Consider the following 267,141-nt stretch of genomic DNA (forward strand, 5'->3'; position numbering starts at 1 on the left):
TGGTGTGACTCTTGGGGATGGTGCTGTGCAGGGCCGGGAGTTGGACTCGATGATCCTTGTGGGTCCCTTCCAGCTCAGCACACCCTGCGATTGTCTCTGCCAGGGCTCCTATAGAGATCTGTTGCCCTGAGAGCCCTCTTTGGCTGCTGCATCCTTGTGGTGAAAATGTTCCCTTAGGACTTTGTAGGGCTGGTGGATGGTGTGTCAGGAGGTTTTCTATGAGTCCTGCATGTCTCAAGCATTTTTGGTATCACACAGATTAGAGAATCATCCACTAGGACACTGCTGAACCATGTCAGCTTTCACTACTGAAACCCAAGTAATGTGAACCATTAAAATGCCAGATTTGTAGTAATTCAGGTGTTGCCCAATACATCTTGGAGTGGGTATGCCTGGGACAAGAAGAAGAATCACATGTGTTTGCTTTGATGGAGAAGGAAGACTTGTGTCAGGATTACAGTGTGGAGAAGGCCACAAAGGTGGCAGCTGGTCACAAGCAAACAGTCTCCATTTGAGGAAAATGGATCCATGTGCCCTCTCTTGAATTATTTGCAGTTGCTGCACTTTGATGTAAAACTGTTTGATTTCAGTGATTTCCTCCAGTTACTAGTTAGGTCAGCTTTTCACCTCACACTGTGTCACCTTTTGGGAGCAAATTCTTCTCTGAATTGGTCATTGAGTCTGTGTGCTGCAGATGGCAGATACTTGTTTTGTGCCTGCTGTAAAGCATAAATTTATTTGGTTTTTTTTACTCAACTGCATTTGAAGGTCTGCTACTTTTTCGTATTTTGGTAACTGACATCTTGGAAACAGCAAAATTCTCGTTCATCTTTTCATTAGATCACATAATGAAGAAACGAATCCATGTGATAGTGCTTTCCTTGGATCCAACAGTCCTATCTAGTGAGGGTTATTATCGTGTTCAACTTCCCTAAAGACACCTTCTGGGTGTACAAATACCTTCCATGGCAGGATGCAATCAAGCTTTTGTACCTTCAGTTCTCAGAAACCTGTGGCTTGTTGTGAGTACTACCACTCCACTCGTTGCATGTGTTGGTTTAAAATCCTCTTTGAAATCAGTATGGAAATAACAGCATATGTATTCATCAGCTTGTGGGTCTTCCTGTGTACAATAAAAGATGTTTGAGTGACATTTTGGTAACATTTAGAAAATGCTGAGTGACAGAGCCCATGATTTGTCTTATGTGGCACATTTCCCTCTTAGGCCAGGTGTAATAAGAACTCACCAGAGATCAGTGGCTTCTATTCAGTGTGAGACATCAGGGCAGCAAACTGCAGTAATTCAGAAAGAACAAGATGCATTTAAAAATCATGGAATCATAGAATGGTTTGGGTTGCAAAGGACCTCCAAAGACCATCTTGCTCTAACCCCCCTGCTGAGGGCAGGGATACTTTCCACTAGACCAGGTTGTTCAAAGCCCCATCCAACCTGAGCTCAAATGTCTCCAGGGATGAAGCATCCACAGCTTCTCTGGGCAACCTGTTCCTGTGCCTCACCACCCTCATCATAAAATGTATCTTCCTTATTTCTAGTCTGAATCTACCCTCTTTTAGTTTAAATATCTCAGTAGAGAAACTGAGTTTGAAACTTAATGAAATGCAGAACAAAAAAGTGAAATAAAATATGAAAATTAGGAGTTGATGCTAACCACTGAGATAGAAGTCTTGTCTGGGGAAAAAAAAAAGATGCACAGGAAGTGTGGGGGTTGGAAGAGAAGAAAACGCTCTTGTTGGGGATGGGTGACAGTTAAGAACAGCCACGGTCACTGGGAGCTGCTCTGAAGCACAGAGAGGACCTGTCATCTGTAGGATCTTGGAGTGGTCCAGGGAATGCTTTACAAACATGCGGAAGCAGGTACAGAAATGCACACAGAGAGTGTTATTTCTCCATTAGCATGTATCTAGTTCTTACATTGTCAAAGCAGAGTACATCATCTCACGTTGCTCTCTAGCATGTGTTATGTGCTGCTTTTTCACGTTTTCCTGAAAATTTAGCTCATCTGAGGGAGCTATTTCTGGGGCTGGAGCTCAGAGGAATGGTTGCTTAAGCTATGCTGTGGGGCTACAGCAGTGCAGGCCCAGTGGCTCTGCTCAGGTGGGCTCCAGTCCTGTTTCTTCAGCAGGAAGCTGGTCTGACATCAGCACTCATGAAGTAGCTGGTCATTCAAAGAAAGCACCCTTATGGACAGACTCCATAGTTTTGCTCCTTCACTGGGAGTTATGTAGGCATGTGGGCAAATAGATGGGGCTGACACATCATGTTGTGAACAGCAAGATCTTTGTGAACTGGTGATTGAGGCTTAAAAATTATTTTAGGTGTGAACAATTTTAGGGGAAATTTTGAATGTTATGTAGTTTCAAATAATACGTAAGTTTCAGATTCAAAACCAGTAGAGAGCAAAACTAATGGTTAAGTGGTGTTGATATACCTACTGCTTTGCTTAATAGTACTTTTAACAGTGGTGAGGGTACAGAGAGTCAGTTAAAATGAACTGATTTACAAATTTGCACTCAAGTATCTTAAATCTTGAGAGGAAGTGGAGAACTCCACAGTCATATTAAGACTTCCTCACTTTGTGGAAGTTCCTATGTTTTTATCTCCTTTTAGATATCTTCTTTCTTTTGTTCTAAAAATACCTGTAGACATGATATGTGCTGGTGCTACCACATAGCGTCTTCCTGCTGCTTTTAAATTACTGTTTCTGAGTCAGTTTGATGCTTTTGCATGTTTCATAAAATCACAGAACAGTTCAGGTTGGAGAGCACTTTTAAGACTGTCTAGTTCCAACCTCCCTGCCACAGGTAGGGTGACCTTCCACCAGACCAGATAAACCTGATCAAGTAAAAGTGAGTGTGTTTGCTTTCAGTTTGTACATGAAAAAAGTCTTCTTTGATATTGGAAAAGTGTCCTCGTTTCTGGCTTGAGTACTGTAACTGAAGTGAGGTTTCTGAAACCGAGATGTGTGTTGAAGTGGGAGAAGTTCCTTCTGAAATAGCCCAGGAGCAGGTGTCAGTCTTTCTGGGAAGGTTTCAGAGATGGCCCCTAACTCAGCTGTTTTGTTCAGGTAAGTGGAAAAAGTTAGTGACTTTCTACTGCCCTCATTCTGAAGTTTTTCTTCTTCATCCCTGCCACCCCAAACCCATGCGGGCTTCTGTTTCCAATGTTGTGTACAAGTACTGCAGACCTACCAAGGGGCAGCCCTTGGCAATCCCCACTTTACAGAGGCAGAATATCTGAATTGCTCCCATGGGGTGTGACTCTCCCTCAGCTGCCTGCAGCATGTCTGGACTTGGAAAAAGGTATTATTTTGATTTTCAGTGGGTCTATAAAAGATAAATGGGGAAATGGACTGAACTTGATCAACTGAGAATATCTGTGGCATGCGTGGAAGAGGAGAAGGATGAAAAGCAACGCAGTTGGTTTTATCTTGTGTCCTACCAGCATTCTTCAGTTCTGTTACAGAATTCTTGCCTTTTCATACAGAAGTTGTGTCATCTCTTCTAGGCTTATTAGCATGACATTTCTGTACCTGATCTATTACTTGATTGCTCACTATGAACTGCATGAGCTGTCAAAAACACAATCTGCAATTAAAGTGAGGTCTTTATTTAAATTTCCTCTTCTTATTTTAGCTTGGCTTACACAACTGCTGTAAATCAGGCCTGCCTCTTCCAAACATCTTTCATGCCATTAGTCACTGTCAAGAAAGTTTGACAGGTCTCCAACTGCAGAGTTAGTTTCTGCAAGCTTTGTGGAAGTCACTGTCAACATGAGAGAGACGTGGACAGACTAGCACCCCTTTTCCCTCAAGAAAGGCTACAGCTCCAACTAAGAAGTTACCTGCTCCATTTGGCCTGGCAACAGTCCAGTGAGGAGGTGTATGGCTCAGGATTGCCATTGGAGATTTTGTCAGAAGGCTTCAAGGACATGGGAGGACAGGGACTAGAGCTACTATGGAGGAAGAGAATCTGGGGCTTGGCAAATAATTTGAAGGCTACATGAGTCAGTCGATAAAAAACAGCCTTTGTGGGTTTGCTGCTCGTAGAACACTCTTTGTCCTGTGGTTATTTAGATGATGCAAACCTATTGCTGTAAAGCAAAGAATCTTGGTATTTGTTCTCTGCAGCAGGTTTTTACTCCTTGCTGTGGTGATGAGTGAATCCCATTGATTGTATCAAAACAACCATGATCACATTTGGCTTTGCTTTTTTCAAAAGATAAATTTTAGGGAAATGGCCTCTTCTATGCTGGTTTCTCTCCTTCATGCAGTACTACTCCATTGTGGCTAGCAGAGGTGCCTAGGGTGAACTTAAGGATGTTTCATCTTTCTTGCTCAGGAATCAAAAAAAGAGAAGTCTGTTTTAAGGAAATGAAGAAAGCACAATTTTCCTTTGCTTCTTCACGTTGATCACAATAAAATGTAACTCCTGCAGGATAAATTTTAACACTGAGAAATACATAAATATTTGCATAACAAAAGGTGACTTTTACAAAGCTATGTTAACTGACTACAGTTAGGCTCCTCTATGTATGTTTAAAGAAATTGTATGAGGATGTGCAGAAGTAAGACTTAGCTCTTAGAGTTATTTTCTGCTTCATTAAGATTTTCTTTAAAATAAGACATCTTTTAAGATGTCTTATTTTCCTTAGATTTCTGTTGGGAAGACTTGTGGTATCTATGTAGCCAGAGGTGGTGAGCTGAGCTAGATGTACTGGGAGGCAGGTGATGTGCTCAGGGCTTGCTTTGCCATTGCTCTAGATTTTGTCATTTTCCTGGAAGTTTCTGTTGTCAGTGGAGCAATATCAATAATATGGCTGACCAAGCATACCTGTCTGCATTAGGGGGAGTTGACTGGCTCTCTGGACTCCGTTGTTTGTGTTAATTAGATTTCTACTGACTAGAAGGAGACCTTAAGCACCTATCTCACAGTTATCTAAATGTATTGTTGTAATGGAGTCTACCCTAGGGCCTCAAGGAATTTTCTCCACATGTAGGAGTGTAGTTATATTTAAGTATGATCTCAGTTGCTGTAGAGTATTTGTGACATCTGTATGGGACTAGTCTGCTGATGTGCCTGCTTGGTTAAGAGTTTGCTCTCTAGACTTTGGGACAGTGAAGTAGTGAGTGCTGTGATCACTTTGTTGCCTATGAGACTCAGCACATCTTGCACGGACTGAAGCTTGAGCACCTCTACAGTTTCCTACTCATTTCCTTTAACTGTGAAGAGAACTGCTCACCACTGTAGTTCATCACCAGCATGGACAAGGAAATCCATGACATGTTTTCTGATTAGCTAACATGAAATCTACTTTGTTGGCAGTTCTTTTTAAAGAAATATGGGCTTGGATTATCCTGTTACTAAGCTATAATGTTTGAAACAATCATATCAGGAGAACAACTTTTACTTTTCTCAGGTCACTGTACCAGACAGATGCAGCTTTCTCATACTGAGATGTTATAGATTGGCACTTGTATCCTTCAATTCCATAAAGAAATTTAATCAATGGCTGCATAAGAAACAATCTATGTGAAACAGAAAGTAGCTAAAATATGTATACTTTTGATTTCCTTGAAAAGCAGTTTTGTAACATCTTTGGGATACGTTTTGCTTGCTTTTTTTCCCCATCCCCATGTTTATTGTTGTCTCTGACATTACCCTCTAAAGGTTGTCTTTTATCTCCTATCACTGCTGTTGCAGCTGCTTTTTAACTCCTGTCATTGCCGTTTCATCAGCATGCGTGTCAGAGAAGCACTTCACCATTTCATGGAAACTTTTTAGCAAAAAAAAAAAAAAAAGGAACATGTTCCCACGACAAGTAGACAAAATCTCTCATGCTATCTAGGTATTAGATAGATCACGATGACTGTTCTTGCAGGTGCTTTTGGTATTTTGCATAATCACATTTGCATTTTGACAGATATGTGCTCATGGTGTGAATCCCCTCTTTATTTTACATCCCTAGACACTTGTGTTGTTTAGGAGTGAGACTTGAGCATGCTTTTTCCCATGACTGATTATTGAGCTTGTGACTTGTTCAGGGGGTTCCTATGCACTCCCATTTTAAAACAGCATTGGCTACTGCAGAAGTTCCTAATCTGAGGTTCCAGACTGGTTTTGGTTCCTTTGTTTTAGTGCCAGATTGCACATTTTAAAATGCTCCGGTGTGACAAATAGTTATGCATGATTCTGCATCTTATAAATAAATACTGTGGTCACTGGTGCCCAGTGGGGCAATGCTAAGCAGAGGCAATGGGCACAGCCTAAACCTCCAAAGGGTCCATCTGATCATCAGAGAACACTTTTTCCCTGCGAGGGTAACCAAGCACTGGAACAGGCTGCCCAGGGTGTTGTGGAGTCCCTGTCCCTGGAGATATTCAAAAGTCATCTGGACATGGTCCTGGGCATACAGCTCCCAGTGGCCCTGTCTGATCTGGGGGTTGGACCCGATGGCCTACAGGGATGCCTGCAAGCCTCAGCCATGCTGAGATTCTGTGAAATACTATGTTCACAGACACTAATTCTCACATCTTCTTTGTACAGCAGTCAGAAACAGTTTTGACCCAGAAGAGGTTGTTCCCCTTGACTACCAAGGAAATTAGTTGTGAGAGCAGAACCTGATGGTCCTCAGCATATGGATGGGGAGGGTAGCTCAGTGAATCTGAAGAATTTTACAACTGACTGAGATATATAAAACAGTCTGTAAAAATTTTTTTCTGGAGGAGGAGAAGCCTAAAAAAACATTAACTAAATCTGCCAGTAAAGATTGCATAAGTGAAATGAATGGAGGGATGCTGGCTTATGTTTAAAGAATGTTCATGAAAGGATATTTCATTGCAAACTAATGTCTTTAGCTCAAATTGGCACTACCTTGCTTGTTCTACTACGTGGTAATAAAAATAATGATACTTTTAGCAGATTTAAGTAGTCTATAAGAAGAGAAATACCTCATTTCTATTTTGTTCCCTTACGAAAGGGGCGTTCCTCAGCACATCTTTAGCCAGATGAAGTTGAAATTGCAAGACTTGGGTTTAAAAGCTGCTCTCCTGCCCTCTAGTGTTACTGTAAAAGTTTCGAATCAGCTGAGGGTTTGTGTGTGGGCGAATTTCTGCTGTTTTTTAGAAAAGTGAAAAATTACAACTCGACTCTTATTCTAAGCAGAAAATGACACTGGGAGTTTAAGAGGTTTTTAAAGCTTTCAATAGTTACTGCAGGATTAAACACTTCTCTTTTCTCTTCTCCTCTTCTCTTCTCTTCTCTCCTCTTCTCTTCTCTTCTCTTCTCTTCTCTTCTCTTCTCTTCTCTTCTCTTCTCTTCTCTTCTCTTCTCTTCTCTTCTCTTCTCTTCTCTTCTCTTCTCTTCTCTTCTCTTCTCTTTTCTCTTCTCTTCTCTTCTCTTCTCCCCTCTCCCTCTCCCTCTCCCTCTTCCTCTTCGCCTTTTCCTTTTCCTTTTCCTTTTCTTTTCCCTTTCTTCTTTTTCGCTTTTTCTTTTTTCTTTTTTCCTTTTTTCTTTTTTCTTTTTCTTTTTTCTTTTTCCTTTTTTCTTTTATTCTCCACCTCCCTTTTCCCCTTCCCTCCCCTCCCTCTCTCCCCCTCCTCTTCTCCTCCTCCCGTCCCGTCCCCCTTTTCCCCTCCCCCCCTTTTTCTTCTATGCATGAACTAATAAGGTGAGCCTTGCCATCAAACTTACTGAACCTTGTTAAACAACTGTTAAATTCCATGGAATTTATTGAACTCTGTCAAATTATTACCTTACCTCAATAAAACATATTGCCGCCTCTCTGCTTTGACTGAGGTACACTCCACTCATCCACAACAGAGGCTGAGCACTGATACGGCCATGTAGTATAAAGGTAGGTTCGTTTTATCACGGTTTATTTGATCTTTTTTGCCCAACACCCAAGAAAAAGCAGAGATGCTGCCGAACAACAGTAGGGGTCACTGTTAAACTGGATTACAATGAGTCTTGGGGCAGTCAGTTTATTTGCAAACTGAGCCTGTATTCCTCAAGCCGGTATGTTGACCATTCCAGGACTTGGCCATGTTTAATTTGTCTGGCTATTTCATCTCATCCAGAAAGAAGATAAATATATGGATACCAAGATTCAGCTAGGGGGGAGAATATCTTCTGATTTGTCGTCAGCAATCTTTATAAAGGTGGAACTTGTGTTTTGCACTCTTCAGTGCTCATTTCTCACAGTGTGCAATGATCTTACAAGTAGTTTTAGGGCTTTTTTGTTATGAGAAAACTGAGATAAATGCCCTAGTCTTGATTCATGGAACCAAACACCAACCACTCCACAATATCTGAGGTGACACTGAGTCACATTAGTCACAGGGGTTGAGGATGCCTCTTGCAGAACCAGTGCCCTTAGCTTCTGTTCAGCATGGCTAAGCAGACAGAGGTCCATTCCTTGGATATTTTATTTTTTATCAGGAGTTAATGAATTCTTTACACATACTGTAAGTTTAAAAATTGTTTGAAAATAAGTTTGAAAATCCTCTTGGGTTTTGGCTTAATGAGAGACAAGGGATGTATCAGCCTCAAGTCTTTGTCCTGAGTTGTATGGGAAATTAGAAAACTGTCTATAGTCTTTATTATGTTCATCTTGTTCTGTGTGTGTGAAGCTGCAGGCACGAGCTTGTAATGTGAGGGCACGACTCTTGGGTTATACATCTTACCTGAGAAATATCATATTATGTGATCAAGGCTTACTGCAGGGGAAGCTGCAACCCTAGATAGAAAGCATCTCTTCCAGCATGGTTCCTTTTGGCTCATGTACTTGAGGAGTGTGGAGGAAGGAAGGAAGGACCTAGCAGGAGGCACAGCCTTTGCTTCTTTACAGTGCAGCCACTTCTCCTCTGCTCCAGGACCACTGGTGTGGAGTAGGTGGGTTGCTGGTGTCCCAGTGATAAATTCAGGCAAAGGTCAGCTGAGTGTATTTTACACACGAAATTCAATGGTCTGTTTATAAAATGAAGAGTCTGTGTTTGCTGCATGTGTCAGCCAAGTGGCTCTTAAACAGTGTTTCCCTCCTATCTGTTCTGTTCCTGTTCAGCACCGGAGAGGATGAAGGAATGGCACGTTGTGGAAATGCTGACATGGGAAACTTCAAGTGGTCCCAGCATTTTGCAACCTTGAGTGCTGAACTGCTGGGTTTTTTCTGATTTAGAGATCTTCAAACTGAAAATTAAATAAACAAGGGGGAAAAATGAGCCCTGCCCCAAAGTGTGTAATCTATCGTTGTTGCTAGGATGAAAGTTGAAACTGTGGCAAGCTAATTATAGCAAGGGTTTGCTATGATGTCTCTGGTTTTTTTGCTGGTCAAGGTTGTGAGGCCACACAGTTATTATCATCTGTCTGTCAGCTTGGATACATTACTTTTTAAAAGCTATGTCTAATCAATGCAAATATTTTAGGAAATGCTTTAGGCATCAGTGGGCAGAACAGTAATGGTTACTGTTGGAACAGTATGGAACAGTAATAAGCAACTGGAAACAAAAGGCAGTCACAGCTTCAACCACTTCCTCAAATGTCTGCAGAGAAAAACCTGGCTCTGCTGGATGACCCATAGGACCCTTAACTCACCTGTGTTCAGAATTTTATGTGTTAACACTGAATTACTTATCTGCAGAAAGGAAAGACTGTCACTGTTGGAAGAAATAAAAACAACAAGGAGGAGGGAGAATACACAGAGCTCTCACTATAGGTAGGAAGGAGATAGAAAAAGTGCCCAGGGACCTTCTAACTAGCAAGAGATAAGTGTGATGAGTTTGGTCTGGTCTGTAATGCCTTAGAAATTTAAATTACTGTGCTCACAGAAGCTGAGGATACTTTTTCATGGCTTTTAGCCAACAGAGAAGTAATACTGCTGTAGCTGTGGTGGCTGGCCTGTACCGTAGGAATGTTTTAGGTTGTTTTATTAGTCTGACAATGGGCTGGTGAAGAAAATGTCAGCATATTTCACTAGTGATATTGATAACAAAAGAGCTCGTGCCACAGGCAAAATTTTTCCTGGGCTGAAATAAGTACCATGCCCGTCTACAACATATTCTGTCTAAGCAGGTCTCATGATCATTGTGTTAACACCCTTTTAAAACTGCTTCATTTAATTTCTGCATAGGGTATTTCTTAATTTATCCTAGCTCCCAATACTTGCAAGGAAATATGCACGTGTACACATATGCGCTCATCCCTCTCTACTAAAAAACATAAATAAAATAAAATCAAGAGAGACCCTGAGCTGCATTCCTCAGTATATTAACCAAGAGCACCCCACCTGTCCTTCAAAGGCCAGAGAGATAAATCATGTCCTGATTTTCCAGGTTGCACTTTTCTACAGTTAGATGCAATTCACAGGAAAGTAATAAATTCCATAGAATAATCTGTCCTCCTAACATAACCCCCCCCCCCAAAAAAAAAAAAAAAGGTAGGAACTGGAATGTTGCTTGTCAAGTTCAGGCTTAATATCTCATTTGTTCCCATTTGGTTCCTTAGTAGATTCTGTGCTTGCCTCAGGCAATAGCAACATGTTTCTTCGTGATGAAATGTGATCAGTTATTTGGATGTTAACTGTTAAGAATGTAAGTGGCATTTCTGTTGGTTTGGCAAGAGTATTAAGAGGGTTTTTTTTTTCTCTAACTGCTGCATTGATTGTTCCAGTCTCTAGACCAATGCACTCTTTTGGAAGCACAGCAAACTAGCCTTGGTGTGTTTTTATGTTAAATGTTACAATTTTTGCTGACTGACTCACCTTTGGCATGTGTGATGCCTCCCTTTGGTTCTGGCAAAGCCAACACCTGTTGACTTCTTGGTTGGACAGCATTCAGCTGACCTCTTGGCATGTACATATCTACCTGGACCTTGATCAAAACCTGCTTGGAGATCTTATAGATCCCAAATGTTAAGGCTGGAAGGAGAACGGGTGCACCTGGGAAGTGACTTTCAGAGAGGTATTAGGCTCTGTCTCTCATCATCAACTTTCTCAAGTTTATCAGATTTCATTTTCCAGTTGATGTAGGAGATTGAATTTGGCTTGAAAATGACCAGTAAGTAATTCCCCTGGAGGAGGAAATCTCCCAGCTGCCACAGAGCCAGTTTCTGCATGCAGTTCTGTTTCCACTCCTCCTGTGGCAGCAGCTAGTAGGAAGGGACTGTGGCTTAGAAAAGAGGATCTCACTGATCTTTAGGTGACACTGGGGTTATCACAATCTGGCACAAAGGTCTGGAAGGCAAGACGTGTTCAGAGATGCTGTGTTTTCTTGTGTTCATTGTTAGAAGGGAGACCCTGACCCACAGCACTTCTGCAGCATTTTCTACAGGCAGCATAAATTGCTTAGATGCCCAGGATGCAGACACAGCTAACATGCTTGCTTATGTTACTGCTCAACAGTGCAGTAGAAACTTGTGATTACTGCACTTGGGATGTTGACTGTGGATGGGCATTAGGCCTTGTGCCTGTTCAGGGTAGTCCAGGCTTACTGCTCAAGGACATATATTTGTTCTAAGCATGGTAACTCCAACTGTCCAAAATCCATCAGTTTTCACATGTGAGTAGAACCTGATGTACCTGTGAGAATGGTTTCATTGTACGTACAGAGCAAGGCTGCTCTGCACAAGAATCACAGGTAATGGTCACTTCATGTGTGAAGTTGTTCTAGTTTAATGCCCAAAGCAGGAGGGTGAGAGGTGATGAAAAGAAGAAAGGAGTAGAGCTGTCCTGTCTAAACACAAAACCATATGCATGGGGCAGCTTTCTCTATCTTCCTGTCCAGTCTCTCAAATCTAAACAGCCTTTGCTCTCTTCTGAATGAACTCAGTCCAGTGTCTTGAGCTTTCAGTCCTACTGGACTCAAGTAAATTGAATTTTCTGGCCTTGCAGAAACTGAGGATTTGAAAACCACTTTCTAGAACTTCACACATTTGCCACAGTCAGATTAATACGCTCACTTTCTGCAAGCAAGTCACAAGTAGCTGGACTTTAAAGAAGCTATGCATTTCACTTCCATGGGATAAAAATTCCTTATCTGGAGCTTAGAAAGCACATACTTCTGTGATGTAAAGAGAAAACTGTCTTTTTTTTATGTTCATATAAAGATCTGTTCAATATTGTTATCAATGATCTGGATGAGGGGACAGAGTCCACCCTCAACAGGAGACACCAAGTTGGGTGGGAGTGTTGATCTGCTGGAGGATAGGAAGTGCCTGCAGAGGGATCTGAACAGGCTGGATGGGCCAAGGCCAATTATATGAGGCTCAACAAGCTGAGTCCTGCGCTTGGATCCCAGCAACCCCCTGCAGCACTATAGGCAAGGGGACAGAGTGGCTGGAAAACTGCCCAGTGGAAAAGGACCTGGGGGTGCTGGTGACAGCAGCTGAACATGAGCCAGCAGTGCCCAGGTGGCCAGGAAGGCCAGTGGCATCCTGGCCTGGATCAGCAACAGTGTGACCAGCAGGACCAGGGCAGTGATTGTCCCCCTGTATTCAGCACTGGTGAGTACACTTCAAATCCTGTGCTCAGTTCTGGGCCCCTCACTATGAGAAAGTTTCCACTGGTGCTGGAGAGTGTCCAGAGAAGGGCGAGGGAGCTGGTGAAGGGTCAGGAGCACAAATGTTATGAGCAGCAGCTGAGGGTTAGCCTGGAGACAAGGAGGCTGAGGGAGGACCTTACTCTCTTTACAACTACCTGAAAGGAGGTTGTAGCCAGGTGGGGGTTGATTTCTTCTTCTAATAACAAACAGTAGGACAAAACAAAACGGCCTCAAGTTGTGGGGAAGTTTAGACTGAATATTAGAAAACATTTCTTCATAGAAAACATTGACAAGCATTGGATCAGGCTGCCCAGGGAAGTGCTAGAGTCACCATCCCTGGAGGTATTCAAAAGACATGTAGATGTGGTACTTGGGGATATGGTTTAGTGGTGGAATTGGCAGTGTGGTTGTGACTTGTGATTGCACTTTATGATCTTTGAGATCCTTTCCACCCTAAATTATTCTGTGTGTCTAGATGAGAAATTTGCTCAGCACGTGTTCCAAGACACACGTGAAAAGATCTGCAAAGATCCCAGTTACTTTTGTGAACAATATGACAATACTAGTAATTTTCCAGTCTTTCTAAAGCCATTAAATACCTTTGCCAACTTGTGAACTGGTTATTGTTATCTTCTGTAAAAATAAGTTTATATCTTCAGTTGCATAGTTGGGTCAAATTGTATTTCAGGTTAATCAGAGTGCTTATTGGGGGGCAGCTTTGAAAGTACTAAGAAATTCAAGTAAATTAAAACAATCCAGGAATTCTACTGAACTTATCAAAAGAGCTTTTAATTTTATATGCATATGTATATATATATATATATATATACACACACACACACGCACATATATACACACACACACATATACGTATATATATTTATACTGGAGCATTCATGGTTTAAGAGGAAAACTTTAATCATAAAAGTTTAGCCCAAAATATACTTGGGAGCAGTGATTTGGATGAAGCATTCTCCACGCCACTAAGGTTGAAGAATAAAGTCTGCAGCTGAAAAGGTGGTGAATGATGTACTCAGAGGTGTGGGCTCCACACAAGCATTTGTTTAGACAAATTAGTGTGCAATACCTGCTTCCTCTAATTGTTAATCACTCCTGTGCCAATATGTTTTGCTCAAGTTTATCTTGTGCAGCTGCTGCAAGCCTATGCCAGATGGCAACCTAGCTGTTCAAGCATGAGAAATAGAACTGAAAGGACTAGGAAGGTCTCAGATCCCCGTGTAAGGCTCTGATCCTATAGACAGGCAGAGTTCTATATATGAAGGGCTTGTAAAGTCAAGCCCTTTGCATGTTTCAGCCTAATACAATTAGCCTGCCCTTTGATTTTAGTGGCTTGAGCTGTTTGCCATTACAAGTGTGGTCAGATGAACACCACTTTTAAATTGGAGGCAAATATCTTTATTCAAATTTGATTATCTAATTCAGATAGAGAACCATACTGAGACAACAAAAGAAGGCTCGGGTTTTTTATTTGCTTTCTGTCTGAAAATGCCAAGTGCCTTTGTAAACAGGATATTTTATTTTGGCACATAATTTAAACTCCCAAGTTGGTGACATTTTTTTCCCCCCACTTCCTGGTTGGTTTGGTATGTAAGCCATGTATTTTGTATTGAGAGTATTCATTGCACAGAACATGGAGACCAAGTATGTCGAACTCTAATGTCTATCTTTGGTATTGGAGGTAACATAGCATTCAAACTATTCTTCTTTTTATAAGAACTATGAATTAAAAATGAGATTTTAAAAAACTCTATATATTTATAAACTCAATAGCAGAAAGTATTTATCAGTCTGAGAAATCATAAAAATAAAATTGTGTTTACACTGTAGTGATTAGTTGCATCAGGATAATATATTATATGATGGAAAAAATGTGCCACTATATCTCTGCCAACCTTGGTCTTTTTCTCAGAAAGGTCAGAGGATGAAAGTATGCCCTGTCAGGCAGCCAGAACCATTTTACAACTGTTATTAGTTGCACTCAGCCTAGAGGAAATGGGCTCTTGCCTTCAGCTTACAAAATAAAAGCCTGAAACTCCTGCAAAACATTCAGATTGGATCTCTAACATACTTGAAATCAATCTTGATTCAAGTCCAGACTAGCTCTATGCACTTGCACCCATTGGCTGGAATTTTGTTTCTCTGATTTTTCCAGCAAAGGTGAATATTTTTTTCCCCCCATATCTGAGGATTTGCAAACTTTTGCGAGTTTTTGTGACTAGCATTATAATGTGATCTGTGTTTTATACCTTCTTTAGCTGATGTCATCAAAGTTTGCAAATTTCGCTTTGATTTTTCACAGTAAGACTCACTTCAGCTGATGTCCTAACACAATCCAGTGCTCAGAGAGCTGCCTCCACGTGTATCTTCATTGACAGTGAGTTTGAACCAGTCAGGTGGTCTGCATCCTCACTGTGTGTCTGCCAACTCATCTGTCTGCCAATCTGTGTGCCTTTTTGTGTTGTTTAATCTATCAGTCACATTGTGTCTAGCCTAGGATGTAGGTGTGATACTGAAATGCTGTAGCTGGTGACTGCTAGTATGTTCTAGAAGTGTGATACAGGATGTATCGGTACTGCAAAACACAGTTATTCATATTTGCAGCAGCAAAGATGAAGTAATTTGCACTTTAACTTCACACGCGAAGCTGGCTTTCAGGGCTGTGAGAACATATGTAGCAAAGGAGAGATTGAACTACTGCAAAAGACAGAAAATAGAAAAGCTGCAGGGACTGTGACTAGTGGGTAACCAGCATTTCCTGGGGGTTTATACCCTCTTTGGGTGTCTTTCCTTGTGTGTTTTCACACTTATTTATGTGAGTATGGCCAGGCTACAACTGCCCTCCATTTGCTATGTACCAGCTGGCCCAAAATCCAAGCTGTGTTGTCCTCTGGGAGATGCAAGCTATGCCTGGTTAAGGCTGTGCTTTCTTGCACATACATATAACTGTAACCTGTAAATATGTATTCTAATTTGTGCTGAGCTTCAAGCTAAGGAGCCTAGAAGTGAAATGAAACTTGTGCCATGTAGGCTGTTAAAAGAGCTTGGGCAGGTTTGCTTTGCATTCTTCTGTTGCATGGAAGCCTGGCAGAGATGGTGATACCAAATTAAACCAATTATCAATATTATGCTGTTCAGCAAATGCTTCTGTTTCTGATGGTGTTAATGAAGTGGCAGGAGCAATTTGAAGGCCGCAGTTCCCGCAATAAAGTGCTGGCAGTGCACAAATGAAGCAGCAAGCAGCCCCAGGAGGGACAGCTGGAGGACGGGGGCGGGAAGGCAGAGGCAAGAAGTGATTGTCTGTCTCCTGAGAATGGGACCAATTTTCAGTGCAGCTATGCCAGCTGAGCTCCAGGGAGGCACTGGGGAATCCAGCTCAATGGGATTTAATTTGTGTGTATGTGTATAGGTTATACATGACAGGCACGATTCCACATGCCTCCCAAATCATGGCACTGTACTTGAGCCCTTATACATAGATAATGCCAGCGTGGGATAATCAAAGCAACCTTTGTCATGCTGAAAGCTGAAACTCCTGAGGGCATAGTTTAATCAGTGTATTATTGGAACTAAAATTCCAGCCTTACTGTAGTGATTGTATTACTAGATGCCATATTTAATTCATGAAGAGAACTGTGAGTTTTAAAATTCAAATGAGACTCAAAATTTGCTGGTTGATGCAGAATGTAAAATTAATTTTCTGTTGGTCATGAGCAACAAAGAAATAGGTAAGAAAGAGCAAAAAAATCTTTCTCATTTGTGGCTGAATTCCTTTTGTCTGGTTATTAACCATCTCAAAAAATACTGAAAGAAAATACTGCAGAAAGGTAGCTGTGATTCACTTCACAAGTTGCACCTCTGTTCATACCAAAGAAGGATTTTCTTCTATTCCTTTAACAGTGCATGTAAATATCAAGCTTCTACAGGCTGAAGAAATATTTCAGCATTATTTAAATATATAAGAAAATTATTACTTCCCTATGGTTTTTGTAGTGTTAACTCCTTTTGCTCTTTTTTTCAGACAGGGGAATTGCTAGGAAGTGGTAGTGTATCACTTCTACGTACACATATAGATTGCAACCATTATGCTTGTGCTTGAGCTTGTGTGTTTTCCTACAGCTCTAAAAAGCTTTGCTTTAATTAAAAAAATAAAGAATCTGCTGATTTGAAAGAAAATATGGGAGTGAAACAAATCTCGGTTATATTTGGTTAACAAGGAAACAGAGGATGATGCCGGATGTGGAGGTGACCAGGATGTTCCATTTCAGCTTTCCTTCCTCATTTAACTTTTCTTTGGCTGCTCCAGCTAGGAACGATGTTTGAGGGCTGTAACAACAGCAGGCATGGGTGTTTTTCATTACCTGCCCCTCTGACACAGTAGCGCATCAACCATCACATCTCCACTTTCCTTCCTGTATGCTCTTTGTTTCCCACCATGGGAATATTCTTTCTCCTGATGTGCCATATCTTCCCCCAGGTATGGTTTAATAGTTACTGTTCCCAAAGTCCCAGTAGAAATGAACTTGTAAATTGGAGAGCAGTAACAGAACTTCGGGATGACGAATTACACAGTGTCTTCCTGTTGCCCAACAAACTCTAGTGCTTCCACACATTGTGGTTCGTATGTTTCTTCACTCTGGCTTTTCAGCTGTAGAAGAGCAAAAGAATATCTGCACCTCTTGTTGGCAAGGAAGTGACATCCCCACATGATATTTCGGGCATCAACCTCTCACTGACTTGTGAACCTGGACCTCTGACTCTGTGGTTACCTGTGTCCAGGCTTAAGTAAATGTGCTTGAATTTGTGGTAGTGGCTGAGGACTGCGGAATAACTGCTATACTTAAGAGAATAGTTTAAATTTTTCTTATACCTGAGCTCATTTGCTTGGTGACCTAGTTGGCTTGTCTTGAAATGCAAATAGTGAGAGTGGTGTCAGGTGCAAATATGACCCTCTGATTAATGTGACAGTAATCTTTATGCCAGAGTTCTTCAGCTCTGAGGTGAAGGTATTGTTTCCATCCTTCACAGCAGGCTGTATGGTGGGATGAAACTATTTCAATGCTGAAGGGGCAGATCTAACCACAGATTTAAATGAATTATCATGCTGTACTCTGTCCTGGTAACCTCTACTTGTTGCTGTGTGACACTGATGCTTTTTTTGCTCTTCTTTTGTGCTGATGTAATTTTTCAATACATGCAAGTTAAATCCTACATCCCTTCTTAAATAAACATTACCATTTATTTTTAGAAACACATTTAAAACATAGACCAGTTGAGGTGACTTCAGTGAAGTTAGAATGGAGTCAAACATGAGTGTTGGAAAGGAGCAAAGATCATAGAATTAGGAACAAAATCATAGAATCATAGAATCATAGAATGGTTTGAGTTGAGAGGGACCTTAAAGATTGTCTAGCTCTAACTCCCCTGCTGTGGACAGGGACACCGTTCACTCGACCAAGTTGCTCTGAGCTCCATCCAGCCTGGCTGTAAACACTTCCAGGGATGGGACATCCAGAATTTCTCTAGGCAAGCTGTTCCAGTGCCTCACCACCCTCACAGTAAAGAATTTTTTCCTGGTATCTAATCTAAAAGATCCTCACTGTTACAGTTTTATCACAACTTTAGTGGTATCTCTCTTTTTTTTTTCATGTTCCTGCTGCTGCATCAACTGAAAACTTCAAATGAAGGTTTCTCTGCAAGAAGAAAAGGAAAACTTGGAAACACAAACTCTGCATGTTCTGTAACTAGAAAGCAACTAAAAATAATCACAATTCATATTTAATTTTCACAACTTTTACTGCAATAATACAAGTGCAACATTTTTAGAAGGCCTGACTCAATTTTTTTAAACTGCAGGCAATATGGTTTCAACTCACTGTTCTTGCTTTAATTCAGGGCCTGGAAATCCAGGTGAATAGTTTTTATCCTGAAATCATAAAAATTCTGTTTAAAAAAATTGGGAATATTTAAGTAATATTCCTTTTATTGTGGTAAATATGAAGAAGTAATAAAATAAATACACTCTTACTTGGTGTTTGTCCAGTTTAAAGGGGTGTATGTGTGTGAACACCAGATTAGTCATTCTTAACTTGGACAAACCTTTATTGTGTCTATACTCATAACTTTTCCATGGTAACTAACATGGATTATTGAGTTGCAGCCATTTTAGTGGATTTCATGTGTTTCTATTGACCCTTAGGAGAGCTATTTTGGTGTTGAATACTGCCAGCCAGTGAGTAAATGTTTTTCTAATTTACCAAAGGAATATGTGTCTTTACTTCTTCCTTCCTTCCTTGCTTAGTCTTAAATTCATCTTCAATGAACTGATTCAACCAATTAACCCACTGGAAAACTATTCTCCTTTCAAAAAAAAAAAAAAAGGCACAAGGATTGGAGTTAAAGGGGAAGAGTGACCTTTTGTTTCCCATGGCAGGGAGCTGGTAGTTAATCTCAGTCCAGATGCGTTTAAAACTTCAAAATGAGTTAATGAGGGTTTTTTGGACATGGTTTCTTAATGTAAGGCTATAATATCCACAGCAATTGCAGTGAAGATAAGGCTGCTAGCTTGGATTTACAGTAGTGAAAATGAAAGCAGAACTTGACCCTGAGATTAATATTTCCTGTAACTCTTAACATTCTTTTTTATAAGTGATACTTTAGTTCTCTTTTGTTTCAAGCATTTAGTCTGTAATCATTCCAGTGCTTCAGTAGCAAAGTGTTTTAACTTTGGAGCCAGGGATTTGAAGAGAGTAAGATTTCTACTTAATTATAAGGGAAGCGGCATTTGGTCAAGTGTTTTAGGTTATTATTATCCCAAACTGAAGCTTTTAAAGAAGAAAAGGAAATAAGAAATTTTTGGGTTCAGTGATGTAACTTGTTAAAGATAGCTGTCCCCTTCCAGTGTGCCTTGATGATCCAAGCTAGAACCACGTGAAGCAGGGGACTTCCAGGGTCCATAAGGGCATAGGACATTTTCATTGAAAAATAGAATTGCTACTAAAGCCAAGTTGTCACCTTCCTTCTGATAGTGAAGGAAGTTTTGGTTCATTAAATTACTTTCTGGCTCTTGTTTAAAGGGTTCATAATCTTTCTTTTAGAAATGATCTGCTGTTGAAACAAACAGATGATATGTGCCTGCCCAATGTGATTGCTGTAACAGAGGTGCACAACAGAAGCTGAGTTTGTCTGTCTTGGCACTTTCCCATCGTGGCTGGTGGCTTGGGATAACCTCCATGCAGCCAAGGAGCTCTGTGGTTGACCACTGCATGGTGGTCACCCCCTCCACATGGGGTCTGGACATAGTCAGTGCACTCTAGGATGTGTGTTGCTGCAGCACATTGGACCAGTCCCACTATGGCTTTGGGCAAACAAGAATCCTTTTACCTTCTTGACCCAGGCACCTAGGCATGGTGAAGCTTTTCTCTCTGGTTTGGTGAGTTTGGGGATCCTGCCCTGGGAAACTTCTGGTTTTCTGAAGTCAGGAGTTGGCAGTTGTGTGGCAGTCACTGAAGTACTGTGAGGTGGTCGTTATGGGAGATGGTATTTCTACTCTTAGTTCAGTACTAAAAAGTCATGGTCTTGTGTGTTAGAATTTCTGTCTTTTAGAAAATAAGCTTTCATCGTTAGCATTTCAAACATTATCTATTGATCCATATTGCAAATGAGAAAGGAGAAAATACCCTAGAAAGCATATCCAAGTGCAGCCTCCAACATGACTGCAGCTGAAATTCTATGTTAAATAAAGGAAGAGCTGATACTGGTTTAAGTCTTGTTTTCAACTGATAACCCTTCTGAGAGAATTGCTGCTACCCTGCTTGATTATGCTAAGATAATTTGTGATTTTAATACACATTTTCTTTTGAAGAAGTGTAATTAAAAATAAGCAATACAGAATTTGTGCCTCAGAACAGAAATGTGTGCCCCCTGAACCATAGATCAATGGTGGTGTAACAGAGTGGTAGATTATAACATGCAAAGAGTTGATCAGTCATGTGGGGCTTTCTCCTTGTTTCAAGCTGCTAAATCCTATTAAAAGGGAAGCTAGAAACAAATTTTATGTATTTTCAGTATTTTCACTCTGTGTATGGAATTACTGTGACAGACCCAAAAATTGCATAAATCATGAGTAAAGAAGAAAGTGTTGCTGCAGTGGGAGGGCATTGGTCTACTAAGAATTCTCCCTCATTCATGGCAAGTGGCTCAGGGTCTTCAGAGCCTCTGAAGGTTTTCCAAAATCCTCACTCTGAAGTATTTGCTGTCAGCTAACTGGGTCCTTGCTGGAGAGACCTTGGATACTTAGATGAAAATTGTCATGGGGAAAAAAGTCCAAATTGTAATCAGATCAATTAGTTATGCTACCGTTGCTGGCTTACAGTAATTTTCCCAGTTAGGCTTCTTCTTTACTAGCTGTTATAATCTCAAAGGAATTTTGTTGGGAATTACAAGGGAATGGCTTTTATGTCATTTTGCTTCACAGTTTTTTTCACTACACTGAAGACATAGTGTCTTTGATATCGACACTCTTACAGAATACTTAACCCCCTAGTATTGTAAACTATATGAATCCTTCCACTTAATTGTCCAAGGCACTCCAGCTAATTCTAGAGCTCTGTTACAGGTTTTGCTAAGTTTAGCTGCATAGTTGAAAAGGTTAGTACCTTCACAACTCCATTATTTTGATGTGGGAGTTATCGTCTGCATAGGGACAGCAGTATTTTAACTTAAACTACAGAATTCAAAATATGCTGATGCATAGGGTTGCAATCACAAAATGGGCTTGTGACCCCTGTTCTGCTGGTTCACCATGCCAGGAAAGGACTGACTTTCAGAATGAGGGCAAAGCAAGAAGACTGAGGAAAGTAAAATTTCCAAATGCCATCATTATCCAAGAGGGAGTAAGAATTCTTTGCTACTTCCTAAATTGCTTTCACAGGAGACTACTGGAATAATGCTATTTCTGGAACTCTGTGTTGTTTTAGTTGTTCTTTTGCTTTCCATGATGAACATGATCTCTTTTTCCTTCATCTTACTTTTCACACATTCTTGTTTCATCTGTTTTTCTTTTTTTTTCCCCATCTCATTTAGAAGTCTGTTTTTTAAATTGTTCTTCCTGACAGAAAAGAGAAATCAATATAAATATATGTAAAATAAAGAACTTGTCACTGCCTTGATTTACTAACCTTATATGGCTTATTTTCAGGATTATTCTCTTGGTTAGCAAAGAAAGCTGACAAGTGCTTGCTGGTGATACAGCTGTTGTCTTCTTCCAGAGAAAAGAAAGGGAATTCTCCTTTTCTTTCATTCATGAGAACTGCCTGAGCCACCAGAGTCAGAGCAATTTCCATCAGTCAGGCCAGTGGAAAGACTGATTCAGATAAATTCTTTTTTCAGTTTGGATTGGTAAAGAATGTCCTTATGTAAAAAAGATTCTCACTTTTTCCTGCTGTTAGAGCATACATGTCACTAGTAAAAAGTTTTCAATTGCAAGAGACAGAGAGTAGAAAAATACTTGACAAGAAGTGGTATGACTTGTACTTTAATGAAGTTTGACTGTGGGTGTCAGGTGAACTATAAAAACATAGACAGATCATAGAGTAGCACAAGTTATGGCAGATCTTGCCAAATACTTCCACTGATCCTATTTTCATGTGTAACTTCACTGAATTTCTCCTGGTGATAAAGAAGTTTGCAGCAGGTATCTGCATCAAGTTTGCTTATTTGTCAAAAGACAAATGTCCTTCAAAATGGCTCAACCATTTCTGAAATGGTGAGTGGAAAATGGTGTTTTCTAATGAGTACTTCTTACAGATGTTCTAGTACCTGATAATTACAGAGCACAGACTTCACAGCTGATGTGGTGAAGGCTGCAGTATATATTTAGTTTTCCATATTTTGGTGCTTTCTGACTGTGAAGCACCTGGCTTTACAACCTTACTACTTTTCATATAATTATTTGGTTTGCAATATTGCCTCCACAGCAATTAAAGCTGCCTCATATTTTTCATTGTAGAAGCCTCTCTTTTAATTGCAAGTTTCTTGGTCAAGTCTTAACTGTTTGGGTTGAAGCTTTCCATTCTTGCATTCTGCCTCTGACTAAACAGTTTTGGGAAGCTTTAGGAAAACCAACCAATATAGCTGTATTCCAGAACGGTCTCCAGACAGAAGTTGGGGAGAGGTTGGGGTAGATTTTGGTTTTGGTGCCACAATTTTTATTTCTTTTTCTTTTGAGTGCTTTGCCTTTCCTTGAACAAGCCCTCCGGAATTAGAACTGGGACCAAAGATTTGACAAAAGGATAGTCATGGGGTAGAAGAAATACCATTTACTGTCCTCCAAAGACTCGGGCAAATTTTGATGAGCTACACCTTTGAAAATCCTTTTACATGTGTTCAGAAAGTACTGACTTCAAAAATATTTATTTCAGTGGCCTCAGGCTAGAGATGATGGGTAAGGAAGTGAATATAGTGAATATACAGATAGTATAAACCACATCCATATATATTGAATCAGATTCACATGACAGAGGACATACCTCAAAAATCAAGACACATGACCAAGGTAATAGGGAGGATGGGTAAAGGCAGTGAGATGGACATGGAAAAGCAAAAGACAATCAATTTTCTTTCTCTGGAAAAGCTTGCCAAAACCTCTTATAGCCATTTTGTTGCTAATTTTCTTTACCTCTGTTACTGATGAAAATAAGAACCTGGTTACTTTGCCAGTGTAGATTTTGGAGCCCTCAATGCATGTGCCCTTCTGGTCACCTTAAATGTTGTTGCAGTGTCTGGCTGTTTCTCTCAGGGAACTGGTAAGCAATTGCTTCTGGTTTTTTGAATTATTTTTAGATTATTTCTGAGAGCGCCATCTCTCCATGGTGCACAGCCTGATTGTAGAAACTACAGAAGTTACAAATCACCTAATAAAGTCTGAAGAGCACTTTGGGATTCATTTGATAAGAGTGGCTGCATTAAGTGAAAGGCTGTTAATTGTGTGGCTGGCTGCCACGTGCAGTTAATCCCCAACACAAAAGTGCGGCGAAATGTGCTCTATGAGCAGTTCCGATCCAGAAATAACTGTGAAGGGATGAACAGAAGCTCAGGGCTACCTTTCGAGTCTGTGATTTACACTGCCCACGAGGATAGCTCACAATGTTGGCCATGTATTTTTCAGCTTGTTGCCAATCCTCATGCCATCATTGAACCTGATACTGAGGCTGGGACTTTGTAATTCTATCCGGAATGGCACAGTTCTCCTGGTTCGCTTTCCACAGCTCCTGCTTTCGTTTTTCTTCAATTAAACTAGAGGGGAAAACCATATAAGTGGAATCAAACTTCTTCACACTTGTTTGTGTTCCCATGCCTGGGAACCCAGAACGTGAAATACTTGCCAATCTTCTGTTAGGGGGAATTTTGCCTGAAATTTTATACCTCCCCTACAGGGACTTGCTCCTTCTTGATCTGCATTAACTGGCCCTTGTAACCCAATCTTTTTGTCCTTCCTAAGAGGATAGACTTGGTTCAGTACTTTCCAAACACATCCCTGCCTATATGGAATTTTGGGACAATTTACAAGAAGACCAATTCTATAACTTTATCTAAGATTAATGCCAACCCTCCAGTCTTGGAATTGCAGTAGTGCAGTACTGTAGGTGAGGGCACAGCTGGTGTTTGAGATACTTAACCATCGATTTCAGTTGCTTTGGTTTATAAGTTTCTTTTGTATACAAATCTGATATACTGAGTTAAGAAGCATGAAGATAGTGGAGATAAGCCTACTGCCTCAAATGCCTTGGAAACTTTCTGTGATTTCTTAGACTGCAATTTTCCAGGCAGCTGAGTTGATCTCACAGCAGTCTCCTGCCACCAAAAAAAGCAAAGGAGTTGCACTTTTTCTTCCCCTTCTCATCTCCCCACTGCTCCTACTGTGTGGTCTTCTCCATCCCTTGCAACAGCCCTGGAATTCATGACTTTGCAGAAAGTGGCAGAAAAACCATCTAGGTTTGTCTGGTTTTGTTGGGTTAATTTTCTGCTGCTGTCACGAATTTAATTAGCTAATGGAGAGCTTTGGTGAAAATCAGAGTTAATCCAAAGAAAGAAACAGGAGTTTGCCACTTGAATCATGAACAGAGAGAAGGAATGGAAAGGAGCAGGATGCTCTGCTCCTTCCATATCTTGTGGAATCACAGCTTCAGCAGTGGAATTAACTGGTGCTTGTTGATGCCTGCACAGATCTGGATATTATTCACTAGTGACAAGCTGTAAGTGCTATAATGTAGATTTTCATGATGTGGCCATGACCAGCTCTGCTTCAGATATAGGAATTGTGCAAATGTCAGGATATTCGTGACAATGATGTGTAGTGAGTTCTACCTGGGTCATTTCACCTGAGCAGCATTTGCTGTCTGGAGACACTTTAGGGCCTGGTAAATAGCCAGTCTAGCATGAAGTAGACTGGCTGCAAATGAATCACAGGAGATAACAACCACCACCTGAGCTATACAAACCCTTCACTTCAAAAGCTTGTCCCTGTTGTTGACTGGTTTGCTGTGCCCTATTTGGGATGTGAATTTCCTCCTGAATCAAAAATATTTAAGATGGTTTTCTCTGGTGATAAATCTTCAAGGCACATTTTGCTTGGTCTCCTTTGAGCAGTAAATTAAATTTTCACTTTTGCCTGCTTCCTGCTCCACTTTAAAAAAAAAAAAATTCTATTTTTGCTCTGGCTTTATTTCATCTCTCAGCTTTGGGTCTCTCTTTTTCCGGTGGTGTCTGTAGGAAAAACTGGCAAAGTCAGCAACAATGACTCACTTAGCAGGATCAACAGCTTTGCTGAGACATAACAGGTTTGCTTCAATTATTTTCTTAAAGTAGGGCAATGTATCCCCCTCTCTATTTTTTTTTTCATTCTCTCAGTTATTAAACTGAAAAGCTAATTTAAATCCATCTTCTCTTCAACAGAGTGTAGGAGGGAAATGACCTGGCATTAGATTTCATGTGACAGAACAAGCAAATGGCTTTCTGAAGTGTTGATTATACCTTAGGCTGCCTTTTAAATGTGTCCTCACAGAGCAGTTTATCCTTAGCTATGTTTGTTACCGGGAAGGAAACTTGATAACTACATGGAAATAGTGCTGCTGATGTTACCTTTTGGCCTTATAGTCATTTTTGTTGTCAGTTTGTCCCTTTGTTCTCATGATGCAGGACATCTTCTCCAACAGCAAACAGTTGTCTCTTTCAGTGGCAGAAAGTTGGTCTTCCTCCAACTTTGTGTACAGAAGGGATGAAGAAATGATTCTGGTTTTACAAAGGCATAACAAGCAGCAGTGATGTATCATGGATACACAATGGGGTGTTCAAAATTGCTGTCCCCTTCTCTACACAGCGTGCAAAAGACACTGATAAGGTAAGCTCTGTGCTATTATTGAGAGAACCCTTTTTCCCACCATTTTCATGGTGACACAGGGAGAGAAAGCCCTTTGCAATGCTGTGAATTTGACCCTGAAACACTCTCCTGCAACCACAGCCACAGCCTGCATGATTAGTGAATGCATTTCATCAGTGCAAGCAAAATTTCTATGAATATTTGTCAGCTTATTTTCCAGAATCATCATCATAATTTTTGTCTCTAGCAGCCTTCATAGGCTCTTATCAAAAGCAAGGATTCTTATGGACAGTGTACAAGCACATGATGGGACTTGTCCAGACTTCCGTGAAGGCAATATGAAGTCAATCTGTTATCTTTGATGGGCTTTGGATCAAATGGAAACTTTTCCATTGACTTCAGTGAGATTTGGATTAAGTCCAGTTGCAGGCCATTTTTGTCCTGGAGGGATTGCAGTCTGGTATAGGTAGAGGAGCAACAACTGGGTGTAATGAACAAATGGAGACAGATGTATGAGGAAGTATAAGCTAGTTCTTTTCATTGTTATCATGATTTTAAACCTTTTAAAATTTGATTTTAAAAAGGAAGATATTAATAATATCAATCTCTAAAGTTAACTGTGTCAACAGTGGATGAAAATTGAAATAGTCCAGTGGAAGAGAGAGAATCTCTTTGGACATCCTGAGGCTTTGTCTAATTTGTGAAAAATGTTACCATATTGTTTTTCAAAGAGCACAGATCCATGCTAAAAGTGTGTTTGTGGGGTTTGGGAAGGAATGGGGTAGAGGTGAAGAGAAAAACTTATTTATAAGACTACCTGAGGCCCAACAATGCCATTTCTGAAGGAAGGGCTGAATTGAAGATGACCAGAGAGAGGCCGCATGGAGGAAAGCAGGGAAAGCACAGTTTTCATAGCTGGACTTCAACATCTCGTTCTCAAAAAGCTCTTGGAACAGAATTGCTGAAGGAAGAGTCTTGTTTTAAGCATACTAATTCAGTCTTTTCCTTTCTCATCCTTTCCTTCCCCATATTTGATCCTAGGCACTCCAAAGATATTTTAGGTCCTATACAAAACAAATAGTAAATCCTGCTCATCCAGATCTGACAATTTTGAGTGGCTAATGTTACAGTAGCAGGTTTCTGGAGGGAATCTAGTGCATCTGCCTTGTTTGCTGGGCTTTGTAACCAAAGCAAGCCAGATGCTGGTCTCACTGTAGTATAAAGGTACCTAAAACCAGTGCATTAAGTCATCCCATGACCTAATAACCCTCTGGAGAAAGATTGTAAAGAAGAACTGGATAACAGAATATTCAAAAAAATTTTTTTCTCCCCTCTTTCTATCTGTGTGTGGGGCGTTATGCAATGTTTCATTTTCAAATGAATTTAAGCAATTATTTTTACAGTAATGGGAAAAAAATTAACAGCAGCAGTTGAACCCACATCCTAATATAGCATGTGAATTTATGCGTGCAGAAGAAATGAATTGTTTTGCTAGTGAAATGATTTTAAGGTGCCTGGGGATTATTATGTCGCACAGTGAGATGATAAACAATTTTAAGGAAATTAATTCTGAAGTCCTTATATGGGTTACGCTCCCATTGCCTGAGGGGCTCTGTGTTGGAAATTAAGTCTTTGACGGGGTTTAGCTGCACGTATTTTCTACTTTGCTTACATTTGGTGGTGTGTTTTCTTCCTTTTTTTTTTTTTTTAATTGTTGTTTCCTTTTAGTGAGCAGAGATAATTAGCTAACAATTTTTTTTCCACTCTTATCCTTTAATAAAAATTAGTCTCTTGGGAACAGTAAAATTTTGAAGGATAACTGCCATTCAAGGCTACCCATTGTTATTTCTTATGCTTTGAATATGTTAACATCCTATTATTCAGTTCCTTGCTCTGCATCTTGGTGATTTTACTATTCTTGTTATTTGCAATGTTATTTTCATGGCTGTGCAGAAGTACATCTTAGGAGGCTATTTGAACACTTCAGCACTTGTTAATCTGAAACACTCTGATTTCATCAATAATCATAAAGATAAAATAAGTTATTTAACGTTGCCGGGAATGTGCTATTCATGGATCCTGATAGTCCTGTTGTAACAATCACTTCACTGAGGGGGAAAAAAAAGGCCCTGAAATTGTGACCATCTGGTAGGCTCTTTGTTTCCTTTGAGAGGAGATGTGAAGGCTCAGTGGAACAGCCAATACTATACCTTCAGCTTTCCTAGATTCTGATGGAGGTGGCCATATTTTCGTGGGGCACATGTGTCCACTAATGGTTTTGCTGTCTGAATCTGAAACAGAAATGAAATGTTTATCCTTTTTCGTTGGAAATACCCCTGCATATCATTGCAGAAGATCTTTTAATTCCCGTGTTCTGTTTTGTTAGCTGGCAGTAACACTATTAAACATATGATTCATTGTATCAGCAAAGCCAGACTTGCCCAGAAGAGTAGTGGAAAATGGAAACGTTAAAGAAAGTTGTTCTGAAGTCTGATAGAGATGCAAAGTCGTCTTTATGTTGGAAAAATGTAGAAAATGCATACAGTCTGGTTACAGTTGTGTTGATGTTATGCTACAGAAATGACTGTCTAAGAGAAGGCAGGCATTTTTTATTAGGCATCCAGAAATAAAAAGACTAGTGTAAGAAGGCCCTAGGTACTCCTAAGGTTAGTCAGGTCTTCCAAAAGGTTACATATTTAGGATGCTGCCGGAGAGGTAAGAATAGTGGAAAAGAACTTCTTGTGTTGAAAGTATTCCCAGGTCTCTTCTTATTAGCGTCTTAGAACAATCATTAAGAGCATGTTGTGGATCTAATAATTCTAATGGAGCTGGTAGTTCAGTGGCATAATAATATTTATCTCCATCTGACCTAAATAGCTGTGCAACATATGAGGGAGAAGAATAATCTGTGAGCTGTGTTGGACTAAGTAAACCCCATGGAAGAAAAGCTGGTAACGGAGTGAGACAGGATTAAGAGGGGAGACCACTTTGTCTCAGAGTGGGCTTCTGCAGGGAGTGACACTGCATCAGTCGAAGCAAAGATACCATGATTTTTATCATGAAATACGTTCTCCCTCTCTCATAACTTACACATGAACTTTTCCAACTCAGGCAGAGTCAGTGATACGGAAAGAAGAGAGAAATACTTGCTATTTAAAAAATAAGAGACTGACAAGTAAAAGCAGCAAGCACGTCACCAACACAAACCCCTCAGCGTAGGACATGACGAAAGCACTGCCTGAATGCAACAGAAATCTTCCATGTTTCTTTCTGAAGCACCTTTGTGAAAAGCCAAAGACCAGGCTTGAATCCCTGATAGCAGGCTTGTCATACATACTATCAGGACAGGCTCCTTGCTTTTAGAACAGAGTGAATAATTTACAGCATTGGCTGGGATAATGTTTAGCAGTTTCTAACTTTGAAACTTGCTTGAGCTGCTTGGCTTCTTGTGAAAACATTCAGCTGCTTTTTTTTGTGCAGCCATCTCAGAGGAGGTGGGATCCCAGAAGGAAACTGCTCTCAATTCCAACTGTTTTCAGGGGATGATGCATCCTTTCTAGATCTGCATCCTTTCTAGATCCCATCAGGGGATTTTTACTGGATAGCAAAACTAAACTTGGAAAATCTGTGGGAGTTTTGGCTTCTGCTATCTCCTCTGACTCTTCAGGTGCCTTTAATTAGCATACTATTAAGTTATTTAAAAAATAAGTTTAAGAAGACATGTAATTTGTAAAAGAGGGTTGTTACTGTACCTGTCAGTACAAATCACCAGTGTAAAGAACAAAATGTGATATTTATGTAAACTCTGATATTAATTTGTAGATGTGCAAAAACTTGAGTTTTTTGAAGTTTCAAACTTGAAACAACAAAAGGTGGTTTTAGAAACCAGATTTCTTCAGTAGAATTCATATCAATATAATTTCATTTTCTGCAAAACGTTGTGAAAAATTTCTGTCTCATTCTTATATGTACAACTGTAAAAGGTAAGCCTGGCATTTATAAGCCCACCGTTATCTCTGTTCAGGACTTTACAGATGGTTTTGGAACCATTTTATATGTAATCATATGCACAATGTTGCAGAGAGGAAATGTAACTTTTGGTATTTTTTTCCCTATTCCTTTCTTCTATTAAGAAAACAGCAAAATTATTCAGACTGGATGCATTTGCTCTTGTGTTCATCAAAACATGCTGACATTTTTTGTACCTTTGCAGCATGGAGAAAACGATAACTTATCCCTAAACATTGCCATCTTTTCTCCAAGAAGTGTACCTTGTTTTCTTCCTTGCTTCCTATTTTTCCCCTTTCTTTCTTGCTCTGGTTCATTTTGTTTGTGAGCTCCTTCAATACAAAGCTTTCACATCACCAAGCAGAGACCCTTATGTTTTCTCAGAGCGATTTCTCTCTCTCTTGGTAGATCAAAAGTCCGGGCCCCAGGGGGCTGTGTCATTCAGGACAACCTGCCAAATTGCCCTGCTGCCCCCAGATACCATAGCTGCAGATACCTCTGGTCTGGTAGCTGGTGTTCAGTGCATCAAGCCTGTGTTTGTGCCAGGAGAAGGCACAGTGAATTTTCTGGGAAACCAGCACATGAATTTAGAAGCACCAGCATGACAACACAGGGGCACTTGAACAGGCCACTCTTTGGTCACTGTTAATCTCTGCTTGGTGTGAACCCCATAATAAGAAACAAAATTCTGTACTTTCTAAGCCATCCTTTGCTCAAGATGATAGTTGTTCTTTCTCTTTGCTTGCACTCAGAAATTAATAGTTGTGTTTAATCCAAGAGCAATTGAGTCATGGGAAATATTTTGTTCTCTATAAATACTTTTCTTCACTATATATCATGGTGATCTCTAACCTCTATTTTTGGCCCTTCATGCATATATGAAGTACACTGCTCTGTACACTGAACAAAGAGGAGTTCTGTATGGACAGTGGATGCCGAGAGTATTCAGCTACACTAGTATCAGTTCCCTGCTTTAAAAGAGCCACTGCTTAAATAGTCATGCTTATAAACAGTAGTGAGCCTCTTGAGGTTAATTCATACAGAAATAAATTTATTTATTTCAATAGTGTGAATTTAGTTAGGAACATATGTCAAATTCAATTCTCTACCTCATCTTTAACTTTTTTCCACCTGCAAGTCAAATCAGGGGAACAATGGAAGGAAGTAAGGAAGGAAGGAAGGAAGATATTTTTACACAGCTAATGAAGCAGATTCAGTCTGGAAATAATGAAGAACTATTTCTTCGTATTAAAGCTAATTGTATTGTGATACAATCTTCCTAAGGTAGCAATACAGTTGAATCATCACTGATGGTATTCACTGCTTACAGATTTTGAAGAAGGCACAGTCCTGCATTATTACTGATTTGGAGCAAATGACTAACAAAATCTTTTTCACTTCTAAATTTGGTGAAAATCATTATGATGCTCTAAATGGACACAAAAGCTATACGTATATTTTCTGGATATTCTCAAAACATGTCTCTTGTACTTTATTGCTCAACAGTAGCTTTCACAATGCATTAAGAATGAATAGAGAGATGCTGTAGTCCTTTTGGGTAAGCATAATTTTTAATGAAGAATTAAAGAACATGCTCTTTATCAAACAGTTGTACCCATCCTTTCCTTGTGTTCTTCATACTTTGCTTTGTCCCATTTTAGCTGAAAGAGTTGTTGCCACATGGTAGAATTGACAGGTAGGCTTGATGCATCTTCCACAAAATAAAGCATCTCTGAAACTGGGCTCTTTTCTTTTATTAAAAAAAAAAAAAAAAAAAAGTGTGAGTAACACCAGTCTGAGTCTTTTCTAAAGCAAAGCCCTGGAGACTTGTGGTATGCTTGTAGCCAGTCACGTGGGGGTTGTCATGGCATCGTTGCACAGAAAAGGAATGAATAGCTGGTGGTAACATTTTAAACAATACTTTTAACAAATAGAAAACAAGAACTGAATGTTATACCAAAGAGTATTTTATTCATATATAAAATAGATTACCAGTTATACTTCAGCTCTCTTTCCTTCTACTGGTGAAGGAAAGACAGTGGTGTAAGCCATTAATAAGATGCATGGCAGGGGGGTTGGAACTAGGCAATCTTTAAGGTCCCTTCCAACCCAACCCAATCTATGATTCTACGAATAGTTCATACAAATATGTAAAGGACTGCATAATGGGCTATATTTACTGAGTCTTGAATTGAATGGCACACCTCAGTAATGCTCTGAACAAACCCATAGTGTCATCTTTTGCTCTGCAACAAATTTTTTCAAACATTTATTTAATTGATTAAAAATGCACTTTTCAAAAGCCAGGGCAAATGTGTTCATACTGAAATAGTTCTGGGGTTTAATAGCCTTTTCACCTTTCTTTATCTGCTTGACATCTGACAGCTGAGAAAAGTAGACAGGCTTCCAAAAGCCATTTTGCAAGCTGACTACTGGTTCTCATAAAGAACCACCTTGGATTTCATTTAGGCAATATTTGGCAGAAAACTGAATGGGCAAAGATGTTTCCTCAGGCCCTCTCAAAAATAGAAAAGGTTCTTCTAGCTTCAAGGTTCTTCTAGCTTCTTCAAGGTCAGCTTGGCCTCCTCCAAAGATGACTTTGAGCTGACACAGATCATTTGATGTATGTCCTCATGGTATGGAGCACCCTGAAGCTAGGTCTGGCAGATTGCTGAAGAAGTTTCCTTTTGGTTCATGTATTTTCTTTATAAGATCTTTAGTTCCTAAGGAGAAGATTTGAATTACAACTTGCAGCTGCCATGGGTCTTTTAAAATAGGTAGAATAATGCACATTATATAAGAGTACTGGGATGTAGGGAGGGAACCTGTGGCAGATAGTACCAAAATTCACTAACCAAAATTGGTCTGTTCAAGGATGAACCTGGGGATATTCCTTTTTACTTCAAAGCTGTTTGTGCAGGTTGATCTTACACAGTGTTTCATGTGGATGCAGCAACACATCTATCACACAACTACCCAACACAGAATGGGGGCCAGTGCTCTTTTTAATATGTATCTTGATTACCTTTTTCATTTCAGTGGTTGAAGTAAGGTTGATTATAGGCATTAGTGATTTTTATTACACTTGGTGTGAAATGGAGCTTACACAACAGAAGCAGACATATAATTAAAATCTTGATACCTACTAATTTTGAGCTGTAAGGCAAATACTCTTATTTTCAGACAAATGATGGAAGGAAATGAAGAGTGGTTTTTTTCAGCTGTTTGTGTTCTTAATTTCTTGTTAATATAAAAAGAAAGATGTGGAGAGTGTCAGTCAAAATAATAGAGAGTACAGAGTTGAAGTACATTTTTTCAAATACCTATATTAAACTGAACTGTACACATAACACAATTATATTTTGCTCTTGAACAAATAAAAGTTCTTGGCAGGGTCTTGGCCTTGGTCTTTTAAATGCTATGTGTTTAATGATCTGTTATGGACTGATCTGAAGGACATCATTATCTTTTTGCTGATTTTGATTAAACCCTTAAAATATAAGAAAAACATAGACTCTTACATTGATGGAAACACAGCCCAATAAGAAATTGAAATCACCTGGCACAGGTTCCCAGCTGTTTCTGAATTAAAGTCCATGAAGGGAAGTGGCTTTAAACTTCCTCCTTGGTTGCCTCTTTCTACCCTCAGAAACTGTGCATATATACATTCTAAACTGGGTTCTGGGGGGATTTTGTTATTGCTGGGTTTTGTTTTATTTTGACTTAAGGAAAGAAAAACTCATCAGTTTCAATGGTTGTCTTCATGCTGAGCTACCTAAGGTCCAGAAGATGGTGACAGAAGACAGGGACAATAGGTCCTACCTCTAGATCTTATTTCACTTCTAAACCTAGAAGTAGCTCTAGAGCTACAGTAGGGAATTCTTTAGACTGGTGCTTCACTGCTTAGTCAAAGCAGTCTTCTGAAGCATCCTTAAAAAGCTGCAGACTGGACTTGCATGTAATTTCTTAATAGCAAAAGGTACTTGCTAAAGAACAGATGAGAAATGAGTAGATTATGAACATAAGAATATTTTTTTTTTTTTGCAAAAAATGCATTTTCTACTATGTATTAAGACACAGATACATTTAGCTTTTACACACAGCAGAGAGAGTTGTGTTTTCTGCAGCATAAGAGCAAGGTAGTCAATACCAGAACCACTTAATCTTGGAGCGTGCCCAGCTTCTCATTGGAGATCTCAGCACTCTATGGCTCCCATAGGTTTCTGGGTTTGTTTTGGTCAGATTTTTAAGCAAACCTGTGCATACAATATATAGGGCTGTAAGCTCTGCAGGTGGTATTGCTGCTAGGAATTTGATTCTTGAATTACTTCCCACTATGTTGCAAATTAGTGAGTCACTGCCCTTTTCTCTCCCACCCCCTTCGCCAGCAGAAGAGCTTGGGCTGGCTCAGGAACTAGCTACACCAATAAGTTAGAGTTCCAGAATAAGTTAAAAACAATGCTTCTGCTGCCATTGCGCACCCCACAGAGATCATATGTTTGAAGGTGCTGTTGCTCACCATGACCAGAAATGCCTTTTCACTTTTTTCACTTGCCGTGAACTTCGTATATTTAGTAAGAAAATGCAATATGGTGAGTGCACATTTTCTAAGGCTTTAAAGCTTTTCTGTATGTATGAAGAGGAAAATACGTATTTATGTTTGTTTGTGTTTTTGTTGTTGTTGTTGTTGACAGCTTTCCTGGCTATTTTAAAGTTGTGGCAATTTCTTACTTTATTCTATGAAGTGCTTTACGCTGACTTTGAACATATGCACAGACTGATTCACAGGATGGCAGCCACTTGTGGGTGTGCTTGAGGATCAAGCCCAGTCTCCCTTATTCATTGCCTATCCCTGGATGGGCATTTCAAGATGCTGTGAGAAGCCAAATTATTGTTTGGTCTGTTCAGTGTGTTACGTGATAGGACCCCATGCTGTGACTTTGCCCCTGCAAGCACACCCCCTTATCAGACAATTCACAAACAAATGACCTGACTGAGTAGTTGCAGAGTTCATCTGTACTCGGGGGGATAAAAAAGGCAACTGGAAGCTGTGCTGGGATGAGTTGGATGTGCTCTGTCTGTGCATGCAGCACACCTAGGGGCTTCCATCTAAGGGCTGCCTACAGTCAGGCCAGGGATGTCCTCCTGCACGGGTGTGAGTAAAGCCTCCCTGGCGCGGCGCAAGTACTTGCAGTGCTGAGTGGTGCAGAGGGAGGGGACTTGAGGGCTCTGGCTCCCACTGCAGTACAAAAGCAGATTGACCAGATGCTTCCTTTAGACTTGACCCCTTCTGGAAGTTTTGAGCAAGAATTAATTTTTGGCTGGGTAAAAAAAAGAGGTTGTTTGCCACTTATTGTCTGAGAAATTGAGAGAAGGGAAAGGGGGTGGGAAGAGAGGAAGAGGAAGGGAAAGACATTGCTATAATCACACAGAGGTCTGTTTATATGTATTTATATCTATATATACAATTTTAAATCTTTTGGACAGTGTTTACTAAAATACACAATTTCCTTGATCTACAGAAAAATTGCCAAGAAGACTAGCACTGACAGGTAATGTTCCTCAGTGGTTTTAACGTGGGAGGAGGACACAGAGGGAGAGGACAGGGCAGGAGGACACAGAGGGAGAGGACAGGGCAGGACCCAACTCTTAAGCAATTGACTGAGCTCCTGCACTGAAGTCTGTATGCTTGTGCAGCAGTCCTTAGCTTTCTGGGGAAGGCTGGTCTCGCTGCATGAATGAATGACACACAGTACCTACACAGAGATAAGGCCAGGGCCCTGTCCCCCACCTTTTCCAGAGGAGGGGAGCACTTTCTGGGTAATAACCTCCCTGTCCTGGTGTTGGCCATGGAGAAGGCACCTGGGTGGGGCAGGCTCCTGCTGCTGAACAGCTGGTCTGTAGCCAGAGGCCAGCATGCCTGGGTATAGAGGGCTGGGTGAATGGTCCTGGCAGCCCCATGTGCTCCCTGGCAGCCATATGCCCCCCTGGGTACAAATGTCACTGTGGCAATGGCTGCAGAGAGGGTGTCAGGCTTCTGTGCGTGCAGGCTGGAGGGCGTTGCTGATTCTTTAGCTGGCAGGTTTTTTTACTTCTGGGTATTTTCTTTGTATCAGACCCTTGCCAAGTTTTACAGGAGTAAATCTCAGCCAACTTGTCTGCATGAGGCATAGCTAAATTTGTGGCTGGAATGAGGGCCACTTACCAGCGCAGGCAAGTACCATGTTGCTGTAAGAGAGGTGTCAGCCTCCTAAGAGCAGCACAGAGGAGGAAACTTGGGCCTGAAGCACAGAGACCTCCTAAGAACAGACAAAGCACGGTGAAGCAACAAAGGCTTTAGACTGAAAGCAAATGCCAACAGAAACATTGTTCTGGATGCATGGGCTGTGGCCAGTGTTCCTGGAGGGAATGCTTTACACTGCAGTGGGACATGGTGCTCCTGCAGGCCTGGCCCTTCCCCTCCATGGGAGTCATGTGGTAGTGCATGCTTGTGTTAATTCTTGCTAATGTGTGTGGCTCAATGTTTTAGATTTTTTATACTGCTTTCAGGTCTGATATAAATTCCTACTGCTACGAACAGCTGATTGCTTTATAATGGCTAAAACAAGTTAGCGGAGAAAATGAGGTATTAATTAGAATTTTATTAGGTCCTGGGATATGTATTCTTGTTTCTTTCTCCACTCCACCCCACAGACCTGGATAACCTTCAAAAATAATTTTAGTTTTTATTCTCCATCTTCATTTTTTATTCTCCCTTTTATTCTCTCTTTTTATTCATTTTATTTTTTGGTTTCAGAAATAATTGAAAGGTATGCAGAGAAAGGCACTGTTTCCCTGAATGCAAGCACCATCTAAACACCAACTTTGGGCTGCTATTCTAAACCTGTTGGGCATGCAAAAATTGGTTGCTTAAGGGCCTGGGTTTGATTTTGGTTAAAAGAAAAAAAGGTCTGAATCCCTAATATAGTGGCACCTGTCTCATTCTCCGTACTGGCTTGGGGAGACCTGCCAATTGAAAAATCACACAAATACAATTAGTCCTGTCATCAGCCAGTGGGACACAATAACCCAGCCCCCTGACAAGAACTGCTAGTCTTACCTGTGTGTCCTGCTACTGCTCAGCCTATTCCACACAAGGGAGAGGGGAAGCCCAGTCCTGCAGTGCTGCCTTTGGATTTACCCTCCGGCTTACTTGGATTACTCACTTTGGTTTGCTGGCACAGAGGAAGCAAGTTACAAGGTTCTGGCTCTCTGAAGAATACCATGTACAAACACTGTCCTTTTTTTTTTTTTTTTTTTTTGAGTGCGAGTAGGATGTCTTGAATGGGCAGGTTTTGTTGTCCTTGAGGGTTTTATGGGCCACCATAAAGCCAGAGTGGTCAATCTCTTTGAATGAGGCTTGAAGACAATACTAGACTGTAATGAATAGAGGAAGAAATTCTTTGTGGGGATGGTGCAGGGGGACCTGCAGTCATCCTATTTCCAGCAGTGGTAAGACAGCTATGACAGACTGGGATGGGATTATCTGGGTGCATTAGTTTCAGACTATATATCTTGCCTTCTGGTCAGACTCAGGCAGATAACTTTATTCTCAATAGCAAATTAAATTTCTGTTTGTTTAAACAAAGTCATGTTATGGCTTCTCTGTGGATGCTTGCAAATATCCCCCTTTGGCAAATCAATCTTTCCCAGTGGGTGCGAGAGGAAGAAGCTCCTGGGTACAAGGAGTATATTTTGCTCTTTGACATTTCCTCTTGCTCCGTGAGTGACCAGACCTTCCATCTGTGGAACTTAGTTGCGTTATCACATCTATTTCCAGCAGGTGGCAGATGATAATCATGCTAGTAACCCAATCTGGGTACAAATGATGTGTTTTCCAGGCTGTTTATTCGGACATTGACTTAAATCTTCACATTATCTAGTGGCTATAAATATGTTTCCAAAAGCAATAAAATAAGATTGTGTAATTGGAGCCCATTATTAGTTACCCATGAAAATATGTAATTAAGTACTTGGGTATCGAGTGTGGTATGATTTTTATTTTTAAATTCAGCCTTGATTTTTTTAATCTCCCAGATCAGAGAAATTGTTTCTATTCCAAAAACCTCCAAATAACCATCTGGCTAATTGTGTTTCATGGTATAAGATTATCTTTGCTCATCAACTGTGGTGGGATAGAGCTCCTCCATGTAGTCATGCCTGGATAATTAACTGATGCTTTACAGAATTATGTGTTAAAATATAGTGACAAATGGTGCTATATTGCCTTTCCTATGTAGCCTCTCACTGGCAGGATTGCTCTGCCTGAGTGGTACTACTGACTGAAGGAGTTTTTTTCAGATTAGCAGTCCTTAATGAAGACCAGATTTTGCTCCTTTCGCTCCTGTTAGTAGTCACTCACACACGAGTAATCCCAGTGTGTTCAATAGCAGCTATTCACCACACAGAGAGGCGGTGGCATTTGCAAGTTGACCTTCCAGCATTGGCTTCAATGGGGTGTTTGAGCAAATGGAAGACCACAGGACCTGACCCATACTAAACGCGTGACTACATGGAAAAGTCTGTTCAAGGTTTACAGCAGCATGTGGATTAGCTGTGTGCTGCTGCTTGTGGGTGAATTATGCAAAACTTTGCAAAGTCAATGTAAACTTCATAGCATCTGTCTTACAGGTCTTGCTTATAGCACAAAACTGGAACACATCTCGGAGGCAGAGAAGTGTTTGTTTTATGTGTGTTTTGGGGTGGATATTGGTACTATAATCCCAATGGCTTTCCTCTGGCTGGCTATGCAATCCCTGGGGTGGATAAGAGGGCGAAGATAGGGTAAAAGATCTCCTTGCAGTCCTACCAGCAGAGATACTACCAGTGCTGCCAAACAGAGGGGCGTTGAAACTTTGCCTTGGAGTTGGAGAGTAAGGGTGGAGTCCCATTTTGTCAAATTAATTCCCATAAAGAACAGAGAAGACTGCAGATGAGGTGATGACATAAAAGCAAAGAAGATATGAAAATTATGATTATGGCTGCCAATATGCAATGACTCGTGAAATATGGTTGTTTATATGCCTGTTTGTATAACCATATATTTATTGTGAGCAGAAGTACTCAGTATTCTTAAAACAGTAGAAAGTCCTATTGCTGTTCAGTTTTTCTTTCTCAATATTATTTGCTGTTTTCACCTAGCAGTTTCACAGAAGGTTAATGTGGAAGATATGAGAATAGATGCATACTTTTTAAACTGCAGAAAAGCTCACCATATTTCATTCCTGTACATAATCACTGGGGTTTTTAGTGTTTTGTTTTGGTTTTATTTTTTGTTTTTCTGTAAGATCTTAATGCAGTTTTATTGCATTATAATATCTTATGGAAGGATAAAGGGATTTGTTCCTTAATAGGAAAGCAAAGTTTATAGGCTCGAGTAAAGCAGATATGGCCCAGAGCACAATGCTTTTGCAAGTTTAACCAGAAAATATTTCTTGTTGGTAAACTTCACTGGAATCCTGAATGTTCTGTGCTTGCTGCTGTAATAACTTGGATTTTAACATAGATATATATTTTAGGAGAATGCTAGACTGACATATTTTTAGAAGTGATGAACAAGAATTAAAAGAGAAAAAAAAATTAAAACTTAAAAAAACATATACCATGAAAGTTAGTTGTATTTTCTTGGCTATTGTAACAACCAGTTCTTACTGGGCCCTTTTTCCTGTAATTAAAGCCATTTTTCTTTTCCCCCTTCTGGCCTCTTCCTGGCCCAGTGTTCCAGCAACAAGCAGCAAAAATGTGGGATTTTTTGAAAAGGCAACTAGTAAGAAAAACAGGTAGACATGCTTTACTTCCTGTACTCAGGGGTCACAGGGGAGATCTTTGCTTTCTTTAAGTGTAGTAACTGCAATACAATCCCTGGTTTTCCTGATTCTGATGCATAGATCTATTTTTATCCAGTGTGTGAGTGTGCCATACATGCATCAATACTGGTACATACACAGAGTTCAGTAACAGCCACCTCAGTAGTACCTGCTCTTTCCCATGTTTCTCCTTCAATTAAACTTTGTCATTTCTGTATTATTGTGAAATCTGTGCTTTCTTGTCACTGTTGCTGACATTTTGCTAATTAAAGGTTTCTTCTTGTCATCGTTCTCTTTCTTTTCTTCTTTTATTTCATGTAATGGCTGGAGTGTCTTTCTGCCAGACTAATCATACAAGTAATTTCACTACTGTTGCGTCATTCCTCTGTAGCTACCTCAGATGTGAACTCGTAGCCTTGGGAGACAGGTAATCACAGACTCAGTCTTAATTTCCTACTTGCATAGAATATTTCTGCCATATCTCACCATGCACGGAGACTGAAGGAAGGACTGCAGCCTTTTCCTGACCAGTTGGTTGGTTCTAGGACTTCAGGAGCAAAAATACCCAGCTACTTTTGTTATCTTACTGTGAGAGATATCAATGCAAAAATCTGAATTTACCTCTCAGACAGGGAATAGGAAGCTGAGGCTCTAACAAAGACATCTTTGCTTCTCCACTCACTTTATCAGGGATAAATGTTTATTGGGTCACCCTAGTCAGCGTAGTCGTCATATCATGCAGCATCTCTATACGGATAGTAGCTGCCTTTAGGCCTGGAACAGATATTATTTGTTAAAACTATCTATGTCTTCCTAGAATTCAATTACAGGACTTGCTCAGTCATCATATTTTTGCTTCATCATCTTGCTTTTTATAATAGTGATAGTGCCTCAGATTTGTCTTAAATGTGCTGTTCCTTCACATAAATATAGGTAGCAGCTTTGTGCTACCCTAGGGATAGAAGGTTCATATTTTGTTAGTTTCTTGCATAATGCAAAAGGAGATTAGAGAGCTTCTTATATTCTGTTTCCTCCCAAGAGAAAGCTATCATGTAGATCAAGAGAGGAAATGATTTCCTTGCTTGGCACAAATGAGTCACAGAAAATGACCTTCTTTGTAGTCTAATTTAGATTCAAGAATCCTCTGAAGAGCTGATAATATAAACCCATATGGCTTGGATGAAGAAAGTTGGGAAAGACATTGTCGCTAACAGACTCATCCACATCTTAGAAACCAGTATTTCGCTTTGCCTAGATTTTTTTGATCAGACTGCTGCAGCTGCGAACCTCATGTTGCCTGCACATGTTATGTGTAATATGCACATATGTATGTGATGCTGCTGCTGAGGTTTCATTTCAGCAATGGAGAAATTGAAAAAGCAGCACACATTCTTTGGCTGTTTTTTATACTGTGTTTAACATCTTTAAAAATACATATTTATGTGAATTTTGAAACAGTGCTTACATTTACATTGTTGGACTGTATAACGTTTGGAGACATGTTTATTACAGAGGAAGCAACAAGCTTTCAGCTGTATATCAAGAAAACAAGATCCGACAGAAAATAAACTAGCACACTGATACACAGAAGCACTGACAAAGAGTTTCAGCAGAAAAGATCTGGTGGGAAACCAGAAGCGTAGCTGGACAGCACAGAGAGCTGCAAGCAACCATCTGTAGATTTTCATGTGTGGAATCTTAATTTATTCCACGGTGAAAAGTCTAAGAAGGTACCAGCTTTTTTCCCTATTTTTTCTTGCTATATGTTGGTTTTTTGTTTACTAATTTTTTTTGGTGTTTTTGCTGTTTTTAAATGTTGGTCTGTTCCAACTGTTGCTAATTGATTCCGCGGGCATCTTGGTAGTTTCTGTTATGCTTAAGTGTGGAAGTTGGTCGTGCTTCACTACATTTTACAGGAAAGGCTGGGTTTATGGTTAAATTTTGCCACAGCTTTCCTGGACATATTTATGCTCTTGGCAAAGCTAGGCCATCCTGAAAAATAGCCTGGAAGTGTAGCCATGGGCAGGTATGAATTGCTAAAGCTGCCCAGCATGCCACTGTGCCCTAACCACACCTGTGGACTGGGATGCTTTCTGATCAGGTTGCTTATGATCATGGGTAAAGAATTTCCAAGTGACATGGCTTACAGGCCTCTTGTTTTTCATAATACACAAGTGGGAGTCATGACAGTGTATTTTTTTTTTTTTACCCAATAAATATGTTGTGAGCACCAGCGTTAGCACAGGGAGAGGTTGCAAGCAACACCTGAGGTTAGAGTGTGGGAGAAAACCAGCACCTCAGATTATAAGGTGAATTTATGCTGGGTCAAATGACATTAGATTTGAGGTAGTGGGCTTTGACTGCAAATTTGGGTGCACATAAAGGGGTGGGAAATTTATGTATAGCTTAATTTTTGTGAACATATAATGACTGTATTATAGCTAGAGATATTCTTTCATTTCCTGGACATAAAGGATATAGGTAGAAGAGCCATGGCTGACTGAAAAGAACACAATGGCAAATTGGGAAGGATAGTCTGTTCAGTATCTGCTGAGAACAACTCTTACAGCAGCAAATGCTGGGAAGAGAATTGAAAAATTGATTTTTTTAATGACAATTTTGGGCTCAACCTTCTGCAGATAAGAAAAGGTTCCAACAGGGAAATGAGGCCAGCTGAAGTCCTTTTGTAGCAAAGGCAAACATAGAAGTAAAATATTTTATCTGAGATGTCCCTAATATTTAGAGCATGGAAGCAGATTTCTCCCTGATATTGAGGAAGATTTATAAGGATCCTAAGCATAGGATACATTTACCTTTGCTTATAGCTAAGCATTATCCACTTGCTTATAGCTGTAATTCTTTGTGCCTGTGTACAGCATTGTGTGTGACAGTTGATTGCCATTTTTCTTCAGTGAGATGGCCCAGTGGGCTTGTACTTACTTTGTACCAGTATGTTCAAGGTGTGTGCATGTGTGGTGAAGGAGTAGAAGCAACAGACTTTGTATATTTCTTTTTATATCTGAGCATGTACAGAGTGTTAAAACAGATGTGTATACCCTAAAATTGTTTGTCACATTTAGCATCTGAGAAGCAACATCAAGTTAGCCAGTCTGAGACAATGTGCTTAAAATGTGAGCTCTCTGATCAGTATTCTTGTAGTTTCTGTTCAGACTGCTGCTTGTGTTGCCTCTTGTTCAGCTGGAAGGTGAGACAAAAACAGGGGAATCAGAGGTATTGAGACAGGTGAAATTTGGGTTATGGTGCAGCAAATGCTAAAGGTTATTAGGGCAGGGATCATTGAAGGTATCTTGGGGGATGCAAAGGACCAGCGGGCAGAGGAGCTGAAGTGTTTCAGTGAGCTCGGAGCATTATGGAAGAAAAGATGGCACATGGCGGAATGGGTGTAATGAGGTTACAGAGGACATTGGGCATATTACAGCGAGGAAGAAGGAATTACAGCATGGATGTTGGTAAATGGAAGCCTGTACTTTATAAAATCTCTTTAGAGTCCTGTGCTATAAAATTATTTTTATCCAATTACGTATGTCACTTGGCTATGCAGACAAGGAAGATACAGTAAGTCAGGCAGCTCCTTAAGATAACTCACTGCTTCCTTTTTTGGCTGTGAGCGTGCCAGTTTCCTTCAGTTAGGCCCATACCTGTGTGGGAAACTCGGATGCCTCAGGCTTTCCTACAAGCTGACTTCCTCTGCTATTGTAGCTCCCTCCCAACTTTTCATTTGCTCTTCCATATTTCAATATCTCATCTTTTACCTTTCTTTTTTTTTTGTAATAAATGGCATTTATTATGTGTTGTGTCTTCCATGATTCAAGCAATGATGGATTGCTCAACTGTATTCATCGAGCTTGCATGCGCAATTTCTTTGGTACAGACTTCATACTGTGTGGGACTGACTTGCCTTCTGATTTCTTGCTGTCCTTCATTACTAGCTTCCTTCTTAATGCATGTACAGATTGTCCTCAGTGTGTATGCCTTTCTCTCACTCTTGAAATTAGAGCTAGAATGGGAAAGTACTTAGTTTTATTATTTTTTTGTTTGCAGGCTTGAGAAAGAGCATTTTGTGGTACTTCTCAGACTTGCTGGAGTGTGACGTCACTGGGCTGCTCTGCATAGGGATGTTCCAAGCCCCTTTAGGGAGGATTGTGACTGCACCAAAGGTGATTTGATTTTTTAGTTTTTGAAATAATGTAATCTGTAGACCTCCACTGAACTTCATGCTCTGCTTTTGCCAGACCTTTAGGGAAGCTGTATTTCAATTACTGACTTTACAAGAACCAAAGTTTGGCACTGAACACTGACACAGGTATTATTTCTTGCTGTTTAATGTGTAATCATGCAAGTCTGAAATCTGAATTCCCTGCTCTCCCCGTGCAATCAGGTAGAGCCAGCTTTGCCGCTGATCAAATGGAACCAGGAGACAGACTGGCCTGCTCCCAGCGCCCAAACGGGTTTGTTTATTTAATACAGGACTTCTTTTTCTCACTAATGAATGGATTTCAACCTGGGGCATCGCTAGTGCCCTCTCTTTATGGCTGTGTGGGAAAAGAGGACTTGCACATCCCTCCCTCCCTCCCTCTCTCTCGCCATGACGCCAACGGCTGCTCCCGGCGGCCGGTCCGGGCCGGCACTGGAGAGCGGCCACAGAGTTAGTCAGCCCTCACCCTCCCCGCGCTGCCCGCTGGGGGTCCCGGCGGGGCGGGAGCGGCGGCGGGGCCGGGCCGCGGGGAGCGGCGCTCCAGCTGTTGCCGCGCTCCGCGCTCCCCCCGCGCGCTCCCCCGCCCCCGGCGGGCACCGGGCCAATGAGCGCCGCGGCCGCCGCCCCGCCGGCCAATGAGGGGGCGGCGGCGGGGCGGGCGCTGCCGGCCCGCGGGGGGAGACGCGGGTACTGCGCTCCGCTGGGCTGCGCGGCCGCTCCGTCCCTCGCTCGCTCCAGCCCGGTCGCGGCGCGTCCCGAGCCGTCCGGCCGCCCTCTACTCCTTCCCGTCTGGCGGAGCATCTCCCTTCCCTCCTCCTGCTCTGTCCCCGCGCTTCGGCGGCGGCGGGGCTCCAGCACTGCTGAGTGTCAGGCGCAGCGGCGGCGGCACCGCCACCATGGCGGTGGAGGAAGAGGGGCTGCGGGTCTTCCAGAGCGTCAGGATTAAAATCGGTGAGGGCGCGGGGCAGCGGGCAGGGAGCCCCCGCTGGAGCGGAGCGCGGCGAGGCGCCGAGCGCCCCTTCGTGCTGCCCTGCGCTCCGCATCCCGCCGGGGGAGCGCTGGGGGCGGCGGGGCGGGCGGTGCCCGCGGCCCGCGGGAGCTCCGCGGGGCCGTGCGGGGCGGGCGGTCGGTGCCTGGCAGGCGCCCGGTGCCGCGGGGACGGGCGGACAGCGCGGTGCGTCCGGCTGGCGAGCGGCGCCGGCTGGAGTCCGGGCAGCCCAGGATATTCGAGGATATTCGGCGGATTTCGCGGGTTTTGTTGTGTTTTTTGTTGGTGGTTTTTTTTTTTTTTTTTTTTTTTTTTTTTTTAGGGTGGGTTTTTTTTTTTTTTCTTTTTCATTTTTGTTGCTAAGCTACGCTCTAGAAGTTTGAAGGCGGTCACCGAGTCTCAGCACTATGTGTCACTGGCAAAGCTGGTGCGAAACTGGCCCAAAAGTGGCTGTGTGCAGGAGCCGCTGTCTCAGCCCCTTCCCTCGGCGAGGGGGACAGGCAGGGGCTGCTGCCGCTTCCTCATGGCTTCCTCCGACTCGCGCTTTTGGAGATTCGCTCTTCTTCTTGCTGTTGAGCGAGTCCCAAACCACATTATTAGAAAGTAAGCGACAGATGTCAGCGAGTGGATTAAACTCTCCCTGGTCGAGTTCTGAGTGTGCCGGCTGGGAGGGAAATCCCTCGTTTCCGTAAGACAATCAGTCCCACATGCCGAGGGAGCAGTTCTCCCCAGGATGGGGCGCGGAGGCTGCGAGTTGCAGGGGAAGTGGCGACGTTCAGTGCCAGGCTCACAGCGGTGGGTACCGAGGACGTGTGGCTTCCTAATAAAGCTCTTGTAAAATCTCCCTTTGCGTTTCCCTGCGTTCGGAACCAAATTTGCAGCCACCAATTGCCGTGTTAGGTAAAACTGAAACGTGACATTACATAAAAAATCTCATTATTGGATAGTGGCGTTAGCATTTCAAAGAGACCATTGCTAGGATGTTAGTTAATTGTCAGCAGATAGTTTAGTAATAGCAGTTTTTAAGAGTTAAAATTTTATCATACAGACCAAAAATTATGTGTTCATTTTATGTCCTTGTATACATACAGAAAATAGATTCAGTGAGACTACAGAATGTGGTCGGAGGCTTGTTCTCTGTCTCTTTTCAAAGAGGGGAGGGGAAAATAAAAAAAGGTCTTCACAAGGGAGAAATCCGGACACCATGTGAGTGATGCTATTGCAAGTTGTTCCTATCTGGTGATTTTTAGTAAAACGGGTAAGAACACATCTCACGTTTATGATGATGAGTCGTGGCTAAGGTGTTTGTGTTTGATTAGTTGGAGTTTTTTTGAGAAGAAAACAGTGATGTTGTTATACCTAAGTGATTAAAGTCACGAGGGTGTGGGATTTTTTTTTTTAATTGTAGAAGAGGTCGAAGATAATAACAGCAGCGAAAGTCTTGAGATTAATCTCATTATGTCGCGGACTAAAGTTAATCCTGCTGCTGACTTCAGTAATCGGAAGGGAGCCCCCATCAGAGCTAAGCACTTGATTACTGTAGAACTGCAGCAAGGATCCCCGCTGTTTTTTAGCCTGGATAGCGAGCAGGAAAAGCCGGGCGCATCCCGGGCGCAGCGGTGCTTCTGTGGTGCCCTGAGAGCGGAAGGTGTTTCCCGGAGGATGTGGAGGACAATGCCCGGCGCTGCGCCGCTGTTCCGCCGCTGCCCGGCAGGGGGCGGAGCCGAGCGCTTCCGTCTGCCCGCGGCCAAGGGACGCGCAGCGCGGCAGCAGCGCGGCTTTCTGCCGCTCGTGTTCAGAAGTCACACTCCTTTCTGTAGCTGACTGTCTCTTGGGAAATTTGGCAGAAAAATAGGAAGTGGCAGGATTGCTTTGATCGGTTGGGGGAGTTTTTCTAATCAGACCGGCCTCGTAAAGCAATCTGGATCTTCTAGAATTTGTATGTGGAAGCTTGTAGGCTCCCTGCAAAAAGTCCTGTGACTGGATCTGAAGGGAGGTCACAGACTCAGAGGTGTTAGGGTTGGAAGGGACCTCTGGACATCATCTACTGCAAACCCCCTGCCAAGGCAGGGTCTCCTAGCATGGGTTATACAGAAATGTTTCCAGAGAGGGAGACTCCATGACTTCTCTGGGCAGCCTGTTCCAGTGCTCTGTCACCCTCAGTGTAAAGAAGTTCTTCCTCATGTTGAGGTGGAACTTAGTGTGTTTCTATTTATGGCCATTGCTCCTCATCCTGTTGCTGGGCGCCACTGAAAAGATGGGGAACGTTGGAGGGACACTACTTTTTTCAGCTATTGCCAAGAGTACATTTGTCTTTTAGCAGTTCCCATTCATGGAATGAAGTTTCTCTTTTCTCTAGTGACAGGAGGCTTTGGATCTTTTAATGGATTAAGAGACAAGTTATTTGAGGGCAAAAAGATAAGTCATTTCCCATGTCAATTTGCTTTGATTTTATCATGCTGTAGAAATGATCAGTTCGGTTCTTTGGGAGCTTGTTTCATGGCCAAGCTTGACTGATCTCTGACTTTCAAATACTTTGTGCTTGATCTGGTAAGATGTTTCCTTCTCTGTAGCACCTCTGCTGGCAAATCATGAATAGGGACACTGATATACAGGTGTGCCTTAGTATAAATTGGATGAAATGTAGAACTGCTGCATTGAGGAGTCAGTGCAGAGTGGACACCCATGTTGGCATGCTTCTCTTAGTGGGGAGGCTGATGCAGTTGGGAGGCTTCTGGCTGTGCAAAACATCTGTAGCCTAGAGATGTTTGAATGCCCTAATGTAATGTACTGCTGTGGCTGGCTTGTCCTGTATTTCCAAGAAGCTGCAGGTAAATGAAGGCATTTTCTTCTGCTCATATAACTTGTTCTTTTGGGACTGATGGGCTTCATGGAATCAGCCGTATTTAGCTAAGTGGGTAATTACATCCTGGATCTCCTGAATGCTTCCATGTTCTGAGGAGTGTTGTTTCTAGTCATGCTTAGATTTAGCTTGAGCCATCTGTCTCCTTTTTTGAAAATATTGAAGTTCTGAAACAGTTGAGCTTTGTAGGAAGCTGCGTGTTTGCCTCACTCAGTTGAACTGACAATGGTGTGGCACCTCCTTAAGATGTCTTGTTGTGATGAAGTTGTGGAGCAGCAATGTGAACTCTGTCAATGTGGGTACCAGTGTTAAGAGGAGTTGTTACTGTGCTGCCTCTTGTCCAGTTTCTTTTGCGGTTAGTTGAATTGAAAGAATTTAATGCCTGGCAACTTCTGCTCATGTTGCAAAGAAGTAATGTACAGTAGAGGAAAAAAAAAAAGTAGTACTTGTGTTAATGAATGTGCTGTTCAGATGTCTAGTTGAAATTGATTTATTTTGGCTTTCCATAACTGAAACTGTTGTGCTTATGTCTTTTTTTTTTTTCTTAATTGAAAATTATTTTTACCGGAATCCCTCATACATAAACAAAACAATGTGTCGTGTAAGACTAAACAAACACTTCCTATAAGATTACCACTTTGAGGAAGTGTGCAGTGCTGATATTTCCATGAGTCAGTGTTTCAAAACCTGAAAGGAAACAACATAAGGCTCTATGGCTGATGATTGGCTGGAAAAACTACAAAGAGTGTCCTTCTGCTTGACAACATGACTTTTGTTGTACTGTTAATATTTAATAAATATGCTGTACTTAATTGCTACTTTTTTTCTCCTTAAATGGCATCAACTATTAAACTTCCAGTTGAAAAAATAAAAGCTCATGTTCAGGGTTTCTGCTGTTGAAAGCTGTATACTGACTCGCAGAGAACCTGCTGCCAGATTTTACTTTGTGAAATTGTTTATACTTGAAAAATCTAAAGCAACAGCTCATTTGTAAATTTTCACTTTAACAAGCTTTTCATGTCCCTGAAATCTAGTACTGTTATACTTGGAGGCATTAGGCTCTGCTCCAAAATAATATTTTTTCTAGCAGTAGTAGTCCTTGTTACAGCTCTGTCTGATAGTTTGAGAGTAATAATTGGGACAGGAGGATATTGCACACTGAGAGTTTACTGGGGCTGTAATATAATGAGGAGAACATTTTGCTCATCATTCTGTTGACCTGACAGGTAGTAACAATCCACTTGTGCACTGTGAGGGCTTGTTGCACTTTAAGGCATTCATGAATTTCTAAAACTTTCTTTTATCATCTTTGGAAAGGGTTATTTTGTGGTTACAAGGTGTTGAGGTCTTAGTCTAAAATGTGGGTATTCCAGCAGCATAAGCTATCCGTAGCATTAAGTGGGATCAGAATCATGAAGCAGTGAAATATTTGTGATGGAAGTTGCCTACTACCTGATGTAGGTTGGCGCTTTGCACACAGCTTACCCCGTTCTAAATTCACCCCATTTTCTAGGAGCTGTAAGACCTTGTTTATGTCCAGTTGACAAAATGAGGATGGTTGGTCTGTAGATGCGCCATCTCTTTGCCTCTAATTCTTGGTGTGCCTTCTTTACTATTCATGCAGAGCTATGTAGTTTAAGACACTGTGAAAGCAGTTAAACTTTTTGAAACTAAGAGTCTTGGGTGAAGTCAGGCAGAGTATTTAGTTAAGTGCTACTTTACTGGTGTTTAAGCAGCTCAGTTGCCAAGAGAAGGTTTACAGGCTTCCACCATTAAACTTGGTACAGAGTAAATTCTTGAGAGATGTCTCTGCATTTCCAAGGCTAAGAAGAAACTTATCTTGTCCCTGACAAATGTAAGGTCTACCTTAAGTCTAATAATACTAAGGTTGTTCAGGGAAATCCATTTTATCTTGAGAAGATGTCCCTTTTAATATTGTCTGCTGGGATTTAGTGCCTTAAGTGGTTACTTGTAGAAGTAATTACGACTAAATATGTTCATTGCATAATACTGTAAAAGGATTTATTCCCATTTAAATGGGGCAAAAGGTTGCTGAATAGATATTTTTAGAATGAGATAATTTTTCCCAGGTACCTTTCTCTCTCTTTCTCTCTCTATATATATGTATATTTGTAAAAAAAAGAAAAAATTATTATTTAGGAAGTGTAAAATGTTTCTTATAAAGATAACAATGTTTTTTTCCTGTGTTTCTAAGTTAGAGGACCAAGACGTAAAGAAAGGAAGAAAAGCTATTTGCATCTCACCCTGAATATATTAAAGACTTCTCAAGATCTTTTCTTCACATTAAAACATTAACAAGTACAGTTTAAACTGATGTTGCATAGGTAAAATAAAGTGGCAACTTAATGTTCTTATTGATTGACTGTAGCAATGCTAATTAAGGCTTGAGTCTCACAGGCTATGGAAGGTGCAGAATGGATCATGCAGATTTAGCTCTGCTGGTTCAGTATTTGAAATTGCTAAATTTGGGTTGTGTTCTGACCAGCTTGTGTTCAGTGTGCTGAATGGAAAAGGTCTGGGACCAGTGCTATTTCTAGAGGCAGGGTGCTGTTGCTGTTTGTGGACTGTCAGGAACAGCCGTGACTGGAGCAAAAATGGAGAGCATATTTTCTGCAAGTGAGAGAAGGAAACAGAGGTAGCAGTGGAAAATGCTTCAGTGAATGTAGTTTTGAATAAATAGAAGATGCTTGTGTTTGGGGCTGCCAGCCTGACGTCAAATTCCATAGCCTTCCATCCATATCCTTTTTTTTAAGTAGAGAAGGATTCATATATGAGGGGAAGCCAATGTGTTTTGGTTTTCAGAGTGTGTAGAGGTAAATTCACAGGAGTGAAACTGTTAAACAGATCTGCTCAGGGCCTCTGATGTCAGTAAGCAAACTCTTTAGTTTTTTTGGTCTTCTTCTGGAATTGGTACGTTTGAAAAAACTGTTATTTAATCTCTCTCATGAGAAGTAGGTATTTTCTTGTCTCTTCATGGAAGTGATTGTCTGGTGGTCGGAGTACCAAATGCTCTTACATAAGGACATATAAGTGCTGGATGTCTTAGCTTTGGAGTTTTCCAGAAAATGCTTTTGAAAACTTCATTGCCTTGAGTAACCCTTCAAACTGATTGATGTTTTTTGGTGGTTTTTTTTTTTTTTTTACTATTTAACTATCATTGGTTAAAACTAAATTTTTAGTTCTGAAATTGCTGGGTTAGTTAGATGCCAGCATTAGCTTCTCTTGCTCTGTTTTTTATATGTCTGTTCTGCCTGATCCTGTTCTTTGTGTTTTGCATATTGCTTCAATTCTGTTTGATAGCTGCAGTCCAAAGCATGAAATCATGATATGCTAACCCAAATTAGTAGCTTGATGCTGCTGAGAAGGCAGGTCTTGTCTTTCCCCTTCCCTACTCATCTTGCTTCCAGCCATGAAATGCTCTTGGCACACCTGCTGTTGACTGATGCTCCTCTGCTTGCAGAAAAGAAAATCCAGTTCAATTTGCAAAGCAGAACCAAAGAATGCAATCTAATTTTCTTTTCAGATTTAGTTTTCTTCCATTTTAGTGAGCTGAATCTGTGCACTCCAGTGGATGTCAGAGCTGTCTCTGGACAAGTATCCAAGAGTTTGACTGGGAGTGTGCATATGTGAGAAATGAAATTGGAGGGGGACAGCAGGTGCATCCCTGGCTTTTGTGTCTGTGTACTGGCAGCGTCATGACACTGCCTGACTCTTTCTATGCTCTTCAGTCCACTCCCTTTCCTTACTATAGGTTTTCTTGTTGGTGCTGTATTTGTTAGCTGCCAATACACACCAGCTTGGGCAGCTGCTCTGGAGAACAAATGTTAAAACTCCAGTGAGGACGGCAAGAGGATTATCTGACAAACTGATGTATCTATGTCTCTGACCTTCTGCTTGAGAACTACTTGAATCTCACACTCAGTTCAGGAGCCTTAGCTGTTTATAAAGGCTTAGGTGTTTTAGTTGGTATTAATTAATAGTCACACATGCTTCCCCATTTCTCCATCACACACTTGTCTTTTAAAGCTGAGGCACCTAATGTTGGTTATCATATTTATGCTTAAACAGAACTCCCCCTCCCCTTTCTTTGCATCAAAGCACGATTTCTACTTATGCAGTTATGTTGTCAAACACTGTTATCATATGAAGTCATTTGTTGCACTGATGCTCCCATTTAAGGAAGACCTTCTCATGTAAACACTGGAGAGTGTTGCCTACACCGAGATTAGAAAATAAATTTAAAAACCTCATCAAAAATACCTTTGATAGTATTCGTCAGGTTAAAATTCCCTCTATCCTTTCTCACTGACTCATCTCCATTACAGGAGTGTAAATTATGAATAATTCTGTTAAAGCCAGTAATTGCACTTCTGTGAGAGTCGAATTAAGTCTTTGAGTATGTCATGTAGCAATTTTTTTTCGTGGAGGAGAAAGGATGAGGCAAAATCCACTTTGGGTTGAGGAGTACTTAATACCTCTCATGTTGTTACAATTCACTTTGCAAAGGGATGTGTTTGGAGAATAAATCTTACAGCTAGCCCTTGTGAAAGCAAGAAGCCTAAAGTAAAATCAGAGGCTTGTAGACTTTGCTGCATACAGTAAAAGATGTAAATATCAGTTGCATATATTGATATTGCACATACTGATCAGACCAACAAATGTTCAGCCAAATATGTCAAAGAAAAATTAGTATGTGTGTACCAGTGGACTATTAATGCTTCTGGGGAGCAAGTCACCTAAGGCTTGTATTAGTAGTCAAAACATGCATTAGTAAGTCTTAATGCTGTGCTTTTAAACTTTCTAGTTCCGGAGGTTTATATATTTTGTGGTTACACCAAGGAAAAACTCAAGCTTGGAGTTGGTAACAGGTTGTGTTTTATTAAACTGAAAAGCTGATTGTGGTCTTGCCCATTCTAACCTTCTGATTTTACTGACATTTACTAAACCTTATGAAGTGTCTGTTCTTCAGCAGTGTCTGATTTCTTCAGCATCGTGGACTGGTGACTGATCCAAATAAAAGGATCCAAATAAAAGCTTTGTTTTGGAGTAAAAACAAAACAAATCTAACTTCCTTCCTCTCCCATCCTAACCTCTACCAAGGGAAAAGGAACTTCCCTGAAACTTTGCATGTTGTTTTCCTCCTGTAGAAGACTTTCTGGGTGAAAGTTTTGTGAAATGAGATGTGAAGCTTCAAAATTATGAAGAACTGGAATACTTTCCCCCTGTTTTCCTTTCACAGATTTTAGTGGATCATTGCCAACTGTAAAACACTTTAAATATTCAGTGGAAAGTTTGAGGTCTTTCAGGTTTGTTTTTTTTTTTCTTTCCCCCTTCTGCCTGAAAGGGAAAAAGTGTAGTGTATCTGTATTTTTGAAGTCTGTTGAGGAGAGAACACAAATGTTGAGGACTTACAGCCTGGTCTGACTTGCCTGACTTCTGAGGCTGATAAATGTTTCTGCTGTTCAGTTTTCATTCCAGGTGTCTGAAATATCATTTTTTTCTACTTGACTAGAGACTTGTGCATTTGCCTGTTATTACCTCTCAGGGAGCACTGGGGCAAAACGAAGGTCCCTTCATTAGCCCAACAATTGAATCTTGCTGTTCCCTGTCTGCTGGGGTGTGTAGCTGTGACTGCATCGCCATTGACTGAAATGGATTAGTGTGATCTGATGGTAAGAGGGTTTCACTTATTTGAGAATGACTGGTAGGTTTGAACAGGTGGCATTGGATGCAATGTTTAATTTGCATAAATATTAATGTACTTTTATAAGCTGCTAGTAGGTGGACGAACATGAGATGAAGTGTCTCAATTCTTCCATGTGCAACGAATGAAAAGTCTTGAAGCTGGGAAGAGCACCTATTTCTGTGATGAGGGGAGGAGGGGGACACACAGACCTGTGTACCATAAGATGCATGCTTAAGCTTTCTTTTCATATGTTACAGTGACTTTAGGAGGAAATATGCTTGTCTGTTTGTCTCTACACTTGCTACTAAGAGATTTGAAAATCCATTTAGAAGTAGTTTGCATTGGGAGGCCTGAGTTTTTGTTTCAAAAAAAGGAAGATGAAACATTGGAGATATGTTACACACGGAGAAGAAAGGTATTTGAACGTGTGAAGGGGTTTTATTTCCAGGATTTTTAACCTGGAATGTTTTTTGGAATTTTTTTTTTTTTTTAACTTATAGATGTAGGAATAAAGTTTCTACGTGACTGAGAACTTGTTTTATGTTATAATATTTATATTATTTGCAAATTTAAATTCTATTTAATTCCAGTTGCATGGAAGGCATGTATTATAAATCAACTTTACTGTTTTTTTAAATGTTATTTGCTTTTGAGTTTCATTCACCTTTAATGTTCCAAGTATTGGAAAATGGGCAACTTGAACAGTTGTGTTTCTGTTATTGCTCTTTATACAGATTTCTTATGTTCAAATAAAGCAATTCAAAAAACCACATGAACTGGTAGCTGAGTTTTAAACTCCTTAAAAATAGGAGGGAGGGGAAGAAGTTTATTTTTATTACTGTTTCTAATTTCTTCTAAAAATATTTCTATTTACAAATTGTTTACAGCTACTTACTTTTGTTCAAGAACTCTAGAAAACACCAGTTAGTGGTAGCTTTTTACAAGGCTGTAGTTGATTCTTGCTTGTATTTCCCAGCTGGTGTTAGAGTACATCTGGAATCTATGAAATGCCTTTCTTTGTTCCTCATTTCCTGTTTCATTGAGTACTACAGTGCAACATTCTGAAAGCTATTTCTCTTAGCATCTTCTAAGATGTGCATTTTAAAGCAGTTAGTGAGTTCTTAAAGGTAGTTATATGTGCTTGTGTTTAACAGTGTAATTGAACAGTGAAATTAAAGTGTATTATGAAACTTCTCAGATGCTTTGTTGTCGCATTTCAGTGAAAAATAGTTCTGTTGATTTATCTGGCTGTCGTTCAGCTTGTAGAATTGTAGGAAGAAGGATGGTAGAAATAGAAGAAAAATCTGGTAGGCAGTACAAAAGCTGCCTTTCTTAGTCTCTCTGTCCCTCCCTCCCTCTCCCTGCCCAGGAACAATCACCAGTTTGTAATGGAAAATTAGATCTATTTTGCAGGAGACACAGGGTGTGACATCCTACAGTTGCTTTTAGATTCTGGTGACTGCTGTAGAACACATGAACACAACCTTCGAAAATTGAGTTCTGACAGTGTGGCACAATTTGAGAGTTGCGTCTAAAACAAAATGAAAACCAGTCCATCCTCTCCAAAACAGCTGTGTTTAAGTTAGATTTACTAGTTGGAATTGCACTGTTGCAGATAATTCATAGTCAGTAAAAAAGAGAGGAGATGAAATTGTCTAACAGAATTGCTCTCATTTTTTGCAAGTAGTTGTTCTGTTCTTCCTGAAAAAGATTGTGCTTTTATGCATACTTTATGTATCTGAGTGGCTGCCCCAAGTTTTCCAGAACAAATGGAAGTTCTTCATAGTCCAGTGGTCGGCTCTTCTGTTGTTGCCACTTGCCAGCTGTCAGTGCTGTTTCTGAGATTGCAGCTTTTGTTCTTCATGCTGTCTGTAGCCATGAAAACTCTGTAGTGGTACAATATATGTTGAAAAACTTCTTCACAAAGCATCTGCTCTTAAAATGAGATTTGCATTGGAAGCATTTTTTTTTTTCTTTATAAATGCACTTGCTGTTTTCCCTTTCATTTTTGACTTGTGGAATATCTCTGAAATGGCAGAATTTGCTCTCATGGAGAACTTAATATTGGGGAAATATTTGTCTTATTTTTAGCTGCTTTTAATACATTTTAGCAGAGCTAAGCAAGGAGTGCTAGCACTGAGACCTGTCACTCCTCTACAAATCTGATCAGTACAGTTTCTTGTTTTCCTTTGATTTTTTTTTTCCAAATGTCCCTAACAGCAGATGTATAACTGATTACATGAAATAGGTTGTACATGGAGGTAGTTGTGCATTATGTTTATTCTACATATTATAAGGAGCTGAGGGAAGTGCTACTTGTTTCCCACAAGGTATGCAAAAACAGTGACAGAATTGTGAAACTCCAGCAGTTGTGTGTCTTTCAGCAGTTTATGTGGGTACAGAACGTTTTTTAAAGTTCTCATGTCTTCTGTACTTATATAAAAGTAACTGTACTGCTCAGTGTGGCTGAGAATTTGGTAAACCCAAAAGCCATTTTGGTCTGTAGGTGATTATTGTTGCTATTAGACTGTATTTTGCCCTGTTTCAGGGATGCAGTAGAGGTCCTATAGAAAACTTGCACCTGCTCTGCTCAAGTCAGAGGAGCTGTGCTCCTGTAAATTTTGTGCCCTGCTGAAATTGTCAGTAAGGTCCTCGTCTTGATCTATGCAAATTTTCAGCAGCCTAGACCAAGCCTGGTCCTAAGAGAGTTCCTTCAGACCACGTATCCCTGCAGCACTGGTTCATTAACCTATTAGTTCAGTTCCTGAAATGATAAGTTGCATTTTCTCTCCAAGAACATAATGTTCAAGTTCTGAGTTTTGTGTAAAGTGTTCCCTGGTAGATAAGCAGAAAGGACCCATCAGCTATTTCTGCAAATGTTCTGAGGCCTGTTCCTCTTTATAAACTTGTAGTGACATTTATAGTGTAGATATTTGATGTTAAAGACTTTGGCTGATGTTGCATAATATTCAAATTTCAAATTGCTAAGATACTGGAAGAACCACATTTGTGCACTATTAGCATTTCTTGCCCTAAGTGTAAGGTAGGAGTTGACCAGCACTACTCTTACTCCTGTAAATATTTGTCTGTAAATATTTGTAGGTTGTTCCACATAATAAATTTTGCTACATGCTGAGGGCCAGCAGCTCTTGGATGACTCTGCTTGACCGCTGTGAACACCAGAGTACCCACTAAGAGTGTACAATACTTGGAGGCAGGAGCTCCAGGTAGTTGCTGCAGAATAAGCTTAGGTGAGTAGTGCTTCAGAGATGATGATGGCTTAGAAAGGAGGTCGTGGTCAATGGCCATAAATTCAGCTCTGTCTAAAGCCGGGAGAACTGTTACTGCCCCTTCCCTCTCCTACTCTGTGCGGTGGTGCCTGCAATGGACTTCAGGAAATTGGTGTTGCATGTTAGAGTTGGGAGGAACTAGATTTCAAGATAGTGTGCCTCTCCCTACTCCCCCATGGCTTCTTATTTTTTGGGCCTACTAAGCAAAATTGCCTGAGAGGGAGGAAAAAAGCTGATTTTTATTCAGACCAATACTCCTGCCTGTCTGTTTTTGAATGGTGATTCTGTGATTTTTGACAGGAATAAAAAGTGCCTCGGGGAATGTAGAATGTTGCAATAGAGCAAAATAATTTCGGTAAAAGTGAAACTCTAACAGGCTGATAATTAGTGTGTTTTGACACCCGATTCTGTGACAGTATTCCAGAAAGTTGTGAGTTTGAAAATGGAAAAAAAAAAAAAGAGGTGAATTACTTTTAAAGCCAGCTTCAGTATTAAATGTAACCAGTCTCTGTAACAGTCTGGTGGAAAATGTTGTCTTTATTAAAAGTTTCCTGATAACACCTACAAATTTTTGGTATGCTGGTGCCTTGCTTCTGGTAATGGGAGCTGGTAATCTAGTCCTGGAGGTAATTTGTACTGCATGCTCTTGAACATGGGCTTCACTTTCTTGTGCAGAGTGAACCTCTGGAATTTAGGGTGTATTTTTCTCCTAGTCCAGTGGAATCTTTTTTCAGGTTTAGTTGTGCTGTGTGAAACTCTTTTAAATGTTTGGCGACTGAGCTATAGACAGAAGTACCAGATGCTTGTAAGGTGGGTCTGTACTTCAGCACGACCATGCACGCTGCATTGGGAAACACATAGGAGCGAGTTCTCTGCTTAACAGACCATGCACAGGGGCAGAATGAAATGGGGTCAGGCATGAATATCTTATCCAGGAAGGGCTTAGAACCAAGTAAGAGCTTACATGTCTGTGAATTAGTGCCAGGCGGCAGATATGCCAAAACTCCTCTGGCCTTGCGTGGGGTTAACTCAGTACTACAGAATGTGATCTGAGAAACCCACTACTTGTTTGGTGAGAACACTGGGTATGGGGCTAGGTCTGATTCCCTGTTGCTCTCCAGAACTGCACAATACGAGATGTGGACAGGATCTTCCACCTACTTCCTTCAGAGTATGGAGTCAGCTGTGCCTTAAAGACAGGAATTTGGTTCCCTTTGTACTTCTGGAGGAGGCGGTGATGGCGATTTATCAGTGCTTTTGTTGTATTGTAGGTATAACATTTGGTGTCTTCAGTGTCATGGTGAAATGCTAGCATATTTTGCAGTGTATATATCTTCTGGAGTATCAGCCTGCAGGAGATAGAGTTGGGATATTTCTCTTGGGGTAGGTTGGGTTTTGACAGAGGCAAAGCAGTACACTTTGGTCTAGTGCAGGTGTCATGTGCATTTATGTGATATTTTTGCCATTGTTTTGGACATGGAAGCATGCCTTCCCCCGCCCCCCCCCCCCCCCCGACAAAGTGTTTGAGTGTTTGTTGCTTCTCTGTCCTCTGTGGTACACCTGAAACCAACTGTGCTGGTGTACTGAGCCTTCACAGCTGCGGGGAGAACAGGGTGTGGGAAGGATGAGCCATAGCCCAGCCAGTGTGTGCTACTATTTTTTGGGTGGTTTTTTTTTTGTTTTTGTTTTTGTTTTCTTTTTTTTTGCTTTGCATTGCATTGCTTTCTGTTTGTTGAATGATAGTTTTCTTTTGGGAACATGAGATTAGCACTAAAATAGGCCATCATAGGATGAAGATGACGACAATATAAAGCTTCTAAACATGATTTTGAGCCAGTGGGTTAGCTTTACTTTAATCAGGATTTTAATTTTTTTTTTTCAACGATCATTCAAGTAAAATCTTTGGAACAAAATAGCTTAATATCAAGAGTATGTTTAAAGTATTTCTTTTGAGGAATGGAGCACTTGGATGTTGATGGGGACTAATGTGAATTCTGTTGTAGGGCTGTGATTGAGAGCTTTCGGGGGGGAAAAGGGATGGAGGTTGAGACTTTTATAAGTTAAAACTAACTCAAAAGGATGCTGCTTACATCATCTATGGTATTAGTGATGGCTCTGAAAGGTCTTTAGTTATACCCAGGCTTCAGAATCATATCAGGAGTTATGGCTTAGCTGTAGACAGTGTAATCACTGTGATACAAAATTGGTTTGTACTCTTGTAATAATCCAGATTGGGTGGTTCAGCCCCAAACCTTCAGGATACAAGACAGTAAGTTTGACCTAGCCCACTTAATTCATTTTACAGTCTCCTCAGGTGTATTTTTTTAAGTTCATTAATTGCCTAATTAGCCTTAATGATAAATGAGTTTTTTTGCTAATTATTTGAAAGACAGCCTGATTTAGGAAAGTCACTGAAACACATAGCTGCTGTTCTGCCTGTAAAACAGCCTGGATATTTGTCTCACCCTGACATTATGATATCAGACATATGTCTTCCTTTTTGCTCCTGGCAGCTGGAAGCAGTGTCTAAAAGGCTTGTATTGTTTACCCGTGTCTGCTAAGCACCGGTGAGCTTCCAGAGTCAAACACTTGAAATTGAGGGTTACCATCATGAGGGTTGTTTATTGTAATCTTGAGTCTCTTTGTGTGTACATAACATTCGTACCTTTACAGGATTACATCTTTACTTTTAGAAGAAAAAAGCTATGCTGCTTTCAGCCCATGGGATGGGTGATACTTGTGTAATGAGTAATTATTCTATTATTATTAATAATTTATCATAATTATCATTGCCATCATCTGTATTCTGTTCTTGTAGTGGAATACATGGTTTCCTGCCCATATGTTTAGTTCAAAACCTGCTCTGGCATTGTTGTTGAGCTCTTTTGCTGCATTCCGTACCATACAGTGGAATTTTTAATCATCCAGCCTTTTTCCAGGCAGAGTTGACTCTCTTAAGTGGGGGACAGGATAGAAAAATGGTATTTATCAATCATGGTGCCAATTCCCGTCTAATTCTACGTTTTTCTGGAAGGCAATTTTGTTGAAATGGCAAGGATCTTGGACCTGAATATGTATCCAGCCATTGTTACTCCATTGTGGTAATCTTCTTTCTTCCTGCTTACTTCATTCGTGATGTGCCTTCCCCCTGCTGAGGTGTCGAGTGCAGGTGCCCCACAAGCACCTCTCCCAGCTATATGCAGAGATGGAATCGACTGGCTTTGGTGAAGCACTGCCCAGAGCGATGAGAGAGCCCTGCCAGGGGAAGGGACAGGGGAGGACAAGCAGGATTCTGTTTCTCTGCCTAGCCAAGTCTTGCTTCCTTCCTTTCAAGATCCTGTTCTTGTCAATCTGCACTTGGAGTCAAATGCCTTCTGTGCCTTCCTGACATGATAGGGCTTTTGCAGTGAAAGTCCTGCCTGGCATAACCGGTATTGGAGAAATGAAATGCAGTACTAGAGCAAGTATCTCTCACAAGGATCAGAGAAGACACTGATTTCTATTCTCTGGGATTTTGGGGGATTTTGATTGAGTTATTTAAGGTCAAAAGCCAAGGGCTGCCTAATACTTAATTTTGACATCTGGACATTTGCTGGACAAGCTGACTTCTCCTGAGTTGGTGTTGCCTGTTTTAGCTGAAACAGTTGAGGGGAGTAGGAAGAGTTTAGCAGAAAACAGCTTTAGTACTCCATTTGGGTCTGAAGAATAGAAGCTAAAGAGGAAGCTATTATTAAGAAACTGGTACAAAATTGTTGCTTTTTCTTTCCTTTCGCCTGTGTACCCATCCTCCCCTGCTTGTTAGACTCTCCCTGTTGATCTGCAGGATGTAATACAGTTTTTGCCATTCTGTAAGCTAACAGTAATGGAATTTCGAGCACTGCGCTACCAAGGTCTCAGTCCTGGTGTAGAGCATTGTTTTGTGCAAATAACTTCTGTTCTAGCTACTTGGAGTCTAAACAATGTAGATAACTCTGCTATAGCCTTACTAATAAATTTCATTTTGTATTCTAGCTGCTTACCTTTTTGAAAAGCTGCTGTTCATTTACCTTACAACATAACCTTTTGCTTAGCCTTGACAAGTGTTGTCCTGTTCTGAATAACAATGGTTAAATACTCCACTGATCATTGTGACCTTACTAACAGAACTCCAGTGCCCTGCTGGTATAAGGGTGTGTTTTATTAATATTTAGAGCAGAACTGAATGAACAAAAGATTAATTTAATGTGAGGCTATCCCATTCCACTTGTCACGGAGCACAAAGTGGATTACTTGGTTAAAAAAGGCAGGCTGGAAGCTGAGCATGACAGCAAGGCAGGCAGAGCAGTGATCTTGCCAGTGAGGCGGGGAATCATATAGTAGCCAAACAAGGTCCATGATGTTAGTCAGGGTCAACCAAGAGCCTGGTGACCACCAGAGAACTCTGTAGTGGTGAGTAGGTCCAAGGTAACACCGGAATTTAAGTCATCAGGGTAGAGTCTGTGTCAGTAAGGCTAATGGTTGGGCACAGACAAACCTGCAGAGCTCTGACAAGGGCCAAGGGTCTGTCTGAGCTGGAATGCAGCCCAGAAGTGGGGAAAGGTGCCCAGTGAGGCCTCCTCCAGCGCTTTCTCCCGGGGCTCCCTCCCCAGCAGCCTGCTCTGAGTTTTCACAGCTGCACTGTGTCAGAGCTGGCCTGGAGCCGAGGCCTCCAGACCCCCGAGGGCTGGGGGAGAGGCTGTGCTCAGCACCCTGGCACCGCTGGTGTTTGGGTAAGATCTTGTCTGGGCTAGCCTTAAGTCACATAGAATCTTCTGCAGTTCCTGATCCTGAGATAGCCATGGTGTGAATCGTAAAGGGTGAAAAGAGGAAGTGGGGAGGCAATAGCAGAAAATAGGTCTGCATGTTTTGTAACAGTGACTGAGGCAATAAAATGCATCCTGTGTATGCGAGGGGAGCCAGCCCCCCGTTGTGATTCTTGCAGCCCCTGTGACTTGCATTGGATGGCGGGTATTTCCACAGCTCTTTGTGGATAAGGGCAAGTGTGGGAGGCACTAGGTATTAGGTAGCTATTGCTACAGTATGTTACAGTGATTGCTAATTAGACTGTTGGGATGGACAGAAAGTAAATGCTCTTGAAGTCTCTTCAACCTTTTGCAGCTGTGTTTTTGTGCCTTTATTCATCCATGTACTTTGACTAATACCTTGCTCTCATTCTATGACATTTTTTAGTGATTTATTCTTCTTCCCTCTTTCTGTGGTTTGAAAACCATGTCTGATTTTTGTGAAGTTTCTGGTGCGTGCTCTTACTTCTTTCCAGGCTGTGTCAAGTCTTCCCTTACATCATGTCAGCAGTGTTCTGTTGATCAGCAGAAGAGACCTATTAGTTCAATGTCGTTTGTTTCCTGCCTCTTTTCTTTCTCCCTTCCCCATAAGGATTTTTTTAGAGACTTCTCTGTGTTATTTCTGTGGGAGCTGTGTGGAAGGAGTCTTTGCAGCAGACAGAGGATTGTGTAGAAATTAGCTTATGAACTCAACCAGTGATTCTCCCTGCAGACCTGTACTTAAGATGAAAGGGTTGGGTCTGTTTACATTCGAGTTTCCTGCTGCTTTCAAAGACAGTGGTGTGTCTCATAACAGCAGTACTCCTTCCACAGAAGGGAGAGTAATGACCAGTGTTGTATAGATAGGCATGTGGTTCCCTGTCTTCCTCTTTAGTTCTGCCTGGTTAAAAGAGTTAGAAGTTATCACTGTTAATGTTTTTTGGGTTTTTTTCTTCTTTCTTGAAAAGGGAATGATAACTCATGCAAAATATTTTGAATTGTAGTCTGAATGCATATCATGGTAAATTCACATACCGGAGTACTATTAAATGCATCTGGGGCTTGTTCTGCATAATCAAATTGCTCAGAGATTTTTATCTTCTCTTAAGATGCACACAAAGTCTGCACTTTGTGTGTTTAGTAATTCCTTGCTGCATGACATCAAGCATTCCCATATGTTTAGAGATATCTTGCTTGTGTAAGAGCAGGGATATGACAGGCAATCAAGTTAAGCAAATATTAAGGAGACAGCAGTTGCAGGGTTGGGGGGAGGAAGTTCACAACTGTTATGTAAAGAAAGTGGTACAGGATCTCCCAAAACAAACTAGCAGAGAGCACCCATGAGATGTGTTCAGTAAGTTATTGAATGTTTCTTTATAGCATGGCTTTACTGTTAGTGCTGGAATTTTATGTGAGTTTTTAAGTGCAATGTTGATTCTGGCACTAAGTTAGATTAGGTGCTCCTTTGAGCTGAAGGGTACAGCAAGGAGGTGGAAGTGGAGAGAAGTTGAAAGGAGGGCTTATCTGGTTTAAGTGGCTTTTTCCTCCCTACAGGGAAGACCACAGAGCTGTACTATCTATTCACTAAACATCTTCCTCTGGGTGTGAGCTGTTGGTAATTTGCAGGTCTTAATGATAACAAGTGAGGGAACTTTATTTTAGATAATCGACATGATATAGGTGGTTGTTGTAAAGCATTTTAAATGGGGATCTGTGGGGAGCTAAAGGATGAGGAAGGAAGCTTGTTAAAGAGGAAGGAAGCTTGTTAAATGGGTGTCCTTCTCATTCCTGCAAGTACAGTGTAAGTGGTTAAAGCTCAATGATGTAATTGGATTCCTTGGCAGATTTATTTTAGGTGGTTATTTTGCAGTTATCAACTGTACATGTGCCCCATCTCCTTCCATTTAAATGTAAGCCTGACTGGCAGCATTTATGACTTCTGATTCCTGAAGAAAATGAGGCAGGATTTATGTTTAAGATTTGGAAATTCAGTTCTTAATCTACAGGACAAATTTTCAATACATGTGTTTATGTCTACTTTGCCTTTACCAACGGGAAGAGACCTAATGGATGAGGTACCATTTGAACAGGTTTGGGTGTGGATCTGATAATGAGAAATGGTAGTCTGGGTGTCATTTACTTGAGTTTTGTGTTTCACAAGATGGTAAGGATTTGTTGGTTTGGGTTTTTTACCTCTGCAATATGAACATGTGTCAACTTTGGTTAGCCATGCCAGCAGGAGTTACACAACTTACTTGGAATGGCAGACTGTGCCGGACAGAGGATATCCTGTGAATTTGAGAATGAAGCTTGTAGATGATAAATGCCAAGGCAAGAGTTAATTTAGCACCCACTTTCCATAAATAGAGGAAGTTGATTCATACAGTCACAGCTAGAGAGTACATGAATATGTCAGAGACTTCACTGTCTTGCTTAAAATCACAAATTTGCTGAATAATGTGGTGGTCAAGTTGCAAAACTCAGTCTTCTACCCTTAGAATGGAAGTCAGAAAGATAAGATGGCGTGGAAGGAAATATCTTTTTTTGCTGTAATTGTTCTCTTTCACTGCTTGGCTCTTCAGTACACCAAAGAGTTTCACTATTCCAGACACTTCAGATATATTTATGATCTAATAAAAGATTAGCAACATGTGATATTTGATTATGGTTGTAGAAAGAGAATAGAAAATTCTTTCATCTTGGATAAAGCTGTATCAAAACCCAGCAGAATAAGTAGTGAGAAATGAAAATAAGGTTTTTTAAATGTCAGCTGAACAGAGACAGTTTCAAAGTTAAAAGTTGCTTGCAAGTTGTGTACGGTTTTCATATATCTCTATAACACGTAACTATACAATATAAAAAAAATATAATCTGTAGCAGTTACATATATACAGCAGTTGCAGTATATATTATGCACATTATGATTGTATGCAGTGTATTTTATTAATATATGCTATGTATTATTATAGAGAACAGTATTTCAGTTTGTAGATATGCTTTACTGATCACAAGTGTTGCTGTTTTGAGGCACATTGGCTTCAAATTATGGCAATAAACATGATGGGTGGAAGAATCACAGGGACTATGGCTTGGGTTATGCTGTCAATGATAGGGTTGAGTGTATCCAGAGCTGGCTTTGGGACCATCTCTGTTTCTAAATGTGCTAACCATCTGGCACAATTTATGTATGTGGTTTGTTTTATGCTTGAGGTTTTTTTGAAGGGGGATGAACAGATATACATAAACATAAGTTTTCTTTTGGACCAGTTTTGCTGTCACTGTAAAGCTGGTGTCTAACTGCTCTGGTTATTTACTTTCTAGTTTTTTAGAAATGTTAACAGAGTGGGTGGTGGAGGCTTGTACCAGGCACGTAAATGGAGTAGGAGAATAGAAATGAGTGTATTTCTTGGCAGATCTGCATTGGGGTTTGGAAAGTTGTCTGGATTGGCAGAGACTACTTTGTTGGCTTTTAAAATAAATAAATTCTTCTGCCAGGAAAAAAAAAGCTGCACCTTGCAGTTCTTCAATGTGTACCAGACTGGAGTAGTCACTTCCAGGAGTCTTCCCAGAAAAATGGTGAAGTGCTGTAGCATTGTTTCCTTCACTGTTCTAAATTTGAGACTGAGAGGCATTAGTAGATCCTGAAACCTGAGCTGGTAGTTCAGGGGTCTGTTGCATACTGCATTTCAGTGCTAAGCATATTAGAAAAAAAAAAAACTTACCCTAAACTGTTTCCCTAAAGTAGGTGGTCAGAAGCATAGCTTTCATTTGTCCAAAATGTTTCCTTTGGCTCTAAATTGGGGCTGTAGAAGCATAACCAATTGAGGATTCATTGCTGTCTGTCCATAAATGCTGATGGTTTGGTAGGAATTGTTTCAACATGCGGTAGCTCAATAATACGTGGTCTCCCTCAATGTGTGTTTAAACTGTTACAGTGGTGTATTTATAGTTTCTTAAATTCTACTCTTAAGCGGATGGAATATGCATGAAATGCAGTTGATGGGCTGCAGTTGAGCCAGACTGACACAAATAAAATCCCCTCATTATGTTCACAGATATAATTAGTATGACTTTAAATATTTTCCTTGCTGTTTTCTACCCATATGAATCTTGGCTGAAGTTGCTAATGATTATTAAAAGCATACACCCCTGTTCTCCACACCTGTAATTGCACTGTCTTGATGTTTTGTAGGTGTCTTGATGCTGTCAGGCTTTGTAGGTGTTTGAGAGGAGATAAACAATGTTTTCAGTGGTTTTGTAGGTAATCTACAGCAACAGCTTTGTGTTCTACACAACATGCAGTTTTTCTGTGCAATTTGAAGTATTCTTTGTTCTGCCCTTCTTCTTGATGTGTTAATTATGCTATATTGTACTAGCAAAATGACATTTGGCATCAATTTATTTTTACTATCCCATTTGGAGATGCATGAGTGGAAGACATCCTGTACAAGTGTCATGTTTTAGAGTTAATTTTTAAAATTATCTAGCTCTTGTTATGTTGCCATCTGTTTTCCACTAGCTTGAAGAGGAAACAGCTGTTGTGAATAATCTCAAGACAGTATTTTTAATAAAGTCTAATAGGTCTGCTTACCTTCAGTTTGCATGTGCATCACAGGGAATGACTGTGCTGGCTCGGAGGAGAAATGTGGTTTTGCAGTAGGAACTGTAATGAGTTTGGTAAAGCAATGATTCTGACATGTCTCCTCCATAGCTGGATTTGAATACAGCTGGAGAGATCAGTGTTAATGGGACACACTTCACTTGCTATAACTGTGCATTATCTTGCAGAGGGGCTGTTATTGCAGCTTCTGCCCTCGAGTGCAGTGGCTGGCAGGCAGCTGGGGAGCTGACAATCTGCTGATCCAATGTAAACACCAACTCGTGGCCACACCATGCCATCTTCAGTGTGCTGAGCCAGGGGAGGCAATAGCTGTACTTGACCTGAGGGAAAGCACTGGAGATGGAGAGCCAGTGAACCTGGCCTCTTCAGCTGACAGTGTGCAGTTCTGTGGAATTAGAGGTAGCATGTGCATCAGCAGTTGATAGCATTTTGGGGAAAATATTTAACTCTCTGATGGAGAATAAGTGTTACTGATGGTAAGTAGGGTATGGGTGCGCTTGAATAGTTGATTGCCTTGTGGGTTTCTTGTTTGTATTTTAGACTTCATTTTGGTAAGGAGTGAGAAACCTCATGAAAGAGATGATGTACCGTATAAACTTCAATCACAGTGGTGATTCAACTGAATAAAGGGAAGGATAAATGAAGGTAGAGAAGCTGACTGTCAAAGAATGTCTTGGAAAAAAGTTCAAATTGGTTTATTTGAGCTCAAGCATTGCAGAGTGGCCAAGATTCAGTACTGTTTTACAAAGACTGGCTTTCTTCACTTATTTCCCTTTGATTTTGATAGACTTTGTTAAGGCTGGAAAACTTTGCAGGATTAATAGTTTTTTTTTCAAAGGCCTCAACAGTAAAAAGAGTGGAGAGGCTAACCAGCAGAGAGCATTAAGTAGTGGTCAGGGAATATAGTGTTGAGTGGAGAATGATGATGAATCTCCTGTTAGTAGAGCAGAGTCTTTTGTCAGACTTGGTTGCTTTTGCTTGAGTCTTTAGGTTAATGGTGTTATAGAACAACACTAGCAAGAGTAGCCATGAAAAATGAGCCTGTAGTTCAAGTGCTTGAGATTGTAGCCTCTGATCTTCCAGGAGCCTACATCCCATAAACCATGTGGTTGCACAAGCCCTGTCCTGTTCACTCTCATTGCTGCCCCATTTCTTGCAACAAGGTGAAAGTCTGTGGTGTGGATCCATCAGAAACCTCTACAGAGTCAGAGCTAATGGCTGCACAAGATCTGTTCTGTGCTGATATGATCTGTTATGCTTAATGGATTTGTGCAGCATGTGGACGTGTGTGTTTGCACCGTGTGGGGGAAGATGGGCAGTGAGCAGTCAGCTGGCCTGTGGTGGCTTCAAGTGGCTCTGAAGCTGCACTGTTACTGAAACAGGTGAGGACATTGCTGCTCCCTGCTTAAAAATCCCCTTTTAACTCTTGTCTTCTGGCACAGAATGAGTGTGTTGGAGTTCAGGAAAGTAAGACACTGACTTGCAATTCAGTTGAAAATCAGTTATACTTACTTTTGAGCTTTCCTACCAAATTTAGGCTATTAAACAGCATTTGCTGTTTCTCTGGAGGATTATCTTATGTATGCTAAGCATATATTGGTACAGAAACCTGCCTTTCAAAGGAGAGAAGTTTTGATTGATAACTATAAGAACTCTCAAGAAAGAAGCAAGTAACAGTCACCCAGAGTATTGTTACCTACGTAGATCTTTCTTTTAAAGACTGATATTTTTGCTTAGCTTTATAGACAGTTTCTTTGGTTGAATAGCAAACTTGTATTTGTTTTCCTGCTTGCAGATGTACCCACTGCCTCACTTCTGAATTTGTAATGCAAGTATATTAATTTCAGAACAAGTTAGAGCTGGAATAAGAAACAAGTAGTTTCTTTTGCAGAAACCCCCACCATTCAAAAGTCTTCAGTATAGGAAAGATCTGCTCTGACTGCACATCTTTTGAAATAAGTAACGTTCCTATTCCCAAATGGTTCATCTTGGGAAGATGAGAAGTAAATGTCTTTCTTTGGATCCCTTAAATCCACAGCTGGCAGCATCATGGTTATACCATGGTTATTTGGGATGTAGCAGTGCTGGAGTACGTAGAGGTGAACTTTGCCTTAGTGGGAGCTGTCATTGGGCTTATGTCTGTGTTACTCTGTGCTTCTGTTGTGTGTACGTACCCCCTCTCCCCTTGGGAGTTCCTCTGCCCTTCTGTTTTGGTACGGAATACCTCAGGCAGCTTCTCATGAAGAGTGTCCTTCCTATCAAAGCAATTTCTGTCGTGAGGAATTTTTCTGCCGGGTTGCTTTGCAACAGTTATAGTACCTTTCTCATGCCTAAATTGGTGTTCTTTCCACAGTTAAGCCCTTGGGGGCAATTTCTTTTCTGTGTATGGATGTGAGAGCACTGCTTGAAGTATACACTGCTAACAATGAGATGTTTCCTGTCATGGTTACTGCGAGCTGTTTGTCTTACCTGTTAGTTAAAAGGAGCAGGTGCTTTGTCTTCTCCTGCTCTGTGTTGGTAAATTCTGCTTTGTGTTTGATTTCCTCCCTTGTGCTGTTATGACAGCAGGCAAGAGACTTCCCAGACCAAGATGTTGATCTTGACATGCTGCACAGGAGAGTCCTTTGGTGTAAGGCAGGTGGGTAGGTTAGGATGGCTTTGCTGGCCCTCAGATGCAGCTTCTGCAATCTCTCATGCAGTTGCATTAGCAAATACTGTAAGGCATTGCTCCAATGTAGTCTCATCTGAGGGACCTGAAGTTGCATTTTGATTATGAAGTACTAGAGAGGGATGGAGTTTGACCATGGAAGTTTGCTGTGTGACTTCCTGTGCACAATCACAGATGGAGTCTGCAGCAGAACGGGGATGGAATCCAGGTCTTCAACAAAAAGAGCCTGCTTCTTGCATGGGGGTGGAAACTTCCTGCACAGAACAGCTCTGCTGCATGGTATTGCTTTGTAAAAACAAATGGACCGTTTTTGAAACCACATGAAATGAGAAAGGGGTTAACTGAAGCTGAATGAATGACTTTCCATTCTTGGGCAATCTCTGCAAAGAAGCATTAGTTTGTTTTGGTAGCCAAATATTCATCCCACAGCATTAAAAGTACTGACTACAGTGTGCACATGGATTTGTGTCTATGTACTCCATGTAACTTGTGTTCTACCCTAAAAGGTAAAAAAAAAAGGAGTATTTTTATCCAACAAATAGTCTTTGGATAGGCACGTCTATTTACGTGCTTTAACTTTTGCAGCTGGTTATTGTAAATGTCTGTGAAGAACTCCCTTACAGTCTGTGAAAGTGTGTGATATAATCCAGAAATCAACTTCTTTTTACACATGATTATCAGAGGCATTCTCTGACTTCAGTCTCCTGTTCTTTTGCAAGCCATGGATTTGCACAGGGGTTTGAGGAGATTATTTCAAGACAACTTGATATTGCACATGTATAGTTTGGCCTTTAGATACCGATTGACACTGGCTGCATGTGATAGCATAGCTTCATGTGACCCTCAATAAATATGAAAGGATTGATAGCTTTTTATTTTTTGAGTTTGAGATAAAACTCGTACATGCTGTATCAGCAAGAAAAACATGATTTTCTCACTTCTGTTGGGCTCTGAAAAAGATGACTTGTAAGTTGATGCATGTGAGTAAATTATCACTTTTTGCCTGCTTGATGTGTTCTGTAAAGTGCTGATGACAACAGTTAACCAAGGTTTTGTGTATTTTGGGCTTTTGATGACTGAGTAGTTGCACCACAGAACTGTGATGCAAAACTGTGAGTTTAAATTTACTTAAATGTGTGTTGTCCTTTTTGGTCATGGGGCTGAGGCATAAGCTTGGTTGCAGTGCCTTCTCCACCCGTGTGTCATGAAAGCAAGCCACTGCCACCAACTAGCTGTGTTGGCTCAAAGACTGAAGTTGGATCTTGGTTTGATTTGGCAAAGTTTTCAGAGTAAGACTTCTAAATTAAGATTAACACCACATTTCAGTATATCTTTTGTATTGCATTATGTTTAGGAATGCTGTGCCTTTATACTTCCGTCCTGTCAAATATCCTTTATCTGCCCTTCCCTTTTTAAAGCTTAATCCTTCCATTACCATGTATGAATATTTGTTTAGGCTTAAGCATTTTAAGAAAGAGAATGTCTTCTTTTTGGTACAGCTCTCATTACTGCTGGACCTCTGCTACTGAGGCAAAGTCAGAGTAGGTTTGTGCTGTGTTGGACAGAATTATTAAACTGAAGATGCATATAATAGTAGAACTTTGTGAATGTATTTTGGAGCGGTTGCCAGTTATTCCTCTTGTTCATGTTTTTGAATTTCTTCATTTCTGCATAGACAAATTATTTCTGCTTTGTCACTAGTAGTTAGTATGCAAAATATTTAACATTTCACGAATACTTCACAATCAGTGTGACTTTACCCCCTTTCCTGCAGCTGATATGACTAACTTGTAAACTGAAACCAGAAGACTGAAAGAAAACATAAATTGAGTTCCATTATATTAAGACTTTGTATAATTTAGAAAAGGAAAGTAGGTCACTTTCCATTTTTAATACCCACTTTATACTTTGCATAAAAACCCAACAGGATTGCAGACAGTTCATGAAACGTTATACATTTTCCTGTAAATACAAATTTTAATCATATGAATGTTTGTGAAAATTGCAGGGGAATATTGTAACTTTGGCTTAGATGTTTCTTGAAAATCTCAGCTGCTTATATCAAGTGATGTATTTTTGGAGCACACAGCTATACAAACTTCTGAAGTATGTAGTTTTGATCATTGCTTGTAAATAAATTACTATATTCAGCTTCTTGGTTGTTTTTCTGCAGTGTTGTGCCTGTGTTATCTATATTCTGTGCTGAGGAGTGAAGAAGCAAATGTGTTTTCTCTTTCCATAGTTACTGAAGTTGAATAATCAAGCATTTGGTTCTCATCACATTGCCTGAACAATGAGTCATGCTTTCTTCGTTAGGTTTGTTCCTCAGGCCAGGATTCATGTGATGTTCCCCTTCTCTGGGCAATAAGATTAGTCACTGTTTGAAATCTTGTTTAAAAAATAAATCACACCACAGGTTGATGCCTGCTTACCCATTACGTGCTCCCCCACTGCTCGCAGTTTGGGTTCAGCAGCATCATTATATTGAAAAATATTTTACAGTCATGGTAACTGACATATTATTGGAGTTCCATTGAAATTAGCATATTAAATTTGGGACTCATAGTAACTATCAAAGACTTGTCTATAAGGCAGGTGAATTTTAAGTAATTCAGTGCTGAAATGCATCTTGCTTAAACATTGCTTCTTTTGTTATGCTGTTAAGAACAAAAACTACATTGCAAATGTAGTAGTAGCTTGAACTTTGTGAAGCCTATAGACTTATAAAAGCAGCGGTAATAACAAAAATTGTTAACATAGATGGCTTACTATCATGGTGCTTGAATCAGACTTTAAGTATTTGAGGCAGAAGCTCTTCTTGCTGAATTATCTGTGCCTGGAAGTGTTGGATGGAGCCAAGATTTAATGGAGGTTTCAAACAACTTTAGGACAGTAGCAGTTTCCAGTCCCTGTTATGTGATATGCTGTTATGAAGGCTCTTGAAGTTCTTTATCTTGGTACTAGAAGATTTTAGGGGTGATGGTTCATTGTGGGAAGCAGCAATTTGAAAGACAAACTAACGCAGAACATGTGTGGTGGCCAGATCAGAAGTAGGAAGAGAGAGGGGAAGATACATACAGTGTGTTGTAAACACATAACCCAGACGTTGCTGTTAGCTGGCTAAGCTCCATATCTAGTCAATGGACAACAAATTATGATTCAGAAAACGTGCTATGTTCATGGCCCGAATCCTCTTACGCAGGAATCTGCCAACAGTAGATGTTAATGCAGGCATCTAAATTGTGCAAAATACTGCATCTTATGAATATCCCCAGGAGCGATGTCTGGTTTGTGCCTTGAGAGCAACTTACAGTTATGACACAGTAAAGGACTGGAAGTTGCTGAAATGAATGGTTATAAACTCTGTCATAGTTTATAGATGAAAACCTGAACAGGAGGAAAGATGGATTAATGTTCCACATTAAACTTTGATTCTGGTTCTTATGAACAGCTTCATTTTTCGTATTGTAAGTTGTAAACGGTGTTTTGACAGAAAAATGCTCATGGAGTAGGTGGAGGTGCAAACCAGTGTGGTAGAAAATGAGATTATCTATAGAATGCCCAAATAGTGGTGTTTTGGGTTTTTTTGCAAGGCTTTTTCTGGTGGTCTTGTTCTGTCTCCAGTTTTCAGCTGATTCTCACAGGTATCAGACACTCACAATCGTTATGAATACTAGTTCACATTGTTATTTTTCCTTTCATTCTGTGTGAAACAGATGCGTGAGGTGACTAGAGAGAGATGCTAAAATTCAGCTTCGGATGAATTTCATAGGTGTGGGTGAGCAGCTCATTGGGAATACGCAGCTTCCAAAAAACACTGCCAGATTTGAAAAATACTCAGCCTTTAGGTGATTAACCAGCACCAAAATTTAATTTTGAGTCTTGTCTTTATTTCTGTGAGAATACCCACTGGAATAGAATAGACTTGTGTTGCTTTGAAGTTTGTTTAATCCTGCTGCATTGGCTTCCTCTGGAAGACAACATGACCGTGTATTTTGGCAGTTACTTTGTGCAGACATGAGTATGTTGGGTCCTATGTACTGTGAGATGGGGACTTGATCCTGTGACTGCAGATGAAGCAAGAACAAGTAAATGCTTAGGTATTTGTGTGTGTGAACTTCATTTCCTTGAAAGATTCTTCCCCCAGCCACCACCTGGGACATTGGGAAATTGGATGGGGGAATTCTTGTTTGTTTTTTACAGTTGGTTTTGCTCAGTGCTGGTCAGTCAAGTCCCATATACTGCTCTAGATTTGTGGGTAGAACTTTACAGCTTGTTCTAAAATTAATCTCATACACTCTTAGCTTGCAACTTGAAAACTTTCCAAGGCTTAAGACAGTGGTTGCTACAATTGTCATTTCTTCCCTATACTTAGGTCAGTTTGTCTTGATTTGTATTTTCTAAGTGAAAATTTTATTTCAACAAGGAGCCAGGAAGTCTTGTGCTGGTGAGATTTTTGAAAAAACAGCTACTTGTTTAGTAAGCCTGCTGACATGGTGAATGGAATGTTTAGTAGGATCTTGGATGATGATGGTCCAGTTCTGTCAGTGTATGGATGTTCTGGAAGTAGCTGCTTCTAGAAGTTCTTGGGCCAAACTGTGTGGGGGCAGTAGTTAAGGCACTCTGGCTTCAGAGTAGAGGCATGTTGTCCTCTTACTTTCAGTGAATAAATCAATAGGTTTGTAGATCAGTTGCAGTGTATCCTTGCATCTGCAGACTTGAGAGTTTAGCTGCACAGCACTGCAAGCTGTGATAGTCAAGCTGTGATTGCTGTGATAGTCAAGCAATTTTTAAGCACCTTAAGATGTTGTAGGGGGAGATGCTATTGGTTTTGCTTCATTAATGGAACAGTAAGCTAGCAACAAGAAATTAGCATAATTTATGTTAATTCTTGTGCATTGTTGTCCTGCATCTGTGCAATACAGGCTATTCAACAGTGAAATAATTTTTTTAAAGCCACCCATAATCATATAAGGCACCAACCTTAGTAATGTCCAAGTGGAATTTATTTTTGTTTCACTCCACTGGAAAAAGTGCTATGTAAATAAAGGCCCAGTAACTAAAGTAAAACAAATACTGTGCATGGGTTTGGTAATGTCATAATCTGAGAGCCGAGTTTGTAGCATAGCACTTGTCAGCTACCAAAGACTACAGCTAGAAAGGTATGCTTTCCCTTTTTCATTCCAAACCCATTGATAATGGTGTAGATTGAGAACTGATTATGCTCACACTTCTCTTAAAGGGTTTCCTTTTGTCTTGTTCATTCGTGCAGAGGACACTTGTTGGTTATGAAGAAACACATGAGGAATATTTAAATGGGAAAAAAGAATTTGATCTCATTGTAGGAAAGTAACCTATTTTCGCTGTTTTTGAATAAAGACTGAAGTAAAGCAAGTTGAGGAGATACCAAAACCTTGTTCTTTCCCTTATGATGATTAATTTTGTAATAGGAAGAGCATTTTGAATGTGAAGGAAGATACTCTTTTCTCAGTTAATTCCTAAGTCTTAGATGGTTTTCAAGATTACCTTGACCTTCTGTGCTCAAAATCACCCGGTTTCTCAATAGCCAGGTTTTATTTTGGATTTAACACTGTGGGGCCAGAGGACTGAACTGAACCTGATCTAAACTTGATCCTGTGAGACTCTGCTTGGTGAAGATGTTTCTAAATATATAATTCTAAAGCAAGAGCCATTGTGGACAGTGGAATCATTAGAGGAAAGAGTTATGGTTTCTTAACAGTATCCATAAAGCTTAGGCTTTTTAGCAATTATTCCTTTTGGTTAGTAGTTTTTAATCTAAGCAAAACACAGCCTTTGGCAGGTTTGTACTTTTCATGTTGCTCTACTCTAAAAGTTTTTGGTGTTGCTTGTTGTGATAGAAGTGATTAGTGCCTGGAAGAGAGAGGGCATCATTACTTTTTCATTGCTTGTGTTTTGTTGGTTTTTCCACATAGCTGTAGCTTTTTGATCTACATTTTAAAAAAATGGAATGTACATAGATAAAAATTGTCCTTTTTCTTATTTTTTTGTCATGCGACCTTTGGTTTTGTCTGTGAATAATAGAAATGAAAGTAAATTACTTACTTCCACAGACATTTCTTTTTGCATATGCTGATGTTTTTGAGAATGCTACTTTTGTTCCTTAGCAATGACTAGGTTCCTTAGTACAGAGCAACAATCTTAAATTATCCTAAAGTACAGAGGCTCTCAAAAGGGAACATTTGAATTGTTGTTGGATTCTGTTGTTTGATGTTGTAAATAATTTGCTTGTATTTCCTGTGTCAAACTTTTTCTAAAAATAGCTGAAATTGCTCACTGTTTGCTCAGTGCAGCTCCATGATGGAATAGCCTGTTTAAAGTTACTTCCTCTCAGCTACTCTGCCCCTCCTGCAGCCTAAATCTCTCCCTCATGGCCTCCCAAAACAGATGTTCAGTGACTTAAACTTTGCTGAGAGAAGGTCTTTTATAACTTTAGGAAGCTGATTTTCAAAAAACAACTCCCACCAAACCAAACAACTCCCCCTCACAAACGCCCCACCTCAGAACAAAAACAAAAAACCTACCGAGAACTGCACAAGCCACAATCTAAACTAAGGTCACCATTCAGAGGCTACAGAACAACCTATAGCTAGTCCCTACAGTACTGAAACTGGTAGGAAAAACCTCTCGGGTCTCTACCAAATGCAGCTGGGAAGTTGCATGAGATGTCTTGATGCAAAGTACCATCTTCAAAACACAAGCTGGATTGAAAAAAAAAAGATGTATGTGGAACTGAGTCTAACTTTGTATCAACACAGATAAAAGAGACAGTCTAGCTAATTCATTGGTTCTTCTGCAGAAATATGAAAAAAAATCACATCAAAGTAACTTAGAATGCTAACCCCAGAATGCCACAGGAAAACTGGATTCAACTGTAAACTCCTTGAGAACACCTTTTTCCTGGCAGTATTCTACTTTAAAATAGTATCTTCAAAGTGTCCTTTTATACAGAATAGCTTCAGTCTTGTTAAAAAGCAGCTGGACTGTGTGGTTTTTATTTTGTGGGATTAAGTTACTATTCCAAGGGGATCTTTAGAGAAACCTGATGCCTGCTGTTGGCCACAATATTGGCAAGTAGCATGCAACCAGTTATTAAAGAGTTGAGGAGAATTATGCTTCTCCTCTTGTACAAACTAAAATCTTAATTTTGCAAGCAGCTCTCATGAAACTTGCTTTATAGGCATCTTTCCTCTCAGCCCTGGGATTTGATTAACAGCCCTTGTGCTGTAAGCACTTAAGTACTTAAGATCATGACAAGATCTTTTGAGCCTTCTCTGTGTTCATTCTTCTTACAAGAAAAATAAGACTGTCAGCCTGCAGCTTCTCATTGTTCTCCAGTGAAAATATCCTCAGCTGCTTCTGTTACACCCAGAAAAATAAAGCAAGATATGTGGACAGTTTATTGGACTTTCAGGGCTGCAAAAGGAGAACTGGAATGTCTGATCACACGTGTATAGGAAGAAGGGAATTTGGCAACTTTCCATTCTGAGTGATAGGTCTGACTCTGTTCACCATGCAGGCTGTGGCTGATAAGACTTAGCAGTTGTTACAGTGGACAGAAAGGCCTGTTTGCTGTGCCAGAACAGGCTCCAGATCAGAGGAGGATCTGTATGAAGGTTCCTAACAGGTATAGAATAAGTTTAATCACGTGAGGGGGCAAGGAGGTAGTATAGTAGTATGGCACTGGGTATACCAGTGAAGTGATTGTGCAGATGGGATTTTAACAGATGCCAAATGTTCCTGTCACTAGGCTGTGAATAGAGGTATCAGCTGGTGCTGGTCTTCAGTTTCATGCCAAAAGGTTTGGAGTTGATGCTCTTTCCCTGAAGCCAAGAGGGTTTCCACACGATACTCTTGTCTAAAAAGTTGTAATTAGTGTAGTACGCTTTCCTTGATGGCTACTTGCTGAAGCAACGCTGTGGTATCGAGGCCATGGTATTGAGCTGCTCAGGGGTTGTTGCTAATGCCCAGGTCTTCAGTATTGTTCTGTTGAGGATGTGCTTTCCCTGAGACTTATAATGTGATGACCATTTCACGTGGAAAGAGGCTGGCAGGCAAGGGCTTTTAGATTAAGAACAGGTCATCTAAAAATTGAATTTTCCAGGTCACCAAAATCTGTTTACAGATGGCTATTTTTGATCTGGTTTAGAAATATAATGCAATCTGTCTCTCCATGAGAGGAAAGTTGTGTGTATGTGTGTGTACATAAATGCCAATGGTCAAAGCAAAGAGACATTGTTGGACAAGTAGCGTTTCTAGCCACATCTGTTTTAAAAGAAAAAAATTCTTGAATATATCAATTTTCTTTATTAGATATTTGATTTTCATGTGTTTTTCTTATTTTTAGGCTGTGAGAATTATACACAGAAGTGGAGGGAAAAGAACATTTTGGCATGTATTGCTTAGAAAGTATTTATTGTTTTTATTTTACCACAGAAGTACAAAAGAGCACTACGCTATTTACACAGCACCATAGTTGCATGCTGGGTACACCGGTTCTCGGAACTTCACTTTTAAAATTTATTTTATTTCTTTTTTCTATTTGGAAAGGCAAAAATTAATTCAAGCTTTCATTTCTGAGAGGTGCACACAGTATGTCTACATATAGGGATGATATACAAATGTAACAATCTATTCTGCTTTCAAACATTACATTAATGTCATATAATTATCACATTAGCTGTTTGGTAACAAAATTGGTTTCTAACGTGAATTGAAGTTCTTCAACTGGGACCATTCCAATACTAAAAGAGACTACTTTGTCAGTGTATTCTTTCTGAGGTATTGCAGTCATATCCCTCCCCTAGTCCCCATCTCATCTACAAAAAAGATGGTCTTTCTTTTGCAAGAAAATGAACTGCTTTCTCAGCATTCAGCATAAATGCAACTGTTTCTGTTCAGTTTAAATTTAATGCATAGGCATGAAATTCTAGGTATTTCTGTGTGTTTTAATCAACATTGAGTGTTATTATATTTCTGGTTTAAGTAAAATTAAGTATTAGAAACTTGCTGGCATCTTGATATTTTACATAAAGGCTGAATTTTGTGTGTGAGTAGCTTTTTAAGCATAAATTGTGATACTCAGAGCTCTTTCATACATTTTTCTTTTTCTGTTTTTGCTTGATGCGTCGATATTCAAGTAATAATGCTTTTTCTGAAGAAAGAAAACTTGAAAGGAGTGCTTGAGATAATTTTTCAAGATTTCCAGCATCTCTATTGAGACAGACAGCTTAAAGGAGAACAGGAGAAGCTTTTCATTCTTGACATACATTACTGTTCTGTTTTTGTTCTTGAAATGCTTCCCTGCAAGCTTCTTTGGACAGTGTGCTCCTGAATATAGCAGAAACAAAGTGGATTGTTGTGGGTTTGTATACGATGCCCTTTTCAGATTTTAGGTATTTTGTTTCTGTACTCAAGTCTTTCAGCATGCTCCTTGAGGTCAAATACTCTGGCATTGAAAGCTCAGCTGCTTTTATTGGATTTATTTTTTTGGAGGTAGGTTTCTGTTTGCTTGTTTTCTGAAACAGTTTGAGAAATGGTTCTCTCGTGCCAACTTGGTCAAATATGTTGCTGCTAGAAAATAGCAAGCTAAATTTGCTAACAAATTACAAAGTCTTCCTTAATGCATTCAGATTGGCAGATGTGTGCTGGTGACCCAGTATTTGGCAGCACAAGAGCAGGAAATTTGTTGCAAAAGGAAGAAATAATACCTGGCTGTCATGCATTCTTTACCTTTCAGAAAGTTGCCTCTGGGGAAATATGTTAGAAGCAAAGATGACACAATGGCGAGTGTCTAAATTAAATTAAAAATACTAGATGCTTAAAAAAGACTAAAGTGGCAAAAGCTTAAGGAAATGTATGTATATATTTGTTTATTTCTAAGAAGCATTTTCAAAGTTTTTTTATTTCGTACAATTTATGCTCCCAGTGCCCTTCCCTGCCATATGCACAGGAGAGCCCTTTTTACTTGCTTTCCTTTTATTGGCAGTGTTTTAGCAGGGCAGGAATATGCAACATTGGAAAGAACAAGGAAGATGAATACAATTTTGAGTTTTTCCTTCATCTTTTTCCAGCTTGTTGCATTCCCTGTGCCTGGCTCAAGCTAAGCTATCTGTGCTGCCGTGATAATCTATTTTTGAACTGTAGTGACCCTGTAATAATTTATGGGGAGAAGATAGCAAGCCAGTGACATATTCAGAATTTTATAGTCTATTTTTTAAGACTTGTCCAAAATACCTAATGTTAACTTTTCCGTAGCTGAAATCAGCTTTGCTAGGTTTAAGTACTTAGTGCTAAATTGAGTTTGGCACACAGTTAAATTAGGACCCATGTACATTAGAAGTGCAGGGATAGAGGGAAAAGCTGTTGCAGACTTGAACAGATTATTCTGCTACTGTTGCTCCAAATGGAAGCCTTATGCTCCAAAACAGAGTGTTTATGTAGTCTGAATTGTCAGGGTTTTAGACATCTTAAGCAACATTCCGTTTCTTCTTAGTGGAAGTGGAAAACTGAAGGTTTTGAAGGCAATTGTATTGACCTTTCACCTGCAAACCCTCTCCAAGTTCTCTAGGGTACATGTACTTCACAAAAATGAAGAGGGGGGGAAAAAGTGGAGTTGGCTTTTGAAAATGCAATTGATGAAGATGCCTCTTCTATACAGATAGGTTAAGTGATTAAATTCTTGCCCAAAATAAATGATCTCATTTTTGAGAAAATGGAAATGACTGTATCATGTATTCAGGGCTTTCTTTTTTTTCATTTCAGTAAAAACCAAAAAATTACTGATCAAATTGTTGAGCTTCATTGTAGATGGCAAAACAGTGCCACAGAGGGAACTTTTTGTCTTGGAGGAATCTAAAGAGCAACTGAAGCTCTAACAGAGCGTGTTTGTTGACATAAAATGTCTGGCGAGAGAGCTGAGTCTTTAGCTATGCTTGAAAGCTTGATAAATTTGTCTTTCTCAACTGCTCAGTGCTGGAGGAATCTAAACAGCCATTGGCTGCTGCTGGTGTTGGGAAGAAACAGTATTTTTTTTTTTTTGTAAGCTACTCAAGTCAGTAACATGATTAGTGTATTGGGTTGGTCAATTAATCCCTTGTTCTAATCTCAGTAGTTTTTCAGGGTCTTTTTCCATTTTGAAGAAAGAAATTACTGTAAAATGTCTTCTCCCTTTATCTTCCGTCTGTGCGCTTTCTAACATTGTGATGGTGGTGACCTTTAATTTGCTCTACAAACTCTGCAGGCAGCCATTTTCTGGTGATGCTAAATGGTGTCTTCCTTCATGCTGCATTTATGTTTCAATATTGTGGGCTTTCCTACTGTAAGTCTTTTAACAAAGAAGAGAACTGAGTTTTCAAATATGGTTCTTACAGAGTACTTGACATAACTGTTACCTTTAGGTGCTTAAGTGAATATTGTGCACATCAAAAAAAGGAAATCAAGATGAAAAATTGCGATTTGGTTTCATGTGATGCAGTAATCTTGAAGTAGGAAGTGGAAGAGTGCAGAAAAAGGGAAGCTGTGTTATTATTTTGGTTTGATTTTGAGCTTGAAATGTTTTGTGTCTTTCTTTTGGAAGAACCGTGAGAACAGTGTTCCAGCCCCAGAGGAAGACTTCCTTATCAGTCTGCTATTGAAACGCTTCCTGTTGACACTCTCTCTCATTGGGGAACTGTACCCAGTCATCCAGAAAAGAGTCTGGTTTCATGTGACTTTAATGTGAGGAAAATTAATAGAAATTTGATTGCCTGGGGAGAGGAGACAGCCTTGGAGGCCCCAGTCTGTGAGAATAGTGCATTTGGTTTGTAACTTGCTTGAACTCAGACTAACAAGAATAAAACTTGAAGGTTTAGTATGGCAGGATAGACTTCAATGCAGACTGAGCAAGCCATCAATAATCCTCAGTATATTTTTGTCTAGAGCTGCTGCAGTTAAACTATTGCTAACACTTCAGCTTAGTTTAACGCCACGTTGGGCGCACCAACAGATGTTCCAGTCACACCTTCAAATTACAGTGGAGACAGCTTTTTTTGATGCAGTGTCTCACAACTCTGAAGGAAGTGGGAAGAATGCTATCAAGTTGTATCAGCTGAGCTGAGACAGCAAACTTACTCAGAAGAACTCAAGTGAGGCATTACTGAAGCAACAGTTTCAAGTCCCTTTTTAGTGCCTCTATATATGCTCCATTGTTAGCTTTAGAAAACATATATACATACAGTCACTCATATACAAGCCATTTGTGAGAAATGTGGATATGTGGTGTTTCCAAGGGTATGCCATGGGTCAGTTAGCAAAAGCACGTGAACAGTGTGCCAGAAACGGATCACAGGCAGGAGTCCTGTGTCATTTTGTGCCTTTCCTTTGTAGCTGAGGATGCAGGTTGGCTCAGCATTTCCTCTCTACACGTCTTCAGTATTTACATGCACATGCATCAGATTGCTGTTGAACAAATCTGCCAAAAGGAAAAAGTATGTCTTTACTGAAGATAGGGTTGAAAAAGCAAGGCGATTCTGTTAGTAGTATAAAGCTATTTGGGAGCTGGAGACAGAAACTCTGTCTAGGAAAGTGCGCTTAAGCTGAGCTGTAGACATTGGATAGAAAGTTATATTTGTTACCATCATTTAGAGTTTCCTTCTATACTGGTGAACAAGCCTGTGTTCCCTTGGTCTGTGCAGTTTTAGTTTTGTTTTGTTCCTTGTATTTTTACCAGGAGAGAATGATCTAGTTCCCATGGTATGTGCTAATAATCTCCAGCTACTGGAAGACTGACGGTAAATAAGACCATGAGCATTGTAGACTTGCATTTAGGTCTGAGTTTTGTCTTTAGAATTAAATCACTCATCCACATAGTGTTAAGTTGCTTTCGCACAACAGTGAGGGGCATTGTCCAGTTTCCTGTTGGAGAGTTTTGATTTTTATCAGTCAGCCAAAGAAATTTAGTGCTTGGCTTTGGTTGTTAATAGATATGTATGGGAAAACTGTGGTTTTGTTCTTGTTTCATACTCGGGTTTGGTAGTCTCTTGGTTACCCTGAGTTCCTCAGTCCTGTCCTTTTTGTTGTTGTTGTTAAATACAGGATACATACTTACTTCTTGCTGTAGTTTTGAAACAAAGGTTATTGTGAAGAATATTCATGACTTGCATAGTACCTTTGTGCAAGGACCTTAGACAGCTTCACAAGTGCTAATTATCCCATCAGAGTGCTTTGAAGTCCAGCTTGTGATCTAAGGCTGTTGGCTGTAACTAAAGTGACTGTTTTCCATCTCCACATCCGTGGAGAGTGGTGAAGCTGTGATCTGCACAGCTCATTTGCTGTGTTCTGGTAATGGCTTTAGGATAAAATCAGTGGGCTGTCTTGGAAAGCTTGATTGCTATGTTGTATAGTGTTCCTGGTATCTTATGGTAACATTGATCAGAATCTAAGTACGAGTATGGAAGGAGATAGTCTACATTCAAATACATGTGAATAAGTTGGATGCAACAGACAGTTGAATTGTTAGCTGAGCTCTAAACTTGGTGACTGTCAGGACCGGCTGGAATGAAAACAGGAGACTGCTGCAAAGTTTAATAGAGACTTCACATTTGAGAAGGAAAATATAATACTTTGCTTTAGCCATGTTGCTGACACTGCCTTAAGTTGACAGATAACTAATTTATGCATAATGTTGTAATATGTAATCTTTCTGTTTTTTTTCTTTCTTGTCTTAGGTGAAGCCAAAAATCTTCCTACATATCCGGGGCCAAACAAGATGAGGGATTGCTACTGTACTGTAAACCTGGACCAGGAGGAGGTTTTCAGGACCAAAATAGTGGAGAAGTCATTATGGTAACACATACATATATAAATTCTCATTCTCTGCTTACTAGGTGTGTTCAATATTCCAAAGATACTTTCTTGAGGGGAAAAGAGAGGATGAATAGGATTCTTCTTCCAGTTTTAAAAACACTAGTGGTAAAACCAGTAATGTCATGATAACTATCTGTATTTATGGGAAAATGCCTTCACCAATGCAACCCATATTAATTTTTTTCCTAACAGTGTACAACCAGTGCTCCTTTCTTTCTGCAGTATTTGTTTTGAACTTCCCTAAGCTTTTAAAATCTCAACTTAGAAAGGGTGCACTAAACTCCATTTTGCATCTTCCTATGCTTAGAATTTTGCATTGGTCTGGCTGCCCTACGGAGTTAAGGATTTTATTTGTTTTCCTGTCACGGGCTGTGACTGAAGGGAGAGGTTTGAACACAAGATGCCTGTCTGATTATCTTGGACACTTTCTGTGAGATTGCAGATGTCAAATGTAGAATGAAACAGAATGAGAAGCGTGTAGTAAAAGTTAAAATGCTTTCTCCTGGAAATCCTTAGACATCAGAAAAATAAAGGGAACTAGGCTAGGTGTATATGTATATTCTGGTAAGCGAGGCGTTTTTGAGAGGAGAGGAAAGAAACAGCAAGGAACAGTCAAGTTTATAACTTTTATCTTAAGAGATAACTCTCACCCTTTTCCCAATTTGAGTAATATGTTAGGAATTTGCTATTTGTCTTGTTATTGCAAATAATGTACTTCAGGAGGAATCTCTAGACCTCAGTCCCAACCACTCAGAAATACCTGACATGTTCAGGAATGTGAGTGGGATTTATTCCTCTAAGTCTCTTTAGTTGTTCTTTCACATAAATTTTTTTCATCTTTAAGCCTTGGTGTTTTTGAATGATGATGCTAATGCTTTCCTATTTGTAGTATACTGTATTAACAAAAAGCAAAACCTGGTCTGTATGCCTTCTTCCTCACCCCTGTAGCTGACATGTAGTGTCCCTAAACCTTATATCCCTGAACCAGTTGTTTCTCTAGAAGTGATTTTTGGATGTCATATCAATTTTGTTGTTGTTGTTTTTGGGACTTCTAAAATTTTTTTTCTTCTGGATGGTCATTAATGCTTCACAGGGAAATGGAAGATGGGAAGTGAGAATGTATGAGAATAGTTGATGTCATTTCCTTGAATTAATCCAAGCATTTTTCTATTGAAAAAATAAACTCCTGGTAATAAAAATAAGCAGCAAGTTTAATTTCTACAGTGGGAAAAGTTCCATCTTTATATAAAGATGGAGAGGTACACTGGGGCTGTGCAAAACTGGAAGGTTTCTGGTTTCCTGATGGGGCTAAGTTCATTTTATTAATTGAGGTGAATTCAGGGAGAGCTGAGCAATGATCAGAGGTCTGGAAAATGTAACTGAATAAATCTGTAAATAAAAAAAATTAAACAAAACAAAAAAAAACCCCAAACGCCACCCCCCCCCCCCCCCCCCCAACAACCAAAAATTTGCAAGGGAGGGAACTGGTCTGTCTGTCCAGTATGGACACTGCAAGTAATAATGAACTCAAATTGCAGTGGAGAAGGAAGTTGAGGTTAAGGTTTACTGTGAAGAAAAATCTCTGTTAAAGGTTCTGAAGCACTGGAGTAGATTGTGTTGGTTTTTGTGTTTATTGCTGATGGCTTTTAATAGGTTTTATATAATCAGTCCCAACTAGATAATAGGGATCTTCCAGCTTTGAAACAGTGGCAGGACCAGATGACTTCTCAAAATCCTGTTATGGACCTATTTTCTTTGATCTAAGGCTTGACTAAAGATGGTCTCCTTGGTCATTATTTCTTCTCCTGGTAAATTCCTGTCTTCAGTGGGAGTCTGCCTTCTCCCTGTGTGAGCTTCTGTTTTCAAATACTATTTTTGGAAAACTTGCTGCTTCACAGTCTCTGAATATCCACTTATAGGCATTGATATAACTCAGTTTTGCTCTTAGCCATATAGGTGTTTCCCTGTCTTTGTTTTTCTGGGACATAAAAGAAAAGCAGACAAAAATCCCAAATACATGAGTGGTAATCCTGGGATGTCTTCCCAATCCATGGGTAGGAATTGCTCTTACCTATTGAGGCACACTCAAACAGCTACTTTATCTTTCATGACTGTGCTTACGTCTTTTAAAACAAATGCGTACATAGACTTCCAGAAGATGTTTTTCAGATGATACCAGACCCTACTGCAGTTGCCTAATTGTTTTTTGTAGGATTCTAGGATGAGCTGGGGAGCCAGTCATGTTGTTACATTCTTTAATGCTTGTTTGCAAATTCATTTAACCCATCGAGTGAGTTATTGGGCAAGCGAGACTTATGTGCCCTATGGGCTGTGTAATTTCTGTGCAGCAGAGAAATTCCTGCTCTTGTGTACGGTGCTTCTTTGCCAGGCACTTGCCAACTTAGTAGTGAATCATGTGTTGGTCCCTTTTTCTGAGGTATTGCTGCAGTGATACACAATGTTTGGGGACAGGGATGTGAAGCTGGGCCAATGCTCGACTAAATTAATTGAGTCCTGCCTGAAACTCCACATGGCTGGCACTGGAGTGGGTGACACAGCTTGACACAGATCTCCCCTACAGTTTGAAGGGGAGAGCACTGGCTCTGATCTGTTGTTCATGCCTGTTTTCTATTTCTTATCACTTCATGTCTGGCACAGGGCTGACTTGCTGTAAAGTTCTAAGAATTGCTTGTGTTTTTACTGAGGCTGATTACCCCCCTCATCTTCCAATAAGCTCAAAAAATTATTTTTATGTAGTCTATAGAAATCAACATGCTTTGTATGAAAATCTGAATTGCGAGGTCTTTCATATGCAGCCCTAGTACTGATTCTGGAATGATGTCTTCTTGGAGAAACCCATCTTTTGCAGCATTTCTGAATTATTTTTTTCATCACCTGCATGAAAAGACTTGTAATTGACACAATGTCTTGTGTAGCTGGGAATTACTTTTTTCTTTGCCACCCTTTTTTCTCTGTTGAACTTCATTAGGCTTCTACTAGGCACTGCATAAGTGTATATTTTTCCATGCAGGCCTTCTCCTGGTGTAAAGCTTAAATAGACCTGGCAAATGGAAAAAAGGAAGCAGTTATCTCTCCTTCCCAGGGGGACTTGGATGGATGTCCAATTCTGGCTTGCTTGGAACATATTTGATAGAACTTTCAGACTCTGACTCATCATCTCCTGTTTTATACTGGGACAGTGTAAGAAGTTGCCTCCCTGAGCTTTGTCCTAATCTTCTGCAACAGATTTTCTTTCTTTGTTAGACTGTAGCAGAGGCATGAGAAGACAGCTGAGAGCAGTAACCTTTTAAATCAACAATTCGTGAATCATTCAGAACTCAAAACAACTGAACCAGCACATCCTGTTGTCCAGCGAAGTGCCCTTACCGGTGCTCTGAAGAGAATCTCTATGAGGTTGATGCCCTTTATCTAAGTTTGTGTTTCAAAAACTGAGAGGAACTAGCATGGTGAATCTTACCTCCTCTGTTCAGCAGTCAGGTGGGGCTCATAAATTAGAATGTGGAATTTAAGTCATTCCTGTCATCCAGCCTCTTGGCTGCTGTTAAACTGGATGGTGGGCACTGCTGCCTTGTGCTGGAAGATTTTGAGGGCTGCTGCGATAAACTTAGTAGTGTCTGACTGAAACACGTCAAGGGTTGGTTACCACTGGGGCAGGTCTTCCTACAAAACCACAGAGCAACATGAAAGTGATGTTTATAGGGGTGGTTCAGAATCATCCCACTTCTCTGGGGATCTTTGGGCAAGAACAGTGAATACATGAGTTGGTCAGAGCCAGAAATCCAGGTTCTCAGGGAGAGAATCTTGAACTCTTCAAGCAGCACTGTTTTTGTAAACTTGGCACAGGCTTTTACTAAATTCTAAGACGGTCACATGCAAGTCATAAGATATGAAGGAGAGGTCAGTTAGAGCCAGGATTTAATATGCTTCTCTGTTTTGTATTTGTCATTCAGTATTTATATTACCATAATCTACAAAGACACTGAATAGATTTGGCTCCATTCCATATTACCTAGCAAAGATGTACGTGAAGGGACTTGTGTATTTTATGTCCTAAGGAGCATGTTAGGCTGACTGTGTTTTTATTAATGCAGAGATCTACAAATTTTCTTTAGTTCTGAGCTGCAAGTAAACAGCCTGACAAGAATTTTGCCTATTAATTCCCTTTGCTCAGTAAACTACTTATCTTCCCTCACTAGTAGTATTCCCTACATCAGGCTCCACCATCCAGGAGTGCTTCCTAGCTACAGATACTTCCCAAGGATGAACTTTCTTGGCTTGTTGGTGTTAAGACTGACTTTGCCTTTGCAGTTTGCATCAAATGTGCCCATTCACTTAAAGGGCAGTGTCAGCTGCAACAGGAAATCAAGGCAGCTTCTCAAATCATAGGTGAAGAATGGAAGGAATGTGTCATCTCTAAATTTGTTTCAAGGATATGAATAAAGGCAAAATCTGTCGTACGCTAAGAATCAAATGTCTGACAGTGTGTGCTTTAGAGAGGTGAGCCAAGCATCTTGAGTCTGTGATTATTTAGTTCACCACTATTTCACTGAGGAATTTTTCACGTGCTAAACATAGTGATCAAACCCTGAATGAACAACAAGTGAAGCCAGAGGCACTTTCCCACCCCCAGGTTTTTTTGGTTGGTTTTTTGGGGGTTTTGTTGGTTTGGTTTTTTTTTTTTGCTAGTCTCTGGTGAACATAACAGTGAGAACTACAAGTCTGCTGTGTACTTGTGAGTGTATATTGAAATGTGCTGTAAATTCACACTTAAGGCTATGTTCTCTTTAATAAGTGGTTGCCCTGTCTTTGTTTAAGAATTAGATCAGGTAATAAATTCAGCCAGTAGCTCTCAGAACTTTGAGTTATTCTACTGCCATATTTAATGTTGTTATTTTCTAATTCTAGGTTTGCTTAAATCCTTTTCCCCCGTATGTTTGGAGTTCATGGCTACATAGCTAAACTTCTCATGTTCTGATAACATCTTGGATGCAGGCCTCTTCTCAGATTTTAAACACAAAGTTGTTTCCCTTAGTTGGAGTGTTGCCAAAATTAGCTGTTGTATCTGAGTTAACTCCGTTAGCTGCTTCTGCATTCTTACATTGCCAGCTCACCTTCTTGAAATAACAGCTTTGCCCAGCCCAGGGGCCTTAAGCAGAGAGGCCTTGAGGTGGATGTTGCAGCGTGTTCTGCAGCTTTACCCCCATGTGTTCCCAGGATGTGCCATCTTCTGCATGCAACAGCACCTAACTGTGGCTTGAATTCCTAATAAACTTTAGTTCTGGAACACTCAAGCTTCTAAAGGGAAGGTTTAAGGTTGGTAAGGGGTACAACTTCAGCCTGGTCAGGGATATTATTGAAGCCAAGGACTGCATGGTTGTGCAGGGAAGTAATATAGCTGGGAAGGGTGCCAGTAAGGGAAGCCAGACTTAATGGAAGAAGGAGAGTGAGGTGAACCTTGAGACCCAAGGCAGGGTTTATGAATGAGAGCGTTTATCTATATGAAAAACCACCCATGTGAGTAACAACTGTTGGTGTTTAGGCTGCTTTGAGTGATTTTAAAAAAAAGTAAATGCAGCTGTAATGTGACTTCTGCTGTTTGTGTGTGTCGTCTTACAGAATATTTTGGGAGGTGACCAGGGGCCAAACGGCTGCTGCTTCAATTTATCATAATCCTTGTAAGCCTCATTGAGCCAAACCAGCAACTGTCAAGTGAGGTTGATAACTATAGCTCGTGTGTCTGTCTGTCTCTTCTGAGCACAGGACTGAGAAAATGCACACTGCTTTATTTTTTCCTCAGTGTAGTAGGGCTGGTTATGGATGTAACAAAGCACTGTTCATCTGAGTGTCTCTGCACAGTGACGTGAGAAAAAATTCACTTAGGTTCGGTGGGTGTCTGGTAGACTGCAGCCAGCACTCTCAACAGTGGGCATGAGTGATATGTTTGGATTTTGATGTTGCCTCCTGTGCCATATACTTCCTGTTGCATGTCCTCTGCCAAATCTGTGCTTCAAATATAATATTAGTTATTTTTAATAAAATGTGTCAGAAAGCTACCATGACATCTGCCAGCTTTGGCTTTTATTTGCCTGTTGTTTTGTAGTTCTGTGTCTAGTAAGAGACTGAAGTACATTCAGATTTTATTTGGCTTGGTGTATCTGCTTTGAATAAACCTTCTCTCTTCTACCCTACTCCCTTTACATATGCTGCAAAGCATAGCATAAAAAGTATTAGCCAAGTAGTAGAAAAAGTGTAGTAGTAGAAACAAACAAGTGTGCTCCTTTGTACAAGACTGATTTTGCTTCCTGCTCACATGGTGATGTGAACTCTGGTGTTCAGTTCATGCAGCAGGATGAATCCAGTATTTCTAAACCTTTTAAAATAGTCAGAGGACATGGGGTTGCCTGTGGCATGTTAATAGTCCTTACTTTTAATCACAAAAGCAGTCAGAAAAAAAATCCATACACAAAGAATTCTGGTTTGAGGGGTTTCATTATTATTCATCGTGCAACTCTTTCACTTCATCCACTGAAGTACTGGTGCCAACACAAAAACAAAACTGCTTTAGCAAATCCTAAGTATTGAGAAACAAGCACGAGATTTTGTAACACAGCCTGAAACTAAAGAAATGTTTTTACACTAACATTTGTTTTATGAAATCTCTTCCCCTCTGTTAATATTATTTGTGATGATATCAGTAGATATCTGAAGCTATGAAATAAAATTGCAAGTGTGTTTCTGGAATTTAGTAAAATGTAAATGTGAACAATTTTTGAATCCTTTCTAGAGGGTTTATTGTGTTCGAAGTAAGGATTCTTTATTTGCTTTCATTCCACTTGATCTGCAGAGTAATTTCTGTTTCTCTTCTCCTTCCCTGTCTCCTCCTGAAAATATCCATTGCCAAAACATGCATTAGAAGAGATTCAAAAATAGATACCTTGAAATGGGGAGGGCTGGACAGCTGTAAGTAAGTGAAACAATACCTAGAGGGATCTTTTTTAGTTTTGTTTTCTTGGTATTCCTGCTCCCATGCCATGAGCATTCAGAACAAGCAAGTTTTTGGTGAGGGGAGAGTGAGTATGCCTGAAGATTCAAATCCATTGCACTATTTATGCATCTTTTTGACTTGATTTTTTGTGTGTATCTCTTCTGTGATGAGAGCTGTGGAATCATACTAGGGAGAGTGTCCTGAGGAGGGATTGATCAGTGTATGTGTTGGTGGTCAAGGCTGTACAAAAGCTGTGCAATAAGAGAGCCTTGTGCTTCCTGAGGAAGAAGGACAGTTTAGGTCAGGCTTCCCTCTTTCAGAACATATTAAGGTGATGTGCATGTAGTGAAAAAGAAATGAGAAAGGAGTGTGAAGTGAGAGTATGTGGAATAGAAGGTTAGTCAGGCCCTTATGTGCCTGAAAGCTTGGAGCAAGGATTTAAAAATTAGTACAGGTCTTTTCTCCATTTCTAAACTCATCAGGAAAATAAGAGACAGCAACTTAAGAACAAGCCCTGTTTCATAACTAAAGAGTAGCTGATACCTGCACTGATACTCTTCTTGTTGCTGTGATGGCAAAACTGAAACGAAATTAGCAGAGCTGTACTAAACTTAGTAGTCTTTACTGAAAAAGCTGGGTTTGGAAACGCAGTTAAGTTCAGCTTGGAAGGAGATGAATTGCATTTTCAAGGGAGATCCACTGTTTCTGGCCTTGCAAGTTCCTGCTCTCAGCAGTTATGTCCCATCACTTGTTTGAAGTCCAGAAGAAACTGAAATAATGACAGCACTGGTCTTGTCCATGCCCTTCCCTTGTGATCATATTGATTTGCAGTCTATACTGCCAGGGTTGGGGAGGAGGCCCTCATTGTTACTCCTCCACTATGAATGATTAAAATTTCTCCTGAGTGTAGGGCTGATTCATCTACATCAAAAGTTCAACTCAAAACCTGTATGTTGAATCTGAACTCACTTGGTTCTTGAAAGATTTTTGAGTTTTCGACCGGGTTAGTTCCAGTATTTGTTTTGGAGGATGTTAGACTCCTGAGGGCTGTGTAGGCAGATGTTGCTGCTTTTTATTAATTGCTCTGTCAAAATAAAAGTACTTACTGAATCTCCGTCAGACAAATTCTGGCTTTTCGGAGAGAGGAGACACTGGGGAAGGCATTTAGCTGTTCTTTTGGAAAAACCATTCTGGAGCCCTGGGGTTCTTGTTCAAGATAAGTTAGCTTGGGAAATAAATCACGGGATTTGACTGCTGCGACCTCTTGCTCTTCAGGTCTGGGTGGGAGACAAAGCGAGTACTGTTCTGAAGAGATACATGGAGAAAAGGCACACATCTAAGTGGAAGCTGGAAGCATTTGTGTGGTTGCTTTTGATTCCTTCAAAAAGAAGTTACTGTTTCTGCAGAGCTACACAAGATTGGGTTGGGGACATACCAGATTTATCTTGATGTGTATCCTTACAGTTAAAACTTTGCTGGCTAATTACCGAGTGCAGATTGAGTATGCTTGTGTTGGAAATCTGCTTGCTTAAATTAATTAAGAACCAATGCACCTCAGGGGTGTTACCTGAGTGATAGAGGTTGTGAATCTACGAGGGGTTCAAGATCTCAGAGGGGAAAAACCAAGAGCAGAACAAAGCTTCTCTTCTGGGCTCAGACTGCACTGCTAGGACTAATAAACCTTGTGCCAGAAGTAGTGACCTGATACGGTCCCTGCATGGCTAAGTCAGCCTTCATAGCATTTCTTCTGTTAATTAGCCTCTTTCTGATTCCGTGCGTTGGGCTAGGTACCTCCTGCTGTCCACTCTGCTTTTCTGACTCTTGTTTATTTTGCTGTGGTGTGATCTTAGTTGACTTCTGCCTCTGTTCAACACCCATGACAAACATTGATAGGGGGACTTGCCAAAGGTCCCAGTTGATGTCTCTTCCCTGCTCTTCCCCCCGGAATCAGTAAATTATGCTCAGTGTAAGTCAGTTGTATTTACATTGCATTTAGACTTGCAGTGTACTGAAGCATATTTTTGATAGAGGATTGGATATATAATCCACAGTTCATTAAGTATTGTTTCATTCTAAGGTCATTAGTGAATAAATTAATCTGTCATGTTCTTCCAGCAGAAAGGACAATTTTATGGCTGAATAGAGTATTAAAGCTTAGAATGATGAAAGTGTTTTGCATGTATAATGCACTAGATATTTGGGCAATATTAATGCATTTGTGTGGCGCCCTCAGGTCAAGCCTGTGCGTGAAAACTTGCACCAAGTGATGTGCACAGAATGAGGCCCTCGGGGCTGCCAGCAGAAGCATGGCTGCTGGGACAGTCATATAGCTCCCAGTTTGGTAGAAGCTGCTTGTAACAAAGAGTTAAGGTATTTTGTGCCTGAGGTGTGGCTGTGAAATTCCTACTTCCAAATAAAACCTCTCAGAGCAGAACCATTAAGGAGGATGTAACAAAGAGTGTTGAATCGGATGGGGCAGTTGGGACAAACAGTCAAACCAGCTGCCATTTCCAGCTGTCAGATTTGCCTCCCCTGCCTTCACAGTAGGGATGACTGAGTGGGCCTCACACTGGTTTTCATAACTTACGGGTGGATGCATTTATTTCAAGGAATGGGATTTCAGTGGTGGAAGTTTAGCCTATGGGTGTGCCTTGGGCTTTGTTGTTCCTCCAACATGTGTTCTTCCTTGTGGCTAGTGGAGTAGTGACTTAAATAATGTTCTTGGTGAATATTGAGCGATGTCTCTGGATTTCATGAAATTAATGTGGCATTTTCCCTTCAAACGCAGACTGGTTAGCTAATTTGCAGTGCCTTTGTGTTTTGAGGGAGACTTGTCAGCTAGTTCTTGAGGGAACGTAGTTATTCTGGGGGAGAGTATTTTTCCTGTAGGTGGAAATACACGCAGAAACACATGTTGGTGTAAAACATCCTGAAAGAAGCCACGGGAATGACCTTTCCTGACAAAATTCTGAAAAATGTAAAGTTAATCCAAGGAACTGTTAATAATTTTGTAAATCTAATTTTCTAACATAAAAACCTTTCAATAATCATTAAAACGACAGAACAATTCTGTCTCATTTTTGAGCTCAACTAAGGCAATAAGGAGGTCTGTGTTTAAGAGGGGAAGAAAAACTTGCTGGCTTTTGGCCTGTTGGAATTAGATTTATTGTTAAGTCTACATCTGCAGTGCTTGCTGTATTTGTCCATCTGACTCAAATCGCATCCACTCATTTAGATCTACTGAAGCATGAGTGACTTGGAATGAAAGGTCTGTGTAAAATGGTAGACCTGTCAATGAATAAATAATGTTGATATATGCTTATAGTTCCTAGGAGTAAATCCTTAACCATATAATTCGATGGAAAGAAAGTGAAAGGGAAAGCCAGGTGTCTGAGATTTGTTTTTTCCCTATTTAAATTGGTAGGATCCAAAGAAAGCCCCTTAAGTCCCTAAAGAGCTTTTCATACTGAGATAGAATTTTTTTTAAAATGTGGTCTTACTGTAAAAAAAATTATTCTATGCAATTCCACTATGCAAAAAAGAGATATGCAGTGCTCTGAGGTAACAAGCATGGAGCCAGCTCCAAGGCTTAGTTACCATCAGCTGACTGAATCTGACTTTATATAAGAGACTTTGCAGGGGACAAGAAAAGATGCAATGGCTGTAGGCATTTTATTTTAAGTATACTAAATGCTTTTAAAAAAAAATGCTACGAACCATACTGTATTTTGCTCATCCTGTTCATGTATGCTTTTGTGGTCTCTATCCTAATGATCTACTGTAGGCATTCTGTGGCAGCAGGGGCCTCTCTCTACCCTTCAAGGCACTGTATGTTAACAAATAATGTGGTCTCTGCCCCCTTTGTGAAGGGGCACTTGTTTTCCAGATAGAAAGAAGTATCTGTTCTTTTTTGCACATTAAAAAACCTTCTTCTCTGGGCAGTTAAGATATTTAGGAAGAGTCAAAATCGAACAGTGCTTGACAGTGCACATTCATTGGTGGGAAAGACCATCACAGTCCAGAGTGATGTTCTGGGTGTGAAATATCAACACACTGGCTTGTCCAGGATACCAACACTAATCTATTTTCCTTTTTTTTGTGTGTGTTTGTGTATGTTGGTGTTTTTGTTGTTCACTCAGCCCCTTCTATGGAGAAGACTTTTACTGTGAAATTCCTCGGACCTTTCGCCATCTGTCATTTTATATTTTTGACAGAGATGTTTTTCGAAGGGATTCCATCATAGGTATGTGTTCATAAATTACTACTTTCTTTACAGCTTATTTCTCTTGGATTTTAACTTTTACATCATATATGGTCTTACGAGTTGGGGGTCTTGATAGGACTGATGACAATAGTGGTAAGTGCTGCTCAGTATTGCCCTCCTTTTGCCACTTGACAAAAATGCCTTCAGTATTACATATTATATATAAAAAAGCTGGGTAGATAAGCACTGTCTGTGATAGTGAATGCAGATTGTAGTTTAACTGAAAACTGTAGTTTAACTGAAACAGGCTATAAAGCCTTGTTTAAATGCTGACAACATCATTTGTTACTGCAAATGTTGCTTTTTTTTTTTTTTTTCCCCCTAAATGCAAGGCCTTTAATCTTGCAGTTTTCCAGGGTCCTCACACTTGTCTGTGTGCAGTATTGTTAAACTGTGACTACCTTAACAACAGGCAGAGGAATAGCTGCTGGCCATAGATACCCCAAGTACAATGATGACAGAATTTTTTGGAGTGTATCAGATCAAGCTGTCACAGAATAGTTCTAAAAGACTTCCAGTGCCTGTTTGTGATTGACGAGATTCCTGCTTTTCCAGATATTATTTGCGATGCATTTCATCTGCAGCAAATTGCATGACACTGCATTTATCTCTTTGGGGATAAAAACCTAGTAAAATTCAGTTGTTATTGAGGGGAACAGTTTCTATTTTACATCAGTTGAACACTTTGGACTTTTTTTTTTTTTTTTAGTTATTTATCTAAATAGTAGTGTATGACTACCATGGCTATAGCTATCACTGAGATGTATGTCTTGACGGAGTTGTAGAGAGGAGATTATCAGATGTTGAGCAAGTTTGTATAATGGCACAGAATTTATTATCTTAAACCATGGCATGGTGGTGCAGATATTTTATATGTATCTTTACATTACAGTAATTTGTCATGCAGTCACAAGCTTTTTCTTTAATTATTGTTATACATATGAGCTGGGAAAGCAGGTCATCATTCTCTTTGTCCGTAAGTGAGCTCATGTGTTTAGCATCCTGGAGAGGAGGGAGTCAGTTTCTGATTGTTGAGTGAGCTTTTGGAAAGCTTTTTGTCTCTCTAATGTCTAGTTTCCTTTGCATTTTGAAAGTAACACCTCCCTTCTTTCAACTGATGAGTTTTTCATTGTTGAAATTATCTGATCTCTTGTGTGTCACCAGTTACTAGCAGCTGCAGTGACCCATCAACAGGCCAGGGACTTTACTTGCTCAGGGCTTTACTCCCTCTCTCGGAAAAACAGTCACTTGAACCACTTAATACATGTCAGACTCATGAAATTGCAGATCAAGAAGTGAAAATATTTTTGTTTTCTCCATGTTTCCTAAGTTCACGTTTTAGTAATCAAGCTCTGATGTTGGAGGGGAATTATTCAGGAGCTGCTAGAGTAATCTTAAAGATACTGGGAGCAGTTTGTGAAAAAGACTTGCAGAAAATATAAAGACTTTTGTTTGCATGCTTGAATTATTGATGAAGTTTTCATTTTTCACTATCTCTTCAGGAAATGGCAGAGTTAACTTTTGCATGTGTTGCAGAATCCACAGGTAGGCAAACTGGTATGTTACCATACTGGTCTTAGGATCATAGAAAGGCCTGGGTTGGAAGGGACTTTAAAGGCCATCTAGTTTCAACACCCCTGGTTGGAACATGGTGAAGTAGACCCCTTCTACTAGACCAGGTTGCTCAGAGCTCCGTGCGACTTGGTACTGAACACTTCCAGGGATGGGGCATCCACAGCTTCTCTTAGCAACCTGTTCCATGCCTCACCACCCTCACAGAAAAGAATTCATTCCTAATGCCTACTCTAAACCTACTCTCAGTTTAAGGCCATTCCCCCTTGTCCTCTAACTACATGCCCTATAAAAAGTCCCTCTTCAGCCTTCTTGTTCAGGCACTGGGAGACTGCTATAAAATCTCCTTGGAGCCATGTCTTCTCCCGGCTGAACAGCCTGTCTCATAGGAGAGGTGCTCCAGCCCTCTGATAAACTTACTGACCCTCCTCTGGACCTGTTTCAGCAAGTCCACATCCTTCTTGTGTTGGGGGCCCCAGACCTGGACAAAGTACACCAGCTCGGGGTCTCACAAGAGCAGAGTTAGAGGGTCAGAATCACCTCCCTAGACTTGCTGGTCACTGGGATACCGTTGACTTTGAAGTTTGAAGTGCACATTGTTGGATCATGTTGAGCTTCTTGTCCACCAACACTGCCAAGTCCTTCTCTTCAGGGCTGCTCTGAATCCGTTCTCTACCCAGCTTGTGTTTGAGCTTCTGATGGCCCTGACCCACGTGCAGGACCTAGTACTTGGCCTTGTTAAACTTCATGAAGTTCCCACTGTCTCACCTTTTCAACCTGTTCAAGTCCCCCTTCATGCCATTCCTCCTTTCCAGCGTGTCAACCAGACCACATAGCTTGGTGTCAGCATTGATGTAGCACTAGAAGCCAAAACTCTGGTGTTTCCTGTCTACATTGAGATTTCACAGTGCATATTATCTATTGCAGTATTTTTTCCTCCCTTCCTCTGTTCCCCTTCCTCCTTATTGCAGGCATATTTTGAAAAGCATTTCAAAGATTTGGAAGTGTGATAAATAGCACTGAAGAGAAGAAGAAAAAAAATCCAGAATTACGGTCAGTTTGATACTGCTCTCTAAGTTCCGCTTGTAGTAGGAAAATTTTCTGGAAAGACAACAGTGCTCTGGAGTAACTCCATGGGGCTGTTTTCAGTAGTTCCTATTGAATGGGAGGCAGCAGCAGCAGCAAAGCTCAACAGCAGAGTTTTTTTGAACAAGAGAACTCTTTGATAAAAGTCTGTCATATTTAAAAGCAATAGTTGCTCTATGTGTATCTTCAGCTCAGTTTTAAGACTTAAACTTTTTCTTGAAGAGGCTTGAGCAAGAAAGGTTTGGAAGAGGTCCCTACTGAAAAGGATGGTCAGAGTAGAACTTGAGTGAGCTCTTTTCCACTGAACCACCAAATTCTGCAGTTAGGGGCCCTTTGTTTGCGTTCTGGAGATCGCTTGTTACATTATGTTATCATGAGACAAATCTGTTGAAGAAAATGTGGTTACTCATGCTCATCCAGCAATGAACTTTCTCAGAGGAGGGAGTTGGGGGTTGTGTCTTCCATCCAGGAGAGACTAATTTTAAGTCCATACGTTACTGAGATTGTGAATTTACCTCTGTGTGATCTGCAGTGTTTGATGTCTCTTTGCATTGTTTTTTTCGCTGGTTTTGAGGGGGTTTTAAGACAGAGAATGGAGTGCATATATGTCAAAATGGTGGGAATTTGGCAAGTAGCTCTTTTTTGAAGATGATTAGTTAGCAGAATTCCTTTTGGTTCACTGTTTAATGTTTCCAGGACTTCTGCTTGGTGTTACAATACTGACTTCCAGGGTTACCGGACCTCAGGCATGCCTTTACTTATTCAAATATGAAGTATAAGTTTCTGATGGTAAATTCTTTAACTTCAGAAATGCAACTCTGTGTGTGACAGATGAGAATGCTTAAGCTACCAAAAGCGGAAGATGTGGGAGAGAGAATATGAAAAACAAGAACCCCCTGAAGCCTCTGACACAAACTTCCGAGAAGAGTCAAACAAACTCAAACTGGAACATGTGTAGCAGATATGTTTTGGAACATACTGTAGTATTTTGGCATACAGGATGGGAGGATTGTGCAGATAAAGATATCTTTGGAGTTTGCATGTTCATTTATTACATTTGCATTTTCTTAATTGTAATTGCTAAGTCATCTGGGATTTTGTTTGTTTAACAGACAACTCTTGAACAACTGTGTCTTGGAAGAATCTTGTATGCTGGTTGAAATGCAAACATAATGAAGAAAATGCAGAGTTCAGTGGATCTGAAATACTATTTTTCTCTTTTTGTAGATAAAATGTAGCAAATAGTTACTGTGAAAGTAAACTAGTCTTAAGTTGTTTAATTGATATTGACAGTGCATAGAGTTTATGTACTGATTAATATAGTATGTTGAGATGCTTTGAGTAGGAAATATACTACTGAAAGCAATGGTAAATGCAATTTAAAATTGCATGTTTGTTTCTGAATGATCAAAGCAGTAGTAGGCCAATTTGCTGGAATATGTGTCTATAATATGTAGAATAGCTATTTCCATCTAGTTGTTACAATCAGAAAACCATAGAGGAGATGGGACTAATTTGAAAAACTGTCAGTTGGTACCCCTCCAGTAATAATGGGAAAAAAAAGATGTCTCTGGGTAGATGCAGCAGAAGGAATATTAGGATAGTAGTGCTGCTATGCCAGGCAAATAGTCTTTAATGATTGTTTTGATATTTTTCAGCTTTTTAGAAATGTTGAATGAGACATGCTGTGACAATAAATTGGGCTTCTCACACTTCAATAACTGAGCTAGATTTAGTCAGGAAAATATATCCATGATATGCCCTGAGCTGGTATTCTTCTAGGTGTGTAGTGAATAGCTCAGGCTGCCAGGGTGTGACCTTAAACATACAGATCAGTTCAAAAACAGGAAACGTGCCACACCAAGTCACTTAACACTTCAGTGAGAGATTAGTTAATATTGTCTGTCCTTCAGGTGACAAGTGCACAATTATTTATCCTCTACTTAAGTCAGTTCAGTTTTTTTTGCCTCAGCACTTCCATTTGGTAAGAGGTACATGAAACTGATTTGCCAACATCTGTGCTAAGCAGGAGCTGCATAGAACAAAATGCACCCCCATGAAGTTCTGAGGGGGAAGAAGTGCTGCACTGTCCCCGTAGTGTACTGGGGGGTAAGAACCTTTCTAAGTTTGTGGTACTCCTGGCTGAGGAGAGGCTTGGTTGCTGTGCTGATGGGGATGGAATGGTGCTGAATAAAGGTGTCTAATATTGAAGCTTTTCCGTGAAGGAGCATAAAGCCAGTGCTAGAAGACTAGTGCGTGGTTCTTCTGTTAATTACATTTACAGTAACTTCACTGCCCTAAGTCACCTCCATACAGGTTGTTAGGTGTGTTCTATGACAAATTGAAACTCTTGTGGCTATTGTATTCTGGCAGGTTGTAACTCTCTTCTTGCTTAATGCTGGATTAGGTGAAGCAAAGCAAAGCACTAAAATTTGTCTTTGGAAGTAGTTAAACTTAGCTACTCTGGACTAAAATAGATGAAACCAAATCATAGCTCTTGAGACACGCACAAAGTGAAAACACCTTGGAATTGAAAGTTGTTTAAGGCTTGCATGTTTGAGTTACCTGTGCCTTTGTTAATGGTTACTTCCAAAGCTGAAGAGGTGTGTTGTAGAGTTGCCACAATTTATTACCAAATATCCAAGCAAGCTATCTACTGTTATTAGGTAACCCTTACCAAATGTAGCTGAAGCATCACCTTTTTTGTTTCATTATTTTACTGATTTAAAAGAAAAAAAAAAATTTTAAAAGAATCATCCTTGCTGAACTGTGCTTGTGGCTAGTTAAGTGTGGGAAAGATCCTCCATACAGCATGAAGCAGAGATCAAAATTTCAGTAGAAAATAGTATTCCTTGTTTTCTTCTAGCCTGACCACGGTTTAGGCAGTGGTTTACTGTTTCCGTAATGACTGTTGGGAATAATGTATCTACTCATTATGGTATAAATATAGCTACTAATGAAATAAAAGGAAACAGATGACTCTTCCAGAATGACAAATATCAAGAAGCTATAAACTCAGAATTGTCCTGGAAAGGTTCTCTGCAGCTACATAGAAAGGCTAAAGTAAATACTTCGTGCATAGAATAGGTTGTTAGGATGCACTCACAATATCCTTTAACCTCATGGGTGGTCCCAAGAGCAGGAAAACAAAGTTGAGCTTTCAAAAAGCGGTATCTGTACTTCTCGGATGAAGAGAAAAAATATGAACAAAACTACTGAGGATAATGTGCTAGGACCTGGACCGTCCTTTCATGCAGCTCTCCTCCTTACCTAATGACAAGTGTTAATATTGTCTGTATGTAGAATGAGGGAAAGAAGGTGGTGGTTGCTCAGTGCAGGCAGCATGCTCAGGGACTTGTTGCCTGCTGTAAGGCAGACAGCAGTGACTGCAAGTCTGGAGTTCAGGACTGCTGTCCCAACCACGGGCTATATCTGGTGTCTCAAATGTGGGGCCATTTTAAGGGCCCAGAGAGCAGCTGCCAGAGAGGTGATAGCAAAGGTGTGGTTGAGGAGGGTTCTTTTTGTTTGTTTGTTTGGGGGTTTTGCTGTTTTTAACAGGAAGAGAGAGCAGAAATTCTGATGGAAGCTGGGTGAGATCTCTTGAGTTGTGACCAACGAAACAACCCTGATAGAAGATACTTCATGCAAGGCTGCAGCTTGCAGCTCTTAAGGATAGAAGCTATATGTTGTCCATAGCCCACTTTTTTCTCCCTTATTATCCAAGGTAAATCCCACAAAGGGGAAAAATTGATTTACTAAGTGATATTCTTATTCTATTTGGACTAGTTTAAAAAAACCCAAACAAATTAAATTGGGGTCATGAATGTCTCATACCTCAGTACTCTCTGTAGGATGCACTGCTGCTGTGCTGGAAGTGTTCTGCCATTATTGCCACTGAATTCTTACCCATTGTAGCAGATGGTCTAGTAGTGCTTGTGCTTCATGGTGCACTGCACAGGAGCCGTGAGGGAGCAATGCTGCTGCTTCTAAGGCTCGGAAGCCTTATGTTGCCCCTAGTTCTCATCTTTATCTTTGTAATTCTCAAATAGGGGGTTTGCTTGTTTCAATCTTTCTGTGTTTTGGGAGAGGTGACTGAGTTTGTGCTGTTCTTGAACAAGGCAGGCAAAGTTTCTGTACTTTCATTTAAAGACAAATAACCTTTCATACAGATAATTATAAAATTCTAGGCAGGCTGGAATAGCAGTGAGGCTTCTTGTTTCAAGTTGATTAGGTCTCACAGCCTAAAGTGTTGATTAAAATTGATTGATTTGTCCTTCGTCTTTCCAAGTATTGAAAGTGACTTTGTTTGTGCACCTTCATATCAGTTCTATTAAATGAGTACGCTGATACAGTGTGTCTGTGCACTAAACATAATAACATGAAGCAACTTCTGAAGTAGCTTTGAGGCTCACTTATGCCTAAGACTGCGGCATATAGGAAGGAGACAAAGTAGCCTCTGTTCAGAGCTGAGAGCAGACTCAGTTAATTAGACTGTTGGGGCCTTTTAATGTGTGCGTCAGACCTAACCCTTTGCTGTAAATTAACTGTACTGCAGTCATTGTTAATGGAGGATGTTATATTAAAAAAATACTATATTGTTTCAGCTTGCTTGGGAGCAGTGTGTAAAATTCTGTTGTTTTCACTGTGTAGATATTCCAAGATAAAGATATCCTGAAGAGAAGATACAAGAGCTCCTGAAATGCTCTGATTTTAGGCTTCTGTAAAAATAACAGTTGGATCACTTTTCAGGTAGGGCCTTGTGCCCTTTTAAGATGACAAGTTCCTGTCCTGTTGCTACTGTGACTACTTTTTCAGTAAAGAAATCTTCTAGTAGTCTAGCATCTGTCATAAATATTCACATATCTCAGCTGCAAACTGGAAAATTACTATTAAAAGGTGGGATGTAATCCTTTAACCGATGCCTAACCCTTTTGTCACCAACAGGTAATGCAGACAGGAGGTGGTTATGTATGGATGGAGAATGCCTGAGACAAATTAATCAATTTTGTTAGTCTTTGTATGGAGACGTTGACCCAAACTTAACAAGCCTAGGCATGTCCAGGGACAAGTTAATGGGCTGCATTGACTTGCTTTGGAAAAATGTTTGTAACCAGTGAGGGATGGGCACTGAGGGTGCGGTGCTTCCACAAGCACTTTCCCAGGCGGTATAGCCAGAAATTCCTACCCTTCTCTGTTCAATATCTCTGCCTCTGTGCCTAAATTAGTGATCTCCTAGTGGTCTTCTAGCAGTGTTAATGTGACTCTTGAGTGGGGAAGCTCTAAAACAGGTCAGTTGAAATGACCTTTGTGTTAAAAATGCCAACACCCACCCATATGTGATCCCTGAAACATCTCTTATTCCCTTCTCCTCTCCCAGAATGTTTATTTTCATTGTTTGGGTTTTTTTGGATTCACTTGATTTCCTCAACAGTTTCAGTATGCCCTGCTGAGAGGACAGGGGTGCGTGGGTGGAGAACGTAGGAGGCTCTTAAATCAGTTTGTACCAGGGATTGTAAAGTGGAATTTGCAGCTTTAAAACCATCCATAGCCTAGGTAGTAACTTTATTAATCTGTAAGCTATCTGCTCAATAATAGGTTATCGGTATATTGTTTTTTCCCTTAAGAGGGGTTCACAGAAGGAAGAGCTCAATTGTGGCATGTTGCACCTTTGTTTTAAACACAGATCTTAGGATTTAAATGTTCCAGTGAAGGTCTGTTCAGTCTGAAGGGTGTGGGAAAGGGCATAGGGAAATTGCTGCCATATGGGTGGAAGACACACCAGAGTGTGTGAGGTTTTCCTACCCTCCCCCAATCTGAGGTCCTGGTGAGCTTCAGGCTTCAGAAAGAAATTCGTTCAGATGAGAAGAATGCTTTTACTTCATCATTGCTGGTTATTGCTGAGAATCTAACATCTAAAAATGTAATTTATAGGAAGTTTTGAAATTACACCTTATATTGTTCAACAAGCTCATCTATTTCCTGCCTCTTCCCATACAGTCTCAAAAAGCTTAAACAGATGCAGACTCTGCAGCCTGGGGCCACTCTGAGGAAACCAGCAGGAATGGCTGGGTGCCTCAGGTGCAAGATTTAGAGTTTCTTGATGCTGTCTGGAAGCCACGCAAGTCTTGAGAAAGAGTGCAAGACAATGGGCTTGAGTTTGGGAACATGCTGAAGAACCTCAAAGAAGAAAATGTCCTTTAAATGAGTGGTGATAAATCTTTCTGACCTCTCGTGTCGGGTTTATCTTCAGGGAGAATTACAGGTTCTTATCCTGTAGTGTCAGGTCAAATGACAGGTGCCAACAGCTTGTGATTATTGGCCTAGATTTAACCTAGTTCTGGTGCGGCTGGAAGTTGTTTGAGCCAGGTCAGACTTAGGTCAGCCAGTGGAAGAGCAGTAACTGTGTTGACTAGGGCAGAAACATGACCATGCTCAGCGCCTGCACTATGTTTTATGTGGGTTGGGTGATGAGGAGGAGGAATGTGAGCTGCATGAACATAGGGGCATGGCTGGTGCAGGTAAAGAGTTATTACCAAATTGTGAGGGAAGCTCCTCTGTGTGTATGCAGAGAACTGTTTAATAGGGCAGATCAAACATTCTGCCCTATCAGTAATATATCTTTGCATATGTTCAGACTGGCCAAACTGTAGGCCCTCTTTTTACTGCTACCTTTTTTTGTTTCCCTAGTAGATTTTTCTTCTTTGTGAACCATTTGGTATGCAATGAAAACCCCTGGATTATAGCCAGCCCAGTCAATAAGTTTCAGTCATTAATAAAACTTGCTTGTGTGCAGAGCAAACGGTGCTGTTCAAACAGTTTCCTAATCAAAACAGTTGTATCACCACGTTAACTCCCTCAGAGCTGGAGGCACGTGCCATTCTCTGTGAACACTGTGCTGCAATCATGTACTGACTTTGTGGCCAGACCCACCTGGGTAACCCTGCCATCCTTGGTGCAGAGAGCAGTGGCATTCCCTGCTGAAAGAGGGGGCAGTGATCACACCATTTATCTTCTGTGTACAGGTGCAGATACTGGGAAACCATCCTTGAGTTTTCTGCAAGGCGCTTCTTACATGGGAGGTGACTGAATGAGACTGATTGTGGGTGTTTGGAAAGTGTTCGGAAAGTGTGTGCAATGCTGCAGTTGAGTGGAGGATTTCTGCAAGAGATTAAAGGGTACAGTGAGGATAGCAAGCAGTGAAAGTAAATAATTTCAATGAGGTCCAAAGCAGTTAGTGGAAGGTCATGCATTTAAATGCATTCCTCTCAAAGTGTTTTAGAGAAACTAGGTTCTCCACAAGCCACTATAGCTGGAGAATAAAAGTAGAAGCTTTGAAAAAATAATCATGCCATAGATTCTCAGCAGAGTAACTTGTCGTCTTCTGTTCAGCACAGTTCAGATTTCTTATTTACCCTTCCTGACATATTATTTTGTAGGTTTGTGTAATTTAATTATTGCTTTTTTTAAGAAGTTTCAAGCGGCTTGCTCTGCATATCCAATAAAGAGTCTGGTAATGTGTCTCCCTTGTTAATCTCCCTTGTTAATTAGTTAAATGTTTGCCAGGAGATGGATCTGATAATCTCTAAAGGACAGGCAGTGAGAGGATGGTGCTGAGGGCACAATGAACAAGACTTGGGAATAATGGGTCAGAAGTTCTGAAAAGGAAGCTAGAGCAGAAATCCTGGCAGATACTATGGAGGGCAGCTGTGGAAGAATAGCAGGGTAGTTTAGGAACTGGGACTGAAAATCTGGAAACTGTCACCAGAAGCAGCCTGAGGTGACAGAAGAATGCAGCTGCAGCATGGTATGGGGTGTAGCCCAGCAAACAGGAGGGCTGGGTGAAGCTATCCAGCTGAAGGAAATGGCTGTAAATTGAGGGAATGCTGGTGTGTAATAACTTGCTGCTAGGACTTCCATAAACTTCTAGATTTCAGAAGGGAAGAGTGCTTTGTGTTTGCCCCTTTTGTAGTCTTTGATCATGTGGTGTTTTTTTTTTTTTCTTTTTAAATGTATTCTGTTAATGTTTGCTGGGGTAATGTATTACTGACATCTGGTCAAACTGCATGAATTTAGGTAGTGGTAATCTTTTTCCCACAAAACTATATCCATTGGTGAATGTCATCTAACAATGTTTGGTTAAAGGAAGTCTGTGTTTTTGTAACAAAGCAGTGGTTGCAAACTGTATGTGAGCAACTCATCTAGCGGCAAAAGTCTGTTCAACCACATTGCCAAACCCCATCTTCCTCGAGCCTTGTGAATGTCTCTGACTGCCCTGGATTCTTTCACTTTGAACACGCTGCTTTGCTCAGTGCCTGGGGAGCCACCCAACCCAAAGCAGCTTTCTGAGGATCACGAGCTCCTCAGGCATGCCATGCTCAGATTTGTGTATACAAAGAAAGACACTTGGAAAAAGTTTCATTGTCCCTCAGAGAGTGCTTTGCATACTGCCTGAGAGATACTGGGCAGGACAGAAGTGTCTGCATTGACCCTTTGCATCCATGTGGGCTGTTAGTTCACAGTGTGGGACTGGGTGCTGTTACCACACCTACCAAAACAGCTGATTTGGTAGTGGTAACAGTGGTATAAAAAGGTGAGAGTTAAAGCTCTTCAGTGTTTTGGGGTGAGTTTCCCCCCCTGCTTTTCTCTACAGTCAGGCATAGCCCTTGGGTGGCTCTGGGTTGCATAATGGGAAGTCTGAAGGATTTGAGGGAGAGAGAGAGGTTGACAGGGCCCCAAAATGCAGATGTGGGAATCTGCTGTGACTTGACATCTCTAGTTGTTTTCCTTCTAGAAAGCTGTATAGTGAAATGCCTCATCCTGAAGTACTGTTGACAATAACATACGGACAGAACCTTTAATTTGGGATTGTTACAGACATCAGCCTCAAAAAAATGCTTGCTTGCAACAGTTTCCAGTCTTTTCTTCCCACAATTTTAATTGCATGTCAGAGAAGTAATGATGACATTTTTGCTATAATCATATTTACAAGCTTGTCCATAGTGTCTAGTGCTTCACTGTGTTAGGTGAGTAGGACTTTAGGAATTTTCAAGTCATTCACAAAATGCAGTGGAAAAAGATGCTCATCATTATGTATTGTGATAATAATCACAATAAAGCCTTTCTTGGATAGGACAGGCCCTAAATCATTGTTTTAAAACCTGGTTTTGATGGAAATATATCTTGGGAGAGCTACAGCATGTCTTAAACTGTGCTTCTGGTTTGTTTTATTTCAGGAAAGGTAGCTATACAGAAAGAAGATCTGCAGAAGTATCATAACAGAGACACCTGGTTTCAACTGCAGCATGTTGATGCTGATTCAGAAGTACAGGTGAGATGGTTAAAAAAATATCTTGTCAAAGGAGTATTTGTAACAAGGCCATGGAATTTTTATGGGTTTCATAGCTCTAGGACAGATGTGTTGCTTCCCTACAAAAAGAACCATTAGTATGGTTTGGGTTTTAGTGATAAGTATAGGGTGGATTACAAGTGTGCGTGAGTCACTGGGGGTCAGGATTCTGCCCACAGAAATAATTAAAACTACGTGAACTATCAGGGTCACTGATACAAGGAGGGGTGTGTTTATCTCAGGTATCAAATAACTTCAGGCCCTATAAATAATGGTTGATTCCTCAGGCAGCGGAGCCATCTTGAAAATAGTACCTGCAGGTACTGCTTTAAATAGTTATGTTGGCAGGTTGCCACAGAAACAGTAACAAGTGCATCTTAGATGTGAAAAACATTCCTTGCCAGATTTCTAGGCCCTCTTCCAAACGGTGGGAATGCTGATAACTGTATTACTTCAGCTCTAAATTACATTTAGGGTTTGGTACTTTGCAAATTTTTGTACACAGTGAGACTCCTCTTTTTGTACTCGCCCTCTTTTGAAGCAGATTCTGTTTTCTGTTACGACATTAGGTCTTGTGAAAACAGTCATTATAACAAAGCAAGAAATCAAAATGATGTAGCAGGATACTGTGCCAGTTACTTTTTTTTTTTTATTCTCCTGTAAGTGTGTATTAGAGATCACTTTTGAACCACAATATTTGTTTAGGAGGAGACATGAATGTCTGACCTGCACAAGGGGAAAAGCCTCTTAGATAATTCCATGTGGTAGGGTTGGACACAGTGTCTTGGCTTTTCAGTCTGCTTGCAAGTCTGCACATACCAGGCTGGAAAATGACACTTAAAATGCACACACATTCCAACATACAGTATGGTCATGTGTGGTGAAGCATATGTGAAAATACATGCAAGATTAGGTTGTCTTTTTGTTTGGAGAGCCAAATAATATACTGTTGTGCATGTGATATAAAGAGAGCCTCAGGACAGCCTGTTCAGCCTGTGGCACTCTCTTGTAAAATATTGATCCTCTTTAATGCCACATTTCAGTGTCGCTAGTGATGGAAAGGCTTTTAACAGGCTTTTAACTATGATATCTATTCTGTTTACCCTGGTCTCCCTCTCTTCTTACCCCAAAGCCTCTTATGACAGGACTTTTAGAACAAAAGATTGAGTGTTTATTTCCTGTAGGATATGAAAACTTTCCCTTTGTAATTTATCAGTTGAAGAAGGCAATATTTAGATAAGCTTCTGCACTGTTTATTTTGTTACAATATTTATACAGAGTGAGTTTGTGGAAGCTTTTTAGACCAGGGGACTTTCTAGGGCAGCACTGGTAATGTAAGTTGCAGGCAGCTCTAGCTTTTGGAGGGATGAGGAGCGCAGTATTTGCTGGAAAGCATGTTCTCTGTTTGTAATTGTACAGTTTTTCACTTCCTCTGTTTGCATCCTTTCAAGAGCCCAACTGTTAAAAGCTGTTTCTGGGCTCCATGATAAGCATTTATTACAAGTAGTGTAAATGCGATTACATGATACTCTGATTTTATCCATTTACTTAAATGTTCCTTGGTCTTTATGTTGAGTCTGCAGGAGGTCTTGGTTTTCCATAATAGTGGGAGCAGACTTGTAAATATTTTGTATGAATTCTCATGCAAGTGAAGATAGCCAAATGAAATATTTTTGTGTTTGAATCTTTTACATTTTCAGTATCTCAGTTGTCCATCTAAGCACTTTTTCATTTGTAAGAGAAAATAGAATACTTGTGTTAATGGTGAGTACTTATACAATGTTACTCAGTTTTCTTCCAATTTTAAGGAAAATAGTTTAAGAAATTTTTAGTAGTTAAAATTTGCAGTGAATCATGTGAATACTAGTATAAAGGCAGTTTTAACATGCCAACTATTAGTTTTATCATTCTAGCAGTTGTTCCAATGTAATCTAATGGATTACACATTGAGCCAGATTCCAGGGAACTCCTGCATCTTCTGGTTTTGTCAGCCAGTGGCTGTTGGACTATTTTCCATGTTGTAGATCAATTCATGGCTATTTAGTTATGCATCACAGCACTTTATTGAGGTAAGCCATTGTCACTCCCACACTTTGAATACAGTGAGAGTAAATGTCAGAAAGAATGTGACTTGCTTGAGGTTATACAGTCAGACTGAGAAATTAAAAAAGAGACCAGGTTTCTAATTATTTCTAATGCATTAGGCCATGATATGAAAGGAACTGGGTAAGAATAATAAACCTGTGAGGGACTTAATCTTTACCCTGTGCAGACTCTGAAAATACCCAGGTTTTAAGCAGACCAGCCAGCACAGTCAGAAACTGAAAACCACCTGAGAAACAATGGATTGTTCAAATATTGGTGATATTGGATGCTGTGTTTCTTGTGGCCCGCTTCTGGGATGTGTTACCTCATTTTTCAGAACAGAAAGATTGATTTGAAATTACAGATAACATCTGTGATGTAAGAACTGATATTTTGAGCTATCTGAAGTTTCATGAGAAGAATTTAAAAGTTTATTCAACATGGTTTGTACCTCATTTGTATGAGTTCCTGTGTACTTAAAAAAATCAGAAGGTAAGTGTTAATGTTGTATAATTTCACATATTGTTTCCAAGGTGTTTAGCTCAAAACTTTGAATCCAGTTTTATGGTTTTACAACATTGCCAATTCTTACTGTCTTGTAAAGGTGCTTTGTATTGTCAGGAGTGAGATTATGGCTTCATAAATTTTATTGCAGATAAGGATGCTACTGACGGCAGGACTCGCATTAATTGTCAGACTACACAGATACGAGTATTACTGTCAGATGCTTTAATGCCACTTCCATTTATTGCTTGATAGCAAGTAAAGGAGTCTGGCATGATTGTTCATGTTGAAGAAAGAGTGAGGGCATTGTCTGTCTAGGCTGAGTGCTGCTAAGAGGCCTGTGATCTCACCACCACCTCGTGTTCAGTGTCACATGGAGCCGTACAGGTGGGACTGTGCAGCTGCTCAGCCCATAGATGCAGAGCAGGCATTACCCACATACCTTTTGTGGGTTTGGTTTACCATTTGGTCTAGCAAACCTACCTAGTGAGACAATCAGCATCATCAGGTGCATCTGAGTTTCCCTTCGCCAGAGTCAGTGGGAAACAGCAGCTACCAGAACGCAGTGCTGTGTCATTCAGCAGCGGGCTGTAACTGCACCTTGAAGTTGACAGGCTTTTACTCTGTTGGTACATCAGTGCCCCCACATTTTACTGGCTGGTTTTGCTCTCACTAGTTTGAAATAACACATTGCATATTCTGCTCTAGTCCTGTCAGTGGTTACCCTGGATGCTGTTGAGATATAGCTGCATGATAAAACAGCAGTTGTGCTCTAGGTGATTAAGTTTGAGCTGCTCTGTGGAGAACAAATGATGAAACTCCAACTTGTATTTGTGTTTGGCATACATGATATCTGAATATTTCCTTTGTAAATATAGAATAAAATGTTAAATGTGATGGGGAAGTTTTCTCATACACAGTGCAGAATGGAAGTTGACAGCAGCTATTAATGCATAAATTATGGCTTAACTTTCCAGATTGAAAAACTTGTTCTGAAAGTATGAAGCTATAACCAGGTGGGTTTGTGCACATTTAGCTGAAGGAATTTTAAGTTCCCATCTTCTGATGGAGCCTCCCTCCTCCTCAGTACTGTGCCCAGAGTTAAATGCCCAGTGTCTGACAGTACAAGAGCCCAAGCCTTTCGGTGAGAAGTAGAACAGGAATTGAGCCATTACTGAAAATGGTTTAACTTTTGCGTTGAAATAGATGATGAACAATCAGGCAGCTTCAGCTGGGAGGGGCTAGCAGCAGAAGAGACAACATTGTAAGCTGCTTGAGGACAGCACGAGCATGATGTTGCGCACTTTACATGGCATGTGTTTCTTTTCTACTAGTCATTTGTCTTTCAGGACCTGCTGTATTCTCATTGTCATGCTTTTTGAGGTCTGGAAGCAAAAATTGCCATGCTATTGTGTGTACATCTGTTTTGATCCATGAATGTTTTCCTTTTCTTCACAGAAGGAAGTTCACCCAACAGTAACTGATTCAGATATTTGCCTAGGGCTGTAGATGACAGATGCTCTCAGTGGTCCGTGTGTTCTCGGTGGAATTTAAGCGCAAGTGCACATGCAGTCTTTAAAAGGCCTTTCCGGGTTTTGAGTAGTTTTCCCCTTAATTTTTTTTCACATTAAGTTCATAGTTCAAGTCTGTTTTGTGAAGTTTGAGCTTTGCAGCCTAAATACCCCTTGTGTACGTGTAATCATTGAAGTGGTTAAAGATCCAGAGATATTCTGATTAATATCTGTATACTCCAAGCCATGTAGTCTGTATATGCCAAAGTGGGGGAGACTTGCAAGGAGAGTTAGATTATTCTGACATCTTTTCCTGTGCAGGCTCTTGTTTTAAAAGTTCCCCTTTTCAAGTGTGCTTTGAGTTGCTTTCTCTGCCTCACTGACAAATGTGAAATAGTCATGTCCTCTTACAGCTGGCTTTTCAGTATTAAATGACAGAATGCTTTTCCAAAGCCAGTTGTGCTCAAGGTCTTATGTAAAAGTCATTGTTGGGGCAAAAAAAGTCTGACAAAAACTTGAAAATTGCTCATTTCCCCTTCCTTCTCATAAGAACTTTGATGTGTTTGAGATATCTATTTGGCTATCAACTTAATAAAAATAAAAGGCATGTAAAGGGCAGATAACCAACACTGAGGAAGCAAATTGTCTCACATTTTAACCTTCTGTACTCAAAGCTTTGTGCAGAAGATTTACTGATGTTAAGTGCTTTCTTCAGACACCAAAGGCCTTTCCTCTTCCTTTCACCACATTAGCATTTTGTCTATGCAGGCCTTTGACTATTGTTGATTAAACATGCCTGTTCTTGAGTATGGACTGGTGTCATGTGGTATACTAGACTTCATTAATGGAAAACATTTACGGGTATGTTTGGAGAGTGCACCTAAAATCCTCTTGTCCTGCTGGACATAACTACTGGCTCTGAAATGCTGCCTGTATATTAGCTAAAAGGATCTAGCTAATGCATGGTGTGCTCCTCAAAAAAACCTTTCATTTGTGTCAGCACCTTCCCATTGAATGCAAGATCTGTATCCCAAGTGTCAGGCTTCATGAATGAAATCTTGGCCTTCTCAGGGTGGGAGTTTTGCCATGAGTTCATCAGAGCCAAGGTTTCACCCCAAACTTTTTAATTAGCTCTTCTTCATTCAGTCTTGTGTGACAGAGAAGTTTATCCCAGATCTGTGGAGGAAGCTGGAAGTGTTATTTTATTATTTTTATTCACCTTGCCGAAGTTTCCAAGGTCTCTCCTGTATCTGCCTGCTTCCTGTTCTATATAAATCAATGCTCTTTGTGTAAGTGGAGTAAGTCATGTTGATCTGTGATGGCTCTGTTGCTAATTGCTACTTAAGAATGTGTTTGAAGATACAAGATATAACTGTCTTTAGGAGCAACTGTATATGGCAGTTTCACTCCAGTAATTGAGAGAATTACATTGTCTGTTGAACAGTTAAGAGCATTGCATGCCCACTGTCCGACACTGATATTGACTACCTTTTTGTAGGTACTTAAATACTTCTAGCATAAAAATGAGTCACTGACACATTTTGTACAACCTACTGTAAGCATGGGTAAATGCAAATTGTAAAAAGAAGCAGCTGCTTCCAGTTTTGGTATCAGCTTTCTACCACACACAGGAAACATGGGTGTTGCCCTCTGTATTTTGAACAGTGGCACTTAAGTTTCTGTCTTCTAGTTGTTTTGAAGAGAGATCACATGTCTGTTTTGATAGGGTGGGGAGATTCTCAAGGCTAAATGTCTACTGACAAAACTACTTGAGACAACTGAACCATGCATCAGCAATGGTAAATAATGTTTGTGGTAAAGGGAAAGAGCAGCTATTGACCAGATCCTGCTTTGTGGCAAGACTTCCTCCCTATACGAATGTAAGAGCACAGAATTCAGACTTATCAGCACAAAGGGCCAAGACAGTCAATCAGGTTTTGATCTATTGCTCTTCAATAGCTAGTCTATAACATGGCACGTGGTGAGGAGCACCTATTGCTGAACAAGGAGTGTACGTGGTTTTAAAGTAACATACATGGGTTTTGTATCTGCAGAACATAATTTGTCTGGGGAAATGAAACCCTTTCACTTACAACATCTACGTATTATATCCCATCAAACTATTTGAGAGGAAAATGTGATTAATTATAAGGATTTTGACCATATGGCAGTATTCTTTCTTTAGAGAAACAGGAAGGTTAACATTATGCCATGTGAAGTTGTTTGCCAGTTACTGAGCAATTCTGACATGCTTGCACATATGGAGAGCAAGCAGATATCAGTTCCGCTTTGCTTAGCATTTATGAATCCGTGCAGTGCTGAATAGAGCTGCTGCACTTTCCTCAGCAGTCAGCTGGGTTTTGTTCCAGTTTCTTGTGTGCTGCACTGTGGTCCAGCAGGCAGGCTGTGATCTCTAGCATGATCCTTAGACCTTTCCCAGCCGCCTGCTGCCCTCTGCTAAAGGAAGAAGCAGCTGTTAGACGCAGCAAATGTAGACAGCAAACAAACTCCTTCCTCCTCCTGCTCTCAAACCCGCTGTTAGGCCTGACCTTATGTGAGGCTGCTGGTAATTCTGCAGGGCTGGATTTACCTAAAGCAGTAGTTGTCCCCTTGGTCTTTCCCACTCCCTCAAGGGCAGCATTTAGTGAGCCCTTAGGGTTTGGCTCAGTTTTCTTGTTTGCTTTTAAGTTTTGCTGATGGCAGAAAGTGACTTCTCATGAAGTTGGCTGAAAAGGCTTCAGAGTAGACAGAATCTGCCCAATAACATTTGCTATATCCTGAAATAAAATTTGGAAACACTGAGAAAGCAATGGCACGGGTTATTCCCTAGTTTGGAATGGTCTGTGTGCAGCACTGAGTTCTTCCAATGCTCATTTCTCCAGACAATTTGGAGCAAGGGAAAATAAACCAACACACCACTGTTACCACAGTCCTGAATTTGAGACTCCAAAAAAAATGCGGTGCTGGCATGAGTCAGTCATGAACTGTGGTTCATGTCACCTGCTTAGCCTAGTGCTCTCCTACAACTCATGTCTGTTACATCCCTTCCCTCCTCCATCTCCAGGAGCTGGGGTGAGACTGCTTGCAGTCACACTCTACCAGCAGGATGAAGAGTAAGGAGCCAAAACTGGGTCCCAGTCCCTCTTTCCACACTACTCAGCAATGAGCAGAGTTGAGCTGTACTGGGAAAAGTGTCCCCATATGGGATAAATGTTTGGAAAAACTTTCATGCAGGTGCACTCCCACCTTGGAAGGGAAAGTTCCCAGCAAAATTGGGTAGGCTAGTGAGAATTAGGAAGGTGGGTGACCACAAACCTCTCGTCCAGCAGATTTAATAGTAAACAATACCTTATTTTGGGTTTTTTGTGACATTAACTTTGTTCTTTTGTAGAAGAGTGAATTACTATGCTGTGTGAGCCCTGGATATTAAGATGATTGACTTGATACTTAATATTCAAGCAAACTGTGTATTTTCTGGTTTTGTTTAAAGTCAGCAGTGAAGACTTGTTCTTTTCCTTTGATGTTTTTAAAAAGGAAAGATTTCTAAAAATTTGACAGTAACAAAAAGGATGGAGGCCTGCTTGATACTTGATTAAAAATGGTTTAGGAAATTTCAGTCGATTTGGCTCCTGTCTTTTGAACTTAGGCAGACTTGACAGTCTTGTGTGCATCTTCTAGAACCTCAGATAGGCACAGATGTTCCTGGTATTTGTCAGTGCTTTTTCATAAATATTTCTCTGAAAAACCTGATTGCATCTGTTTTGAGCTAGGTCGGATGTTGCATCTGAATCTGCAGTCACTGGTTCACGTGGGGTGTGTCAGATTCCAGGGCAAAATGTGTGCAGGTAACTGCACTCTGACATGGCTCCCAGTGGTGTCCTGGTGACCTTGCAAACACTGCCTCTGAGGCCTTGTTCAGGTCTGGCATAAAATTGTTTTATGCCAGGATGGCAGAACTTAGTCATAAGAGCAACTTTAGGATAATCTGTGGTCATGCATTTTCTTTTCCTTCAAAGTATTGTGGTTAAATGAAACCACAAATTTGCAACTGGTGGAAACATGATACAGGTAGGAAGGGTTTGTATGCCCTTATGTGCTTTATAACTGTTTTCTGGTGTTTCAATCCACAGCGACTCCCAGCTTCATCCCAAGCAGAAAGGAGGTGGTTGGAGACAGGCTTTTCCTGTATCTATAAAACCAGGACTTTAGGTGTGCTTTTTCTTTTCTTTGCCAACTTGAGATCAGTTTCAGTTTAGTTTTCAGGTAACTGAGTGTGTAGTAAAGGTTAAGATTTAACAAGCATAGTATAATTTGTTTTCCTCAGTAAGGCCTTTCACAAGTTTTTTTTTGTTACTGATTTCCTTTTGAATACTTTCTGCTTCCCTACAAGAAATTCAGTCATCTGATGGCTTCTTTAATCAATAACTGAAAACTGGAAGCTGAGTGGCCCCATTATGTGGTGTTAGATGTGGTTAGGAAGGAGGTGCAACCTGTGAACCCACCCTCCATATCAGCTGGAGCTGATGGAAAAGGAAGTGTTCAGCAGTTGAATTGGCACTCCTTCAGCTTGTTCCTTGAAAAGGGGTCCTACCCTTCCGAAGGAGAAGGTTATGCTAATAAGCATAGCTGCTTCTAGGAACACCCTGAAATATATTTGTTAATGGAAGTGTTTTGAGTAATTGATACATTCTATTTCAGAATTGTCAAACCTCCAGATTTTTTCTCAGAATTTTTTTGCTCTGCTAAAGGGAAAAAAGCATTATAGCCTTATAATGCAGGACTGAGCCTAGACTCAATCCCTGGCTCCAAAGGAGGGATTCTCTCCGAGCAGGATGAAGCCACCGTTTCAGTTTGCGGTAAAATGGATTTTTTTTGTTGTTCTGTTGCATTGTCTAATCTTTCCTGCTTGTAAACTCTGCAGATCTACTACAATAGAAGACTCTTGTTGTTATTGCAGTAGTTCTTTTAATAATAAAAATATTAATTTATTTTTTACAAATTGCCAGTCAGAGATCATGGCAATTCTGTTTCTGTGGTACATTTAATCCATTCTAGGTTGACCTTCTTGTTGATTAGATTAACTTTTGATCTTATGATACTGATTTATTGCAGTTTTCTGTCTTCCCTTTGCTAAATGAATTAGCTGGTGTTTTGTAAACCCAACTAATGCCATTGCTCAGGAGTGAATTTATTCAGATGAATTCTTATGTTTTGTGTAATGGTATAATTGATTTAGGAAAAAGTGTTCTGTTTATATAAGAGTTACATTTTCTGTAAATTAAGCCTGCAAGTGTGTTAGTGTAGCCTTATTTCAAGGTATTTGAGTTTTTAACTGGAAGTAAAACATTGGAAGGTGTTTTGGGAATAGTTGTAGGCTGCTGTTCCCAGTGATCCCATGACCTCTGTTTTGCTCTAGGAAGCTTGGAGTCACTTTTTGAATAGCTGGCCATTTTCAAAGCTTTCACAAGAGAAAGATGAAAACTACAAGAAAAAATGGCTTTTAGCCCAGAAGAGGCAACACTATCATTTTATGCTTAATGTAGGTAGGAAAATGTGTGAAATACTGCTGATTTTTATAAAGATCTTTTTTTCAACCTAATTTCTGAAATGAGGAGCTTCCATTTTACTCAATCTGTGTGAGACTGAGCAAATGGCCACTTGAAGTTTGCTCTCAGGCTCATCTTAAGTGCATTGAAGCATTCCTTCCTGAGAAGGGTCAGTCTCACTTTTAAGACCAGCAGAAATATTTCTATAAAAGCATTTTCATACCTTGGTATTTTTCTACAAAGGGATATTTTCTCTGAAGTTGCAAAATCTCTGGTTTTGACTCTTAATTTCTTCAAAACTTGTATTAATGTTGATTTCTCTGGTAAAGGTAGTTTGCAGAGTATCAACAAAGATTGCAGTAGTGGGTTTTACAGGTTAATAATATGAATTTACTTTCCAGAGACTAATGGTTTACATCCTGTAATAGAATATGTGGCCAGTGGAAGAGAGAGCATTGAAGAGTAAGGAAAATACAGTAAAACAAAAGCCAGAAAGCTGTTCTGCTTAAGCAGAGTTCTTAGCTGGTTATGTGCCCAGCCCTTGTCATGTGCAGCTACAGTGGGCATTGCAGTGGTACTGAGTCCTTAAGAACTGGGTCTAGAAGTGGCTTTATGCATTTGTGCAGAGAAATCCTGTTCTTATGCATGAGGACAGGCTTCAGTTTGGAAGCTTATGACAGATGCTGACTTTGGCACACACTGACAGGGTGAAGGAGTGACCTGTGACACTGAAACACAAATCAGGAGTGGCAGCTAAATGCAACATGTCTGGTTTGTGCATTGGGGGTGGTGGTGGTTTAATTATTTTGTTTAAAATTCTGCAGAAGACACATGGCAGAAGCCTTGTTTTGAATTCACACAGACATTTGGGTTCTTCCCTGTTCAAAATGCCAGCAAGCTGCTGCGGTGCCTCTGCAACTTTATACAGATTGGAGAGGTTGTCTTCCTTGTTTTCTGGATGAACACCAGTATCATATGTCACATGTACTTGAAGGGTCTGTGTTCCAGCCCTCAGATAGGAAAAAGTGTTACTGAGTCAGAGTACTGAAGGTGTAAGTAGAGGATAAAGGTTTGTGGAGTGAGAGCGTGAAGTGTGTGTTCAAGGTAGTGCAGAAAGAATGGTGCTGAATAGGGGATATACACTAGGAAGGGGATAGAATGACTGTAGCAGGAAGAAACAATGTCTCATAGGCTTTTTCAGGACAAGTATTCAGGCACTGAGTCCAGTGTGTGCTTCTTAACATGAGAGGAGCAGGGAATGACCTTGGACTGAACTTCTGCATGTCCATGCTACTTAATTGTTGCTGCACTCCTTGCAGTGCTTTGGACTGTCTTCACCAGCTTTTGTCCAGACAAATCTGCTGTAGGGAAAGGGAATCTTAGCAGCATAGGTGCAACTTGAGGCCAGAGTTTCATCTTGACTCTCCTCTGTTGCCCAGGATGGACATTCTCATAGAGCAGGAGATTGCTGTAACTAGTCACAAGAGATAGGGAAGTTGCTGGCAAGAGTTTTGGTCCTGTGCAGAAAGATCAAAGGTTGAATTTGGAAGATCTTATAAAAGGGGTGGCAAGAGAATTTTGTGTGATTTGAGGTAAAGATATTATCCACATTAGAGCTGTGACTAATTAGCAGGGTGGATTTTAGCATCCTTTATTACAAAGGGTGGAGGGGAGATAGTTATGAAAATGAAAGGCTCGATTTTGCCTATGATATTTTGCAGAAGATGACTTGGCACTGCTGACATGTCAGATTTGGTCAATAACAAAATGTATTTTGCATTTACTGTATACACACTGTAAAAGTGATGCTGAGTTTTTGTCAGTGGGATACTCACATTTTGAAATATAATGGAATTAATAAGAGGAATGCAATTGGTATTAATGTTTGCCTTTATTTTCTTAGCATATTGAAGGATAATATTTTGGCTCAAGTCATAATAAAGTTAATGTGATGGTAAGGAGTTGAAGACTGTGTAACTGAATACTAGCAACATGATTGAACACTTTTTGTGTTTTTTCAAATAGTTGTTTGATATAGTTTTATTGATACATGTCTTACAATTTATATTGCTTAATAGACTTTATTTTTACGATGTGTAAAACGTGTAGGTGTTAATTTATAACACACTTCCGTGATACCATTTTTAATGGTAGTGTTGCAGATATTTGCTTAATATTTAAAATGCTAATTGCAGATAAAGCTCCAACCCAACATTTCTGTGTCAAACTGTGGACACTCCATAGCCTTCAATTAGTACAACATATAGAGATAATATAATGGTGGGAATTATGCACCCAAATTTAGTTAAATGACTACTAGTCTGGATTCTCTGGAAGTTGAAGGACGTTAGCTATACAGTTCTTATTTAATCTTTAGACTTCTCCTGGAATTACTTGCACAAACTAGCTTGCTTTGGTTGAAGTTGGAATGGTGACTGCCTATACATAAAACTAACTTTTCATATGGTGTTTATGGTGTGTTTCAGGGGAAGGTCCACCTTGAGCTGAGACTGAGTGAAGTCATAACAGACACTGGTGTCGTCTGCCATAAGCTCGCAACACGGTAGGTCTTGAAATGTAGCAAACAGTGTGTGGTGCTTCATTTAAAAAGAGTTGGAGGAATCAAAACATTTATTTGGACACTGAATGTTCTTAATCAGAAATATCCATATGAATTTATAGGGTGTGAGATTGTTCTCATTTTCCCTTCTTTTTCTCCTCACAGAATCGATGTAATTTTCTTCCTAATAGTCTTAAATGTTAATAAATCCCTTATCCAGTTTAGTCATAGCATAAATACTATAAAGACATCAAAGGGTAATATTAATGTCCTTCTAATTTGCATTAAGGACCTTACGAGCTAAGTAAATTTGTAGCACAACTTACATGGTGAGAGAGTGTTACAGAGCTGGCTTAAAACAAAAGTTTGCCATCAGTTACTAAGGCAGCCTCAGAATCAGCCAATCCAGTCTCATTTAAGTTGAAACAGAGATGACACAGGACTCAAATGGCAATAAAGATTTCTCTGTCCTCTGAGGAGTCACTGCTCTCTGGCCACACCAAAGCCTTTCAGGTTACCTCAGAAGTAGTGGCAGAGCTGTTTGGCTTCTGTGAGGAATCTGCTTTGTGTTCTCAGTCAGAAGAGTGCTCTGCTAGGAAAGTTCTGACCAGCCCAAGTTTCAGACCAGTATTTAATATCATTTTGTTGCTGCCTTTGCTAAGACTTTGTCCTGGCAATTTTTACATCTAGGACCTGTTAACAAATGCAGGTAACCCATATGGTGACCTCCATTGCTGTAGGCCCATTCTTGATAGGAGGATGTGCTGGTGTAAGTGATCCTGCCTGCCTGTGCATGTACCCTCTGGCCATACAGGTCCTACCAGAGCACTGCAGTAGGTACATTCAAACTCTTTCTCTCTGCTGTGATGAGGCAGAGCGAATACCAGGGATAGTGTGGTGCAAGTTGCTGTGTAGGCTCTGAGCTCCTGTGAACTTGTTAATCAGGGCACAATGCTGCTGGAACACAGCTGTACCTTTTTGAGAACAAAAATTGCCATGTCAGTATAGCTGTGCACCACCTCTAGCTGCCACCTGAGGACTCTCATTATGTCATTTTTCAGTGCACAATTTGAATATGACCAAGTGATGATGGTCGCACACGTTCTGAGAAACCAGAGCTCAAACCTGTATCTTCCAAGTCCTAGGCTGTCATCTTGTGTTTAAGTGTTGTTTGTATTGCTATTGGTCCTAAGGCTTTGCGGGAGAGGGGGAAATAGAAGGTGGGAAAAGGCAATTTCTTCCCTTTCTGCTGTCAGAGGGGGTGTATGTGTGTGGGACATACAGGACAGTGGGTTTATCACTGAGCTTGGACTGTCCTCAAAGCAAGCCTGGAGGATACTGTGCTTAGAGAGGAAAAGGAACACAGTTGTCCTGATTACCATGTTGATGTGTTTTTTTGCTTTGGTCTTTCTGAAAGTGTCTACTGCACTCCTTAGATGTGATACAGCCACAGAGCCCTCTGTCCGTATCCTTTGAACCCTAATTGTGGATTGACACCCTTTGATGTCCGTGACTCTGCAAACACAGATTAACTGAAACATCCTTCCGCTCTTGTCTGTTTTGATTAGTTAGGTGGTATACTGAAGGACCTTCAGAAGTGTTTGCCTCTGTTTGTTTTATTCTGAGAGTGTGTCATACCACAGCCAGCTGTCTTTTAAAGGTTTTGTCTTCAGTTAAGTGGGACCTGGTAACATTACAGTACCAATGGATTTTTCAGTGAACTTTCTGAAATGCCAGAAATAGGTGTCTGAAAAGGTCCTTCTTAATACAAAATACATGCAGCTTCTTGCTTCATGAATAGCAGTAAGGCAGCGACTACTTTAACAGTGTGATTTTCTAGCTTTCTATTCATTTTGGCCAGACAGCTTTTAAATACTTACTCAAATTTTTGCTTATGTATTCTTGATTTGAAGACTATTCCATCAACTTTCTACAATGCAGAGAAAAAGACTTCGATTGGTTACAAAGCATTCTGTAACCATGATTTGCTAGGTATTGTTCACTGTATTAGCTTCAATGTGTAGAAAAATCATGAGGTTTTAACGACTGAATGATAATGAGCCCAGGTTTCTTAGAAATAAAATTTGAGAATCGGAGCTCAAGCAAGCTTTTGTCTGCTGCAACTACCTTTTCCCATTGCCACCTTCTCTTCAGTATCTGACCTGGACACTCTGGTCTTTCTAGTTTCCACATTTATTTGTTATTTGAGAGGTAAGGGAGACTAGAGCTTAGCAGTTCAAGTAAGAAAACTGGGAAAGAAGAATGTTTCTAGAGTATGTAGCTCAGTTAGTGCAAGTTTTCATGGCAATGTGTCTTAGGTGTGAGAAAGAAGGGAACGATGAAGGGGAATGATTACATCGGGGGGAAAAAAAAAGCACTTCAGAATGTAGTCCAGCATTTTCTCTATGCCACACTACTTGCTTCAGGAAGGTCTACAGCAAACTGCAGCTCTTAACATTTTTCCACATGATCTGAAATGTCTTTCAGGTTTATTCATAGATACCTTGGTTCTAGTGCTTAAGCATGTAAGAAAAGTGTGGTAATTAAACAACACTCAGCTAAATGTCTGTGTAGCTGGAATTTGCCAGTGAGGAGAGCAGCAAAGACAGGAGAGGCAGAACCTTTGTTAGAGGTAGGTCATGAGTGAAAAGCAGAGCCTAGGTTTTTTGGGGAAGTGCAGCTTCCAATTGAGTGTTGTGAAAATAACTGATTTTCTTGTGAATATCTCGTGGATGTTACAGTGAGCAAGTAAGACAAGGCTGTAAAAATATGCGCAAGAATCTGGAATCACTTCATCTTAAAAACTGACTTGTTCTGATGAATCTAATGCTTGTCCTGTGAAATTCCTTGACTCTGTTTAAAAAATATATATTTAGGGGTTTTTTTTAATGAAGCATTTAGCTACAAAGATAAACAATACCCTGCAAATGACCTCATAGATATAACTGGTTGAACAGTTCAGGTTTGCAAGGAGAACAAAACCTGCATCCAGTGGGGCAGCTGTTTAAAAATACCTTAGAGAGACTTGCTTTTTTAAGCCCCAGAATAGTGCTTGTTTTCAAAGACCACGTATGTAGGCTAAATGAAGACTTGGCCTAATTAGGAAACTTTTTTACCTCTCCAGAAAATAGGATCTTACCCATAGGTCTTTATCAGTGTGCCCTCTGAGCTTGTTCACATTGCTGCCACCTCTGCATTCCAAAAAGCCTGGAAAGCAGCTGGGGCTGAGCCAGCCTGCAGTCCCATGGAGCATGCTGTGAACAGTCAGCTGGATGAATGAATGGAAAAAATTCATCTGAATGGAAGGGCAAATTAAAATATTTAAGTGCTGAGCTCTTGAACATTAAGTAGTAGATTATTAAAAAATGCAGAAGGCAAGTGTGCTTCCCCTGCAGAGGAAGCAAAAAATTCAGTTCAAAAACTGTTACCTAATAGCTGCTCCTTAGGAAGCATTCAATACTTTCATTTGGTCTTAAACCACGAAGCTGTTGTGCTTCATCAGAGGCCCTAGTCTCAGCCAGCTGCTACAGCACAATCTCCTGGACTGAATCCCCACAAAAGAGATTAAAAGGAGAAGCATTAGTGGATTTAAAAGTTACATTGATAGGACAGATGTAGGCACCACACTCACACTGCTTGTGTCCCCTGGCAACTTCTTCTGTCATACTCTGTAAGAGCCACAACTCTCACTTTGGATGCTCCTTCTGGGAACACTTGCTACTTGTGGGCTCCCTCTGTGGGACCTGGTGGAAAACCTGATGGTCCTTGTGACTGGCTGCCATAAGTCTGTTGTATCCCAGTTACAGGGCTTGGGATGCAGGCCCTTGATGTGTATGTTCACACTGTACAGAGAGAGCCTGCTGACCACAGACCCTTGCTGGAGTGTGTCAGATAAAGAACAACATGCATGGACTTTGTGGTCTGGTACCTTTCGGTATCTGCATTTGTACTAAATACTGTTGTGCCATGTAGTGAGTCCCCTTGAGTGTTGGGAAAAAGAAAGTCTTACTAAGTAGGTGTGGCTTCTCCCCTTTTTGTCTTTCACTCACAAAAGATCTCGCACTGTGTTCCTCCACACTTTTTGCAGCCACAGCCTTCTGCACAGTCAGCTGCTGCTTGTTATGACTATCAACATCTGGCCTCACCTTCCACTGGTTGTGAAGGCCATCTCTTGTTTGTCACCTGCCAGAAACGCACTTGTAATTTTATGAACATTTTTAAGATAGGCCACGGAAAGAAGTGGTCAAGACTTTCCCATGCTTCTGGCTGCTTGTGTCCATACACACCCCTTTGTGCTGACACACAGCTCCTGGCAGCTGCTTGTGCAATATTGTATTTTATTTTTTTTCCCCTCATGTTTTTTCAGCTGAAACAGGTTTTAATCCTGTGTATCCTAGAGACTGCACTTTCCTTTTTCTGTAGTGCAGAGGAAGGAAAATGACCAGGGAAAGATTCTCTTTCTGCAGCCATGCTGGATGGAAGTGTTTGAACTAAGTCATGAACAGTGTGTGTGTAGCCATATTACATGAATACGTCTGAAAATCAATGGTATGTACTTCTCCCTAAATTTTTTTTATGAGCCACCACTTCCCACATACAGAAACTTTTCCTGCTTTACAACCGAAGTACTCGGAAAGGATCCCTAGACTTTTTGTGAACCTTTCCCCACCATTGCTAGAGCTGTTTTTGGACAACATATTTGTGTTTAGCACAGAAAGGTGGTTCCCCAGAGGCTTTAAGGCCTCGGGGCTGTCCAGACAACTTTGTCTCATCTGTCAGATTCACACAGGCAAGGGACAGCAGATACATGCATTTGTATTTATTTAATAAAGAGGAGGGCTCCTGTAGATAGCTTTGTAGCATTCTGTAGCCTTTGCTGTGGTTAAGTGACTAGAGGCAACATTTAGAAGCAGTGTTCTGTATTTAGCAAGATGACATCTTGCAGCATGCCTGAAGGAACAGGCCACTGAACTCCTGTTGAAAGTCAGAATGAGCTGGGAGCCTGGCTCCCTGATCATCCTTTGAGAATTCCAGCATGTGTATGTAATTAGTCACATTTAAATGTCTGTATTTATTCAGTGTACCCAGCTGCTCCTTCAAGTGTTGTCTTATGTCTTGTCTCTTAGTTTTAAAAAAGCTTGGAAACATCTGCTTTGAAGAGCTCACCCCTTCTCCCCCCTGCTTCTTTTATTCTCCCACCCAGTAAATCTATATAGTTAAATTAAACATATGTGCTTCAGAGGCCACTGCTTTCTTTCATATGTAGTGACATGGTTTTCCAGTAAACAATTCATAAGTCTACAAATACATAATCAATGCTGAAATTTTATTTGGTAAATGAAGCTTTTGTAGCTCTAGTATGAAAGACATGGCTGCTCTGCATTAATTCATGAATTAAATGCTGTGCAACTCTCTCAAGGGCTCTACAAGGTGTATTCCATTCATGTGAAACAAAGTTGAATGGGCAGTTTACAAGAGCAAGCAGGAAAGGAGACAATAAATAGGTATGACATCCCTACGATAAGTGCTTCAGGGAATATTAAAAGAACAGTGACTGATCTGTGGGCTTTAAAAACCTTCGGAAGAAGGAGGTAAGGAAGAAGGTTTTATTTGTCAGGTGTGGTTAAAGCAGAAGGTCTCTGCCTAGGGGTGGGAGTCCTGGGAATTGGTGATGGTTCCCCAGCCTTCCCGGCCATGTGAATAAAGCACAGAGCGTGCAGTGAGCAGCATCTGACCTTCCTCTCTGATTGCTTGCATTATAGATCTGAATTTCCTTGTCCATGAGCATTGCTGCTCACTGGTTGACAACCACTGCCCTAAATCAGATTGACTTTATGCAACTGTTTAAAAGTCTCTTATGCAATACGATGTTTCTAAGGTTATAGTAAATGATGCTTCATTTTGAAAATTTCAGAGGCTCAGCCCTTCTCTTTTGTTGGTCACAACTCATGAAGGGCATGTAAAGTCTGGTTGGAAAGGTTGAGATAATGGCCATTCCTGCTTTTAGATCAGGAGTCTGGATCCTAATCTAAAGCATAAGAGGAAAACACAATCCCGTCTTGTCTGGTGCAGGTTTGCTGTTTTCTCCTGTGATTGCATTTGGAGACACCTTGAAAAACTACAGGAATGTAGCTAGTCCTTCAATCATGGAACATGCTTAAATGCATTTGTGTAAAATTAAAACATACAAGCATCATCTTTGAGTCATCTGAGAATTCCCCTTTACTAACTAGCTTGTTTCCTGCTTTTCTCGCTTACATTGGAGCTAGTTTACTTTCTAGTACATAGCTATCTTAATCAAATACCAGGAATTGGTTAAGAATTTGTCTAAAGGGTTGGATTAAAGAGAAAGCTTGGAACTACATGGCTGTATTTACCTACTGATGCTGAAGACCAAATTTTGTGGTCTTTCTGATGCTGTTAAGAGCAGAAAGCAGGAGTGCAGGCAGAGTGACCAGCAAAGTTTTAGATAATACTTTTCTCTGCTGTTTGGTTGGGAGGGGTTGGTTTGTTTGTTTGTTTTTCTGAATTCAGTTTTAATGCAGTAAACACTTGGACTTATTAGCTTGATGACATTTCTTTAATCTCTCATAGTAATGTGGTTTTCTGTAACAGGTGGTGGTGAAGTCTAGTTACTTGTCAGTGGTGCAGAGCAGGGTTTGCTCCTCTCTTTTGAGTGTGGTGTGTCATATTCAGTATTTCCTTTTCCAAAATGGAGTTGGTGTTCCGTGAAAGCGTCAGCAGGAACCAGGAGGTGTTTCTTCATGGAGGCAATGTTTTGTTGCTTTGTGAGGCAGTAGTGCTCAGTGTCAGGCTCTTGATGGTATGTTATTGTGGTGCAAGGCTGCAGCTCCTATTGAGTGTGGAGATTAGCCTGAGGCCAGAGCTGGCAGTGGCTGCTTTTCCTGTGATGTTGCAGCTCTCGGCGCTCTTTGCCTACGTCCAGAATGGGCCCATGAGCCACCCAGCCCTCTTGGATTTGCTGCTTCCAGTTTAGAGAATATACATTTGTGTTGCTTTAGAGAAGTTTCTACTCTGCTGCAGAGACATACAGCCAGCTTTGAACTCACTTCAGGGTCAAATGAAGCTTATTTTCCTGCGTAAAATATGACCTGCATCAATTAGGGGGAAAAAAGGTATTGCTAACTACAAGAAGGTCAGTTTAATGTATGCATCAATCAGGTGAACTCACAGTATTTTGAAAAATTTCAACTTCTGTTTGCTCCTGGGAGGGAAAGCTAATGAAGGCATAAAGTGGTTTCTCAGCTTCATTTTGGATAAACTCATGCATCCATTAAATGTGTTACCATCTCCTTTCTCTAGAGAGCAAGCCCTGTATCAAGCTGTGGCTTTTCCTGCAGGATTGCATCTTGATCATGCTTTTAATCTTGTATGGGTTTCATAACAAACTGATGGGGGAAAAGTGCTCAGAGGTTGAATCACATACTATCTGGTACTTTTATCATGGAATGCTGCAGTGCTGTGGGTTTTGGGATTACAGAGGGGAAGAGAGAACAGGTATGTATCTTTATAAAGCTTTAACATGGTGCATCAATTTTTTCTTCTTTTCTCCCAGCTCTCATAACATTGAGTTTACACTGCCTCTGCTGTGCTTCTCCATCCCCACCATAGCCTCTGTTGACTATTTTGTAGCCTAAATCAAGTTTCAAGTGTTCGCTCTCCATTAAACCTCTGATATTTAGAAATACTATCTTCTGCTACTGCTGTGTTTCCCACTAAATGAAGTTTGTTTCATGTTTCTTTGTTTTTGTATTCAGTGTTTCTTCAGTGCTTCGCCTCTGTTAATGAAATTCTTTGTTTATGCAAATCACATATGAGTGTCGTTTTATCTGTAATCCCAATCAACAGCAACTTCAATTAGACCCTCCTCCAGCAGAACATGTTTTAAAGTGCTCACCATTTTGAGACTGAATAGTCATCACATGACTCTGTGGAATAGGTATAAAACTCAGTTTGTAATTAAAGACTCAAATGTAAGTATTAAGTCATTCTGTTTCAGTAGTAAATGCTGCTGTGTAAATAACGTGACAGTACTTCCTGTTTTACACAGAATAGACATAGACTGGGATTATAAATGGAGGCAAATTATTCAGTCATAAATCCTTATGGTAAATTATTTCATTTCTAAATGTGCTTGAGATCACAGTGTTAGGGTGTTTTGAGGGCGTTAGAGAGCATTCCTGTAGTATCCATGTTTGTAAAAGGTGCATGGATTTTGAGAACTGTGAGTTGTTAGCACCTTTGATAGGCTGTCAGTGCCCCAAATGTCTGCAGTTTTTACTTCACTGATGTCCTTTAATGATGATCAGCTGGAGCAGTTCAATTACAGTTGAGGTAGGGCCCTAGGAAAAACTGGATGAGCTACCTGTCTTGCAACACGACCTGTATCAAAAGGTTCTTTGGAGTTTCTTTGGAGTACATGGTGTTTAGCATAATACAAGGGTGAACTTGTACCCTGTTTCATTCTGAATGACTTCTGGGATTTCTACAGCTTCTGTGGCAGGCACCATCCAAAACCAAAGCTAGAGAAGTTTCTAAAGGAGCAATGTGATGGGGCACAAATTACAAATGTCACTTGTCTCTGCAAATTTTTTATCTGTTGCTCCAAGAACAACACTTGCCAGTATGATACTTAGATAGCAGAATGGAACTCGGGACAGACCTCAAGGAAGGATAGACATCAAGATAGAAATAGGGGAAGCTGGAGGGTAAAGAGGAAGTTGCAGGGCCCCAAGTATTGAGGTTGGATGATTTTGGATGATTTTTTTTTTTTTTTTTTTTTGGTTGGTTGGTTTTTTTTTGTTTGGTTTTTTTTTTTTGTTTTTTTTTTTTTCAGATATAAGGAGGGTAGAGACATGGTACACAATGCCTGGGAAGCACTTGTCATTAACTTCATTGTTCACAGAAGGACTTGTTGAGAGGAAGTTATTGCAAGAAGTCTTAAAGTGGATGTGGCAATAATGAGAAAGTATCTCTTGCCCTACTCCATCCAGAGGAGCTAGTAATCATGTTCATGCTTCTGGATACATTATTGTACTGAGAATGTAACTAATTCTGTGCTATGACAGTACTTTCAGAGTCCACTGTGCTAAAATCACCTGGTATCTACTGTATGTCCCCCTACTTGTCTGTTTTGGTGTAAACCTTTGATTTTGATGCCATTTTCTGGAAATTTCAGTAAGACTTGAAAAGAGTGGAAAAATTCATCTATGTTGCCAATTATATATTTGTAATATAAAAAGCACTTGTGAGTCAGATTAAAAATCTTTCAATACACATTTTTAATTTAATAGCACTTTGAGACCTGTCATTTTCACTGTCCCACTCCTTTCTGCCCTACAAGGTAGGTCACTAGTTTCTCTAATCATTTTGTTCTCATAAATACTAAGAGAAAAGGGAAATATTCTGAAACTACAGTAAGCACAGAAATTGTCAAGGAGGCTGTGCTTTTGGAGGCAGTAGTGTCTGCAATTAATTTTAACTTATTTTACAGTTGACTTGCTTCCAAGCTGATGTTTTTGTAATAATTTCATACAAGCTTCAGAGGCAACAATTCAGCTAGACTGTATACAGCTGCAGATGTATTCACTGTGTGTGGTTTTACCCTTTTAGTTGTTTGACAGTCACTGCTGTATTGTCCAGTTTTATGCCCCACCAGCCCAAACATCATGTTTGTAAAAGGTGGCACAGTGTGACAGCAGACTCACTATTAATGTGCTGTTCAGTCAAAAGCTGCTGAGAACTGCTGTGTGCAGCTCTTTCCTCTCTAGGGACATCCAGGGGTGGTTTCTTCTCTGCATAGCCATTGAGTTTAATAAAATTAGTAGAACTGGAGTATCCTTTGAAATCTCTACCACTTATTCAAATTTTGTGGAAAATGCCAACTTACTAAAAAAAATCATCAGCAGGAGATTGACTGACAAATACAGACAGAAAGCATTTTCTCTTAAGCCTCTATCTTTAGGAGACCAGGCTAAAAAGGATGCTGTTAAACTCAGAAGTGTTCATGGAAGAGCTACAGGAAGAATAGAAGAGCTGGTAAATATGTTTTACAGTGAGCGACTGTTTGATTTTTGCAAGAAAAGCTTTGATGACACCAAGCTGGGGAGAGTGTTGATGTGCTGGAGGGTAGAAGGGCTCTGCAGAGGGACTTAGGCTGGATTGATGGGCCGAATCCAGCGATACAGGCCACACCTTGAGTACTGTGTTCAGTTCTGTGCTCCTCAGTTTAGGAAGGACGTTGAGGTGCTGGAGTGTGTCCAGAGAAGGGCAACAGAGCTGGTGAAGGGGCTGGAATGCATGTCCTGTGACGAGGAGCTGAGGGAGCTGGGGTTGTTCAGACTGTAGAAGAGGAGGCTCAGGGGAGACCTTACTGCTCTCTACAATCACCTGAAAGGAGCGTGAAGCCAGGTGGGGGTTGGCCTTTTCTCCCAGGCAGCCAGTGACAGGACAAGAGGACATAGACTTAAGCTGTGCCAGGGGAGGATTATGCTGGACATTAGGAAGAAATTCTTCACAGAAGGGGTGATTGGGCGTTGGAACAGGCTGCCCAGGGAGATGGCAGAGTCACTGTCCCTGGAGGTGTTTAAGAAGAGACTGGATGTGGCACTGAGTGCCATGGTCTGGTTGACATGGTGGTGTTAGGTCGTAAGTTGGACTGGATGATCTCGGAGGTCTTTTCCAACCTAGCTGATTTGTGAAATCTCAGTATGCACAATATTTAGAAGAGAGTCCTTCTGAATTGATGGTTACTTATTCCTACCATAAGTGATAACCAGTGTTTGGAAGCTCAAGGCTAGTGGGAAACCAGTAGTAAAACCATTGGGGTGGGGGGTTTGTTTGTTTGTTTTTGTCATGATTATTAATCAGCAAACAGTTCCATGTAGAACATTGTAAGGATATTTTAATAGTTGTGATTCCTTTGAGTTAAGCCTTGATTGCTTTTAAGAAACATGCTCTCAAACTGAAGTAGGCATCATAAACTTGTTGCACAACTTTACTAGGTGAGAGCTTTCACCGCTGTCTCGAAAGAGGCCAGACTGCATGATCCCAAAGATCCCTTTTGGTCCCAAGCTGTGAAGATAGCCATAACACGAGTATGAACTGTTTGTGCAATAACTGGAATTAAAAAGCTGATGTGGGCTACTAATAACAGCTGGTTATACCAGCATGCCTATCTGACTATGCCCTAATTTGCATCCTGTTTTTCCATAAGATGATCTGAAGTGACAAGCCACTAAAAACTTTAATAAAGAACACTTTACATTGCTTTTCATCTCTAGAGAATTAGTGCTGTGTAAGCAATGGTATAACCACCACTTGGTGAAGCAGATTTCTTCTTTGAATGAGGTATCATAGCTAAACCTATGACATGACTGACCTTTCAGAGTAGACAGTAAAATGGGATAGTGTGCCAGTGGAAATGGTTTACAATTTGTGTAATGCTTTGCATAGTTTAGGGACTACCAGGTTTACCATTTGGCTGTGCTTTCATTGTGCCGGTAGTCGTAACTGGTGCTTTTTCCTATCAAACAAGTTAAAGGGATTTTGTCCTCTGTTAGAAGTCTGTGGCTTCCTCTCCAGGCACCTTCTGGGTTTTGCTCTGATATGACTCAGTAGCAGGCAGTCCTACTACGGAGTCATAGGTATTTTCCTAACGTCTTAAAAACTGTGGACAGCCTTAAGAGCCTGGTGCTTTACAGTTGTAGCATTGCAGAGGATGATGCTTTATTAAGGAGGTTTCACTGCTAATGGAAGATTCTGTCTGGGGGACTTACTTTCTTTGGTGTTGCCACAGAGAAGCCACAAAACATCCTTCGTGGAATTTCTGTATTACATTCACAGTGTGAATAGCACAGAGCACTGTTGCACATCTCCTTGTAGGACCAGAGGAATGATTCAAATTAGGCAAGTCACCATCCTGTGACAGCTGTTTTTGAAATAAATGGTTTATGAATCCTGTTTGATCTCTCCTTTGGCCAAGTCAGGGACATTGATAAGGGTTTTTCAGTTAATTTCATAGGAAAGTGTATTAAAAAATGTGCCTTTTGATGCCTGTGATGATTGTGCTTCTTTGATGGGGCTTTGAGCAACTTGGTCTAGTGAAAGGTGTCCTTGCCTGTTGCAGGGGAGTTGGAACTTTATGATCTTTGAGGTCCCTTCCAACCCAAACCATTCTATCTATAGCTCTGTCTGCATCAGTGTAAAAAATGTAGGTAAATGAAACTTAACAAGCTTGTTTTATATGTTGCTATTTGCTTTACTAAAAAACACACTGTTCTGCTTCCCGCCTTTCACAGACTTGGTGTATCTGATTTAAATGGAATCTTTCTGGTTTGGGTTGGGTTTATATTTTTTTAAATAAAGGGCAGTTTTTGAGGATATAATGCCATGATTTTAGTGTTAAATACTGCGTGTTTTTTTATTTTTTGCCTCCTGTGTTTGATTACTTCGTTGTCCGTAGTCGGAATGAGATACATTAACATCTTTTTAGATATGTAAATCTTGACAGAATCAAGTTATTAAGATTATTTTGTGAATTCTAGTTGGAGAGCATTTTTGTGTTCATTGTGACACAATTTGTATAGCCTTAGCCCAGTTCTCTTATCAAAACAAATTCAGTGTATCAGCATTACTTTGGAACTTAGTTGGCAACATAACTGCCATCAGGTCTCAGCAGGGTTGATGAATCAACTTAATTTGAATTCCTTAATGAAAGTATTGCAAAGTGTAGCAAAAATCACTGCCCTTTAGTAATAATTATTGTTAATCAAGATCCAAAATTGTCTGATTATTCACATAAATGTAATCAAGAGTTGTTCTGAGTTGTTTCAAGTTGAGTTTTTTAAAGCATTAAAGGTTCCACCTACCTCAGGTGTGCCAAGCCATTCTCATTACAGAAGACTGTAGTCTCTGTGAAGTGTTTGAAGGCACCTTTGATTGCTTTGTAGTTCCACGAATAATTACTTCTTTTCTTTATAAATTGCAACCTATTTTTGTTTTGCTTTCATTTTGAAAGGTGTATTTGTTACTCCATCTAATTAAACATATGATGTGAAAATCTATGTGGAAGAGTATTCAGTAATTTATTTAGTAGAGAAATCATTATACTTGGATTGGGTAGGGATGAGAAGAAGCTTGGCTGGGTTTACATTCTGTTGGTGCTATGGCTTTCATTAAACCATCTCATTCCCCTGTCTTCCATTCCTGTGTCCATCCCCCATCTCAGCTGATGCATTCTCTTGGCCCAGGAGTTCTGGGTTGTTGGGCCCTGTGGTTCAAATGTGTAATGGCATGTGATTTAGATGCTCTTTTCCAATTTGCTATTCTTCATGGTCTCCCAGTTGTTCCAGGTGTCTGTCAGTTCAGATCACTTACCAGCATGTCTAAATTACTGTCTATGGCCAGCCTGGGATATCTGTTTGACTTGTTTCTTGGGAGGAAACTCTTGCTCACCAGCTAGGCAGGAAAGCCGTAGGACGAGCTGCTTCTGTTTAGCTCTTTTGTTTCTTAGAGTTGAATACCCCCACTCTCACACCTACCCACTCCCCACCAGGGTGCCTTATTTCCTTCTCTCTGTCATAAGTTCTTTAAAGCTTCTGCTTTTAACCTTTTCCTTATCTTTTTACTTCATAATCAGATTCCTGCCAGTAGGCTCAAAAGCTTTTGGGTGATTTCTTGGTAACTTCTGCTCTGCCATGTATCACACTCTGTCTTAGGGATGAATGTCAGTCATTCCAACAGCTTCTTCATTTTGTCTTCCTTCTCTTCATGTGGGTATCAAACATCTAATAGTTGTAGATGCTTCTGGCCTCCTGTGGCTGGTGGAGGGGAAAAGTCAGGACACGTTTGTGCAGCTTCTTTTGTTTGCTTATGTGCTCGTGCATGTACACAGTGACAGGTGGGATTGTGCTGTGTGCCTGCAGCTCCTTCCTGGGAGCAGGTTAAAGTTGGACAGGTCTCAAGTCAGATCTCACTGCAGTTTTCTTTCCATAAAACCTGTATATCCCATACACAGACCAATATACCTTTCCAAGCAAATAAAAATTACATGGGAGATTTTTGTGTCAAGAGTCTGGCTTCATTATTTAGCCATAGGAGCCTTTCTGCCTCTGACTCCCATGCTGCCTTTTGGTCTTTCTTTTCTTATCAGCCTGTACAGACAGGATCTCATTGCTTCCATTTAGGATTGCTACAGGCCACAGTCGGCTCAGCTAAAGCTGCTGGCTGGGCTCTAATAATTTGCTGTGTATTGTAATTGTTGCTGTTTTGTGCTTCATTCCTCTTGCATTTCCCACTGTGCTGCTTTAGCTTCTGCAACTGCCTTGATGTGTTAACCCATTCCTTGGCTCCCTGCCATACTGCATGAAATTCAAATTTCTTCACTTGCCCCTACAAGAATCAATATAGTACCATCATTAAGCACATTTATCCTTTCCTGATTGTACCTCTAATTTTGTTCTGCTATTCCATTATTATTTTTATATACTGCTTGCTTTGCTTTAACTTTTATTTGAGTCTTTTGTCTTCTCTGAATATCAGCATGTACTAGAAATAACTTCTCCTTGCTTAGCCTTTCTCTTTTCTCTCCTGTTGTTAAGCTCTTGTTCCCTGTTAATAGCTGGGGTTGCCAGTCTGAGACCAAGGCAGAAGGAAATGATGATGTCAGTGCCAGGAATAGTCACTAAGTCAGTGTGGTTCAAAATTTCAGTGAGCTTGTGTATCTGCTTAAAGCCTCAGGGCACTGTCATAAGGGATAATTTAACCATTTTTTAATATTGACATATCTGAAGAGTTTTCTGAAGAGGCTTTTAGGAAGCTTGCAACTCTCCTGTAATTGGCTCATAAACTGGCTTAACTACTAATGGATTAAGTCCTTGTCCTGCGAGAACAGGATGGCTGACACACACTTTTTAGTCTGGTCTCTTTAGTAGAGAGTACAGATGGTACTCTGTAAATGTGTGCTTTTAAAGGTCTTTCTAGAGCGGATATTGGGAAGCAAATAGGATGTTTTGAACCGTACTATGGAGGACAGCTCCCATATTAATAGCAGAAAAAAAATCTGTTTTTAAATGTGTAGATGTTTAATGACATGAGAAGTTTGCAGTTTATTTGAAGTGATACTGGTTTTAGTGATGTATATGTCCCTTCCTTATATTTAATGAAGTAGGGGGTTTTTTTGCATTGGATGTAGTTTTACTGTAATATCTGTAATAGGATTTGGTTTAGAATGGGGAAGTAGGGGCTGTGCTCATTAGCTTTCACTTGCTTTCTATATGTTATTTGTTGGCTTTGTATGAATATTTGTCCCTGTTTTACTGTAAAATATCTTCAGTAAAATAACTGCAAAAGAAATTTTTGCTTGAACCCAGATGCTAGCAGTCAGTTCCTCTTCCTTTTCTCTCTCTGAAGGAAATCACCATTGACAGCCTTCTGTTAACAAGAATCGTGTGTGTGAGACAGAAATTTTGAGCATACAGAGCTTTCCAGTTAAGACCAAAAGCTAATCTGTGTGGTGCATGAGGCTGCAAAAACTGTTGCAGGTCAGTTTAGGAAGGAATCTGTTCAGGGTAACATGGGTTTAAGAATGTGTTTAAATAGTTCTCTGGACTGTGTTTTCAACTGAACTGGAAATGGGGAAGAAAAGGTAGTGCTTACATGGGGTTGCAGCTGTAATCTCAATTTCAAGGTTTCTGTTGTGCTTTTGCCATAGAGGCTTTGGGGGAAAAAAAACCAAAATAGTTGCCTGTTGGAGTAGTTTTGAGTGTCTAATGTATTTTGTATATAAGTGTTTCAGAGTCAGTGCCTCAAATGCTGTACAGTCTTTATTCTAAGGGAATACGCATTGAGTAAATTGCTGGTCCAGGTGAAGTGCCATTTGTGTGAATGGGGCAGGATTTCATTTAGTGCCACAGACCTATGTGGCAGAATGCATTGTCATATGAAGGGGGGGGCAGTAGCTCCAGTTAATTGTTAATCCTCTCCAGCGTTAAGGAGATGGCAAGTGTTTATTTTTGATTGTAAGCCAGAACTTGTTTGTTCACAAAATAAACTCAGAAGGAGGAGGGTATTATCCAGGGAAAATAAGGTACTGCTGGAGTTCCTGGAGGAGAGTGGTTTTCCTGGAGGGGCAGTAAGAGTGGTGGGAGGATAGACTGGAGAGCAGCAGTGTGGATGAGGATTGGGTAAAGACTCTGGTTTCAGGTTTCCTGGAGAGATGAAAGAATGTAATGGGGAAATGTCTGGAAAACTCACGATGATAAAGCAAGTATTGATGTATTTTGTTCAGTATGGCTATATCCACTTGGACATTGTTCCATCCTTTCCTTTCCCTGGTTCATTCTACTGTAGTGGCATGGTCAGTGGTCACCAGACACTACACAGTGCTGTAGCATTTTGTGTCTGTGCGGGACATAACTTGAAGGTGAACCAGAGCACATCATTGCAGGCAATTCTCGGGATGTGAGAACTGCTATCAGAGGAAACTGGTCTGTTCACAGTACAGAATAACATTCAGGTGAGAAGAATAGTAGGAAATCTTGTTTTGGTGCAAATAGACCAACCACTTCTGAAAGTCAAGGAATAGGCACTTTTGAATTCTTCTTTTACTGGAGTTCACTTATTGGGAGTGGGCATGATCCTTCAGCTTCAGATGATCATCCAGAGGACAAGGATTTGATTCAATATGTGGATTCAGTATTCTTAGCTTCCTTGTTCTGTGGGGACAGGGTCAAGTTAAAGTCAGAGTATAGATTGGTAAAGAAATTTTGAGAAGATTGGGATGTAATAATTGTAGTATTTTTGATGATGAAGGCAGAGTGGAATTTAAAACCAGGATTGAGTCAACTGTAAAAATTTTTGTCTTATTCTGGAAGAAACTGGCCTCTTGGTCAGCCTCTTGACAAAAATGGGTTGTGTGTTTATGTTAAGTCCTCAGTGGAGATCCAGTAGATTACTTTGTGAAGTGAAGGGGAAGTGCAAGGCTTGTCTGAAGGTGCACAAACAGCAGTTCAGATGTCGCATTTGGTCGGACTCAGCCCAGGATGCTGAGTCTGTCTAGGAGATGAAGAATTATGAGAGCAGTCATACAGTGACACACTCTCCTGGCCTCCAAAAATTTAAGATTCAGGGAATTTTCTGAGCTAGACATAGCACCTTTCTGCTTATTAGTGGTGAATGCAGTTGCATTCAAAGCCCCTCTGCAACACGTGAATATAACTGGTTTATTAAGGCTATGATAAAGGGAATAAGAAGGAGGCCTGGTAATAATTCCTGCTTGTGGTGGAAGGCATAAGTCAGTTCACTGGTCTGAGAGCAGCTACCATGTGCCCACACAGATGTGAGGTTGGCCAAGGTGTACATGAAAATCTGTCATGCAGCATTACATCAAAGTTCCTCTTAAACCACTGGGAATGAGTAAGGAGCTCAGCTCGTGGTGCAAAGCTGCACCGAAAGAAAAGAACATTCAGGAATGAACTGAACATTGCAAGGAAAGGACACCACCTCTTTGCTGTCAGACTAGGAAAAAAGACTGGACTGCTCTATTATGAAGTTAAAGATTAATAGCCTTATTTTATGTGCCATGAGAAGCCCAGTCACAAGGAGAGACTATTTAGAGGTGTTCTATTATCCCTGGAAGACAAAGTACTCAGGATAGTACATATATTACGAGATGACTCCAGTCAGTAGAAAAGAAAAATTGGGAAGGAAAAAAAGAGATCTAGAGAGACTTGAGAAGCTAAGTCATATACCCAGCTCTGGGGAATGTACTTTACCAAACAAGTACTTAGCATAAGCCAAAAATGCATTGTTTTGATGACAGTTCTGACAAATCTACCACAAGTTTGCTTTGTTGGTGCTTGTCTGGTCAGGCTTACCTCACAAAGTACTGAGTGTTCAAGTAACCATTAGATCACTAGAGCAAGCAAGGAGGAAGTCTCTCATCTTTAAAATAATGCAGAGCAGAACTCGAGTATGGCCAAGAAAATAAGATAAAGAAATGAAAGAGAGGTGGAACATACAGAGGCTGGAAATAGAGGAATGGCAAGATAGATGAGTAAAATTGCAAAGTATATATATTGATCCCAGGAACCAAGCAATTAAAATACATGGTACAGCTATAGAAAGCAGTTGTATAGAAAAAAAAATGATGTATTTATTTTCTCTTGAGGAATCACAGTGAGAAAACAGTCTGATTTGAGAAAAGAGAGTGAGAATGGTGTGCTAGTCCCTCCTGTAGGCTGAAAGTGGGGAAACAAGTGAGCCTGACTTGGTAGACTGGATGTGATTTATTCTGGAAAAACAGTAAATACACATACGAGTTTTAAGAACAACTATGTCTCTTCTGGTTTCTTTTCTTTGTCTGTTTTTGCCTTGGTTGTCCATTCTGACACACAAGGAGGCTGATGACACATGTGCATCTTGGACTAATCACAAAGCCTGTAATTCTTAAACAATTTTTGCAGTTTCAGGGAAGGAGCATGGAATGCCTGTGGGCTTGGATCATTCTGGTGTTGCTCACCTGTGTTAAGCCTGGTTTTGAGTATGTTTGTGTAGGGGCTGTCAGAGATTACAGCCCACACTGCTTAGTTGGCTACCCAGAGGCAGAGGAAATGCCTGTGCTGTCAGATATGAGCTGCTTAGTCTTTGTTGAAAAATCTTTCTTTTTTTTTCAAGATCTTCTGCTTCTGCCACCCTCTCAGCTTCTGTAGGCACAAGGGCATGCTTATGGTGTGTTTAGGTTTTTGAGGTTTTTCTCTTACCCACTGGGAATTTTCCATAGCTTATTTACTCTTCTGAAGGTTTGGTCATGAGCCACGTTGAAAACTGAACTGCCTTGTTTCTTGAAACCTATTCATTTTATAAACCACAAGCAAAATATAGTGAGGCAGCTGCATTGAGAGTTTTCTCATATGACCCAGCACTAACCTTAGCTCTGCCCAGCCTGGCAAGCTGTGAGGGGTGGCTCACTCTATCCCAGCTGGGCTCCAGACAGCTAATGGTGAGAAATTACCAGTTGGGTAGAAGAGATTCTGGCAGCCACCAGACAATTTTTTTTCTCTAGGGTCTGATGAGTTGACTTGTAATTCTTGAATGATCTTGGTTGTCTAGGCTTTTTTTCATTATTCTAGTATGTGTAAGTTAAGTTAATTTTGCAGATGACTAGAGCAAGGGTGTTTTATTTTTACTGGCTTTCTTCACTGCCTCCCACTATGCCCCCCTTTCCCAAGTGTTGGGGTCTCCTCCCCCTGCCATGTGGTCCTGGGAGAGGGGCCCTGGGGGGGAGACACGGGGTTTCCCTGCCCCTGGCCAGCCTCGTTCCCAGTGGTTGTTTTGTGTTCCCCTGCACGGGCAGAAGGACCCTCGGGTCCCGTGATTGCCGCAATTCCTCAGCAGAGCCCCGGCCATGCGGCTGGAGAAATAAACATCTCTGAAACATCTACCAAGAATCGGTCCATATATATTTCTTTTCCACGGCCTCGTTGTCTGATACACGTGTTGCAGTATCCCCGCTGTAACACCCAAGATGATACCTTTATTACACTCTTTTTTTCTTTTTCATCTAATCCAGATATGAACTGTCAGTCTAAATAATGTGATGGCCATGTGGCAGAATTGAGATTCCATTTTATTGTCTCTGAGTAGCTGACATTTTTTTCTAGCTCTTTTCCTGCTTGCCAAGTGAAGCCAGTGTTTTGGTACCAGGCTGGGAGAGGAGGAGCGTTAATTGACTTAGCAACTTTCCCACGACTGAAGAAAATGGCTGTAACAAAAGCAGCCCCAACATTGCAGTATCCTGTAGCTAAGGAGAGTGTTCTAATATGAGGCAACCAGACCTGTGCATTGTTGAATTTTATTGTTTCTCCTCATAATGCTTTGTAAGAGACAAACCAGAATGAGCGTCTTTCCAAACACAGCCTTCCTTCCTCAAAATCCCAAGTCTTCAGTCTTTTGCCTGATTTCTTCAGCATTCTTAGACAATAACTGCTTTTAAATCACCTGAAAGGCTTGTGATACAATCTGTTGGCTGTTTCCTGTTTTTCCACATTTTTTTTTCTTTCAAGGTTGTTTTTGCTTTTCTTATTCCAGCTGTGCACAAAGAAGCATCTTACTCTTAAGTCATCATGACTGCACAAGAACATCTGTGTATTTTGTTTTATTCCTTTTCTTTTTTTCCTTTTGTTTTTGCTTTTTCCCCAGAGAACAGAACAACTTACCTAGTGTGTAAAATGCCCGTCTAGTCTAGCCTGGTACTGTTTCTGGTACTTGCTTGTGAGTGATATTTCAAGTGGTATGATTGCTCCGGTGTTGCACCCTTCCTGATCAGCAGTCTGGGATTTCCTGAGCTGAAGGAGGCTTCTGAACCATTAAGTTTTAATAGCTGCCTACGAACCTACACTCCATGAGTTCTTGTAGTGCTGGTTTTAACCCACGTATTCTTTCAGCCTCCTCGACACTTCATGACAATAAGTTTTGCAATTTCATTGTATAGAAAAAGTACTTCCTTTTGTTTATTTTTAAACTTTCTGTCTGGTAATTTCGTTGTGTGCCCCATAATTCTTATTTTGTGAGGAAATGTTCTTCACACCATTGATGATTTTGTAAGCTGTTTGTGGATGGGTAACTTCTGTTTTCTGAGCTGGAGGGTACAGAGCTGGGAGAGCTATGAGTGATTAGAAGCCATCTGTTGTTCTTCTCCATGTGTTCTGGAGAGCACACACAATTCAAATCGTAGGCATCTGGTGATGTACCTTGCTGTGTTCTCTCCAACCAGCTGGTGATACTGCTTGCCTTTTTAGCCATTGCTGATGATTGATGTGATAACAGAGGGCTATCCACAAGAAAAACCTTAAATTCTTCTATGTGGCAATATTAGAATAGATCCTGTCATTGTATATGTGTACAGTTAGGGTATGCATATTTTTTGTTTGGGTGAGTTCACACTTTTCATCATTCAGATTCATCTGTGTTTTTTTTTTTTTTTAATTTTCGGTTTTGTTTGTGTAGTGATTTGCAAACTGTATGTCCTCTAGTGTAGATTATGCTTTCTGGGATCACTTTCTACATACTCTGGAAAGAACTGCTTTTACTGAAACAGGAGTCATACTCTCTCTGGCCACATGCTCTGACTGTTTAAATTTCACCTAGTTCTTCCCATATGGATGAGAGCTTGCTCGGAAGCCATTCATCATCAGCAGAAAATTGGCTGACTTCTATAAAGCCATTGAGTTACTATTTCATTTTAAGGAACTTCAGACTGCTTTAAGGAAGCACTAGAACGGGGGGGTTTGGTTTGACACTGGCACTTGTTGTACAGTTGTTCTGTTAAATAGGAATCTGTTCGAGCTACATCTGCCATCCTGAAAGAGTTATCAGCAGTCCTGCTGTAGCTCACTGGCAAAGTGTTTCTGCTCTGAATATGGTCCTACTAGTATAAAGACCAGTGGAAGGAAAGTGGTCTGTCCCTTACTTGTATGAAAATCAAGGTGCACCTGCCTCTCCATAAAAACTTTCTTCTGGTACTTACTGGTTTTTCCTCCTGCACTGACAGATACTCTATAGGATGGCTACAGTGTAAAGTTCTCCGTAATGTTCTTTCTGTTCTCATCTGCCCTTTTTAGATTTAAAAAGTGGCATTTCCCTTACAATTTTGAGTATTTGTATTATTACATGTACAAAAAAAAAGCTTATTCTACACTTTCTCTGTAAGGTAGGCTGGGTGAATTTGGAGTAGGATTTGGCTGCTTGAAAACAGGCATCTGGTATATTTATGAGGCCTCTGCGAGATGTGGAGCTCACAAATTTACATGTTTCATGGGTACCTCCTGCCTCTCTGGAGCAGCAGCAAGGGATGGTGGAAGAAACGAAGTCATCTCAAATGGCACTGTATGCATTGCATTGAGGCAACCAAATCACGTGTTTTGTGCGTTGCTTGATTTTGAGGGTTCCTGAAGCTTGCACCATGTGTTTCCAGCTGGTGCTGGGGTAGAATCTGTGGCTTGGATTTCACTGTCTGTGTTGTAGCACTCTGCAGTATCAGATATGTGGTCAAACTAGGTGGTTCAGAGGCTTCTAAATTCTCTCTGTGTGGATGGTAAACTTGTAGTGAAATAATAGAAGTCCAGAAATGAAAGCAGCACATTGCCTATGCAATCCAGGCTTTTCCTAACTTTCTCTGTGGTTTTCATCTATGATTTCACTTGCATCTCCAGAAAACAGAACATAATTTTGTACTGGTGTTAGTGAATTAGCAATGAGGAGTCATCTAGGTTAGGGCTGTGCAACTGAGAAGCTTGTGGGTGAGAGTGTTTTTGGGTGCTGTCTATATTGAAAGATAGCTTAGCCTTCATTCTGAGGAGCCATGGTTAGGACAGTTCAGCTATGAATGTAATGTATTATTTCAGCTACCTGTGCATGAACCTATCTAGACTGTACCGTCTGTGGTACAAAAATCGTTCCTGTATTGATGCAGAATATTACTTTTTTTCTCCCTTCATGGAGAGTAAGTAGTAATAGGCCTGTGGTTAAGCTGTATTTACAGTCTACCTTGTGTGCTACCAAATAACTTGCCTTGTGGATGAAATTGTGGAACACTATCTGTTACTGATTTTTTTTCTCTATTGGTCATCTTAATATTGTTTTGCATTGAAGTTACTGTCACTGAAAACAGTAAAAAGGATATTGGTTTTCATGTGATGTTACAGCACCCAGAATTTTGCATATTTCACACTGCAGTGGTAGTACTACTGACTTGCCCAAAGAGCTTCACAGTTTGTCTTCACTGAAATTTTCCAGTTAAAACTGTGCAAATACATTAGCCCAGCAGGTTACCTGTTGGAAGCAGAACTTGTTGCAGGAGAGAGAGTCTTGGAAACGGCTTGTCTGTGTTTCCAGATGGTACTGCATTCTTCAGTAGGTTTTAACTTCTGAAACATGCAACATTTTTTCACTTTTCGGGGGAGCCGTGTTGGGTTTTTTCTTCCTATTACTTTGGGGTTTTTTTCTCCAAAGAGATGTTGAAATGAGAGTGCAAAAGTGCAGCTTTCCCACCACTGTGTGCAGCAAACCCCAGTTTGTTCCATTTTGTCCCTCCAATGTCTTTGTTACTACTTGACTGCAGAGCTGCTGAACATGGAGAAGGCTGGCTGTGTCATGTTGTTTCCTGATATGTAATTAACACACCTTTACAAATAAGCCCATGCCAAGTTTTGCAAAAGCACTGAGGTCTTCATGAATGTTATTCTGAGAAGTTACTTAACTACTTCTGGGATCTGTCTGTGTGGGGTTTTTTTAATCTTCTGTTACAGACGTAAATTCTGGTTATGTATTTTGGTGAATAAGTTGTCACAGAATTTTAAAGTGCTGACAGCTCCCATCTTGACAGCAGACTCCTACTTCATGAACCTTCAGTTGCTGAGCTTGCATAATAAGAATCCTTTGACTTAAGGTTTCTCAGTCATTTAACAGTATTTTTGACCCTACTAAAGTTAGTATTTAAGAACAAAATCTGTTTTCATGTTCAGGTATAAATTAAATGTTTCTGCTTAGTGACATTTCAATTCCCTAGTGTAAAGTATTATGAAAAGAAAACTATGAAAACGCTTTGCTTTAATTTTCACTCCAGTCTCTTTCAATTTTAATTAATTTGTCTTAATTTTCTTGTTTTCTAGAGTTTTGGAGTGCCAAGGGCTTCCCATTGTGAATGGGCAGTGTGATCCCTACGCCACTGTTACCTTAGCAGGACCCTCCAGGCAAGTACTGCACATTCAAGAGCTTCCATTTTATAAGGATGGTTTCTGTTTCCTTTGTCTATTAGAAATTTGCTTTCTCAGATGGACAGCTGGGAGTATTTAGGCACTGCTAGAGTATGTTGAGTGTTTGGGGGTGTGCATGAGCTACTGAATTATGCTAGAGTAAGTAATTTGAGACTTGTTTCAGTTTTGATTTATGTAAAGATCTGAATAATCTCAGAATAATTTGAATATCCCAGAGAATATAATTTATGGTTAGTCTTAATTTATGCATCTTCTCACCTCACAGTTGGAGGCCAGTTTTTGAGCAAATCCGTTGCCCAATTTTGGGCAGGGTGGAAGAGAAATGTGAATACATCAACATCTTGCCGAGTATGCATGTTTGCATGTGAATATTTAGAGTGTCTTCACTTTCAAGGTGTGACAAATCAATGTGTATGTCAAAAACCCTCGATGGCTCAGTCCTGTAATTTGATATATGCACACATAATAGCATGGATAAAACTTGGAATGAGGTTTTAGTGATGAGATTCTGCATAATACTTTTCAGTTTAAATTTGGGATTCAGTTTTCCCATCTGTCATAAAAATTTCGTGTGCTGTTGGATGTCACTTTTGTTTCTGCTTATCTAGTCGTCTTTTATATCTGTGTCATTTTAGAAACAAAACAGCTCTGCTGTGACCTCAAAGAATCACATTTGGTAGCTTGGGTTATTAATAATGTTTTACAACAATTTACTGAAAATAGTATAAATAAGAAGCATTCTTGGCAAATATTTACCTTGCATGCAGAGAAGTCTTTGAGCCTGTCTGTATTCTTCATCTTTGTTTAGATGTGTTGTGCCTTATCTCCATTAATGGACTTGGATATTTGACTTGTACACTTCATTTTAAGCCTGTAACTAGTTTCAAATGACTGGCTGGGTAGCCGTTACTGAAACTGTAAGGAGATTGATTGACTAGCCCTCAAATGTCCAAATTTACCTTTGTCTGCTTCCCTTTGTCCCCCAGTCTGGCTAACGTATGACTGTTGATAATGTACTCTCCTCAGAATAAGGAGCATAGCCTTATCCTATTCCTATCTCGGTTTTTGTGGGGGGAGAAGGCTTGCCTCCTATCTCCAGCAAGCAGCATGCAGCTTATTCCCATTCACTGCTTTGTAATTGCTCAATAATTGTGCTGCCTTAATCGCCTCCCGTTCTACATCCTGCTTCCCAGACCCCTCCCAGATGGGTTTATCAGTAAAGAGGCTGATTGGCAAGTGTGACTGATGAGATGGGGTTGGCAATCTGTCCTGTGTCCTGGAGGAGATTAGTCTCTCTTATCTCTCAGCTTCTTCTAGGAATAGTGGGATATTCTTAATCTGTACATCATTCTCCTCTCTGGATTTTCTAGTGCCTCTCATTTTAGAGTAGGAAAGCTGCTTTATTCAGCTGCAGTTATGCAATGCCAAGCATAAAAATTTTGACAAATGTGCTGCTGTTTATTGTGTGATTTGTACTTAGAGTCATCAGACTTCCTGACCAAAACTCTCTCAGTGCCTGTATTATAGATGGGAAAATATTGTGTACTGGTGGACAGGCCCATTCAAGTCACACAGGAAGTCTGTAGCAGCACTGGGAATTAGACCCAGCTTTTCTTGACCTCTATGAAATACATAGAGTTGTCCAGTGAATATAAGCAGTCACAAGCTATCTAAGCAGCTTTGGTGCATGAGAAATGAACCATGGCTTCTGGGATGAAATGATTAGGAGGTCAGTTTTCCCCATGGCTGATGTGCCTCTCCATCTGTGTCTGTTTTATCTATGCCTGCAGAGCTGTAGGGTAAGATTGGTGACACAGGAGAGCACGCAGCTTTTCTCTTGTAGGTAGTGAGAGCAAATAAAGCATAGGTACATAACATTTGGAAGCCATCAAACAGCTGTTGGCTGGCCTGTGAGAAATGCATTGTGCTGGCTTGAGCCCAGCACCAAGCAGTCAATGTCTGTGTTCTCAAAGGCAGGCACAGACGGATGGCACAGCCCGTAGGGGATGAATGGGCACTGCTGAACTTGGTCAGGCCTGGTGGGTGGTTGGGAGGAGGTCTGCCACGTCTCACACCTACAGAACAGTAGAAATAGAGATTTCTGCTCAGCACTGCTCATAATAATTCACCACCATATTAGCTAAGTGCTGCTGGTGCTGCAGGAAGGGATGGTAAGACAGCAGTAAAAACATTCTTACTGAAGAAAGCATTATGGATTTTTTGATTGTCACTGAAAAGCAGTGATTGATTTTTCAGAGCAGAATTATAAAATATAAATCACAGAAATAGCTATGCTAGTCTTTGTCTCCTGTGCTTTTAGAGTATGAGGAATTTTTGAGTCACGTCAAGACTGAGACCATCCTCCAAATGTTGCTGCTCAGAGCCCCATTCTTGCCAGTTGCTTTGTACAGATAAAAGATTCTGCTATGTCAAGCAAGTGATAGAATAAGGGTTCAAGGAGTTGTGTTTAAAATGGGATAACAAAATGTGATTGCTGCCACTTTAGAGAAACAGGAATGCATTGAATCTCTCTCTTAAATGTGTGCAAGTGTCTGTGCTTTGCTGTGCTGGAGCCACATGGCATTCCAGTTTTATCAGATAGATCAAGTGGATGGCTATTTCCTCCTCAGTGGCTCTGTTCTAGGATCACACTTCTACTAATGTTGTTTCTTAAACTGTTTTTTGTTTATTTTGTTTCCTTAATTCAGATCAGAAGCCAAAAAGACTAAAGTTAAAAAGAAGACCAACAATCCACATTTTGATGAAGTGTTTTATTTTGAGGTTGGTATTTCAAAGGAATGGGTGATAAGCTGAAATACTATACTGTGGATAGTTGGCACGACATCCTGCTCCGTGTTGTGCCAGCTGTCATCTTTGAAGACTGTTTCAAAGCATGGTGCAGGGGAAAGAAGTACATGGGCTCAGACTGGCTGGCTGTCTGCTGAAGGAGCAGTATCCAGCTTCACCTCAGGTGCTCTGTAGGAAAAGCTTCAAGTTGGGCACTTGTGAGCAACAGGCTTTGCACTTAACCACATCTTGCTCCACTAGAGTTTTGAAAAAAGGACATTTAAAAATGAGTTTAAAAAACCTGAACAAACCACACACACAGAGAAATGATATTTTTTTCTTAGTCTGTGTTTTTATAGCTGCTCCACCCTGTCTTTCCCAGTCAATGGGAGGAAGGCTATCTCCTTAGGAATACTGAAAACTGCAGAGGAAAAATACACTTAAACTGGTTGTTCTGGCTGTCTACCAGTCTGCTGCAATACCAGTGCCTTTTCTCCAAGTGGGTGAAACCTCTACAGCTTTATTTAATACAGAGTGTTTTCAACAAGTCCAGTTAAGATAAAGTATAACTTCTATGAAAGTACTCATTTTGGTTCTCTCTGGCAAGAGTAGCTCTAATTGTGGTGTGGTCTATACATATATGTGCATGTGTTTATAATTTAGATCTCTCTTGAAACTTTTCATTCTGTCTTCTAAAGTATGTGTATCATTCTCTTTTTCTCTTGGATATCATAGTCCTGGTCTATGCTTGACTGTTCTATTTCAGTAGACACCTCAAGAAAGTATCTGGAATAGCACAGCTGATGGAAAAAAAAGCCAGAGTAGCACAGTGCTGTTGGCATAGATTGAAAAGCCCTTTCTGCTCATATGGCTTGCATCATTCAGGTCACATTTGCATTATAAATTGTTGCTGGCATAGGGGTGGCACCTAGGGATGTGGTTTCTTGAACCAGTTCTGGGACACAGCCACATCAGGAAGGAGAGCCGGGCACAGAGGAACCATACAAGTGCTGTTGCACTGCGCAGATCTGAAGTGCACGTCATTCCTGATTGCTGTCTTCCTGCTCCCTCTACAAATCACCATCTTTGCCTAGAAGCCAGTAGTTGTACTGACTAATCTAAAGTCTGTCATACCAGCAGAAACATGCTCTTGTTGATGTAATGTGTTTGGATATGAGAAACAGATTTAGCAAGTTGCTTATTGGTAGCAGCACTTTTTGTAGTGCCTGAAGGGCTGGAAGCCATGAGGGTAGGCTAGGATAGCTATCTAAGGTAATCTTTGCTCTGCCAACCCAGCATGTCTCATCCTAGGATGTAACTGCCCTGCTAGCAGGGAGCTTTTGTGCCTGCTTCCTGGCTCCATGAGACTCTATGGAATTGCTGCATGGGCACAGTTGGAGGGGCAGAGATCTCATGAGACCGAGTACTGAAACTGCACTGAGGTGTCCATGTGTTTACCCAGGATTTCAGTCCATCACCTGGCCCAGAACTGTGGTCTTTGGCAGTGTGATACAAGAGTGATGCTTTATGTAAGTAAAACTAAAATGGGCTTCCTTATTCTTAACATAGGCAGTTCTGGAGGAGCCTGTCAGTGAGAACTTTTTAATGAGAATGTAATGCAGGAATTCAGACTGTAAGCCACAAAAACTTCACCTGATTACTCAGCCTTCTGTGTGCTGAAGAAACAGCGAATGTTTGGTATTTAAACACTGAACTTGGCAGGTGGTACCATACTGGGAGAAGAAGGAGAGAAACAAAGCATCTTCCAGCTGGAGTTGGGAGGGAGGAGGCTGGGGGCTTGCTCAGCTTGCCTTTATACTGAGAGCTGAGTTGCGTGCAAGTACCAGCAAAAGCAAAACCTGAACTCAAGCCCATGCCCCAGTTGTTCTGATAACTCAGAGCAAAATGAATTCTAAGAGGCTAAGAGCAGAGCTTGGGAAGTGACTGAATCAGCCAGAGCTCTGAAGTATAAACATACCCTTAGTGCAGACAGAGCCATCATAGATTTATGTCATTTTGAGAGTAGTTAGTACATATCAGGCTAAACGTCTTCAAGGAACAAGGTTCAGTAGAACTGCTGTGACTGACTGGGAAATACATTCACTAATGAGACGTGGGCAGACCTGTGGCTGGTGCATGCAAACTAAGTGCTCCGATTCCTGTGGAGCTGAGAGATTCATGCTGTTGACAGTGGTGTCACTTTCTGCTTCTAAACAGCTTCATCAGCTTCCCTGCAGCCTGCAGCACTGTGATTGTCCAAGCCTCCAAGGAAGAAGCTTATCTGTAAAAGACAGTGAATGGGTGCTTTTCTTTCTACTACCAAAAAGTCACACAGATTTAATTTTCTAAATGAAAAATAGGTTATTGTTGGTTTGGGAAATAGAACGCTTATTTAAGGGGTGCTGTGAATGAAACTTGCACCTGATAGGAGCAATTTTCACCACTGTTTCAGCTGCAGAGTGGTGTGGAGCTGTGTGTGCGGCTACAGGAAAATGGTCCTCTTACAGGAACTCAAGAGGGAAGTGCTGGGGACCCGTTTGTAAACTTGTGTGTGCTGAAAAAAGAACCTGAGCAGCTGATAAATGGCTTGCCAGCTTTGTCAGATGAAAGGGACCAACACAGCAGAGTTCTGCCCCCTTTTTTGTACAATGTTATGGGTCAGCTAGTGTAGCACCGTGGACTGGGAGTTTCCTCATCTCCACTTCCATACCACCATCTCTTTAGGAATACCACTCTCGAGCTGTATTGATGTGCACACTAAGTAGTCATATGGGTAAACAGAGAGATGTCATGCATGCAGATCCAGCAAAACTTCTTAGGAAGTATTTACTTAGAAGGGACATGCCATAAGTTACACCTATGCTGCAGCTTTTTGGAACAACTCCTGGGTTACTTAGAGACTTAAAAGTTTGCTTCCTTATTAAAAATTACACCATTAGCTTCACAGTGGTAGTAGAAACTGTCATTTACAGGCCTGTAGGATACTTTGCAGAAACAGCGAAGTGTTTGCAAGACTAGGGTGAGGAATTTGTGTTTGACTGCTGAAGTTGTAGACTGTATTTAAATCCACAGTGCTCTTGGGCTTACCAGGTGCATTTGACTCCATTAGTCTGGAGCATTTGGTCTCCAGTGCTGCTAGTAGTACCTTTTAGTGTTTGTGTATCATTTTGAAAATGTTGCCTGCCTCACACACATGTACAAAAGACTCTGAGTGTCCTGTGCCAAAGATGGTTTTCTGATTCCTCTCCACTTAGGCAACTGTACCATTGCCTCCCTTAATTGCCATTTGCATCTCATGTACAGTACAAAACCAAACAGTCAAGTTTACAATAAATGCCAATTTTTGTGGGTGAGAAGCCACAAGCATATTCAAGCCTACAATAAAGTTCAGCTTCTGTGTGCAGGAACCAGGAGCTGAACCCAAACATCATCATACACCCTTGCATTTGATCAGTTCCTGCTGTGGTTTCAGCTGGGTGGGGTAACCTTTTTCTTAAGTTTCTGACACACTGTACAAAAATACAACATCGAAGTATTTTTACAGTCATGGTAGAAAACAAATTTTAAGAAACGTTTGTACTAAAACTTTTTATGCTAATGCTCTATACTTCTTTCCTTTTTTCTTTGCCTGTGCTTTCCTGTTAATCAGTCTTGCAAATATGGTTGGTGAACTGTGCAGCTGCTTCTATATTCTGATATGCATAACACAGGCTAGGGTCTCTTGGATACTTGGTCTGCTTGGTATTTGTTGTATGGGCAGGTTGAACTGACTTCCAGGATATCAGGACAGGAAGAACTTCCCAATTTTAATTGGGTACACTGCAAAATGTTTTTAAGGGTGGTTGTGGTTCCTTCCCTGCCATCTGCAGAGTGCCTCAGGGTGTGTGTTGTACAGCTGTATTTAAATCCCAAATATTAATTACCCTTTTATTTCCCTAGATGGATAATGAAAGTGGTGTTCCTTTCAATGGTATTTTTCTATTGTCAATGTAAACTTAAAGTGCTGTAGTAATATTAAAGATGGTCTTTCTCTGTAAAAAAAACTACAGAGTAGTCCAAGAGTATCTGCTTACTCTTGGATGTGATTGTGTAACCACCACTTTATAGTCAGTAATCTGTTTAGTCAACATGTTTACTTGCTTGTATGAATGTTTTCAGTATCAGGACTGAAGTCACTGCTGGTAGTAAAATACTGTGCTCTTCCAAAGCTTTCTAAAAGTTACATCAGAATGTTTTTGTATCAGATAAAGCTGTTAAAAGTTTCCTCCTTGTCATGATTTAGCTCACTACACTCCTTTTTATTAGGTTACAAGACCCAGTAGCTACAACAAGAAATCCCATTTTGACATTGAAGATGTAGATGAAGTGGACAAAATGGAGATTAGGTAATATAAAATACATTATTAGTTCAAAATTGTCTTCCAAAGTTGTGTAACTTTGTAGTAGACTGTCTGCAAAGTGGCAAGCATAGTTTTTCTGTTGATGCATCAAGATGAGTTTTTGTCACTGTATCTGTATGTTTATTTACTTCCACTGTCCTGTAGATTGTATCTTGAATACGTATGTTGGTTCTGATGCAGGGGAGATCCTTACTATTTTCCTTTGTTTGTCATGTACACTGTGTGTATACTAATATGAAGTTGTCATTAAGCACAGCCTTTTATATCTGGGCTCCCCTTTCCTCCCTCTCTCAGTTGCCCAGGACAGCCCAGAGGCTCTGTGATGCTCTCAGTTAAAGAGTATATTTTCTTTTATCACTTAATTTTAGCAACTTATGTAAAGTCCCTCTTCCCTGAAAGGAAACTCTTGAACTCAGAGTTTTTCTGGGGCACAGACAGTTTCTCTTCTCTTTTGCCTTCCCAACTTTAACCCTTTATTGCAAGATTTGGTATGGTAAAAGTGAAATCAGTTGCACAGGAAAAAGCAATTCTGATTTCAAAACCAACACAATCCTGCCCCACCCTGTGCCACCCTCTTAGTACTATTTTAAAACCTGCTGAGGCCAGTCAACAGTGTCTGTGGGGAGAGGTGAGTATAAAGAGAGGTGAGAAAACAATAGGAGGTGCAAAACTGGAAAGTGTCACATGCATCTTACCATCACATACTATTGAAACTTGGAGACTTGGGCCATCTGGTGATCTGTATTCACAGTAAATGAAGACTGCTATATCTGCATTAGGTGGTGAGAAATTCCCCTCTCCTTTATGTTAGTATTTGGAGGAAGAATAGTAGCACTGCCTCCCTCCCCATGTATTCTCACCAGAGAAGGTTCCACAGTTCTTCAGAAGCGCAACTGGCTATAAGGAAAGGAGGGGAGACCAGAAAGGGGGAACAATACTTAATCCCAGCAAGCAAAACACATCTGTCTTCATGAATGGATTGAGGGCTGTTCTGATTTGACAGTCAGCTGCTGGTTCATGTAGCCTGTCAGTGTAGTATCACAGCACTACAGGAGCATTAATAGATTTGTGTTTGCCATGACTCTGTGAGGCAGGAAAAGGAAACTATTCATATGTGAGAGAGGCAAGAGCTGAGCTCTTTCACAGAGAACATTTGCGTCAGGCTGTGCAAAGGTAGCACAACCACAGCTAGCTCATGGGAGTAAAAGCAAAGGCCCAGGTGCAGCGCTGAGCTGCTGTGGTGGTGTCAGTGTTGCAGCACAGCAGCTGGCCTAGGCCTAGTGCTAGACTATATTTGTGCAAAGCTTTGCATCGTGTAGGCAGATATGAAGTACCATGCCCCATATTCCATGGGATATGTGTGATGAAAAGGGCAACTACACCATGTCTCAGAAGTTCCAGTCTAGTCTTTGTAACCATGCACTGATTTTAAATGGAAGCCAGGATTCTCTGAAGGATTTTTTGATAGTTTTGAGGGAGACGCTAGACATTGGTGTACAGTGCTTACATACTGCTTAATATTTCAGTGATTCTTATTTTATACTACTGGGCTAAATGAAATTATACAGTTGTTTTACTTGCTAAATATATTGTCTGGACAAATGACTCATCTGCAACAATAATGTATGTGGAGCTGAGCTTCAGAAAAGTGTGTCATTCCTGAAAACCAGTATATCACAGTCTGGTACACTGTGATATACTGGAATAGTTTGAGAGCAGGCTTGCGAAATAGTTGGGAAAAGATTAAGCACCTAAATAACAGGCAAAAGCAGATAAAGTGTTAGTCTTGGTTGGGCAAATTCTCCTTAGAGCTTTTGTCCCCTGTGGGACAGTGTGTTTTTGTTTCCATCTTGGGTTCCCCTTCCACCCCCACTCACTTCCTCCACTCTGTTTAGTGAGAGTTAGATTTCCCCCATGCCCTCTGGACAGATCATACAGTTTATGGGTTTGGGGATTTGTTTTCTTTTTCTCTCCTGAGAAACATACAATTCCACAGAGTAAAGAGGAGACTTAGTCTCTCATGATTTCTCTCTAAAGCTATGAAAAGTTTTCTCTTTTTGAGTGGGTGTAGGAAGTTGTAGGCAGGGCATATCAACACTTGGGGGACCAGATGTTCTGGTGAATTCATTGTTTCTCCTCCCCCTCTCTCCTGTTTGTTTCTTTCTGTGACTACAATCTGACCAGTTTCAGAATAACACTTGTCATAATTTTGCCTTTTAAAAATCTTGGGAAACAGTGATCTTTTAGACTCTGAGGTCTGTGTATGAACATTTTTAATATGCTCTGTTTATTCTTTGTACTCCAAGAGCACAAACCAGTAACTTCAGAATTTGTATGCCTGCTTTGCTTACTGTATAGTGTGAGATCTACTTTGTTAGTTCCTCTTGTACAGATCCCTTGCACTGATTGTTTTTCTGTAAGCACTGTAACTGCTTTAGCTGTCTGTATTTGAAAGTGTTATTGCTAGTTGGCATCTTGAAAGAGTTTGGATAAACTAGAAACCAGTAGCCTGTAAATACTTGGTAAATTGTAAGTTTGATTGTGTAAATAGGCTTAAAGATTCCTCTCCTCCTGAAGCTGCCTTTAGCTGTCTGAACTGATTAGCAAGATAATAACCCATCAAATATGGAGAAAGGAGAAAGAAGGCCAAATTTTCAAAGAAGATTTTTTCCTTTTGGAGAGTTCTTGCTGGGCAGAAATACTGTCCAAATTATCAGAGTCTGAAGAACTTTAGCTAGCAGGCATGCAGTGGGAGCTGATGGTGTGCCTACTGTATGACACCTGATGCAGGAGGCGCTGTTAAGAGATACAAGATTCAGAGGACTTAAAAGTAGTGTATTCTTTGCTTGCATAAGATAGGATAAACCTTTAACAGGGCTGTTGACATCTGCTCCTTGGCCAGTCTACTGTGATTTGCTTGACACCAGGAGGGTTGTGTAAATATGTCCACAACTGGTTGGCTTTGCACCTTATCCGAGTTACAGTTGCTCTTCTAAAAACTGTCATTATTTAAAACCTGTATTTATTTCCATGTAGTGTTTTTACCCCCAAAAGTTAAAGGCACATTCAAGCTGTCACTTAGCTGCAAAATAGTCAGCTGATACTGTTTTTTAATAGAAATAGCTCTTAGAGAAAACCTTAAAAAACATACAGAAACAAATACCCTGGAGTTTGAAACCCTTGCTTCAAGGTGAGTACGGTAGCGTTTACCTACATGCTGGGTTGGACACCAGTACTTCTGCTCTGAATCTCCATGCAGTTGTTTTCCATCCAGATGTTGAAGAGCGTATGAAAGGGAAGAAATCTACAGATAGGCACCAGAACTTCCCAAATGTGAGGGACCGAGTGCCAAAATTTGTGTAAGCTTCAGCCAATACACAGATTACACCAAATGGTAGAACTGTCCTAAGGCTTTGAATATCTCTGCAGAACTAGTTTAGGTGCCATAAATGTGTATGCTTGACACAGGAGTCTTCCTAGAAGCTAGAAACTGGGAAAAACTGTGTAGAACTAACTCTGTAAAGCTGCCACTTAGCTGTTAGTTATCCCAAATTAGACAGACTCTGAGGATATGTAGTCCTTAAATAACTTTGTGCTTTTTCCCCTGGTGTCCATTTTACCTGTATTTTTCCATTATCTGGGATAGCCAGATAGCCCTCTGAATCTTTATCAGTATGGACAGTGGAAACAGTACAGATGAGAAAAAGTTAATCTGAATGACATTTTTCACTAATGTTTTATGGAGGTGAATTTTAAGGTTTCAGAAACCTAAGGTAAGGTTATTCTTTACTGTTTGGAAACCATTGCTGTACAGTTTCAAGTCTTTCTAAGTCATAGACTCGAGGGGAAAACTCCAAAAAAAATTGGAAAAAAAGTTGGGATTTAAAAAAAAAATTTAAATTTCTTAGTAATATTTTAAATTATTTGTTTTTATTACAGGGTTGATCTTTGGAATGCCAGTAACTTGAAGTTTGGTGATGAGTTTCTAGGAGAACTGAGGCTCCCTTTGAAATTTCTCCGACAGTCTAGTTCTTACGAAGCATGGTATTTGACATTTTCTTTTGGAGAATAAGTAGAAACATATGTCTGCTCTGAAGACTTAAGAGTAATTACTGCTATGTGATAAAGTTTAAATGGATTTAATTTGTATCTTTTTTGTAAGCAAGCCAAAGTAATCTTAGCAAGTGTAAGAACAAGAAGTTTTGATAATGTGATTAGAGGTTTCAGTCTGCCTCTCTGTAGCATGTGGGAGTTCTAGTATGTTGGTTTTATACTATTTACTGCAGTTCATCAGCAGTGCTATGGTTTTAGTGTGTGGGTTTTTAATCATATCTACATAAATCTTTATGTTCAGAACTTCCCATGTTGCAGTTGGTGCAAAACAGACTGGCAAGCTTAATTAAGAAGTCTGATTCGGAGCTCTCGAGTTTGATACATATATAAATACTGTGTATCTGTACAGTTTCTCTGTGCTCATATATAGCCTGAGAAAATCTTGTGTTTCAGCACGAAGTTTCTGTCTTATTTTTTGCATATCAGGTATTTTCTGCAGCCCAGAGATAATGGTAACAAGTCATTGAAACCTGATGACCTCGGTTCCTTAAGGTTAAATGTGGTTTACACTGAGGACCATGTTTTTTCCTCAGACTATTACAGTCCGCTGAGAGACATCCTGCTAAAATCTGCAGATGTTGAGGTAATTAACTTGTGTTGTTTGTTATTTACTTGCAGATCATCTTCACAGGGGTCTGAGTATTTGTCACTATCTTGCTGGCACCGTAGGTGTGTAATTACCAGAGAGGTCAGCTCTTCCTTTTCAGACCTCAGAGCCTTGTTAAGCTCTGCATATCCCTGGTGCTTGTTTTCAGTCCTTGCAGAGATCTTTATCTGTATGGTGGGTGAAGGCACACCCAGGAACACAGTGGTTTTAGCAGCAGCATATTCTCTGTGACTTCTTAATTTTACATGTGTAAATGCCAAGTAAGCTTCCGTTTGTTCAATTGTTTTCCTTCACTGGAGAGGAACGGGTTTGATTGCATAATTGAGAAAAACCCAAACTAAAGAACTAATCCTGAAACATCAGAGATTTGGACCGTGTGGGCCCTTATGTATACTTTTTACAGTTGTAATGGTGCTTTGGTTTTTTCAGTAAAAGAACTGGGTTCTGTACTCACTGTGACTTGAAATTACAAAGGGTTAGATAGAGTTCTTTCTCTTCACTTGCTTCCCAGGCAGGTGACATTTATTGAAAGACAGCCATTAAAAATGTGGGGAATAAAAAGAGACTGGACTGTAATAGTTTTTAAATTGCTGCCCTCTTGTGACCAGAACTTACAACCTACAAAAACTGTGATGTAACATCCACCCACGTTATATACAGACATTTGGGTAACTGGCCATTGCAACTGTTGTGTGGGGTTCTACATTAAGAAGCTAATGGGGAAAGAAAGAATGAATGATTGTTCTGGAAGGATTTCTCAAAGTTTTTATTTTCCACTGTTCAGCCTGTTTCAGCATCAGCTGCACATATTTTGGGTGAAGTTTGCAGAGAGAAACAGGAAGCGGCCATACCTCTTGTCAGGCTTTTCTTACACTATGGCCGAATTGTGCCTTTCATAAGTGCCATTGCGAATGCTGAAGTGAAGAGAACTCAGTAAGTACCAAAAACCAAGTTGCTATCGAGCATACCTAACCTGCATTGGCTACTGCTAGAATCCTTCACTCATTTTCTAGAAATACGCAATTTCAGAAGAAAATGTCAAAGTGGTTCCTGTTCTTCCTAGCTGAGTGGCAGGATTCTTTATAAATTCTTTCACTGCTCTCAAGAGCTGCTTAATTTGACCTTTAGGAGGAGTTCCCATCATTTTTTGTGAAAATGATTTGCAAGGCTGTTCTAACATCTGAGAGCAGGGATTTTTACTCTTCTCAGTCTTAAGTATATTTGATAATCAAAATTCTACATTATCTTCAGCTGTTCATATGAAATAATTTCAGCTTTATCATGTGCTAATAAATCATTTAGTGCTGAGTGTTCGTTTAATTTGTTCAGAACAACAAGCAAGTTCCTTCCTAATCATGAATATTTAAGGCAAGCTGTGTGTCTAATCTTCCCAGTTAGAGGGCGAAGGATTAAGGATGGGATTGAATTTGGCATGGGATGGCAGAAGATGAAGTTGGGTTTTTTCAGTTGCTTCTTTTGAGTTCGGTGTTTGATTTACTGGTGGGCTGATAGTTCAGTAGCATAAGATCACAGTGTTCGTACCAAGCAGGTCCTAAAGAACATTTGTTGCCACAAGCCTTGTGCCTGTATTGTTATGCTCTTGATTAACAGTGGAAGAGACAACTGGGAGTCAAGGGGAATGACAGATACTGACTGTAAACTTCCTTAGTGCAAAATAAAGTCTTTGTGTGGGTTGCCTCTTTTCAGAGTGTCTGAGGGATCAAGTGTGTTCTTTGCTGTAGGTAGGTGTATTTTTTCTGAGCTGCAGGTTGGCTGAAACAGCATGGTTTCTACAGCATGAGGAGACTTGCTGATCTGTAGTCAGTCACGTTCCTGTGGTAAAGCAGCAAAGATGGTGTTTGTTTTCAGGGCTTTCTGGCATTTGTAACAGGCAGTGAGCGTACTTTTTTTTGTGAAACAAAATGATGAATCCAGCAAAGTAATTTTCCTGTTACTGCTTGTAAATGAGTACAACCATAGCAAGCTGTTAAAACAGAAAAGATATCAGTGTGTATATGAGCAAGCAAGTAACTTAGTTCCAGGTTTGGTGTGCTGTCACTAAGCACAGGTTTTGATTGTACCTATTGTAGATGAGATCATTGATTATGTACCTATTTGCATAATGTACATTGCTAAGCAAGGGAGGTACAGGTACGTGATAGAGCAGCTGGCCGAAGCTTTATTGGTCACAGAGGCTGTATGTGTAGTACGTGATGAGTTCTGTGCAAAGAGCTTTTTTTCAGAAAAACCTGGGAGTCTGCAGGATGCCACCTTGCCACACAGTTCTCTGGGCTGAACTGGGATCTGCACTGTGTTGTCACAGAACAGTGCTCTAAGTCCCTTAGAACTATGTCATTGGAGCCTGCCTTCTCTTCTTCCTCCCAGCTCACAAGTACTTACTTTGTAGGTGGGAGTAGTAGGTCACGTGCAATATCCAGTGTAGTTGTGAGACTAAAATCACTTCCTCTTTCCCTTATTCAAATTAGCACTGTTCAGTAGCATGTGAAAACAGACGTGTTTCCCACATTTGTGTTGCAGACCTCTTTGATTTGAGCCTGTGTGTTGCTGTGTATTTGGATAGTGCACTGAGCACATGATGCTAATACAAAGAAGATCTGTAGTCCCTCTGGATTTTCCAAGGCTGCTGCTTTTATGTTATACCCTGGAAGTGCACTAAATGCTGCATGACTGCATTTGATGGCAGGCTGGTGTCAAAGGGAAGTCTTGCCTGACTATTCAAACCCAGGATTCTGTCACCTTTCACTGCTGCTTTTATTTCTGTGTATTAGCAGTTGATTACAAAGAGACTAAATTGCAGTAAATTGTTCACTTCCAGAGATCCAAACACCATTTTCAGAGGGAACTCGTTAACTTCCAAGTGCATTGATGAGACAATGAAACTGGCAGGGATGCATTATCTGCAAGTTACACTAAAGCCAATTATAGATGAGGTAAGAACAGTTTAGACTGTTTATTTGGTAGAATGTCATTATAAAGGCCTTTAGGGAACAAGTACTGTTTATTACTTCTCATTTTAAGAACACTTTGTCGGAATAATGCTTAATAGCTTGTTTCTGCTTTAGGATCCTGTGTGTTAGGTTAGCCACAGCTGAGTCTCCCAATTCAGAAACAGTTGGATTGCATTAAAGGGAGAGGAAAATTTCTATTATTAAAGCACATTGCTTTGTTTTATAAAAACTAGCATATATTGTTTCTGAGAAATTAATAAATAGTATGTACAATAGAAAGCTGTTGTGAAGCTGTAAGTAATGCATTTCATCCAGTGGGTATACAGGGATACAGTTACTCTTAGATAACTGTGCATGTGATGCTTGTATTGTAACAGTGGTTTATTATCTATCCAGTCCAGAATGGTGAGTGTGGGTATTTTAGTGCAGTAATTGGGCAGTACTTTCAGACCACAGACTTCTTTAAATGATTTGACAATTTCTTCAGCTGTTTTTGTCTTAATGTTTCATCAGAAAATGTCAAGGTTTAAAGAATATGGATATACTTTCAAAGGTGACTATTTTGGAAAAACAGGATTTTTCTTGAACTGCCTTGCTTGAGAGATTCTAAAGAGCAGTTCTGCATTTCAGTTGAAGGAAAGGGTAGAATGAATTAATGCTACTTTTTGGGAAAAAATAAAGATCACACATAATTTACCTTTGCTGTTAAAAGAAAAAAATACTGTTTATAAAGTTGGGGTTTTGCCTTTTACCCCTCATCTCAAAAGCTAACAGATTATGCTTTTTACAAAACTTCTTCTACTTGTAAATAAACTTGTATACCAATTGTTCACTATATTTTTTTTTCTAGATTTGCCAGGTCCATAAACCTTGTGAAATTGATCCTGTGAAATTAAAAGATGGTGAAAACCTGGAAAATAACAGGGTATGCATTAGATTTTGAAGATAGTCTCTGTTCATGCCATCAAGTTTAACTGAGGTCCTCAGAAGTTTGATCTTGCAAATAATTTTGTCATTAGAATACACTGTAAGCTTTCTTGACACCACCCTTATAATTATTTTGCAACAGCTTTACATTATGCTATAAATGCAATACCTGTAGAAAGTTAATGATTTCTCCTGCTGCCCTGAGGACAAGGATAACTTAGCCTGTGGCTAGCCTGGAGAAGAGGAGGCTCAGGGGAGACCTTCTCTCTCTCTACAGCTAAAAGGAGGTTGTAGCAAGGTGGGGGTTGGCCTCTTCTCCCAAGTAACAAGTGACAGGACAAGAGGAAAAGACCTCAAGTTGCATCAGGGGAGGCTTAGATTGCATATTGGGGGAAAATTTCTTCACCTTAAGGGTGGTCAGGCACTGGAATAGGCTGCCCAAGGAAGTGGTGTAATCACCATCCTTAGAAATGTACAAGAGTATGTGGATGTGGCACGTGGGGATGTCGTTTGGTGGTGGACTTGGCAGTGCTGGGTTAACAGTAGGACTCAATGATCTGAGAGGTCTTTCCCAGCTTTAATGATTCTATGATTCTGCTGATGATGTAGTAAACAGTGCTAGAAGAAGGAATGATATGCCATACGGCTGTATCATTTAATGTTTGGCTTGATAGGAATGATATTTTTACTCTTCTACTTCAATATGTGCATTTCCCAAACAGTATAATTGAGTGAGAGTTTGTTTTTCAAGTGTATAATGTTGAAAGTGGGAATCTTTTAATGATGCCACTATGAATAAAACCAGGAATAGTACCACTTTCCACTGCAGGAAATTATACTAATTTTATCATAATCTTTGCATTTTTTCAGGAAAATCTGAGGCAATATGTTGATCGCATTTTTACTGTAATTACAAAATCTGGTGTAAGCTGCCCTACAGTGATGTGCGATATTTTCTTTTCACTGAGAGAATCAGCTGCCAAACGTTTTCAAGGTGAGCTTATAGATATTTTACATAACTGATAGTTTTAAACACAGGTGTAGTCTAGCAGTCTGCATGATCCCTGTTGGATTTAGTAATTGAACAGCAGCTTATTCAAAATAATATTTGCAGTATGTTAATGCTGTTTTTTCATCTATTATTCACTCCACAAGGAACATTGATTTTTAATGATGATTGGAGTTTTTTCCTTATAACTTTCAAAGGAAAACAGCATTTATAAAGGTCATTATGATGGTATGTGTTTATGGGTTCAGTATTTGCAAAGCATGCTCAATTTTCAAATGTTCAGGGCTGTGTAATGGCTCATTCTGTAGATTCCATGCAGTGCAATTATTTTCTGCTCGTATGTCAATCTGTAATAAAAGCCAGTCTATAAATTGGAGTTACTGCAAGCTCATTGCTCTAGGAGCCCATGTGCTGCAAAGGTTTTCTGGCTGTCAAGAGGCAGTTCTTTCCAGTCCGTCTTAGTTGTTTTGACTCTGTGAGAGTAAGTGGACAATGTAAAACCAGAATTAAGCAAAACAACCAAGCTATGTATTTTCATGAAGGGATGCAGATTACAGTAAGGAAGTGTTAAAGAGAGTAACATGAGTTCAGCTTTTAAACAGGCACTTCAGAGTAGGGAAGCTCAAGCAAAAAGCCATTGACTGTGCTGTCATGTTCTTTATGTTTAAATAAAGAAGTAAAACGTCTTTTCTGTAACTACCAACTGGAATAGATACATTAGGAGTCTGTACAGCGCTTGTACTTCGGGCTATAAGTAGGTAAATGAGAGTTGGCCTCTCCTGAACGTTTCATGAACTATGTAAATTATTCATCGTACTTTAGTGCATATATGGAATCACAGATGTCTATGAAATTCCCTGTGTGGTGGAAGAGTGATTGGTGTTCTTGTAGTTTACTGTGGACCTGCTTATTTTTAAAGAGGCTCTCATTGACATTTCCTTGGGTTAGGCTAGCTGATATCTGGCTCCAAATCCTCTATCATCAGTTAACCCTGTAACCTGCAAATATATACATTACCCAGCACATGCTTGAGTTAGCTCTCTCAAGGCTCTGTGATAATTACATGAGGCTTTTCAGGAAGGATTATTGAAATGCTGAGTAGAGGTTTTTTTTGTTTGTTTGTTTGTTTTTTAAATAGGTGACCTAGATGTAAGGTACACAGCTGTCAGCAGCTTTATTTTCCTGAGGTTCTTTGCTCCTGCCATTCTTTCTCCAAACCTCTTTCAGCTTACACCACACCATCCAGTAAGTACTGTATCAGTTTTTTTCTAGCTATGTTTATGGTTCTGTCACCATAGTCTGTCTGTCGAAATTCTTTGTTCAATTCAATAGCCTTTAGGAAAAGTACCTTTGTTAGTTCAAAGATCTGTTTTATCTGTCTTGGATATGAAGCATATGTTGAATGACTTTGTATGTGAAGAACTTGGGAGATACTGGAAGAAGAGTGAAATTTAAGGATAAACAAGGTAGGTGGCCTAAGCTGCTGTGGAAGGAAGGTCATTGCTTTGGTTTTGCCATATCACATTAATGCTGGATTGATTTTCAGCAGTGTTGGAAGTATTTTGGATGTTAAGCAATGTATGCCAGGCTTCTTGTAGTTGTTCTTACGGGGAGTGGGGAGGATGTGGACAGCATCCTCCAATCAAAATCCAATCCAATCAAAAGATTGTTTTTGTTTTGCGAGCGATTGCCTTTGGATCTCTGAAGGTCAGTAGGGTAGCTGTGGAGTATGATGGCTTAAGAGTCAAAAACCTTTTAAAATAAAAGCAACTCTTTTCCTGCAGTGTTCTATTTGGGTTATTTTCTAATCTTCTGTTTCCTTTCTGCAAGTGAAATATGAAAAAAGAAATACAGTTTACCTTCCTCTATTCATTATTTTAAATAGCTAGTCTATGTAATATTGTTCTCTTTCCTAGGATCCTCAGACTTCTCGAACTTTGACACTTATCTCTAAAACCATTCAAACACTAGGCAGCTTATCAAAATCTAAATCTGTAAGTATGCTATTTTCATTTAATGGCTTAATTTAGGAAAGTGATTTTTTTAATCTTTTATCATTAATTGTAATTAAGCCTTTAAAATACTTGAATTGCACTAGGCTTATGCAAAACTGGTTATGTTTGCTTTGATTATAAGCCTCTCATGCTTAGAGGAAAACTAAATCTGTCTTAATCTGAACTAGATTTCAGTAAAGCAAATGGCGTGACCAAGCTAGAAGTCTACTTCAGAGCTTATCATTCCTTCTCTGGAAGAAAGACAATGATCAGGAGAACCTGTGAAGTTCTCTACTTATCTGTGATACACGATTAGCAACTCTACAGGCTTTATAGATTGTTTCAGCGTTTTAAAACTCAACTGAGAAAAGTCACCCAGTAAGGGGAAGGGCTATACTTTCCTTTTCATACCAGTTCAGTTACCTGTCTGTCAGTGGTGAGATTAGATCTAGATGCCCATACTCTGGATGTTTGATTGAACTAAGTGTATCTAAGGCACTGCACTGCTGTAGCTGGTGGTAGTTCGGGGTGGTTGGGGTCTTGTTAGGATTCACACAGGCAACTGCGGGTGACTGTGTACCTCAGTTATGAATCCTTCAAGACAGTAGAATTCCTTTTCTTACACTTCTTGTCCAGAGGAAAATTAAAAGCCAAAGCAGAATTTTGAAGCATTTGAAGAATACATTATTAACTGTAGTAACTGAACATAAGAAATGCATTCTGCTATGTCTCTGAAAAAAAAGTTTGGTACTACTGAATGTGTGCTGTATAACATGAAAGTAGCACTTTGCTTATTTTACTTCTGGCCAGAAAAGAACTCTGTCTTATCTGCAGTGGCTTTCCTCCTGACGTACTGCTATTAACAATGATATTTTCTGTATAAACTCTATGATGATATGCATGTTTTTGGCTTTGTATTTCAGGCCAATTTCAAGGAATCTTACATGGCTACATTTTATGACTATTTCAATGAACAGAAATATGCCGATGCAGTAAAAAATGTAAGTAATGTATGTGAAGGTTCCAGAAATCCTGCTGTGCTGTTGAAGTTGAATCTTAGAAAGCAATACATACTGTTAGTAAACCAGGAAGTGTGTTGAGAAAAGCAGACTCCTGATAACTAATATTCAAGAAACTTGTATCAAATTATATGTATGTGAATAGTAAAATCTCTTTGCATCTATTTCTAGTTAATAATTAGGTTGGATTAACAAGCCGTTGCTTAGAGCTTTTGAGATGTGTGTTTTGTAGAATGCTGCAGATCTGTGATGAAAATTGCTTAGTCCAAAAGTGAAAGATCCACATAACAAAGGAGAAGTGCAAGAAGTATTGGGCATCTGCAGTTCTACTGCTTAAGAGCTTTTGTGCTATTTTTAGGTTACAACCTAGGAAACCTCCCAAGTTCCTCAAGCTTCTGCCATTACCTTCTGTTTAACTACTCTTACAAATATTCTCTTGTGGCTCTGTGCTGTGCAAATGTTGAAAGATTTTGATTTGGGGAGTGTGGTCCTGTCATTTTTACATCTGCTTTTTGTTCACCTTTTAGTTTCTAGATCTAATTTCATCTTCAGGAAGACGAGATCACAAGAGCATAGAGCAACCTATATTACTTAAGGAAGGGTAAGTATGCATGTGCAACAAAACCCTCTACTCATGTGCTTACTCCCATTCTAAGGCAGCCATCTCTTTTTCTGCCACCCCTATTCCGTTCATGCATTCAGAGAAGAATGTAGGAAAATTCTTGTGTTGCGATTTCTCCTCCCTGTGGTTGCTATAGCTGATTTGAACATATTTTCATTTGATTTAAACATCTTAATATAAATGTGTGTTGAAAAAAAAGGAGGAAAGAGAAGCCTGTAGAACTTAATTAGCTCAGCTAAGGCAAGATAAACTTAAATCAGCGTTGTACTAAAATCAAGTTGGGGTCTTCTTCCTGAACTCCAGTGAATAAAAGCTGTAAAATTCCACTGTGAAGACCGCGAAGACTGTGAAGACAGATACTGAATAAGTTAATGAGGGCAAAGCCTGCAAATGGAATTTGCTTTTGCTGCCCTATAAGATTCATATGCTAACTATTATCACGGCCATTTCGAGGAAAATTTGACATGCACTTGGAACAGTTTATAGTTTTAGTACCTTTCCTTTTTTGGAAAGCATGTTCCATATGCTCTGTTAGTTTCAGATACCAATTGCTGACATTTTTTGTTACAAAACTGAGTTGTTAAGATCATCTAAGTGCACTGTAGAAACAGCTTTTTTGAGCTGGGAGGAAGAAAGTAAAAAAAAAATCCAAATTTTTGTCAGAGCTCAGTAAGCTCAAATGCTGTTTGAAATTAAGCTTTCATGGTCTCTTTAAGTAATGCAAGAACTACATTTTCAGTGAAAACATGACTACCCCTTCTATTTAACCTTGACAGTTCACTTCTCTGATAAACCTCTGTCCTTAGAAGCAATTTTGTCTATTTTAATTCTGTACATTTATCATTCTTTTTGTTTTCAAAAAAAATTTATAGTTTGTAACATTTGCCCTCTAACTGTAAAACATTTTTTCTGCCTCTGTCTTTCTTTTGCTCCTGTCTGATTTTTTTCTGTCTTTTCTTGCTCGGCCTGTGGCTGCTGTTGTAAGGACTCTTAAACTAACAGTAAAGAAAGTTGATGGTAATAGTTCATGCAGGTAAGATGGTAGAGGCAGTTGCTGCTTTGCTGTAGCTACTGGCTGACAGCATGTCCATTGCAGCAGTAGATTTGTCTGACTTAACTTTGGGGAGGAAGTACTCTGTTTAACCATCCTGAAATGCCTGTGTAAACCCAGCAGAGAACATTTAGTTACCCATTTCTTGATGTTGATTTTTTTTTTTTTTTTTTAATTTTATTCCCCTTAAAACAAAAATCTGCTGTAAATAGAGAATAAAGGATTTGTATCTGTAGGCAGAGCACCAAGAAGCACTGTATGGATCCTGATGAACTTACTGGAAGTGATGAAGAGACCATACATTTTCTAGACACTTCTTAAGTAGCATTCATGTAAATTATTCTCGAGGTTAAGAAGTGGCTTTCAGCAGTCTGTTTTTTTCTGACATTTTGCATTATTGCCATGTTTTGTCATGGGATTTTTTACAGCCTTTGATTTGATTCTTCTCCAGATTGAATGGTGTTTTTATTTGCCTTTGCAATATTTTTGCTTTCTTTTATTTTTTTAATCTATCTTTGTCTCTATTAAGAGCTTTAAATGGAAAGCTATAGCATATGTACTTTAGAATGAAAAGATTAGTCATTGGCACTTGGATTTGCTGACATCAGTCATGCCATCACTGCTTACCAACTGCTTACCAGCTGCCTGCCTGGTTCTTTCCAAAAGGAAGAGAATGAAAAGGAGAACTGGTTGTTTTTGTTGGTGAAAAGGGTGTGTTGATACTTCCAAGCAAGGCTAAGGCAGATCCAGACTCAGGTCTGCCGTAAGCATGAGAAGAAACAGTCTCTCCAACCACCTTGTACTGTGGTACTAAACTAAATGGGTTTAATCTTGGACTTTTTCTCCCTCTGTGCTTCTGTTTGCTCTGACTTCTCATACATTTTGCAATTGCTAGAAACAAAGAAGTTGACCTTATAACTTCTGTGACTTTGAGTGCTTGTCACCTATCTCTGGAAAATAAAAGCACATTTTTCTCTTGGCTATATCAACTATGAAGAATTTAATTAGAAATGTGCTCTTAGCTCTGCCACATGGAGTTTGCATTTTTCAAAGAGGGGAGGCTCTGTAAGAGTTTGCAATTTTAAGTCACCTTTAAGTGTTGGCATGAGAAGGACTAGAAACTAACTTGAAGAGGACGTTGTCCTGCCCAAGGATATCAATTCTTGCTTTGAAATTTGTCTTAATCTGGAATTGAGGGCTACTGCCAATGAGCCTGGTGATGACCTGAATCACATGGTTTTATTAAATATTTCTCTAGTATTCCAAGAATAAGGACCAAGACAGTAACTGTCTGAGTATCTTAAGAATAAGCGATCTGTGACCATAACCAGTTAAAAAAAAATAATCTGTTGCTGTAGACAGTCTTTGTCAGCTTTTGCCCACACACTTGGAATAAGCAGCAGGCACCAGCCCAGCTGGTTACAAAACAGTTAAAGTCTGAAGGAACTGGGGTTTCAATTTGAGCTTTAAACAGACCTGTGGTCTGGTCAGATGTATTGTAGTTATTTGTGACTGAAGGTACCAGAAGCAAGAAACAGTATTACCTGTTCTAATCATTTTAGCTCTGCTATTGAAAAATCTTCAAGTCATTTGCTGTTCTCTCTGTGGGCTCTTTGTGCTGTATAGTGCCTTCCTACCTGATAAGAACTACTCTGTAGTAAATAGATTTTACCCACTCCATTATGCTATTCTGTATTTGTCACAATAGTTAATGTAATGTTGAGAGTAGCTGTTATCAACTCTCTACTGCATATGCACGCACATTTTTATCCAACAAAAGTGATGCTGAGCAGTATGAAGTCACCAAAGTCACACTGAAGCTTTTGGATTGATTTAGAGGTTAAGAAAGTGGTGGATGTATCACAGTTTCTCAGTGAACTAATTTCACAGTAAACTCATTCAAGTTTGAAATTAAATAAAACTGACAACTCACTAAATGAGCACCCCTAATCTGCTAGAAAAGGGGTGGGGGCTGCTCTACCTTCCAACCATGAGATCACTTTGTATGGTACTGAAATTGCATTTCCAACTGCAGTATCTATGTGCAATTGCAAATGAGGCTGTGGAACATCCTGATTCTGTTTCTAGAGCTTGAGAGTGATTAAAGCACGTAAGGGTACAGTAGGTGTGCTCCAGAGGCTTTATACCTGCCTTTTAATTATTAAATATAGTCTAAACCTTTTGAGCTTTCTCATAGCTTTAAAAAAAAGAAAAAAAAGCTTGTAGAGTCAAAAGGTTGGGCTTAGCAGAGCAGTACTAACCGTGTTCTGCCTTTTTCCTGCTGTACTAGGAAACCATTTAGCTGGATTTTTAACTGCAGAAAGGGCACAAACTGCAGCTCAGTTAACTAACTACAAGTCAAGGTACATGTCTTGCCCCTCATCTAGGTCTGGAAAAAGGACAGACCTAGCTAATAGATGCACTAAACCTATCCAAATGTGACTCTCTTCCTTGCCAAGAAAAGGCCTCAATAATTAGAAAATACTCTGCGTCCCCTCGTAAAGCTTTGCAAGTGTGATGACATGTATCTGTATGCATATATATATACACATACAAATCCATGTACATAAGCATGTATCTTTAAAAGCTGGTGTATTGTAACAATTGGTACCCTGTTTACTAGGTTCATGATCAAGAGAGCGCAAGGAAGAAAACGATTTGGTATGAAAAACTTCAAGAAGAGATGGTTTCACCTGACAAACCATGAGTTTACCTATCAGAAAAGCAAAGGTAACAAAGGTTTGCCTGTCTTGTTTTGGTACATTAAAGCAAAGATTAAACATAAGGATTGTGTAGGAGTAGAAGACTGAGATCTAGATCTGTAGCTGTAGAAGACACAGTGCAGGCATGTCTGTCAGCCTGTATGTTCTTGCTCTTTTTTTAGTGTCTGTATTGACAGTTAGAGAAGCTTCTTGGATAGCACAGTACCCTGTAAGTTAGCAAAGTAATAGTAGATAATATTTATCTAATATCAGTTATTAACATTGTCCGTAGGTTTCGCAGTTACCTAGATTGTCCTAGGAAACAAAACTTACAAACCTTAAGCTGGGATTTGGGTTTCTGTTGAACATTCTCAGATGCATCTCAGCATATGCTCATAAATTCTGTAGCACTGGCACAACTGGGTGCAGTCGACAGGGATTTGCCTTTCAAAATGTGTTCACTTAATGTTGCCTGATAGCAAGGATTTTGCTTTTTGCAAATTCTTCCTGTCTGCTCAATAGTACACAACAAATACCACTTCCTTCCATCATGTAAGTACATAGGGAGTAAGAAAGATAGGGAAGTATGTTCAGATCATGCCAGTCATCATTTCACACTCAACTTTGAGGTCTTGCATCACCACTAGTTCAGTTCAGCTCACAGGAATGATTTATTTCATTGTCACCTTCGCAGTAAATATACTGTGTCCTGCTGCAGCAATCAGTTTCTAAGAGGTTTGCTAATGTAAGGTAGTGCAGCTGAAAACAGAAATTACTTAAGATAATACTTAAAGACCATGCTAGGAAATCCCTGATGAGTGAAAGATTTTTCCTCTTTTCTTATGCAGTCAAAATGATCTTCAAAGCAACTGTATCAGCCCTTAGAAAAAGGGCAAAAGGTGAAGATGAGTTGGAGTAAGTGGCTCATTATCTGTGTGTCTGTGTGTTCTGCAGGTGATCACCCTCTGTGTAGCATTCCAATTGAAAACATTCTGGCAGTGGAAAGGCTAGAGGAGGAATCCTTCAAAATGAAAAATGTAAGTAGGTCATCTTCATTAATGTATTTGTTAGGCTGCTCCAGATCCACCAGCCTAATCGCCTTTTTCCCCTTTGTAACCTGGATTGGATTTCTATTGAAAGATGTACAACCACAGCTGCTTGTTCTGTATATAGTAGCAGGAGTTTCCAAAAGTACAGCCCATTCAGATTCTTAACAGCCCAGTCAGCAGTCTTTGGATTTTGTGATCTGCAGCACACTCAGTACTGAGCACTGCTGATCAGCTGTCAGCTCTATAAGGTCACACACAGGTAAAATGATCAAGTCCCTGCCCTTTCTGTCAGGCCTCTCTGGTGGGGAGGAGCTCGCTGCTTATGACTGTGAAGGATCACAACTTCTTCATTAGCTATTATGTTTCTTTATTGCTTAATGAAAGTACATATATATATGTATTTGTATATGTCTGTTTAATTTGGGTTAGGTTATGTACCAAAACAACATCTGCGCTGTGCTGGTATGGTTTACTATTTTGATTGCCACGTTAAGGAATAAAACACAGCTGTATTTCTCATGCATGGAACACTACTGCCAACTTCTGTATTGTGTAAGAACAGACTTGATCAGTTTGGGTGGTGTTGGGAACCTTTTTCATACACCTCTGCCTGTAAAGCTGAGTCCAGTCCTTAAAAAATTGTATTTAAAATAAAACAAAAAAAGCGCTCAGTTTTTTTCCCGGTTCTTAACATGCATCTACTACAGACTTATTTATGCACATAAATAGTTGTGACTTTTATCTTTTTCTGCCTTTAAGTCTTTCCTGCTGTCTACACTGCTTGTGAGCACCATGCAGGGCAGTGCCCAAACCTGCCCTCGATACTAGGTTCCTTGAACAGCTCTTTGTTAAAAGGGAAATACAATTCTAGACTCCTCAGTATTTCCCAGTTTCAGGTATTATTTTGGTAGCATCTCTCTCTGTGCTAAAGCATGGAGTAAGTTTCAGTTCCATCTGCTTCTAGAACACATCTCAGTTGTAGTGTAGTTTGCTCTGGTGTTTATAACTCTACTACATAGGCAAAAACCAACCAAGCTGCAAAATACTTTAAGCTATCAGAAGGCAGCTGTAACATGGGATGAACTGTTGTCATCTGCACTCTGCAAACTAACTTGATTGAACTGAAAGCAGCCACACAGTTGAGATAAAACTCACTGTCTGTGGAAAGGAGCTGAGCTATAGTTTTGTAACTCATGCTGAGTCTACTGACCTAGACTGAGCAACCAAAATATGTCTGTATTGTGAAGATTCATTATAGGAAAAATATGGCTTTATTGTTAACATCAAAAACACTGTGCTATTTTGGTTGCTTAAATTCAGTATTACTTGGAATATCAAGGTGACTACATCCATTCTGGAAAGTAAGATTCAGTCTTTCCATAAACAGTAGAAAATACTGTTACCACCTTCTTGTGCTAATATATTCCTATTTTTCTTGCCATATATAAATAGATTACTGCAGCAAGATCAGGATTCTCGGAACACCACAGCAGATGTATTTGCAATGGATATTCCCTCATGGGTGCTAAGTGTGATAAAAATTCACATTTTGTATAAATACTCTCTGTGTATCTGTGCTCTGAATTGCACCAAGTGTGTCTTTCTCACTCATGATAAATCTGCCTGTCTGACAGTAAGGCCAGTAACCTTCATCATTCTTAAGCACAGTTTGGGGAGTGTGAGGGTGGCTTTAAGTACTGTTTGGGTCTTCTGTGTTGTTTGAGAGGCAACTGGTTTTGGTAGTGTAAAGGCCTTGCAGCCACTTGAAATTCTTGGCTTAGTTGTGGGCTCCTCAGTAACCGTTGCCATATGTTGGATCACTTTGGTTGGTATCCCCTTACACAAAGCCATACTCCTTAAATCTGTTCCTTTGTTGGAATGCAGGAGGCTCCATTTACCCCAGCAGGACATTAAAATTATTTTCCCTGTAGTTCTGTGTTAAAATTATTTTCCCTGTAGTTAATGTGAGGGTTGAACTACACGCTTCTGTCTTCCTTTTTCTTCCTTCCTTCCCTGTTTCCTAGACTGAAATTGACAGTTATGCCCTGAAGAGTTTTATTAAAAGGACTCTTTGGTGTGCAGTTGATGCTGTTGGACTGATCACACCAAGCAGCTCCTACACTGCCATTGTGTATTGTGCCTTTCTAATTATTGCCTGATACCAATAGGGATACTAGATCCAGGGAAATGGTTGTTTGAGTTTTCCCTTTGCTGTTTGGAATCATGTACATCTAAAAGTGTCACAAAGGAAGGAAGGATTGTGCTTGGTACCAGTCTGCAACATTCTCCCAACCAGCTAGGTGCAGAATTCAAGCCAATATTTCAGGTCCGTGTAACAAACAAAGGCAAATTTTAATTTTGTTGGGTCTGGTTTGTTGTTATTGATTGGTTTGTTTGTATGTTTTTTGTTGGTCTTTTTTTTGTGTGTGTGTTTGCACCTCTCTGGTTTTCTTTTTAAAACAGCTGTTTGGAAAATTGTATTCCATATGATACGGTCAAATGATTTGAATAATCAAATGAGGAAGTAGAGGGGAGAAAGATAATTTAGGCATACCTGAAAGAGAAGAAAATGCAGTAAAATTAAATACTTGCAGAAGCTAGAGGAAATGAAGGAAATCTCCCTTTCCAAAATTTGCAGCTAGGATCACTAACTTCAGCCTAGTAATCTTCAGTGCATGATCAGTGTAATCAAGCAATAAGGCTGTGCATCAGAAATTTCCTTCTTCAAGATAATAAATACCCTTTTAGGTAGGTTGCAAGCTGTTTTGAACAGGCAGGAGAGCTTTAGTTTAGATTTTCAGTGGCCAAGCCGTGATGCAGAATTAATGTGTAATTATTTAAACTGCCTGATTCAATCAAAGAGAAACAGTATTTCTGTGATTTTCTAATAGCAGCTGTAGTTGAGTGCAGAAGCATGGAAGTTACTAAAAGGCAAGGGTCATGCAGGTGTTAAAAGGACTAGAGAAATGGCAGTATTAAACTAAGGCTGGATCCAAACTCTTTGTTTTTTTCTTTTCTGCCTCCTGCTGATGAGCATTTCCTTTCAGGCCAGCACTGGGTTCCTTTGTCAGCCTTCCAAAACTTGGAGTTGCAGCATTATTAAAACTGCTTCCCCAAGGCTGACAACAAATCTTGTTGAGACCCAAGCAGCAAGTGGATATTAGCTATTTGTAAATCATCTCCTACAGGAATGGTATCTTACTGCTTGCACCAGGTGAAAGGTCTTGTTCTTTTAAGGGCACACTTGCTGTGTGGTTTTGTGTTGAAATGTATTTATCAGTCCATTCTTTCAGTATGCTGTGTTTTTCCTGCAATAATTCTTCGCTCCAAGTCTAGTCTTAGGTTCACTGACTCATTCTGGTGCTTTATTCTGTGGTTTATTTGCAGATGTTCCAGGTGATCCAGCCTGAAAGGAGAGTCTTGTATATACAAGCAAATAATTGTGTGGAGGCCAAGGACTGGATTGATATCCTCACCAAAGTTAGCCAGTGCAACAAGAAGCGCCTCACGGTCTACCATCCCTCAGCTTATCTTAATGGCCACTGGCTTTGCTGTAAAGCTACTGCAGATAATACACCTGGCTGCACACCCTGCACAGGGTAAGGGTTTCAACATGCCATCAGGTGTAGGTACTGCCATGGGTATTTGTGTCTCTGCAGTGTGACTTGCAGGCTCACAGTTAACCAAGATTTGCCAGGTGAACCAGTGTTCAGAGGCCATCTGTTGGTATTCCTGATTCTGCATGTCTTGATCAAAATGTTGACTTTTTAGAGTTAAAGATGGTAATAAGAGTTGGCTGTGGGATAAAATACTTTGGTTTTGATCATTTGTCATTAATAAAAATGTCAGAAGTCCCTTCAATATCCTGTTTGCAAATTCCTGAAGCACTCATCTGCGGATAGATTTAATTCTAAACTGATCTTTTCAGGGGGCTACTCATGCTCCCTCTTAAAGATGTATTGTCTGGTTTGTAGGAAGCAATTTTCCTCTATAAACTGAGGGGAATGAAGAGACTGTATTACTGGTTAGAATAGAAGACCTGTGTGGTTGGAAGTTCAGTGCTTTGGCTCCTCCATCTGGTTGTAGCAGACTAATTCACCAAAATGTCTGGGTACTGATACAGTCTTCTCTTTCAAGTCAGTGAAAATATGCTGGATAAATAGAGGCATAAAGAAGTTTGAACTTGTCTTCTTCCTTTGGGAAAACATGGATGGTTTTGAGCTGTTGCACAATCTGTTGGCTTTCATGAGAACGCACTTTTGTTTTCCTTGTTAAGTGCTTTATGTGCCATAATACACTGTTAAGCATATAACTTTTACCTCTCTTCTCTGATGCCTTACAGAGGCCTGCCAGCAAATATACAACTGGATATAGATGGAGATAGAGAAACTGAGCGCATCTACTCTCTTTTCAACTTGTATATGCCAAAATTAGAGAAAATGCAAGGTGAGGATTAAAGATCATTGCGTCTCCAATTCACTTACCAAGGCAAAAATACCAGTGAAAAGTTGGATGTTCTGGCTCAACCAGCCTTGCAAATCACATCCTAGAGCACAGTGGCCTTTATTTCACTTGTTTCCCCTTCTGCTGTCTTGAGGCAGTTTTGTGTATTATTTTTGGTGCAGTCTCGTGGTCTGTAAAAATGTTCTTTGTGTAATAACAGTTGTTTGAAATACGGTCTTAACCACATCATCCTAAAATAGCATAGGCACAGAGTGTTGCCTGGATGCTCTGAACTGACAAATCAGAGCCAGCACTGAACCAGAGTTTTACTGATCCTGCCAAGAAGCACCAGCAAAGCTGAGGTTTCAGTGGAATATGGTTTTGTGTTACCAGAAGTCATGTGCATGTTGCCTGATTCAGATCCTAAGAACAGGCTGGATACAAACGGTTTCTTCGGGAAGGCTCTTTTGGAATTACCCATCGAGGATGACCTATGGATGCCTGTGAAATGTTGAAAAGTGGAGTTTTGACTGGGAAACCTTCAGGAGCTGAGGGAAGCAGAGATGTGATGGAAAGGATAAGAGAAAGAAGAGACAGCAGAGGAAGTTGGTACTAGTAGGCATGCCAAGAGAAGTATCCGGTGTACACAGTGCCAGACTTGAAATCCCAGTTTAGCACAGGGAGTGGTGGGGAAGCCTTCACTGTGGCACTGATCTTTAAATAGGACTTTATTTTATAATATGAGATAAGCCAGTGGTGTCAAACACGCAGACTGGAAAGCACTTTAATCTGTTCCTGGCTGCTGTGCAATTGCAAACTCAAGATCCTCACCACTTCCGAGCTGTCTGAACTGGTGCCCAGCTTTCCCCTGTTCCGAATCCTCGCTGCCAGAGTCAGCATCGAGTTTCGGTGTTGGGGAAAAGGATGCAGGTCTGGCACAGACAGTGCAGCAAGGGGAAGGGAATTTGAAAGCTGAGACTGGGGTGGCAGTAAAGCTAGAAGGAGAGACAAAGTAAAATACTCTTTCCCCTTTTTTCCCCTTTTAATGTGCTCCGCTACAGTGCAGAAGTAGTTCATGTGTAGTCAGTGTTCAGATCTCTTAGGAAGGCTCCCTGGTAAGATCAGAAGGTGTAGAAGTATAACTTGCCCCTTTGGATATGTCATAAAGCAGGCAACCAGGCAGTAGTCATGGCATATTCTGCTTATGCTTATTGCATGAATCTTTTCGGGGTGATGTGGTAAAACATGACTACTTCAGCCTGTAATGTTTTTGAATTAGAGCCTGTACTTGCTGCCTGGGGTTGAAACCTGTCCCAACAAGTGAATAGTTGACTTTGTGCTGGCCACCCCTGCAGCACAGTGGCAGAGGCAGGCCTGTGTCAGAGTTTCCAAAATATGTGCATGGGGTGCAGATAGTGGCATTTGAGATGAAAGCACTGCCTGTGCAGCAAAGGACAGCTTCCCACCAAGCCTGGAGCAGCTGCCAGGCTTGCTGGCCTTCCCGTATGAGACGAGGAGGAGGGAACGGGCATGGGACAGCCTCTGTGCATCCCAACAGCCCGGCAAAAGGACAGGGAGCTTCTGCTGTTGATGTCAGCCACAGTTCTGTGGTGGTCATACAGAAGCAAACCAAGAAACTGCATGAACCCCAGACTGAATATTTTTAGTCTGTTTGTCTTGCTTTTTCCCCCTGCCTGATACCTATTCCTGTACTTTATTTTTTTTTCTCCAGAGGCCTGTGGGAGCAAATCTGTGTATGATGGACCTGAAGAGGAAGAGTATTCTACATTCATCATTGATGACCCTAAGGAGACATATAAAACACTAAGGCTGATAATTGAAGGTGTTGGAACTTTAGAGCAGGAACATGCTCAGTATAAGAGGGATAAATTTAAGAAGACAAAGTATGGAAGCCAGTAAGTACAATGGGTTGTACAGACAGGGGAACAGTCCTGGAAAATTATATTTCCCTTGCTTATACTCTGGCTTTCACCATATTTTGTCCCAAAAAGATTCTGCAAATACATACAGAGTAGCACTGTGACTTAGGATTGATATCACAATATTTTAAAGGACTTTAAGGAATTTTTTAATCCTTGTTTTTAATGTGGTTTCATTCATAAAATCTAAGTCTGGGTTTGTTAGATTGTTGGTTTTAAATTTTGAACCCATGCTGGTGAGCTGAGCAGTTAATAGCAGAAGATACATGTGTTTACCAGCTTATCTTGGAGTGTTGGTTTAAAAATGGAAAGAGTGGCTGACACAGCCACATGACTGTATTTTGTGTACATATAAATAAAGCATTCTGCATATGGCTGACAAAAAAGAGGATCAATTCAGTCAGTTCTTCTAGCTCAAGTAAAATGCAGTATTATCATTACAATTACACCTTTAAAAATCAAATTTAGGGAAAAAGTTCTTGTGTGTTCCACTTTCTGGTCTGATATTTTTATGTCCTGACAGAAAGCTCTATGTATAATCCTGGTTTTTTCTTTTCTTCTAGAGAACATCCCATTGGTGACAAGAGCTTCCAGACATACATCAGGCAGCAGTCAGAGATCTCAGCACATTCCATATGAAGTGCGAAGGAAATCACAGGACAGTGCTGAAGGGTCAATCAGTGATGCTAAATAGCAAAACAAAAGGGAAGCCACACATGTAGCAAAATGTATGGATAAGTGTCAAGCTTACAAACTTTGAGACTTGGTAAACATACTCTCTTTTCAAGAAACTGTTATAATAGTTGCTATGCACTTTATTCATCTGGTTATTGACAGATGATAAAACCCTGCCTTCTAGGCAGTTGTCGTGTATTTTTAAATTTGCTTTGGTTTCTTGGAATCTAGTGATCAGTTCAATGATCGAGGTGTGTGGACTTCATCTTGACAACTCCCATGCAATTCCTTATGTTTTGGAAACCAAGCATGCTGCTAATATGCAGCATTTTGTAGAATGGTTGGTTGTTTGTTACTGGTTTTTGTTCCTGATTAATGTATATTATGCCACACCCCTTGCGTGCTCTCTTAGGAAAAGCTTAGTAACACTTTACTTTTAATGCCTGCATTTAGACAAGAAGCAGAGAAAAATCCCTCTGGTGTAATCATCTACGTTGTAGCTTGTATTCTGAGCAGGCCAAGGAGCAGGCCATTTGTTTTTACAGCAGCGTAATTTTTGCTAACTGTGCACAGTTTTTAATAGAAATTCAAATCTGAATGGTACTCTTGATATTTTTGAGATACAAAGTCATTTCTCCAGGCACATTCAGCAGACTTTGGATTTGAAGATGCAATCTCAGCAGTATAATAAAACTGACTCTCATAAATATGAGTAAGAGAGAAATGAACTCATGTCAAAGCTCCTTGTCTCTCTTACACAGTCCAGTGAATGGTAATTGTTGAAAGCCTGCCAACTGAAAGGCAAGGTAAGCTGATTTTGATGACCTTTTATCACTGCAGTGAGAAGGACAAATAGAATATGAATCTGGCAGCTGAGACATGCTGATTCCCAGGCACAAAAGCCGTCAAGATGGGCTTTCTCTGAAAGGATGTTTATGCACTGGAGTCCATGCTATCCTAGTACCACTTGCTTTTCTGGAAAATAGATTTCTACTTTTCCAAAAATGTTTTTAAATACTTTTTAAAAGAGACTTGTTAAACAATATTTAGTATATTAACATGCATAATGATAACTTGTTAATTTTATGAGTGTAGTGAAAATGGAATGAGCTGTGTATCTCACTAATACCAACAAGAGGAGAGGAATAAAGGTCTTCTAAATATTAAATGCATATTTATGTACGCTGTTTAGTTGTACACCATAATTTTTCTGTGTAAGGGTCTGATATACAAACATCTAGCTTTGATGGCTTGGAAGCCTGCATGATGGACTTCAGGCCTCTGGGGGGTAGAAGCTAGTACAGGTTTTAAGCTGAGTTGGATCAGAAAGCATTGATCAGTTTAATGTGAAGATGTCTGTGTCTTTGCTTCAAGTGTTAAAGAATAATTCTTAACTGTGTCCTCATTGCATCTGACATGAATTAAGGTGGCTAAAGTACTTTGAATGCCTCTTGTTTGTTAGTGATGTTCTTAGGAATTAAGTTTTGGTTTTGTTCAAATATATAGTAGACCACCTTTTAGTAGATGATAAATGATCTTTTATTCATCTTCATCCAGCAGACTGGGGAAAGGGAATAATGAAGCATTGCAAAGATATGTTTTGGACTCCAAGCTTTTAGCTGCCATGAACTGCAATTTTTAACATGTAATTGTAACTTAATATTGTTTATAAAATACTAATGATCTGTAATGTGTGTTCTACTTGCCAATTAAAAGAAATGGTTTATTTCTGAAAACTGCGTCCACGTTTGAAGTCTTTTTAAATTCACAGTGGCCACCTGCTGTTCCGAGTGGGACCGTGGATGAAGATCCTTGTGAGTGTAAACTACCAAGTCCCATCCTTGCTCCTCCTCCCATCCCCACCCACCCCTTTTCCTTTCAGCATTGCACCCATGGGACTTGGCAGTGAACCAGACTGGGCATCTGAGCCAGCCATAAAATACTTTAGCAAAGAAAGGTCGCTCAGCTAGATCAGCATCTTGAACTGGTTCCTTGTGTTACTGCACAGTAACTGAGCTGAGACAGTGTTGAAAGGACAGGAGGAACAAGCTGAGCCCACAGCACCCTGCATGTTTATTGATTGGCTCATAGACCTATGAAACCACCACCCTTCTGGTTAGGACCTGTTCCATGACAAACCTTGGACATGTTGAGGTCTGTGCAAGTCATACTCCTGGAGCTTACCAGTCCTCTCTGGATAATCCTGTGCACGGAGCTCTGGCTCTGAGATGATGTGTGACAGGCTGCACACACTGATTCTCTTGGGGAGTGTTTCCAGGGAGGCTGGACAACAGCCCCTCTGGGATGGCAAGCTGTTGACCAGCATTCAGGGTGTGTTCATTCAGCTTGCGTTGAAGGTAACTCCTACTGCTGCAGCGGGTGTCTCTCACCACAGCCCAGGCGTGTGTTTCCGAGAAGCTTCTGGGGACGAGCTGCTGCAGGCGCCTTGAGCTGTGTGACAGTAGTGGTTTAACAGATAAACCACATCCAGGAACAAAAACCAGAGTGATGGTGGAAGACACATCACCAGTGTCCTGGTGAAGGTGAACTTGACCACAGTTGTGAAAAATGTGGGTTTTTGCTGAGGAACCATAAACCTTGTTTTGAAAACAAAATTTTACGTAAAATGAGGTAGGAAACTGACACAAGATTTGTAAGAAATGAGCAGAGTTAAATGCAAAATTACTGTAACACCATTTCCAGCTCTGTCTCTTTTTCACTCAGTCTCATCTGGTGTATATGATAATTTTCTTCTGCTAACATGTCTTAGCTTAAGTCAATAGGGAATCTTTGAAAGCTGCTTTTTGCAGCATAACTTTGCATGTTTGGTGAGGGGGTTGTGTTAAAACTGGGCTTCCAGGGCTTGCTTAGCCTCTATCTCCTGTCTGTCTGTAACATATGTTTCTGATGCTATCTTCAGAAACACTCAGAAATCCTACCCACAAGAGAAAAAGCTTGATTGGGAAACTTGGGACAGCATCCCTTGTGTCTGTAATGAAGAAAATAGCAAAAAAAAAAAAAAAAAAGGCATCATATGCATAAGTAAGCACATCAGGTCAGTTTTCTTTCCTTCTCTGCTCTGTCCCAGGGTGAAAAGCAACAGAATTATTTTTGACAGAAGAAATAATTAGGAGCTGGGCTATTCTCTCCTGGGACTCCTACTGCCAAAGAAGTTCCTTGTGCCTTTTTTCTCCCTTGCTGAAGCAATGTGCTAGGGCAGGACTGATGTGGTGACAGGACCCAGATACCTAAGGCAGCTGGCTGTGTGACACAGCTGTATGAGGCACCTGAACTTGGATGTGTTTCCCATCCTCTTTCTGCATTACTCTATGCAGTTTCAACTTTCTTAAAGGTCTGTGTGAGAAGTTCACCTGGATAGCAGGAGAATGTGTGAACCCTGCCAGCCCCCATTATTAGGTCCCGGAAGTGGGTGCCACGGGAGGAATATGGTGTAAGGACTGACAGTGGGGGGTGCTTGGAGATAAAGAATAGCATCTTCCCATGAGCCACCTTCTGTGTATGCATTGCAGGGGCTAGGAGGGCTTACTGAAGACAGCATTTCCTTCTGGCTGTTGGGCTACTGTCATTAAACAGTAGATATATTATTCCAAAGCTCAAGTGGGTACTGAGGAACAGAGGAAGTTTCAAGACAGAAGCACTGTATTCCTAGATGGATAAGATTCTGGATTTGATCTGTGTAAGAAAAGATTGGAAAGAGTCATCATGAATCAATTGTTTTGCATTCCTAAAATAAAACAGGATCCTAGGAGATTAATCTTGGGGATAGAAACCAGCCCTCCTAACTTGTGAATAAATCACACGCACCTTTCCATTTCAATCCTTATTTTTCTTCTGCTACTCCATTTGAGCCACTCTGATTTACCTCAAAGTTTAAAATCATCTAGTTTACTGGTTTTGTGCAAAGCTGTTACTTTTAACCACAAAGTTGCCTGGTGGTAGGTTTGCCTGCAAAAATAATGTGGAAGTCTTGATTAAACAAAAGGCTCACCAGCAGCCTGGGCTAGATGTAAGGAGTGTTGAAATGGTAAAAATGAAAGTTGGCTTTTTACTAGTTTGAAAACGTTGCTATGCTGAATCTTAACCAAAAGCATGCCCTAGATGGCCTAGGTCTGGTCAGCGTTGAGAGCAAATTCTCTCTGCAAGTGTGAGGTCTGTGTGGTGTCTGACTTACTTTACTAAATTAATTCATCATCTTTAACCTCTGTCACAGTTGCACTGTTCTGTCCTAAAGCTGTCAAAAGGAAGTACATTTTTTATTGTTTACTTGAGGCCATAACAAAAGTACTACCTAGATATGGACTCTTACAGGCAATTGAGTAAGTTTTGATAGAGTTGACAGCAGTGCACAGGATTGCCATCATGTACCAAAGGTATGGATTTATAAATTTAATTGAATAAGAAAGATACTTTGGATAAATGTAGCCATGTATTTCTCTGGGGGTGGAAACTAAAACTGTAGTCATAATGTTTGTGTACAGAAATCTGATGATGGGAATACAAGAAGTGAATTTTGTGAATTAAAGGGGAAGAAAGACATACTTGATGAAAACACAAACAGTGCACAAAAAAAAAAAAAAAAGGAAGGGCTACCCTGAAATGCTTTGTGTTTTGCTTTCTTTAGCAAGTTTTTCTGCATTTCAGCTCAGCTATAATTCCTACTTCTCATTCTCTACAGAAGCTATCTTTTTGGCAGCCATGACAACCTATGACTAGAGAGGCTCACAGCTGAGAAACACAGCTTTAAAAATAGACAGACTCATCTGTGGTGTCTGGAGATGCAAATGCTTTGCCTCCCGCTGTGCCACAGCGTTGTGAGAACAACTCCGTGGTATGTCTCCTCTTGTGGTAAGGCCCCCTTAAAGAGATTCTGCTGCCTGCCCTGGCTGTGGTTCTGCATCCCATTAATAGCACTGATGAAACCGAATCAGTGAAATAATTGGGAGTTGTTAGGAAGAGATTTTGGAAAAACCTGGACTGTCTACATAACCAGGTTTGGCCACCCCAAGACAGGGAGTTTGTAGAGTCCTCTGAGAGGACTGGGCATTGAGTCTCACCAAAGAGTAGCTGGTGCCCAGGCTATTTTGGTGTCAGAGATGGCTGATGCTTTTGCTTTATTTAGAAGTTGTGACTACAGGAGAGGGGCTGAGGAAACTGGCAGGCCTGGGCAGATAGTATCAGTTTCATTAGGAGAGAGAGGAGACAGGTATGAAAATCCTCATAAGGAGGCAGGACCCATCTTCCTGGACTGGAAGAGGCCAAGTGCTCTGGCGTTTAAGGGCCTGCTCACATCTTACGGTAGGACCTGGCAGAGTCAATGTAAAGCAAGAGCCATGGGCAGCCTCAAGCAGAAAGATCAGAACTGGATTTGCCCACTGGGCTCCCAAAGCTGAATGATGCTCTCTTGATCAAGCTGTCCAGTAATTCATTTTCTCTGCATGTTTCTCCTGCCTAAGCAATTCCTGCTGTAAGGGAGAGCTGTTGTTCTCTGTTGTGTTCCTTCAGAGCTGAAAACACTATGAGCCACCATGCAGCCGCGTGTGCATGGACCACCTGCAGCTGCCTGGGGCCAGCAAGGAGGAGAGTGGGGCACTTCCCTGGCTTCCTGCACATGGGTGCTGCAGGACAGGGCTGCTGGGAATCTCTCCAGACTCTGCAGGCAAGGTTGGCGCAACTTCTTTTGCCTTCCTTCCCTGGCCGTGCCCCTCTAAAACTATCCCAATTTCTTCTCTTCATCTGGTGCCTGGGCAGAATAGATGGAGACAGATCCTCCTTACCAGCACCTTCCTCTTGTCCCAAGTGCAGGCGCAGCCTGTTGCCCCTTCTGGTGTGTCAGACCCTGTGTTCACCATTGCCCTAGTCCTGGTTGTCGTCACTAATCACCAAAAGACTCAGTGTGGAAGGGACCTCTATGACATCATCCCACCTGCCGCTCAGATCAGGTCTTCTGACTGCTCCTGATAGTCCCTTTGTCTTCGAGACTGCACCACTGTGTTCGCTCAGTCAAGGAGGTCACTTGGGCTGTGATACAATGCTGCAGTGGAGGAAGAACAAAGCTGGTGAGCTCTCTAGGAAGTTTTATTCTTCCCTTAAAATAATCTCAGTACTGCTTAGAGGTAATGGGGTGCGAAGAGAATTATTTCCATGCCACAGGAAACTATGCCAGCATCCTTGCCTGTAAAATTTCACTCATCTGACTATTCGTGTGTGGCAGGGGCTGAGTGTTCAAAACTGGACATTAGGAGCTTTGAAATGGCATAAACCAGATGTGAGTTTCATTTTGCAGGAGATGGGGAATGATGTTCTGCTGAATATGTTCATGCACAACTCTGACAGCACTGTTAGAGTGTTACTTAGCCAAGCAATCTCGGATCTCTTGTTGACATCCATGAGAAACAAGATTTGTATTTTAATAAATTCAGTAAGACATCGTAAGACAAAATAGGATCTGTCTCTCTAATTGTAGACATCCAGCATGTAGATGCTAACATTTCAATTAGTCGCTCATCCTCCAATAGTCAGGGGAAAGAGAGAGGCCTCTCTAAAGCGTGATTCACAGCACACTTTAGAATGTCTACTTTAGGATGAAATTAATCAAACCCTAAAAATTTTCAGTTCCGGTCTGTAGACTACAAAGAACCTGGCCTGATCTCTTACAGTGCAGACATCTGAAGCTGGTGAGATGAAGCACACCTGGTGACAGGAGGGAATCCCAGCTGCTGGATGTGCATTGTCACTCTTTACTCACCCCCCATTGTGCAGCCGGTGATTTTCTTGCAAGCCCTGGATGTCCTCAGAGGGTTTTCCCTTCTGCCTTTGGTGTCACAGGGACGGCTGAGGCCACTAGATGGGGGTGCAGGATCTCCTGCAGGATCCATCCCACAACCCCAGGGCCCTGCTCAGGGTGTGCTGTTCAGCAGTGATCCCGAACAGGAAAAGTTCGGGAGCACTTTCCTGGGACACCAGCACTGGCTCCGTGTGTTGCTGGCTCAGCTGGTGCCACACACTGACCCAGGTGGGATGTGAGCCCACCATGGGTTCCTGCTGACTCGCCAGAACGTGCTTGAGGGCTTAAACTGGGTTGCTTTTCCTTTGTCTCCTGTGGTGGGACAGGACCACACCTGGTCAGGTACCAAGCTGCTCCGACAGCCCTGATGCACCAGGAAGCTGCCAGGACGCAGTGTGCCCTCCCAAACAAACTTGGACTGGCAGAGTCTGAGCAGGTTGGTTCAAGCCTTGCAGGGCGAGTCCACACTGCTTTCAGTTGTGTACTGGATGCCAGATAAAACAATATTCCTGCTTGGCAGAGGGCAGCCAGATGAGAAAGGTAAATCCCTCCTGTTTCAGCACTGTCAAACAGATCAAAACAAGGGGAGTGTCAATTCTCATGTCGTGCTGCTTAGTTCTAGAGCACCAAAGCAGCAATGAATTTCCTGGTTATTGCTTTCGGTTTACTTTTTACTTCTTGTATTGCATGTGTGGGATATTGATCTAATTTTTAAGAATGTCTGGTCCCCTGATTTGCTGTTCTGTCCTCTTTTCCAAAGTGCAAAGGGAAATGCACTTGACTGGGTCAGCTGCACATCCTTATGTTAAACTCACACTGGAAAATGACTGTATATTTAAGTCTCCAGTGCCACAAGTGATTCCTGTGGTGGGGATCACAGAGCTACAGCTGGCCCTGTGGTCATTTCTGGGGTGGCTGGGAAGAAAACCCAAGGCCACAGGGCCTCATAGCATTAATACAGTAACCATCACATCCACATTACAGCTGGCCCAAAGGATTTATGTTCCGAAAAACAAGAATTATAAACAATGTGAAGGATACTGGTATTCCTAAATTTGGAAGTGGGTATATCATCTTATTGGTTTTGCAAGCACTACCAAAACAAGAATACTATTATATTTGATCAATCTTGTGAGTCCTGAATCTTGTGAGACTTCTTTACAGCTCCTCAGCTATCTGACCAAGTACAACTCTCAAGTACATCCTTGAGACACCAGTAAGCATCCTTTGTGCCTTACTGTTTTTTCACAGGGATCAGGTGGGGTTATCAGCAGTGTGGAGTCCTTGGTAGGGAGCTGCTGCAAACCACCTCTGCTTCTGTCCTGGTGTCCTGGCACCAGAGAAGCTGGGCTGCCTCCCAGGCTGGACAAGGCAAGAGAGAGAAGGAGCAGTGCTAAACAGGCGCCCATATCTTGGGAGCTGCTAAGAGCTGGTCTGGGGAGGGATCTGGACCTCAGCTGGACAGGGGAGAAATTTTCTCTACCAGCTTTCTTTCATGTCCCCTCCCTAGCATCACACATTCAGACCTCTTCCCTGGCCTCCCTTAATCAAAACCTGACCTCCCATAGCCCCTTCTGCTGTCACTGACCTCCCATGGCATGGGGAATGGCTGCTTGCAGCTCTCCTGGAAGGAGCAGATCCTGCTCCCCACAGGCTACCAGCCATCTCTGGCAGGACTGTGTGAGCCCAGGGAGTTTGCCAAAGAGACGTGCCCAGCTGGCACTGGGGAGCTGTAACATGTGGCCAGGGAGCACCTCTCCAGGGCACATTCTGGAAGAGGAAGCATAAATCATGCTGTGTGGCCTTTCCCCAGTGCTCTGTGCAGGTCAGCTGATCTCTTTTTGTTTGCACTGTATGTTTTTCCCTGGAAGGCACGTGACGCGTGACCTGCAGATATCCCTTCTTAAGAAATGTTTGCCTGAGATTTGAGCCAACACTTGGACCTGGGAGTAGAGCACTTCTCAGCCAGTTCCTCCTCTGCAACACCACTAAATGTCAGCGTTTTGTGTCTTTCCTCGGGCAGACATGGGGCAGGGCTGGCAGGACCTGAGTGTTCATGGCACAGGCTGCTTTCAGCTATGTTTGCCAGAGACTGGATGTTTTTTGCACTGGTTAGCTGAGACGTCTGTCTCCAGATGCTGGAGTATCTCATTCTTGGCTGTGAGGGTTGACATGGGCCAGCTGAGAAGCAGATGCTAATTGGAACAGAAAAACAGAGCTTCAGCCTGGTTTTCCAGATGTCCAAGTCACCTTATACACAGGACTTGCACCCATTATATGGTGCTGTGGTTGGTTCTGGGTGAGGCTGTGATCTTTAATGCTTATTTCTAAAGGGCTGTGCTGAAGCCATGCGCCTTTTCCTTCAATTTGTGGCTTCATGTTTAGATGAGTATCCGTTCTCACCCCATTTGCTACTTAGATTCCTGCTGCTGGTCTGTCTCATACCATTTTCTGTCATCTAAATTTTACCTTGTTCTTTCACTGCGTCATTGCTTTTGTAGTAAAAAGCAACAGTTTTGGTGGGAAGGGCTGGGGGCAAAGCAGAAAATTAAGTTCATCTTACACCAGTGAAGTTGGGTTTGTGTTCAGGCTGCTCTTCTCAAAGTGACACTGTGGCAAGTGCAAAAGCCTATGAAAGAAGAAACCAGTGTTAGATACATTATTCCTTTCCCCTGCTATCTGTTTTGTTTCTCTTATAACAGACACAGGTGAGATGATGCTGGAAGATTTACACTCAGCAAAAAGTGAAGAGGCCATTTCCCACTGATGTGTGTGTGTGTTCAGACGCTGGGGAGGGCACTACTGCACTAAAACCTAGCAGAAACATTTTCCAGCAGTGAGAAGCTCTCTGATTTGCAACTGAAAATGAAGAAAAGGGTGGGAGCAAATTCAGCTATGAGAAACCTTCTGGAGGTTAAATCTCTGCCTTTGCTGCCCTCCAGGGCATGCTGCCTTCGTGGGTGAGTGAGAGAGGTTGCTCTAGGTAAAATTTTGCTTTAAGCATTCAGCATAATGGTTTAGGTAAACCACCTCTTCCTGGTGCAGTGAGAGCCATACAGCCAAAAACTCATTATCCAGATATACTTCAGTCTGCTTTGTGATAGCTAGGCTCTCTCGCAGTCTAGCGCTCGCTAACAGAGGACCTCCCCCGTCTCACTCAGTAGAGATCTGAAAATTGCTCTGGGAGATGTTTTTGGTACAGTGAGTGTATGAAACACTTATATCAGCCCAGGTCACAAACACTGTCTCTTGTTAAATGGGTTTTAAAAGTTTTACCCCCGGGGTTTTGAATTATCAGCAAAAAAAACAAGACTTGGATACAGTTGTGAGGCCTTCACCCTGAGTAACAGCTCCAGCCTTCCACTGTCTCCTCTCCCCTAAGCCATTCTCTGGACTGAAGGCTTTTGGAGGCACAAAGGGATTGTACATATATCCTCTTCACTGCATACAACAGATTCCACCTCAGAGAATCTCTGACGGCTGCTGGTGGTGTTTGCCTGTTTGAGCCCTGAGCCAACCCCAAGCACTCACTCCTGAGCAAAATGTTTTCTGCTGTGGTGATGGAGAAGCAGAAATGATCTGTCACTGCCTGTACAGCTCCTGACCAATGAGCAGCTTCTGGAGCAAGTCCAGGAGACATGACTTCAAGGGCCCCTCATGAACTCTGGAGTCAGGCGAGGTAAGTCATGGGAGCTGCTCATCGTTCAGTTCCCTTGAAACAGAGGAGCTGAGCTTCCTGCTCAGATTTCCATGAAAAGAGGAAGGCCTGTGCAGTCTTAGATCCTTTCAAATCCTACCAAAACTGAAGGCTGGCATCTTAATGTAAAAAAAACCAAAACAAACCAAAACAAAAAAAAAACACCTCAAAGCCCTGCTAAACACAGGACAGCAGTTCCCAAACTACTCTGTTGCCTACTCCATTTTTTGCTGAGAGCCACGGGCCCTACAAACCCTCTGGACAATGTGAGCTTGCATCTGTAAATCTCTGAGGCAGAAGGTGCAAAAATAGGCAGACTCCATTGCTGCCACTGTTAACCCAAATTCAGTAGAGGCAGATGCAGAATTGCATGATGGGGCTGTTGAGGTGCCCCTGTTGCATTCAGTAGTGCTGGCTTGCTGCCACCGCTGTCTGTGCTTGGTACCTATCAACAGCACTATTGGAGCTGTGGCAGTGTCTTACCTGGAGGAGTGCTTTTCACTGAGATATTCAGAGGATTAGCAGAAACTAAAGTGTGAGCTTTCTGTCTGTCAGCTGGCCCTTCAGCAAGGGGAGTCTGAAGACACTATGTCTGTTGACTATTAGACATATGAAATAAATGAGAAATCTGTCTTCCTCCAAAACCTCCCAGCAAACTTTCATGTGGTCAGGCTGCCAGAGGGCTGAAGAGCCTGAGCAATGCTGACCCCTGAGGGTGGCCACTTAGTCCTCAATGGTGCAGGGCTGTCTTCAGCACAGCTGCTCCAGCTCAGACTGAGGCATCCAAAATATATCCCAAGGTCACTATAGCTTTCCTTCCTGTAGGACTTGCCCGCGCATCAGCAGCCCTATGGTGTTTGTTGGAACTACAGATAATTTTCCATCTTATAAAGCACAAGGTTTGCTGCAGCACAATGGGTAGGCTGGGTTAAATCTCCCACTTACTCAAAGTTTCTCTTGTAACATTTTCCCCTCTCTGCCCTGACTCCTTCAATGGGGCTGACATGTTTTCTTCCAAGTTACCAGCGTACATCTGCCAGCAACTTTCCACGCTCACAGGAAGTCCTGCTGTATTCCTCAAAAGCACAGTACTTTCTCTTGCTGCAATCAAATCAATCACTGAAAGAAGAAAAGTTTGTGTATCAGATATGTAGTCAGCAAATATTGGGCAATTCTTGTATTGCCCCTGGCAGTGTTGCACAGGGAAGTAAATATCATTGGATGTCAGCACAGTCTGTGTCCCTAGAAGCCCTGGAAAGCATAATTCCCTTTTCCTGACATAAACGTCTTTTGGGGCTGAAGAATTTAATCTGATGTTCATGCAGCCTCCTTGAAACACTGAGTAGCGTTTCTTTAATTGCCTTTGAGTGGGTCCCATCAACCACGCAGCTGCAGATGGAAATAGCTTTTCATAAGACAACCTTTATTTTTCTGTTCTTTTCCCTGAGATCATTTTTACTGGAGGAAATATGTTGTTCATAGCAACGGGCTTGCGGGGGGCCAGCAAGACATCTCTGCAAGCTGGATTTCTTCACTCTGTTCTGACCAGTGGACTTTCTTGGCAAAGGTACACAAAAACAATGCAGAGAGCACCTTGGAGGAAAGTGGATGTCCTGTAGGCCGTGATCTGATGTTTTCCAGACAATGTCTGGCAGCAAAGTGCACTCTTCTCCAATTCTTCAATGTCTTCAAGAGCTGGATAATATAATCAAACATAGGCATCCAAGAGTAGATTTGACAGTTCTTGTCTGTTTCTATCTATCTTTTCATGTACTTAACACAAAAACCACCACTAGGAGCTCAAATGCAATTCCTCACTCAAACCTGTAAATATTTTTTTGAGCTCCTACTTTCCAGTTTGCATGATGGGGCTGTTGAGGTGCCCCCGTCACATTCAGTAATGCTGGCTCGCTGCCACTGCTGTCTGTGCTTGGTACCTATCAGTTTGAGCCTGTCCCACTCTCTGATCATCCCTGGGGAGCTGTGTGGTAGGGCTGGCTGTGGGTAGCCCATGTCTGTTCAGAGCCTGGCAGAGTCTGCATTCACCAGCGCTCACCAGGGGCCCAGAGACATCTTGGTAAAGGGCGTGATATAAGCACAGTCAATAAAATGCTGATTTTCATGCAAGGAATTGAAAAGATCATAGAGAGGGGGAAATGGCCAAGAGAGGTTGGCATGGCCTTACTCATCACTAAAATAGCACAGTGATAAACCTAATCTCTTGAGATGGTCGATGTAAACTGACAGGAAGATTGTGCCTGCAGAAATACTTCTTGTAAAATTTACTTCTTGTAAAAAAAAAAAAGGTTCGTTTTGGGTTTAGCTGTGAATAGCTCAATGGTGCTACCTCATGGCCAGAGAGAAAACTACTTCACCTCCCTATTTCTTTTGAAATTTTTAATTTACCCTGTAAGTGACAGACTTGCCCCTAGAGTCTCTTACTGCTGGACAAATGTTCCAAGTACATCCAAGTATCCAGCTGCATACATGGAGATTTTTTTTTTTTTGGTGGAGGCAGAGTGCAGACTTAAAAGTTGCAATGCTCACAGAGTACTTCTCTTGAATATAAAGTTTCTGTTTGTTCTTCTCCTGTTACCCAGCACAGTGTTGTACCCATCTCAGACAGGGAGCTCTTTGGCACAGGGGAGGCTTCTGAACTCTGTTGCCCAGCTCCCTGCAGAGGAGGCCACAGTGCTGCAGCCACCACAGCTGGCCCCTACAAACATTATGCCCTGTCTTGGGAACAATAAAGTTAAGAACAAGCCAAAAAGAAAACACTCAAGGCCTCTCAGAAAGTTGCCAGTGGAATCCTGACTGTTTTGGGGGCTTTGTTCTTACCCCAATTGGATGCCTACTGTCTTCTTTTCAACACTAGCTGGAAAATGATCAAGCACCAAAGCATGATAGAAGTGACTCATGATTCAGAAAATTGATCTGGCATGGGAACCCCTCATTCCCTTTCACCACCTTGTTTCCAGCCCTGACACAGAGCATTTCTATGCTGCTAAATTAAAGGAGAGCTGGGGACCCATCATGAGGCCACTGGCTGTTACCTGCCCCGTGCTAGGCAGATTTAAGCCACACTGATTGCTTTCACACCCACCCTGGGTCTCTTCTGAATCACAGGTGGTACCTCTCTGGGACCCAAAGACATGTTTGTGTTTTGCTGTCTCCTTTTGGTGCAAAGGGTCAGAAATACTGTGAGGCCTCACAATGCAGCCCCCAGAAGTCGCTTTATAGCTGGACACCAAAGGTAGGAGGGAGTGTGTACCCACAGTCAGTGCTTTCATGAGCTAACTCCAGTTGCTGCAAGGAGATTCAAAGCCTCCATCAGATGGAGAGCAAAGCCTGCAGAGCTAAGCTTGACGTGGTTCCCCATTGACTGAGGCCAGCCACAGCTCCTCTGGGAATGGTGCCACCTCTCCTTCACCAAATCAGCCACTGGCCCAAGAAAGCTTCTCTGTGGGGTAGCAGACAGAGTAATGGTTGTCCAGTTTGTGCACTGGAAATTAGCTCTGTTTGCCAAAAGCTCCTTCAGTGGTTCTGAAAAAAGTTAGAGGTATATTGCAAAATGGGCCCGATATACACCATATTGGACCTGATAAGATGCAAGATTTTGGGGTCCCAGTGACAGAGACCCATTAGGTATTTGTAAGAGAAAAACAGTCACACACAGGGAAATTTGTGTTGGGACCACTGTAAGTGGTGTCTTCCTGCTGCTTTCCTGTGGAGATGTGGTACACACACCTTGTTAGCTGAACTGACCTGGAGTGCAATCCTACCGAGGGACAGAGCCAAGTTTCCATAACAAAGTGTTTGAAGCTCTTTATTTTGCATGAGGTTTTGTTTACCAGCAAACAGGAGCTGGATGGAGGAGCCACAGCTTTGTGTCAGCAGTGCCACCATCCTTGGAGCTGACCTGGACAACTGTCCTCCTCAGATGGACTCTGATTTTAATATTGGCCAATCTTCAGACTTATGTGAAAAATACACAGTACTTCACACCTTTCACTGGCACTAAGAGCACTCTGTCTTTCTGAGCTTCTCTCCCAACAGAGGTATGGGGCAGGAGATGGTAGGAATGGGAACAGGTCCGCAGACAAGGCACCAACCTGGTTGAATTTTGTTGCTTTTGGCAATTGGTGAGCGTTTCTGTTTGACCAGAGCTTCATGGTGTATCCTGAAAGCAGCAGTCAGCCCTGGAGATGTTTTTCCCCAAGCTGGGATCTGCAGGAGGAGCATCACAGGAAGAGAGGATCTGTGAGGTCTAAGGAAGGATCACCTACCTCTCAGTTGAACATGAATGAAGGCTTAGTCAGCTGAGAAAGGCTCCTCCCCTCTGGTTTGGGACCTTGAAGAAGCATTCAGTGAGTTACAGGAAGATTTACACAATGTCCCAGCATGGCCTGCTTCCTGGCTGTGGGGACACAAAGTTTCCAAGAATCCCCTGAGCTCATATGAGAGGCACCGAGCTGCTGCCTGGCAGGAGAGGTGCTGGCTCTGCACATTCACTCAGCCACTGGGATGGAGGAGCTCAGCCAAAGCACTTTTTTGGCACATTCTTCTTTCAGAAAACATTGAGAAATAGAAACTTAAACTGGCAAGTTTGTCACTAGAAAACTCCATGGAAGAGGCTCTGTATTGCTCCTGTGGGAGCTCTTGACTGACATGTGGTGTAGAAAGTTTCAGTCTTGGGATGGGTTTAATGTTAGCTTGACTTCTTTTCTGTAGTGCTGATGAGAGAGACATGGTAATTGTACTGCTTTTGCATAAGTGCAAAATTCTGGCAGCCTCAGCTTAAGAAAATAAAACATTAAAGTTTAGATTGCAAAATATGATCCCGTTGTTCTTGGTATTAAAAGCAATACTCAAGATATTACCGTCAAGAACAGGCCTTCCCTATTTTCTCCAATTTATCTGCTTTTATGTGCTCATGGCTCCTGAAACAGTAGGAAGAACAAGGAATACTAAAGTTGATTAACCATGGAAGTGATAATAGGGCTGTTAGGCAGTTTCTCCAAATCTGGATCTCTGGGGACCCCTGACTGAGGAATGCACACAGAGAGCATTTAGCATGACTCTGTGTGGAAGCCAGTTTGGATATGCAAATAGCACTCTCTATCCCACTGTTTGCCAGTGGCATACCTATTCCAACTGACAATCAAAACAAGCAAGATTTAGTGATCCATCCAAAAAAAAAAAAAAAAAGAAAAAAAAAGAAAAGAGAAAAGCCCGCAGGACAAACCACACAGGGTAAGCAGCCAAAACACAAACCGTGTGTTGTCTGACTCCTAAACAATTGTCTGTGTCAGAGTGGGTTCCCTGCATTTATTTTCTCCCACAAACAATAGCCTGTCTTTTCTTAGTGTCATTCAGGAACCATTGATAGGCAGTCATCCTCTTGAGGACCATCATCCTCCAGAAAGAACCCAAAGAACCAACAACCTCCAGAAAAAAAAAAAAAAAAGAGCTTTTAAATATTTCTCCTGATTTCTTTTGGAAATCAGAAAAGGTTGGGGTCCTAGGTTAGGGGCATGACTAACGAAGCCAGGCTGCATGAGTGAACCCCCAGGGATTACAGAGACTTTTCTCATTATATTCCCTGTCTCTGCCGTGATGAGTTTGTGTGTGATGCTGCCCTGGGACAGCCCTCAATGGATCCCACTTGCTCAAGCCCATGGTGCTGTGGGCATGTTTTCTCACAGTCCCAAAATGTGCTGCTACATCATGCTAGACCAGCAGGATCTTGCTGTTTTCGATAAGAATCAGTAGGTGACAGTCCTACTTTTCTTCTTTGAGCTTTTGCATCAGCAAAATTTTCTTTCCAAGCAGCTGATGCTAGGACGGCTCTCTGGGGAGCTGCCCCCTGCAATTTTGCTTGAGGAAAACCCTTCTGAGAACCTCCAGCTTGCTCTGCAGGAGCACCACATCAGCTATGGTTGAGGCATGTTCCTGTTAGCATCAGATGTGACATGCTGCAGTGTGACTTTCTTCCCCTGGGTGCTGCCTGATGGTGTTGGAGATGTTTCCCCAGCTCATGGCTCATGTCCCCTTCCATTGCAGATATCAAAAATCAGAGCAAATTTCACAGCCTCACTCTCTGAAATGCTGCCCTCCCATCACTGAACTCTGACATTAACTCCAAGCAGGGATAACACCTCAATGGAAAATGCAGATTCAAACCAGTTCCAAGAGCCTAATATGTTCCACACAGAGGAGCTTCCCTCTGGATTACAAATTTATTGGTGACAGGAGCAAGGACTCCACATTATCCACACCCCATTGACTGGCTAAGCTGGTTTCCTTCAGGGTCACTGCAGGAATCTGCAGCCCTGCCAGAGGGCTGGTGCTGAGCTTTTGTCTGTGCAAGGTCCTGAGGGATGGTCAGGTGGAGCCCTGGGTGTACCTGCATTTCTTCATATGCACATGAACTATGAAAGGAACACTCAAAATCAGGAGGTCATGTCTGACTACAGCGTGTAAATGCATTTGTATCTTCAGCAGTTGTCATGAGAGAGGTCATTAATTCTCAGCAGATTTTATTAGGAGGAAGCTCTGTCCTGTGAAAAATTTTGGCCTTCAGGTCATGTTACCAGATGCAATACTGAGCCAAATTCCCTCCATACCTGTGGCTTGGCAGCTGCCATGCACTGTGTTCCCCTGCATTTGCATGGGTTTGGGGTAATTTGGCAGACTTCAAGTATGAGCACTTTTTAAAAAAATATGCAACGTAGCCTATTTCCTCTGTGCTACAATAAGAAAGTGTCACTTAAGAAGTGTCCTTTCAAATCCGTATTTTTGATGTTACTGTAAGTTTTGTTTTCCTTTCTGGTTTCATTTATACTTGCTACAGCATCTTTTTTTTTTATTGTGTCCAACAGAAGCAGGCAACACTCCAGGCTAGGATGAGATGCCATTAGAAAGCAGCCATGTCAACTGTGCTGCATTTCCTTAGTGCCAGACATTCATAACCATCCTGCCTTAAAACAGTTAATTATCAGACAAAACCCAAGGGATCAGCCTGCAAGAGTCACCTGTGGAAAGTGCTTTGTGACCTCGTGTGTCATGTATCACTTGATCCTTCTCAGTGACCAGGTGAATTGGTGCCACACAGATGTGAAAAACAGAAAAAAAGAAGTTTTAGTCAATATAAGTGTTCTCCTTCTCCTGACATGGAAGCTGGACCTGTACATCTTCTGGCCTAGGCTGGAGAAAGCCCAAAGATAAGAGAAGCATCTCTATCCTGCTGGTCCCATGCCCCACACCACCATCTCTCTCCTTTTATCACCTCAGGCTTGGTTTGTGTTTAGCCTTAGTTCAGCAAAAAAAAGATCTTTTGTCAGGAAAGGCTTTTCTCTCTGTCATGCTGGTCATGAATCATCTCATCTGATTTGCCTGCTTCTTGAGCAGAGAGTGAAGGCTGTGTGCAGGGTGCCGCAGGAAGATGCTGCTTATAAATGTAGGAAAACAAAGTTCATAGAGTGCTTTAAGATGCATGTGTCAGCTGCTTATTTTTGCAGAACACAATGTTATTTCCTCCTAAGGACTGAATCTGCTTTCCTTAGTCTTTTCTTGTGTTATTTGCACTTTGTTGCATTGTATCCTTGCTGCTCTTCAGCCTGTTCTCTTGTGCCCCTCTTGACAAAGAAAGCAGGTTTGTGACAAGTACTTATTTGCAGCACCCTGATAAAAGTGGTTTTCTAATATCTGCACTGGTCTTGGGAGGAGAGGAAAAACTAATACCTGTGGAGTGAAATCATGGTTTGGTGGAAGGCAGTGGCAGCATTCCCACCGGCTTTGCTGTGGCCAGAATTTCACAACAAGAGGGCTTGGGAATCCAAATACCTTCGCTGCCTCCTCTAACTGCTTGCCTCGATGCTGAACCAGGAGCCCACAGAATCACCTCTCAGCTGCTGCCTCCCTACTGTTTTAATCCTAAAGAGATTATTTAGGAACAGGGGATTGCCCATGCCCAGGTGCTGCTCAGCCATCACTGCAGCTGCAGGGTAGGGCTGACATCCATGGCCTCACTTCACACACACATGCTTCTTGCCTGGCAGGTCCTCTGTGTGCATCCACCTGCAAAATCACCTTTAGCTGTGTGGGACACTTTGGCACTTACTGCTAGAGAGTGGCTTTAGTGGGCACCTGAAACTCATGAGTGAGCTCAGTACCTGAATCAGGCCCACTTTGTCCCATCCTTTCTTCCCACGTTTTCTTCAGCAGATGTTTTCTCGAAGCAGGCTCAGAGCACTGAGACGTGGTGATGTAAGCGAGGGCTTATGTGGAAAACGTGAGATTAAAGCATTTGGCCAAATCAAGCTACAATGTCCTCTGGGACTGATCCTGCCCTTGTTGAAATCAAAGGGAACTTCATCTGATTTTGCTGGCTGTTGTGATTGTCTAAAGTCAGGATTTCAGCTCTCGTCCTCATGCTCTGAGGATGGCAAGATGGATCACAAAGCACCATTCAGGTCTTACTGTTAAGGTCTCTACCACACTGGACCTTGTCTACTCAATGAACATGGAAAGCAGAGATTTGTGTATGACCATCTTACCCCACTGGCTGATATCAAAGTGGGAATAACATGGGAAAGAAGCTGCTCATGGGGAAGGTACCCAACTGGTTTGTGACCTGAGTTTGGCGTTTTTCTCATCTTTGCTATTTTCCAGAAACAAAGCATAATGACTTGCTTCATAATGATGCTCATGACCAGGACTTCCAATTTCTATATAGAAAATTGTCATAGAAAATGAGATGCAGACGTTTACTCCTCTCCTATACTCTTGCTGGACGATCTCATCTATGCTCCTTCGACCTTGGATACTGATGGGCCTGATCCAAAAACCTCAGTGGGAGGATTCAGTAGGATTTCCCTTTGACAAAGGCTCCTAGAAAGCACATAACTTCCTTGGAAAGGCCCTGTAGTAATCCATCATTTTATCTGAGTGAGGTTATCCCACAGGGCACCCTGGGCTAGTGGCCCATGCTGGGCAGGACCAAAAAGCAGAGCTGTTTCTGAGACTGGACCTCCCATATAGCACTTCTGCTTGTGGATACTTAATTTATTTGCTCATGTTTTGGCATTGCTGCAAAAAACATCCTGGCCTTTGAAATATCAAGGTGTGTAGTGCACAAATGATAAATCAATAATCTAAGTTGAGGCTTGTCTGCAATTGCCTTCTGGCAATCTTTTAAATTAATTTCATTTAACATTTCTGTCATTGCTCTTTACAGAGTCCAGAAAAATTCATGTGAACAGAGGAAGGTGCCTCCTTCAACAGCTTCACACTTGATGTTATGTCTGTGTGCTGGGAAAGCTTGTCATGAAAAGGCAAGTGCCAGCAGCAGATACCTGCTTTCCTTGCATTCAACATTTCTTGGAAGCATTTTGTGGCTTCAAACCTAAGGCCTAGAAGGCTGTCAAGAGAAAGATAACCCTCTGAGTGGGTTACTTACGAGACTCACACTCTGGGAGAAGGGCACAGAGGAACATGGGTTGAAATGACAAAGGCATCAGGCTGTGTTTTCCTCGACTGACCCCCAGCTCTTCTCTCTCTGGTCCACAAAGCCCAATGGAGCACCTGCACCCCTGAAGGTCCAGTGGTGGTCCTTTCAGTGTGGCGTGGGCAGCAGGAGGTATGTGTGTGTGTGTGTTGTGTGCATGTGTCCTCCCAACCCCAGCAGGACCTCCAGTTAGCACTGGTGTTGTCTGTGTGCCCAGCTCTGCATCCCGTGCTGCTGTGGCACTAGCCTCACCTACCACATCGCTTCCTGGGCTCCTGACAGCTGGTTTCAGTATCCATCCCAGCAGCAGGCACACCCTGGAGGCATGCCACCAGCCCAGCACCTCCCACCCTTTTCTAGCTGGCAGCAGTGGCAGCACTCGTGGGAAACATTGCTGCTCACCCACATAGCCAAGTGCACTTTAGGAATGACAGTAATTTGAGTTTGTTATTTGTAAGTAACTGCTGATCACTGCTTGGGACCCCAGGAAATTGCCCTTCTCAGGAAATCTAAGGAAGCACCAGACACAAAGGGGAGTGGGTAACATAGCAATGAGGTGGGTTCCAACCCTGAATTGACATGAATAAAACCAGGAACTTGCTGGGTACCTCTCTCCTGGTGGATCAGTGCTCGCAGCAATTAAGCACAGCACAGCTGAAGAAGGAGCAGGCATCCAGACCTAGTAAAAGAGGGTGTTTCCTGACAGAGCTCAGGCTCAGTAGATATATTCTGATTTTCAGTTTCTGTGGTTACTGACAGAGTTTCTTTGCATGATCACATCAGTGCAAGCATGCAAGTCTTTCCAGGAAGGGTTTCATGTGAAAAATTTTTGGCTCCTGGAAGAGAGAAGGCTGCTTGGGTTCAAGATCCCCTGGGATAGAAAGGTTTTTATATATGGGACTTCAAATCAAAATTGCTGCTTTCCACTCTGCTTTGCAGTCCAGTCTGGCAGGGATCTAGCAGATCTTGGGTTTTTCTAGATGTGGAAGGAAAACCTTGAGCACAAAGAGCATTCAAGTACAAGATAGTTTCTGAAAGTCTCCTACAGGATGAGCCAAAGTGGAAAACTGCAATGTAGTCTTCTATCGACCCTCACACAAGCTCAACACTGTTTGGGCCACAGCTTTTAATTTGTCCCATCTTACTTGTTACTCCTGAAAAATAAACCAAAGCATTCTAGGAGAGGTTTAAAATAGCTCAAGTGTGACTCAAGTCCTGCAAAACTATGTAATTTTAAGCTTAGAGAAAGTGTTTTATCCTTAATTTGTCCTGCAACGTTCAAATCCACAAAATGAGGTGCTATTCACACCACTCTTGATGGTGACTCACCATCCCTTAACCTCCCTGTGCTGGGACCAGAAGCAGATCCAGGTTTCCATGGGTGGAGGCATTTTGTGTCCTCTGGGTCTGTGTGGAGGCCACGGAGAAGTATGAAGGGAGGAATCTGCAGTTGCATCTCCATTTGAGGGATGCTGAGGGCAGTGAGGAGGCAGGCAGCTCGCTCAGAGGAGCAGGAGTGGCATGGATAAGGCAAATTCCCCAGCCTTGTGCTGCCCACTGACAATACTGGGCAGCCCTGCCCCGGCAAGGCTCTCCATGGACGTGCGTGGCTGTTGAGATGTGATTATTTTGTCTCAGTAGCTTTACTTTTCATCTCTCCTTTTCTCAGTCCTCTAGAAGGAATTGTGCTAATGTTTTTATTCATTTCCCTTTTTTGATTGTAATTCTTTCTTTCCTCTTCCTCCTGACCACAAATAAACCCTCTCTTTGCTGCAGCAGTGTTCAGTGCTGGCTCTTTGCTACAGTTCAGCACAGTGCCACACAGACCCCGAGGGCCAGGTGCCAGCACCTATTCTGCAGATGTGGGGCCAGGTGTGTGGCTTGAGCACACCCTGGTGCAACTTCATGATGCACTTCTGCTATAACCTGTCTCTCTCTGTATAGAATCTGTACGGTGACAGAAGGAGGCACCTTAATGCCTCACCTAGTCCCCAGCCATTTGAACACTCTTCTTTCACTCATCTCCTGCCACATGCCAGCTGTGGAGTTACAAGCATTGATGCTGGCACTAAAGAAAGGGGGAAATCCCAAATGATCAGAGGTAAAGGAGCAGAGGGAGAGCAGTTTTTTGGTTCCTTGTGGACCTAGCCCTGGCAGGTCAGCCCAGGTCAGGACAGAGCTACGGCTCTTGCAGTGCCCCAGATAACCACATGAGCTCCTTCCCTGGCACCCCACGCACATGGATGTCACAGGTGGCATGGTGGACACAGACACAAGGAGTAAATCTGGCTGGACTCAGGACTGCATGGACAACCTCTCTCCACAGCAGCCCACCAAAACCCTAGGCTGTCTTAGACCAAGCCACTGCCATCAGGGTGTAGTTACTTTAAACTGGGATGTCTTCAGACCAGTGAAGTCCACAGGGGGAAGGTTGGATGAAGTGCTTATTTCAGAAACAGAAAGACATTTAATGAACTATGACTCTTTTCCCTCCCAAGTGAGTATTGCTGTTCAGAATAGCTGTGAGAAGGGGAGCTGTAAACATCTCCCAAGCAGCCTGGCACAAGTCAGGCACAGGAACATACAGACAATCACTGTGATGCTCTGGTTAGCAAACGTGGCTAATCATTCTCATATTTTTTCCTCCAGGCATGGACAGCTCAGAGATTGCCATAAAGACTCTGTTTTACAGTCTCCCTGAAGGGTAATTAGCAGCAATAAAAATATTTTTTAAATTGCTGGCTGGTTAATAGTGTGTGCAACACAGGAGAGCTCTGAGTCCCAGCATCAGCTTATGATGAGGCATGAAATGCCTCCAAACCAGTAAGCAGCCCAAAACAAAAGCCTGTGTTTTGCCTCTCCATCGTACAGCAGCAGCAGTCTGGGACATGCAGGGGAGGTGTTGTTTCAGGCAGGAAGCAAGATAAAACCCAAGTATTTTTTTTAACCACTATCCAATAAAAGAAAAAGAAATCTCTCTTGTGCAAACTGAATTCAGAACTGTTCTCCTATGCAGGGATGGCTGGAGCCATCAGGAGGCATCATTTTGCATCTTCAGTTGCTTAAGGAGATTTGCAATGGGAAGAAGATCAGTGTTGTGATGGTGTTTTACTGATCAAGCTCGTGTCCTCTCCTGAACCCCTTGATTGCCTCTGTGTTCAAATTTCAAAGTGTTCCTGCTCGCCTTACAGGTTCCTTCAATGTGACAGGAGGGGAAGGCTTGAAAGGGGTGTGAGGTGCAGGATGTACCATGGATTTACAGTTTGCAAAGCTTCCAGGCAACCTACATCTCCACACCTGTGCTGCTCAGGACTCACTGCCTTCAGACCTGGGGACAGCATGTCCTTCCTTCCAAACTGATCAAAAGAAAGGGCAAAAAACCCCTATACAGTATGAACATGAGCTATACAGTAACCAGGGACCTGGGGATGCCAGAAATGAACGCACAAGAGTCAAGAGACAGAGCAAGCAGTGAACCCACCTGAGCTCATTGACCCTTCCAGTGATTTTAGGCCTTGCACCTGACAAGGAAGACAGCTTTGAAATTGCTTTCCACATTTTGCAGACTGCACGTTACCTCTGTCAGCCACACATTGACTGTGGTATGCAAAGGTTGCAACAGATAGTGAAATAGAATGAATAATTTCCTTATTTTGAAAGAGTTGCACCATGATCCTTTCACTTTAATATTGTTTAAACTACCAAAGGTTTAAAAATAGGTACATTAGCAATTGTACATGAACAGTATGTTAATTTTGGTTGATTGGGAAGTTATAGGTTGGTCAGTCATACATTCTCTGGAATCCAAGTCCATGTGAGGAGTCACTAGACCAATACAACAACAGTCTTCTCCTATTAATTACTTGGAACATCACAAAATGTTAGGCTTAAAGACCTTGTGCTCTGAATGCTTCTTTACTGCAATGTTTTTCACATCTGTTCATATCATACATAGGTGAGAAAAAAAAGTTTCAGAAGTAAGTTGCAAATTTTCTGAGATTAGAAAATATTTGTCCATAAAATCATCATCAAAATTTTCCTCCTTTCGCTAACAAATATATAATTGTAAAACTGACTTCTGGGATGGCTAAGAAGGGTATTGTGACTCTTTTAATAATATAATATGTATAAAAACACAGTCTTGAGGCCTTGCATTTGTCCTGTGTGAATAAAATCTTAATTTAAATTCCTGACATTAGTGGTAGGAGCTAGTTTTCAAAAGGGTACACTTGGCTGGAGAGCAAAAGAGAGGAGGGAGGGGAGAGCTCTGACCATGCTCCTCTTTGAGTGTCCCAAGCTGCCTGGTGTCTTAGGGCACCTCAGAGTGTGTGCAAGAGCACTTGGGAAATCAAACATCTGTTTGATGAGGGATCAAAACATAATAAATGGAGGTGGATCAAGAAGTGTTGCCGGAAAGATCTGAGAACACCCTGCTATCAACTACAAATCACCACCAAAGCTCTACAATGGCTGGTATGCTCATATGGCGAGAAAGTAGTTTGTACTTGGCAGTGTCAGAGCTTGGAAGCTATCAGATGGCAGCCTGTTTTTCCAAAGGCTTTTCTCATTGAGGGATGCAAGCCACTCTCATAAAGCTGCAGGCCAGCTCAAAGTGCTGGGAGCCAGATTGCATTCTAATTCCTTGTGATTGTAACATGAAAGAACAAAGGGCTATATCCTGCCATTGATACATTTTCAGGCCTTCTAATGGACACAGCTTAGAGACCCAGATATAGATCAATGGCAGGATATAGTCATAATGACCAAAACTGAGCTGAAAGAATGGTGTCTTCCTATTTCAACTTTATATGACATAGCACTTGCACATAATGGAGACCAGATTTTTCTTTTAAACAAGTTGTCAAAGCATCTGTTGCGTCCCATTGAAGGAATGCTTGAATAGCAAATTCCAAACCTAACACTTCAGTAAATCTAGCAAATTTGTTATACTATACCACGCTGAGAACTCTCTGCAGATCTTTTCAGTTCAACTTTTGCAGGTAGAATATCTTGGCTGAGATCACAGCTGGAGTTGTTACCAATAAAATGGGCCACCTTAAAAGATGATGGGTGATGATGCTTCTCCATAGCACTTGGTCCTGACTATGCCATGTCTCTCAGTTTATGCAGGACAACATTTATGGGATGAAATTTTGTTTTAGAGCTAAACCTGCCTACCAAGTTGCTGAATGATTAACCTTTACAGTGTGTGCATTACTGCACGGATCAAAAAAAATCCCCCCAAACCAGCCACAGAGGTTTTGGCTGAACAATATTTTTAGAAGCTAACTTATTCTTCTACTGGTGGTTATTAGACCAAATAACTCATGACAGCCTATTTTCTCTTTAAACTTTTTCTCCCTCACAGTCAGAGGTAGCATTTCAAAATATTTGGAAGGGTGCTATTTGTTTTTCTTCCCAAAATCTCCACAAAGATGTTGTGGATAACCACAAGAGTATCATCCACATTCCTTTATGGTAGTACATGGGGATATGATTTATTCAAACCCAGAGTACTTTAAACACGTGCCAAGCCAAAGCGCACCGAGTCCCAGAATGGAGCCCTGGAGCATCCACCTAGACTGTTGACAAACCTGGCTCGAAAAAGCAATCTCCACTCTGTCCAAGAGTAACAGGGTACATGACAGTGCTGCTAAAAACCTAGGAGGCTAATGTGAACCAACCTGGCCATCTGGGGCTATTTAGCTGTTCTTGCTGTGTGATAACATAACTTGGCGTGAAGGGCTGGAGCCTCCAGCAAAATCAGACATGACAAAATACTCTGAGCTGAGTCAGAAGCAGTAACGATTCTTTTTGCTGCATGTAAGCAGAAGTCACTGATTTTGCATAGCAGAGAGCAGTCTGACAGATAGGAGTGGCTGGTCAGTGGTGCCTTTTGACTACTAATCATCTTTAAAATGCTGAGAAATAGAGGGCTCCTTAGGCTTTCTTGCACTGTAAACATTTATGGTGTTGATTCTTGTTCCGGAAAATGAGGCCACATCATCGAGAATGAGAGCAAGCTACTGAAGCAGCTGAACTCAGGATGGATTCCCAGGAGAAGCTAGCAGCCATGAAGTCGCCCTGAGATGAAATACCTAATATTGTAATTTTTCAGTAATTTCCCTTTATTGAGGCTAAATGTGAATTAAAAGTCTTTCAGTATATGTCTTGGAGAGAAATAACTATTCTTCCTGCTTGCTGGGATGAGACAAACTTGACCCTGACGTGACACGGAGGAATGGGGAGTGTGAGCCCAGCTTCCGCAGCTACAGATCAAGGAATGCACATCAGGGGTGGGCCTTCCCCTACCAGTGGCATGGATTAACAGGAATATCAGGGATGGAACCATGGGGACCAGATGCACAGCATAATGCAGTCTCCAGTGCATGAGGTGATAGTTCCTCTAAACTGGGTCTGCTGCAATGGGCTGTGCCTGAGGGAGTAAAGATACCTGAGATTACACAATTAGGTAGCCTGAGGTATAGCTGAACATGCTTTTTCCTGGGTGGCAAAAAGATAAGTGTTGGGAACCTCAGAAGAAAGCAGACTGGAGCTGAATCCTTGAACGTTCAGCTGTGCATAGCTGGCAGCTGCCACTTGGGAGGAAAAGCAAACCTAAATTTCCCTTTAGGTACTGCTGCTCTAACACTTTGTGAATGCTTCCTGTAAACACTGCCCCAAAATCGCTGTTGTTTAAGGATAATTTTTGCAGTAGGTTTAAAAGTAAGGGAATTCAGGACAGCTTGTGACTACAGTGGAGAACTGCTACTCAGAAGAGGTATAGATCCTGCCCCAGGCTCTCTGTAGTTTGCTTCTCACAACTTATGAGGCTTCCAATGTCCCCTTCACCTGGGGCTAGGGGCAATGTTCTGGTTTGGTAACATTTTTTACCCTTGATCTGTGGGACACAGATGACCCACAGTGCACAACAATGATCCCTCAAGCCATTTTTGTTTTGGTGGGTTTTTTTGCAGCTGACATCCTCATGTTGCAAAGTCCCTGGCATGCACAGGCTGAACTGTGCAAAATTTCAAGCAGTGACCTCAGCTTTGTGACTGAGGACTGCTTAGTGGTGCAGGAAGGCAAAACAAGAGTGTGTGATTCTGTGACTGCTGAGACAGATGTGCTTCTGTAGCCACAGTTTGCTTTTGAATTTAAGAGTTACTGAGAAATTTAGCCAGCCTGGAAATTAGTAAGAGGGAAAGAAGTCCCAGAAAATAGCCCAAGCTGGCTCTGGGAGCAGAAGAGTCAACAAAGTCTGTTTTCACATGTTTTTTTTTCTTTTGTGACCTTTTGCATCCTACTGCTACAACTCCAGGTACTGTTCCAGCCTCTGCTCTTGCTTTTCTTTCAGTTTGTTTTATTTTTATGGCTATGCTTGTTGCCTGTCCTGTGTACAGACGAATTCATAAATCATTATAAAAAAACCCCGAAACACCAGAAAGCCTGAGATAAGGGAAGACAACTAGAACTCTAAACCAGACAAAGGAATATTATGTGTCTTTCCCAGTACTCCCACCCTCACAGTTCCTTCCCATGTCACCTGTAGCTGCTTGTGCAACCCTGCCAGCTGTGCTGCCTGACACCACGCACACCCTGGCAGCAGCAACATGGGCTGGGAAGGGTGGAGCTCTCTGGTTTCCCTTTCACAAAGGAAGGATTTGGAGGATGGTTCTTCTCAGCTAAACTGACAAGGGCCACATACCACAGCCAAGGATCACTGAAGAACTCACGTCACATTTGTGCTGCTTAAGGATCTCTAGGTCAGGCTCACACTGCAGAGAGCTGTGCGGAGCAGTCCAGAACACAGCTAAACACGAAGCGTGCAGGCAGTACAGGGCTCTAGCTGACCCCCCTGCCCTTTTTTCTTGAGTAGAATAGCTCTGAAGATACCAAAGTGAGAAGCTAAAGCCAGAAGATCCTGTTGGGGTTGGGGTGGGGGGGGGGGGGGATGCCGACAGTGGCCTGGGGAAGGAGGAAGAGGTATTGGTGCTTATAGAGTTTTTAAGAGAGCATGGGAGTCTTCCTATCTGAGAGCAGAGGTGAAAGCTAAACAAGATTTGCCATTGAAGTCTGAAAGTTTCACCATGTGTTTTATTTGTGTTCATGTCTTTTTTCTTCAAATGGAATTTGAACACAAATGTGTTTTGCACTGAGTGATTTCCAGAAAATCTTGTTCTTCATCCTCATGGAATTTTTAAGGAGATATTTGCCCAGGCTGTCCACATGAGTGTGTCTTGTAATGTTGATCCCTCAGAGAACAATCATGGATGAAATCGCAAAAAATGTTGTGCAACACTGTTCTTCTGAATTAGGAGCTTGGAAATAACAAATATACTGGAATTTGGTTTCAGTCCATTCCCTTCTTTATTTGACCTCCTATCAAAAAGAAATAATGTATCCTTCTTCTGGAATAGGAGCTGTCAGCCAGTATATTGGCACATCTGTAAAATGCACAGGCTTACTTCAAAACAACATTTTCTTTTAGAAAGGAAATTGCACAGAATTTTTCTGAAGTCATTGGCCAACCATGCAATGACAGGATGGGAGATTGTCCTGCTTTCTGACAGATCACTGTAGTTCTCAATCAACTGAAGCCCTTTCAGCATGCTCCTCTTTGATAGCTCTGTGGGTTACAGCATCCCTATCCCTCTGCTCCAGCAAAGCCAGCCCGCTATCCCATCTTCCAGAGAACTTCTTTTCACAGCCTCCTTGACCACTGAGAGCCCTGTATGTTTACCATCCCCTCGCCCTCACAGTGCTCACGCAAGGTCTGTGCTGTCCACAACCCTGGGACCCTTCAGGGAACCAATCTTCATCCCACCCACCTCTTCCCACATCTGACAGGTCTGCTGCTGCCGCTGTGAACTCCAGAGCCTGTGTGGCCCATGGCCATAGAGAGACACTCTGTGGGCAGGAGAAACTGCCCCACCTGCCTCCACCTCAGCTGCATCCTTTGGCTGCAGCTCCTGCAGTCTTCTCCTCACCTCCAGGTTTGCTGAGAGCAGAGGGGGAAGACAAGGAAAAGGGGGTACAGCCAAAGAGTCTTCCTGTGGCTGCTGCACTTTCTATCAGGTATTTTATGGCTCCCGCCCCCACATGAGCCTCCATTGCTGCACCTGGTAGCACTGGTGAAGTCAACAACAATTCCCAGCTTGGATGGCTTGACAACCTCACCATCACCTCAGGCACCCTCCACCACAGCCACAAACACACCAGTACCCCCAAATCTGCTTAAAACATCTCCTGCTCTGCCTTCACCTTTTCCTAGCAGCTGCACATCATTTTGGAGCTATGCTTCCTCCTCACTTGCCCCTTGTGTCAGAGGAAGCTTGCTCTCCCGAGTCAAACAGCAGGGTGAAATAGATCACTGGGACGTTCAGACCATCACAGGGGGATTCCTTGCTTGTCTGCTTGTCAGCAGTTGCTGCCGAGGTTTTTCAGGAATGGTTATTGAGACAGAGGAGGCATGGAAAGGTGAGAGGACTATGTCTACACAATTAATCATGGTATTTGGCTTTCTGATTTTATAATTGTAGTCCTAAAGACCTGCAGGACTCTGTACTGGGGTTTTTAAAAGCTCATGGAGGCCATATTTAGCCTATAGATTTTTTTCCAATTCTCAGTTTGCTTTTAAAATATCATCAAATAAGGTATAATTTAATCATTTGTGAAGTCTCCCCATCCTCCCATTTAAAATATACTTTCCAAACACCGCAGTCTGCTTCTTAGTGATTGAACTGGGAAAATGTTTGTGTTTCTAGTATTTACTTTTTTCTGTTGAATAGTGCAATAGAAATTGTGCCTGCATAAGGCAAGAATTTAACATAATTCTGAACAGACAACGTAAATATACAGCAAATATGATCACAGACTCCTAGGTACTCAGGGAAGGTAATTTCATCAGCAGCCTGATCACTGAACAGGCAAAACCTGTCTACAGTTAATTACAGGGCTATTTTGAAAACTCTGACTGCTTCCTGAGAAATCTGTGTGTTCACAGAAGAAAATGGAGGTGGAATAACTGAGAGAAGAAGCACAAACTACCTCTTTGCACAATTCATCCATGCTAATCCACCTCTTGATTTACCCAGCATATAGGAGCTGATGTAACTGCCCTGAAATCCATTATGGATGTAATTGAAACCTGCTGCAAAACTGGGCTTTTCTTACCAAGTGCTTACTCACTCTAACTGTAAAGTTTCAAAATTTTAGCAGTGTATTCTATTGCTTGTCCTGTATAGTAAATAGAATGCTGTAAAACTGGCTTTCTCCTCAGGTTTGTTGGTTTTGTAATGATTCCAATAACTACCACATCACTCAATATCTCTTAATATCCTTGCACAGACATGAAAATTTATGATAAACTGATGGATTTTGAGAAAAAGTACAGCAGCAGTTACTCACAGATGTGTCTTTCCATGTTCAGTCACATTCTTTTTTATTATTATTATCATCTATATGCTTTTTCCAGGCTATGTGTTCCCAGAGAAACACATATTCTTTTTAACTTGGAACCATGCAAGTGTAGCAAGTCACCTAATAGGAATATATAGGTCATGGTATTACTTGACTTAACTTTGTTTCAATGACTTAGGCTCTTTTTCAACTGCTTCATCACCAATAGCTGCTGTTGAAGGAGCCAAAATGAATACAAATTGGAAGAACATAAGGAATGGTCTTTTTCATTATGTAAGTATCTATTTTAGGCTCATTTTTAAAGATATTTCCATTTATTTTTCAGAAGGAAAATGTTACATTGACTGAACTTTTGTTAACTGAAATGAATGGGCTGTATTCACTTGCTACCAAAGGGAGTATTTAGAACTGCCATTTGTCCCATTAAAATCAGAACTAGGCTTGAAGTGACCTGCAGAATGGAGCACTGTGGTGTGCAATAAAACTGCAGATGAGTCTTCAGGAGATGCTAAAGACACAAATGTTTCTCAGCAATGTACCAAACTTTGTTGTTTCCCCCAATGACAATGAAAATTGTCTGAACAGTACAGAATTCCTGAAATGCTTCATAAATTAGCCTATGTATAAAAGCAGATATGAATTTTTTATTCTTCCTTTGTAGGAAATAAAGCACTTAGAGTAATCTCAGACAGTCGCTGTTGTCTCCTCTTCATATTGTTGACATTTCAGGTTGTTTTTTTAAATATGCCACAGTCACAGAGACAAAAACACAACCCACAAAACTCCCGGATTTTAACCACACAAGAATGTGTAAATATAAACAGGGCTGATGAAAAATTCAATCAGTTCCATTTTTAATTGCAGGGAGCCAGAAGGTCCTTTGACTCAAAATAGGCTGCTAAGTTTGAATCCCACACACGAAATTAACTCTGAGCATGCTACTATTGCTTGTGGTAGGAAGACCTTTATTTGATGCCTGAACTTTGTTCAGTGTATATGTTTCCATGATTGGCATAGTCCTTCCGCTTCAGAAGTTTTTGTGCTACAGTACTCTTAAAGTACCAGAGAATAAGGAAAAAGGAAAAATGAGTGGATGTAAACACATTTGAAGTCTTTCAAACTACTTGGCATCCCTTAGGCTTTTTTATTTTCCTCACTGCAGACCTTTTGATTCCAATCTCAGTCCTCTGTACACTTCCCACAGATGAAGAAACAAAGCAAAGACTGACCCAGTTTCGGCTTTCTGCTACCACTGCCTGTGCCACTGTTAGGGCAATGGGTGAAAGCAGTCAAACTGCTGGGCACAGCAGTGCTAGTTGAGGAAGGCCAGATGGCCTGGTCCTGAGAATTCCTGCAGATATTATCGCTGGATCCATAAAATAACCTAACTGAAGTTGACTGTGCAGTGTCCAAATACATTTAAAGCAGAGGATACTCCATGCCCCTCTCCTAGCTTCACATGAGCTCCGTACTGATGTTATGAACTGAAGTGACACCGTACCTGAGAGATGGAGCATGGTATGTAGGGATGAGCTGTTTCCATGTGGGAGCAACTGCTCTATCTCCACAGAAATGGTGAATAGCTTCTCTGTTGGCTTGTTTGACTTAGTTCTATCTCTGTTCTGCTCACATCCACAGAACTGTTGGTGTTGGCAAGTCTCAGTTTGAGATGGTACATGGACATGCCTACAAGCACACTAGGAAAAATGTCCATGTACCGTTTATCCTACTTTGTCCTATTCAGATGAGTCCCACCACAGTCTATTGCTAACCTCTAGCAATTCCTGTGAGGTTTGGAGCCTTTTATACTGCAGGTGCTTATTCTAGCTTAATTTCTGGAAATTGGTTAAAGAATCAGAGACTGCTTAGTCTAGGCTTTTATGTCACTGAGTCATTTTTTTATAATGAGTTTTAAGAAATTTAGGATTAGAGGTACTTTCTGCTGATTTCACCACATTCTCACTGTCTTATTTCATTCTTATGAAATAAGAATATTTGTTGCAGATTCAAATTTCATTAGACTACATCTAGATTCAAGATTTTCCTGGTTTCTTTCTTTTTAATTTTTAGTTTTGAGTATTATCTGGAAGAAAATATCCAGGACTTGACCTAAAGGTTTACTTTTGCAAAGGCATTGATCTTTTCAATTTTTTTTTAGGATCTGGATCCTACTCATGAATCTAGATGTACAGCTCCACACTACAAAAGAACATAAGCAGCCTGCCTCACATCAAGATGTACAAATTACTTTCTACATGCCTGAAGTAATGCACACTTGATAGTTTTTCTGGACTGGATCTAGTACAGAAAGCCCCATAAGATATTGCTCCTCACCTTTGTGTGACAATGTAATGAAATCCAAAGCACCAGCATCTGACAGAGACTCAGTGTTGATTGGTGTTATTCTGAATCAAGACTTTCAGCATCATGAATTTAAACTGTGGCTCTCAAGTGGCCATGTATACATGCTAAATATGTATATTGCCTATGGTGTTCCCCATGGCTTATATGCAGGCAACCAAGATGCAGTGTTCAATATGTCACTTTTTTTGCTTCTACATATATAGATGCTCACACACACTTCTCTTGCTGATTCTCAGCTCCAACTGAACTAAACTCAAGAAGCCACAGGTAATTTTGGATGACATCCAAGGATCGCTGGCAAGGAATGAGACAACTCTACAACTCTCTGTTCAGCCTGCAGGTTACTTGGGACCTTCTGCAGAAGGTTTTTGCCATCAACACCTGTTTGTTGTACATAAGAGTTAATAAACACATTTTTTGCTACTATGCCAGTGAATGTCCTAGTTTATGAATCAGGATATGCTATTGGAAGAGGCTGTGTCTCACCCTGCACAATTTAACTGAAAAGGTATAGGCAGGAGCTGGATTTTAGCATATCAAAGTACATTTTAATGTGCAAAAAAGGATCCAGTGGCCTGCAGATTATCAGTGAGGAAATTATGTCCCTGTTCATGGTTTACCCTCCAGGCAATGGGAGGGGAGGCAGGGTGCTGACACAGCCTTACCTGAGCCAGACCTGAAGGTCGGTGAAGCTGTCATTGCTCCCTCACACAGAGATTTCACAACCCAGAACTTGTTCTGGACATTCAGCCAAAGTTCTGCTCCTCATCTTCCAGGTATGGAGATAATGGGGTGCTACCACACAGAACCCCTGTCTCAGCCACACCAACAGATTCTAGTCCTTCATCATGGAAAATCCCATTGGTCCTTTGTATGTTATCTTGGCAGCATAAAAATTTATCCTAACAAACAGCTCTGAAGCAATACTGCTCTACTAAAGACTGGTTTATTGTCGTAATTAGCAACATTTACTGTACCATATGCTTTCTCTTCGAAATTTTTCTATAGGTTCTGATTTGCTCAGAGACTTCTGATCTGGGATGCACTGGAATTACCTGAATAGTCCAACTACAGGATTCAAGGATAAAGGGATAACTACTTGTGAAACTGCATTATCTGGGTAGATAATCCTTGCCACTCCTCCTTGTTGCAGTGAAAATTTACCCATTTGCTTTGAAGGGTTAGGATCTTATTCATAGGAAGGAAAGTCTCTGGTTTCCTGTCCTTCCCTTTGCCAGTTGGGTGGGCAAAGCCGTACAGATCCCAGCGGCCAACGATGATGGCTGAGGGCAACTGCCACAAGGAAATCTTGTGGTGGCCTATGGGCTCTTTCAGAAATATCCATATTTGTAACACAGACATCTACTACGGAACAGTCTCTTTTTAACCAATGTGTAATGTATTCAGGGTGTAAATCATTTAATCCCAATCCAGGCACTTGAAATAAGTGTCAGATGAACCATGCCCTTACCGGTATCTGCATCCCTCTGCTTTTCATGAGGAAAGCCTGTAGTGAGTGGATCAGACACAAATATCTGCTCCAGACACATCTAAAGGCAGGTAAGATGTTTGATTCCTCCTGTGCACTTCCCAGGACATGAGGTCTGGATCACCCTGAGTCATGCCTCCCAACCTTGCTCAGTGCAACAGACCGGGGCTCTGTGAGAGCTTTTGGCTGCAGGACAGCCACTTGCTCTGTGCTTCAGGCTTCCTTCTCTGATGGAGACAATTCCAGCATAGAAAGCAGTAGCTGGGCTCTTTGAGGAATGCTTAATTTTATCTCCTTCCCCCTCCACCCCTGCTTCCCGCCATGATAAGCTAAAATAATTAAACACTTGGGGTTTGGTTGCATGCATTGTTTATCCATACTTGTGCTTGCTTCTATGTTTAACAGAGGAAATAACTCTCTATGATAATGTATCACTACATGCTGGTAACATCAGATAAGCTAAGCTGGACAAAAGTGTTTTCCTTGGCAATTCTCCACTTTCTTTAATTTGGCCAGAGAACCCACTTTGCTTCTGCAATTGTGAAGGCCCCTGTTACGCTTTATTGTAACACAAAGTGTTTCATGGTTTTTCTTGTTAACCTTCATGCAGGACTAGGAGAACAATCCTGCCATTTCTTTCCCTGCAGTATAATTGAGCTGATAAGCATCAAGCCACACACATCAAAACCCACAGTGAATGTCATCTGCATCGGTTTTCTGCCTTTAAAAAAAAAAAAACTAATCGTCTTATCGGCCCCCATCGGAAGCTGCACAGTGCTATAGGGATGCATATTAAAAGTTGAACACAGGGAAGGAAGAAGGAAGTGCACTTGGAGGGAGCCCTTTTGAGGTGGAGGCAGCATTCCCAAGCACAGCAGGAGGAGCTGAGTGAGCATCAGAGGAGCCCCTCCATTTACCCACAGGTATGGGGACACTGCACCCCTGGTGCAGCAAGAGAGTGGGAGAAGAGATCGGGGTTCAGGGATCATCACATGGGAACAGCTTGTGCTGCAGCTCCTCTATGGCTCCCATCAATGGGTTTCAGGCAACAGGGTCACTCTGGAGATATCTGAGCACACAGAGAGGATGGAGAGGGCTGCTGGAGGTTCTATGCCTCTGCCCCCCAGGTAAGTGTGTGCTGGTTCTTGGGGTGGTTCTGGTCCCAGATTTAATCTTCCTTGCATGGCACCCTGGATGCAGCCACAGCTTTGAGTTGAGACATCTGAAGCACTGCCAAGGGCAATCACCTTCATCCTGGGCAATGAGTCTATATAGTTATGTGGGATGTATGCACATGGGGCCACACATGAGCTCCTGTGTCACGGGTTAACAGATGTACAGGAGTCACACCAGTGGCATTGCCACAGGGTTTTACCTTTTTGTTTGGCACCTAACACAAAGTTTTGGGCTCACATGCCCTTTTCTTCCTGAAGGTTAGAGTGTGGCACAGTCCATGGGAGACACAGGGCAACAACAGTGCAGCAGGTACAGCATCTTTCTCCTTCATGTCCCACCAAAATCCCTTGAAAAGCACTGGCTGGCCTTGCTGCAAACCCCACCACTCTGCACAGCTCCTCTGCTCATGGTCTGTAACTCACTCAGCCCACACACAGCAAATCTCCTGCTTCAGGGTACTGCATCTGAGATTTGGGGGGCTTCATCCCCAAAATGTGCGCTCCTGTTCATTTACTACATTTGCCCTAAGAGCTGGTGTCTGCGCAAGTGATGGGCATATTGAAGATTTCTAGTTTCAACAGAGTTGCAACTGCTAGGAAAAGCTGAGCTTCGTTTCCAGGCAGCAAATGCACCTGGCATATAGCAAGCCACACTGTTGGAATCTTCCTTGCAGCATATGTACAGACTGAAAGCCTTAAATACACTGGATTATTTGTTGGGGTTTTTTCCCACCCTTTCCTCCCTCCCGTAAGCCAAACATTTATGCAATAAAATATTTCTAGAGCACAATGTATAAACAATGCACACAATAAAAATAAGAACTGAGAAGCTCTCGTAAGAAAACAGCTGAACTTAATTTTATAGCCAGATAACAATTGAAGTTTCTGTCCATTTTGTTTTGGGTTTTTTTTTTCAGATATTAATATTAGTTTGACTTAGGAGTATTTTGCTTAACACCCGTTTCTTAACAGAATACTTGAATTTTTCTTCTTTGTTATAACCAATGTGTAATTTCTGAGATTTAGAATTTGAACTTCTAGTCAAATAACTTAGAAGCAAACTGCAATTATATGCCTTTTCCTGGTGCAGCTGGTGCCAAACCATAGATGAAAGCTAAGTGATTATAGACAAAGAGCAACCACTTGGTGACTGGGTTGCCTTTGAAGAGAGTCAATACAAGTAATTTCTGAGTAAATCTAGTGAAGAATCTGCAGCAGAGGCCACTATCCAGTGTTAGGATGGATCTTGTATACAATATACAGTCACTCTATATTGTACACAATATAATGTATAAATAATCATTGAAATTCTGAAAGAGGCTTTTTAACCAATGTGTAATGTATTCAGGGTGTGAATCATTTAATCCCAAACCAGACACCTGAAATAAGTGTCAGATGAACCATGCCCTTACCGGTATCTGCATCCCTACGGAGTGTCCTCTCCATACACCACAGTATCACAGGTCCCTCCATCATCTCCATTGCTTCACAGCATTGTTTATAGGAAGTGAGAGTGTGCTCCTCAGGGACAAGGAGTCGGCACCACAGGCTGAAGAAAGCCCCAGCCTGTGTCCTGCAGTGGGGGTGGATTTATTTGCCTCTTATACCAGTCTGTAAAAGGGGTTGCTGCCCTTCCAGACCTACTTTGCCCCCTTTATTCCATTAAAAAGGGGGTGCTGCTGCATTTATATTATGCACTGGACTGCGCACACCAAAATGCAATGGCGCTGGACTGGGTCTTTTGGACCATTGTTTGTCTGGTTCCAGTCCTTAAGATCCAAGAAGGGCTTTAATTATTGTGGTCAGGGTGTAATTCATTCAGGTTTTCTCAATTGCTTATTCATCTCTTCCTGTGGTAGAGCTTGCAGACCCAGCTGGCATCAGTGGTAGCAAAACTAAATTTCTTTTTGAAGAATCAGCACTTCATTTTTAAATTACTGCTCTGATACAAGCTAAGATGAAGGAAAGATTTCCCCTCTCTCAACTTAAAAGGAAACAATAATTTTCTCCTTTTATTTAAACACTATCCTATTCCATGATTTTTCTCTCTTTGCCATAGAAATTTTGAAATCAAGTCAAACAATGAAAAGAAAAGATGGTACCGTAAATCTTAGACATAAATCCCCCACCTTGGACTTCAAAAAATAAAGTCAATTCCAGCTCTTCCTGGGTTTTAGCTTTGAATTTCCCTGAGACTCCAGCTTTCTAATCTGTAAACAGGAATAATACCCTCCTGTCTCAGAGGACTGCTGTAAGAAGCTTAACCGATTCGTGTTTATGGGATGTTGGCACATGCCAATACAGACATGGATGTGGAGATACATATATGTGCATATTTGTATGCATCTATGGATGGGGGTACAGACTGGTTTTATTTTTGTGTGCCTCCTGTTTTGTGTTTTCACAATATCACTGTCTTCCTAATACACAAAGGATTTCTTGCAGAGAAGAGAACTGGGAAGTACATTTACCTGAAGATCAGATTGCACGTGAATGAAACATGTTTTTTTGATGTGTTTCTTGCCCATTCTAAGTACCAATGTTAGAAGTTTTTGGTATTTGATAAAATTAGCACAACACAGGCTCAAAACCAGCTCTCAATAGCAATGTATGGTGACATTACCATATCTTTCAGAGCAATCTGTAATTGAAAAAGGAAGTCATAATTCACCTAGATATCCCTCTCCCTCTGTAATTTTCCTGGTTAAAATAACATGTTGCTTAATGTCATGGTTGAACTCCAGCCCCACACAGCCACTCACTCACTCTTCCCCAGTGGGATGGGGGAAAGGGCCAGAAGGGTAAAAGTGAGAAACTCCTGGGTTGAGGCAAAGACAATTTAAGAGGCAAAGCAAAAGCCACTCATGCCAGCAAAGCAGAACAAGGAATTCATCCACCACTTCCCATGGGCAGGCAGGTATCCAGTCAATCCAGGAAAGCTGAGCAACATCATGTGTAATTGTGATTTGAGAAGATAAACACCACTACTCCAAACATTCCTCCCTTCCTTTTCCTTTCCCCAGCTTTATATGCTGGTCATGACACCATATAGTGTGGGATACTCCCTCTGGTCACTTGGGGTCAGTTGTCCCAGCTGTGTCCCCTCCCAGCTCCTTGTGCACCCCCAACCCCCTCCCTGGTTGGTGGGGTGGGGTGAGACACACAAAAACTCTTGATGCTGTGCAAGCCCTGCTCAGCAATAGCTAAAACATCCTTAGTTATCAACCCTGTTTCAGTCATAGCCCCATAATGGTAACTATAAAGAAAATTAACTCTAACCCAGCCAAAAGCAGCACACTGAGCAATGATTTTTTGACTTTAAATCAAAGCTGATATTTTCTTTCTGTTGTTTACAACCCTTCAAAAGAACATAAGCAGGCCCCATGACTGCCTTCCCTGACGACGCTCACATCAATGCCACCTTTTGTTCCCAGGACTTCAGAGGATGGCTCACACCTCCTTTTTGTTTGCTTGGGTTTTTACAGGCATTCTCCTTTCCTCCAGCTTTTGAAGATGGAAACTTCACGGCAGTCAGTACAGGTTGCCCAACAACGCATCTGGAAAGTCCTTCCCTCAATGATAACAGTCTTACAGCAAGATAGCCCTTGGGTCTGGCCTGACCCACACTTCCATTTTACTTTTTCTCCCACAAAGAAGTTAACAGGCCTCATTCACCTCTCAGTGCCTCTCAAACTGGACAGAATTTGCCTTCCAGAAAAGAAAGCAGAGCACCTGTTTTAGAATTAAACTCAGACCCTTCCTATTATTATTATTATTATTATTATTAACAATAGGTAAATGTACACATTTCCATTTCGATGGAGAAATCAGCACATCAGATATTGTATTTTCCATTCAAAAATTAAATATAAATGTAGATATTTTAATACATATATTTGCATACGCTTTCCAAAAAATGACTTTGTTTTCATGGTTATGTCTATTTCTTGTCCTGCTCTGTTAAAATCCCCTCTGCTTCTCCCCATCCTTTACACACACCAGAGGTTACAGCACTCCACTGACAATTCTTGTTAGAACAAGAAGCTCATCAATAAAAGATTACAGAAAGCCCTGTTTTCATTTTGCAACATGGACCTGCTAGAACTCTGCTGCAAAGACTTGTGTCCTAAACAATTCAGAGATGCCATAAAATGACTCCTATTTCATTACATTAAACCACAAATTATAAGCTAAGTTTCTATTCTGGTGTTATTCAGCTCCTTCCAATGCAGTTTAACAGCTGGAAATGAGAAGGCAGCAGCTCCTTGTTACCAGGCAACTCTTCCCAACCATCAGCAGCTTGCCCCAGGGATCAGGGTTTGAGAGCTGTTCTGCAGTGACAGCTCTTCTTCCTTCTTCCAAACCCAGATTGGTGTATGGAGGCTGCTTCAGAGCAGAGTTCCCTCTAAGAGCTCAAAGCATTGGCAAGAGCTACATGTCATTAAAACTCTGTTTTTGTCTCTCACTGTCCCATTATAATGTGTTATACAGCTGGGAATTTTAGCCACTGACTTCCAATAAGCCAATCGTTTTTTTCAACACACAAATAATTTTTTAAGTTATGGGGTGTATTGCTTGGAGTTAATGAGAACAATAAAGAATACAGCATGCTCTTCTGCTAAGAAGCCCTTTTCAGAGGCAGCAATGGGTGTCAGTACTCTCCCTCCTGCCTTGGACATATAGCTCTAACTTATGTAATGTCTCAGCAACTCCACTTGCCATCTTGGTGTTTATATTATCCCTGGTGAGGTTTTGTAGGGTAGAACACATTGTATGGGCTTATATTTGTTCTTACTGTTTTGCTGCAATATTCTTCTCCTTCTCATGTCACCCTAAAATTTATTTATAATTATTTTAGGCTTTATTCAAACAACTAAAAATCCCCTAGGACACAAGCACATGTGGAATGCATAGGAATGGCAGCCACGATGACCTCATAGTACATTGATATACCAATGGCTTAATAAAACCCAAATCCCATCCACCAGCAATGTTTATGAAACACCTTACATCACTCAAAAGTGCATTCCTACTCAGAGTCTGGTTTTGGGATTCAGGCTTGTTGAACTCTTGTCCTCATTACAGTTCAGAACTGGGCTCCATCTGCTGACACTGTGTTTTCTCTCAACACTTCCCCGACAATCATGCAAGTCACAATAATTTCTTCATCACCAGGGTGCCCCTTGTTTTAACTCAGCACACTTCCACTGGGTCGAGGACATCAGAGAAGACAGAAGAAGAAACATAAATGTCCGTGTTGCTGCAGTGCTTCAAAGTAATACTCAGTTTTCTCAGCTGTGGAGCATCCAGCAGGAAACCCAATGGTCCTGAAGAGAAGTTGGTCCCTTGCAAAGGTTATTCCTCTGGTCATTCAGTTCACCATATGGACACAGGCATGACTAGCACCTGTAGGAAAAGAAGCTTTTCTCCTTCTCCCTCCAGCATAATGCATCAATGTCAGAAAATAGGGTTTGGATCCGTTATTGAAGAGAGACATTAATTAGGGAGTCTTTCATGAAATTTCCTTTTGAGTTAAATGGCACATGTGAAAGATGAACAACCTTCCTTCTACATTTCTCCCCATTCATTCAGCTCCATTTTTTAATCCAAATCTTTGTTTTTCTCTCTAATCTATATTTACTTATTCTTCTCATCCATTTCATAGTCACTAGAATTAAGCATATTTTGAAAGCTAACCATTTTCTTCTCAAGTTAATACATGGTAATCACTCAAAAAAGTTGTGCAGCATAAGGGCACCTTTTCTGAGATTGCTTTTATTAGAAAATGTTTAATTTGAACACACCAGAGAAGAGGAATTTTATGCCATTAACATTATTAAAGACCTCTGGATGAAATTTCACATTCTCCCACAAAAATATTGGCCTGATCTAAACAAAGACAAATGTTTGTGTGGCTCCATGAAGGATTTATACTTGGAAGAGGAGAAAGCAGTTTTTCAAATTTATCCAGGAATCTGAAAATAGCCTGATTCTAAGCATGGCTTATAACTGTTTTTAGTTGCAGTTTCTCAATCCTTTTGACATCCTTTTTCATCACCACTTTCATTCTACATCAATCTGTGTCTTCGAATAAGGTTTCACATATGCATTAGTAATGTCTTTCAGTGGAGCTGCATGCCCATCCAGCATTACGCTGAGTGCCTGGAAAGATTCTTAGAAGGATCGCATCCTATTTTTGTTACCTTCCAACTTTCACTTCTCATCATCACAAATACTTCACAATTTTAATTTATTTTGATTCACTTTACACCCAGACATTAAATGAAGCTGACATGTTCAAACCTCTGTTGTTTTTAAAAAGAAAAGGGCAGGCTGTGCAAAAAGCCCCAGCTCATGTGCGGCAGTGGCACATTAGGAGAAGGTCCAGATGGATCTACCAAATGGGTTTCCCAAGCAGCAGGGATTGCATTGGTACCGTGAAAGGTTCCCGCCTTGCAGTCTGGGTTCAATTCCTGCTGATGACAAGAAGAAATCTTTAATTTTTGGTGTGGGACCCCATAATTTGTCTAATTAACTGAGGTCCACCTGGGCAAGGTACACATGCTGCTACAGGAGCTTTTTCACCTTTGGATGAAGCAGAATTACAAATCCTCAGCTCTTCAAACACTATTTCTGTAAGGAATTTTTTGTGTGATTTTTCCATACAGACAAGATTTGTGTGTGTGTGAAGACAGTAGGATATTTTGGGTTCTGCTTTTTTGTTATGAATTACCTGTCAGGGGCATCCTAGCATTATTTATGATCTGTCTGCCCACAGTAGTTCCAGTTTGTGAGCTCCCTTCTTTGCCTTGTCACATGTGGTGAAAACCAAGATATCTTTCAACCTCTACAAAATTCTTATGCCAAATGGCAACAGAAGGAGATAATAGAGTCATCACTTAGTGATGGTACAATGGGCACTTTATCCTCAAGCAAGAAATCTATTACAACTTAATTTAATATCCTCAACTAGATAACAAACATGCAAAGGCAGGAGCGAGATAGAAGGAACTGGGCTTCCTCCACAATGCAGTTAACTCCACAATCTAATGCTTGGATCTCAGAGATGCAGACGTTGTTTTAAAAATGGAGAAAAGCAAAGCTATTCTTTTCAAAGGGGTAAGAAGTAAAGAGCAGAGTCAGTTATGGAAGATCCTCTTCTAGTTTCTCCTTCTTCTCCACAACATCTTGTCATGACAAATACAACAGCCCCATTGGGCTCCCTGCCTCCAGGTGCTTAGTGATGACTCAGACTGCACAGAAAACAGACCCTCTGGTCCTGCATCCCCACCTCAACCCTTCAATGTCCTGCAGAGGTATATAATAAACCAGGAGCCATGATGTCCTGTAGGCTGTGGCAGGAGGCCTGATGCTTTTGCTCAGTGCCATTTAGTCTGGGAGTTCACCCATGGATGGCAGTGGCACATTCTGCCCAGGAGTTTCTTTGTTGTCTTGCTTGCTGCAGAGGGAGTGCCACTGCCCAGATAAGCAATTTGGTTTTGCTAGTGCCTAAAGACATTTTCAGTCACCATTTTAGCCTCTAATGAAAGGAAATCTCCTTCACCTGGAACCAACACAGGCATGGGGAGAACAAGATGAGAGTTCAGAACTTCCTTGTCCTTGAAACGTCTGGTTTATTTCCTGGCATTAGCCCGTGAATTAGAGTTCACAACTAAGAAGCATGTTCCAGATCTTAATGTGCTGAGTACATCTGGCATATGGCCAGCCTGTACTGCATTCAGGTCAAGGATCATGGAATCAGCTCACTTACTCTCAGAGGGATTTTTTTGGTTAAGTATGCTTCTTTCCACAGTCATTTCATTTCTTAAACATTCTGATGTAATCTCATAGCCTTCTACTCCTCCCTACCCATAGAATACAAGAAAAAATAGGAATGACACCTTAAGAGCACTTTTGAAGGAAAAATAACAAGAAATGAATGTGGAATGAGCATGTGAAACAGTCACTTGCACTAAAATCTGAGATACTTTGGCAGTGTGGGACAACTCAGAGGACATGTCTAATAAATTTTTTCTTGCACTCAAACAAGTACTTTACACAGAAGAGATGGTCCTTCAGAAGTCAAGAACCATGCACCCCATAGTGTCCCTAGCTGGAGGATTGATAGAAGGAAGGAAGGGCAGGCTTGGGAATCCCTTCCTCTTCTCCATTACACATATATAGAATCATAGAATTGTTTAGGTTGGGGAAAAATCTCTAAGATCATCAAATCCAACTGGTAATCCAGCACTTCCAGGTCTATCACTAAACCATGTCCCCAGGTGTCACATCCACACGTTTTTTGAACGCTTTCAGGGATGATGATTCTACTACTTCCCTGGGAAGCCTGTTCCAGTGCTTGATCATTCTTACAGCGACGAAACCTTTCCCAATATCCAAACTAAACTTCTCCTGGCACAACTTGAGGCCATTTCCTCTTGTCCTTTCTCTTGTTAGCTGGGAGAAGGGACTGACCTACACCTCACTACAACCTCCTTTCAGGTAGTTGTGGTTGTAGGTCCTCCCTGAGCCTCTTTTACTCCAGATTAAACAACCCAAGCCTCCTCAGCTGCTCCTCATAAGACTTGTGCTGCAGACCCTTCACCTGCTCCATTGCCCTGCTTCTTCAGCTCTAAAGTTGTGAGGCCTATATATTCTTTTCAGGACATTTTAGTTTCCTTCTACAGTTTGGTGCCTACAAATGTAATTAGTTGTAGGAACCTAAATGAACTTTGCTCAGTTAAACCTTCTTCCACTGCACCTCTGCAGCTTGGCTACACACTACGCATGGGTTTGCTCTAAAAGGCAAATGCTACCTTGGTTTTTATTTTGGGATTAATTAAGGAAGAAAAACAAATGGACATTCATCAGAATTTTGTGTAAGTGTCTCAAGTTCTGTTAACTGATGAATCACTTTTAGATGTTTGGTCCTTAACGAATACCTTCTAGTTGTATTTTTAGTCACTTCTCTCAAAACTTGTTAAATTTGGTGCATATTTCTGGTTGGTGTCTAAAAACCAATGGAAACTAATCCTTCAGACTTATATTTGGAAACTTGTGTTGAGATTAGTGTAAAATAAAAAGAGAATCTAAAATGGGACATGCTGAGAGTACAAGCAGTTCATATAACATTGTTTTAATATTTTCAGCATTATTTTTCTATCCTGTTTTTCATGTTCCCTAAGACATCACTGGGACAGCTGAGACCAGATAACAAAAATAAAAAATAAATCCATGAATTCTAAAGAAAATTAAAGATGCATTATGAAACTCATTGCTTAAATCTGCCTTAAATGCTACCATGCCAGAAGAATGGAAGGTGGAAAATACAACTATTGAAAAGACTTCTGAGTCACCAAAATCAGTGTTTGATGTTTGTGCCAAGCAACTTACTGGAAAATATAATAAAGAATAGAATTGGTAAACTAAATGATATGTTGGAGGAGAATCGGCATTGCATACCAAGAAAGATGTCTTGTTTTCCAAACCCATTTGAGATTCAAGGAGTGATACTTATTTAGATAAGTATGGTTCTGATAATATTAGAAACTTGGATTGTAAAAAAACTTTTGAGCTGGTCTTTTACCATATGCTCTCAAAGTGTGATCATATGGGATAAACAGAAGAGGATAAAAAACCATCTGAAAGAAAGAAAATTCATCATTAAATTACACAATATAATGCAGTTTCCAGAACCCACAAGAATCTCTTCTGTTCAACATCTTCAGAAATTTTATTGAGAAGTTTAATGCCATGAGGTCAGTTGGCAGATAATACAAAATTCATCTGTACAGATAAATCTTAAACTGGTAATCAAGAATATCAGAAGACTTTTAGAAAAAAAAATTATCTTGGCTTAGTGAGTTGAATTGACTTGCTGAGAGGTCACATCAATGACAAAAGCTTACAAAGATTGTGCATCTGGGGATAAGGTGGAAGCGTAGAGGGAAGGCAGAGTGGGACAACCTGTTTTGGGAGCAAGAAGCTGTTCAGTTAGCTTGGCTGTATTACTTGATAACACTCTTGATGTGAGAGGGTAATAAATGACAAGTGAAATTTAATATACAGACACACAAAGTGACACATCCATGAAAGACAACCCTCACCTTCTGTATTCACTGGTAAAACAGCAACTCCTCTCAGGAAAGAGGTCTCAGACCTCTTGTTCATGGCTCTTTGAAAAGAACAGGTCAGGAAGTGACCCATGAGATGTTTGAAAATAGTAAGAGAAAAACAGAAGTAAGAAAGAAGCAGGATACTGTTACTATAAAACCATATCTTGAATATTGCATGCAGTTTTATCCACATTGTCTGAAAAGAAGTATAAACAGAAAATATACAGGGCAGGATGAAAAGGTGGGGAATGGTTTCTGTTTGAGGGGCTCAGGCTACAATCCCAGAGCAGACTATTGATTTACTGCTGCAATCCCAGTCCGTACTTCTTTGTGCTGTCACTGAGCTGGTTCAGCACAGTAACCTGGTAGAAAACACACACACACTAAACAAAGGGAAGAGTTTCCTGACAGGTGACTGAGCTGAAATGGCACAGCCACATCTGTGGACGTGGGCAGGGGGACACATGACAGAGGGAGGAAAGTGGCAGCCAGTCCTAGGAAACCTCTGCCTTCAGCTGTAGCTTCATAAAGCGTTTTGGCCAGCTCTGCTGATGAAATTAGGCCCAAGCTCCTTTGCCTGCAGCTACTTGCTGTCACTCCTGAAAGCCTCTCCCTTTTGGTGTTTGTGCAGCTGTTCAGCAAGTCAGTGGGGGAACTGATCTGAAATAAAATTAGTCATTTTTGTTGGATTATTCTGATTTAGTTTGCGGCATGCTAGCACAAGAAATGGATGTGGCCAAAGAACAGAAAAAAGAAACAGGGACTGCAGGGACTGCTGCTTTGAGCAATGCCAGCTCAAAGGGGTCTGAAAACGAGTAATAGAACAAAGCTCAATTTTTTTTTCCTTTCAGGAAAAAGAATGATTCTGAAATCGTATGAGAGAGGTCTATAAACTGGTATGGTGAAAACAAATAGGGCATGATCATTCACTGTTTCTTAGATGACAAAAATTCAAGTACCCTGTAAAATTATTAAGCCCTGGATTAAAAACTAGTGAGAAAAAGTTCCTGTCTAGTCTTTGTCCAAATTCTCACCACTCCTGGAGTCCAGGCATACCAACAGATCAAAAAGCTAGTTGATAAATTCATAGAGAAGTGGCACATTTGTGTCTGTTAGTGTTGCAGTGGACACAATTTTCACCTGAGAGCTCTTCCTCTGCACTTCAGGAGCTGAAAACAGAAAGAAAAGGCCACTCCATGGTGTTTTATATGTTTTTATACCTCTTAGCTATATCTCTACTATTGCCATTGTCAGACAGAAGATACCAGCCTAGGGATGGTTGCTTTGAATGAGTAGGCTGGCTCTTCGGTTTTCACGTACTTTACTTCAACTATATGTGATATGAATACACTGTTTACATTTGTTATATTTCCAGGAATTATTGTGGAGACACAAAGTCTGTATTAGATATACCTAAATAACAAAGTTAAACTACACAAGTTCTTTTTCTGACACAAGTTATGCCACTGAAATTTTCTTGAAGAATGTATAGGTATGGTGTTACTGGAGCTATCGGCCACATTGACCCTTCGACAGAGCGGTACAGATAAGAGGGGTGGCTTTAAAGCAGTGGCAGTAGATAGCCTAAGTGCAGCTCTTACCCTACAGCTCTACGTTACAGCTAACAGGGTTTCCCACAGGGGACATGTCCCGTGTAACTTCAGTTGGGCAAGGGACAGTAAAGTATGGCTTGCAACATACTGGTATAAACGGGATTCATCTCTTTCCTAGGGAGTTCATCCTGAAATAGTGGAACAAACTGAAAATGCATTTCTGACCAAAACCTGTGTTGGTGTGTGGGGAGAACCCAAGTTTCTAATTTATAGCAGGACTGGGCTGGGTTTGGTGCCAGCTTCTCTGGTGAGCCCCGGCGCTATTAAAGAGATGTGCCTGGAGGTGAGGGCGCAGTCTCCTCGCCCGCTCCCCGCGTCCTACTAGCCTCCTATCGGCCCGAGTCCCGGTGACCGCCCCCGCCGCTCGGCCGGGCAGGTACGCGGGGCCGGGCCGGGAGGCCGCTCCGCCGCGAGGTGTGTCCCTGTGCGGCGGCTCGGCGGTGCCTTGTGAGGATTGGGCAGGGCGGGCGAGCGGCTCCGCGGCTCCCCCGCCGGGCTCCGCCGCCGCGCTCCCGCAGTAGCAGCGCGCTCCCCGCCCGCGCCGCCGCCCGCCCCGCGCCGCTCCCGCCGCGCCGCCAACGCCCGGCCCGGCCCGGCCCCAGCCAACGCCGCATCGTGATGCCGCATCCCGCGGCGCCCCTCGGGGCCGCCCTGCTGCTCGTCCTGCTGGCGGCGGACTCCTCGCAGAGTGAGTACCGCGGGGGTCCGTCCCTCCCGCACACGCCGCCGAACATCCCCCGCCGCCCTGTGTGTGTGCGAGTGCGGGGTGTGCTGCCGGGGCGGGGTGGGCTGCGGAGGGGATGCGCAGCTTCGCGGCGGCGGGGGCAGGGGGATGCGGATGAGGGGCCGCGCCGAGGCCTCGGCGACCCACGGGCGGCGCCCCGGGCAGGGAGGGCGCTCGGTGCCCCCCGGAGGGGCGGTCTGGTGTGTGGGGTGGGGGTCCGGGGATCCGGGGCGGCCAGGCGGGCTCAGCTGTTCACCGCTGCCTGTCCTTCCTCCTGCTCCTCTCCTCCTCCTCGTCCTGCTTCTGGCCTCCCCCGCGCCGTCCCGGCGCTCGGCTGCCCAGCCGTGCTGCTGCGCGCCCCGGAGGCTGCCCAGTTCCTGCGGCAGAGGCAGCGGCGAGCCTACCAGATCTTCGAGGAGACCAAGCAAGGGCACCTGGAGAGGGAGTGCGTGGAGGAGCACTGCAGCAAGGAGGAGGCCCGGGAGGTGTTTGAGAATGATCCCGAGACGGTAAGGGCGCACAGCCGCCGTGGAGATTTGGGGGGGGTTGTCCGGCTCCGCGCTCCCGCCCACCGTCTATCCGCCGCTGGATGCCAGCTGCCGGCACAGCTGGGAAAGGCATCGGGAGGAGGAGGACCCATGGCCATTAGGTGATTGACTGGAGGACACTAAGGCTCAGCCTGCACAAGGACAGTGTCAGGGCTGTCTAGCCAGGAGCACCTCGGTGACCGTGGTCTGGGTGAGCAGCCCAGCCTGGCACTGGCTGGCAGGACTGTCTTCGGAGACTAGAAGGGTCCTGTTCACCCATGGTCTAAATCCATGAAGCAAGACCAGTGCAACATAATGATATAGCTTCTCTGTCTGGATACCTTACCATCCCTCATCTTTCCTTCAGTTTCCCATCCCAGCTGTATTTAAAATCCCCTGAATTTTGCAGCATATGTCACAATAAGGGCTTCTCAGAAGAATGTCCTAACCACTTTTAAATCCATGGGGGCCAATTCAGCTTGGTCAGCATCTTAGAATCAGTAGGTTCTGCACTTGTCACTACAACAGCAGGAGAGCTCATGTATGGGAATGTGGTACTGCTGCACTTGTAACACTAAGTGTGGATTCACACAGTTACAGACTGCACACCACACATGGAGCTGCCTTTTCCAGTCTTACCAAGGCTGACTTTCACTTCAGCCTTCTCACTTCAAGCAGCATGCAGATACTTCACTAAGCTTGCTTACTCTTCAAGTCACTTTACACCTCCTCTCAACACTCTTTTGGATAGGCTGTTCTCATTGCAAAGAGTATCTGGCATGGATTTAGCAGTGGGAAGTGGATTTTCTTGGTGTTCAGACTGAAGCTCCGTTCTGCACAGCATGTTCCTGTTAATGGTATGATGCTCTAGGGAGAAGATAGAACAGAGAGAGAGAGGGAGAGAGAGCACGTGTGTGTGTACACAGAGACACAAACCACAGGCAAGGGAGGGACTCCGCTGAAGAGATGTTTTATGCTTCATTAAGGCAAGTCCTGACACGTGTGCTTCATTAGCAGCCTCAGCACTGGATATACAGTGCAGTAGCTTGTTGTCACAAGGCAGTATAAGTACAGCAAAAGCATCATGATAGATTTTTGACAGTCTTCATTTTTGAGATTAATATGGAGCACTTGTCCAGGCAGTGTTTAATGTTACACCTTTTATGTCTATGTGTAGTCACATCTGCATGTAGAAGTGTTTGCTTCTGTTCTGCAAAAGCTGAGCTACTTCAGAATGTGGATAACTGTAATGGGGTGAGAGTGTCTGGTACAACTACTTCCATATTCATGTTGAGTAATATAACTTTAAACTCACTATAAATATTCATCACATAGTAGTGCATGCAGGGAAAACCATGATGAGGGTGATTTTGTAGCCTTCTGTAACAAAGGAGATCTAAGGTCAGTACTTTTACTAACTGGCTGCTGGCCAAGAAAGTAGCTAAAGGCGATGCATGATGGATCAGTTTAAGGGTGGGATAGTGTAAAAATATGTAAGGAGTTTTTAACAGTATTTGGTATTAATTTTGTAAATTGGAAAGAATACACAATTCTACTACTGAAATGACAATAGTGAAATCATTTTGGTTTAAAATCTTTTGATGTATAATATAAATTCTTTAAGATACAGTCATACTTTAAGTGCGTTTTGTAGGACAATGCCAACTTTCTGTCATTGCAAATTATTTTGATTTTTTTGGTGCATTTCCTTCGTTATTGCTGTTGGGTTTCACTCTGTTTTGAAAACCTGAAGAAAGGCTAGGTGGGCGTCTATTGTCTGTGCCCCCTAACATGGCCTTCTACACCAGGACACTTAGATCTTCAGTGACATAAGATCCTACGTTTTCTGAGACACAAACCTGACAAGAGCTATGAAGTTGCTTGTTAAGTGCAGTATGTCCTACTCCTTGCATTACTTTGCTCCAATTTGATGGAGAAGCAAATGTGCCGTCATATATTGGGGATTTATGGCACTTCCTGTCCCTTTTGCAATCCATATGTGACATGAAAGCAGCAGCTGCTGTGCAGTAACAGTTTTCTAATGCGTGGTGGCAGAGGTTATGTATGTGGGCTGTTACTACTCTACACTGGAAACCTTCACTGTTTTGTAAGGCACAGGTGACTACTTCTCCAGCAGTATCTGTGGATTTCATGGACAGAGTATTAATTCACAACGGAAGTGTATTTTAAACAGTAGGGAGTTACTGTGCTGTCATTTCACTGATGCTGTGTTGTACATCCAGTCCTAGTGACTGACACAAGAAGGAAGCTAGCTGAGACCTGACTCAGGAAAGGCAAAAACTGTTGTAAAAACCACCAAGCTTTTTGAAGAATTGCAGTAATTGCAGTCATGCCTTAGTGTATTGCCAGGCTGCAGCTGATCCATGCTGGTAAAGTGAGCTTTCATTGACCAGGGAAATGTACAGATTGCTGTTGACAGAAGATGATTCCTTGTAGTTTAGGAAGGCTGAAATTTCTGCATGTGCCTGCTGAACGTGGTCACAGGGATTAACTACATAGGTTGCGGCAGAAAGAAACATCTATGGCATTTTTTGTCCTGTGCTGAGCTCTAAGAGGCTGTGCTGGTAAGCCATGGGGAACACATCAGTGCAATCTGTCCTGTTGCATCTCCCGGGTTTTATGCTTTAAAGCACCAGATTAGTGTCTGTGTAGGCATTTGGCTGTTTGCTGTCCCACAGGAGCAATGGTTTTGTATCACTTTCAGGTGAGCCCTCCACAGTTTTGCAGCCATGACAACTAAAAGTTAGTTAGAGATTAGTTAATCAATCTTGATGCTTCCCTGTTCAGCCTCAAGGAAGGCTTGTGATGTGAGATCAAAAGTGTTGTCCCTCTTCCCTTTTCCCCTCCATTAGATGCGAGGTCACATCAATGACAAAAGCTTACAAAGATTGTGCATCTGGGGATAAGGTGGAAGTGTAGAGGGAAGGCAGAGTGGGACAACCTGTTTTGGGAGCAAGAAGCTGTTCAGTTAGCTTGGCTGTATTACTTGATAACACTCTTAATGTGAGAGGGTAATAAATGACAAGTGAAATTTAATATACAGACACACAAAGTGACACATCCATGAAAGCCTTCCTTACAAACCTTGCCATTTTTAACTATCCTGTGGTTGTGTGAGGAGAATTTCAAGGCCTAATTTCAAGACGTCCTAAAGATGTGATACAAAATTGCATTAACTGATTCAATTAAACAGCTCCAGAAGTTGAGGTAAGATGAAGGAAGGCTGTAACGTAGCTCACATGATGCTTCCCAGGTAAAACCATATCTTGATGCAGCCAATTGTAACATCTAGCCAAGAATAACATTTTATGGAAAGATACCTATTTCCTGGACAGACCAGTAAATGAAATGAAGTGTCACATATCTATACCAGAGCACCCTTTTTCTGTGCCTTCCATTGTTTCAGTGATCAGCTTTCAAAGCAACATCTGCAGGCAGTCAGCAGAAGATGGACATTCTCTGAAACCTGAATGTGGGTTTTGCCACATGTGTGATTACTTACATCAACTGCTAAGAATAGTGTATCAGGTGGGGCCCAGTAGCCATTCATGTGCAGGCCAGGGCAGCTTTTGTCTTTTGTATTATGGAAAATATAAATATCAGCTCACTCAGACTAGAGGAAGGAAGATCAATTGAAACATTTTTAGATTTTTTTTTTTTTTTTTTTTTTTTTAGATGCAGAACAAAACTCAGTCTGTGCCACTTGTATGACTATACATGGTAAAAACAAGTAGCCTGCAGTAATGAGTCTTGCAGCCTACCTTTTTCATGAAGCTCATTATAACATCCTTAAACATTACTGCAGAATTCTGGGATGATTCCTGTCTTGTAATTTCATTTATGCTAGAGGGGCCAAACAGAAAAATTAAAAGAGAATATGATGGGGAAAAAAAAGAAGGATGGAAAACATCTTGATGGGAGGTATGCAGACTGTTTCTAAATGTGATCTATTCAAAATACATGCTAGGTGTGATAGATGGGATGAAGTTGCAAAATACCTTGGATACAGAGATAAGAATGTTATCTTATTTAAGATGTTGATGAGGCCTTATAAAAGCAGTACTGCAGAAATAATTGACCTTGGTATGCAGTCAAGGTATTACAGCTTGTTAAGTCACTGATAAACTACTCTGGAATTTGGTTGACCTGTTCTAAAAATCTGGTCATCCAAGCATGTAAAACAAAGGGCAGAAGGGACTGTAGCTCGTGGTGTTCTCAGAAACATTGTATTTCACTGAAGAAACAAGTGTCCTCGTGCAAGGAGTTTCTCTGTTTTGAAAGGCTCAGCATAGGGAAGATGTTTGAACGCAGCCTCTTACCCTTTGGTGCCTTAGTATAGCATCTGTCCTTGCACATCTTGTTTGCTGTTGCTACTGCTGAAGAATTACTGGCCTTCCTGCAGCTCACCATAGAAATTGCCACGCTGAATGCATTCAAAAGTGTTAGGCACACCAGAAACACTGATGTAGGTCAGCCTGGCTTTTTTACTGTTTACTGTGTTCATGGATTTGGTCCTCAGTAGAGCACTGTGGAAAGCCAGCTGGTTTCCATGTGCATGCAGAATGGACATCTGATTCACAGGCAGACATGTGAAAATTCTGGTTTTTGAGGGACTTGCATCCAAAATGCTATTAAAATCTATGGCTTGTGAGATACACAAAACACTGGCAGAGAATCACAGTGTAACTTGGGACTGAAGAGGAATCTACTCCACTATCCCACTCATGGCAAGGGCAGCAGTGACACCAGACCAAGTTTTTTGGGGTTTTTCACAATCCTGTCTTGAAAATTACTGATCCTAACAAAGCATCTAGCAATGTCAGCATTCTTTCTGCTAGGCTGGGTTTACTGCGAAGCTGAAATGCTGATGAAGCAATGTATAGGGTGTGATAAGGGACAGTTTGGTTGGTTTTCAGAGTGTTGATGGCTCACTTGGTTTTATTTTTTATGTGTTCCATAATATGATGTGGTCATGATAACACCAATGAGCGGCATGCATGGACTAGGGTCTTCCAAACTTCATTCTGATCTTTTAGTGGGGGTGCTTTTCAGGCAATATTTAGATGTTATTTCTAAGGATAGCAAGATAGATACACACATGTAAATTTAATCAGGAAAGTATGAAGGCATGTAGAGGGAGGAGAGGAGTTACTGGGAGAGCAAAGCAGTGTAAAATTTCTTTAAGTAATTTAGTGAATGTTGTGTAGTCTAGACATGAAAAATACTGATATCTTTAGATACAGATGTCATCATCCCTGCATAGAATATTCCTTTAGAGATCCAGGCAAGAATCTGGTTTTATTTGCTGTGACAGTTCTTCTCAATATACTGATTTGTTTTGACATTTTGGCAGAGCATGGAGAAAAGGCTAGATTTATAGCTGGTATAAATTTATTTGTCTCTTCTTGTTGGTGCAGAGAGAAAGAGTTATTGGAAAACTCTGTGCTAATGTTTTAAACTGCTTGGACTCAGTACATGGAAGAATGGATTCCCAGGCACAATGGTACCTGCTTAATAGATTTTGAGAAAGAAAATATGGGGATATTTAGAATTTTGTCCAGGAATGGGTTGAAGGAGAGAAGAAGGAAGTAAAAATTTGAGTACCCAGGTATATGCCACAGTGGCATCCCAGCCTGCTGGGATGAGATCTGGGTGTCCACCAGGTGTTCTCCCTTCCCTTTCTTTCCTTCTCCCTGTAGTTTCTTATAAAAGACAAGGGAGCTTTGTACCAAAATCCAGTGGGTGTAACTGGTCTGGAAGGCCAGTTACAGCCAGTCTGGAAGGCAAAAAGATTGGGACTGTGGACCAGGATGCTCCTGTCTTCTTTGCAGTACGGACACAGCATTTGTTGGCAGTGGTGGCGTTCAGTAGCAGGAGGGTGACAAAAGTACTCCTTCCTGCCTTAGCAGGCAGGTTATACTTTTTTTTGGCTAAATGCTGCTTTATCAAAAATTATTGAGAAGGGTGAGCAATGTTTGCTGTTGGTGGAAATAGACACAACTCCATCAGCTCTGCTGGACTCATGCCTACCCGATCTTTATCAGTTTCCACTCATGGGAGAGTAGCCCAGAAATTCAGAATAGACCTGGAAATACTGACACACCACATCAGAGAAGTAGTACATGCTAAATGTCCTGTGCAGTAGGAGGGAAGGAGCAAGACAAGACAAAAGGGAGTAATATTATGCTGAGGGGCTGTTTGAAGATAGGGTGGTAAAAGATGCTAAGAATGGCAAATTGAAGCAGGGGGGTTTATGCTGGTTTGGTCACAATGGATGATAATGGAAAAAGTAGATAAAGTTAGGGTAAGTCTGTTTTCTAGAGAAATACAATAGGTTTTAATAAATATGTGAGAGGGGAAAAAAGACAATTAAAAATTAAGAAAACCGTTTTGTGGCCATGAGCTAATTTCATTTTCTTTTTTAAAAAAAAAATAGGAGCAGCCTACTGGGAATTAATACAATTTTTTAGTGCAGCTGCTTAATTGGCAGCTGTAATTTATGTGTGTTCCATACTCTGAGTGAGCTTAATGAATTACAAGTAGTCACTTTCCAGTAAGTAAGAAGAACAAGGATGGAACCACCACCACAGATTTAGAAGAAGATAAGAAGGAACATTGCAACAAGGTTTACTTCTCCCCTCAAATTACTTTTCAAGCTTTGGTTTCACATTGGGGAGTTCAGCTGATCTAGTAGAGGTAAGCAATTCCCTTGCCTGTTCTTTTCACCCTTCTTGCACAGCAATTTGGGTGACTGCATGGACCAATTAAAGTAACTTAACCTAAAGAAAAGTAGTCTGTAGAGAAAAATGGTAATTTTGCAGCTGGATCAGTTCCCCAGTCCAGTGGGGACTGACATGGTGGAAAGGACAGCCTGAGGTTAGGATGGGAAAGCCAGGTGCTGGAAGAGAAACAGAAATTGTTGTCACAGCTCAGCCTATCAAAGCAATGAATGAACAACCAAGCCTTGGAGAATCTGATTGAAGTTTTTCAGCGGGTCTCCCTTCTGTATCTTTGCTTTCATCACAGTTTCGTTATGAGTGCTGTTCTGTAGGCTTTCCACACGTGGACATCTGTGGGGAAATTTACTTATTGATGGGTTTGTGTTTTCCCCCGTTCCGTTGAGCATCAGCAGTGGGACCCAGAAGAAGAGCAAAGTTGGAAAGTAAGGAGGATACCCAGGGAGGGGAACAATTTTTGGTGTTTTCTTCACTCTGCACACCTGCCAGGACAGAAGGGTATATAAATGAAGCCATAAAAGAGCAACGGGTCATGCTTGCACTGCACAGAATCACATGTACCTGGAAAGCTACCATATTTGGCTGATTCCTGGAACAGGGAGTACTAGTTCAATTCCAGAAAATATTTAGGACAGGAAGAGAAAAGCAAAAATGACTTATTAAAATAATGAACAGGGAAGTATGAGATCAGATTCTGTCACCAGGGCCTGGTGTCATCTAAGATGTCACTTCCCTATTCCTTGCTTGCCTGTGCCCTCTGAGTCCAAATCCTTAAATTCCTTAATGTGATTGAATGCTGTTTGTATGAGTTGCAACCTCTGCAGATAAGCAAAATCCAAAGAAACAGTATGATTACATTACAAGAAGGGGAAAAACTTCAGTGGATAAAATGTCACAGAACCTATGAGAGATCATAGATATTTAAATCATGTTTGATGGGATATATTACCTGTTCTGTTTTAAATATGGCTAAAATAATTACAGAGTAATGACATGGTGTTGGAGAGCCTTTTACTTATGCTAGGTGTTTTGTCAGATACTGTTTTCCCTAATTTGACTAAACTATCTGAGCGAGTGTTAGTTTACCCACACATACAAATATTGTAACTATTGCAACAAGTAGGGATTCAAACGAGCAACACTAAGTGAACATTTGTCGTCAAATTGAGATCTCGCGCATTGTTACAGCTGGAGTGAAAGTAGCCTTTCTGAAGCAGTGGAGGAAACTTCAAGGCATTTGTAATCAGATTCCTGTCAGAGTAACTTAAAAGCACATGCAACCAATTGGGATCACTCTACAGATTATTTTTGTTGAAGTATTTGGTACCAGTTTTATCCATTTCACACTATTTACTGTCTAATCAAACCCTGTCTCAGGCTGCCTATAGAAAACATGTCTTTGTGCCCTCTGCATCTTCATAAAATATAAAATATCTGTGACATACGAGAACTTTTTTTTTCTTCTTTTCTTTCCTTTCAGTACTTCTTTTTCTCCCCTGTAATTATGCATTCCAATCATTGGTGGGTTTTTCCTCATTGCAGAGAAACAGTTTTTGCTGAAGTGGCACCTCGGTAAGCTATTGGGAAACAGTCTTGCTGTCCAGAACAGAGCAAAGGAAGTTATGACAATAGATGGGTTTCATTTCAGACTTGAGGATTCTGCAGAGGTACCTAGTCTCTATGGAAGGGGTCATGCTGGAGAATATGGTCCTGAATGCTTCTATTTTGGAAAGTTCAACAGCTTGGTAGAAGGGGCAGTCCCAGTCTTTGTGCATCTGAATAGCTGGACAGTGTGAAGTGGATACTTGACAAATGAACACAAAATCTAAAAGCTACCCTAAGCAGCTGTAACTTGGGTGGTAGGAGATGAGACTTGGAGGCTGCTTTTGGATTGTAATGTGACCTACTTGCTTCTGTAACGCCTCACTTGCCAAGTTGTGGAGAGAAGTTCTCTTTGCTCTTCATATAGAGAATACAGATTGCCGTAAAGCAAAATAGGAAGCAAACTAACCTGGCTGAGTGATGGGTTCCTCATGATGAGAAGGAAAGCTTGTGCAGGTAACATGGCATTCATTTGAGCATAAATTCTATACCTACAGGTTCTACATATATAAAATTCTCAATTGCTGAACTGCTTAATGCCCTTATATGGGAGGAAGTGCCCAATCGTGCAGTGTGAGATTTGCTATGCATCTAAATACTAGGGCTGAGTTTTAAAAAAAGGAGGAGAGTTCTCGAGCATTAGTGAGATATGCATTCTCAGGTTATAACAGTTGAAAACTGGCAAGTTATAGCCAATTATGGTTGGTAGCAGTCATTTCTTCAAGGATAATGCAAGCCCATAGTGTGGAAACATGAAGAATGTTTATAAATGAGGTCTGGCTATGCCCAAGACAAACATTCAGTCCTGAAGGAAAGCGGAAAAGGGAGAGTCATTGTATGGAAACGAGGAAAGGGCATAATGTGGGAGTTGTTGCTACTCTCTTAGATGTAACTAGGTAACTAAGAAAGTGCTTTTTAGAAATCACCGTTGCTAACACAAGTCAGTGAAATGCTCCGGTGTTAGTGGTGCTGCAGTCACAGAATCACAGGGTGGTTCAGGTTGGCAGGCACCTCTGGAGGCCTTTTGGCCAAGCAGGGCCACCAAGAGCCAGATGCCCAGCAACATGAACAGTCGTCCTATAAACTACGCCTTGTATCTGTGGCCTCTAGAGCTCAAACATGATTTTCCTTAGATTCCGTGCTGATCAGTCTTACCTGACCTGCTACTCAGGCAAAATAAACAGAAGCAGTAAGCAGGCCCTTTTGTCTGAGGTCTCCAGTGTTACCAATTACTTTAAAGTAAAGCAACAGTGAGAACGTTTTCCTGGTGTCAACAGGGTCATTGTTATGTTTTCAGAAGGGCTATTTTTATACAGTGACTCATGTTAACGCCTCTTCTGATTTGGTGTTTTTCCATCTTCTCTAAAAATGCCGCAGGACTAATGCATACTCCATAAAATTGCTCTAACTTCTGGATTTTAGCATTATGGACTTTGGCCATAGAGTTGAAAAGAGATGGTGACCCCAGTGACAATGTAGGTTTCCTTTGGTAGGGAGGCTGACGTAGTTAATTTCTGCCCCTTCCACTCCACAGCTGTGAATTCTTACCTTCATGTTGCTGTTCTCCTCAGTTGTTTCAATGTGGGTTGTTGCCTGGGTAGCCACAGCGAAACTGTTCTTAACACATGGAAGGAAAAAGCCAAATATAAAAATGAACAACCTGGAGTTTTGGGGGGTTGTTTTCTTGGGTTAGTTTTTTTGAGGACACTTTTAAAATTATGCTCTCTTAGATATCCAGACTGAGTGCTGTAGTGGCTATTTTATCAGGGTAATAGTAAGCTCCAGTTGCAGGTGGGAGAGGAACACCTTAGCCCCATGAACAGAGTTCTTACTCCATGGTTGGTGTCACTCTACCTTGAAATAAAAACATGCAGTCTTAGATCTTGCAATACTGTTGTGGAAGCAAATAGTGCATCGAAGACTTGCTTCTAGCATGTACATGTGTTCCTGTGAAAGAGGTGGGGGCTGTAGAGTTTAAATCTTTTCTGTTAAAGCACAGCTCTGTCTGCTGGGCAGCAAGAGAAAGGTCTCTGGCACTGAGCTGAGCTAAGCAAGCCAGGACCTGCCTGGAGAGACTGGCCTCATGCTGTGCTTTCCACCTCACTGAAAGGCTGGAGATTTGGAGATGTTAGGCACTTCCCAGTCTCTCCTATTTCTTCTTCTTTACCTGAGATCTCTGCTGAGCTGTACTTTGGATGGCACATGACATATAACTCACAGGTGAGTTACAACTCTGGTGTGTAGCTCATACTACATGTTTGAGCTGTAGTGGCAGCAGATAAAAGATTTTGTAGTTTACAAAAGAACTGTTCATGTTACTGGGACACCACAGGCTGCAGGTGTCCTGCTGCCAGGCCCTTGACTATTGTAGCTTCTGGCATCCCAGCCATACTGGTTGGTACATGGAAACCAGTCAGACAGAAAGTTTGGTGGGTCACAAACAAGAGAGGTGGAAATACATTAAAGTTTTCTTGGTAGGAACAGTCACAGAGTTTGTTGGAATTGTTGAAGCTACATTTGTGATGTTTGGTCTCTTGTGGAGGTTGGAGCTTCTGCAGCCTTTGTCTTCCTTTTGCCTGTGCTGGGATGTTACTACTGGACAGATGGGTTGGAGAGCTTGGTGAGGTCAGTGTCTGTGCAGCAGCCTGTCTGGAAGATGTTCATGACCAACATGTGTTTGTTTATACCTTTTTATTTAAAAAGCCCATTGCTCCTGCTTTTATTTTCAGCAATAATTAGGAAGCAGATCTAAAGGGGAATGGCTGACCACATTTAAACGTTGACCTTTTTTATCACAATCCAAGCTGAAAATTTAACACTTACATAATTCTGTGGTGATTTTTGCCACCTTAGTGGTAACAAATAACTTCCCATGTTTTGATCCTGTGAACAGTGTGTGACTTTCTGGATGGTGAGAAGTTTATTGAGCCTGAAATTGAAGGTGGCTTGTTGAGAAATCAGCAAAATAGTAACAGAGAATGTTTGCCAACTCCTTCTTAGCAAGCCCCAAAGCATTTCTCTTGGCATTTTTGTAGGATTCTGAAAATACAATCATACACTTCTGGTAGAAAGAAGATGAGTTGCACACTTTTAATAGGGACCTGATCCTGTATAGGATTTTCATTTTCCCTGACATCTGGACATCATTAAGCCATAGTGCATCACAGAAGACTGAAAAGACATTGAGGAGTTGAGCGCTCACATGAGAAATAACGTGTATCTGTACCAGGTTAGGCGCAGCTTGAATTTTTAACCAAGAAAACTTCTCATCGGTGTTTTTTGAAAAGGGACTGCAGTTTAAGCAGGTTCCTTTTCTCAAGGTGTAAGATCATTCATCCTTCATTCTTATTAATCTTTTCTCTGAATGTAATTACGTTGTCATTGTATTTACAGAAGCCAGCTGTAAGAGAAATTGATTATGGAGAAAAACAAAAAGTTAATCATATAAGAATGAGTAATGTTAGAACCTGTGAGCATGTGTCTTTATTTTAGAATGGTAGTATCAGCAGGTTTTGTAAACCTGGAGAAGTGCTACTGATCAGCAAGTGCTTTTGTACAACATAAGCAAGTGCGGAAGACAGGGAAGGAAGGGTTAAATTTCTATTAATAGCCTCCTGTTTAAATCATTTGGCTACATACTTTGTGGAATGAAGCTTGTGGTGATACAATGCCTTGGAGTTTCACTTGCCTGCTGTTCAACTGGCATTGAATCAATACACAGTCAGTTTGAATTTGGAAGTTACTTGTATAAAAGTAAACTCTATACCACTTTTCTAGCACTCAACTCATTCATCAGAGGTCAAGGAGAAAATGCCTTTGCCACCACTGACATGGAGCAATTAGGCTGATAGCCATGAATATGAAAGCTCCTATTTATTGTCTTGTTAGTGCCAAAACAGTTGTTCTTGCCAGAGTCTGGATTATCCTGTTGGTGGTTAAATACATCTGCACGTTCTTGTGAAGTATATGGAATAAAGGGGAAATAATGAAAGAAATGTTTGGAATATTTTATTACACACCCCTATCTTTTTCTCCTCAAGTGCTGGTTGAAGTTCAGTTTGTGGTTATAGCACAAATGGACAACCATCTGAATACTTAGATTGCTTAGATTTATTTCTATTTCGACTACATTTTTTTGACTTGTCTTTTCCAAACTAAACCTTAAAAAAAAAAGAGGGAACAAGGACCATAGTGGGTTCTGAGCTCATCACTCTGTTAACCCTAAGACACATTTCAAAGTTCAAGCCCATAAGATGCCAAGACTATCGCCCTCATGTCAGAATTGAAAATTAACATAAGTGTAAGCTGCTGCTTCTACTTCTTTGCTGATGCTCTCATAATTTAGGCTGAATATTTGCATGGTGCATTTCAGTAACTGGAGCATATTTGCCAGAAGCAATTGATTCTTCTGGTAAATGTCAACAGTGCAATTGATTGCATTGGGCAGTTCAGATCAAACTGAATCACGGTGTGTGCCTGTCCCTGTTGTTTATACATGTCTGTATAGATGCAATCCAAACATCTGTAATAAGAGGAAAAGATAAAATAGTGTCTTTTCTTGCACATTGTATAGACCAATTTAATTTTTTAGAATGCAGGGTATTTACTGTCCCAGTCTCACCGGAGATAGTGTTATATGGAAATTGCTCCTGTTGTATAAAAGAGAATTATACTGTGCATATGCTTTCATAGTGAGCTGAGAAGTGGTTTATTTTAAAAAAGAAAAAAATTAAGCACTGATACAATCCGTAAGTTTTTCTTCATTCCATGCCCCAATTACCATTTTAACAGCACTTGAATTAGTGACTTATATATTACGGAAACCAGGATGAAGGTGGACAGAAGTGCTTTTTCCTGGCCATGACGTTTTGTATTTTTTTAAGAATATGATACAGTTGTCAGCTTCAGCCAATCTCCCATTCTTCCATGCAGCACAAGTGCATTTTCCTGCTGTTTCCGTGTTGGAGCAAGCCGTCATGTGACTTGCAAGGCCTCACCAGGCTGACTATTCTAACTTACTCACATCACATCAGCAAAATGATGCTGCTCTTGCTGTATGGCTGCACTTCGTTGATGCAAAGTAGGGAACAGTAATGCACGACCATGTACCATGAGAGGAATGGCAATGCCCTTTGCAGTCTGGTTTTAGAGTAATGGGTGTCAATTTTCCCCTCTCTTGCAAAGTGCCATTGCTCCCTTCTTTGAGCACCTGGGATGTGATGTGTGGGTGGTACAGCAATGGCTGCTGTCTGAGTTGTAGGGTGTTCCTTGTAAGAGCAAAAAGTACTTTTTCTAGTGGCTGTGGTGTTCATGTGCTGGCCATGTCCTGCATTAGCAGAATGCCTTTGAGGTAGCACGGGGTGACTGAATGATCCTGTACTCTTCCCTCCAGGGTTTTGCCCTTAGATTCCAATTCCTTCCCCTACCTCATACCATCAGCAGCAGCTTTATCTCTTGGACGGTTAGTGTCTTCGCGCTCAGTCACTGCCACTGACCAGATCAGCTGCCATCAAAAAACACCTTGAGACTGGAGCTAATGTTTCTTTCCTTTTCAAATGACAAAATGCATGTATAATACTGTGCTGCCCTGGTTCTGAATAAAAGGAAATTAGGATACTGATGTTTGGAACTTGTTAAACAATTGCCATACAAGACCACCAAACTAACAGCAGCTCTTAAATAGCACGAAAATAGAAGCAAATATGTTTCAATAAATCTTTGCTCTCTTTTTCCCCTCTTCTACAGGAATATTTTTACCCGAAATACTTGGGTGAGTTGCAGCTTTTATTTTCACTTTGTGGGAGTGCTGGTATGTGCCTAACACTGGAGCTTGTCACATCTGAAATCTCTGCTAAGGAAGGTGATGGACATCTGATTGCAATAAACTTGCATTGCTAACTTTAAAGCTAGACTTTATGTTCCTTATTTTACTTTGAGGTGTGTGTTTTTACTTATGTGTACATTTGCAGACAAAGATGCTTTATGTGTTTTCTGCATGTTAAAATCTTGATGTTGCGTATATATCTGTGGCTTGCACTGCTATGAAATAATTTGTAGTTTTCTACCTTTTCCCCTTTTTAATTAAGTTAGCTATTAACTAATATCCTTATTAAAAAAAAAAAAGGTGCCTGATTGAACTACTGGCTTATTCTATTGACTGTATCATAGTCAAGGCATCATACAGTTTTCTATTTGTGTTTAATATGTTGTACTTAAGATCACAAATGCCACAGTAGGAGAAAAATCCATGTGCTTTTTAGATATTTTGAGAAGTTTAGTTGGTCAAATTTGAGTAGCTACTCCCATAGTTTTAGAATCATAGTAGCATCTGGTTAAATGATCATCCTCTTCAAATGGGTTTTAACTACTGTACATCAAAGCTAAAAGATTGCGGTGAACTTCAGAATGTTAAGGCATCTGGAAGATTATAATATTGCATAGCTTTTGCATCCACCTTCCAAATCCTTGCAGGCCAGGTATAATTTTACATGCTTTGAACAGCTGTCCTTCACCACTGTAACAATAACAATATCATTTTCTGTTTTTCAGCTTGTATTCAGAAATATGGGTCACCGTATAAAAGAAATCCAGATTTCCTTACATGTGTTCACAGTAAGCATTTTTGGTTTTTATATTGTAGTTAAATGTTCTCTCATTCTACCTGAAGGTGTAGGACTAGCTCAGCCATCTCTATTTTTGGTAGTATTTCAATACTGGTCTTCCTATTTTTCAGGCTTGAGACTTCATACCACTAAACAAAATCTTTCCCATTTTATAACCTAATGCCATCTCGCTGTCATGTTTTAGTGCTTCAGTATTTTATGATGCAAGTTTCTTTCCCACCTGTTTCCCAAGGTTTGAATAATCTTAGAAGCAAGAGGGACAAGAAATAGGAGGTACCGTAAGGTTGCACACTCTGCTTGGCCCTTCGTTTTCTATTCTTTTGCATGCTAGCTTTGGCTCGCCCCATTAAGGAACCTTAAGAAAAGCTTAAAGTCAAACCCAGGCTTGTGTCAGCCTTCTTTACATTAAGAGATCAGTTTCATGTATCACGTGACTATGCTTTGAATATTGCTACCTTTAAAAACTCAGATCAATTTGGAAGACAAACTGATAACTTTGTAGTGGGTGGGGGTTTTTCTGTTCTTCACTAACATTAGAGAAGAGAATTTGATGAATTCTTCTAATACCTTCTGGTTGCCTTTTGAAGCTTAGCAGTGCTAAAGGTAGAAAACTGCATAAGTATACTAAATATGTCCCATGAGCAGTTCAAATGTGGAGAAAATCAGATGTATGTATATTTATTTTCTTTTTACCCCTGGGTTTCAGTCTTTTATTGTCATCAAGTTTAATTAGTCATGTGTTCATACAAGTGCAAGTGCAACCAAAGCAGGATCAGTATTTAGTCAACCTTTCACGTTTATAAACGTCATTAAAACAACCTTTTTTAAGAGTGAATTCCAAGGTTAGTTAGTGGTATGTGAAGAATTTCCCTCACATATTGCTGCAATATCACTTTTGGATGTTGAGTCCTTTGAACTGGGAACTCTTGGACCTGTGGTACCTGTGTTGGCTGCAGCATGCCAGCTAGTTCAAAGTGGGATGTGAGGCTGAATGCTTAGGTTTACTTGTGCGTGTGGCACAGCAAAGAGGCAGGACTTCCTGATGAAAATGGTGATACCGACTGGGAACACTTGTTCGAAACAGCTAATCAGTGTCTCAGAAATGAGAGTCTAAAGGGGAGTGATGAAAAAATCTGAAAAAATAAAAGCTGAATAATTATTTGTAGGGCTTTCTGCCCATTGCACATGCAGTGGTTTGGAAAGAAAATGATAATATTTTCCTCCATTAAAATATTAAAAGGCTTTTAAATGGCTGAGTTTTGGCTAGCCATCATCAATTCACAGGAGAAGTAATAGAGAAGGAGCCTGAAATGTGCTTGGAAGAATGACAGGCTTCGTGCTTGGCCAATACCAGTGTGCCTCTTAATTTTTCACAGATACTTCCAAAACACTGTGTAGCTCTATGGGTTTGTGCCTGCAAGACGCTTCTTAATTTTGTTTCTTAACAGCCTTTCTCCTCTCAAAACAAGGTAGTGGAAAGTTCTTTTAACCTGGTATACAAAGACATTGAACAGCCTAAGAGCTGGGGGATGATTAACTGGGGGATGATTAACTTTATGGTGGAAATAAGGTAGAAATTTTAAGTATGACAGTGATTAGACAGCTTAGACAGAATATGGGAGGATTCCTAATTTCATAAACTTTGAGGTCAGGTTTATACAGCTAGGATTCAGCTCCAGATTCAGAGAATTAGATACAGTGTATAGATAGGTGTTTCCAGCATGAGTGCTTACATGAGCAGTATTCCCATCAGAGTTAGAAGAGAGTTAATCTCCTCTGATTCTAGAGGGATGCCCCCAACCAAACTGTGTCTGCTCTGGGGCGACCTGAGGCCCTCTATGGACTCTGTTTATTGTACTATCTCCACTGAGACTGCAATGAGTATTTATAATTGCTTTGCAGATGCTGACTTTACACACGGATACCTGTACTTTCTCTGCCTATCTGGATCTTTTTCTAAAAGAGATCCTGCAGGTCATCTAGGAATTAAGGATTTGGTTCTGCAAGGCTGTGGAAATCTGTACAGGACTTTTGGGAAAGGAAGCTTCATGGGGCCTTAAAAAACACAATGAGATTCTTGTTAGGTCACGTGTGCCTGCTTTTTACTATTAAATTACTAAGTGTAATATTCTTTGCAACCTAGCATTCTCTTTATGAAGTTTCAGTATGAACTATTTTGTGGGTATCAAAAAATAAATTCACAGAACAAAATGATGAACTGAAAGTGACAGGCAGCAAGCACAAGCCAGGTCTTGTTTCCATACAGATTTCAAAGATGGAATTGGTAGTTCTATTCTCTGTATGCATTTATGAGCTTCATAGGTGCTATCACACACAGCTCAAAGCACATGAAAAGGTCATGTTCATCACTACTTTTAACAGCTTTACTAAAATCTGTCATGTAGATGAATGGAAATGAGCTCAATTTTTTTCTTTACAATGGTTTCAGTCAGGAGCACCTTCTATGAAGCCAGCAGAATTACACAGCTGTGAAACCACCAGAACAGTATAGGAGTGTGTCTTATGTTCTCAAACTCTCATGATAAGAGGGAGCAAATAATCAGCACAGTGCTGATGTGATATAAATCTCTGTGGTTGTTATCCATGGATTATACCATGGGTTGTTATCCTGCTGGGCACTGTTACTACCAGCTGGCTCTGCAAGGCATGTCAGAATCCAGTTTGAGGGGAAGAATCAGAAACTTGTGGATACGCCAGATAAGTTGGGCATAACCCTATTGACTTGTTTTGCTTATCAAATGACTGAAAACACTGCCATGTTTAGGAGGCTTGGTTTGTGCTCCGAAAAAGAAAATACTTGGCTTATTAAACCATTCTGTTTAATGTACAGATTCTGATCTGTCAAGGAAAAGAAACATCCTGGTCAGACTAGCTCTATTATGGCTCATCACCACCTTAACCTGGCTTCTCCTTCCCCAGCTCCTCCACCTCCAGCAGTGTGTCAGCTGGGCAGTGATTTACTGGGAGGTGTTCTGGCAGGTGGATGTTAAGACAGCCCATGTAGCTGTGTTTTGTTTGTGTGGCCTGGCCTCTTTGGCTGTAGCTTTGCCCCAGCTCTGCACATCTGGAAGATTTCATCTGAACATCTGGAAATGTTCAGAAATCTGCTTTTTCACTGTGAGAGTGAACCACAACTAGCACAGGTTGCCCAGGGAGCTTGTGGAGTCACCATCCTCGGGATAATCAAAAGCCTTCTAGCCATGGTGCTGAGCAACCAGCTGTAGGTGGCCCTGCTTGAGCAGGGAGGTCGCACAAGTGATCTCCGGAGATGCCTGCCAACCTCAGCCACCTGAGATTTGAATCTGAGGCAGTCAGTGCAAACAGGAGTGCTGTTCAGTGCTTTATGAGACATCAAATGGAGCTGCTACTGCCTGCACTCATAGAAATGTTAAAGTTCTTTCAAAGCAGCTTGTCATGACAGTCACTTTCAGGATCACACAGAGGAAGCTAAGAAGAGATACGTAGAAGAAGTATAATCCTGGCAAAAGTAGGAGTCTTAACTTCTCTCAGTTTGAGAAGTCTGATGGGGCTCCTAATTTATGAACAGTTCCCCTCCTAAAAGCCTCCCTGCTATGCTACGAAGTCACATTTCAGAATATCAAGAGTCTGTACTGGATTCGGCAGAACCAGTGCATGGAGACCAGTGCAGGTCTTTTCTGCTGTTGCTCACTTAATGTACGCACTGGGCACTTTCCAATGGTGGGAGGAGATATGTAAAAAGAAAGGCCTTTGAACTAGGTGAGCTTTGCAATCTGCAGAATGAGCTTCTGCACTGTTCCTTCTGGTTAAAGTTGTGCAAACAGTTAATGCACTCATGTTTTTGAAGACCACTTATCTAGAACACTGGTGTTAACGGGTTACTACTACATGATAGCTACCAAATCACTTTTTTGTGGAAACAAGGGTATTCTCTCATCCTTCCTTTAGTTACCTCTGCAAAGCACTGTCCCTGGGTGTTTTGCAGGTAAGTGGGTAGGTGAATTTGGGCAGGTGACTACAATTGGTCAGTAGTTACATGATACTTTGAGATTTATTCCTTCAATCCTTCCGAAAAGGTGGCGACTACTCCCTTGCTTCTTTCCAATGAGAAAACACATTGCCAAATACTGGAACTTGGCCTAAAAATCCCCATAGGAACATTGTGTTCTCTGTAAACTGGATTCATGGTTTGCTTTCCTTGACTGTTTATGTATGGGTATTCATTTTTATTTTCATTCTGTGTAATAGAAAAGGTCTAACAAAAATTTCATTTATAAACTTTTGCTAGCCAGAAATCTATCAGCCCTGGTAAGATCCTCAGTTGAACTACCAAAAATGATTGAAAAGAGTACCCATCCTTTCTTGAGGATTTTAGTTGATACTGCTTTTTGTTTTCTCAAAAATTAGCGATAGTAGAAAAATGAACTCCTTTGAGTTGTTTCAGGATGTTCCCTTCAGATATGGGGGTGGTAGCTCACTCCCTTTTGCAATGAGATGAATTCCACTGCATGTGCTCTGCAAAATTCCTGGCACAGCTTGTTTGGCATGTGAGCACTGAGAATTAGCTTCCAGTTTTGCCAGGTGCAAGTATTTCTGAGTGATTCCCCAACACTGTTTAAGCTTCTCAACTTCTGATGAGAGTGAAACACCTGGTTGTCAGTGACTTCAATGTATTGTTCTGTTTTGTTTTGGTTTTTTTATTCCTTGTGTAAATCAGATTTGCCAAACCAGTGTTCTCCCGATCCTTGTCACAAAGAAGGGACCGTCAAATGCGAGGATCTCAAGGGGGACTTCTATTGTGAATGCAAGCGTGGCTGGCAGGGAAAAAAATGTGAAAAAGGTAATTGGGTTTCATTATCTTTCATTCTTGTAACAAAGATATTTTGGGTTCTGTTGTATTCTGAAATGGTCACTGACACTGTGCTGCACAGTGCAAAAGTCACAGAAGTGAACCTGGATTACACACTGTTCGTGCTTTACCCTTCTATCAAACAGGTAGTTTTTTCACATCAGCATTTTTATATGACTTTAGTGGAGCTCAGCTTGGTCTTGGCAAGGTAATCCAAGAAGTTACATTCCAGCTTTCTGCTCCACCCCTCTGAAAGCCGCAGCAGCAATAGAGTTGTAGTGCCTTTTCAGCTGAACTGCATCAGCTGCTGCTGTGAACCCTGGTGTAACAGATCACAGGCCGCAGAGCCAGAGAAGCTGGCCCATCTTCCCATCTAGCATCCCTGCAGTGGGAACAATGACTTTCAGTTGGCAAGTTGAGGTCTGAGTCTGATGACACACAAACTGATAAAATTAGTCTGTTAAAGGCTCCTTGCTAGTAGGACCTTATTCCATGTCCACTTATTTCCACATATTCCATTGGTGTATTTCCATCACCTCAAAAGAGAATTTCAGACAGAAACTATTTGTGCAAGAAGTTCCAGCTGCCCACAGAGCTTTCTCTACAAGTTATCTTCCCTCCTCTTGTTTTATGGTTTCTTTTTTTTTTTCTCTTCTGCCTGCAAGGCTTCCTGTCAGGGCCACTGCTTTTTTTGCTTGCCAATAGTAAGTAATGTCTAGAAGTTGTATCCAGCCAGTCCAGAATTGTGGCAACCAAGACAGCAGGAGAACCAGGCCTTTCCTTCTCATGTAAATATTGTGATGAGATTAGAGGATCACTCAAGCATCTTTTTTAATCAATTCAGAAAGCAGGCCAGTCAGTATCCAGTGGGCTTTGAGAGCTCAGACACTGATCAGTCTGAAGCATATTTCCTTATTTTCTTATAAAATGCCCTGACATGCTGTTCTACCCATCAGCTAACTCTGGAGTCCCATAGACAAGTGGGACACAATGAGCAGGTAGGGTAGATTGCGAGTGAAACCCAGGCTCTGCTGGATTTTACAGGCTTTAGCTGCCAACTTCAGTGGAGCACGGTTAAGCTCACAATGTTCAGCATGTGTGAACTTAGAACTTTCTGTGTTCTCATGAGTTCTGTAATAGTAACAATATAGTGTTCCTGCTTTATTTAAAGCTTTTGTCCTGGGCTTACTGGCCATGACATAATTTTAATACTTAGTTATGATATAAAATACATAACTAATTTGCTTCAGCAAACAAGCTTCTTTGCCTCCACAGTGACTAAAGATACTCATGTATTCTCAGAGTGTTGAAGGAGATACTACTCAGTTACAGTTCCTTCTCTCTCCCTCTTTTTTTTTTCTTAAGTTAAACAATCTTCGGCTTATGTGCATGAAGTGTTTGAATAAAATCTTTGTGCTTTTTGTAACCATTTGTTGCATCTGTAATACTGTCTCTTGTTTGGTCTTTCTCCTTCCCAATGCCCATCTCACTCTCACCCTGTAGAGTGTTTACAGATGTGAAAAGCTGACTGTAACACTTTCTTTTGATGTAGATATTGATGAATGCAGAACACAGAATGGTGGCTGTAACCAGCTCTGCCTCAACAAGCTAGGCAGCTACCGGTGCTCATGCTACAGTGGTTACACTCTTAAAGACAGCAGAATATGCGAAGGTAAGCTTTGCTGGGACTCTCAGGTTGCTTGGGGGGTGCTTAGTGACTTGTGTCTGTATTTCGGAGATCTGGGTTGCCCTGAACGGTCCTGGTCTGCTCCCTAGCCCAGGAGAAACTTGCTGGTAGCTCCTCTTAGCTTTACTCCACTGGGGTTATGCTGAGTGCTCCAGCCAGCCTACATGCCTGGGCTTGTCAGCAGTTGGACCATGATGCTCTCAAAAGCATAACACAGGCGTGATTCATGGAGGATTTGTGGCTTGGATTGTGCTAAATTGGTTTAGTTGATCAGTCCTCATATCCTGACATTGAGAGGAGGAAGTGCTGGCCAGATGTGTTGTTATGATTCTTTCCAGCCTCACAGTGTTGTAGTATGTGAGCCATTTGTTTTTCTTTTGTCTGTTTCTTATTTTATTTTTTTAAATTTGGATATGTGCAGCAGCTAATGAATTCAGATAGATTCAGATTACTAAATTCACTGCAACTGAATATTAATAGGTGTAGAAAGGCCCTAGCAAAGGTTGGCAGCTGTTTTACATACCAGCTGAGAACAGAAAGTGAGGACCTGAAGTTTCTGATTGAAACTGCAGAATGAATTTACATAACCAAAACTTTAGCAACTGAGATTTTAAAAGTGTTAAGAAACTGCATGCTGACACAGAGACTCAATAACTCAATAACAGGTGGCTGTTAAAATTATCTGCATCTCATGAAAAAAGAGGTATATTCCTCTTGGAGATGGATGTGATGACGTATTTCTAAACAATTTGCATACCTGATCTGAACAACTTATAAATGCTACCAGCAAAAAGAAAAAGAGCAAGGTTTTATTTCTATGTGACTTCCAGTCTAAAAAGTGATGACTGTATAGATTACATGGTATCCCTTCCTAATGGGAGCAGCAACTTAGAAGAGCCAACTTCACTTTTGAATTGTCCTCTGGTGCCAGTCAGCATGGACAGGTGAATGGCTCACAAATGTGTTTGTTTTCCTGTGTGTGCACATTTGTTTCATACCCTAGTACTGTCTCCTAGAGCACTGTGAGAACTACTACATAAGCATTCTGTAGCTTCAATGTGTGACCTTCCAGCTGCTGAGATTACTGTCAAGTGTGGTTATTGACAGCTCAGATTTATCATTGCATTTTGACTTTTTTCCATGTTTGTTTCCTGTCATCATGAGCATACACACAGAAGTTCCCTCTTGTCTTGATTTGTAGACTGAGCTACACAGGGTACTCAGCCAGTTCACTCATACGTGGGAAAATCAACAACAGTAATGTGTAATTGTAGTTTTAACACATACTAGAAAGCAAAAGTAAATATTGAACTCTCAATATACTGCAAATGTTTTGTCAACACCAGGATTCTGCGGGGTATTAGTTAACATGTGAGGAAAACACTCAGGTTTTTTTATGGACTTCCAGTGCTTTGCCTACCTTCATGGTGAAACCCTACATCTCTCTGGCACAGCTTGTTCTCTGTGACAGATTGGGCTGCTTCAATTCTCCTTTGCCACTACAGACCAACAGATTTAGATCTTAGCTTTGTTAATGTATGAAAAGTTACTCTCTGCCTGTCTGGGGACACAGAACAGCAATCTGTGAAGTGCTACAGGCTGAGTGTTCCTTCAGTGTTTTGGTAAAATTCATGCTGCTGCTCCCAAATTTCTGCCTGTTGCTTTTTCAACCTGCAGCTTCAGTCCCCCTGAGTGGGGAGAGTGAGGCTTTTTGGTTTTGTGGTAGTTGTTTTGTTCTACAGTTTTTCTCCTGGTTCACTCTGCATTGTTTTTTCTAATGGTCGTTAATGGCTTAAGCTAAAAAAGACCAACTGAATTTTGAAGCTTGAAGTCACTTCTTATAGCTAGCTAACCCTAAAAGTAGGTTCTTAAAGATACTGGTTTTTTGATTTTCCAAAATTATGTAGGGATCTTCTTGCCCTAAGCTCACTCCGGTGTGTAAACAGTAAAGTGATTATACTTCTCTGAAGTCATGTTGTTTAATTGCTTGTTTTGCAGACATAGATGAATGCACAGCATCAGCAGATATCTGTGGAGAAGCTCATTGTAAAAACTTAATAAGCTCGTATGAATGTCTTTGCGATGCAGGCTACAAGTACGATGACGTGAAAAAAACTTGTCAGGGTAAGCTCAAGAAATATGTTAGCATTTATTATATAATTTAAATCTGTAGAACCCCAGAAATTTAGTTTCAGGCTTCAGTAAAAGCTTTTTTATTTCTTTTTAATCCTGCTTACATACTGGAGTTCTGTTCCCTTTCCCTAGTTGGGAGTGAGTTTGCAGTATGCGGTCACCTTTAAGTTCATCGAGCTTGCTGTCATCTTTGAGTTAATTGAGTTTGCAGTTGTCTTTGATGACTTGAATCGAGCTGTACAAACCAGAGTAGTGAGATTTCTTGAACTTTCAACAAGTGCAAGATCTGGTGAAAGCTCGGAAGCATCTGTGCCTATTGCTGTCTCTCTTTATAGGACAAGAAAAGTTACAAAGCAGTAGCTGTTTTTTCAAAACCTCTCTTGTGGTATTACTCTGAACTAGGAACTTAACATGTACTGGAACCATGCACAGTTCTGCTAGCTACACTGCCACAAGCTTTCCCAACAGACTATGTTTTGAAAGTGTTCCAAAACCAGCATCGTTCCCTGCCTTTTGTCTAAGTTAACATAATGACTCAAATCACACTCCAACCAGTCCTGTTGGGCGTTAAGTGTTAAACTCTGCCTGAAGAGATCCCTGTAGGCTATCACAATTTGCTTTCCGGCATTTGTTTGTGAAGAAGATAAAAAACAGCTGAAGAAAAAAAAGAAAAGAAAACAGTGAATGAGAAACTCAGGTTTTATTTGCAGTCCCTGACTTCAAGGAGCAGAAGCCAGTCAGTACAGGCATAGCAGAAGGGGCCTGAAGGGAGGAGGTTTTGTCTAGAAGTTAAAGTCCAGGGCTCTGCTCCAGCAGACAAGTAGTTGAGTTCTGCTTCCTGCCTTCCCACTGACTTGCTGTGTATCTTTGGGCAGCTGGAATCTGTCTGTGAAAATAGATTTCACAGAATAAGCTGAGTTGGCAGGGACCCACAAAAATCCAAGGATAGAGTCCAACTCCCAGCCCTGCACAGGACCATCCCCAAGGGTCACACCATGTGCCCAAGACCATTGTCCAAATGCTTCTTGAACTCTGTCAGGCTTGGTGTTGTGACCACTTCCCTGGGGAGCTGTTCCAGTGCCCAACCACCCTCTGGGTGAAGAACCTTTTTCTAATATCCACTCTAAACCTCCCCTGACACAATTTCAGGCCATTCCCTTGGATCCTGTCACTGGTCACCAGAGAGAAGAGATCAGTGCCTGCCCCTCCTCTTTGCCTCACGGGGAAGTTGTAACTGCAATGAGGTCTCTCCTCAGTCTCCTCTTCTCCAGGCTGAACAGACCAAGTGACCTCAGCTGCTCCTCACACGGCTTCCCCTCAAGGCCCTTCACCATCTTTATTCCCTCCTTTGGATGCTCTCTAATAGTTCAATATCTTTTTTATGTTGCGGCACCCAAAGCTGCCCCCAGCACTCGAGGTGAGGCTGCCCCAGTGCAGAGCAGAGTGGGACAATCCCCTCCCTTGCCTGGCTGGCGATGCTGTGCCTGATGCCCCCAGGACAGGGTTGGCCCTCCTGGCTGCCAGGGCACTGCTGACTCAGGTTCAACTTGCCATTGACCAGGACCCCCAGGTCCCTTTCTGTGGCACTGCTTGCCAGCCTCTCACTCCCCAGTCTATTCATACATCCAGGGTTGCCCTATCCCAAGTGCACAATCCAGCACTTGGAACTTGAAGTTCCCTTGTTGAACTTCATCCATTTGGTGATTGTCCAGCCCTCTAATTTGTTGAGGTTTCTCTGCAGGGCCTCCCTGCCTTCAAGGGAGTCAACAGCTCCTCCTTTTGTGCAGATGCTGATTTTAACTCTTCTCTCCTGTAAAGATATGGCACAGGGCACAGAGCACTTGGGCATGCTCAAGTGTAAGGTGCTACAACACAGCACTAAAAATGCTTTTTTAGCCCAAGATGGTTCATGTTTAAACAAACTCAGTGGTTTTGTCTCTCTTCTTCACTGGTTTTGTGTAGATATAGATGAATGTGAAGAAAAGCTCTGTGAACAGACCTGTGTCAACTCACCAGGGAGTTACACCTGTCATTGTGATGGCAGAGGGGGAGTGAAACTTTCTCAGGACATGAATACATGTGAGGTATGTCAGCATTCATTGCTGTAACTGCAGAACAGACCTTTACTTTACAGCACTCTCTGATTCTCTTTCTGCTATGTGAGGAGAATAAGCACTCAGAAATATGTTTTGATTACAGAACATCATACCATGTGTGCCTTTTGCTGTTGGAAGGAGTATTAAATCCTTACACCTGGGGAGGATGTTCAGCGGCACACCTGTTATCAGGCTGCGCTTCAAAAGGAAACAACTGACGAGGTGAGGACAATTTAGAATGACAGTCAAATGCTCTGAGTGGCTTTGATGCATGCAAGGGAGTTGTTACAATAATAATTGACCCTACATTCATATTAGTTGCTTGGATTATGAAGTTCTGTAAGGCTAAACATTATCCAAACCAGTAATTGAGAAAGGTAGCCTTGACCACAGAGCTGTTAGGATAACTACTGAAATATAGTATTGTATTCTCTATTTTTGATGATATTTTAAAAGCTGTATTCACATCTTAAGGCTTTTAGGAGTGCATTAAAAGCTAGTATATTTTAATAGAGCTTTATAGCTGCTAGAATTGATGCTATCTGTATGGAAAGTACTCTGTGGTTTTTTAACTCTGCATAACTAATTTATTTCTTGGCACCTGTGTGGTCAGACTTGTGGCTGAGTTCGACTTTAGAACCTTTGATCCTGAAGGTATCCTTTTCTTTGCTGGAGGCCATCAAGACAGCACATGGATAGTCTTGGCTTTGCGCAAAGGACGGCTAGAGCTGCAGCTGAAATACAATGGAATCGGTCGCATGACCAGCACCGGACCAATTATCAACCATGGCATGTGGCAAACGGTGAGTCCAGAGCCCTGCTGAGGTCTTACTCCTTCTTGGCTTGTGTGGGATGTACTCAAGTGCAGATAGATCTTCTGTACTCTTGGGAAAGTGCTTTTCCGACCTACCTATCCATTAAATGCATGCCAGTATGTTATACATTCTAAGGTGAGAATGGGATATTTTTCCCAAAAAATTGAATTATGCTTTATATCCATTGTAATATAGACTGCATCTCTAATTTGCACAACCAGAGCAACCACTTGCACAACCAGTGCCTTTGAGATGCAGTAGGGCTATGATGACTTCACGTCAGTTCAAGAAGATGTCCTCTGGGTGAGGGCTGGAAGTGCGTAAGAGGGAAGGAGCTCTGTTCTTTTAAGAAAGTTTCCAAGTGTGTTTGGGGCGGGGGGGGGAGGGGGAAGGGGTGTCGTTGCTTTTGTTTATTCATTCATTTGTTTAGTCACAGGGCTCAGATTGTCTGAGGCCTTGACAAATCTCTTATGCTACAGTATCCTTTTTATAAAGTCTTCAGGCCCGTTTATATACAAAATAGACTGTTTCCCTTGTAAAGATACTGGGGTCTATTAGAGAATCACAGAATCATCAAGGTTGGAAGAGACCTCTAAAATCATCAAGTCCAACTGTCAACCCAGCACTACCACTGTAACCCATGAAACATCTGTTTACTGATACTGTAATCCCAGCAACCTCATGAGATTGTACGGATTGGAAGGATTCATGTTCCTCTTGGCACTCTCACAGAATATCGACTGGTGATTTGGGTAGCATTATGGTTGTTACCATTTGTGACAGGATGATGAAAAACATCCTGCAGTATGATCTACACTAGACGAGCAGTTTATACATGCTTTCTCACTTCTGCCTTTTCCTCTCCTTTCATTTTTTCTTACTTAATTAGTTATTTTAACTTTTAAGTTGATGTGCCTCTTGGGGAGTGGGTGGGAAGTTCTCAACTCACATACGAGACAAATGCAGATACAGGTAACTGTGAATCATTTGCTGGTTTACATTTTTTAGTATATAAAAACTCAAAATTATACGTTAAAGAAATAAGCAAGGTGGGAAAAAATTTGATTCTAATTAATAAATAATGAAGTCCTTGAATACATTCACTATCAACTACTGACATTTGGTAATGTTTTCAGCAGATGAGGTGATGTTTGGTTTAGTTCCTTTTGTGTCAGTGAAACAATTTTAGATTCCAAATGGAGAACTGTAGAGGTTCAGTGAAGCTGTAGATAAAATGTGTGACAAGCTGTATCTTTACATATAAGAATAGCTTCAAGCCAGTTCTTACTGAATTTTATGGTAGGAGTTGTTCTGCTAGATTGAAATACGACAATTGTAATTGCCTGCAAAGAGAGGATGGTGACAGAAGATGTGAAAAGCAGAGTGGATGCTACTGGGGTGACTTGGGAGTCACAAAAATCAGCAGTTACCAAGCTAATTCATTTAACACAGGACCTAACATACTTGTTAAGTTCCAGACCTCATTATGAGATAATTACAAACTACCCCATATTAGTTTGAGGGGACACAGCTGAAATGTATTTTCTTTCTTCAGGGAGACAAGGCAGTGTGATAAAAGCACATGTCATGTTTAGGCAAGGGTTATTGGTCTCCTGCCAGTTATCAGCGTCAGGGTTCTTATCCCCAGGTATCATCCCAACCAAGACATTGCCTGGCTGAGTTTCTGCAGCAACACACCCTGAGCATTTTCCGAGAGATTGTGTAAATCCCTCAGAAATCCTTCCTGAGGGCTTTTTGGGACAGTACAGACCAAGCTGTGGGTGCTCTGTGAGGCAGGTGGGCAGGACCCACACTGATGGGGTAGGGGCAGAGGTGTCCCTGCATGTGGGCTGAGCAGGGCTGGGCAGCTGCCAGAGGCATAGATAATATGGCACAAATGGAGGAGAGGGCATCATGCAGTGCTGGCACAGGAATGTGTGCCTGGAGCAGGTCAGTGGCCATAGCTCTGGTGACTGCCTCCCAAAGGGAAAGACTGCTCCAAAGCAGAAGGATTTACCCATGGATGAACAGCAGCAGTAGGAAAAAGCCTTTAGTCTCTTGACTTCATGGTTGACACCTTTGAGACTTGGGACCTTGCCTGGTTTGCTGTGCGGGCTGTTGATTTCTCCTTTCTCTGCTGTATTTTCTTATCTCTTGCTTTCACCCTAGAGGTACTTGGCTCTCTTCTGCTTGACATCTAGTGTCGCACACCTCTAAATGCAATTTAATCTATATGGTTGAGTGATAGAACTATAAACATGTTCCTACATTTTATCCCCTCCCTCCTTTCTCCTTTTTTCTCTTTCTGGCATGGTTTTTAATTCAGGGAGCCCTGTTTACGGATTTCTTTTTATCTGTCTCCTATTACAAAGCATGTAGCCACACATTTCATTTTAATCATGGATTTGTGTGTACTTTGCAGCCTCACCTTCTATGAAGCACAGCCCCAACAATCTTCAGAGGTCACAGTCCAGGCTCAAGTGCAGTTGTGAGCTTTAGTCTGGACTTCAGTATGCACAGAATCAAGCCCTTGGTTTTGGTTAGATCTTAACCAGAGGACTTTGGATACTGGAGAGAACTTCATATGGGTTGCGAGAAAACAGAAATTTTACCTTTTAACTTTCAGCAGGTGGAAAAACAATGTTATTTAAAAGCAAAACATATGAAAAACCACCAGCAGTGTTCTCGTCGCTTGAGCAAAAGTTGCATACTTCAACAGAAATACGATGGCATTTTCAAAACTTCAGGCCAATATTTCTAGCTAGGTATTTTCTCTGGTGTTAGTCTCTCCTAAGATATTTTGAAATGACCATTGAACGAGCATTGAAAACACAAGCAAGCCTCAGGAAAGACTTTTAATGCGGTTATTTGTGTGTAATCCAGCTGGATGAAGTGGCATGTATTAAATTATGATAATAGAGAATGCACTCGCCTTCTGTTTGTTTTGCATTTCCAAAAACAGTCATCATTTTGTCTTATTTTCAGTGTTCAGTTTAGTACTGCTCTGAGGACACAGTCTGGTTAGCAAAAATAAGAACTTACCTGCACTGTAAAGTGTCAGGGCTGAAAGTTAAGCAATTACAAGATTGGTATTTGGCTTTAGCCCTGTGGCTGACTGTAGTTCTGTCCCTTTTCAGTGCTGTCCACTTGCTTTTCAGCAAACTGCTGGCTGTGTGCTATGAACTATCCAGGGCATGAATCCAAAACACAAAGCTGACTGCCCTTATGGCTAACCATATGGGAACCCTTAGCTATGAGAGCTGTCCTGAATGTCCCTGGGTCATGGTGGCAGGCAGCAAGTAGCTTCTCCTTGCCACAAGAGCAGGGAATTGGAGCAGGATGCTAACTACTGAAATGCTTCCCCTTTTGATTTGTAGGTGATGGTGGTGCACCAGCAATTAAGTTTTGACTATAAGAAGCAGGAGTTTAAACAGCCAGAGGGCATTGTGAAGTAGGCAGAATGTAATTTCCTAAACTGGAATCTGTTAGAATTGCCACAGGGATTAACCCCTTCTCTTATGGAAGTTTTCACTGATTTGGGTTTGCTTGTATTAAAGATCAGATGCAGCTGAGAACTCAGAATATACTTTTTTCTAATGTCTGTGTTATTACTTGCTATACCATCTAAGAAAATTTTAGAAGGCTCTGAATTCTGGTAGCCCTGTAAGTAGTAGGATTTCTTCACAGAGGAAGCACAGTATGGGCACTGCTGCAGCCAGCTTTTCCTGATTCTCATTTGCTCTGTGTCTGCCCACTGTCTGTGCTAGGAGCAGGGAGATGGTCTGTGCCAGCTCCTTGTGGCACTCCATACCTCGGAGCATCAGGGCAGCAGTGACCACGGCACTGAGCAGAGGCGTCTGTTTGAGTTTTTGGCTACATAGCCTGTGTAGCTCAGCCAGTTGGGCTGTGGCTGCCAGGGCATCTGGGCTTATGTTCCCACATGCTGAATGGGCCTTAAAACTTTCCAATACCCAAAATTTACCTTTTTGAGACTGGTTTCTGTGTCTCCATGGGATGCAGTCAGGAGGTGTAGGTGCTACTTTAAACAAGCAAGCTGCAGACAAATTCATGTTCTGTAGGATATGGCAGAGAGCAACACACCAGGTGTAAACAGTGTTGTAGCAATACAGTATGTAGCAATAAATTCCAGATTATACTGGAATCCACAAGAGAAGAAAAAAGGTTCGTGAGAAGAGGAAAGTCTGTGAATAACCTTTTCAACTATCAAATTCACTTTATCTTCATTACTGAAGACTGCAATCCAAAGGGAGTTCCCAGGTATAAACCTGCTCAACCCTGTCCTCCTTTATGCTATAGCCACAGAACAAGAGCTCAGAATAGCTGATAAGAGCGATTTTGGGACAGCTAGTCAAAATGCAGAGAGAAGGGTGCTCAAGACCTGGCCAGCTAGCAGGGAGAGGGAAGGACATGCCTAAATGTCCTCTGAAATAGCTAACTGGCTCTGTACAGCAGCTCACTGATGGAAGCAGCATCTGGGTGTCCCAGGGAACAGAGCTGTACAGATGAAGAGTGGGTAGGTGGAGTATCTGTCATAAAGTGGGAAGAAGATTATGAAATAGTGGAGGTGTGTTCCTTTCTTCTGCTCTACAGGAAGATTGGGATTGTCTTCTGCTACAGTCATAGAACACTCTGTTGGTAGCAGGACCCAGGTTCCAAGGCAGCAGTATCTTGGCTGCTGTTCAGCAGTCTGGTGCATCAGCTTTGGGCTTCACCTCTCCCTCCACAGAAGCTTTATAGTGCTTCCTTGTGAAGCCTGGTCATAATCAAAAGGATGACTTTTTTTTTGAAATTTCAGTGGTAAAAGAATCTTCCTAGAAGTAGCTTTTTGGAGACATGGAGGGAAAACTTGCAGATGCTTTTTTGAGAGAAAAGTTATTGCCTTACACATTTTTATTACCCTCTCAAAAATTACATCATCTGTTGTGCTTTCTGCAGAGGTCGGTATTCAAAGACTGGGTCTGGGAGGCTTCTGTGTTATCTTCCACTGATCCAACAAAAGACATCTTGTTTGTTGTTCCAGCTTTTCCTTTCACATGCAGTTGCAATAGGAAGTTTCTCATTAATAACTCATTACTGCATCTACATTTTGCATAAAGCAACCTACAAAAGTCATGTAGCTAATCCACTCACGTTTTTCTGTAGCTGTTTTGAAGTAGCTGGACTGTCTTCACCAATAAGGGTAACCACAGACTATTTTCTAGAGTAGATTTACGTATCAAGGTGGAATGTAACTTAAAAGGTAAACAAAGAGGTTTGGGGACTGAAAATATTTATTTGTCTTGGGGATTTCACTGGGGTCTGTCCTGTACCTGAGGCTGCAGACACTAAGTTCTTTTCATACTTAAGTATTCAATTTGGAATTTTACTTTTTCAGATCTCTGTTGAGGAACTCGAAAGAAATTTGATTATAAAGGTCAACAGGGATGCAGTTATGAAAATAGCTGTCTCAGGGGACCTGTTTACTCTAGACAAGGGAGTGTATCAGCTGAATTTGACAGTAGGAGGCATTCCTTTCAAAACAAAGGACCTTATTCTACCAGTAAGTATAGCATGATCACTTGTGTTCCTTTGCATGCCTGAAGAGCTTGATTTCCTCTTCTCTTGGGGTAATGTCAGTCCTTCCTTAGAGAAGTTCAACCTGCCCTGAAACAGGCGGAATTATCATCTTCTGGATACAGCTTTCTGTCCATTGACTATAGCAGGAGCCTAAGCCAGTAGCAAAGTTGAGACTCCAGATTTTTAAATTGGTAAGTTTGGGTGAGATGTATCCCACCTGCAGAATTAGGGCACAGCAAAACTGGAGCACATGACAAAATTCACAGTGGTCATGCTGGCTTGGAGAGCATGAGTGGCCTGGGGAGGGGTTGGTGGGCACGCTGCTGTGTGAAGGTGCCACTGTGCCTGCTAAGTCTGGAACCAACATCAGGGGCACTTTTTGTGTTGCGACCAAAATTTTTGCTTCACGTACAACGTATCACAATTTGCTGCTTGTGTTTGCTGTTTCAGTTTAGTGAGACCCAAGGAAAAACAGAAGCTTATTTTTCTTTATTTCCTCCTAATTGAGGAGGAAATATGAACAGCATATGAATATGAACATACAGCATATGAATAAAAGTTAAGGCATTCCTTGGGTGAGACTGGATGATTGCTGTGTTTCTGGAATAGCTGCTTCTCAGGCTGGTTTGAACATCCACCACAAGCAGAGTTGGCACCTTGAAATCCAAATTTGCATCTTATTCCTAAATGAGGTGACAAGCTTGTGGCTCTGTGGCTGGGAGTGCAGCAGCTGAGCCTCACAGCTCCTGTGCCTCACAAGAAGTCATTCAGGGCCACTGCATGTGGGGAACAGTAAGCTCAAGGTGTAGTCAGAATCTAGGACTGAGAGCCAAAAACTCCTCAGGGTTTTATCCTGGCTCAGACACTTAATTCTGTCTCTCCTTCAGTTAATTGGGAGTAGTGGTGCTGATTTAGAGGCTTTGCAAGGAGCTTGCTCTTTACACACTGACGCATATTTTAATGCTGATGTTTGGTACCAGATGGCCTAACTAGAAGCTGGAAGGTATAAGGTGTGTTCGGAGTGGTGTGTCTGTCTTGTGGTGCAGGCACCCCTCCTTGAGCCAGAACCCAAAAACTTATACCATGATCAGGTCCAATGTCAGTCTTGTGTGTCATGCAGGCTGTTTGCAATGACAAAAGGATTGCATTTTCAGCCTCAAGTTAGTTTCCAGCATTTGCAATGCAGAATTACGGAGCTTTGGCTACGGAGCTTTAGAAATAAGTTGTACTAATGATGGGCAACACACAGAGAAACTTAGAGAATCAATACAACCAAATCAGCACCTGCACTAGCTAGTGCCCTTCTGTCCTGTGGAGACAAGCTGAGCTCAGGAGTTTCCTGGGGAATACTGACCGCTCACGTGCTTGGGGTTGGAGGATTGGGGTTGCTGCCTGTTGGTTTGCATGTGCATAACATGTCGAAATTATTTCTACTGTTTAGTATCATAATATAACTCAGTATTCCTTTGCACCCAATTCTTCTTCACTGAACAATAGTTTGAGGCATAAGACACTGCTTTATCTTCCTAGATAAACCCTCGGCTGGATGGTTGCATGCGGGCGTGGAACTGGCTGAATGGGGAGGACACCTCTATCCAGGAGACCATAAAGATGAATGAAAAGATGCAGTGCTTTGCTGTAGCAGGACGAGGGTCTTTCTATCCTGGCCGAGGTTTTGCTGTGTTTAATCTTACTTACAGTAAGTTGGCTGGGTTTTTTTATTTCTGACCTGGTGTCCTGCCATTAACCATACCTGGTTAATAAACAGTGTAAAACTTAGATGTATGCCAGATTCATTGTTGATTGATGCAGAAAATACTAAACTTGTGATTGATTCATAGCTAAGGAAGGCCTATATATGATAGTTCAAGCCAGTGAAAATATGCACAGCATGGATTAGGTTCTCTCTGTGTCGTTCCAGGAGTACATTTCACAGCCAGACTGGCTCCAGCTCATCCTCAGCCTTAGAGGCTTTACATCTCCCTGTCAGCAGCTTAGGTGCTTCTGCGTCCAGTCCTTACCATTGTTTTCTGCTCAGCTGGGAGACCTGCAAGCCATCCTGCTGTGTCTCGAGTTTAGGATAGACAGAAAAATTAATATGGTCTATTGTCTTGGATTCACTTTTAATCATGGGGTGTCATTACTTACACTTGGGACAAATGCACTAAGCATATTTCTGATAGAAACCAATTAAACTGGCATACAGTAATAATAAGTTTCAAACCAAACTTGTCCGTCCTAATGTAGCACTCAGAAAGGCACTTTTTGTTGTTCTAGATTATTGTGTTTGCTTATCTGTGTAATCAGCTATCAGTATTTCTGAACCCACACAAATGCTGACCATCTATTTCAGTGTGGTGTGTAAGTCTGCTCTGCAGGAGCCATCTCTTCAGCGTCATATAGATTTTTCTGCTGTTCCATTGTAAATTAGGGAGTACCAGGTGTCTTGTCTTACTACTTAGCACATGGATTCAAAAGTTGCAAAGTAAAGACAAGGCAGCATCTAAAGTGCAGGTGAAGTGCAGATGACAGCACATGGCTGAGATAAGGCCTCAGCACCTGCATTTTTTTTTTCCAAACAATTTCTCTCTCTCTCTCTCTCTCTCTCTTATTTTTTCTGCTTTGTAGTGGTAAGCTTTATAAAGAATGCATTATTGTATTTCAAGATGTGGTGAATTGTAAAGCTAATACTCCTGTGAAGGGAGGTTGCAGGAGCAGGATTGAGATCTTTCTTTACAGCCTGCATTAGCTTTTAAATTACAAGGGCACTGAGGGAGTAAGAAGATATCAGAAAGTTTAATTCAGGGTTCAATAGGTGAAATAAAACATGTCACACTTCTGAGAGGTTGGTCATCAGGAAGAGTTTGAGTAGGTGATGAGTGTAGTATGCTTATATAATTTTTGAGTTTAATACAGGCTTTCATAGAAATGTTTCCTGCATGTCAAATTTCAACTTAGATTTCTCAATGATCTTTGGGCAGACTGGTTCAAAAATTGGTTTCTGATTGACCTATCTTGCAGAAGTTCTTTGAATGTGTCAGATTGGCAGCCATGAGAATTTGACTCTTTGTGATAAAAAAAGCTTAATGTTATCCTTTGACGTTCTGAAAAGCAGCAGAATGCGTAAGGTAGCAAGAGGAAACTGATGCCATTTTCTTGACTGATTTTATGTTCAGGTGCTTTGGAATTATATTTTTTTTAATAAAAGAAAGGTGGCAGTCTCTCCAGATGCTCATCTGCCTATGCTCTTCTCCAGAGAGAAATTGAACAGCTTACCCATTTGATACATTGTCCTATGCATTTCTTTTCTGTAGTGCAACCTTCTTCTGGAAATGAAACCAAGACAAATTGGGAAATCGAAGTAAATGCTGTAATTCAACCAGCAACAGATACTGGTGTGCTGTTTGCCCTAGTTACAGAAGAAGCATCTGTCCCTCTATCACTGTCTCTGATTGACTATCACTCCACAAAGAAACTGAAACGTCAGGTACAAGTACTTTTGTAGAGAAGTTTCCTTGCTGTTTCCTGGTAACTGGAAGTCATTTTCAAAATCAGTTGTCAGGTTTGCTGCCTGTCTCCTTATTTGTCCCACCTGTTCAGAGCATGGTCTGAATAAACCGTACTTGACTGGCACCGAAGTTCTGCCTCTTAGAGATATGTGTCAGCTGCTAATAGGGGGCTCTTTGCAAATGTGGCCTAGGTAAAAGATGGAACTGCTCTCTTGAATGCAGGCATACATTTTTTTTCTGGCACAGAAACTGTTTAGTGCCATAAACCAGGGATTTCCATTCTCGCTTATCAGTAACTGTCCCAAGGTAGCCAAGAGACAGGCTTTAGGTGTAGGGAAGGTGCTGGGAAAGGCCAGTTTTGGTGGAGTGTTGAAGCTACTATTTGATGGCATTCATAATAGATGGCTAGATTCTGGCATTCCACAAGGGTAAACTAGGGAGGATTTCTCTAAATCTCATGAGCCAATTTTGATTTATAGTACAGCAGCTCCAGTCAGTTTGGTTCCAGTGCAATATAATGACTTCTGCAAGACCCCACTAAGAGCTCTCTCTGAGGAAACATGGTTTCAAAAATTAGTCCCACTGATTCATTGGCTTTTCATCTATGCAAATGAACTCAGAATACAAACAGCAATAATAATAAGCCTAATTCTCTGGAGGCTCTGCAAAATATTTGTAATAAAGGCCACACTGGGGTCATCCTGGTACTAGTAATTGTGGCTAGGTATTTTTCTGCTCACTACCTGTTTTTCTTTCTTTCCCCTGCTGTTCAGTTTATCATTGTGGCCTTGGAGAACACAGTTGTGTCCAGACTGGCAATAAATCTCTGTGATAAGAAGGAACACTCTATAGACATCCTCCTCAAGAAAGATCACTTATCCCTGAGGGTAGATGGGGTAGCAGGAGAGAGTGAACTAAGCATCTCTGAGTTGGAGGACAGTCTGTCCATCTTGGAGAGCTCTTTGCAGTCAACGAAGACATACGTGGGAGGATTGCCAGGTGAGTCTCCAGTTTTGTACCATGGACCACCTTGCTGAGCTGGGAGTCAGGAAAACTGTTTCTGTTCAAGCTGTGAGACTCCTGTTTCTGCTTGAGCAGGCTTTGTCTGCAGTGCAGGCACACAACACATACGGAGTTGCACCTTCCTTGAATGTTTGTGTCCTTCTGAGGACAGCTGGAGGCAAAAATAGAAAGAGGAGGTTTTACTTGTTCAACAATAGGAATGATTTATCTGAAGGATAGCTATAAGCTGGGTTATTATCTTAAACCTGGTAAAATCCATAGGAGCTGGACTGCAGGTTCCTGCAGTGCTTCATTAATGTAATGAACCCATGGCAGCACTCCTTGAGGGGAGTACTAGGGACTCGAGTTGCTTTACCTGAACCTTGGGAAGCCTAGTGTGGTGATTCTCCCTGGCTGATGGTCTCTTTGAACTGATCACAGCACAACACAGTTAACTGACTGCCTCCCAGCAGAGGGCAGGTAGGGCACAACCAAGGGATTAACACCATTTATACTTTCTCTGTCTTTTCCACAACAACAGGGTTTCTACTGGGAGGTCAGTTTGCTCCTCTCTTCTGAGCTTGTGAGATTAAACTTTCACCTGAATCATGAATATTGGCCAAGTTTGGGAGTTTGTTTCTTGTTCTGGCTGAACAGGTTTATCTGTCCCTTCTGCTGAGGAATGCTATTAAGGAAACACTTAGTTTCTGATGCACATGATGCCAGCAGCTAAGCAAAGTCTTGCCCTTACTTGCCCAAGCAAGGGAGAGGCACAAATGTTGGCCTCTTGGTAGGTGCTGAAGCAGTCAGGCTGGAACAGGGTGGCTAAGGTGCCACATGTACTAGGACACATGGTGAGGCTGTCCCCACCATGAGCAAGAGTTTACAGAGGATTTATGCTGATGATGCAGATGGCTGCCAGTCACACCTGAAAGGGGAGGCCACATACTCTGGCACGTTCACACACTGGCAGGAACAAGGCTGGAATCCCCAGCGTAGCATTTTCCAGTCTCAGATTGAATTATCCAAGCCGGCCATTGCACAGGCAAGAGACGTCACCTGCTTTCTTTTAAGTAGCTCTCAGATGCACAGCAGAGACTTCCACAGCTCAGGTGATCATCCCATTCTGTCACTGTCCCAAATTCTCTATGGTTTGCTTAGACTACCTGTGCTGGTGCAGCACCGTTTTTGATTTGCCAGAACTGAGTGTGAGATACCATGGCTGTGGCAGTTCAGACTCAGCTGGCTGCTGTAGGTTTAGCTGCTATCCTCTCTCTGATCTGTTGTGCGTAGCAACGGGAATTTCTGCCAGTGCTCTGCTTTCGCCATTGAGAGGAACCCAGCGCTTGCATGAGAAACCCTGTTATTTGCCAAGCAAATAAACATTTCAGCACTTCAGCTGGATTAATCACTCTGGGTTAAGTAACAATACCGAATGGTCAGATCTAAGTGAGTTTGGCTCATTCAGATTTTGAAAACATTACGTAGTTTTTGGTTTTTCCGTGCTTCCATACCCTGTGGAAAAAACAGTATAGTGGTCAAACTTCACGTCTTTATTCCATTGCCACAAATAAAGAAAGAATTCTGGGTCCAAATATGTAATATGTCTGATCCTAAGCACAGTTAATATTGCAGATGTGGAAGAAATACTACTTAGAGTTTCAACAGATAAAAGGGAACATGTAGACATTTATTACATTTTCTATAGGCTTTTCAGTTCTTGTAAATCCTAAATGATGTAATTTATGTGATGCATAGGTGTTTTTTCAGGAAATATGCATTCCACCAGGTAAAGGAACCTTTAAACTAGGCTTCCAAATCTTTACATAACCACATTTTGGACAGATCCATTTCTAGTCATAACAGAAAATTAAATATTTCGCGTGATTTACAACTACAACACAAAGAAAAAAAAATTATTTTTTTAACCTCTTACAAATCCATCTGAAAGCCCACACTGTCTCTCAGTCAGCCCTGTGGCACATGTAACAGCAATCTGCTTGATTCCTTAGGCGAGTCGTCAGGCTGTTAAGCCACAACTTCAACTTCTTCTGACTCAAAATTTAGTTTACATTCATGTGAGGTATTACAACAGAGATGCTGCATTCCTTTAAGCAGACTTTGCAGATGAACGTTGGTAAATGGAGAGGTAACATCATTAGTTAAAGCAACTACCGAGCAATGGTACTTCTCATCCAGGAAGCTGAAAAGATTTATAGTATTTCTTTGTGGCTTACAGATCTCCCATAAATGTTCTCTCTCCCACTCAGTCCTAGATACTGTCTGAACTGTGTCTGATCACATCAGCCCTGCATATCTCCAGGCAGAACACTTTAAATTTCAGATAATCTTGGCTCAACAGGACAACCTATTGTTCAAGTTGTCCTTGCTTCGATGTAAAGATAAATGGTTTATTTAGCTACCTGAATCACTGTTAAATATTCTTTGAGACATTTATTATTTTCCATTGCACAACCAGTTTGATTGGGTCAGCTTTGGGTTGTAAATAAACTAATGACCTTTGGGGAACGGTAGAGGACACAGCTCATGTTGATTTTCTTGTCGTTATGTTACTGTGTGGGGTTTTTTATTTGTTTGCAATCAGTGTGTATGTGATATTACAGAAGTTAGTACTAAGACTGACTAATATCCTCTGGTCTATTGGATTGTGCTTAGTGTCTTCTTCCTTGCCATCTGTTTTCTGCCGCTGGTAAACTGATTAAAAGAACGTCACCAGTGGATCTCCACAGTAAAAATTAGTCTCATTAGTCTGACCAATTCAACTGATGCATTCCAGCACCTTGCTGATGAAGGCCGGCAACCTCCCTGTGCTTATACACAGCAAAATTGTGGTAAAGATGAGTCCAGCAAGTGGTAGAGGCTGCATATGGGAAGTGCTTTCCTGTCATAAAGTTCTTCCTACAATCTTTTGGAAACTGTTTTGAAGAGAAAGAGCATTAGAGGAAGGTCTAACCTCTCCACTAATGACAAAGCAGAGGGTTCAGAGATGGAGGGGGGGAAAACATGGGGCTGGAAAGCCATGTGAGCACATTGTGCCACTGCAGCAAAGCCTTGCTGCTGTGCAGCAAAGGTTTCATGGTTTCATCAGGTTTGGAGGCCTTTCAGAGACACAGAGCAGCTGAGGAAGGGTTCAGCCTGGGAGAAGGGCTTTTGAGCACCAGAACAGATGGTGTTTTCCTCACGTCTGGGATTGTGCTCTTGCCTTCTGGAAAGAGGGGCAGGGGGAGGTAGAAACCCTAGCATGGAAAGAGGTGAGCTTGAATTCGTTGAAGTGATAGCTATCTGAGCCTAGGTAGGGCAGGTATTTATTTAAAAGCAGCTGTCAGAGATATTTATCTCCCGTTTCTGACAGACGTTCCTGTCACTTCCACTCCGGTCACCGCGTCCTACCACGGCTGCATGACCCTCAAGCTGAGCAACACGGCACTGGACTTAGATGAGGCTCTCTACAAGCACAATGACATCACCTCACATTCCTGTCCTCCAGTCAAGGAGGGTCAGTAGGTACCACTGCAATGCGAAAGTTTTATACTCAGAAACTTTCAATGCTTTTCTTTTTTTAAAAGATATAAATTATTCAGATCTACCGCACTGCGTGTATAGTTTCTCTTAAACACTGAAGTTATGTAGAAGCTACTGATCCTTATGTCAGATGGATTACTGAAATACTCTTTGCTTTGAGGTTTAAAGGTTGTAATATATTTGTAAATAGTTCAGAAGACTAATATTAAATAAGTCAAAAGTACAGAATATACTGAAAGTGAATGCTGTCTTTAGACTGTAAGAGACGGTTTCATCTGTCATGTGGGAAACCTGGTAATATATGAGTCTGGACTGGAATAAAAATAATAATTCTGTATTATTTTTTATTACCAAACACTGCTTTCTGATTTGCAAAATACAAGAGAATAAAATATTTACATACAAGTTTTTAATTTACCTGTACTGAGATTATTCGGTATTCTGGTATTTGGACACAATGACTCAGCCTGTGCCTGATGTGGAGGTTACACTGTCCGGGGGGTGGGGGGGGGAGGGAGGGCTGCTTTTTTGGTTTGGATTTTTGTGTTTTTTTCAGGGGGTGGGGGGTTTATGTGCTTACATCAGTATTTCATATCTTCTCAGCTGCAGAGCAAATGGTGGCTGCTATTCTTATTGCTAGGGTTTCTCTTTCTGGTACCACAGAAAGAACACTGAGTTGTGACCTTTAGAAAAACTCTTGGTCAACAGAAAATGGAAAGCAAAGTTGGGTCAGCAGGAAACATTTAGAAGAAAAGACTCAATAAATTGAAAGCCATATGGCTTTTGTGTCAATAGCTGCTGGAGCAAATGATGAGGTGTTGAGAATTGGGGAATATTATCTGGTGATGACATATTTTTGCTGCTGCATTTTTAGGTTGGCTCATTCACTGTGAGCCTAGTGGGAGCAGAGAGGCTTGAGCTGTGAGAGTTAGCCAGGCTGAACTGCATGAGGTGAGAATGTCTGTGGGCGTTTATGCAGGAGAGGTTGTAGAGCCATAAAGTGTGTTCAGCTATTCAGCTATCCTTCTGAAGCTGGGATGGGCTTTGCCTAGCCTGCCTTGAATCACTTAACTCTTGTTTTATTTGGTCCTTGTCTTGCGTCAAACTAATAAACTGAGTACTGTTGGTATATGCTGTGGTGCAAAAACCAAGTACAGGGTAGCTAAGGTTACACCATCCTTCAGAGGACTAACATGAAAAAGGTCCAATTCTCCAAGGTCTTTTATAAATTATTCTTGACCAGTCATGTTATGTTTTCCCTAAGCAGATAAGGAGATGACACATTAGTCTCATAATCTGCATGTGTGGCAACATCTGTGACCAAACTGTGAAGATAGAACTGTCCCAGAGGAAAAGATGAAAGAGAGGCAAGACTATTCCAAGCATATTTTCTGGCGAGGATCCCTGCTTTGTTTAGCAGAGAAGAGGAAGGCACTCTATTAGCCATTAGACATGGCATCATAGCTTCTTATCATGAGCAAATCAATCAGCAGCAATGCAGTAGGGCAGAAAAGAACAGAACTTTATCACTTTCAACCAACCTACTCATTTATACTTGGAGAAGGATGTGTTGTCAGGTCTGACCAGACACAAGTTTGAAAGGAAAGATCCCACTAGACAGTAATAACTTACGGCCAGACTGTGCATGGATAGGAAAAACCAGGAGTAGTTCTATGGTTTTGCTTTTTTTAATTGAACAAGGGAAATCATGTTGTTTCTGAAAGTGCTTTATGTTACAGCTGATGACTCTGGATCAATTTGTGATTTGATGGAGTACCCAAGAAAGATTAATTAGTATCTTCAGTAAGAGCCGAAAATCCTGAAGATACTCTGTTTAATAGAATGTCCACACTTCAGTGTTTTATTTTCTGTATGTTTTTCATGGTTGTTTAAGTCCTTTACCAAAATACAGCTCTGTGCTTATTCTGGTTAATACTCTTCACAGCAGCCAGTATGGGGCTGTAGCTTGGGTGTGTGCTGGAAACAATGTTGGTAACTCTGGGATGTTTTAGCCATTGCTGAGTAGGGCTTGCACAGTGTCAAGACCTTTTCTGTTTCTCACCCCACCCACCAGTGAGGGGGCGGGGGGTGCACAAGGAGCTGGGAAGGGACACAGCCGGGACAGCTGGTCCCTAGTGACCAGAGGGAGTATCCCACACCATATGGCCTCATGATCAGCACATAAAGCTAGGGGACAAAAGGGGAAGGGGAGGGACATCCAGAGTGATGGTGTTTGTCTTCCCAATGTTACACATGACATTGCCCAGCTTTCCTGGAGATAGCTCACCTGCTCACGAGAAGTGGTGGATTAATTCCTTTTTCTTCTGCTTTGCTGGTGTGTGCAGCTTTTGCTTTACTTATTAAACTGTCTTTATCTCAACCCATGGGTTTTCTCACTTTTACCCTTCTGATTCTCTCCCCAGTCCCAGCAAGGGAGAGTGAGTGAGGGGCTGCCTGGGGTAAACTGCCAGCTGGGGTTCAGCCCCAACAATCTCCCACCTTTTTAACTTGGAGTAGCTCTAGTGAAAAAAAGTACAGACTCAGAAGCCACCTATTTTTAAACCAAGAAGCTGAAACAAGCCCTGTTTTACTTTGTTCTTTTCAAAATAAGCATGCTAGCAAAATAGTTTTGTGTCTGGTATTTTTGTAAAATCTCTGTGGTAGTTCCCAAAAAACTACCACGTGGCATAAATTAATCACAAACATGTCTGACCTTTGTCTTAATGTAAGTGACACTATTTATGAGGCCAGAATTATTCTGGGTCCTGGAAATGTGAATCCTGTGGTACGTTATGGTACTCTGCAGTTCCATACTAAATGTTACATGTACAAGAGCATTTAATTTTCTAATTCAGAGCAGAAATTGCTCCTGGACTTTGCATAATGTGTGCATGTAGTGAAGATATTTTGCATAGATCACAATGCACCCTGACTCAAAATGTGGTTGAGAAGAGAAACTCAGAATTTCTCAGTCTGGAGAATGACAGAAGGGGGGGGAGGAGGGGCCTGTCTTTTGTGTAAAGGTGAAATTTTTTTTGTACCCTATAGCAGTACCACACTGGAGAAATGTTTGGAGGAAGAAGTAGCTGCAATAAGCATTCATTCATTCCTTCTCAGTCACTTGCTTCAACCCAAGAGAAACATTGATTTCATCCTTGTTCAGTTAGTCTAGGTGCTCAGCCCAAAAGGATCAAGTCTGTTCTGGACTTTGTGTCCCCAAAATGAACCCAGGTGGTTCTCCTGGTAGTATTCATAGCAAGTAAAAAGAAGTAAATGTGTAGCTTCACTTATAATCAGAGTGACTGTGCTATTCACAGCATGGATTTGCACAAGAACTAAGCATTTTGGATGCATTATATTAATGTTTAAAACAAAACCAATGGTCTCTCTCTGACTTCTGTTTCTCTCAGCCACGTTCACATAACTCACCTTGTCAACAATACACATAAGGCACCTCATCACTGATCACTGGCCTAAAACCTTGTATCTCAGAAAAAACTTAATTGAACAAAAGGTGCCTTTTATGGTCCATATAAATTAATCTCTCTTCTTATGTGTATTAGTAGTGAATCTGCTTTTATCCATAAAGGTACAACACATGAATTAACAGAATTTTCTTAGAAGTTGCAAAGTATTATGTAAAAGGATGATCATTCTTTGTTCTATTTTAAGCAGGTCTGATGGTGTCACTTCCTTTCAAAGGAAACTGTCAAGTAAGCTGGTTTTGTTTATATAGTTTTTTTCAATATCTTCATAATACAGAGCAGCTGCTTAAAATGTTAATGAGAAATACCTTCCAGTCCCTTACTCTTTGGCATTTCAGGAAATTTCTAGAGCTTCATTGCTGTCTAGACTGTACGATCTATGGAGCAAGCAGCACCAACACCCTTCCTGCAGGAGCAAAATGCAGTGAAGGGATGCAGCATTTAAACAGGTTTTCATGCTGTTGTAAGTACTCCTATTCCAAAATATGGCAGGTGTGTGCCTAAAGGAATCCCAGATAATGTGGTGCACAGTGAGGTGGCAGGGCGCAGACAACAGGGACATGGCTTTTTTCCTGTCAATAGCACTGCCAAAGGTATTGTATCTT

The 267,141-nt window shown here is 41.2% G+C and overlaps 3 protein-coding genes across 5 annotated transcripts; 2 read left to right on the forward strand and 1 right to left on the reverse strand.

The window, feature by feature from the left end:
- Positions 1–25,705: 25,705 nt before the first annotated feature.
- CFAP97D2 (CFAP97 domain containing 2) lies at positions 25,706–29,171 on the reverse strand. Its single transcript, XM_048293565.1, has 3 exons — positions 29,145–29,171; positions 28,158–28,238; positions 25,706–25,828 (listed from the first exon to the last, which is right to left on the reverse strand). Exons 1-3 carry the CDS (start codon positions 29,169–29,171, stop codon positions 25,706–25,708), a joined length of 231 nt encoding a protein of 76 aa, XP_048149522.1.
- Positions 29,172–44,700: 15,529 nt separating this feature from the next.
- On the forward strand, positions 44,701–176,154 carry RASA3 (RAS p21 protein activator 3). Of its 2 annotated transcripts, XM_048327276.1 has the most exons (25): positions 44,701–44,967; positions 82,698–82,815; positions 93,982–94,085; positions 105,998–106,092; positions 118,243–118,319; positions 142,007–142,087; positions 144,820–144,892; positions 149,204–149,283; positions 153,238–153,342; positions 153,838–153,994; positions 154,803–154,951; positions 156,855–156,969; positions 157,838–157,912; positions 158,785–158,908; positions 160,062–160,168; positions 160,840–160,917; positions 161,841–161,918; positions 162,464–162,537; positions 163,544–163,591; positions 166,233–166,339; positions 167,266–167,348; positions 170,748–170,959; positions 171,703–171,806; positions 173,536–173,719; positions 174,307–176,154. In XM_048327276.1, exons 1-25 carry the CDS (start codon positions 44,913–44,915, stop codon positions 174,380–174,382), a joined length of 2,559 nt encoding a protein of 852 aa, XP_048183233.1. In that variant the 5' UTR covers positions 44,701–44,912; the 3' UTR covers positions 174,383–176,154. The 2 variants fall into 2 exon arrangements, with proteins under 2 accessions (XP_048183233.1, XP_048183242.1); XM_048327285.1 differs by lacking the exon at positions 163,544–163,591 and having other exon boundaries at positions 44,702–44,967.
- Positions 176,155–222,171: 46,017 nt separating this feature from the next.
- Positions 222,172–263,456, forward strand: GAS6 (growth arrest specific 6). Of its 2 annotated transcripts, XM_048327303.1 has the most exons (15): positions 222,174–222,294; positions 222,673–222,839; positions 236,963–236,987; positions 237,767–237,829; positions 242,558–242,680; positions 244,242–244,361; positions 246,375–246,500; positions 248,472–248,593; positions 248,709–248,827; positions 249,219–249,408; positions 254,816–254,980; positions 256,528–256,696; positions 258,312–258,484; positions 259,280–259,505; positions 262,882–263,456. In XM_048327303.1, exons 1-15 carry the CDS (start codon positions 222,225–222,227, stop codon positions 263,031–263,033), a joined length of 2,010 nt encoding a protein of 669 aa, XP_048183260.1. In that variant the 5' UTR covers positions 222,174–222,224; the 3' UTR covers positions 263,034–263,456. The 2 variants fall into 2 exon arrangements, with proteins under 2 accessions (XP_048183269.1, XP_048183260.1); XM_048327312.1 differs by lacking the exons at positions 258,312–258,484; positions 259,280–259,505 and having other exon boundaries at positions 222,172–222,294.
- Positions 263,457–267,141: the final 3,685 nt, after the last annotated feature.

Source organism: Corvus hawaiiensis, chromosome 2 (genome assembly GCF_020740725.1).
Source record: "Corvus hawaiiensis isolate bCorHaw1 chromosome 2, bCorHaw1.pri.cur, whole genome shotgun sequence".
NCBI classification, from domain to species: domain Eukaryota; kingdom Metazoa; phylum Chordata; class Aves; order Passeriformes; family Corvidae; genus Corvus; species Corvus hawaiiensis.

Coding starts and splice junctions, on each gene's coding strand:
- CFAP97D2 (XM_048293565.1), bottom strand. CDS start 29,171: ATGTCCTACGCTGAGGGGTTTGTGTTG. Junction 28,239..29,144: donor ACGCTGAGGGGTTTGTGTTG/GTGACGTGCTTG, acceptor TTTCTGTTTCAG/ATTCAGACAGCAAAACCATT. Junction 25,829..28,157: donor AGAATCTAGGAAAGCTGAAG/GTATAGTATTGG, acceptor CTGTACACAAAG/TTGGAGGAAGACCAACTTTC.
- RASA3 (XM_048327276.1), top strand. CDS start 44,913: ATGGCGGTGGAGGAAGAGGGGCTGCGGGTCTTCCAGAGCGTCAGGATT. Junction 142,088..144,819: donor ACCTTAGCAGGACCCTCCAG/GCAAGTACTGCA, acceptor TCCTTAATTCAG/ATCAGAAGCCAAAAAGACTA. Junction 144,893..149,203: donor ATGAAGTGTTTTATTTTGAG/GTTGGTATTTCA, acceptor CCTTTTTATTAG/GTTACAAGACCCAGTAGCTA.
- GAS6 (XM_048327303.1), top strand. CDS start 222,225: ATGCCGCATCCCGCGGCGCCCCTCGGGGCCGCCCTGCTGCTCGTCCTG. Junction 246,501..248,471: donor CGTGAAAAAAACTTGTCAGG/GTAAGCTCAAGA, acceptor GGTTTTGTGTAG/ATATAGATGAATGTGAAGAA. Junction 258,485..259,279: donor CAAAGAAACTGAAACGTCAG/GTACAAGTACTT, acceptor CCTGCTGTTCAG/TTTATCATTGTGGCCTTGGA.